Here is a 241,592-nt window from a genome sequence, read left to right as displayed (position 1 = left end):
CAGAAAGGGGCCCTTGGCTGGATTTTTGCCGCCCATGCAGAGAGCAGTGATTGGCTGTAGAGTTGTGACGTTCGCGAACGAACCGATTCTTTTGAACGGCTCATAAACATGAACGATGGGAGCCGAGTCGCGGCTGGAGGGGAGCCGTTCTTTCTGTCGTTCTTTTTTCCTATGCGTGTTTCACACAGATGCACACAAATGAGCTCCTCCGCGAGACAGAACAGTTATAGGGGGAGGGGCGCACCCAGCGCAGGCCAACCCTTTATAGCGTTATGTTATTAGTTATTAGTTGTGCATGTTCATTGCAGCCCACTTTGTTATTGTTCATTGACTTGAAGGGGCTGATGTCCTATTTGCAAAGTTTACAGTAGTAATAGTATGTAATATGTAGACATTTCCATTTTATTTATTCTAATTTTATCTACTTTAAATATTTTTTGTTTTCTATCAAAATGTTCTTGTGTGATAACAATGTTCTTGTGTGAAAGTGTTTGTAGTAAAAGCTGTTTTGCACAGAAATTCATTGCAGCCGGCTTTGTTTTTGATGTTTATTTGAGTAGGTATTGTATGAATAACATAAGTCAACGTAGCTTTACACACACACACACACACACACTTTGTACTAAAGGTAAATCCAAAATAGTGATGTCACTGTCTAAGCAGAGGGATTTGTGCAACCCTATGGAATATAGTCCACACATGACAAACGAGGTAATAATCAATATTTCAGAATAATTCAAACTCTGATATTGGTGTGTGATATCTGAGTTTTAATTATTTGACTACAAATCTCACCTCATTTTTCCTCCCGTTCTTTTGAACGGCTCTTTGAAAGGAACGGATCGCGAAGATCCGGATCCCCTCAAAGAGCCATAAATCCCATCACTAATTGGCTGATGTGTAACATTCTGACCCTGGGGTCAGCCATCTAACTGTCAGATGTAATTGGAAGGAATTTTGGGGATGTGTCTGGAAGACAAAGCCAGCACACATCCATCCTGTCCCTAAGTCCCTGGAGTGTGTGTGTGTGTGTGTGTGTGTGTGTGTAGGCGTGCAGCAATCCTTTCAGAGCTGCTGTGCGTGGCATAAGAATGAATTTGTATAATTGAGAAGCAAAATAACAAACCGTATTCATGGATCTTATTCATTTTGATGTCAAAGAAACATTTTTTTGAGGATATTCTTGGATAAAGTTGACAAGTACACCACTAATTTGCCAAATGAATCACAGTCAACTCCACATTCAGTACATATAATGTATAGTCTATTGTACAAGTAAATATACCTAGCTTATTTTTTCCAAAAGCAAATTATCATCACTTAATATTTTTATTATTGCTGGGTAGCCTGAGGTCGATTCAGCCATACTGGAGCGGGCAATTCAGAACTGCAGCGTTGGAAAACATGATTCATTTAGCAAATCGGTTCGTTTGAATCGTTTGTTTCAATGAATCAATTCTTTTGAGACGTCAATCCAAAGTTCCCAAAATTCTACGCACGGTTTTTTGGAAGTAAACCACTGATCTATATATAATTATTATCTATTATAGATCAGTGAAGTAAACACATATTGTATTTAGTGTGTTGTATTTAGATATATGCCTAATTATAACTGTTAAAGATGTGTTGCATATGATGCTTGCTTTCAATGGAATTAAGCCCATGTGTTTATTTTTGTTTTTTCTTCTCACAGATAACTGCTCCTACCTGTCGCATATTTGTCGTTATTTATAGTTCCCTTTCGAGAGTACTCTCGTACTGCGTAAGCTAGCTTACGCTATGGGAAAAGGTCCCCTTTTCTCGAGAATATGAAGCCAAAAATTATCCTTAATTTTTAAATAATGTAAAACGCAGTGCTGCAGCACAGCAGACCCAAGCGAAGCGGCTTGCGCGCTTATTGGCTGTGCTGCGGCAACTGCAGCAACCTATGGTGAGGCGGCGGAGAGTAACGAACCAATGGGGGCGCTTCGCGCCCATTGGACGTCAGAGCGCGCCAAAATAGGCGTGGCTGGAACTATATAAGCCACCGCTTCACCATAGGGATCAGGTTTTAAATCGACTGAAGCGATCACCCGGTCCGAGCACATAGCACGGCAGGTTACGCAGTACTCGTTCCCTCATCTCAGGGAACCGAGGTTACGTTAGTAACCGAGTACGTTCCCTTTCGAGAGTACTCTCGTACTGCGTAAGCTAGCTTACGCTATGGGAACACAATGTAAAACGCCGTGCGTGCTCGGGAACTTCGACCTGTCACAGCCCGAGGCGAGAGCTCGGGGCTTTATAGCAGGAGAAATCCCAGTCCCAACAGCCAACCTTAGTGAGCTTTATATAGGGAACGAAAAAAGGGGGACGTGATAAGGCTTAGCACGTCTATATAGAAAGTACCCTGGCCTGCAGGGCAGGGACTTGCAGATTATAGAATCTAATAAATGTGGACGGAGAGGCCCAGCCTGCCGCCGCACAGATATCATCCAGTGGTATCCCGAAGGACCACGCCCATGACGAGGCCATACCTCGGGTGGAATGGGCTCTGATGCCGAACGGGCAGTGAAGGCCCTTAGATTTGTAAGCCAGCGAGATAGTGTCTACTATCCATCGCGATAGGCTTTGCTTCGTGGTGGCGAGACCTCGGGTGCGCCCACCAAAGCATATGAAGAGCTGGTCCGACCTCCTGAATAAGGCGGAGCGCGCAATATAGGTTTTAAGAGCCCTGACGGGGCAGATGAAGCTCGCGTTGCTTTCGTCGCTTTGCGAGGAAAGGGCTGACAGCGAGATGACCTGCGCTCTGAACGGTGTTGAGAGCACCTTGGGGACATAGCCGTGTCTTGGTCTGAGAATGACTCTGGAGTCATTAGGCCCAAACTCGAGACAGTCAGCGCTTACAGATAGCGCATGTAAATCCCCCACTCGCTTGACTGAGGCCAGAGCCAGTAGAAAAGCGGTTTTGAACGAAAGAAGCTTCATATCGACAGACTGAAGCGGTTCAAAAGGGGGGCCCTTTAAGGCCTCTAGGACCGTAGACAGGTCCCAGGAAGGGATTGAAGGGGGTCGGGGAGGGTTTTTCCCAGTGATAGGCCGGCCACCGGAGCATGAGAAGCTGCAATGACTGCCACATACACTTTGAGCGTAGACGGGGATCTGCCCGCATCTAAACGCTCCTGTAGGAAGGAGAGTATCTCCGTCACGTCACATAAGTGAGGGTCTAGGTTCGGTGTCCCGCACCAGGTGGAGAACACTGACCATTTCTGCGCGTATAGGCGCCTGGTTGAGGGCGCTCTGGCTTCCGTAATGGTCTTTAACACTCCCTCAGGGAGGTTCCCGGGTACCCGTTGAGGGGCCATACATGAAGGGCCCAAAGTTCGGGGTGGGGATGCCAGAGCGCGCCCTTCAGCTGCGTGAGGAGATCTTTCCGCAGCGGTATTGGCCATGGGGCTGTACTGGACAGCTGCATCAGCTCGGAGAACCAAGGTTGGGTCGTCCAGAGTGGGGCTACTAGCAGCATAGCACATCTGCTCTTCCTGACCCGATCGATGACCTGCGGTAGCATCGCGACCGGTGGGAAGGCATAAAGCGGGCGTCTGGGCCAATCGAGGGCCAGCGCGTCCCTGCTCTTTGAAAAATATATATTGGGCAATGAGCGTTGTCTTCTGAGGCGAAGAGGTCGACCTCTGCCCTGCCGAAGATGCTCCACATCAACTGAACCGTCTGTGGGTGAAGAGACCACTCCCCAGGGGGAACATTCGCCCTGGAAAGCATGTCCGGGCCCCGGTTCAGGATGCCAGGTACATGCGCTGCCTTTAGCGAGCGCAGATTGTAATGTGCCCATGTCAGAAGACGCTCGGTCAGGGTGTGCAAGGTTTCTGACCTGACACCACCCTGGCGATTTATGTAGGCCACCACTGACATGCTGTCTGATCTGACCAGAACGTGGTGGCCCTTTAAAAATGGGAGGAAAGCTTTCAGGGATAGTTCGACCGCTATCATCTCCAGACAGTTTATGTGTAACAGTCGCTCCGGGCTCGACCAGAGGCCGGAGGCAGACCTGCCCTCGTACAGGGCGCCCCAACCGAGGTTGGATGCATCTGTCGAGACTACTTTCCATTTCGAGACAGCGCCCGTGCTTACGCCTAACTGATACCAGTTGGCTATTTTCCAAGGGGCCAGAGCTGTGATGCAGCCGTGGGTCACCCTGATGCGCGCGCGGCCGGAAATCCAGGCACGCGCTGGAACACGGTCTCTCAGCCAGCGCTGTAGTGGGCGCATGCGCAGCAGGCCCAGTTTGAGAACCGCAGAGGCTGATGCCATCAGACCTAGCATTTCCTGAAATCGTTTGAGCGGGTAAAGAGACCCGGCTTTGAACGACACGGCTAAATGCTGAATAGTGAGAGCGCGCTGTGACGTCAGACTCGCTGTACATGTCACAGAGTCTATGTCTATCCCTAAAAAGGAAATCCTCTGGCTGGGAGACAGAGCGCTCTTGACAGTGTTGATCGTGAGACCCAGGCATTCTAAATGGCTGAGGATCCAGGATCTGTGTGTCATCAGTAGTTCCTCGGAATGGGCTAAAACTAGCCAGTCGTCGAGGTAGTTCAATACTCGCACTCCCCGCATTCTCAGGGGTGCGAGAGCGGCATCCATGCACCGTGTAAACGTACGGGGCGCTACGGAGAGGCCGAATGGAAGAACCATGTACTGATAAGTCTGCCCCTCGAAGGCGAATCTCAAGAATGGCCTGTGATGGGGTGCTATTTGAATGTGAAAGTAAGCGTCTTTCAGATCCACTGAGAAAAACCAATCCCTCGGGCGAATTTGCGCGAGTATTTGTTTGGTAGTTAACATTTTGAACGATCGCTTCATAAGCGCTTTGTTCAAACGTCTGAGATCTAGGATGGGTCTGAGACCGCCATCCTTTTTTGGTACGAGGAAGTAGCGGCTGTAAAAGCCTGACTCGCGCTGCGCAGGGGGGACAGTTTCTATCGCCCCTTTTGCAAGAAGGTTTATCAGTTCGGCGCGAAGGACGTGTGTCATTTCGCTTTTCACTTTCGTTTCGACCACGGCGCGAAAGCGCGGCGGTCTGCGAGCGAACTGGAGCGAGTAACCTCGTTTTATTATATTCAAAACCCAATTTGATATGCCGGGGGTCAGTAACCGAGTACGTTAGCATGCCATTCACTTTAGCTTTGCGAATCGGTTTTACAGAATGATTCAAAAGAATTGGTTCAACATAATGATTCATTCGCAAATCGGTCATCACTAGCAGCAGGGCGAGTGAGAGCAATAGGGAGGATTCCGCTTCAGATCCACTACAGACCCCACGGAGTCTGGACGGACCCACAAACAGCGCTAGCACGGGTTACAAACCACTGCGGATTACTGGGTGTTTATCAAGAAGTAGCGTTTTTGGAGACATCCGATGAAAAGAATACGGTAAGTATTACTCCTGGTTAAGAATACACATTTTATATTTGCTGTAATAATTGCTATAACTGTGTTAGCTTCGTAGCATAGCGTGAGGGTCTCATATTTGCGCTTGGACCTGGAGAGTGGGCTTTCCTGCAATATCCTGGGCCAATATGAAATGTTGTGTTGCATTGTGAATGCCAGGTGTGTTATGCATTGGCGAGTGCTTAGGATTCCCGTATCATTATTAAAATGCTGATAAAAGTCATATGTGCACGGTTTTTGCGGGACAAATGCTCATGGCAATACGAAAGAGACCATAAACAGTAATTTCAAGCCAATCACAGTGTTTTCTACCTCGCGGACAAAGCGTTGTGACTAATGTAACACCAGTCTGCATGTTTAATAACCCGGTATAAATGTTGTGTTCGCTGCTGGATTGTTATGTTGAGTTAAGTGTGTTTTTATACAGTCTATGAGTGTGTCGCGTTAGTGGCTGTGTATCGTTGTCAGACTGTCTCTGTTCACATGGTGATCTGAAAACAATAACAAAACACAAACAATGCAAGTTTAGTGCGCGGCAAAGATTTTTGCCGCGCATTTGTCTGTGATGCATTTGTCTGTGTAGCATTTGTCTGTGATGCTTTCTACCAATATTATGTATTAAGTGCAGATATTTTTACTTAATGAACACTAGTGCTGGTTATATTGGCAGTGTATTATTAGGTACAGTAGGCTAGTCACCTGTTTCAGGTAGCCTAATATTTCGGATACATGGAGGTGGTGTTTCATATCAATTGGGGGTTGAAAATAAGTTGACTTTTTTATCATTCATGATTTCACTTAATATAAGAAAAAATCATACTGGAATAAAAATAAAAATGCAAGATGTAAACACCCATATCGCATTCTCGATCTCTTATCAGTGTTTTATTCGTCTGCTTTTTTGCTGACTTGTGTTAGAAATTCGAGAACGAATAGTCCCACAACTTGTCTGAACAACTAGTTCAGGAATTAGATAGCATACATGTTTATAAACACACATAACCTGTGTGTGATAAACACACATCTAACCTGCACCTGCTCTTTTACTGCACTGGTCACAGTACTTTACATACATTAATTGCACTATTCATATTTTGCACAGACTGCACATGGTTAAAGCTATTACACTATAAACTGTCTAAAGTTGTTACTGTACAAGCACAGTAAACTATTTCTACAAAAAATATCATTGCACTACAGTTTATTTGCATATAATACATTGTTCAACAATACTTTTGCACACTCATCCAACTGTATTTATTACCACTGTTCTCACGTTCCTGCTATTCATAATGTGTATATAATCCTTCATTGCTCTGTTCATAATGTACATACAATCCCTACATTGCATTCATATTTATATTCTGTATACTCTGATCAATATTGTATATAGCAACTCCACTGTACATTCTGTATATCATAGCTTTACTTACTCTGCACTTTTATGTATATAAAACCGAGTAGGTTTTAAAATATCATATTATAAAAACACGTGTCTAAATAACATAACTTTAATGACGTAAAAAGAAACTTGTGAAGTAAAGACCTGCTGAACCAGCTCTTTGGAACGAACTGTTCGAGAGAACCGATTCACAGAAATGTCAAAAACGTCAGCCCAATTATCAGCAACATGTATATAAACCACGCAGTAAAGAGACCGCTCGCACAATGTAATTAACGTAAAGGTTAATTCATAAGAGCAAGTATATTGTTTGCATGTTTATCTACATTAAAGGCAAAATAACTGCTATAATAAGAGAACAAGTATAGAACTGGAACTTTTCTTAGTCTGTCTAAATAGTAATTGCAGTGTCTTCTGGTCCATATCCTTTCCTAAGGAAGCTGTGCTAGACACTGATTAATGTAACATAAATCTACTATACATGTTTATATATTTTGCTATTGTATTGTGACACTTTCATAAACTTTTCCTTACTCCTCTGATTATATAATGGTAAATATTACAATAACATAGCACAACAACAGTGATTGAAGCCTAATACTCATAATAAAAAATAATAAGGTCAAATAGATCATAACACAGTCTCAGAGGTAAGAAGTGGATTATCCTTCACCTGACATGTTTTTCTTTTCATCCTGAAAAGCGAGGCAAATGTTGGGTCACAATAATTAGGAACCACAGTTTCCACAAATCACTTCACTGGATTGGGATGTTCGCTTTTATTCTGGATGGCAAGGGCAGTGTCTGTAACATCAAGCATATTTTGCAGTGTTAAACGTATTTATACTGATCTCATCAGGCTCTGAAAATCTTCAAAAAGAACACAAAGAATGGCCTTCTCAGCTGCCATAGTTGCAACTCTTGCGTCATCAGAACAGAGTGTTCAACGCACCACCATTTCCGTTTGAAAAACATTGTACACTGTTTTGTCAGCCCTGCTTTTCATGGATGTTGACCAATCATGTTATATGGTGGGCGGGGCTTCTTTTGGCATGTGTATGTGTTGGCGTCAGGAACCTCAGGTATTCTGTAACATTACGTCATCAGCACAGGTAAAGAGTGCTGCGGAAAGAGTCTGGGAAGGCACATGGAAATACACCATGCAGTTCTGGAGTTTTCTAAACTGTGCCAGTGCAGGTACGTGGGTCTTTTTTATAGTGAGGAGTGCTGACATTAATTATGGGCCACTGTGTAATGGTAATCATTTATTATTTAGAAGCTCTCTATATATATATATAAGCGCATCCAGGTGAAGCATCTCATTTGAAAACAGTTCATTGTGTACTCATTGTGTACTCATTGCCAAACTCATATATGAGATCATCTAAAAAACAAAAAGCATATTTTTTTCCTGATTCAGGGTGGAATAGGGCCATTTAATATTTATATATCCAAATGTGATCGAAAGAACTCCTGGAGGCTTGGCTTGGTACAGAGCTGCACTTGAGGTTATGTTTTTATATGGTGTATTTTCAGTCAGCCTTAAAAATCTTTCCTTAAACACTAAATAAAAGAGTTGTGCCTGTATGAATAGCCATTTTAAACATCATTGCTTAATATACACCACCATGCAATGTTTTAAAGAATGTTTTGGTTTATTATTTAGGAAATGATATGCCAATAGGGTCGTTAATTCGTTTTGCTCTTTTACCTGGTGGTTTGTTGTTCATCTGTATAATTTATTAGTTTTTGTTTTTAAATGTTGTTTGCCATATGTAGGTTATTGCAACATTTGTTTAGGACAAATACCTGTGTATTTGACAAGTCTCAACATAGCTTTGGTCCGCTGTTGGTACTGGAATGATCCACCATGCAGGCAGGCACCAGTGGATGTTGCTTATATGTTAAACAGCAGTGATGTACAGTATGTTTTTGAAAAAGTAATTATTGATGTTTTGAGAGTTCAGTAACCTTACAACCAACACAGGGCACTTACAATAGAACTAAACATATAGCCAATTTTTTGGGTTTAAAGCAGATTATGTATTATTTGACCTGTAAAGCTGTTTAAATCATAATTTTTATAGTAATTTTAGGGTGTTGTATTGTCATGATTAGGGATGGGCATTCGATTAAATTTTCTTAGTCGATCGTCGGGAGAATTAACGATCGACTATCGATTAATCATTAATATTTTTATAATATAATTAATTATTTCATTTTTATAATAAAAAAAATGCAATGAATACAAAAATAAAGCGTGTTTTTCCTCGGTGAGACCTTTATTACAAGATCAACTTGTGGCAGACAGTTAAACTACGTTCAGGCAAAACGAACATATATGCGCGTGCATATGCAGTGCTCTAAGGCAGCGGAACCTGCAGCTGCGAGCCGGCGTTCTTAAACAGAGACCTCATTTGTTCCAAAATAATAATAATAATAAAAGAATCATGTTAAACAATAACATAAAAAAAACATAATAATACTTAGATCTGACAGGTTTTGTCAAAATGTAACTCAAAACTATCCAAGCCAGAAGAAAAGGCCAGATATTAGCCTTCCTAACAATTACGCTAACTAAACAATTTATACTACTTAAAGCCTTGTGAAAAATAACTAACTTTAGTAACTAGCATACAACTTCTGCACGAGTCTACGGATTTTTGTTGAGAAATATAAGCATGTTGACATGATCTGGGGTCAGACATGACCGCAACCTGTTGACCGTCAGTCCAGCCGCCGAAAACACCCGCTCTGAGGGAACTGACGTTGTCGGGATGCACAGGTACATCATTTGAGTCGTGGCCGTGTTGTACTTATACACGGCATCGCAATGTTTGCCGTTAACTATTTCGCTTTTTAAATCAAAATGGTCCCACGCCACACTTCGCCGTGACCTCTTCATGATTATTCTTTTGAAATCAAAACGGAAGATCACAGATAACCGAGTAGGGTGTCAAATATTGCACCCTGGTGGTAAAATATTTAATTGCTGCCACACAGTGAAATTCATTTAATTGCTTCAAGGCTCACACTACGCAACGCAACCTGCATTAGATAAAAAAAATGCATTAGATTAATCGATAACAAATTAACGTGATCGAAGAAATTCTTAATGATCAATTATCGATCGTCGATTAATCATGACCGTCCCTAGTCATGACAACAGATTTGTTTAACTTCATAAAGAAAAGGTTAATAGTAGTTGTATTTTTTAACACTAAAGTCAAGTTTCATAGTTTTTATCCTGTTGCTATAATACTGTTTAACAAATTGACCCAATTCACTTCTGTTGTAAGTGCTTAACAGAAACCTAAATATTTCGGACAAGTGTGAAAATGAATTTTAATCAACATTTAATGCCACACATTTTTTTTTTACGGACTGAGCATGGAATATATTTTTAAATAATCTGGGGTCAGTAAGATTTCTTTAAGAATTATATTTTATGGTTTCCACTTTCCACCAAAATATTAAGCAACAAAACTGTTTTCAACATGGTTAATAATAAGCACCTGCAGATCAGCATATTACAATGATTTCTGAAGAATCATGTGACACTGGAGACTGGAGTAATGACTGCTGTAAAGGAAGATGTCATCACTGGAATAAATTAATTTTAAAATGTGTTAAAAATAACTGAATGTTACTGTTTTTAATGTTTTTAATCAAATAAGAGACTAGCAAAACATTAAAAAAAAACAAGCTTTTGGTTGGTAGTTGTAGAATACTTGCTAACAGGAATTTTCAGAAAAATGTATACAAGACACGTAGTCAACCATGAACACTATTAACAGCAATTATAGGAAGTAGCAATATTTGTTAGTTCTGTATGTTGTCTGTAATACAGTGTTGAATTATATTTATTGTTCATATCTATTGTTTCACGAGTTCACACTTACATCTAATCTGAAGGCGAATAGTAGGCATATTTTGGCGTGCTGTCCTGGGGGAGGGGTCCGGGCCCGGAGCATAGCCCGAACCCAAATAACTCACACTATCCCTAATTTGAGATAAATAGATTAGAAGTGAGGAGTTGGGGTGGAGGAGGGATGCCGAAAAACCTCCGTCGTGGGACAGGAGGTAGGAAGACTGGATATATATACGCTTGTGTGCTAGTTAAGATGATTAGCTAAACGAGATGCACCTGTGCCAAATTGGATGATTATCTGATCGGGCTCCTCCCGAACTTTGTTAATAAAACCACATATCACCTTCATTAAAATCTGAATCTTTGTACCATTGTCAGTCTTGTAATCTGATATTCATAGATGATTGTTGAATGTGATGGCTTGCTTACTGTAGATTAATGTTTTGCCTGCACTGGTGAATAGCATTAAGAGAATTGCATTAAGAAAATTTGGTAAAGAAGATCCAGTTTCTCCGACCTAAAGTGCAGTCCAACCAGAGCACTGGAATTGTCAGGTGTAAGCCTGGACATGATGAGTGGAATATGGATTTATTCAGCTACACCAGGCCTCAGGGTCTGTCTCCTCTGGGCTATTCATTAGATCAATTATCCTGGACCGCTTTTAACCAGTATTGTGACATGTTGACATTTTTCCCTGTTATTATTGCTATTGATTGGCAGTGGCCATGCGCTCATAACTGCTTTAGAACAGCTGAGGGTTTCATTCTGTTATAGTGCAGAGTGACAGGGTCAACGCATATAGCAACAATGAGACATTTCTGTCTGACTGATTTCTTTTTAATGGTGATTTTTTTTTTTTTTTTTACTTTTGGGAATATATTTTTGGGAGATACCATTCTTACAGATATCACATCATCCAAGGTAACACAGAAGCAGCATAATTTATATTATATTATAATTGAATAACTGTAGTTTTTATAATTGATGTACTATAGATTTTATTTTTATTTTAGCTAAATAGCTAAGTTATTACATTATAGGTTTTAGTGTTTTTGTCATTTAATTAGATTTTTAAAAATATATATATATCTATATAGTTTTATATTTATTTGTTTAAGTTAACTTTTTCTTTATTTTTTATAGTTTTAACTTAACATTAACTTTGAGAATTGTTGACTTGGCAACTAGCTGAAATATATATATTTTTTTCATTTAATTTCTTTCTTTCTTTTTTTTTTTAAGTATGGTTTTAGTTTAGTTAATCATAACAACCCTGCACAGAAGAATATATTTAGAAAAATACCTTGGTGGTTTTTAGATACAAACATTCAGGCAATGGGATCAAATTAATATGGAAAAAACATTCTTCAAAATATCTTCTTTTTGTTTTCCACAGAGGAAAGTCATACAGGTTTGGAACAACATGAGGGTAAATAAAATTAGGGTTGCACGATATATATCGGCCGATGATTATGTCCATCTAGTAAGTAAAGCCGGTTCTCTAATCAGCAGTAAATACCATCAGGTGCGTGATTTCACATAAAGCAACTGTTACTACACAGAGCCGTTGTTAACTGACAAGCTGCGCAAATCAATGGCGGTAATGAACATGGATTTCCGCAGCTTGTCAGTTAACAACGACGATGAGATGTGCATTAATCATCGGCTGATATATGTCGCTGCACCCCTACATAAAATGATGACAGTTGGACAGATGCCTTGAAGTAACCAACTATAAAGCTGTGTCATCTTGCATTGATTTAAAGTCCTCTTACCCGAATCTGCACCCAAAAACTGGTCTCAGTTCAGCATCTGTCAGTCAGCAGCGGGATGAGTCTTTACGGCAGTGTCTCAGACTCAGTGGTGTGACTGCTGAGAGGAGAGATAAGCGGATAAGAAAGGGCTGAATTTGTGCACTGTAAGTAGAGGGGAGCTTTGAGAAGGGTCTGAAATGATGGATGTCTTTTGTAGACCATTTTGTTTAAATGAGTTAAAAAGTAAAACACTAAAAACTAAAATAAATTGTTTCAAGTAACATGATAATGTACTGTAAAAATGGATATTCATTTTGAGTTTGACTGAAGAGTATACATTTAATAGTGTTGTTAAATAAGTGCTTTGAAAGAAATTATAAGTGAGCATAAGATGAAGGTAAATGTGTTTAAATGTAAAAACTGAGTAGCACAATAATAATTATAGTGATAAATTACAAAAATGTTAAATAGCAGATGGTCAGTGATGTGGTACTGATATTGTGCATCCCTGAAAAATCATGTAGCTAGATCTACCAATGCAACTTCCTGTTTGCATTCATCCTGCATGGCAAGTATTGAAAAAGAATTGATTGAGGTTGTTAACATTTAAAGATATTTTCCAAACCGCTAAATTGTGAGCATAACATTTTGCCAATTTCTTAGTTTTTACTTTATTTCCTAGATTTATTCTTGGTGTAAAATGCTTTGGGTGTTACAATAATTTGGCACCAGTGTTTCAGTGTGTGATGAATCAACCAGGAGATTATATGAACGATAACATCTCAGCCTCTTCTCGTGCTCTCACTCTAACAAATACCTGTCAGTCTTAGCACAGGCCTGGAGCTACAGCGCAGCCTGTCACAATAGACCAATGCTCCCTCCTTCTGCTCATTTGTGACAATTTTGCCATTTTCTCTGTTCTCGATGAAGGATGACTCCAGTGTTTGTTTCGTCTCTTTTTCGCAATTACTGTGTGTTTTTCTTCTATTTTCCTCGGTTGTGCTATGTGAGGTTTAGGAAGATTGCCAGTTTTAATGCTGCCTGTGTTTATGAACAGTTCAGGGAGTGAAACTTGGTAGCTGGCGAAAAATAAGCCAGATTGTAGATAGATTTGGTAGAATACTGCAGTGACCTTAGAATTAAATACAGTCTTATTTATACCTTTTTTTGTTGTTGTTGTTTTTTTTGCTGCAATCCATCACAGAATTACAAAGTCTGGTCATATGGCGTTATTTTTATGACAATTTGTGGCCTTTTGTTTCTTCACCTTTTAAGCAGAATGTAGTGTGACATTCCAATTAGAGTGCAGTCAGATTCAGCATCTACAATGAAAAGATTATCCAGTGTTCCCTGTTTATTGAGACAGACATTTCAGCAGCTCTGATTGTCGCTCAGCCTCTGGCTGACCTTTTGATAAAGTCTGAGTGAACAGTGGGCTCAAGAATGACCTCATTCTGAGCTTTTTGCATCACTCTGTCCTTTCTCTGTGCCATAGTCTTATGATAATGGTCTTTGGACATGATTCTGTTCTATTCTATTCTAGACACAAACATTTCATGTTCAGTTTTATGTTATTTCAGAAGCAGTTATAAATAAATTCCCATAAACCTCGATTCTTTCCATCGCCAAGGGCATTACTGTTGGAAGGAAGGAGGGCCTTTTTAGACAGTAGGGTTCCTGTATGTCTGTATGGCATCTATGGAGACCATTATTAAGCACAAAATGGGGCCTATTAGCTGATATTTTAGAATGCAGTTAGTATAGCAGGAAGTGACCCGTTTGCCCTCCCTATAGGGAATGAGTGCTTGGAATTGTAATGAATATCTCTGGCAAACATGGCAAGGTGAAACTATTAAATAACAGCAAATAATTTTCTGAGTTATGCTTTGCAATCAGAAGTTAGTTATGACTCAATAAGCACAAAATAACACTCAAATCTACTGGTATGATTTAACAGTTATTCCTGTATACCTTTGTGTGTGGTGCATCACTCTGTTATAAAAAATATATATATATAAAAATAGGTTTATATGTTGCGTACTTTCTTCTCACTTGCTCTTTGTCTGACTCTATTTCTGCTTTATATTTCAACCTATTTTAGCAAAACTTTAATATAGACAGATTGCAATGTTATTACAGATTGAATTATTGTAAATCAATCTCTAATGTAATTTCCCAAGGATAGAGTAAACCAGACAAAACAAGGATTTAACTGTAGATACTAATATAAAATTTTTGGGGTTACACAAAAATGCTGAAATATTTCTTCAGTACATTTCCAAAGTATCTTATAGACAGATTTCTTTGTGTTCATCAGCATAAATAATTATGTAAATCGCAAAGGCTGATGATTGCTAAATAAACCATTTATTAAATAATTTATTTATGTACATCTCTTCAAATATGGGCTGTTGTCAAAAACAGGGAACCAACTTCCTTCCTTGAGCCTTTGTCAGGTAGCTGACGGACATTCCTTCAGTCCCTCTCCACATGAATCTCAGCGAGCTGTCAACAGATATCCTCTTAGTGAAGCATATAACACTCCGACTGTTCTTAAAACAGTAATGTTTTAATAATAATAATAATAATTCATTACATTTATATAGAGCTTTTCTAGGCACTCAAAGCGCTTACATAGTCAGGGGGTATCTCCTCATCCACCACCAGTGTGCAGCATCCACCTGGATGATGCGACAGCAGCCATAGTGTGCCAGAACGCCCACCACACACCAGCTTACTGGTGGAGAGGAGACCGAGTGATGAAGCCAATCAGCGGATATGGGGATTGTTAGGAGGCCATGATGGTCAGAGGCCAATGGGTGAATTTAGCCAGGATGCCAAGGTCACACCTCTACTCTTTTCGAAAGACTTCCTGGGATTTTTAATGACCACAGAGAGTCAGGACCTCGGTTTAACGTCTCATCCGAAGGACGGTGCTTGTTGACAGTATAGTGTCCCCATCACTACACTGGGGCGCTAGGACCCACACAGACCACAGGGTGAGCACCCCCTGCTGGCCTCACTAGCACCTCTTCCAGCAGCAACCTAGTTTTCTCAGGAGGTCTCCCATCCAGGTACTGACCAGGCTCAGCCCTGCTTAGCTTCAGTGGGAAACCGGTCTTGGGCTCCAGGGTGATATGGCTGCATTTATGGTTGATATGGTTTTGTATTTAAATATGCAACACAATGCAGAGAATGTAAACCGAAGCCAGACCACCCAGCCGAATATTCCTGGTTAAACCTACACCCTGAAAAACCTGATCGGCCGCTTCTTTTTTGTAAACATGAGCTGGTCAGCCAGTAGCAGTTGGTTTCACAGAACCATTAGCATATTTAAAGAGGCCCCTCCTCTTAGGCCTGATTCTTTCTATCTCTCATCCCTCCCTCGTAAGCACACTTTCTCTCGACACACTCTGCCCGGATTGTGAAAATTACATACGCCGTCACTGCAGCGTCTCTCTTAATCTGGATGAACTTTAGAAAGGCAGCTAAAAGGAAGCGTTTCAGCATGTGAGGATTCATCTTGTCAACATTTTATTCGAGTCTCCCCTGCTGCATCCATTCTTCGGATTACTCTGGAAAGCTGTGGGATTTCTCTGTCACTTCTGGATCTTTTTCCACTGCTCTTGCTGGTGGTTTTTTAAAAAGTGCTGCTGAGGGAAACGAGAACGGCACGCCTCACATTTTTGCGTATCTACCTGACATCCTCATTCCTGTAACCACACATCCTAGCTGATCACTTCATATTTTCGCACACTCCTGGATTAGTTCTTCGGTCAGCTGACCAATCACCTTCCTGTGACCTCACACCACGCCTCATCCCAGGCCTCTGAGGGCCATCCCTGGTGGCTTGGTCACAGTGCGTTGCGGTGGGCCAGGGTCACCCCCTGCTCCCTATGACTGTGCCAGGGAGACGGAGAGCCGCTGGGCCTGGGAGAGAGACGAGAGCAGAGGCCAGCGGATGGAGAGCAGTGGCTGCAGCCCCTTCCCTCTGTGCTGGGCACGAGGAGCCTGCGTCTACTCCTACCCTCCCCCTCTGCCAAGTATGTCACCCAGATACAGAACTGCAACCCATTTCCAGAAAACCTCCACGATACCATTTCACATTCAATCTGTTTTACAGGATGTGGTATATTGATTTGACGGTGGTTTAGGAGAAATGAAAGGTGTATGACCTCTCTATGAATTTCGTCTCTAGATTTCTGCTGCTATCCTTTATGGTGATGTTACTTTAATACCTCGGTTGATGACTGCTAGCAGATGATCTGTATTAGTAGGGCTGTTGTGTTACAATCCTGCATACAATCTATCACTATCATGTTTGGTGAAGAATCATGATGGTAAGGTTATTAATTTACTTTTTTAATAACTGCCGTATCACACCACCATATAGAAAATATTTTATCAGATGGATTACCCTACCATTTAAAAGTTTTGGGGTCGATAAGATTGTATTTACATTTATAAAGTTTATATTTCTCTTATGCTCACCGGAGCTGCATTTAGATGATGACAATGAAGTAAAAAGTTATTTTGTAAAATCTAATTACCGTTTAAAAATGTTTTCTATATGTATAGTTTTTTAAATGTAATTTATTCCTTTGATGGCAGAACTGAATTTTCAGCAGCCATAACTCCAGTCTTTGGTCTCACATGATTCTTTAAAAATCATTCTAATAGGCTGATTTGGTGCTCCAGAATTCTTTTTTAAGATTATTAAAGTTGTAAACCATTGTTGCTGCTTAATATTTTTGTGTTTTAACAATTTTATGGATTCTTTGATGAATAGAAAGTTCAATAGAATAGCCTTATTAAAAATCTTTTGTAACATTATACATATTTTTTACTTTCAGATTTGATTAATTTAACTCATCCTTGCTGAACACACATATTAACATATACACACACACACACACACACACAATTTGACCTGCCCCAAACGTTTGATGGTAGTGTACCAATCCATTACGCTGCATATTATCTACATCATGATTTTGTTTCTAATTTTGTATGTTACCTACATATAGCATGCATTGAGTTCTGGACAAAAAAAAGATCACAGTAGATTTTTTTTTTTTATTAGTCTTGGATTTGAATCAAACATTTCAATTTGATTTGAGTTATGTACAGGTGCATCTCAATGAATTAGAATGTCATGGAAAAGTTCATTTATTTCAGTAGTTTGTGAAACTCGTGTATTTAATAAATTCAGTGCACACAGACTGAAGTAGTTTAAGTCGTTGGCTCTTTTAATTGTGATGATTTTGGCTCCCATTTAACAAAAACCCTACCAATTCACGATCTCAACAAATTAGAATATGGTGACATGCCAATCAGCTTATCAACACAAAACACATGCAAAGGTTTCCTGAGCCTTTAAAATGGTCTCTCAGTTTGGTTTACTAGGCTACACAATCATTGGGAGGACTGCTGATCTGACAGTTGTCCAGAAGACAATCATTGACTCCCTCCACAAGGAGGGTAAGCCACAAACATTCGTTGCCAAAGAAGCTGGCTGTTCACAGAGTGCTGTATCCAAGCATGTTAACAGAAAGTTGAGTGGAAGGAAAAAGTGTGGAAGAAAAAGATGCAGAACCAACCGAGAGAACCGCAGCCTTATGAGGATTGTCAAGCAAAATCGATTCAAGAATTTGAGTGAACTTCACAAAGGAAAGGACTAAGGCTGGGGTCAAGGCATCAAGAGCCACCACACACAGAAGTATAAAGGAATTTGGCTACAGTTGTCATATTCCTCTTGTTAAGCCAATCCTGAACCACAGACAACATCAGAGGCGTCTTACCTGGGCTGAGAAGAACTGGACTGTTGCCCAGTGGTCCAAAGTCCTCTTTTCAGATGAGAGCAGGTTTTGTACTTCATTTGGAAACGAAGGTCCTAGAGTCTGGAGGAAGGCTGAAAAAGCTCTTAGCCCAAGTTGCTGGAAGTCCAGTGTTAAGTTTCCACAGTCTGAGATGATTTGGGGTGCAGTGTCATCTGCTGGTGTTGGTCCATTGTGTTTTTTGTTTTTTTTTCCATTGGGTTTTTGTTAAATGTGAGCCAACATCATCACAATTAAAAGAACCAAAGACTTAAACTACTTCAGTCTGTGTGCATTGAAATTATTTAATACACAAGTTTCACAAATTGAGTTGAATTACTGCAATAAATGAACTTTTCCACAACATTCTAATTTATTGAGATGTACCTGTAATGTTTTATTCACTCATCAAAGACAATTTTTACTTGCATTTGCCAGTGGATGAGTGGTCCGTGTGAATTGCCAGTGGATGAGTGGTCAGTGTGAATTAAACTAATCTCAGACTGTAATTAATTGGAGATTATTTGCCTTTTTGAATTAATATACCAAAGGCTCACAGCTAATTTCATTGCTTTTCTCACCTTTTTGATTAGACATTTTTGCCCTAATTCACACAGCTATTGCAATTTACATCCCACTGCCACCGCAATTTTTTTTTAAATTCACAATATAAATTGTAATTTTATTGTTTTATTCTAAACGCAGTGTGTGTTAAACTCATTCGTACCCCATGTGAATGTGCTTTTGTTTCTTCTCTAACCATCCGGGCCAAATAGATGAAATCAGATTTCCTGCATGGCTCGATTGTCTCCACCACAGTCAGCCTGCTTCCTTTTCTGTGCAAGAAATGCAGATTTTATATCCATTAAAAGATGAGAATTAACAGTGTGTCTTAAAGGAAAATGACAGATACAGTAGCCATATGGTGTAACGTGCATAAAAAAATTGGAAAACTGACATTCTTTATAAGCCAAGAACAAAGAAATGAGGACACGGAGAGCAATGACAAGGCAAAAGTCTTGTCCAATGTTTTAAATCAGATAGGACAAAGTAGTCACACTCTCTCTTTCTTTTTTAATTATTTTTTAATTCTTTTCGGCTCCTGTCTGTAGAGAAATTAAGTATGTTATCGTAATAAACCATTCCAGAGGCACAGAACCATCCAATTTTTACTCTCTCTGCCTGAGGCCGGTACATTTGCTGCAAATAATCTGTATGCCTCTTTGGGGCTGTTGGTGTCTTCTTGTGAGAGACTGAATCCTCTACCCATGTATTTGTGCAGAATTAGCCTATTAAAAGAGCCCTTCCAGTCATCTTCCGTTTAACCTATAGCTCTGGAGGAGGCAGAGAAAGAGATGTTAAGTGAGAAACAGACATTGAGGGAGACCACTCTCACTATCAGATGTCTCCGCTTACGTTTCTTGAGCTCAGACGTAGGAGCTTTTTGTGTGGTGTCCAATCTCCCTGGTGGAGAGTGAGCTCTTTGAAAAGACCATTGATTGTTGGTTGAAAGATAAGGTGAAGGCAGCACATGTGTACTGCCAGATAAAAAGAGCACGACACTGATATGTCTAAGCAGTGTCTTCACTTTTATCTGAATTATGTTTTTTTTAAATAGTTTGTAGAGTGTTTGGTTGCAGGGTTTGTTTTTCTGTTTTGCTTTTCTTTGATTTGTCTTTTTTTATTCATTTTTATTTATGTTTGCATTTTTGTTTTGTTTGTGGTTTGGCTTTTGTATGTTACTTTTCTTTGCGTATTTTGTTGTTGTTTTGTTTTATTTTGTGTCTTGCCTTGCTTGGTTTAGACTTTAACCATATATTTGTTTGTTGTGATCAGAGTACCCGAGTTCCCTCTATGCAATGTTCTTTTGAGACACATTACATCGGCCTAAGTAAAAGGAAGCAAAGTATTTGGGTGGGTACAGATTATAACCATTCAGTCTACTGGATGACTGAGATTTTGGACAATCCTTCTGAAGACAATGAGTACAGAAACAAAGCTTCTCTCTCTTGCCTCTGGTTCAGTCAAGGACATTCATTTAAATAATCTTATGCACAGACTGAATCATTTCATCATGTAATTTTCTTATTTCATCCATTGTAATGCCACCGGATCAATTTCCTCTATTGAAATAGCACAGCTAAATACAATACTCACAGGCGTTACTCTGCAAGCCATATTTAGTGTCAGGTTTCATAATGTTTAGGATCATTCCAAAGATCTGAGTTTTGAAATATTCAGCAGGCTCAAACTATTACTTCTTCACGTTTTTGACTATAAGGCTCCCTGATGTCAAGACAATATTCAAACAAACTCATGTAGGTTCAGATATTTCCTAGTATAACTTTTCAAACAGAATTAACAGAAACTAGGACTGTTAGTAAAATCAATAAAGTCAGCCTGAAATGGAAATTGCAATGGTCTTGTATTCCCTATTGTGATGTATATATCCATATATATTCTGTTGATACAATGTGTCTTTCTTGTGTGTACAATTTTAGTATCAATAATTTTTTAAACATCAGAATGTAGTAGAAATACATCATTCAGTAACTTGTAAGTGCAAAGCTCCATTGTTTTCAGTCAGATATGTATGTGAACTCCTCCTCCTGGCCAAGCTCCCATGTAACCACGAGTGTTTACTTGTGGGCGAGTTCAGTCGCGTGTGTTTATAGTGCGAGTGCTTGTGGTCTACCAGCTGGTTTAACCCCAGTGTTGTGATTTTAGGGCTGCGAAATCCAGGTCTTTGACTTATGATTGTGTTGTGAATTCTTCTGGTCTCCTCAGGGCAAGTGGACAGGAACTAGATCGCTGGTTACATGAAACATGGATACATTATAATAAGCAGGATATGATGTCACATAGAGGAAGCTACTAAAATGTATTGTCTGTTTGAATATGTGTGTGAGAGCATTTATGTCTGAAATCTGTACCAAAAGACTGACAGTAGTGAGAACATGGATTTTATGTTTTGTTGACGTCCTTTGGACCCACCAGAGTGTGTGTGCGCTTTTGTGGACGTATTGTTTGTGTTTTTAGAGGGCTGTTTAAGCCTGAGCTTTTGAGATCCATGCTGGCGTGTACCTGCTGGCCCTTGTTCAGAAAAGGTAGGAAAGGCACTCGGAGTGAACTGAAACTAACTAAAAGCTGCCATAAAATTTGTTCTATAGATGTTTCATGCTGATTTAATTTCCTTTTTGCAGAGTTATAATGTGTGGGTGACCCTAATTTTGTTTATCATATTCCTGGAATTATTTATTTAGGCTATGTATGTTTTTGTGTGATTATAACTGACAATATTTCTTACATTACTCTGTTCTCAGTGGAATACTTGATTCAGACTGGTTAAGTAATGAACAATGTCCAGAGCAACTGACTTTCTTACATTACTCTGTTCTCAGTGGAATACTTGATACAGAATGGTTAAATAATGAACAATGTCCAGAGCAACTGACTACTCATCTGTTTCATTCATGGTTTATCGTGACCTTTATGCATAGCTGTTCATCATCTTACCTCGTAATAAACAGAGAGGAAGATACATCGTAGGAATGTTTTGGGCTGATTTAGCTGACCTGAAAAAGTCAGCCATTGTTGTGTTGACCTTGCAGCTCTGGAATGCTGTAATCTGCCATCATGGATTGTTAGACTTAAAGCTCTTCTGCCAGAACATCTGACACTATCATAGTCCCCAAGGCCACTCGCCTGGCATGCTCTCAGGAGACATCTGTCTGAAGTGTTGGGGTCTGGATCTTTTCCTTTATTTCCTTCCAGGAGTCCAACCTCCTGTTAGTGTGTGCAGCATTTTGCTGTATGTTTTGGTCTGACAGTTGAATATCGAGCTGATGAGATGGTCTTGGGATTGCCTTGGTTCTGTTCATTGCCTCAGTCGTTGTGTTCAGGTGACACCTCTAAACTGACTTGAATGCGAATTTTCATTGTCTCGTCAGTGTATTTTGATTCATTTGTACATTCTGCAATGGAAATGAATGTTTGTGCTCTGATTAATGTGTTTTTCTTTTTATTCTGAACAAAAATATTCCATTATGCAATATGCAGTGATCCGATTATTATTGTTATTACAAGACTAAACAGACTGAAGGGATTGTAAAGCTGATAGTTCATCCATTTACAGTAACTTTCTTCATAATCCTTCAGATCATATTTGTAGCACAAACAATAATAAACATGTCACAAATATTAAATTGAATTAAATTATCATTGTTCCTGCAAGCTTTTTCCATCTTGTTTGATTATAAGAACAAACAAACTGATATTAGAATAATCGATTATTCTGGGGGTTTTTTTTCACAGGTTTAGTCATTGTTTTTAGTTCTTTTTTTGTTGATTGTACTTCTTTAAGGTCTCTGCGTTGACAGCTTTGTATTCTCCTCAGAATATGACGGACAGTTAGCACCCACCAAAGCCATGGCAGTGGCTTACCTGGACCCCAGCCTGACCCATGCCCTGAACCAGGGGGTCAAGCCTCACTTAAGCGCAGGGATGGAGCGCACGGCTGGGGCTCTGGAGCGCGTACTCCGAGTCTTCCACTACTTCGAGAGCAGTAGTGAACCCTGCACTTGGGCCAGCAACATCAGACACGGGGACTCTACCGATGTCAGGGTGAGTCTGCAGATCAGCTGCCCCTTTTAATGTTCTCCAAGATGTAGAATACCTTATTGGACCATATCAGTTGCAGCTGAGGGAGAGAAATGCATTGGTATTGTTCTTATACACTTTTTGCTAATATTGAGGCTGTATCCAAATAATATCTGATTTTTGTTTATATGGTAGGTATCCATTTTTTATTATTATTATTATTATAATGTTTTGAAATGTAATTATGTGTGCAGAATTCTTTTTTATCTTTCAAAAACATAAATTAATAATAAAATAAAAGTTTAGAGCTGTCAAATGATTAATTGTGATTAATCTTATCCAAAATAAGTTTTTGTTTACATAATATGTGTGTGTGTGTACTGTGTTTATTTATTATGTATATATAAATACACACACATGCAAGTGTATATATTTCAGAAAAATATGTTACTTTTATATATTAAATGTATTTATATATGATATAAAGTATATGGTTATAAATATATATACATATTTTCAAAATATATACTGTATGTGTGTCTATTTATATATACATAACAAATATACACAGTTCACACACATTTATTATGTAAACAAAAACTTTTATTTTGGATGCGATTAATCGCGATTAATCATTTGACAGCACTTATAGAGTTATTACAGTCAAATTAGTAAATATACTTCTATCATTCATTATTATTGAAAGCAAACAAACAATAGATCATCATATCAGCTTTTCAGTAAAACATAATTATTGGCTAATTTCTGGAGTTTTGTCAGTTGTTGTAGGATTTTTTAAAAGTGACTTTTTAAGTTCTAAATCGTGTATTTGAGATTTTTGTTTTTTTTACTTTGGTACATCATTAGCCTTATTGAAACAGACAGTTACACCACAAACATTCCTGTGCAGGACTAAAGAGGATATTTCCTCTGAGCTCCAGGCTTTTCAGCATTATTCAGAATGCAACTTGCGGTGGCCTAGAACACTCGTGGTAAAACCCCCTCAGACAATGGCACTCCGCAAGTAGTCCAATAATTTGTCACGATTGAAGTTCAAAGTGTACGCGCACCGTTCTGAATGCGCACACACCCAACCATCTACTTACGTGAACAGCTTCAGTTGACTGACGAAGACCGTGAACACGGGTGATTCATGTAAGCAAATCCAATATATTGTCTTTCATTTTTATATGCAGGTCTAGTAAAATTGACCAATCAATTGATCACTTTTGTCATGATTCCATAACATTAATGTTAAACGATTCTGGGCTAACTTAGCAAAGTAACGCCATGTTGGTTATTGCTTACTTCTAGCTAGAAAGTTTAGCAGCTTCTACAAGGCTCGAAATTGCCAACATTGTTGTCGCATCCTGAAATTTAATCTGTGCGACCTAAAGATATATTTGGGAGTAACGTTATATGCACAGAGCATATGAGCATATCTGTCCACTAATGACTCGTCCGATTTGCGAACTAATGACTCCTTTGAACCGATTCACTTTAATGAATGCTTAAATCTGATCTGGGTCGAGTTTCCCGAAAACAAATTTATCTTAGCTCTGAAGAGCGCTCTCAACGTGCAAGGTTATAAACGCTCGCCGCAATTCCATGCGCTTTTCCCAAAAACTTTACTTGACATGAACGCGTTCTATGTGCTACTTAAGAGTCGCTGTCCATTCGCGAAATTCGTGCTGAAATACCACCTATGGAATCGTATTCTGAACGAGAAAACCTAATAATCGTCTTCTGTTGTGAATTAGCAATCATATAAGTCTATAATAAAGCACTGACAAAATGGCTGAACAAAAACACAAAAAAGATACCTTTCAAAAATATAGAGGCAAATAAAGATGTTATTTTTAATAGATGTAAAGGACACCATAGTAATAAGGAAAAACAAAACATCTGGGAGGACAAGAAATGCCCAATAAATGGCTAGTTTTCGTGCACGTCAGCAGCAAGTTATTGACAGATTTTTTGGATTTCATCCCTATTTTGCCCAGTCTTTGAAGCATATTTCCCACATTACTCCTTTTATTATTTTTTTTTTTGTTCAATCATTTAATTTAGATGTGTATTTAAAATTTTCTTCCCTTTTTTAATTATTTAATTTATAAATTCATTTAAACAAAAGACAAGTAAAATATTTTTTATTAATTTATTATTATACTATATAAATTGTCACTGTGTGCGTGTGGTGGGGGGTGGGGGGGGGGTAAGTGCACCTGCTATAGTTTCCTGCTTTTTTGTCCTTTGTCGATCACACCTATGTATTTAATGAGGTTGGTTTTTGAAGCCAAGTAGCCGTACAACTTCAAAGCATATTGTCCTGCTTTCATCCTTCACATGGCTGCTATTGTCCCATTTATTTGCTGTTTATATCTGATGTTATCAGGTCTGAACCTCATCCAAACCTGTCCCAAACTAAACCAACTACTGACACAGAAGTGTCACATTAACTCACAATTCCTCAATAAATGAAATAGATTGAGTTAATGCCCTGTTATGAAGCTTTGTTTTCTCTCTTTAAAATGTTATTTGTTTTTTAGACTTCTTATATCAGTAGTCAATGATGTCTGTTAAAGAGATTGAAAATTATTCATCAATGTGGCTTATCAGTTCTTGCCTCATGGCTCATGCATTTTGCAGTTTTAATAATACATTTACATAAGCTTTTTCATCCTGTTAGACATTGTATATTATGCTATTATAATATTGGTTCCTCTTGGTCTCATCTATCTCCTCTCTCTCCATTGCTCTCTTACACTGATTTGAACCACAGAACTTACTGACCCATAACATGACACATTAATCAAAAAAAGATTAAACTGAAACTCTTCTGACTTCGAACCTCAGGGCATTCACCCACATGTACTTTGAGATGCGTCCTGCTAAAATGTATAGGGTGCTATATGTTGTCACCAAATGCTTGTGTGTGTTTTTCAGGGCATTATACAGAAGATGGTGGACATCCATAAGGTGAGGTATGTGTCCTGCTTTGGTCTGCGCCTGAGCCACCTGAGAACAGGGGAAGTTCATTGGCTCCACCCCGACATGGGCGTGTCTCGCGTGAGGGAGCGGTACGAGCACAGCCATCCCCAGGACGACTGGAGGTGAGTCACTGTTTTTATGCTCGTATCATAAGCATAAAAACATTGTTACAGTTAGAAGCTGGTTTATTTATAAACTGTTTATTTATCAGTAAATAAATAAATAGCCCAGGGTCGGTCTGTCTGTTTTTCAGCCAATGGCAAACAAGGAGATTATTCGGCAAACCTACACTACCGTTCAAAAATTTGGTGTTAGTAAGATTTTTTACTCTTTTTGAAGGAAATCTCTTGTGCTCACCAATGCTGCTTTTTTTTGATAATTAATTAAAGTAAAACAGTACTATTGTGAAGTATTATTACAATCTCAAAAAGTTACATTTAAAATGTATTGAATTCCTGTTAAGCCAAAGCTGAATCTTCAGCATCCATTGCTCCAGTTTTCAGTGTCACATGATCTTTTGGAAATCATTCTAATATACAGATTGCATGCCGAAGAAGCATTGCTTGTTATTAAAAAATAACAGTTGTGCTGGTCAATATTTTGCGGAAACTGCCATGCATTTTTCCTTGATGCATTACAGTGATGCATTCTTTGATTAATAGAAAGTTTAGAAATATTTATATTTTTTGTGAAATTATAAATGTATTCACTGTCACTCTCTTTATTAGTGACAAACCTATATATATATATATATATATATATATATATATATATATAGATATATATGTATATATATCTATATATATATATATATATATATATATATATATATATATATATATATGTATATCAGTCAGGCCAATTCATTGGCTGATATTGATTCATTTTGAGATTTAAATAAATAGTAATAGTAAAATAGTAGTAAAAGGTGTGTAACATGTTTTCAAATCTTGAAACAAGTCTTTGATTTGTAAATCTTGTATGTCGACATTATATTGGCTACCTTAAATTCCTGATATCATTGTCGACATTAGCCTTTGAAAAATGTAGTTTAAATGTCTAGTTTACTTTGAATGTGTTCTCATCACATATTTTCCATCCATCCATCCATCTTCTTCCGCTTATCCGGGGCCGGGTCGCGGGGGCAGCAGTCTAAGCAGAGAACCCCAGACTTCCCTCTCCCTAGACACTTCCTCCAGCTCTTCTGGGGGGACACCGAGGCGTCTTCCCCGGGGTCTCCTCCCAGTGGGACGCACCCGGAACACCTTCCCGGGAAGGCGTCCAGGAGGCATCCGGAACAGATGCCCAAGTCACCTCAGCTGACCCCTCTCGATGTGGAGGAGCAGCGGCTCTACTCTGAGCTCCCTCCCGGGTGACTGAGCTTCTCACCCTATCTCTAAGGGATCGCCCAGCCACCCTGCGGAGAAAGCTCATTTCGGCCGCCTGTATCCGTGATCTTGTCCTTTCGGTCATGACCCAAAGCTCATGACCATAGGTGAGAGTAGGAACGTAGATTGACCGGTAAATCGAGAGCTTCGCCTTGCGGCTCAGCTCTTTCTTCACCACGACAGACCGGTACATCGACCACATTACTGCAGAAGCTGCACTGATCCGTCTGTCAATCTCCCGTTCCATCCTTCCCTCACTCGTGAACAAGACCCCAAGATACTTAAACTCCTCCACTTGAGGCAGGAACTCTCCACCAACCTGAAGTGGGCAAGCCACCCTTCTCCGACTGAGGAAAATATACACATATTTTTTTATATGAATTTAAAATTAAAAGAGAACCAAACCATGAGCTTTCTGTGGAGGAAAGTAATCATGCTTTAGATTCTGGGATATCTGTGTGGCTGTACAGGGGCTTAGTAAAGTTTGCCACAACTTATTTCTGTCATTGTTCCCTCTTGAACAATTGCTCGTTTTTTCTGTCTGTAATACAATCAAAACACCTTTTACATCTCTGAAATAGCTCAATTTTGACATCTGAGACCGCTGTGGTACATTATTATCTTTAATATTATTTTCTTTGTCTGGGGGTCCCTACTGTCACTGGTGGTCTATTGTAGAAATGATGGTGGTAGGAGCATTAGACCATTCAGAAAAGTGTTAAATAACTTTCCCTTGTTTAATTGCATAAAACCTGAGTCTTGCTCCAAAGTCTTTATATCAAAAACATGCCATGTTATATCTGGGTCCTGCCTGTTTTATGAGGATGACACTGCACATCGTTCTGTTGTAAAGCATTAAGAGTGAACGTGCTGTTCTTCTAGAGGATGAAAGGATGATATAATGGCTTATGTATAATTCATACAGAGTGGGGGTGAATAATTCTGCATCACGATGAGGGTGACCCAGTGGGTGGAGCTTCAGAATGAATGTGGCTTGTTATAGTGAGTTTTATCTTAATGAAGCTAATGAAAGCAGTCCATGCTTAATTGCTCTATTGTTTATATTCCATTCACGCTGCCCAGGGCTTGTTTCACGCGTCTTCTTTCTTCAACCATTCATTATGAATGAATGGGCTTTTTATGCGTTTACCGGGGAAGTCTGTGGTTCAAAGGATGAGCTTGATTCTGTTTTGCCCTCCAGCATGTCTTTATAATGAAAAACAGAGCCCTGATAATACATGCAGCATTTGCTTTAAAGCAAGACATTTAACACTCTGCAAATGCAGATCAGCGGGTTAAATTCCCGAAATGTAAAAGAAAGGGATAGGATTTAACTGCAGGCTTCCTCTCATTTTTCTATTTATTTATTATCATGTTTCTCACATGGAATAATGTTATTATGCAGCACAGCCTAAAGTACGATGTGATAAACTGATTTAAACCAGAAATCTAAACTGGTTCTATTTTAATAATACTGCTTTGTATTGGTGGGAATCTGTGCTCGCATATGCAGAATCATTTTTGTGTATCATGAATGTAACTGTTTTTGCACAGATGCTATAGAATGAGCAAAGAACTTCATCAGAACAGATTTGGAGAAATTTAGCATCACATCAGTTGCTCACCAGTGTATCCTTCCTCTGTAGTGAATGGGTGCCATCAATGAGAGTTCAAACAGCTGATAAAAACATCACAGTAATCCACAGCACAGCTCAAGTCTATCAATTAACATTTTGCGAAGCGAGAAGCAGAATGTTTGTAAGAAATAAATCATTTTTTGAGAGCACTAATACTAAGTCTACTGTAATTGTGTTGTCTGGCAGACACATATGAGAGGGAAAAATAGTAAACAGCTCCATAAACTAAACCGTTATTGTTAACGATTCAAGGCACACAGTGAATGAGTTCAACCTGAGGGCTTCATTTTCTGAAGCATCTGTTGTGATTGGGCAGGCTGTACGACAGCTGCCAATCACTGATGACCACTTGTGATTGATATTCCTGTGTGATTATTTTGTGCTTTATGCAGAGATTCTACATGTATTGCTGAAAGTGTGTGGAGTGTGTTTTATTATTAGAATTTTTATTTCCCTCTCTCTTCTCTTTCCAGATATGAGCTACGGATTCGATACTTGCCTAAAGGATTTTTAAACCAGTTTACTGAGGACCAGCCAACTCTCAACTACTTTTATCATCAGGTGATGGATAGTTTAATCTGACAGCCTGTGTACTGCTGCCAAACCTTCCTCCTCTCTTTCAGCACCACATTGGTGAGTCACACGAAACCTGTCAAGAATGCGTTTGGGGTGGGTATTTCACCCCATAATAAAATGAAGCTGTAAATTAATGTTTGTAATATTTTATTTTATTAGGTCAGTGAAACCTTTATTGTAGCATCAATATTATGTTTTGCAATTTGATATTATTTCCATGACAGTTAAGCAAGTTCACTCTCCAGGTCTCAGTACAGTATTGCCACAATAAAAAAAAAAGTGTAAATATATAAAATAAAATAAAATATTTAAAAACTATAATTTACAGCTTCATTTTGTTTTGGGGTGAAATACCCACCCCCCACCCCAAATGCATTCTTGACAGGTTTCGTGCGACTCACCAATGTGGTATATCTCATGGTGGTCATTGTTTTACTGCTTAAAAAAAAAAATTTTTTTTATTTTTTTTTTAAAGCAAAAATGAGAATCATCATTGTCGTGAAAATGTCACAATGCAAAAAACAATTGCAAATAAAATGCAATAATATTCCTACTCCTAGGTTAATTTTTCTTCTTGGAATTTTTATTTATCTTTTATATTTTATATGTGTAATGTGTTTGTATTTATTTTTGTATATTATTTTGGGGTGAAATATGACCCATTTTCGTGAGATTTACCAACACAGTGCTTTAACAAAAGAAACTGAAAGGTGGTTTAGTGTTCAAGGCTCAGGCTTTGTAACTGGTTTGATCAGTGCCAGGTTACCAAGATCAAACCATGAGCTCACAATCTCCATTATAAACACTTAACCAACAGGTGACTGGCCCTGTAATAAGTTCATGTCTCTCTTCTATAGTGTCGTCACATGTAAGTCACCAAAACCTATTCCACTTCTCATTTTGTGGCGATCTATAGAAAAGAAAACAAGATAACAAATTAGGAATAATGAGAGCATTTGATTTAAATGGATTGCGAGGAAAGTACATTAAACTTCATAATTGTTTTTTCATGACTAGCTAATAAGCTCTGTATTATTTTGCTTTTGAAATTATCGAAACTATCAGGTCATATTATTTATTTTTATTTTTTACTTGACATGCAGTATTGGCCTGTTCCAGAGGAGGGAAATTATTAATTCTGTCATCATTCAACTTGTTTGGTCAGTGTTGCCTTGTGCCTTTCTCTTTGCTCTGCCTAATATAAATCTCTATGTGCCCAGGTGAAAAGTGATTATATGATGGAGATTGCCGATCAAATTAATCAAGATGTAGCACTTAAACTTGGCTGCCTTGAAATAAGGTATGTGATACACAATACCGTTCAAAGGTTTGGGGTCGGTAATTCATCAAAGAATCCTGAAAAAATGGATTGCTGTTTCCACAAAAATATTAAGTAGCACAACTGTTTCCAACATTGATAATAATAAATGTTTCTTGAGCACCAAATCAGCATATTAGAATGATTTCTGAAGGATCATGTGACACTTAATGTTGGACACAGAAAGAGGAAAATTCAGCTGAGTCATCACAGGAATAATGTTTTAAAATTTGTACATTTTCAAATTTTTTCAGTATTTTCCAACAAATAAATTCAGTGTTGGTGAGAGATTTGTAAAAAAAAAAAAAAAAAAACACAAAAAATAATTTCTTACCCACCCCAAACTTTTCAACAGTAGTATAAATGAGTAAATGTAAGTGTTATTCCATGAACTTCTTTTTCTCTGTTATAGGCGTTTTTTCAGGGACATGCGTGGAAACGCCCTGGATAAAAAATCGAATTATGAATTAATAGAGTAAGTAATGCTGTTTATGTTTGGATCATTGGTGTCACATGATGTTTTTTCACCTTGGAGTAAAAAAAGTAGTTGAGAACTTTTTTTGTGAGAAATAATCACAATTAAGAGTAATCGGGAGAAATAAAGTTGCAGTTGTGAGATGTACAAAAGCAATGGAAATAGTCACAGTTGTGAGAAATAAAATACAATTATGGGCATCCATAGGGAAACCTGGCATGAAAAATAAAATAAAAATATAATGTTGTCACTGTCATGACAGAAACTTGGATTCACTTTTTTGCTGAACATTATGTTAGAAATTAAATCCCAATCGGTTCTCATTCTCATTTTACTGCAGTGTTCACTTATGATGTAATGCTGTCAGTGTACTTCAAACCAAGCTCATACTAGACTGAAAGGAGTACAGTAATTCCTAATTGAACCATTAGAGGATTTCTCTTTTTCTCTTTTCCTTTTTCTTGTGTGTATGTGGGTCAGAATATCTGATGCATGGCCCTGTGAAACCTGTCTGATCTATTTTTAGTAGCGTATAATTGATCTTTGCGTATCTCCTGCAGTGTAGTGTTGCTTGCTTTACACCGGAAGAGACAATAATCTGTAATAATGGCTCAGTCACAAACAAGTTTCTGTCTCATTTCTTGTGCTTTTACATTAAATCTTATGTTTCACTTTCTTTAAAGACAGAAGTGTAAATGTATTTCTGTATCCTCTCCCTGCAGGAAGGACGTTGGTCTTCAGAGATTCTTTCCAAAGAGTTTATTAGACTCGGTAAAGGTAATAAGACATTTCTGATGCTCCTGTGATGGTTTCCTCAAGTGGTTTTTACTTGATTTATTGGATGTGAGAAAATGCTATTGTTCAGGCAAAATCAATGTTATTGCCTGCCTGGCTTCCTCTGTGGTCTCACACCCCTGAGATGTTTTCCTTCTCTCACTGAAGAAGCCACTGAAGAGAACCGTTCTAATGAAATGCAGTTTGCCAGAGAGCCAGTTTCCTTTTCCACCTGACCTACCTAGTCTGTTACAGTCTTTCAGTGTGCTGTGGCATACTGTCTACTGTTATTTTAGCGGTTTGTGTAAAGTTTGGTATAATATTTAATGTGAACATTTCTAGACAGATAAATTGCCATGATTTTTAGTTTTATAAGAAAATAACCCGTGAATGGCTTTTTTTTTAACTATTAATAAAAAGAAATGTTAATATTTATTGTTGTATAAAAAAATCTATGTATATATTTAAATATCCAAATATTATGCAGTTCACCTTTGCAATTTTGCAGTGATAATCTTCTGTGCTGCCATTTTTTTTTCTGCTCGTTGCATCTTGCGTTGTTAGAGTAAATTCTAATTTTGTCTGTTAAAATGCGTTGGGAATTTAGACTGAGAATGGAAATGGCGTTTGAGTATATGTGCTCCCGAGGGATTTCCCTGTTTTTTATTATAAAGGAGATTTTGTGCATATTATGTGACTTTCACTTTCTGCTCCCCTTCCTCTTTATATTTTACATTCTACCCGAAAGCAGCCCAAAATCCCCTCCTTTTCATTGGTTGCCATTGAAACCCAAGTCCATGTCAAGAGGGAAGAGAGAATTACCGACCAGTTTTGGGGTTTTTAATTCGAGAACCTTTAGACTTAAAATTATTCTTAAGAGATTTTCTGACTTCTTCTGACTGGTCTTATTCTTGAGCCATCAAAATTATTCACGGGCCTAAATTCCTTTTCTCTAAAGATATTGATGTAGATTAATGTATTTTCCCTAGTTTACAGGTTCAAATGTCCCATTTTGTTGCATTAATGCTCTTGCTGCCTACACCCAAAGGTGAAATCTGTAATTTTTGCACCAGGCAAAAACAGATAGTCCTACCTCAAACATGTGCCACTGATTGAGCTGGAGAAAACAGAGCAGTGTTTCACAGTGTTTACAATCTCTCTGTCATCTTATGAATGGTGTATAGTTGTCTTATACTTATTATACTTGTATAGGAGTTAGTATTTGATCATCTCCAAAAATTCACACACTTCACCTTTAACGGTTTGTAATTAATGTCAATACGATACAATTTAGTCATTGGTATTTTGTCTTTGCAGGCTAAATCCCTGCGGAAACTGATCCAGCAGACTTTTAAACAGTTCGCCAGTCTGAACGACGAGCAGTGTATCCTCAAGTTCTTTGAGATCCTTTCACCTATATACAGATTTGATAAGGAGTGTTTTAAATGTGCTCTCGGGGTGAGTTGAGTTTAGACGGTAATTAATTCACTTCATTAAAATAAAGCCACTTACATGTACAAAGTCATTTACATGTATTTACTCTCCTGATTTATTATATCTGCCTTAATAGTGAAAGACTTATTTAATGGTCTGCAGTGCCCTCTGTTGGCTGAAAGATGAAGAATTTCTCAATATAGTCCTACATTGTAGTTTTAGTTGATTATTTCTTTTTAAAATTAGTGTTCATTAGTAATTATTTATCATTGGGAGGGTAAAATCAATTTGCATTGTATTTATCATTTTGTGTGTGTTTCATGAAGTGTTTGAGTTGAATCTGTCTGTGCTTGTGTGTGATAGTCGAGCTGGGTGATATCAGTGGAGTTGGCCATCGGACCCGAGGAGGGCATCAGTTATTTGACGGACAAAGGCTCAAATGTAAGTAGTGTACGGTCTGATGGATTGATAGACAGTTGAACAGTGACTCTAATGTCTGTATCTGTTTCTTTGTAGCCAACACACCTCGCTTACTTCACACAAGTGCAGAGTATCCAGTTCGAGGAGCGAGAAAGGAAGGGAGTGCTGCATTTAGACGTAGCTGGAGCACCCGAGGTAACATCCACACACTTTTTTCAGTGTATCACTTTTTCTTATGTGTGGTTTTTATTCATGGATATGGTGCAGCTTGGGATGTCGTGTGTTCTTGTTCAAGCCTTTGACAGTAACAGCTACAGCACTGAATACAGCGGAAAACATGGCCGATCTCATTGATGGTTACTGTCGACTTGTTAACGGAACTTCTTCATCGTTTATTGTCCGTGTACAGAAAGGTGAGACACACACACACACACACAAATATAAATATTTATTCAGGAAAGCTCATTAAATTAATCAAAAGTGACAGGAAAGACACTTGTGACAGTCTTAAGTCGCTGTGGTATATTTTTAGCAATAGCCCAAAAAACATTGTATGGGTCAAAATGATTGATTTTTCTATTATGCCAAAAATCATTAGGATATTGAGTAAAGATCATGTTCCATGAAGATATTTTGTAAATTTTCTTACCGTAAACATATCAAAACTTAATTTTTGATAAGTAATATGCATTGCTAAGGGCTTCATTTGGACCCTCAGATTCCAGATTGTCAAAAAGTTGTATTTCAGCCAAATATTGTCCCATCATAACAAACCATACAAAAATGGAAAGCTTATTTATTCTGCCTTCATGTGATGTATAAATCTCAATTTTGAAAAAGACTGGTTTTTTTTATCCACGGTCTCATTTATGTTACAAAATATTTCCATTTGTAATAAATGCTGTTTTTGTAACCTTACGTTCAACAAAGAATCCTGAAAAGGTGTTTCAAAAGAACATGATTTCAAGCTAAATATTCAGCAGCAAATAAGTTTTCAACTTGATAACAAAATCAGCATATCAGAAGGATTTCTGAGGGATCATTTAGCTTTGGTAAATTAAAATATATTTAAATAGAAAACGGCTATTTAAAATGTTAATATTTCACAATTTAACTGTTTCTTTTTTCTTGTAAATTTTTTTCAAAATGTTTGTCAACAGAAGGAGAGAGAGCTCTTCCGTCTATCCCAAAAGCTCCAAAGTAAGTTGCAAAACTCAGACCCTCAGGTATCCTAACCTTTTCCAACAATTTTTCATTAGATAGATTCCGTTCGCCCTGTTCTTGCTCCTTTGGCCTCTTTGGCTCAGACATGTGGAATCTCTTAGTGTTCCCTCAACCAATGTGACCCGCAGCCCAGCTCCTATTAATGTGACTGTGGTAGTGCCCATCGGTTATGTCATCGCTAATGGAACAGACCAGCTCAGTGGCTTCAGCACAGATCAGTGTGGAAAAGGTCATGCTGTGATTCAGTTTCATTTAAAATGTACACATTTCATCTTCTTCAACTTCTGTCACACAGATCAGCAAACCATGAGAAAAGATTGCAAGGAGTCCGGGCCAAAGCCATCTCCGTTTCAGGTAAAGACTCATCTAAGAGGACTGTGATGTGACATTGATAATGAACTTAATCCTTAACTAATTCCAACCACGTTGTGTAACCCTCTGATGTTTTCTATGCTTAATTCTGAGCTGCTGTTCTAGAATTGTTTCTAAATTGTTTGTAATAAGCCGCTCAGCCCTGTAATTTTAAAATACTCTCAAACCCTGTTGCAGTTTACTGTTGTGTGGGTGTGTAGGACATGTTTTGCTTGCATTATGGGGACTGAATGCCCCCGCAAGGATCATTAAACCTGAAGTCACCTAAATTACATGGGTCAGGGGTCCCCACAAGGAAATTGGCTTAATGAAAGTACTAAATAATGTCTTGATAAAAATGCAAAAAGGTTGTGTGAGGTTTAGAGTATAGAAAATATAATTAGCTCAGAGTAGTAACAGTAGTAGTCACTGGAAAGTCCCCACCTTGATAATGCATGTGTTTTTAATGTAACCTAAAGAATGAGAATACATTTTTTCAAGATCTTTCTGTTGATGATAATGGTTTGGGGCTTTGTTTTATTGCATTGTGTAACAGCCATGAAATACTCTTTCGTTCTGTTGTCTCTCCTCAGTAATGTCTTATGATAGACATTAATCTAATGCTTTCTCTTTCTCTCTGTCTCTCTTTTAATTCTTTTGCATGCTGGTTGGATCCACAGATGATATTGGTGGGGATGGTAAAGTCCAATTTAATATGTCTTCTTGCTTGAGCGGCGCAAGTTATTAAATATTTCACAATATACGATCTTGAGTCATCTTGTGATTTTCAGCAGTGATTTTCTGGGTGATAAAATGGAACTGTGTGAATATCCCTAAGATTCAAATGCACATTTAAGTTTCCTATAGGTGTCACAGTGTCTGGGTTGTGTTCCCTGGGTGTCCACTAGATGTCCTCTTTTCCCACGGTGTCTTCCACTTCATTAATCACATTCCTCACGTCCCTGCTTAATTATTGCACCCAGCTGTCACTAATTACCTATCATCACACCCTGTCAGTTTCCCATTACCGCTTGTCTCTCCTTGTGTCTATAACCTGGTCTGTCTTAGTATGTGTCACGGAGTCGTTGTGAATTCATGTCCGTCAATCTGTCTTGCCCGTGCCTTGTCTTCTTGTTATTGTTCTTGTTCTGTTTATGTTTGGATGGATGTTTTGGTTTCGACCCCTGCCTGGACTGTTTACCCCTGTGGATTACCCTTTAATAAATGACTTACCTGCTATTGGTTCTATCTCCGTGCCTCATTGGATCCCGGCCGTGACAGAACGACTCCGTCACACTAGGAACCAGCGGTATGTCATTTTTCCGTTCCCCAGCCAAGATGGCGGAGCGGCGAACCAAGTACCTTCGGTTGATCGCCCTCCGCCAAGAGGGCAATGAAGTGGGTGCCCTGGCTCAGGTGTTCTGGTCCCTGGCCGAGGGCATGGGCTACAACGATGTGGCCCTCAAGGACTATTTTTATGGCGGGCTGGATGATCCAGTGTCTCAGGAGGAGATGGCGCAGTTAGAGACACTGGAATTCTGGGAATTCGTGCGCTACCTGCAGCATCGGCTTCGGTGGGATGCCCCAGCCACTTCTGTCTCTTCCGGCGGGGTGGTCGTCAGCCCAGCACCACTGCCCAGGATGGCAACCAGCCAAGCGCCACAACCCAAGATGGCCGCCAGTCCAGCACCACTGCCCAGGATGGCTACCAGCCAAGCGCCACAGCACAAGATGGCCGCTAACCCAGCGCCAATGCCCAAATTGGCCACCGTTCCAGCGCCACAGCCCAAGATGGCCGCCAGCCAGTCAGGTGCCTGTGCCTCCCCAGAGTCGAGTCAGGTGCCAGGGAACTCTCCGGAGTCGAGTCAGGTGCCAGGGAACTCTCCAGAGTCGAGTCAGGTGCCAGGGAAGTCTCCAGAGTCGAGTCAGGTGCCAGGGAACTCTCCAGAGTCAGGGCTAGTCACCGATGACCTTCCAGAGTCAGGGCTAGTCACCGATGACCTTCCAGAGTCAGGGCTAGTCATTGATGACCCTCCAGAGTCGAGTCGGGTTCCAGATGACCCTCCAGAGTCGAGTCGGGTTCCAGATGACCCTCCAGAGTCAAGTCTAGTCACTATTAACCCTCCAGAGTCAGGGCTAGTCACCGCTGATCCTCCAGAGTCAGGGCTAGTCACCGTTGACCTTTCAGAGTCAAGTCAAGTCACCGGTGATCTTCAAGGACTGAGTCAAGTCACCGGTGATCTTCAAGGACTGAGTCAAGTCACCTCTGATCTTCATGAACAAAGGCAAGTCACCTCTGATCTTCATGAACAAAGGCAAGTCAGATCTGATCTTCATGAACAAAGGCAAGTCACCATTGATCTTCATGAGCAAATGCAAGTCACCAATGATCCTCATGAGCAGTGTCAGGCCAGCACCGATCTTCTGGAGTCCAGTAGAGACACCATGGAATTACCAGAGTCTCGTCCTCCCGTTGATCCGGCCACACGGAAGTGGTGGGCTTCTGATCTGCCCTGGGGGTTTTGTGCATCGACCACAGGGGAGTGGTGGTCTTCTGCTCCATCCTGGGGGCCTTCCGCCCTGACCACATGGTGGTGGTGGTCTTCTGCTCCGCCCTGGGGAACTCTGGCCTCGACCACAAGGTTGTGGTGGTCTTCTGCTCCGCCCTGGGTGGCTTCCGCCTTGACCACAGGGGTGTGGTGGTCTTCCGCTCCGCCCTGGGGGACTCCGGCCTCGACCACACGGTTGTGGTGGTCTTATGCCCCGCCCTGGGGGGCTTCCGCCCTGACCACACGGTTGCGGTGGTCTTCTGCTCCGCCCTGGGGGGGCTTCCGCCCTGATCACACGTTTGTGGTGGTCTTCTGTTCCGCCCTGGTAGGCACCACGTGATGTCCTTATGGACTTATGTTTTGTGTTTCTTGTTTTCTGCCTGTTCCCCTCTGTGAGCCTGGCCCTCCGTCCCTCCCCCTGAACCTCCTCCGGTCCTCCTCCCTCCTGGTCTCTCTGTTTTGTGTCTACACTTCTGGTATCTGTTCCCCATGATTTTTTTTTCTGGCCCTCCGTCCCTCCCCCTGAGCCTCCACCTGTCCGCCTCCCTCCTTGTCTCTGTGTTGTGTCTTGTCGTGGAGCGTCTGGGAGCCGCTCCGTAGAGGGGGGGTATTGTCACAGTGTCTGGGTTGTGTTCCCTGGGTGTCCACTAGATGTCCTCTTTTCCCACGGTGTCTTTCACTTCATTAATCACATTCCTCACGTCCCTGCTTAATTATTGCACCCAGCTGTCACTAATTACCTATCATCACACCCTGTCAGTTTCCCATTAGCGCTTGTCTCTCCTTGTGTATATAACCTGGTCTGTCTTAGTATGTGTCACGGAGCCGTTGTGAATTCATGTCCGTCAATCTGTCTTGCCCGTGCCTTGTCTTCTTGTTCTTGTTCTTGTTCTGTTTATGTTTGGATGGATGTTTTGGTTTCGACCCCTGCCTGGACTGTTTACACCTGTGGATTACCCTTTAATAAATGACTTACCTGCTATTGGTTCTATCTCCGTGCCTCATTGGATCCCGGCCGTGACAATAGGCACTAGTTTTAGTATTAGATTCCGTCTTTATCTTGTGACTTTAGAATATAAATTAACTTTAAATTTAATTCAAATATGTACATTTCAGTTTTCTTCTCTCAATCAGTTCAAAACTGATTTGCTCAGAAATTTGTACAAAAAGTGTCTACATGGTTTTTTTATACTTACAATAAAATGTTGTATTGTATGGAAGGCATTTTCTGCCAAATTTAAATAAATAAATGAAATGATTAAAATTTAAATTAAAACCAGATTAACGATTTCATTACAGAAAACTGTACGCAAAATATGTGACAAAATTGAGAATGAAATTAAATGATTTCATTTTCACGGTGACATACCTGTCAAATTGAAAAATAAAATGCAATTGGTGATTTCACATTTAATTTTCAATAGAGTCTCGAGGCAAGACTGCCAATATTAAAATGAAAAGCCAAACGTGAAAAAGAAACTACACATACAGTTTTAACAAAGCTCTTTATTAACGCTCATGCAATAATAGTGACACAATTCAAATTTAAATGTAAATTTTACTTGTCATTTTAATTCCTCTTTTATTTCACTGTTTTCATTTTCGTTTTCATTTTCAAAGACAACCTGCATGCAAATTATATGTTAATGAGTGGGTGTGGCTCAATAACGTTGTTACGTGGAGGAGCTATAATGGCGGTTATGGCCAGTATAGCAGCAGAATTAAACCAGCTAGCAAACATTTCGGATGATAATGACTTAATTTTGCTACGAGTTGAATCTATCTTGGATAGGGGTGCTCCGATCACTATCAGCCGATCGTTAATGCGCATCTCGTCAGTAAAGCCGGTTCTCTAATCAGCGGTTAATTCCATTAGGTGCGTGATTTCACATAGAGCAGCGGTTACTACACAGAGCCATTGTTAACTGAGAAGATGCGCAAATCCACGTTCATTTTCAGCGTTTATTGGCGCATCTTCTTAGTTAACAATGGCTCTGTGTCGTAACAGCTGCTCTATGTGAAATCACGCACCTGATGGAATTAACCGCTGATTAGAGAACCGGCTTTACTGATGAGATGCGCATTAACGATCGGCTGATCGTGATCGGAGCACCCCTAATCTTGGATACACTTGGACATTTTGCAGCCGTCACAAACTCAGCAGACAGCAGATTTTCCGGGGAGTCTCGTGGAGGCTCAGGCCGAGGAACTGCAGTGGGTCGAGGGTTTGACGCATGCTGGTCAGGCTGGTTGTATCTTCCACGTTCTAATGCTGCAGCAGCTTCCCGCAAAAGCTTACTAACAGATTCGCCATGTCTCGATTACAATATATTCACATTTTAATGTCGTTTCACACATTGTTTCAACCACCATTCAACTCATGCACACGAGACTTCGACGATTGTCTCTAGCGCCGTTACTTGAATAAGCCACACCCACTCATTAACATATAATTTGCATGCAGGTTGTCTTTGAAAATTAAAACGAAAATGAAAACAGTGAAATAAAATAGGAATTAAAATGACAAGTAAAATTTACATTTAAATTTGAATTGTGTCACTATTATTGCGTGAGCGTTAATAAAGAGCTTTGTAAAAACTGTATGTGTAGTTTCTTTTTCACGTTTGCTTTTCATTTTAATATTGGCAGTCTTGCCTCGAGACTGTATTGAAAATGAAATGTGAAATCAGCAATTGCATTTTATTTTTCAATTTGACAGGTATGTCACCGTGAAAATGAAATCATTTAATTTCATTCTCAATTTTGTCACATATTTTGCGTACAGTTTTCTGTAATGAAATAGTTAATCTGGTTTTAATTTTAATTTGAATCATTTCATTTATTTATTTAAATTTGGCAGAAAATGCCTTCCATAGTATTGAAACATATTTGTAGGTAGGATAGTACAGTTAATTACTTACAATTCTTAATGATATTGTCAAATTGAAAAACAAACTTGCCTTTAAAGCAACATGTATATTAAATATTATCAAAAGGCAAAAAAATATGTTTTTTCTCCCTCTAGAAGAACTATTTTCTGAAACCTCAGAAGAACTGTGAACAGTTGCTTGCGTCAATGTTTTTCTTTTTGATAGCACAGTTTAAGTGCATTCAGTTCCCATGTTTCATCCCTGTGAACTCAAGAAAAACAAAATACCTAGGTGTGTATCTGTTATCTCTCGCAGCAGAAGCTTACAATGGAATTTGATGTTTTGATCTGGTAAAACTAGTCAGCTTTGCCACGTTGGAGACTTTACTGGAAACACACATCCCTTTCTCTCACTGTAAGGGGAAAGTGTTTGCTCTCAGCGCTCCACTCATGGGACTTCACTGACAATCATTATGAATTGTCAAAATCTGTTGGCTTTTGCCGCATTGCAGCATAGAGAATATTTGACAAAACTTTTTCCTTAATACCAAACTGTAAAATAACCCATGACTTCATCTGTTTTTCCCCAATGATACTAATGCTTGGGACAGAAAGTTCCCCCTCTCAGCCAGATGTACTCGCTCTTTAAACACACTCGGATATAACAGCTGTGTGGATGTGACTGAAGCCCACTCAAGCTCCTGCAGAATACGTAGACACCGAAACACTTTTAAACTAAGCACTGCAGCGTTAATGGTGAAGAGACATGTGTGATTGCCAAAGAGTGTGTGAGTCTCCAAGATGAGAAGACGTGGGGACGTTTGGATTTAAAATACTGTTTTCTCTTTTCAGAAACCGATGACTATGCTGAGATCATAGATGAAGAGGACACATACACCATGCCTTCCAGTGAGTATCACAGGTTCATACTGATCTCAGACCAATATTATGTGCTTTGGCTTAAAATCACCGTAACACTGATTGTGTGTTGTCCACAAATAATAACTTGCTGAGGTAATCTAAAATTGTAAGTAAATATTTCAATATTTCAGTATGTCTTTTAATGACTTGAAGTCTTTAAATCTGGAAGATAAATGGGTTCTTCTACACGACACCCTTGTATTAATTAGTTAAGCTGTTCAATATTATAAAAGCATCCTCTAAAGCAAATACATCACTTTACACGTTTTCCTAACCTTCTTCCCATTATCTGGCTGACTTGTGAACACGCTGTTTGGCATCACAGATGCAGAAGCTCTTGAGACGTTTATAGCTGCTTGAGTTGGTGTCGCTTTCTGCTTAGCTGTTCGTTTAGGTCTGAAACTGAACTCTAGAGTAACGCTGTGTTCAGTTTTGTCTCTTCCTTTCTGTACGCTTGGGTCTCAGTCAAACATGTGTGGGCTTCAGTAGAGGAAGCTGTATTGTAATAATAGAATGAAATGCATTCATTGACCAGGACTGGGCTTAATGGACATATGAGATAGACATAGTGCAGGGGTGAGCTAGCACTGAAATGGATATGATGTTAAAGGTCCATTTTATAAATGGAACAAGCATTTAGCTTTGACATGTGGTTATTTTGGGTAAATTATTTAGCAAATTATTGGAAATTATAATGGCTGCAAAAACCTGAGCACTATTGTTGTGCGATGTCTTAAATAATTTTATCAAATAAGATAAATATTCTCTAATATATTTTTTATTCATATTCTTGTATGTTTGTAATCTGAAATCATATTTTACTGGAATAAGATTGGTAACATTTTTATAGTAAAGCATTTTTAGGTTTAAGTTACAGTTTAACTTTTTTTGTTGTTGAAATATATACATTACATATACAGATATAATACATTATAAATTTAATATGCCTTTTAATGTTTTAAATACATTACATTTTTAAAAGAAAATTAACAAGTTTTTACCCCCAAAATACAGATTTCACTGTTAAACAGGATGTTCTTTATTATTTACCAATTTGCTTCACAAGCAGTATTGTTTTTAAGGAAATTATGCTGTTTAATAATGAATAAGTTGCTCACAACTATGAATTAAATGTATAAGTGATAAAATCACTGCGCCTTAATAACAAGATTTGTTTGGATTTTGTAAACATTGCTTTTATTAATACAAATTTCCTATTGTAAAATGAACTAATTATCAGTTAATGGTGACCTTAATGTTATTCACTGTTATATTGTTATAACATATTGTTATATTGTTATATCACTGTTATATTTGCCACTTTGTTTTCTCTCGTTATTGGCACAACAGAATATTATGGACTAGATGAAGGTAAAAATGTTTCTCCTGCTGTTTTCATTCCCTTTTCTCCACATGCTTAAGACTTGACACATGCGTGACGGTGGGGTCTGTGTGTTGCTTTTGCTTTGCCGTTTGTGTTTCTTGTGGTTGAATTTTTATATCTTTCTTTATTTACTGATGTTGTAAACGGAAATAATTGTTTTGGGGTTTTATAATTGTTATGGGGTTTTATCAAAACCAGTATAAATGTCCTTCTTCTGGTGAACATAAAAGAAGATAGTTTGAAGACCAACAGTTGCTGGTCCCTATTGACTTTCATTGTATGGAAGAAAGTACTGTGTAAGTAAATGGGGACCAAAAACAGTTTGGAGCAACATGAGTGTGACTAAATGATGAAAGAATTTTCTTTTTTTATTGAATGGTCCCTTTAATGCAGAACCATTAGCATATTTTATTTACTGAGTTTTGTATGCATTTTTTATTGATAACTGGGTTGGTATGGCATGTGTGGGATGGATTTTATATTGAAAAGCATACTTTATATGTACTGATTCAGACAGACTGAAGAATCGCATGGTGTCTTTTCGTTTTCTGAGTACATGGTGGAAAGTGGTTTGTGATAATCTTATATAAAGTGGTATTTTTAAGTGTTTGTTGATTGAGTCCATTTTGTCTTTCAGCCAGGGACTATGAGATCCAAAGAGACAGAATTGAGCTGGGACGCTGTATCGGAGAGGGCCAGTTTGGAGACGTCCATCAAGGGATTTACATATGTCCGGTATAAATTACTTTATTACATCTTATTCAGTTATTTAAATATCTAACTTATTTATTTATACCTATGTTCAAAATAAATTTATTACGCTAACTAAGGCTGCATTTATTTGATCAGAAATACGGTAAAACAGTAGTGTTGTGAAATATTAAAATTTTTAATAATATTAATTTTCAATATTAATATATTTTAAAATGCAATTCATTTCTGTGAAGGCAAAGCTGAATTTTCAGCAGCAATTATTCCAGTCTTTAGTAATTTTCTGACTCTATTTAGTGTTTTGTCTATATTGAAGTATGAATTACTCAATGTAATGATGATGATCAGAAATTATTTTGGAAGAAAGACTGAAACCGTTATTAAAATATTTTGTTTTATCTTTTGTGCTTTCAGGAGAACCCATCTCTTTCCGTGGCGATAAAGACGTGTAAAAACTGCACCTCGGACAGTGTTCGAGAGAAGTTTCTCCAGGAGGCCTGTGAGTGTTAAATCACTGATCCCCAGCAGCCTGTAACAGCACTGTATATCTGTGTCATTCCCAATGGCTGCTTCCATCAGCATTCCATCACTGTAATTGAGAGGAATGTTTTGGTTAGTTGGTGCCGAAACTCCAAACATTTTCAGGATGTGGAGTTTGTAAGAGCACAGCTGTTGGCTTTTGTACACCAGACAAGGTGCTGGTATGTGTGTGAGAGTGATAGTGAAGAAAAGGTCAGACACTTATAAACAGGACATGATGTTTTTACTACAGCTTTTAGACCCTTCACAGATAATTTTACTTTACTTTACTGTACAATTCGGTTATTTTGTCTGATTAGATACACATGATGCACATCCCACAAGTCTCGAAAGCTGCAGCCTTTTGAAAAATAAACATACAGTGGGTATAGAAGAGATTTATTTCACACTGGTTTAGTTTCAGGACTCAGATTTTACTGTAAACAAGAAGTTGACATTTTTATACATACTATGAGAATAATATATTATACTTCCATTATACTTTGAGTTCTTCCATTTGGGGTCGACATGATTTCTTAATGTTTTCAAAGTCTCTCGTGGAGTCTCTTAAGCTCACCAAGGCTGCATTTATTTGATTAATTTTGTTCAATTGTATTACAGTTTTAAATAACTGTTTTCTTTTTTTTTATGTAATTTATTTCTTTGATGACAGCTGAATTTTTTTAGCAGCTAGCATTTTCTCCAGTCTTTAGTATCAAATTATTCTAATTTGGTGCTCAAGAAACATTTCTTATTCTTATTATCAGTGTTGAAACCCGTTGTGCTGCTTAATATTTTTGTGGAAACCGTGATTCATTTTCCCCCAAGATTCTTTCATTAATAGAAAATTCAAGAGAACAGCATTTATTTGAAATAAAAATCATTTGTAACAATCATTTGTCCATACTGCACTTTTGATCAATTTAACCGATTGGTGCAGAATAAAAATAAACCTAAACCTCTGAATAGTATGGGTTTTTTTTTGTTTTACAAATGGAGTTGTGTACTGTATTCTGCTAAAATGTCGCAACACTGATGTTGGATTAATTTTGTCTCTGTATGTTCCTGCAGTGACCATGCGACAGTTCGATCACCCACATATTGTAAAGCTGATTGGCGTCATTACAGAAAACCCAGTGTGGATCATCATGGAGCTGTGCACACTGGGGGAGGTGGGTTTTTTTCTGATGGCAGGCAATCTGGGTTAAGTGTAACAGTTTGATTGAACACGTCTTAAATCTTCAAAGGAACGTGACTTGATATTTAACCCATTAAATTCAAGTTATTCACAACGATGGCAGCCGGGTTAAGGCTGAAGGAATCCATCATGACTTCTTGTCGCTTAAACCGGTCATAAAGCGTAGTAAAGATGATTGCTAGTGGTGGCTGTTTGTCATTGCACGTCTCCGATGATTCAATGCATGGATAGGGCTTTTACATGGAGAACTGTTACATGATAAATAGCTAAATAAAGGTCTGATTTAGTTTTAGCAGGGGTCCTGCATCAACATAAACTAGTTGAACCAGTTTTTAATTGAAGAGCTGAGCTGATATGAACCTCTGTGACTTCAGATATGATAAAAATAAATGAACTCAAAATAAGATGTCATTTGTACATTTTCATTTAGTGTAATTAATTTTAATTAAAATTGTGAATAAAACTAAATAAAAATAAATTTTAAGACTTAAAGGGGCCCCCTAGCGGGCCCCGGACTCCTGGTTGAGAAAGCACTGACATAAGACCCTTTTTACATCTGTGTTAATATCTAACATAATGTCTCAGGTGATCCGATCAAAGATAAGTGGCTTGCTGTTGACACTTGGGATCAAAAAAAATAAAAAAAATCATAGGACAAAAACATAAGAAAATGTAACACATTAAAATCTTATTTAAGTTAAGATGCTCCAGTTTGTCATACATATATAATAGAGATGCACCGACTGCAATTTCCTTGTCCGATTCTGATTTAAAAAAAAAAATTGTAAGTGTGACCTGCCGATGATGATTTTTGTCAATTCTGATTTTCTTTGTAAGAACTATAATTCACAGCATATACAAACGAAAATCTTTTTTTTTCCAAAACTAATTAATTATTTACATAATAAAATACATTATTAAACATTATAATTTCCCCAAACTGGACTAAGTTACAGATGTCCTCTCACTTAAACAACTCAAAATAAAGTGCTCTGTGACTGGAAAGAGGTAGACATACCAATTCACTGTAAATGGGTTGTTTTCCCACTGTTTATAAATGGTCATTTTTCCCCCTACCCTTATTAAATGTCATCTTTCACATCAAATTCTTACATTGTTCAAATTAATTCATAATAATAATAAACTGTAGATTTGTAACTCTAAATCCATATCAACAAACTCCATGTTTCCACTGCAGGAAACACAGAAGCTACGTTTTAATCAAGCTTCAAACTTCTTGTCCGGTCGGGCAAGTTGCCCCTTTAAAAAAACCTTCTTGGCCCAGACAAGCGCTAATCAAGCCCTGTGGTTCCCCCACAGTTTACGTTGGCTCTACACATATAACAAATTGCAAACTTTTTGTCTTCTTCACTCACAGTGAAGAACTTCCACGCCGACGACATGTTTACATGCAGATGTGAGCGTAGCTGTGACGTCAAAAACGGACCGGCTCAAAATCGGAAAACTGACCGGCCAGTCACCGGTAAGGGCCGATCGTGCGGAAAATCGACTAATTCCGGTCCCTGGCCGGTCGATCGGTGCATCTCTTTTATATAACGTTATGTGTAAATTTGACATGATCTACATGTTATTTTAGTTGATGCTTAATTATCTGTTGCAGCATATTCAATAGATGTCAGGCATATTTTTGAGAATGTATAATGTATGTAAAAATGTACATTTTACCCCCATTATTTTTTAAAGCCCTGTTTATTTGAAGTTTAAACCCTCTTTTCAATGAAGTGGTTGATTGACAGCACCATTATGCATCAAAATGGATCAACATTTACACAACAATTAATCAGCAGCCTAGTTTTTTTATTTTATTTATGTGCTGTTGTCTATGAGCGGAGGAAAACATCATAGCAGTGCTTTTGAAAATCATTACTAGTGCTGCTGATACACATTGTAGTTTTCTGTGACTTATACAACAGCACCATCTAGTGATAAGTGTTGATTTCAGATTAATTTAGTTTTCTGTGAATTTGCATAAAGCTGTTGAAATAATGTTTCTGGACTTACTGATTATATTTATGAATATTTTCTCCTCTTTTGCTTTTCAGCTGCGTTCCTTTCTTCAGATTAGGAAGTACAGTCTGGATTTAGCATCACTCATCCTGTTTTCTTACCAGCTCAGCACAGCTCTTGCGTACCTGGAGAGCAAACGCTTTGTACACAGGTAAGTGTCCACATCGTCCAAGCCCTCATAATTGATAATGAACAGCAGCACCCACTTCCTGTTGAACGTGTCTGCAGACATAATCCCCATCTAGTAGCACTTCAGCATGAATATTTATTATAGAAATAAGGTGGAAAGAACAACTCGGCATATTCTTAAGTAACGTCTTTTTTTTCAGGGACATTGCAGCACGGAATGTTCTGGTGTCTTCAGTGGACTGTGTGAAGCTGGGAGACTTTGGTTTGTCTAGATATATGGAGGACAGCTCTTATTATAAAGGTATTAATGTATCTTCTTCAGTACAGATCAGGAAGCCCACATAAAAACATGTTCACTTCTGAATGTGAATCATTTAAAAATGATCATTATTTTTCTTGGTATGAACAAGCCTTTACACCTGACTTAATGTACAGTCCTCCATTTCTCGTTCACACTCATTGTCTCTCTCTCTCTCTCTCTCTCTTCACAGCCTCTAAAGGAAAACTGCCTATTAAATGGATGGCACCAGAGTCAATAAACTTCAGACGTTTTACCTCAGCCAGCGATGTGTGGATGTTTGGTAAGAGAGAGAGAGAGAGAGAGTGTGTGTGTGTTTTACCGAATTCCTCTGTCAGAATCAAAAAGTCAACATCCTGTGCATGTTCAGACAATGCACATTTTCCATTAGCATTATATGTGAAGTGCATTTGGGTCATCTAAACTTGTGTAAAGAGAGTTTTTAGTGGAGTAGAATTTTAATTTTTCTATTCTGTGTGTGTAGTGCTAAAGTTGAGTTTCATCAGTGGTCTTCATGTGTATCTGACCTCAGTTTGTGTTTTAGGGGTGTGTATGTGGGAGATACTGATGTACGGAGTAAAGCCGTTTCAAGGCGTGAAGAATAATGATGTTATAGGCCGAATTGAGAATGGCGAGCGTCTGGCAATGCCGCCCAACTGCCCACCAACCCTCTACAGCCTGATGACCAAGTGCTGGGCGTATGACCCCAGCAAACGGCCACGATTCACCGAGCTCAAAGGCCAACTAAGGTCAGTCCACATGACTTTGTCGAGCTTTAAATTCTGGTCCACTCACTATGCACAGCATTAGAATTTTAAAGGTGATTTTTTTTATGCCTATGTAAAACTTGGTATTTTTCAAGCATATCTTTTTCCAATTCCATGTAGGTTGCTAGTAGTCATCTCCACACTTACATTCACCATCCTGGTTTAGAGTGTCAAGACCACAGTAAATGAATCTGCCTAATAGCATTAGAGGGCACTGTAATGCTCTAGTATAAATGACTGACTACAGTGATTGTGTCTTGTACAGCAGATGGAGATTCAGCACAACACACACCCACACTTGACTAAGTTCAATGCAAACAACTGAGCATTTTTTACCTGTAGAGCATTTAACAGGTTTTTTACAGCAATACTCTGGTTTCCTTCCATAATTTCATTACTTTATTAAATTGATCAAGAGTGACAGTAAAGACATTTAGAATTTTACAAAAGATTTGTATTTCCAATAAATATAGTTCTTTTTTTTCCTTTCTTTTTTTTAAATTGTAATAATGTTTAATCATTATTAAACATCAGTAAATCTTGGTGATCCCAAACTTTGGATGGTAGTGTGTATGTTGTGTGTAAATACTCCAAAAGGCATTTTAGAGGAAATTTAATCCCATTAAGCCTTGATTCACCCTCTGCATGTCTATGGCACTTTACTGTCTCTGTCTAGACCTGATTTCATAATATCCACCATGAGAAAAATCATACTCTCCTTCTTTTATCCTTGAGTTTTTATCTGTAAACCTTTCAGGCGTGCACACATACAGCCAAACAAACACACACACACACACACACACACAAACACACACACACTCCCTGCATCCTTCATGATACAATAGTGTTGAGTTCCCAAATGTCTATTCATGTCCACACATGCAGTCAGTCAGTTCCCGTAAATGCTAATGGAGATGGAAAAAAGAAAAAAAAACAAGCTGTTCTCTAACAGGCCATCAAATACCTAAATCCCTAATAATCTTGTTGAATCTTGTTATACACGGATGTCCCAGATATCCAGATTGAGGAAGATATGTCATGTTGCATCTCGAGTTTTAAATAAATTATTTTTATGTATCTTGAATGAAGTGAAATGTTTGAAATGCGTATTGGAAAATACAGATCCCTTTCTCTACCCTCATTAAATTTGCAGTAGATTTAAATTGTAGAACGTCTGTTTCTAGTATCAAAGCAGAGATTCAGTCAATATCCTGTTGTAATTACAAAAGAGAAGTAGCTTCTATATGCTTGAGGTCTGTGATTAGTCGATTTATGGTATTTACTGTATGATGTCATCTCAGGGTCAGTGTTGATGGGAATTGTTTTAAAAGAGCATCACACTGAGAAATGAGCATTATGAAATGTGATGAAATCACGTGGGTTTGACACACAGGATGCTTAATCTCTATTAAATCCATTGGCTGTTCCCCAGAAGTCTTTGTCAGCAGTTGCAGAATGAAAGCATAGTCCAAACAGCTTGAGGAATGAATCATTATGTTTGTCTTTGCACTAAATAGTTTTAGTCTGAACACTGATACTAAATAAATATTTTGTGTGTCTGACCGTCCATGTATGTTGAGATGTTTGATATGATATTTGATTCCAGCTTGCATCACAAACCTGCCTGGAAGTTTCAAGTATGCTAGCCTGGTAAGACCTTGATTAGCTAGTTCAGGTGTAAGTGACTAGAATATATAGACACTGTAACACATGTAATGAATTAGGTGTGATTGTTGTGTCACAATCACACAGTCAAAGCAGTCACGTTCTTTTAACGGAGTTGCTCTCAGCTGAGTATAGTAGCCCAGTAAAGTACAGCTCAGAATTGAGAAATTAGAGTGAGAGGGTGCAGATAGTCTGTCAATCACAGACAGACAGAGGATGCTAGACTGATGTGGTTTGTGTGAGTCTGGGGCTCCATAGTCATTTCTTAGATTCTGTGTATGTGTTATGTCCGTCCGTCCCCCCACCTCACCCACCCACACACACACACACACACACACACAAATATTGTTAATCATTAAGTCCTACCTAGAGCTGTTAAGTCCAACCTTTTTATAACAAGTTTTTATTTACATTTTGTTTCATTTAGAAAGCTTTCAATTCTAATGTCATCATTTGGTTTCTTACAGCTTTGGTTAGGAAAAAATCGTCCTCATCAAGAGTTGTTTTGATTCGATTTTTTATTTATTTAAAATTTGAAGCTTATTAATTGATTTATATTTAATTTCTGTTTTTAACATTTTTGTTAAGAAACTTTTTCTTTTTTATGTAATATTTGTGAGGACGGATTTCAGTCTTGTTGGTAATGCTCAAGAGCTTTTATGCCTGAAATGATCATAGCACCTTTTGTTCTGTTTAGTTACATTCAGCAACAGAATTTTGTCTTTTTTTGAGAGCCTGAGACCCCTGCAAAAGTCATGGCTGTGTATGATGGTCTGGGTGTGGTGAAGCTCAACAGGTCTGGATTGATCACAACAGGTGTCCCCTCTGTTTATCATGCATCTCTCTCTCTCAATCCACACACTCAAGGTCTCTCTCAGAGATAATAGAGTTTCCAAAAATAGTCCCTCTCTCATTCAGCTTACATTCTCTCACCCCAAGACTTACATGCTCCAGCCTTTCTTTGCACCTCTTGCATTTTTGTAACCACATCTGAGCATGAGGCTTCACTGAGGGGATGTATAAACTTTACATATCGATACTGTAAGGACTGTCTGGTGAGTTAAAACGGCTTTTATTGAAGCTATTGCTGTTGGTGTGCTGGAGCTTTGTTGTGTGTATGTTGGGGTCTATCATGAGCAGACCCCACCCCGAAACAACTCTCAAACGTTTGGTGTCGGTAGGAGTAAAGTGTTTTTGAAAGAAGTCTGAAATACAGCAGAAGTTTATAAAACAGTCAAAATAATAATATTTTGAAATATAGAAATGACTTAAATAACTGTTTTCCATTTAAATATTTTTTTTAATGTTTTTTCATTTTTATTTCTTTAATTTAAATTTAGTTCCATTCATGGCAAAGCTGAATTTTCAGCGGCCATTATTACAGTCTTCAGTGTTGCATGGACTTCAGAAATCATTCTAATATGTTTATTTGATGCTCAAGAAACAACACTTTTACAACAACTCAATTAAATTAAACAACTCAATTATTATCACAGTTGAAAAGAGTTTAATATTTTGTGTGAAAAGGGATGTTTTTTTTGTGTTTTTTTAACAATTTAACTTTGTAACTGTTTTTACTTTCAATTTTGATCAGTTTAATGCATCCTTGCTGAATAAATGTATTAATATCTTTAAAAAAAAAAAAAATTTATGCACGGGGAGTTTGTAAATCTCAAGTGTTTAACGTCTCTTTTTACTCACACAGAAGTCTAGCATGACAAAATATGACGGATTAAATATGTTAACATAATGAGATGCCTGTCATCCTTTTATCACGTGGACTACTTACAGCTTCTCAGGAAGTATTTGATTGTGAAATAGTTTGAAGAGTGTTTCAGGTACCGTATGAATCAGTGTTGGTTTATTTTCTGTGGAAGTCAACCGTGTGTGGGTTGGGATCTTACACTGACTCGTCTGTGATGATAGAGTGACTCGGCCTGTTAACCAGTTGCATAAAACTGGAGTTGTCTTTCTCTTGGACTCACACCCACTGAAAAGTATTAAAGCAAAGATTGAGGCAAAATTTGTCATTCGTATCTAAGAGATTTATTTCCTACCGGCCCTGCAAGAGTGATCGCAAACTCTAGGATCCATATTTAGATCTCCTAAGGGGTTGTAGTTTTATAAGAATGATGCTGTTGTTAAATAGAGGTTTCCATCGGTGTTTGTGCAGTAACATCCTCGCGGAGGAGAAGGCTCAGCAGGAAGAGCGTAGCCGTATGGAGATGAGGAGGCAGGTTCCTGTACCCTGGGACTTAGGAGGCTCGGATGAAGCACCACCCAAAGTAAGTAACTGTGCCGGGCCATTTCTTTTGTTAAACTATCTGACTACTGATGTCCATGTATTGTCAATGTGTAGCTGACTAATAATGCAGAAAAGTACATCAGTTTCCATCATTGGATTGTTCGTGTGTATTTTTATTTTCGTATTTGAATTTGATTCTGAATCACAGATGTTCAGTGTGATCTCAGGCTTTTGGTCCCCCACTGTGCGTTACATTTGCTTCCCATATGCAAAAATGCTTCTTCCCATGTGGTTCTCTGTCTTCAGTACTCTCTTCATCTGTCTGAGCAAGCTGTGTGATCAGTGAATATAATTGGATGTGTCATAATCTTTCCATATTTTTGTAAAACAACAGACAGATTCAAGTGCCATTTATCACTTGAAGAATACAAAGAAATCAATCACATACTGACTGATCGATCTATAAACTGATCAGTAATTCAGTCAAATTAAACCGCTTTTAGATGAAAATTAATGCATCCATGAAATCAAGACTTGGAGTCCATGTGTGCCAGCTTTGAGATCTGTATGTGCTATATCGCTCCTCAAAGTTGACAAAAATTAATTTTAGAAATATTCAAATTTCTGTGCTTTGAAAATGTGCTGTTTTTCTGGGAAAAAAATCTTTAAACATATTGATGACTCATTGAGTCATTACTTCCTCTTTTAATAGGAAATACACTCATTTTTTTATTAATTATTTATTAAATTACTTATAATAAATCATATTAAATAACTGATCAACTATTCAGAAAGGATAAGTTCAAGTTGATCTAAAGTGACAGTAAAGACATTTGTAGTGTTACAAAGAATCCTGAAAAAATGTATCGCAGTTTTTGCAAAAAAAAGCACAACACAGCACAACTTTTTCAACACTGACCGTAAGAAGAAATGTTTCTTGAACAACAAATCAGCATATTAGAATTATTTCTGAAGGATCATGTGACACTGAATACTGGAGTAATGGCTGCTGAAAAGTAAATTAAATTTTTAAAAGCAGCCTTGGGGAGCATCAAACACTTTTTAAATAAGTGCACAATAAAAACATTCTAAAATCTTACAAACCCCAAACATTTGAATTGTAGTTTTTATTTTTTTGATTGATATAGATAATCTGTCTGTCCCTCTCCTGTGTTGCTCATGTTGTGGTGATTGATAGGCCAGGCTGATCTCTTCATTTGCTCTGTGTGTGGCTTAAAGCACCTCATACTCTTACTTTCAAACCCCCTCTGCTCTCTGTCAGACCCACTGATCATCCTGTCCAGGTGCTGATGTCTGTTTTTATGTTGACTTCTCTCACCTGGCATTGTGCATTCATCCATGTCATGCCTCGCTATATTTCATGTTAACTGTTTGTGTCATGTTTACCCGTGTTGTTTAGCTTTCATTTTGTATGCGGGTATGTTTAGCAGCAACCCTTTGGTTCCCACATCTCCCTTTGCATCCGCCAGTCCAAGCTGCCTGCCTCTCCTCCGTGGCCATGCAATAAAACCATCATTAACCGATCACCACACATGCAGCAGCAGCACAACACTCATGCTAATACACAACAGCTTAGCGTACATCACCAGCAAACATTCCTGCAAACTCAGACCCTGCTTATGCTTCAGTCGTTACTGCTGCACTGCTCGCTGCTGTTTCCTCAGGGGCCCAGGACACCGTCTGAAAAATTATAATAATAAAAAACAACTAAGTATGCAGTGCAATAGGACCTGCCCACTCCGCAACATTTGTTCCGGAAGTAATATTTCTATACATTTTTCCCATGGGAATAAAAAAAAAGGCTTTGTTAGTTATATAAGCCATCAACCAAATTATCTATCTTTGAGGTGAATAATTTCATTATTAAGTATTTGACAAAGATACATGACTGTGTATTAAATATTATACAATTACATTAGACTCCAGAAAAAGAAGACGATGCAGAAATGCACCCATGTCTGATATTGATTATGTATATAGTTTAATACAAAATATGCATGCAAGTATTTAAGAAGCTTGAGAGCAGAAAGAACTAACTTTACATCATTTGCTTTGCTTCATTGGAGTGGGCCAGCTCTGATTGGTGGAGATCTTTTAGCAGAATCATGCTTATTGTAATTTTTCACCAGGTTTCCTTTTTAAATTGTTGCTTAAGTTTAAGTTGAAATAACAAGGACTGACAGCTTAAAAGCATATTCCATCAGTTAATAACCTTTGAGCTTACAGTAGGTCTGTATTCAGAGGTTTATAGGTTATTGTTAAAATAATCAGTTGCCCTCTTAAGAAAGTTTGATGTGATTTCCTGAACCAGACTGTTATTGACAAGTTATTGCTTTTAGTCTGACAAAAATTGAACTGTAATACAGTAAGGACATTTTATTGACTCAACCACTGTGACTCTCAATATCGTGGTGCCTTTTAGGCTTCAGTGTACAGTAGTTATTATTTTAGAGCCATTTTAGATCATTTCAGTCACGATTGAAGATGATTGTAGGAAAAAAAAAACAAGTTAAAAATCTTCCTGTGTAGGAAAACTGCATGTTGCCTCTTCAGTGCATGTAAACTAAACTGTGTGCCAGACCTGATATAATATGTTTTTAATTCAAATTAAGCTTGAACCTGCCCTAGAATTTTTTAGTTTTGTGAATCTCAAAATGTATTATTGCTTTATTTTCAGAAGCACAGACAGAACAGTTTTAAAATATTTTACAATCCCTTCCCTCGAATATATAATACCGGCCCATGTACTGTAGAACTATAATAACATTTCTGAAATAACGTACATTGTGTTAACATTTAATTAACTGCTTGCATTTTCTGTTTGCCTGTTTTCATTCTTTCCCTTCGACAGCCTGAAATCTTCATCCACACAAAATGCCAAGAATATTGTGTGCATCTGGTGGACTGAATTTAACAGCATCACCTGACATGAACCTGGTTGGTACTAGTACTAGTATATTGACATAGTTGTGTGTGATTACAGCCCAGTCGACCTGGTTATCCAAGTCCCCGCTCCAGTGAAGGGTTCTACCCTAGTCCTCAGCACATGGGACAGCACAACCATTATCAGGTACAGTGCTTCTATTAGTCGAAGTCAGATGGGTAAATTGACTAATCAACACTAGCAAATTAACCCCTGGATGCACATAAAGAATGTAAGTTTGCTTTATATGTGCTTTTGGCATGATATAGATGGCAGGGCACTCTGGCCCACACGGCTTGCTTCCAGTTCCCAGTGGGATGTACCCTACCCAGGCCGCAGGGACTGTACTTGATCCCCACGACAGCTGGAACCATCGCAGGGCAGCTCAGGATCACATGTGGAATCCCAGCATGGAGGTTAGACATCTGCAGGATTTCTGAATGCTGAACTAGGCTCTGTTTCAACACCGATTGAGCTGCCAACATAAACAGCATTTTAGGCATCTCAGAGATGCTCCCAATGTGAAGGCTTTTTTTAAACATTAATAAATGTCGGAGGCCTTTTAAGGTAGCTCATTTTAGCCAAAAGCTGCAGCAAGTGTGTTCTTCATGAGTACGGCAAATCATGCTGATGCCCTCATGCTCTTCTCATGGCCTGCATGACCTGAAATGAGTTGCTGCCATAAAGAACATTTCAAAGTGATCACTTTGAGATTGTATTTTGGATTCCATTTATTTATTTTACATGTATTTATTAATACGTATGTAATTTGGTTGGTTTTCTGCATTAATTGGTCTTAATCAGATTCACAAGTTTAGACAAATACGTATAATCTTTTTGTCTTTATCGAACACTTTCCATGAAACATTCACCGTGGTGTCAAAAGATTGTGAACTTTACCTTATTGTCATTACCTGGATGATCATCGGCATTTTTTTTTTGTTTTGTTATTTTGTTCGAGTTGTTTCGAGCTGTTCACGAGCCCCTTGCTTATCCTGAGCAGTTAAATTGACCACTGTTCTTCAGAAAAAAGACCAAACATGGGCAATTGTTAATAGTGAGGCAATGCTTGAAGCACCACTCACACAGAAGTCAAAGCAAGCAGCTGTTGTTCAACAAGGCAAATTCTTGTGACTTGAGAAAAATCTGTGTGGGGAAGTTCAGAATCTTATGCGAATCTCACAATCATAAATATTCCCTTTGTAAAGATAGATAGTAAATGTAATGGATCTTAACAGAAGGTTGTTAAGGCAGCTGTTTGGTTTTGGTTGTCATATCTTTATTATGATTTTTTCATGTAGCATGATTTGTGTTTGTTTCAGGATGGTGTGCCTGTGTGTGCTGGTCTGTCTCAGCTGATGGAGGAGCAGTTATTGCTGCAGCAGCAGCAGATGGAGGAGGATCAGCGTTGGTTGGAGCAGGAGGAGAGACTACTGGTACTGATCCCATTCACCTTCACCTCTTCCATCTCTTCCTCACATTCATCTGCTCGTCTTTGTTCCCTAACACTCTTATCCCCTCCTTAGCTGTATTCTGTGGTCGTTAGTTTTTTCCTTCTTCCTAAAAATCTTTTTTGTTGAGAAACATATTGATGTATAGTTATAGTCGCAGCAATGATATGATATTCCAAACAGTCATTTTCATATTTGTTTGAGAAGAAGTGTTTGCAGTTTCCTGCTCCATTTATTTGTAAACGATTGTCAGTGTTCTTCACAATCTGGTCTTTGTTTTTTATTGCTGATCATTTGCATTGTTGAAGAATTACAGACACAATATGAATTAGATGGCACTGCACTCAATGTTGTCTTATTATTGCAGTTTATGAGTGTGAACGTTATTATGCATATAAGTTTGTCTGAGAATATTTGTGTGTGTTTGTGGTATGCCAAGTTTTGGCTCACAGTCTCCGTCATTTGTATCTTCACTGTGTCATTATGTTCAGTTTGTCTCGCAGAAAAACTCACGCAGCTTCCTGTACCAACTAAAAAGGGCATGCAGAGCTCTACCACAGCAAACAACATTCATTCTTCTGCTTAAACTATTACTTTACCTCACAAACAACGTCTGTTTTTTAGTGAAATGTCTGCTCTTATAGGAATCCAAAAATGATTTGCTCATCCTGATGTTTTTCTGAATCTGTTTTTGTCAGTGGAGCACAAAAGGGAGTATTTTGAAAAGTCATGCTGCTCTTTTCCATAGAGCAACTGTTCATAGTTACAAGCTACAAAAATGACAACAAATGTCATAAAAGTAGTGTCCATAACTCATGAGCTTTATTCCAAGTCTTCTGAAGTCAAACAATGTATTGATTAATAATTCCCCCTCTGCTGATTGAATCATTAAGTCCATAAGTTTATGCTTAAGAACAAATTCATTAGTGAATCAGTTTATTGAAAAGAACTGGCTCAAAAGAACGATTTGTTCATGATTCTGACTGATTCAGAACTCACTTAATATTAAAGTAATAGTGCATGATTTCTATGGGCAACTTAATTTTTTTCATCATTTATTTTTTGGTTTCCAATATGAGCAAATAATTTCATTTGAGATCATCTATTCTTTTAAAAACCTTTACAAGCTTTTCTGTCATTTTTGACCAATTAAAGACAGTACACATAAGATCTAAGTAATTGAAAGTCCTCTAAAAAGTGCATGATTTAATTGTTACTACTTCAAGGAAGTTAGTGGTGCAACATTTCAGTAAACGCTGAATTAACTTAAGCTATACATACTTTCCCTGGTCAAAAATGACCTCAAACAGTCAAGGTTTGACCTTTTTCAAAAAGTTCTGGAAGGATAAAAAAGTATTTGCATGTCCATTAAATGTTTTGGGTTTTTTTTTTTGATGTTGTGAGTGGATGAATGAGGTTTTGATCCCGGCCATTTGATACAGGTGCAGTTGTCAGGAATTCCTCAGTAATGAAGGGTTTTGTTGGCACTGAGGCGTGAGACGGGTAAACTCAGCCTGACCTACATCTGCTGAAAGCTAAATTACTGATCAGAGGAAGTTTTCATCTCTTCACAGATGTTATACGCAAATGTGCATGAGGGATAATGGGAGGGAAAGAGAGAAAACACTGAGCTAGGGAATGAGAGAGAGAGGAGGAGAGCAGAAAAGGGCTTGGCTTGGCTGAGTTGAGTTGAGGCTCGTCGGCTGTGAGTGAGTCAGTGTGTGCGTTTAATATGTCTCACATTCAGGAGACGAGTCACTTCACACACACACTCTGACTTATCTCACACACACACACACAGGCTTGCTTAATGGAGATCCACTCTGTGCTCTTCTCCATGCTTAAGAAACGCCAGAGAGAAACGCTCACAGGAAGAGACGGGAAGATGCAGGTCTTCAAATCCTGCTTCGGAAAACTGGTACAGTGAACTTCGAAGAATGGGAAGGGGAGGGTGCAATTTTAGTTATGCTAAATGTGTAGATTTTACACTATTTTTAGTTCATCTTTGAGGGATCTTGAACCATCATGGACTATGACATTGGTGTAAATGATTGGTTTATATTCAGTTGAGTTATGAATGGGTTGTTTGTTGTCATTTTAAGGAGTAGGTACAGACATGAGTTAGTGTGTGAAGTTTGGTGAGCAGTAAGTGTAATGGGATTTAAACACAATGGAATGATTGACCATGTGGGAAAGTGTTGATCACTTATCCTACTTTTTTTGTGGCATTTAAACATCAAATGTGTTCACGCTGGCTGCTACTGTGCCGTGATTGAGGAAATACAAATTGTTTCTAGCTGGAATCATGTATCACTTCACTTCAGGATGGAGTGCGAATTAGCACAACAGATACGACAGATATCAATTTGTCGAATAAGGAGTTGGTTTTGACCTTCTCTCTCTCTCTCTCTCTCTCTCTCTGTGTGTGTGTGTGGCAGAAGCCTGATGGGAGAAGTTCCCGAGGCAGCATTGACCGTGATGATGGAAGCCTACAGGGACCAGTGAGTTTCTCTTCATTTGCTTACTTTTCGTTGAAATAGATTCCCGTTTTAAAATTTTATATTGTTACAACAAAAAAAAATGCTGTTCTTTCAAACATTCTATTTAGTAAAGAATCCTGAAGTATATTTATAATGATTTCCACAAAAATATTAAACACTTGTTTTTAACACTGACAGAAGAAAGAAATGTTTCTTGAGCCCCAAATCAGCATATTAGAAGTATTTCTGAAGAATCTTGTGACACTGAAGACTGAAATAATGGCTGCTTTAAATTCAGCGTTGCCATCACATGAATAAATTGAGTGAGCATTAGAGACTTGAAAATAATTCTAGCTCCCAACTTTTGAATGGTTGTGTAAATATTAATAAACATAAGTTATTTATTTATTTAAGGTTAAAGGGATAATTCACCTAAAAATGAAAATTCTGTCTCCGTTTACTCACTATCATCATATTGTTCCATACCCATTTGTTTTTTTCCCATGCTTGAATTAAAAAGAAAAAAAAATCTAAGAATGTTTACACAGCTCTTTTTATACAACAACATTTCATAGTGACGGTCTGTAAAGCAAGTGTGTGCGTGTGTGTGCGAGTGCGTGTTAATCATCTGATCAGGTCATGTTAAATATAGTAGTTTTCCCCGCTCGTGGACATCTGCAGTAAATTATATTGTATATGGGCGTCACCTCACACTCGCTGTGGGGGAATTCTGTGCATGCACAGGAATTTGACTTAAATCGTTTTTGGTGGAAGACTAAAAGAATATATAACATGTGATTTACAACTGGGAGATTGTGTTCACTCTTGTGTAGTTATGGAGGTCTAAAAGTCAGCACACTGAAAATATGGAATTCTGGGAAAAATAAATTCTGTTTCAAAGATTTAAAATGAAGGATAACTAAATTGTAAATTTAAAAGTGTGATATTCCTGTTGTCAGTCACTGATTAAAAAAGTAAAAATTGTGACATTGGTCATGTGACTCTTTGTAAGGTCAGATGTTCTTGCCTCCATTAAAGCACAAGAATGCTCTTTAGATCATTCTCAAATCACGATCATCAGACTTGTGGAGTTCATGTTAAAAAAGTGAAGAAGGGACAAACCAAATTCTAAAACATTCTGAAAATCATGTTGATTTTTTAAAATTATAAAAATGACAGTATGATAATTTATGACAAAAATGCAAAAAAGGAAAAAAAATTATTTGTGGTCTCAGATTTTTGGACTCAACATCTCTTTAGTGAACAGAGTTCATATACATTTTGCTGTAGTGTGCTTTTATAAGCCTTAATGTAATGAAATGTCATAGCTGGATTTCTGTTAAAAAATCAGTGGGATAAGTATGAGACCAAGGACAAGGGCCCTTTTGTGAAGAAACAAGCAGCAGTGAACACTCAAGAAACCCAATCTGCTCCGCCTTCCCAATTCTAAAGTTAACACAGAACCACTACAGATGTTTGCTAGTTTTTGAATGCACTCCATGCTTGACATGATCTGGAACTCCACAGCTGCTCTGTAGAGCTCGTTTGTCTGCTGCAGTGGTTTTGAATATCTACCCTGTCTCATTGGGCTGTCCTCTTTGATTCACTGTGGTCTTGGGAGATGTGGTTGGCATGCCAGGCATCCAGGCTGCTCCCCACCCAGACCACAACAACACACATGGCACAGTCAGTCTTGACTCCTGCATATTTTTAACTGTTTAACTGTGTTTTTTGTTTGCAGACTGGAAACCAGCACATCTACCAACCTATAGGGAAAGTAGGTGAGTGGGGTTAGTACAATTTTTTTTCCAATGTTTTTGAAAGAAGTCTCTTATGTTCACCGAGGCTGCATTTATGTGATCAAAAATACAGTAGAAACAGCAATATATTTTGAAATAGTGGGACAATAATAAAATAACTGTTTTCTATTTTAATATATTATAAAATATAATGTATTCATGTTATGGCAAAGCTGAATTTTTATATATATAATTTTTTTTTTCTTGCAATGTGTAACTTCCATAAAAGTGCACTCTTTTTGTCATCCTCAGAACATGCAGCACCTCCTAAAAAGCCTCCTCGGCCCGGCGCTCCCAGCCACCCAGCAGGAGTCTCTGGCCTCAGTCCTACAGACAGCTACAATGAAGGCGTGAAGGTACCACAACTACCACATGGCAAACTCCTATGAGGAACCTAACTCTTATACAGTTTTGGATGAGTATTGTGCATGTGTAACTTTACAGTAATCGCTGCCGCTGTTTTTAAACCACATAAAGTTTGAAATAGCACCAAACACACACACACACACACTGTGAGGCTGGTAAGATTAGCATCTGTACTTACGGGTCGCCTTCAGGAGCAGCTAGCATGCCAACAGATGCTGTTTGCCAAGCCTCATTAAAATCATCCTCATTCCTGAAAACCTTTTCACATACACAAGCACACAATTGCTCTGCAGGGACTCTCATAAAAAGATCCCTGCACACCAAGAACCTGGCAGTTTCCATTCCAGCGGGTTTTCCTGATGCTGTGGGTCAGCGTGCAGGGGTTCTCACAAGCAACAGCAGAAATGCAATGCAGAATGGAAAATATAATTAGGAACAATGCACATATAATTGCGGTCTGCTTTGCAATTTTATAGTTTTTAGGAGTTTTACCTGTGGCCATGTTTGGTCAGTAGAAAACATTTATGGTCCCATAATAACGCTCGACGAGTGTGGTTTTCTTTCTTGTGCTGATTTTGGATTGTATTTTCTGTTAAAACAACAACTTGGGTTGGGGAATTTTTAAACCGCTAAAATATATCACAGCCAGGATTCAAAAATATATTTACTCGCACACACAATGATGACATAACTTCTAGCTGTTGTCTCTTTCTGTCTCTACAGCATGTATATGACGTGATATTCAGCCAAGTATTGTGACCCATACTCAGAATTCGTGCTCTGCATTTAACCCATCCGAAGTGCACACACACAGAGCAGTGAACACACACACACACTGTGAACACACACCCGGAGCAGTGGGCAGTCATTATGCTGCGGCACCCGGGGAGCAGTTGGGGGTTCAATGCCTTGCTCAAGGACACCTAAGTCGTGGTATTGAGGATGGAGAGAGCACTGTACATGCACTCCCCCCACCCACAATTCCTGCCGGCCCGAGACTCAAACTCACAACCCTTCAATTTTGAGTCTGACTCTCTAACCATTAGGCCACGATTTCCCATGTGTAAAGTTATTTTAATCTCTCTCTCTCTCTCTCTCTCTCTCTCTCTCTCTCTCTCTCTCTCTCTCTCTCTCTCTCTCTCTCTCTCTCTCTCTCTCTCTCTCTCTCTCTCTCTCTCTCTCTCTCTCTCTCTCTCTCTCTCTCTCTCTCTCTCTCTCTCTCTCTCTCTCTCTCTCTCTCTCTCTCTCTGTGCACACTATTCTCTTGCTCTGTGCCTCTGCCCTTCCTCTGTTGCACTGTACTTGCACTGCTAGCCCTGGAGGGTAAGACCACCTGTAGACTCAGTGTTATGTTCCTGTCTGTGTTTGTGCCCCCTTTTTAAACAGTTGCTATGTCATTACGCAAACATATCATTGAGAATCATAATTTCATTATCCACTAAACTGAAATACATGAGCTGTGTAGATCTAGAGTCACTGTGCTTGTCCTTTGCTTATTAAATCAGCTGTGATTTTAGCTAATGCTAGCGCTTGTAGTGCAATCTAGTGGAGACTTTGGATCATTCTGGTGGGTATATTGCAGTATATTGAGTTCTATATAGTGTTTAAAATTTACACTAAAATATTTTCTTGATCTCTTTTTATATTTAACATGGGGGGAACTACTACTACTAGTACTACTTTTTGTCATCATATCAAGTTTTGTATTAAAATCAGCTCAGTATTGTAGGTGGTGAAGGGTCTCCAGTAGTTGCTTGTGCTGCCATCTAGTGTTAAACATGAAATCTGTTCCATAACACACACCTCTTCATTTCATCATCACTTATGTCCTGTAACATAGATTCAGTAACACAACCTTCATACTAAATCCCTTGTTTATAGATAGCAACATTATATGCTTATACTTGGAATTAAATAATCTTCAGTAATGCAGCGTTTTAAAGATTGTTACTTTGTATCTGTTTTTAGATTCAGCCACAGGAGATCAACCCACCCCCAACAGCTAACTTGGATCGCTCCAACGATAAGGTCTATGAAAATGTGACCGGGCTGGTGAAGGCTGTGATTGAGATGTCCAGTAAGATCCAGCCAGCTCCCCCTGAAGAATACGTGCCCATGGTGAAGGTATGTGTATGTGTATAAAGCTAATAATAATGATAAGTGCATAACAAAATTACTAAAATAAAAATTTAAAATGGTAAAAAAGTTCATTCAAATTATGAATACATTCGATTATAGTATATAAATTATACTTATATAACACTACCTATAACTAAATATCACAGCATCAGACAAGTTTGATTTGAGAGCCACAGTGGAGGTGGAGATAATCAGTGAATCTCAAATCTGTCTTATCACTTTTTTATTGTAAGCTTGCTTTCCATCATATGATTTTTTCTCATTTCAACATTCTCAACATGAAAATGTGTGTTTCAGGAAGTGGGATTATCACTGAGAACACTGCTGGCCACTGTGGATGAGACCATACCTTTACTACCAGCTCACACGCACAGAGAGGTAAACGCATTTACAAACGAACACTAAATACTCTTGTTCTCAACGTTCTTCCTGCCAGCTCGGCTAACTGTTACTATTGTTCTTCATCTTTAGATCGAAATGGCTCAAAAGCTGCTAAATTCAGACCTGGCTGAGTTGATCAATAAGATGAAGTTGGCCCAGCAATACGTCATGACCAGCCTGCAGCAGGACTATAAGAAACAGATGCTAACAGCTGCACACGCACTTGCCGTAGATGCCAAGAACCTTCTAGATGTGATTGACCAGGCCAGGCTGAAGATGTTGGGCCAGACACGGCCGCATTAAGCCCCACTAGAGGATATGATGACGCACGTGACGCCCTGGAAAAACACACCAGCACAGACTTGAACACTAATGGAGTCTCATGGGCCCCCTTCACTACTCACTGACCCTCACGTTTAACCTGCACGGTAGACCACGGGCGCCGTGAGGAAGGCTCTGGATTTGTTTAACAGATGAGCTGGACCGGACCAGACTCATCACGACTGGTCTCTTCGAGACTAGACGCTGAGAGGATGATTTTGAGCTCTGCTATGAGCTTTAAACATGTCTGGAGGAAAACAGACACTCTTAAACTGTATCTAGTATGTCTGTGTTTCATCGGCAAGCCCAAGCTCCACAGCCAGACCACACAAATCTAGATCCCGCGCGCTCGGGTTCTGGCTCTAGAACCGTAGAAGTTGAGACAGAAGTTTTGCACAATAGAACTTGAGTAGAGTCTGGATTTGCAAAATCTGGGTTTGAAGAGTCTGGTTTTGCTTTTCGGACTCTCACGCTTCTTCCCAGGACTAAGAGGGACAGCGTTGTATATTTGGACCTTGTGCCACCTGGAGGTTAAATAAAGCTATGACTGAATTAAAAAATGAGTGTTGGTGTCTGTTTCCTGGTTTGAAAAGATGATGATAAGAAGAGATTATGATTAAAAATAGAAGTTTGTTACAGATTTGTTAGGTATAGAAAATATCTGCTTATATGGGTTAAATATTCTTACGGATTTTGTGAAATGATGAGTGCAGTTTTTCCTGTGTCGATGTTGATTTCCTATTGTACGCGTATGTGTGTGTGTGTGTGTATATATCTACAACAGTCTATATATCTACAGTAGTCTTCCTTTTTCAAAAAGACGTCAACACTTGAAAGAAAGTTGCGCACATAAGCCATTTCATAAGGTCACAATATTAGTTTTTATATATATATATACATAAAACCAAACAATCTGCTCATCATAAATGTATGAATATATTTACAAAAATCTTAATTATGTGCTCCACAGGAAAATATTTGTTCTATGTACCACATTTACAACACTTATTACTCACTCGTTCCTGACAAGCTGGGAGAAACCAGTTTCTGGTTTTCTAAACGGCCTATATCTTAGCCAAGAGGGGATTGTTTTTTAAAACAGTGTAGTGATGTAGTTGTGCCACATGATTTTTTTGTTTGTTTGTTTTCCCCATGACATGTTTTCTACAAGTGACTGTCCAATGCTCTGCTAAGTATTTCCGCTCAGCTGGGAGAAACTATGCTGGCCAATTACAGATGAGGACTGAACAGTGTCATCATTATTTAAACATGGAATAATGAAATGGTGATTGAAGCCATTGTAGCTATAGTTAACTGAAACTGTTTAAATTGTTTTCAGTAATTTAAATACTTTTGGAATATTCAAAAACTTAGGAAATGAACATTAGAAATGTTGCTAAAACTGATATACAAATGGAGCTATTCAAAATATTAAAAAATACTGTAGTAACATCACTCATGCCAGTATATTGTTTAATCAGAAAGAAAATACAGAATCATAACACCAAGTATATAGGCTAACACCTATCTATATAATGAAAAAAGCTTTATTTTGGTAGTATATAATTTTGTGTCTTTTGAGAAGACTAGAAACTGTTTTAAAAATACAACACTGCTCGATTCCAGTAGGTGGCGGCATATGAATGCACTTAACAGGCTTCAAGATAAGAGAACGACTAAATCCAGTTCGGACGTATAAAAACATAAGCAAAAGAATGAAAATAATTAATTGTAAACTTTTAAGACATTTAAACTGAACATAAGATCTAATTTTACAGTGTAGTAAAAAAGTGTTAACTTAAAGAACTCTAACAGTCTACTATTAAGCATAAAACTCACGTTGAGATTAGAAATCAAAGTAAAGCACGACCTGTGTTTAAACAGTCTATGAGCACGACACAGTCTTTTTCGTGTATTTTTTTGTTTGTTTTGTTTTTGTTTTTTGGTTCATGAAACTCTTATTTTGAAGATTTGTATCGCGCTCGCGGTGAGTCTCTTATTTTAAAAGCTGTTCGTCTGTGCTCCATCAGTGAGTGTGTTTTCCTGCCGCTGGCTTCACTCGCCCCGTGCTCCCGATTATTTTTACGCCGTCGAGGCTGGCGGTGAAATCCAGGTCATCTCCGCCGGATCACAGCCAGCGCGGCTCGGGCTTCTGCTCTCCGCTGACTCACAGTGCCATTTCCTGATTCCACTCTGCAGAGGTAAGGAGCTGGTTTTCCAGTCGGGTATGTCTGGTTTTTGTGCAGATGAGATGGCATCAGATGGGTGCGTGATGCCAGGTGTGCCAGTGACCCTGCTCATGGAGAGAGGAGCGTAGCGGGTTTAGTCTGGGGCACAAAAAGTTGTTAGGACCCTCCGACTTCATATTTAGCCCGACAACTACAAGCCTATAGTCGGGCCGTGCTGCAAGTTAAGACTATAGACTGACATGTTTATATTCTTAGATCAGATCATTTATCGGCAGTAATATTAGGGAGAAGTGGTCTTGGGTTAACAGACCCTGAATGTAACCCAGTTCTTCATTCAGCAGTAATAGGGCTCATTTTAGGCCAGACAGTGCGAGCTTTTCTGCTATAATCAGCTAATTACCAAGTTCTGTGATTATTTGGTAAATACTACTATAAAAACACTCTTTTTTTTTTTTTTGGTTCATGCCAAATAATTCATGTAACATTTATTTATAAATAAGTCTTTATTGATTTTCAGTTTATACTTTTAGAGCATTCTGATATATTGTACGTAATTACATGCATGCTCTGGTTACTTTTTCAGTGGACTCTTATACTTTATATATTTACTTGCATATTTAGCTACAAAATTATAGCTTGTTTGTTACTATAAGTATTATTAGTATGTGTGTATACACACACATAAAAACATTTGTGTATAAGTTAATATGTTTAAATGCATATTTTTATTATAGTGATATTAGCCATTTTGAGTCACACAATGAAAAAAGCACTGTTATGTTGCCATGAACAGATCTGAAATAACCAGTGTAGCTTTCAGTTATGCATAATCGAGTTGACTCATCAGAATCAAGTTTTTCAGTAATAAAATGTAAAAGTATATTCATTCATAAATTCATATATTTGTCAGCTCACCACAGTATTTCTGTAAGATTTAATAATGCATTAATTTATTGTGCAGTAGTTTCATTTGGGTTTCTTGTCTTGGTTACTTGGACTTGAGTTTGATGGATAGTAATTTTTAGTCATTTTCATAATTCATTTGAGGCTTTGATATTTACTTACTGATGTCACTTTTGAGCTCCAAAAAGACTGAAAATGATCTTAATCTGTGTAACAAGAAGTGAAATGTTTGAAATTTTTTCTTAATAATGTCAGAAATGTCCAAAGCGATTAAAATCCTATTATCCTGGCTTTATTTATTGGTTGTTAATATTTTATGCCTGGGACTGAGAAGCGGAGTGTGGTTGTGTGTATAGCTGTTAGCTGACCCTGTCCAGACTTGGACTGCATGTGCTGCTAGTGTCTGTCGTGACTAGTGTTCGGCCCAGTTTTAGACTCCACTTTTGTCCTTTCCTGTGCGCTGCAGGTTCTGGCCCAGTTGAGAGACACAGGCATGATTGTGTCATATGCTGCATGATAGAGTCTGACAGAGCCTTTATTGTTGCTTGGAGGCATCTGACGCTTATTTCACTCCTAACTTGTCGTCTGTGGCATTCAGTCATCGACTCTGTCCCGCTTGGCTCCAAGGTTCACTGCCTCATGTTCATTCTGTGCTAATGAATGTGAGCCGTTCCTCTGCGTTACCCCTGAATGACGTTTATCGACACGGAAGGACACTTTCCACTCCTGAAAAATGAGCTCGTGTCCCAGCTGTGATGTCATTCGCTCCAGGCAGACAGTGAGGTGTGTCAGAGTGTCGGCTGATGGATCTGCAACGGCATCGGGCCAAGTGTAACAGTGAGTCGTGGAGGCGCGTGGAGCTCAGGGACTGTAGAATGATAAATTGGTCCAAAGCTAAACAGGACTTGCGGTGCATCAGCACCTGTTTGCCTACACAAAACTTACTCTGTTGGCCACAGACCGCCCAAATTACTCAGCAGGCTTGCTGAGTGACCACCACAAATGGGCAAAATGTTAAAGGGTTAGTTCGCCCAATTTGCAAAATTATGTCATTAATAACTTACCCTCATGTTGTTCCAAACCCGTAAGACCTCCGTTTATTTTTGGAACACAGTTTAAGATATTTTAGATTTAGTCCGAGAGCTCTCAGTCCCTCCATTGAAGCTGTGTGTACAGTATACTGTCCATGTCCAGAAATGTAAGAAAAACATCATCAAAGTAGTCCATGTGACATCAGAGGGTCAGTTAGAATTTTTTGAAGCATCGAAAATACATTTTGGTTCAAAAATAGCAAAAACTACGACTTTATTCAGCATTGTCTTCTCTTCCGTGTCTGTTGTAAGACAGTTCAAAACAAAGCAGTTTGTCATATCCGGTTCGCGAACGAATCATTCGATGTAACCGGATCTTTTTGAAACAGTTCACCAAATTGAACTGAATCGTTTTAAACCGTTCGCGTCTCCAATAGAGCCCGACCGATATATCGGCCGGCCGATATTATCGGCCGGCCGATATTATCGGCCGATATAAGCTAATTGCATTTAAATCTGCTTTGGCATTTATAACGGCCGATGAAACATGAGAAACAGAGTCTCATGCTTCACTCATGTTATGAGTGTTGCATAGTGTGCCCACCAGAGGGAGCTCTGCAGCTCCAGAGTTAACAACAGCGCCAGAAGTCCACTACAGAAGAAAGCGATCAACTGTTTTGATGGTGAGTCTGTCGTTCGTCATGTGAAATGATTGTAGATTTAGTTCATACCCTGTATATAAAAACTGTGTGGTAGTTCTAGCTAACGGTCCTATCATTATCACTTCTAAATATTCTGTAACATCACTTACAGCCGCTAATGCATTGCTATATTAGATTAGCCACAAAGCTAATACCATGTTTATCAGTGGAAGAGCGCGAACGTTAATAGGAGGTCAAACTATAACGTTAGCGTTTAACTTATTCTTATTCTATTGCGGTGTGTTTCCCACATAATGACCGCGTAATTGGGCCTTTCACACAGTACGCGGTATGCACGGCGCTTGCCGCTGGGCTCAGCGTTGCCCTTCAGATACAACGCGATTTGCGCTGCGCTATGGCATAGGCAGAGTTTTAAAAACGTTTAGCGGGAGCTCTTTCATAGTCTGTTCCTCCTCCTTTCTGTCAGCAGCAAACATGTATCTGTCCCGTTGTAAGAAGCGAGCGATAGCGCTAGTCCTGCTGATGAGAATTAAGAGAGAAGCAAGGAAGAAGAGGCTACCCTCAGGTCCAGAGAACAATTTGGTGAATTCAGGCTGGTTACGTTACTCTAACGCTAATAGCTTCCTTTTTAGCAGGCCCCTTAAATGCTTGCTATTAACTTGTTTGAAGGTGGTTCTTCTCAAAATTGACAGCGGTGTGTTCATGACACTAACGTTAACCATTCAACTTTGAATTGATTCCTTAATCTTCCGGTAATAGTAGGCAAGACGATGTTTTGATTCAGACTGCACAAAGAGAAGAGGAGAAGATATACGGGTCTGTTGTGAATGTGTCTGTGAGAGCAAATATAGTGTAGTTACAGTAACTACAGTCGGTGCGTCAGAAATGATTAAACCAGAGGGGACATGTAAATAAATGTGAGCTGAACAAGCGCTTTTTTTTTTTTTTTTTTTTACATATTGTTTCAAAGCAGCTTTACAGACATAACAGGAAAATGTTGAAATAATATTGTTAAATATAAGTAGGTAATACCTATTGCTTGACAAATAAAAAAATATATATATATTTCTCATTTTTGCCTATGTAGGAGATCCCAGTTTATTATTATTATAATTCTAATGATGACATGAGTAATGATACATGGTGATATCATTAATACACATGCTTATTCTTTCTCTGTCTCTCTTTCTGCCTACAGATGGCTGAAAAAGGTGAATGCTGTAGCAGCAAAGTGTGGGACTACTTCTGCAAATACTTTAACTTTAGTATTATAATTTATTTACAGTAAACACACAGACTGTTAAAACCAACTTCAACTGGAAGAAAGTAAAAGTGTTAAATGTTTAAAACCAGACTGTTTTTTGATCATTAAAAAATATATACTTTTGATGTGCAATTGTTTAGTCATTGAGACTGTAATCTAAGGCTTTTTTTTAACATAGTCCATTCTGGAAAATGGTTTATACAGCCCACATACATAGAACAGGCAGATATTTTGCTATTGAATGTTGTGTAAATGCAGTTTATAGGAAATGGGTCTAATATCCAGATTATTTTTAAAATCAAAATATCGGCTTATAAATCGGCTCTTTTCGAGTTAATATCGGCATCGGCCCCCAAAAATCCATATCGGTCGGGCTCTAGTCTCCAATACGCATTAATCCGCAAATGACTTAAGCTGTTAACTTTCGGTTCAAAAGCTTAAAGTTTTGGTTCAAACAAACCAATATCCCGGAGTAATGCATGCACTCAAACAGTACACTGACTGAACTGCTGTGAAGAGAGAACTGAAGATGAACACCGAGCCGAGCCAGATAAGAAGAATCGAGGAGCTAATGATACTGCGCATGTGTGATTCAGCGTGAAGCAGACTGACACACAGAGCGCATGAACCGAACTGATTCTTTTGGTGATTGATTCTGAACTGATTCTGTGCTAATGTTATGAGCGCGGGTAAACCGAAGGCTTACAGTCATCGCCAATGACGCCATTACGTCGAACGCAAAAGAACCGGTGAACTGTTTTCTTCAACTGGTTTATTGAATCGAACTGTCAGAAAGAACTACTGGTGTTTCGAAAACCGATGCAACCGGTTCTTGACTCGTGAACGAGTCAGTCTATTGTTCGTTATCTGGCTCGGCTCGGTGTTCATCTCTCTCTCTTCACAGCAGTTCAGTCAGTGCTGTTTGAGTACATGAATTACTCCGGGATATTGGTTTGTTTTAACTCCGAGGGAGTGTCAGCCACATTTAAACAAGTTAACAGCTTAAGTCAGTTGTGGATTAATGCGTATTGGAGACGCGAACAGTTTAAAACGATTCAGTTCGATTTGGTGAACTGATTCAAAAAGATCCGGTTACATCGAATGATTTGTTCCCGAACCGGATATCAGAAACTGCTTTGTTTTGAACTTTCTTACAACAGACACGGAAGAGAAGACAATGCTGAATAAAGTCGTAGTTTTTGCTATCTTTGGACCAAAATGTATTTTCAATGCTTCAAAAAATTCTAACTGACCCTCTGATGTCACATGGACTACTTTGATGATGTTTTTCTGACCTTTCTGGACATGGACAGTATACTGTACACACAGCTTCAATGGAGGGACTGAGAGCTCTCGGACTAAATCTAAAATATCTTAAACTGTGTTCCAAAAATAAATGGAGGTCTTACGGGTTTGGAACGACATGAGGGTGAGTTATTAATGACATAATTTTCATTTTTGGGTGAACTATCCCTTTAAGCACTTGTTCCTGGTATTTTTTTTTTTTTTTATAAATATATATATGTGTGTGTGTGTGTATACATTTTTTTATTATTATTTATTTATTTATTTTTTTGCTTTTTTGAGTGATTTATCAATATGCAACAATTATAATTTATTATTCATTGACATGGTTTTTGTCAAAGGGTTACTCCACCCCAAAATGGAAATTTTGTCATCAATCACTTACCACCATGTCGTTCCAAACCTGTAAGCTGCGTTCGTCTTCAGAACACAATTTAAGATATTTTGGATGAAAACCAGGAGGCTTGAGACTGTCCCAAAGACTGCCCAGTAAATTACACTGTCAAGGTCCAGTAAAGTATGAAAAGCATTGTCAGAATAGTCCATCCGCTGCGGTTCAATGAGTTATGAAGTTACGACAATACTTTTTGTACACGAAGTAAACATAAATAACGGCTTTATTCAACAATTTCTCTTCTCTGTCTCTCCCCACGTCACCGTGGCGCCATTTTGATGAATCTGAGCTGTACGAATAAAGTCGTTATTTGTTTTCTCGTAAAGTATTGTCGTCACTTCATAACATTACGGTTGAACCACTGATGGCAGATGGATGCTTTTCATACTTTTCTTGACCTTGACAGTGTAACATACTTGGCGGTCTATGGGACAGTCACAGGCCTCCCGGTTTTCATCCAAAATATCTTAAATTGTTTGCTCAAGTCGAACGAAGCTTTTATGGGTTTGGAACGTCATGGGGGTAAGTGATTAATGACAAAAATTTCATTTTGGGGTGGAATATCCCTTTAAAGAAGATGCACAATATAATACTGTATATTTATGTAATAATAATAAAAAAAAAATTTTTATTTTGTTGCATAGTGGTCCAAGAATATTGTATTAGTGAAACGCAGTAAATCGAGTTCTGTCGTGTTGGTGTGTGAGCGATTTGAGGCTAAGAGCTGGGACAGCAGCCCACTCCAGACCGGAACACTCACTGCTTGTGGGAAGAAAGCTTCCTGTCTCACTGAGAGCCGTCTGTCTGACGCGGAGTCATCGTACGCCAAGCTTCCGGTCTTGCTGCGAACCACATCATCTGGCCTCTGGCACTGAAACGTCAGGTGGCATAAGGGCTTTGGGTAGGAGCCGCACACACGCTGAACCGGGATCAGCTGTCGTTCTGCAATCCCTGCTGTCTGTCATTGTCTGACACGCTGCAGAACTGGACCCAGATCAGTGTAAAAAAAAAAGGATGCCCAGGAGGATCCTTAAATTATTTGCACCCCCTCAGAACATACTTAGACTGGAGAGAAAACGACGCGGCTCTCAGGCAGCAATCACAGCCGGACACTTGTGTTCACTGCTTAGTCTCCGTTGTTTTAAAATAATCCTTATTTTGCATAAATCGGTCCAGTGCAAATCCTCTGTGTTTGTCTAACTGATGTTTTTTCACTTTCTGGGTTCAGATGGATGGTCTCTTAAAGTCCTGAGACGATCCCTATGGTTAATCTCAGAACAGAGGCATATGGCAGAGATGGTCTGATAGGGTTGGGGTCCCTGGTTGGCATCATGTGGTGGGAGACAGATGGAGGTATGCGGGGGCATGAGGGGAACTGCGGTCCTAGCGGAGTAGAGATAAAGACACTAGGGGTGTGCACGGATAGTCGAACATTCGAATATTCGTTCTGCTCTAATTATTCGATAAATAAAAATGATATTCGAATTTTGAAACAAAAAAAAAGTTCACAATAAAACCTAATTTGGTCACTTTCTCCACGGCATATTTGAAGATGTATGCAAGCAAAAAATAATGAATGAATGATGAATAGAACTGCGGTCTTCTACAGTACTTCAAGTATGCCGTGGAGAATCACAGAAAGTCACGAATTCAAGAACATTGTTGAGGCATCTCTCAAGCAACGAATAAACACCGCTAACTTGGAGAATGCAGTGAAAACTCCTCACGTCTGCCCTAGACCCTCGGCACAAACATCTCAGGTTTCTCAATGAAAACATGAGAGAAGTAAGAAAAAAAAAAAACTTTGAACATTATCAGAAGATTTTCCTTGATGCGAGTGGTGCGTCACCAACGATAAAGAGGATGCAATGCCCACTCGTCGGAAAAGGCTGAGCCAGTTCAGCCGAGACGAGTGGGAACCGTTCTTGCTAGAGCCATGTGTTCCACCAGATGAGGATCTCATTCAGTGGTGAAACGAAAACACGAAGCGCTTCACAAAACTTATTCTCTTAGCACACCGTTATTTGTGAGTCCCGCCAACGTCTGTGCCGCGTCCGGCCTTCTTGTTAACAGACAAAAAAGATTTGCTGGCAGTTTAAAAGTTTCAAAGTTAAGTGTAGGCTACGTTCTACAATAGCCTAATAGCTGCAGGCTGCTTTACGTTTTCTTCGTTCACTTTTTTTTTTTTTTTTTTTTTTGCTTTTAATCTGTACTTTTGTTTGTTTGCACGCATTGTTAAAGGTTTTCAGCTACAAAACACGATGTGTAATGTTCAAGCTTATTGTAAGCTTCTTCAAAATGACGGAAACAATAAATGTTGCTGAAAATAACGTCTGTCTCATTAAACTTAATTTAAAAAAACGAATATTCGTTTTTTGTGAGCTCAAATATTCGAATGTGATATTTGCGGAAAACGCCCATCCCTAAAAGACACTAACTACCGCTAGTCATTGCAGAGCTTGCCTTTTTACTTTATTTTTGGACTTTTTTTTTGGCTTTTGCTGCAGACAACATCTGCAGTACACCCCCGAGTGGCAGCCTATGTTAGATCTAAAACGCATCTGCCCTCTTATGTTTAGCTCCAAAACAGCAATCGCAAGTACATTTTCTGGCATCTTTGCAGGACTGTGATATGGAGAGTGTACAAAGTAACACATCTACTGTATAGCAATAGATTGAAATTGAATTGCACATAACAGGCACAATACTGGTATAAATGTAGATATATATATCGGTATGATATGTCACAGTTTAAGTTTGAATACTTTGTGAGATATAAACACAACAAGGTTTTAAAAGTGGTCTAGTCAGATGAATTTACTGGTTCAGTGTGCTGACATTTAATTTCCCCCAATAACCTTTGCAGTCTCATTTAGCAACTTGTTAGCAACTGGCTTTTTCCAGGCAAGTAAAAGCTTAAAAAAAATCACAAAGTGGTATTGCTGATGTATTTTATGTTGTAGAATAAACATATAGCCATAATCACAGACTTTATTTAACCAAAAACCCATTCATGGGGAGGGACAAATCACCGTCAATAATTTAGAGGGATCATATTATGGGTTGCCCAAGACTATAGTGTTAAATAATGTAAACAATTATTTCTGACTTATTCATTATCATCAATTCTACAGGATTAGGGATGAACCAAAAATAATTGGTAATTCTTAATTATGAATGCTTCTGGAGTTTAAATCTGTTTTGAAGAACTCCCGTCAGAAGTTTTTCTGTAAGTCTCCATTGGATGAAGGACTACTGGGTCTGTTGTGATCTCCATCTGTCAGAAATATTGTGTTCCATCAAAAATGGCAACATAATCACAGGAACAATGAGGTCACTTTTGGCACATTTGTAGAAATGCTAGTTGTCGCTGTATTTTAATGTCGGTAAAAAAATCAATTCAATCAACTATTCTTTTATGATCAATCATTGCTGTCATTTTTTGAGTACATACTGTACTATCATTCCAAGTATATTTACATTTACCCTTTAATGGAGATTGAGATGTGAGCTAGAAAGCCATTGATGCTGTAGTGGGGGTTCGAGTCCTGTAATGTCTCTTTCTCTCTCTAATGCTTCAAAGCTGATCTCTGTTCTGATACAGGACACTGCAGCACTCTGCACCAAGCTCTCTGTCTCTCTCCCTCTCACGCACATTCATTTTCTCTCTCTTGTGCTGCAGCTTGACTTTGACATCGGCTCTTCTAGAGGACATCGCAAACACAAACTTTTAGGACTCTAATTATTTATAGCATTTCTTATTGGTTAAATCACCCTTCACAAGTCTGGAAGAAGGTCACGCGTCATTTCAACCAAGCAGAGTCAGACAGAACTGTTGTCCGTGTCATTTTGAGGAAATGACTAGTTTAATATCAACCACAGTTACATGTACAAACTTGTTTCGAATCATCGGATTCAAAACATGAAAGTAGTGATGTTTCATAAATCAGGGCACTTATCAACAGATTTAATCAGTGTTGGAATGGATGGCAGTGAGAACCTCTTGAGAACAAGTGTCTGGTTTCAGCTCATGCTATGCTAGACTTGACCTCCGTGACCTCTGCAGTGTGCACCGCTGCAGAATGCAGTAGAGTAGCAAAGGTCTGGCTGTCTAGACACTGTGGGCGGAGTCCAAGAGGGCTGTCGATTGATTGGCTGAGAGGATAGATTCTGAAACTGATTAGATGTTCACTTCAAAAGCTCGTGTTTGTTTGCGGTCTGTGTTTCAGTTTTGGTGTGTGTGCCTGTGCTTTCTGAACAATACAGCTTTTGGAGGACAGATTGATTTTGTCTTTCCCACCCACATGGCTCCAAATTTGATTGATTTTATTTGCCCTATCTTCATTTAGCATCTCATCTCTGCTCTAAAAAACATATTATGCATTTGTCAGTGTAAGTCCTGACCTGATCAATAAAGCCATTAATTTTTTCAGATCACTTTAGTGCATTATATTAAAGAGTAATCACTTTTCTTTTTGGGTGCAGAAAGGAAGTCATATCATTCGTTGTTGCTAAGGCAACCAAAATCTCCAGCATCTTGCATAAAACCAACTTTGATACATACCACATATTTTCTTGTTGGCAGCGCAGGATTAAGCTAAATAAACTGTTCACTTAAGAGAGGTGGGCCGAGATACACAAGAGGTGGGATTAAGCACAGTCCCTCAGATTACTGCTAAGGGCAAACAAGACCAAAAAACATACAGTGACCACAATAAAGTAATCGAGACTGTCAGAAGAAAGAGGAATGCAGGTACTGTTGTACTGATAATGATAGGCTGTCGAAATAACATCCGTCCTGACACTGTGCAGACAGGCATGTTGTCATAAGTCTAGCCGCGTTTCCACTGCTGGAACTTTACCCAGGAACTAGGGACTTTGGACTGGTACTCCGTGTGTTTTCACCGCAGGAACCAGGAACTAAATTAAGTTCCGGGTAAAACAAAATTGCTCAAAGTCCCTGCTGGTGAGGTAGTACTTTTTCAGAGGTCCTGATCTTTCAGGAGCGGGACTTGTGTGCTAAACATGCTGATTGGTTGAGTTCAGGCAGCATTGTGATTTCAACCATCATTTATTCAGATAATTTTCAAAATATTACTGTTATTGTGTCATGAATTGTAGTCTTAAAAGTATTTCAGGCGAGAATGTAGTTGTTTAAAACTCAAATCTGCGGTTTATTTATGAAGACCGCACCTATTTAAAAATGTTTCGCTGATTTTGGAGACCATCAGCTCCACGCGATCAGCGGGAGCTCAGTGCTCATGTTTACCGATGAGAGCAGTCTCACCTCGGCTAGACCTTCTGATGTCTCTTTAGTGGCTAAACATAAAATATAATTCATTTTGGATAAATCTAACAGGTAATCGTTGATGTTTATGCAATTAAAATATTATATTAAACTGAAAATAAAAAGAGGCAATATTGTTTGATTTATAATATTTTGTTTCATTGTAATGTAGGATTATATAGGCCTACACATTTCCCTGAACTACATTTCTCCAGCTGTTATGTTTAAATGAAAACGAAAGGAGGCAGTGGTGTTTGATATCATATTTCATCTAATTGTAAATATACAGTGAGGGAAAATTGCAGTAGCCTAGGCAAGCGGACTGATGTTATCAAGTACGCTGCTGTTTGCAGAATTACCGGACTTGTGTCGTCCCGTCTGCGGGAGATCACACTCCTGAATCAAACTCTCAAAGTCCGAACTACCGAGGATGCAAGTCTGAAATGTGCATACCTTGTATTGAGAAACGTGCGCAGACATACATCACTATTTGCCTAATCTTCATGGTACTTTAGACAGTGAAAAAAAAAAATAAAAATTTTTAAAGCCGGACACTAGACCTCTACACAAGTCTTTCTATTGGTTTTATGTTTACACCCTATCCACCGACGCGGGTGTAATGTCATGTGAAGTACAGTGGCTGCGCAACAGTATCACTGGATTCACTGCATGTTTCAGTGCGAAACATGCAGTGAATCCAGTGTAGTGTGATTCCCTAATGAATGACCTGTGAGAATTAATGAATTAAATTTTTGTGAAATCAGATATGTCCAGCACAAGCAGTGTAGTCCGTTTCTCAAACAATTGACTCAGATGAATCCGTTCTTTTTAGTAAATCAAAAGCAAATAGTGCAGATTGATTGATTCTTATGAATCAGTTCTTTTTTTTTCTTTTTTCCCAACACAACAAGTGTAGCCGAAATCCAGAATAAATGACTCGGAAGAATCTGTTCTATTTAGTAAAAAAAAAAAACCTAAAGCACAATCAGTTAAGTCCAATTCTAGAACCAATGAGTTGGTTTTTTTTTAGTGAAAATTTGTTTTGTTTTTGTATTGTTGTACTGAATTTATACTGCATTTAAGATTAAAAAAGCTATTTAAATGCCACTTTTTGGTATCAGAAGAAAATGTATTATTTGTTTCTTACTACAGAATTAATAATGAAATTGACTAAATAATAGATGGACTAATAATGTTGTTACTCTTAAGAATGGAGTGTTATCCTGTAGTTCTCTCGCAAGAGGTATTTTAGATCTTGTGACCTAAAATAGGTTGTTGACCAAAAAAGGTTGCAGACCCTAGTTCTCAGAGTCTCAGTTGGGTGGGACTAAAACTTAAACATGACTGGTTCTCTCTCTCTCTCTCTCTCTCTCTCTCTCTCTCTCTCTCTCTCTCTCTCTCTCACACGCACACGCACACACACATATGCACCTATTAAACTGACTAACCCAGACAGCTGAGCTGAGTCATCATTTGTTAACCTGCAGATCCTGGTTGTCATGTAATTTTAGGACAGGGGCAGGAAAACTGTAAATCTGTCTGATAAACTGCTCGGCTTGAACAGGGTGGCCTTTCCTTTTGTGGATGGGGTTTTTTTTTCTGTTTGGTGAACCATGTGTTTGTAATGGACTTGTTCTTTAGCAGAAGGTAAAAAAGTAATCTACGAGTAAGAGAATTAAATATTTAGATGTCATTGTATTTTATATGGTAATGAGTTAATTATGTACAGTCAACTGCTTATTGTTGCCAAGTACACAAATTTAGGCTGATTTAAAACCCCACTGTTCCACGCCGGAGTCTTAATCACTTTATTGGGTTTTTTTTTGAGACCGACTGACAGGCAAGGTAGCAGCTATTAGTCTTTTTTTTTTCTGATGATTAATTGGATGGGCTGTTATAATGTTTAAGTCTGGCTGGATGAATCAGTTCAGTGAATAGTTGTTCCTAAGAGCTTCATCATGATTTAACCAGACAGAGAGTGAGAAAGAGACAGACCCCCCTGCTGAGATCACATTACACAGACCGACAGAAACAGAGAAGATTTTAGCAGGCGTTTATCGAAGGAAAATACCGACAATAATGGGAATTTTACTTTATGGGGTAAGACATCCTGCCTAACCTGACAATGTTTTTCTGTCATTTTTGTTGACCAAAAATGTTATACTAAAAACAATCTATTTTTCCCCCCAACTTTAAATAAAAAATGTCTACAGTACATTGTCACAGAAGAAAGAACCACAAATAGTGATAGACCAACATTCCTCTGAACTTCAATCTCAGAAATGTAAAGAATGTCTTTACCAAAGGAACAACTATAAATTCCAGGGATATTTTATCACATGATATATTGGTGGCTTATCGGTTATGTCTTTTTTTTTTTTTTTTATGTCTATCGGCTGTTTGTCCATTATTGTATATACCTTTGCCATAATATAAAAACACTAATAACTTCATGAAAATAAAATCTTTAGCAAATCTCAAAATAAATGTATTTAATAAAATCCATTTCATGCTGTACAGTCGTGGCCAAAAGTTTTGGCAGTGACCAATAATTTGTGTTTTGCAAAGTTTGCTGCTTCAGTATTTTTAGATTATACAATAAACAATGATAAGCATTTCATTTCAAGGTTTCAAGGCTTTTATTGGCAAGAAAATATAATGGGTTAATATTTACAATGTTGGCCCTTGTTCTTCATAACCTCTGCGACTGGCTCTGGCATCCTGGATATTAGCTTCTGGGCCAAATGCTGACTGATGTAGATCTATTCTTGCCTTATTAGTTCTCGGAGTTGATCACAACTTGTGGGCTTCTGCTTGTCCACTCGCCTTTTGAGGAGTGACCATAGGTTCTCTATAGGATTGAGATCTGGGAAGTTGCCTTGCCACAGATCCAAAATTGCATGTGAGGCCATGACTATACATTTATAATATTGTGACTTCTAAATTCACCTGTAGTATTTAAATGTCAGATTTTAGTGCTTTATTTTATAATTAGACAAAATAGTATTGAATTTTAATATCTGCAATTATTAGCAGTCATCACAGCATGAAAATAATTATGACTTTATACTGAATTATAAAAATTAGAAAATGATAAATTGCCATTAAGTTTGCAATGCTAATATATTTAATTCTGGTACATTTTATTTTATAGTAATTCATATATTTATGTATACATTTTATTTAAAGAATAGAATTGTAACTTTGGTCAGTATATGTGAAAATATTTTAAAGTCATTTAATATTTTTTTTCATATCCTTAGTCTCAACTGAGCCATAGACACTTTGTTCACTCTCTCTGAGAGGAGAAGCACTTAGGAAAGGGAAACATGGAAGAACAAAGAGATCACAATGAAGAAAAGTACATTTAAACATCTGGCAGATCTGTTTTCTGTTTTATCTGTGACTGATGGCCGTAGTAGTGTCCTGAAACGACCTCAGTTGACTGTGTGTGTGTCAGTCTTTGTTTGATTTGGATGGTGTTCTCCTGTTTCGCGTGTGTGGAATATTATTTATTGTGTGATGGATCCGTGCTCTCGCTGTGTGGCATGCGGCAGGGGTCAGACGAGGTGAGGGCTTGCCGTGTTTCTAAGTAACAGCCGATGTGTGGTCGGCAGTCGGGGCTCAGCGCGGCGTCCACTGGGATGTCAGAGGGCTTTAAAGGTTGTCTGAGGACACACAATGCATCGTCGGTTGCTCTAGTCTTCTGCAAATGAAAATGGAGTTGTTGTTGGCTTTTTTGAGACGTTAAATCAATGATATTAAGCCACAGAAACATTATCTGTGGCTTGTGATAACTCAGATTTTCAGTAAAGTGTTCTAGTGTGTTATGTAACAGTCATTAAAGGCAGACGCTCCTGCTGGGGATTGATGCTTATGTGCATCTCTTCACAGGGACGTGATGTTTCGTTGCTGGTAAAGATCTGCCGTAAGATCAGAAAATGTTGATGTGTTGAACCCCTGCTGTTTCAAATTTTTGCTTAATGAAACACCCGTTTTATGATTGTGTCGGGTCTGTCTTTTTATTATGTCTGTCTCGAAACTTGTCTGCCAGATCAGACAGGATCTTCGATAACCGTACAACTACGGTGTAGGGATGGGACGATAACCGGTTTTATCGATAACCGTGATAAAATGTGCTGAAGGTTAGTAATATTGTTTAAAAATGAATTATCATTAAAACCGTGTTTGATTATCGCGGTTTTAATAACTCGCTATTAAATCATGTCCAGCCAGCAACAGTCTGACGCAAGCGCAGCGCACAATGTTTTTTTGTTTTTTTTCGAAAAGGAATGGCGAAAGTCAGTGACTTTTCTATGCTTCTACACTTTTCATTGTAAGGAAGGAAATGCCACAGAATTTAATCTTTCTTTAAATTAAGTGCATAGAATTGTTTTATTAGTTGTTTGTTGATTATTAAATATAAAACTTGCTGAAATGTTTTAAGTGTGAGCATCAACTATTTTTGAATACTTTCATCTCGTTTCAACAAAACCGTGATAATATTGATAATCGTGATAATTTTAGTCACTATAATCGTGATATTAAATTTTCATACCATCCCATCCCTACTATGGTGGTATGGTGGCTTAGAAAAAAATCAAAGGTTCAGAGATAGTATTAGAAGGTACTTTGATATTGGTTTTGTTTTATTAGTTTGAATATTGGAAGTCAGTACACTTGTTTTTGTTTTTTAAAGAAATTAAATTAATGTAAATAAAAAAAAAATTATACCCCTTTTTTTTTTTTTAGCAAGGATGCATTGATTTGATATAAAGTGACTGTAAATGCATTTATTTAAATTGAAATACATTTATAACGTCACAAGCGATTTCTATTTCAAATGCTATTTATTTTATTTCTTCCATTTGAATTGAATCAAGTGAATCAAATCAACCCAGTGAATCATTAATTGATTCATTGTCAATTCCTAAACAAGATTTCACGTATTAATTACTCAAGTAAAAGCAGCTTTAGAAGAAACTATAGGAACCTTTTGTAAGTGAGTTCTGCAAGTAAATTTTTGCTTGCATGCACTTCAGCCACTCAACTGATTTTCTCTCTGTCTCTCTCAGTGAGCTTGCGGTCTGAAGGATGAGGTTGGGCGAATTGATTAGCACGCTGCTACGCTGAGAAGAGTTTATCCACCCAGGACGAGCGGCAGCAACTACACATTCCCTCCCAGAATCAGCTATCAAACACCTTCTCTGAATCAAGTACCTGTCTGGATCTTTCCTCAATCGCTCACACACAGCTATGGCTGGCTGGCTCTGGCTGGGAGGATAATCGGTGCTCTGGTTCCTGCTGAATAGAGCCCTAGTCTCACTAAAGACTTTTTAGCCCCCCTCCACCTTTCTTAGTTTATTTGCTCTTTTGTGAAGGGCAGCGGCCAGAGCAGGAGCCATGGACTTATGAGATAAGAATGGCAGCACGGTGGCTGTTTGGCCCCCAGGAGCCCTCAGGCAAACGGAGCCAGTAACGTGGGTGCACAATCACACTCGTACGAGCCGAGCGGCTGGAGCAGTATGCAGGAGGCTGACCTACCGGCCACCAATGCTTTCACAGGTGAGCATCGGATCACAATTATAACCTCAGTTTTGGAATTAAGCGGGATAATCAGTTGGCATAAATGTGAGTTTAATGGTTCATGCCAGCGGTGCAGATTATGCTCATGAGGAGGGTCATGTTGTGCTTTACAAACTCATGATGGTTTTGTGTGTGTGCTAATATTCAAAGCTGCTTTCTCACTCACCCCACCCCTCCTTCCCAAACTCCTCTGCTCCATTGCTCAGACGGGCTGTTTCTCTCCCCTGCCTGGAATGGAATGCAGAGAAAGTGCGAGATGGGTGGAGGGCGGTGGAAGCTGGGCTGTGTACTAAACCACAGTTTGACCGTCTAGTGCACTGCAGACAGGACTTGGAGAAATGTGCTACTTTACTGACATAATATAATGACCCTGAACCTCTTTTCTTCTCTTCTTGTCTCATCTCTTCAACTTTTCCCTTTTAGTATTTTTTTTTCATACGCTGTTCTCGTTTCTTATCTACTTCTCATCTTCTCTTATTGTTGAGTCTCTTGTCTTTGTCTTGTCTCTTCTTGTCTTCTCTTTTGTCTGGTCCTAAATAATTCTTTCTCATTTAAATGGGTCTTATTATGCTGTTTTATAAAGTCTTGATTTCGTTTTTTGGGTGTACTAGAACAGGCTTTCATACTAGGTTGTTTGAAAACAACCCTTTACATTGCGAGGATAGTATAAGTTTGGCACATATATATTTTCACTCGCTGAACACTGTGACTGAGCGCTTCAGAGTTTCACTCTCCATCAAGCGATCTGTGATATTTTTCAGTTAATCTCGATGGATACGCAGTGCACCTGTATTTGACGTACCGTAACTCTTTTGTGAAGATGTACGACTCACTGTTGCTTTGTCTCTCACACACACGGAGCGCGAGAGAGAGAGAGTTGACGCGCTATATGTAAACTATATACTTTGTTGTATTTTCCTGTCAAAATAACAGTGTTACTTTTGGAATTCTTCAGCGTTTAAGGACTACTGGGTTTTCCGGAAGTTTGCGGAACTAATGTTTGCGGCAAACGATAATGTCATTGGCTGGTGCTCACCTATTATCGTTCCTGTTTTTTATTACAGCAAATCCGTTCGAGCAAACTCACACAACCTGATTAATATTCATTAATCCAGTAGCTCATTAATCCTTTGTGTTTTATATTGTTCTTATTAGTAGAATTCACATCATTATTATCTTATCAGTATTTTTGTTAATTTTTTTCAAATTAATTTTTTTTTTTTTTTTACAGAAACTCTAAATTACCAAAGAAAGCACCACCACCAGTCCAGTTAAAATTAATAATATGCATTCAAACATGGTTATCAAGTTTTAATTCTAATTATTAAAGTTACATCATTAAATAATTTGCTAAATAAAAAAACTTGTCATGTTATATCATGTTATCATGTTATAATGGTTGATAGACTGATGTTAAGAGTGTACTTTAATTTATTTGAAAAACTGTTCTATTTTACAAACTTGTATATCATCAGTCTGGTGAGTAAACTAACACATTTAATAACCAGTGGTGCCCATAGAGGTTTGGAAAAACACATAATTTTCACATATTTTACGTTATTACAGCACCTTTCTCCCCAGTCTGGCATGAATGGCTCGAATAGTTCCTGTATCAAATAAAGGCCCACCTTCTGAAATACAAAATGTGCTGTGATTGGTCAGTTGGGCCAGTGTGTGTTGTGATTGGCAGCACTCGTCACCTTGTCGAGAAATGTCATGTCCCTTACCATAGCCACCTGCTGCGAGCTTCAGTATTAATGTTGCTTCAAAATCAAATCAATTTCAGTGCGATTTTAAACCCAGATGATTGTAACCACTCTAAGTTTGTCTGCCTTGGGAAAGCTAGCATGTCTCCGACATTGTGATAACACTTGTTGCCTTCTCTAGTGCAGCTCAGCCAGGTCTCGTCCCATTCGTCAGTAATTGTGATGTCACAAATCCCGGAACATATGCATTGTAGTCCAAACGACTGGTTCGTTGTAGTTTTTGAAAAGTGATTTCTGTTAAGTAAAATATCTTCTTTTGAAGTGGACTTTGAGCTTTGTAACTTTGCAAATCGTTTTTATGCTCAAACAGTAACAACTGACTAACTAAAGTTGAAAAAGCATAATAGGACCTGTTCTTGCATCTTTTCATCTTCTGTTTGTTTTATGTCTCTTGTCTCCGTTCTCCTTTTCTCATCTGCTTCTTTTTCTTCTTCCTTCTCTTCTCATTCTTGTTTCATCTCTTATCTCATCTTGACTAATCTCTTCTGTTATCTTCTTGACTGTTGTCTCTTCTTCTCTCCTCTTGTCTCCTTTTTGCTCATCTCCTCTCATCTTTTCCCATCTTCTTGTCATCTACTTCCAATCTCATCTTCTCCTCTTCTATTCTTCTTGCCTTTCTTCTGGCCTCTTTTGTCCAATATATCTTCATTTTGTCTCCTTTCTTCTCATCTAGTTTGTTCCCTCTTCTTCCCATTTTCTTGTCTCATCTGCTTCTCTTCTTTTGCTCTTGTTTCTTCTTATTTTGTCTCCTCTTCTAGTCTTGTCATCTTGCGTCTTGTGTCTCCTATTCTCTCTTGATTGTTGCTACTTTGTGCTGTTGCATTTGTGCAGGTGAATATTGGATTGTCTCATTGTGTCTCGTGTTATGTTAAGATTAGCATAACATTTTTAAAATCACACGGGCTGCACCACACCTTGTGAGAGATCGCATGGGTGTGCTTTGGTATTGTCTAGCACCTTCTCCTCACATAGTCAAGATGTTTATAGTGCTAGTGTCATCACTCTCTGGTTTCCATTGCGTTTTGGTCTTTTGTTAATGCTGTATAGTGAAGAGTCTTCCATAAGCTAAATATCCACCGTTATCAGGTCAATGTTGAGTTTCTCTAAAAGCATGCTTGCAGGAACACTTATTTTAAGATCATTTATAAAAGCCAGTGACCTACATGTAGAGGATCATCGCCACCTGAGATCCACAAATCTCTGCAAAGTTTTTGGCCCAGTGAAACTATCCCACAAACTCCTGCACCTGAGATCTTTCAGATGCTCACAGGATGTACTGGTGTTTTTAGTTGTTTTGAAGTTCTTCATGGAACAATGTCCAATAGTAGGATCATCCAGGTTTGGCAATTTAGGGTCTGAGAATCAGGTGGAAACGGACCCAGGTGTAAATCAGGATCTCACATAGTTTTAATTTTTTTTAATAATAAACCTTGCTGCAGAACTTGACCACTAACAATGTCATCTTGCATTTTTGTTGTCTATTGCCGCGTTTCCACCGCAGGAACTTTACCCAGGAACTAGGGACTTTGGGCTGGTACTCGGTGTGTTTCCACCGCAGAACCAGGAACTAAATAAAGTTCCAGGTAAAAAAATGCCCCTCAGAAAGTCCCTGCTGGTGAGGTGGTACTTTTTCAAAGTTCCGGAACTTTCGGGGGCGGGACTTGGGCGCTAAACATCCTGATTGGTTGAGTTCACGCAGCATTGGTTGAGTTCAACCACCATTTATTAGGATCAACATTTTCAAAATATTACTGTTATTGTGTCATGAAATGTAATTTTAAAAGTATTTCCGGCTAGAATGTAGTTGTTTAAAACTCAAATCTGTGGTTTATTTATAAAGACAGGGCCTATTTAAAAATGTGTTTCGCTGATCTCGGAGACGGCCAGCTTCACGCGATCAGCATCTATCCGCCGAGAAGCAGTCTCACCTCGGCTAGACCTTCTGATATATGCCGCTGGCTCTGATGTCTCTTTAGTGGTTAAACATAAAATATAATTCAGCTGCGGGGTAAATCTAACAGGTTTTCTTTGGTCTGTATTCAATGTATCTATGTGTTAAAATGAAAATAAAAAGGCAAATCTATATAATATTTTGTTTCATTGTAATGGCTGTATATACACATTTCTCTGAACTAAGTACATTTCTGCAGCTGTTATTATGTTTAAATGAAAACGAAAGGAGGCAGTGGTATTTGATATCCTTTTTCGTTTTATTGTAAATATACAGAGAGGAAAATTGCAGTAGCCAAAGCGAGCTGAGTTCACGCAGCATTGTTTGGGTTAACCACCATTTATTCGGATCATTTTCAAAATATTACTGTTATTGTGTCATGAAATGTAATTTTAAAAGTATTTCCGGCTAGAATGTAGTTGTTTAAAACTCAAATCTGTGGTTTATTTATAAAGACAGCGCCTATTTAAAAATGTGTATCGCCGATCTCGGAGACGGTCAGCTCCACGCGATCAGCGGGAGCTCAGTGATCATCTATCCGCCGAGAAGCAGCCTCACCTCGGCTAGACCTTCTGATATATGCCGCTGGCTCTGATGTCTCTTTAGTGGTTAAACATAAAATATAATTATTTTTGGGTAAATCTAACAGGTTATCTCTGGTCTGTATTCAATTTATATATTTGTTAAAATGAAAATAAAAAAGGGCAAATCTATATAATATTTCGTTTCATTGTAATGGCTGTATATATACACATATCCCTGAACTAAGTACATTTCTGCAGCAGTTATTATGCTTAAATGAAAACGGAAGGAGGCAGTAGTATTTGATATCCTATTTCGTTTTATTGTAAATATACAGAGTAAAATTGCAGTTGCCAAAGCGAGCTGACTGAAAATATCAAGTACGCTGCTGTTTGCAGAATTACCGGATTCGCGTCATCGCGGACATCACACTCCCGAGATTTTTTTTATTGAAAGTCTCCTATGCTTACCAAGGCTACTTTTTTTTATTTATCTTTTTTTTAACTTTTTTTTCTATTGTAATATATTTTAACATTTAATCATTTAGCAGACGCTTTTATCCTAAGCGACTTACAAATGAAAACAGTAGAAGCAATCAGACCAACAAGAGAACAACAACAGTATACAAGTGCCATGACAAGTCTTAATTAGTCTAGTACAGAACACATAGCCAGGTTGGTGTTTTTTTTTTTTTTTTTTTTTTTTTTTTTTTTTTTAAGAATATGATAGACAAGAAAAGGTAAGTGCTAGTACTAGTTGGTTACGTGCTGGCGAACATCTTTAGATGTTTTTTGAAAATGAGTAAAGTCTCAGCTGTTTGAATTGAGATTGGGAGGTCATTCCACCAGCTGGGCGCAGTCCAGGAAAAGGTCTGTGAGAGTGATTTTGAACTTCTTTGGGATGGCACCACTAGGCGTCGTTAGGCAAAGTTGGGTGGCTTGCTCTGACAGGAAGCGTCTAATCTTCCTGATGTTGTATAAGGCAAATCTGCAGGACTGGGTCGTTGTAGCAATATGGTCTGTGAGGCTTAACTGATGATCCATCACAACTCCTAGGTTTCTGGCTGTCCTGGAAGGAGTTATGGTTGACGAACCCAGCTGTATAGAGAAGTTGTGATGAAACGATGGGTTAGCTGGAACCACCAGCAGTTCTGTCTTAGTAAGGTTGAACTGAAGGTGATGGTCATTCATCCAGCTAGAAATGTCACTCAGACAGGCTGAAATGCAAGCAACTACTGTTGGGTCATCTGGTTGGAATGAGAAGTAGATTTGAGTGTCATCAGCGTAGCAGTGATAAGAAAAGCTGTGCTTCTTAATGACACATCCTAATGACGTCATGGAGAAGAGAAGTGGTCCAAGTACTGAGCCTTGAGGAACCCCAGTAGCAAGTTGTTTTGACTTAGAAACTTCACCCCTCCAAGACACCCTGAAGGATCTATCAGAGGTAGGACTTAATTCACAGGAGTGCGGTTCCAGAGATGCCCATCTTTCTGAGGGTGGACAGGAGAATTGGTGATTAACGATGTCAAAAGCAGCAGACAGGTCCAGCAAGATGAGTTCTGAGGATTTTGAAGCTGCTCTTGCCAGTCACAGGGCTTCAGTAACCGAGAGCAGTGCAGTCTTAGTTGAGTGGCCGCTTTTGAAGCCAGATTGGTTGCTGTCCAGGAGGTTGTTCTGTACAAGGAACATAGAGTGCTGGTTGAACACAGCTCGCTCAAGTGTCTTTGCAAAGAATGGAAGAAGGGATACCGGTCTGTAGTTTTCTACAAGTGCTAGATTTAGAGATGGTCTCTTAAGCAGTGGGCTTACCCGACCCTGCTTAAATGCTGAGGGAAATTTTCCAGAGTGAAGAGAGGAGTTGATAATGTGAGTAAGTGAAGGTATGACTGAAGAAGAAATCGCTTGAAGGAGGTGAGTTGGGATCGGATCAAGTGGACAAGTAGTAGGATGATTGGACAGGATAAGTTTGGAAATGTCCATCTTTGAGAGTGAAGAGAAGGAGGAGAGAGAGTGTGCATTAGTCGTTGTGAAGTTATCCTCAGTCTGCAGTTAGGAGAATTGGTCACTGATGGTTCTGGTTTTTTTGTGAAGAAAACTGCAAAGTCATCAGCTGTAAGAGTTGCTGGAGGAGGAGGTGGATGCATATTAAGAAGAGAAGAGAAAGTTTTGAAGAGTGTCCGAGTGCCACAACATTTGTTAATTTTGTTGTGGTAGTATGTTGTTTTAGCAGTGAATGATGCATTAAAATGCATTTTAAAATGTATTTCTGTGATGCAATGCTGAATTTTCAACAGCCATTACTCCAGTCTTTTGTGTCTCATGATCCTTCAGAAAATCATTCTGATATGCTCATTTGGTGCTGGAGAAACTTTCTTATTATTATCAATATTAAAAAACAGATGTACTGATTATTATTTTTCTGAAAACTGTGGTACATTTTTTTATTCTCATAATATTTTGATTAATTGAATATTGTTTGGAACAAGTCTTTATACTGTCACTTGTGATCAATTTAATGCATCCTTGCTGATTAAAAGTATTAATTTCTTAAATTTTTATCACCCCAAACCTTTGAACAGAGTTTCATTTAAATCCACTTAGCTCAAACTTTTTTTTTTCTAGTTATAAGTTTCCTTTTACAAGGGCCAGAACAAACCAAAGATGGAAATTTGACAAGCCCTGATGCAGCAGGTGTGACAACAGAGACTGACCCTGATTGTTATTGATTAACCTATCTGAAAGCGAGTGATTTGCGGTTTTCTGTGTTTGTTCCTAGAGTGCAGATTCCTGTGCACTAACGGCAGATGTCTGAACCTGGGCTCGCAGGTCTGTGATCAGCTCAACCACTGTGGAGACAACAGCGATGAGGAGCACTGTCCCCTCTCCACCCAGCATCCTGCATCTGCCATCTTCAGCTGTGAGTCCATCTCTCTAACATTGCTGCTCCAGACTCAGATCTGTGTCTGTGTTCTGGTTCTGATGAAGTCCGCAGGATGTTTTCTTGCTTCTCATTGGTCAGTTCTCATCTGAATTCCTGAGGCGTTTGTATCCAAGCCACCTGCTAGGTGTGAGTGTGAGACAAGTGTTAAGTGGTCTCTCTGCACGCTGAAGTGCGGAGTGTGTGTGTGTGTGTGTGTGTGTGTGTGTGTGTGTGTGTGTGTGTAACAGGGAGTGTAAGTGGTTTGAGATCAACATAGAATTTGGTCAAATAGGTAAAATGTCTTGATTATTTTTCAGCTATTTTGATTTATATTTGACATGTATCTAGATACATTTGGGTCAATGACATGACGCAAATTTTTTGTTATTTGCTCTTTTTTTCCCCCAAATAAGTAAGACATTAAAGCACCTTTTATATGATGATTATATTTTTATATAATAATATAAAATTATATTTATATTATATAATTTCTATATAATATCACAATATCATATGGTTACACCTCATGGCATTAAATTGAAAAAAAAAAATTAAATGGTAAAGTTTTTCAAAATCATATCAAACCAACATAAATTCAAAGAATACATTTCTAAAAACTTTGCAGGAGTGTTTTAAACTCAGACTCTTTTTTTGTGGTTACTTGTATTGACCCATATATTTGCATTGTCATGATGCAAATGTGAGACTTTTTTTGAGAAACATCATTGCGAATATTTAATATTTTGTGCAGCCCCTGGCGTGAGATGCTGGCAGCCAGTCACCTTTGAAGACAGTTTGAGGAAACCAGAACAGACAAAAAAAATAATCTCAAAAAAAGCACGTAGCTCCTTCTGCGTTTCTCTGTCCCGGCTGTGTTGAAATCAGTCATCTGTTCTTGCCATGTCATGCTCCCCTGTGCTCCGTCTGCTCCAAGGGGTGTCTTCAGTCAGAGTTGTTAGAGCAGTAATGCTCATTTCCTCAGCAGACAAACAGCCGCCATATACTGCTAGAGGGAGAGAGGAATGATGCTGATAGACGTTAGAGAAGCTGAGAGCGAGACCGAATCTGAGGAAATGTTTAGAGTCTAATCGAGTTTGCCATCAAGCTGTCTACAGCAGGGCCAGACAGATTGATCATGAATATAGTCTAGACACACTGCACAAAATATTCCTCTCTCTCTGTCTCCTGCTCTCCGCATCCACATTGAATGGTTGTGGTCAGGACTGTCCGGCAGACTCTGCAGAGAGGGAGGGAGTGAGAGAGAAAGGGTGTTTATCGAAGAGTATGATGAAAAGCTTTGCAGGGTTTAAGGGTGTGCGGCAGTGATCTTCTTTGTCAGTGGTTTGCATTTATTGGCATCAGGTGTGTGGGAGTCAGACTGGCCGAATATCAGGGTCAAGTATGTTGTCCATGAATTTATCATTTTATTTCTTTCATCTTAGGAAGGTACACTTAACTTGGTTGTTTTTGTGAGAAAATGACCACTTTTCACGCTCTCTTCTTTCGGACGTTTTTTTCTCAGAATTGTGTGATTATAAACTCACAATTCTGAAACTTGCAATTCAGAGAAATAAAGTCAGAATTGCAATTCTGATGCTTTTTTTCTGACAATTGCAAGTTCGTATCTCACAATTTTGACCACTTTTTACAGTCTTTTCACTCTCTCTTCTTTCTGACTTTTTTTTTTCTCCTCAGAATTGTGAGATATGTATACCTAGATATGAATACCTAATACCTAACCCTAACCCTAACCTAATTCTGAGGATAAAAAAGTCAGAATTTGTGAGATAAAAAGTCGCAATTACCTTGATTTATTTTTTATTAAGTGTCGGAATTAGGCTTCCATAGTTGTTGTTGTTGTTGTTGTTAATGATAATAATAATAATAATAATATTAGTTGTCTATCATTTGTTGTTATTATTATGTTATTATTGTTATTAACTTAAAAGTAAAAATACTTATTTAAAGACTTTAATGTAAATTTATTAATAATAATAGCTGTTTATTATTATTATTATTATTATAGCAGTAGTAAATCAATATTAATCAATAATTCAGTATAATCAATATTTCTTTTACTACTACTATTACTGTTATCATTGTGAACAATAATTGATTAACTATATTTGTTGTTATTGTTATTAGCTATCATTATTATTAAAAGTTTGAAAAAGGACAAAAAAATGTTTACAGAAAGGAAACATTTTGTAAATAATAAAGAGATGGTTTTCAGTTTTGGGTCAAATGTTCTGGGGGATCTGCTTAAGTAATCCGTAATTTCCCTTGAGTTGGGAGAATGTCTTTTTAGTAGACACCGTGTGAGAGATGTTGTGCCAGTTCGTGCAGGCCACAGATCAGCCATTTTCTGCCTGTATTTGCAGGAATTACTTTAAGAGTGATGCTGATTAAACATGACAGGTTTCCACACCTCACCTCCACAGAACAAAACACACTGATGGGTCATCTTTCCTTATATACACTCTAGCTGTTACTGCGATGAGCACAGTTACCACAAAACCCATCACATCTGCCCTTTCCTGGCATCGAATCCCAGCACACAACTTGGCTGGCAAAACTTTGCGGTAAAAAAAACAACAACAAACTTTCTCGGACATAAAACTACAAACGTTTATTCACTCTGCATAAAAGCTCGGGGTACGCTCTCTCCTCTTTGAAGGCGGCACGGTAGCCACACACTTTGAAGTGCATGTAAATCAGCCTCTTCAACAGTTTGCTTGTTTGTTAATGGCTTCCCTCTCTAGTGTGTGTGTGTGTGTGTGTGTGTGTGTGTGTGTGTGTGTGTGTGTGTGTGTGTGTGTGTGTGTGTGTGTGTGTGTGTGTGTGTGTGTGTGTGTGTGTGTGTGTGTGTGTGTGTGTGTGTGTGTGTGTGTGAGAGAGAGAGAGCGAGCAAGCGAGAGAGAGAGAGAGAGAGAGGAGTTTCTCAAGAGCTGCAGACAAGCTGAACTTGTCAGGCACTGGACGTTCATGGACACTATCCCGCTCACACTGGACCAACACATCCCACTTTGATGTCTGTCAGGGGACGAGCGTCTATAGAGCTCTCGTACTATCTTTCTCCTCCCGTTTCTCCTCTGCGGATTTAACACAGGTTGATGGGGGTCAGAGATCGCCGAGGTCACGTTTCGAGCCTGGTCTGATGTGAAGAGCTCAACAATCAGTTTGTTTGAGTTTAGGATTTCCATCACTAATCTCCATCATCTCTCATGCTAATCTGGGCCTACCACAGCAGGCTGCATTTCCATGCTAAGGGGCTCGTTACCAAACCGACGTCATGCAATCTGTGTTGCTTGGAGGGAGGGCAAGTCCCAGATGAAGCGTTTGAACTTCTTGAAGAGCGAGTGAGAGAGGGAAGTGCCCGATGATGGAATTGTTTGGCTTACAGGAATGTCCGACAGTAAAAGAGACTTGAATGAAGTTCGGAGGGTCTTAATCAGATTTTTAATGACAGATGATAATGATGGTGTGAGTGAGACACTTGTTTGGTATTTGATGTCTTGGAGCCGGTTTAAAGAGTGTTCCGCTTTGTTTGCGCTCACTTGGATTCGTGTTATTTGACTTTTCGCAATATTCTGTATAAAGGAAAGCAATTTATCTCCGAAAATGTTTCTTAGATTTCACTTTAAAGAAGCAACAGGCTGAGCACCTGTGCGATTAATTCGTCGCGCACTCAATAGCGACTGTTGTGATTTCGATTTTGGTTGTAAATAGCTTTTTTTTCTTTCTCCTAAAGCTTTCTGATGAGTACGAATCCTGTCAGTCCGAATAGGAAGATCTGTGATTCCTTCATTCTCTCCTTCCCCTTTTCTTTCCTCCGCTCGCTCGCTCGCTCTTTCCCCCTGGTCCTTTGAACCACATCCCACACACGTTGCTGCATTAGCCAGGCTGTTTTTCAGGGCGAGGGCCATGCGGTCCTGTATTCGTTGGCTGTCAACCGCATCAGTACTGATGGGTTTCAGACAGTGTCACCTCACGCAGGCTCACAGTGGATTCTGGGATTGTTTATCGTGGCTGAGCTGGATGTCTATCGGGCACTATTCTTCTGTGTTCACTCATTTACTCTGTGCATTCATTCAGACATTTTGTGCTTTGAACCTCCCAGTATGATGGAATCCCTCAGTCCCTCTCGGTGGCCTTCATGCCTCCCTCGTTTCTTCATCTGTTACCTAAGTACATTTGACCCTGTGTGTGAGTGTGTTGAGAGAGTAATGATGCAGCTGGGGCCATTGAAGATTGAGAAACTGACAGCTCTCCTTCGCTTTCATTCGCTCCCCTCAAAGAACGATAGACGGGGAATAAAAACACGAGGAGAAAAAGAGGCAGAGCAATAAATGGAGACGCCTCAAATGGCAAGTTGGTCTGGAATCCAATCAAGTTTGGCTCAAAGACTAAAGCAAAAACAATGAAAGACAAGAAAGTGAGGGAGACAGAGAAGGGGAGAAAAAAAAAGCTTTTTAATAAGTGAATTGTTTGTGCTTTGTCCAAATCTGAATTAAGATCTGAAATTTTCATGAAATTACTGTTTACAAACAAATGCTTACTTTTGTACCATATGGTTATAAAAATGCAAAGAATTTTTTTTTTTTTTGAAGTCGAAAGCCTTCTAAAGGCATAGTAATACATGGTTAAAATATCTCACTGAGTGATATTTCAAATACAAAATTAAAATGTTGAGAAAACAACTTTAGCGATTCTTTTAAATCCAGTGGTCAAATAATGTGGGGCCTCTCAATTTTCTGTGTATTTATAGCCACCTAGCTAGTGACTGAACTTTGTGTGAATGTCCACAAAACTGGAAGACTTTCTGAATGTATGTTTTTCAGAAAGGAAAACTGAAAAGATAAAAAAGAGGAATTAGGGAGAATCAATAAATTATGAATATGAATACTTTATTAACATTATGTGAATAATATATAATCATGTAATCAATAAAAAAATTAAACCGTACTCTGATTCAGAGTGTTTTAAAATAATTTGTAATTTAATCTAATTGCAAGTACTTTTGGAATCTGATTACATTATCCAAATTACATGTGATCAGTTACTACCCAGTTCTGCCAAAAAGTGCCGCATATGGGGTTGAAGTATCTAATTTCCAAAAGTTTGGAGGGGGTTTGGGCTTCTGTAGATATCCATTGTTGTTGGTGAATTGGACAAACTCAGGATTTGACATGTTATTTTGCAGGTCTTAATAACCACAATCTTCTCTGGTTTAATAAGAGCACATCAATCAGGGCCTGAATGTCATTTTGGAATATGGGGGGATTACCCCTCTTAGGGGAAGAGCGATTTGGAAGACTAATTTGAGGGGGGTGAAGGGGGCATTTTAAATAATTTTATATATATATATATATATATATATATGTATATATATATATATGTATATATGTATATATGTATATATATGTGTGTATATATATATATATGTATATGTATATATATGTGTGTATATATATATATATGTATGTATATATATATGTATGTATGTATATATATATATATATATATATATATATATATATATATATATATATATATATACATATATATATATATATATATATATATATATATATATATATATATACATATATATATATATATATATATATATATATATATATATATATATACATATATACATATATATATATATATATATATATACATATATATATACATATATATATATATATATATATATGTATATATATATATATACATACATATATATATATATATATATATATATATATATATATATATATATATATATATATATATATATATATATATATATATATATATTAGTTTGAGATTGGTCTTTAGAGACCGCTAATCAGATTATCGGCCGATAGCGATCGGTAGCCGATCAATCGGAGCACGCCTAATGGCATGGTATATACACTCTATAAACCACTGTACACTACCATGGTATACAATGTTTTTCTTCTAAAGGCCAAAGCTTGTTCTGCACTAATATTTTCACTGCCTTTACAGCAGTTTGCTGCTTGGTCTAAATGTCTGTATTCAGAAAATGATATAACTCTCTGGAATGTTTTATTTATTTATTTTTTATCATGTGCCCTCCTGCACCCAAAATGTTTTCCCATTTTTAAACCATTTTGAATGAGTTGGAATGCAAATGAGAAATCTTTCTCATTCTTTTTGCATTCCCCCTTCCAACCCGTTGTGTTTTTGTTCCCCTGAGGTGTTCATTTCTCACAAATATCTTCTTCTCCTCTCTCTCCCCACAGTGAATAAAGACTTTCATACTGAGACATCCTATTAGCTCATTTCCAGTTTACCCATAATGCCTCATAATGTGTTTTTATGTCATATCAGTCATGGCTGTATGGATGAAATTCAGACCCTAAACTCATTCACTCTCTGATTGCAGGATGTCAGGTTGCATTGTTGCTTGAAGATGCATGAATGGAATAAATGAATTCTTAATGTGTGTGTGTGTGTGTGTGTGTGTGTGTGTATGAAGGAGAGAGAATGAAACATGAGAAGGTTTCCTGCTGAGGTGCTATTTAGTTTCACCTCTTCTTTTTTTTTTCTTTTTTTTTTTTAATGGCTCATTGTTAAAAACATCATGCCAAAAAAGTGATTTGCAGTCTTTATTCCGATGTGTCTGTATGAATTACAGCAAAGTACTTGTACTCCCGTTTTTTTTAATATGCTTGCATGCTTCATAGTTTCATAAGAGCAAAACTGTTAACAACACAGCATCTAACTTTAGAGCTAATTATTGATTCCCCATTTTAAACTGATTCACACACTCTGGATTTAATTCAGTTACAGTTCGATTTTATTCCATTCAGAAAGCCTTCGCAACTACAGCAACAACCCAAGTGGCCGTAGCGTTGTGGCAGCACAGGAGCTTTTGTATGGGCATTGCTTCACAAAAATCTATTTGACTTCACCGTTATTATTGATAACATGTTGACCATTGACAGAGTCGTACTTTAGAATAGATATAATTTTGTAGCTGTTATGAGAGAAGCAGTGAATGTGCATGTTAGTGTCTGTTTTTCTGGGTCAGAGCTTTGAAGTTGAGTTGGGTCAGCTGAGCTCTATTCAGATGTGCCACTTTCTCTCTCTGGTGACCTACACGCAGGAGGTGTGTCGCGGCAAACACTTTAAGCCAGTCTGCTGTGCTCTCTGCCTTTTGTGTTTAGTTTTTGTGAATCTGTGGGTGGTGATTGGCTGGAGGCTGAACATGTGACTCATGGGAGTGAAGTGAAAATATGAGGGCCCTGATGTAAACATCACCTCCTTTAAGCGGGAAGGTTTTAAACTCTTTTGGGATTGGAAATGATTGTGAAAGGGCTATAGTTTCAACTTTGAGTTGGAAGCAGCACACTCTGTGCTTTGAAGGATATAAAACGAAGACGTTTGACCATAACTTGAACATAAATATATTATTGAACATAAATGAACAAAAGGGTTTAGAACTAAATTAGGGTAATTGATCACAGAATTTTTGTGTTTTAAAAAGGTTCAACCAAACATTACACTAAAATTTTGCTTTAATATGTTGCAGAGGAGCAAAATCAGTTTATCACACATCACTGTCTGTTAAATTGGGAGATTGGAGAGAGCTAAAAATCACTTTATTATAGAAAAGATGATTAAAAAAAGGCACCTCACGGTTTGCTCTTAGGCCCAGATCTGTTTCATTTTAGAAGCTCAGAGGTTTGAGACAGGAAATTAATTAAGCTTAACATCATAGAGTATATGTACAAAAAAACTTGAAATGAATAAAGACATCCATAAATATTATTGTAATTTTACCATATACCATTTTATTTGTATATTTTTCCTTAACACTTTTAGTGAAAACTAAAAATGTTTTATTGTTTTAAATTATCAATAATAATAATAATACATAAAAAAGAGATAATAAAATTACATTAATATGATTAATATTTATTCCTAAACTCGTTAAGTGAAAAATGTACCTTTTTACTGTTGATTTTTTTAAATAATAATAATAATAATACATTGTAAAAAAAAAAATAATAAAAAAAAAAAAAAAAAAAATATATATATATATATATATATATAGATATATATATATATATATATATAGATATATAGATATATATATATATATATATATATATAATAAAATATAATTATATAAATATATAGAAAAAATCTATCATATGTAGATTTTTTTTTTTTCAAACCTTAATAAAGATTTGCAGCTATAATTTACTCATTCTCAAGTCATGCCAAACTCACATGGCTTTCTTGTTCCCATACATAGAACACCAATGGAGACCAATGGTCAAAAAGCACAATGAACTCTCCCTTAAAATACTCCATGTGACTTGTGCCCTGTATTTTAAAAACTCTAAAGCTATACAATCGCTCTGCGGTTACAGACTGAAATTGATTGTGTTATTCATAGAAAATTTTGCTTGACAAATTTGGTCACTGGATTTTGGTCACCATTCACTTTCATTGTATATAGAAAGGAGAAGCTTAGACAGTCTGCTATAAACATGTATTTTCGTGGTCCACATACACAAAGAAAGTCACAGGGCTTTCAAAAGACATGAGAGTGAGTAAATGGTCAAAATTGATCTCTTTAAATATTTAAAGCTACACAAACTACATCAGCAACTTGACTTTCTCTTTGAAAACAAACAGGCCTTCATCACATTTCTAGTGTTCACTTCAACACATACTGTAGTTCTGTTACTGCTCTTAGGGTTTCCGCGGGGTCATAAAAAGTCATAAAAACGTACGAATTTTCCATACAAGGTCATAAAAAACATTTAGCCACGTCTTAAATTGATATGCTAGTCCATTAATTTGTTCTTCCATCAAAATGCGCTCGCAGCAGCAATGGCATTCATTTGTTTCGCCTGTTGTAGTTCTGTATGAGGAATCTGGGTGGTATCACACTGGTATCACAGCGTTCCAGAACTACAAGGTCCATGCGGCAGCATACAGACTTGTCAGAAGGACTTTCACAGAAAGCATGCAAACTGCAAAGATGTCAGCTGGACATATGGAGTGCTGTTATTATTTCATGAGGTTTTTATAGTATTTTGCTACGACTGGGAGTCAGAACTGACAGTCTGCTGGGTAGTGGGCCACTTCGCAAAACACATGGTTATTTATCACCGAAATCTTCCGCTTTGATGACCGTTTGCAGTCACTGTGTCTGTATTACCGAGGAGATGATGTGTCATAAAGGGGGTCCGAGAGTACGCAGGTGTTGTCCATGAGGCCGTATGGCAGCGTCCGGGGAAGGAAGCACTGCCATGTGGCTCGTTAGCAAAATGCTAATTATGTTGTCAGCATCATTAAGAGTCACAACAGCAGCCATTTTGGGAGTTGCGGTGCCTGCTGTTCTTCCTGTTGCGCCTGTGTGTGTGTGTGTGTGTGTGTGTGTGTGTGCTAGTGCAGGAGGCTGGCATTAAACCTAGACATTACCTCACTCTTGGGCAGACGACCCATTACGATGCTCAGCAGGCTGCAGGAGAGAGGTGAAAAAAAACTCAATACCTGATGATTATGTATACACACACAAACACACACACACACACGCACACAAACTGCAGTGCATCACATCTGCAGGTGGCCCATCTTGGCTTTGCAGATAGCAATCCCCAGTCATAAACTCTCTCGCACAAGCAGACAATATCCCCTTGCTTCCCGTCTCACACACCACGTCCTGCAGGGATTTGTGCAAATATCACAGTCTCTGCGATGGCTACCATTTGTATTCTTGCAGTTATATTACAGGTTAGAACTGGAATGTTTTCACATGTCTGCATCTCGTTGTTTCATAGGACTTTCCCACAGACGGAGTTGCACAATTTTATAGCTGCCACATACACTTGATGACAGGTTTCTTTTTTTCTCTCACAAACCATCCCATGTGAAGCTCACAGTGTAATTTAGTTCTTGCTGTAATCTGTAAAACAGCACTGGCATTTTGAGGATCTACTCATCAGATATTTTTGGGACACGTTGTATGAGCTTGCAATGTTTCAGTTTTGTCATGAACTCTCAGGTAAACTGTCAGGTTTTCTCTTTAAGGTTCGCAGAGCAGGATTATGATCTTTGCAAGTCAACGGTTGCTGTTTCACAGAGCATTGTGCTTGTTATTATCTATACACTATACACTAAGAGATATTGGTGTAACTCTTTCGAGTGTCTATTAACATAAGCAGATTATTATTTTTTTTCTTCAAGCTGATGTGTTATAGAATGTTGCTGTTGATTTTAACTAATATTTGTTTATTTTGTGGTTAAAAATGTAAAATGAAGAGGGTGTACTATTTATTTTTATTATTTGTAGGGAAATAATTAATATATGTTGAAAAAGGAATGTGCCCAAATTAAAATTTAAAATGTGTTTGACTTTATTACATCAATAATGATTATATGGATTTGCAGGGTAAGCATAAGTAAGAATGCAAATACATTAAAATAATATTGTTCCCATCATAATTATTATGATCCAGGCTTAGAATGCTAAACTTCATTTTATACAATATGTAACAGCAAGTCAGAGTCCCTGCTCCATCTGAAAATATTTCTGACCTCTGAGACATTTCTGAAGTGGAGGCACAAGGTGGTGCTGTTCATCAGATAGAAATAAAAACTTCCTCTTTTTTTATCATAAAAATTTAAATTTAAATTGTCTTTATTTGGGTTATGTTTTGTGAGGTATAACAGAGAAGGTGTGGTAGTTTACGTGGTGGCAGGTCTCTCCCCCGGTAGCATTAGCATGCTGGGAGAATCCACCTCATTGCCCCAGAGACTTCCTCCTCAGACAGAGATTCAAATTCAGACTTGACCCTTAAACCCCCGACTCTGTCTTTCCCCCATGTCTGCTTTAATGGGGGGATGTGTCTGGCTGCATACGTGTGTACAAGCGACTCGACTTCCAGACTAGACCCCAGACAGATAAATGTCATTTTATTCCCCTGAGGGCTGCATTGCTAACTAGTGGAAAAATGTCTAAAGTTAAAATTTCATTTCAGTATCCCTGAACCAGCCAGGAATGATAGTAATAATTTTATTCAGTGAAGAAAAAATATATATTTTAGTTAGAGAGAGAGAGAGTACAAAAAAAATATATAAATAGTTATGAATTATTCATGTAACAGTTTTAATCTTTACAAATAATCTCTCTCTCTCTCTCTCTCTCTCTCTCTATATATATATATATATATATATATATATATATATATATATACACACACACATACACACACATACACACACACACACACACACACACACACACACACAGTCGTGGTCAAAAGTTTTGAGAATTACATAAATATTGGAAATTGGAAAGTTGCTGCTAGCAAGTTTTTATAGCAATTTGCATATACTCCAGAATGTTATGAAGAGTGGTCAGATGAATTGCATAGTCCTTCTTTGCCATGAAAATTAACTTAATCCCAAAAAAACCTTTCCACTGCATTTCATTGCTGTCATTAAAGGACCTGCTGAGATCATTTCAGTAATCGTCTTGTTAACTCAGGTGAGAATGTTGACGAGCACAAGGCTGGAGATCATTATGTCAGGCTGATTGGGTTAGAATGGCAGACTTGACATGTTAAAAGGAGGGTGATGCTTGAAATCATTGTTCTTCCATTGTTAACCATGGTGACCTGCAAAGAAACGCGTGCAGCCATCATTGCGTTGCATAAAAATGGCTTCACAGGCAAGGATATTGTGGCTACTAAGATTGCACCTAAATCAACAATTTATAGGATCATCAAGAAATTCAAGGAAAGAGGTTAAATTCTTGTAAAGAAGGCTTCAGGGCTTCCAAGAAAGTCCAGCAAGCGCCATGATTGTCTCCTAAAGAGGATTCAGCTGCGGGATCGGAGTGCCACCAGTGCAGAGCTTGCTCAGGAATGGCAGCAGGCAGGTGTGAGCGCATCTGCACGCACAGTGAGGCCAAGACTTTTGGAAGATGGCCTGGTGTCAAGAAGGGCAGCAAAGAAGCCACTTCTCCAAAAAAAACATCAGGGACAGATCGATCTTCTGCAGAAAGTATAGTGAATGAACTGCTGAGGACTGGGGCAAAGTCATATTCTCCGATGAAGCACCTTTCCGATTGTTTGGGGCATCTGGAAAAAGGCTTGTCCGAAGAAGAAAAGGTGAGCGCTACCATCAGTCCTGTCATGCCAACAGTAAAGCATCCTGACACCATTCATGTGTGGGGTTGCTTCTCATCCAAGGGAGTGGGCTCACTCACAATTCTGCCCAAAAACACAGCCATGAATAAAGAATGGTACCAAAACACCCTCCAACAGCAACTTCTTCCAACAATCCAACAACAGTTTGGTGAAGACCAATGCATTTTCCAGCACGATGGAGAACCGTGCCATAAGGCAAAAGTGATAACTAAGTGGCTCGGGGACCAGAATGTTGAAATTTTGGGTCCATGGCCTGGAAACTCCCCAGATCTTAATCCCATTGAGAACTTGTGGTCAATCCTCAAGAGGCGGGTGGACAAACAAAAACCCACTAATTCTGACAAACTCCAAGAAGTGATTATGAAAGAATGGGTTGCTATCAGTCAGGATTTGGCCCAGAAGATTGAGAGCATGCCCAGTCGAATTGCAGAGGTCCTGAAAAAGAAGGGCCAACAATGCAAATATCCTCTTTGCATAAATGTCCTGTAATTGTCAATAAAAGCCTTTGAAACATATGAAGTGCTTTTAATTATATTTCAGCACATCACATATATATATATATATATATATATATATATATATATATATATATATATATATATATATATATATATAATATAGTTTTTTTTATGTAGTGTGTGTATATAGAGAGAGAGAGAGAGAGAGAGAGAGAGAGAGAGAGATTATTCGTAAAGATTAAAACTGTTTCATGAATGTATACTTTTTTTTTTTTTAGATATAGAAAAAATAAATACATAACTTTATGCCATTTCTCTGAATTACAGGCTATTTAGCACGTCTTCCTCCCCTTTGGCTCAGTGTGGATTCTGGTATATTGCCTTGCCCCACAATAAAAGCCCATATAGCTGCCAGGTTATTTATAGACAGACTGTAGGGGCTGTAGTTGGATGGAGGGGGGCTGTAGTTCGGGACACATGTGCTCTGTGTCGCCAGACAGCGGGGTCAGCCCAAGGTCAGCCCCCTACAATGCTTGCCTTGACTGCTTGTGTCTGGTATTAATGGGGAGGTGTAACACTAGACACCCGAGCACTGCGCTCGACCCCCCCCCCCCCCCAGCCGGTCACTGACAGACCAGCCGTGTGTGCGAGTAGACTCTCGCAGAGTGTGCGGGGGTGGAGAGAAGCTCTGTCGGCTTGGTCTCACAAACACTCAGATTTTTGTGTTCAACCAGAGGGGTCAGAAAAGGAGATAGAGAGAGGACGAGTTCAGTTTACTAAGTCAGAGCGAAGTGAAGCGGTTACCTGAGAGCATGTAGTGAAAAAAAACAGCATGTCAAGGCTATTGCCGAGGGCTTTCAGTCTCGGCGCGAGCTGTTGGACGTGCGCACACCGGCTGGCTCGTGCTCCGGTTGAAGTCTCCCACGTACTCCATGCGAAACCTCACCGCACCGGATGGCTCTAACGTCACATGCGGATCCCAACTCCAGGGAATGGAGATTTGTGAGTGTTTAACTTTCTTTTTTTGCCTTCATGGCTAATTATGTCAGAGGTCTTTTGCGTATTGACGCCTGTGAATGTGACTCAAGATAGAGCATGTAGTTTAACTCTGAGTGTGTTTTATTTAATTCCGCCCGCCGTCTCGTCTGGCTGTCAGCTCTTATCAGCTGCTTCACGCGCGTTATGTTTCCGTAAATGTCTGATCTCGGCTCTCCACCGTCTCCGCAATCTGTCTCTGAATGCGTCTGGTGTGCAAAGCCAGCAGACAGTGTTTTAACTCGAGTCTGGAGCAAATGTGTCCTGCCTTCCGGACTTTATAAACAAAGCGGCCACAAGACGACTGTCTAGGGGTTAAGAGCAAACATTTATGGAGAGATAGAGACGTTTGTTTATACTGACAGCTTATTTCTCACATACATTTCTTGGTAATTAAAAAATTGCATTTATTGTTTTCTGGTTTTGCCATATTCATTTCATATGAACTGTTGAAGAGTAACTAGCTACTATTAAGAATACAAACTGTCAACTTGAACTCTTTGTAAAGAGAAGTGTTGAACCTTATTTAGTGGTTACAATTTGTTGCTTTGCTAAACATTACAACATTACAATTTTACACAATTTGATCATAATTTTGACAAAATATCATTTATTAAAGTTAATGTTATTTGTGTGAAATCATATTAAATTAATATATACTACTGTTGAAAGGGTTGGGGTCATTACTTTTTTTATTTTTAGTAACACTAGTTTTATTCAGCAAGAAAAACAGTAAAGGTATTTATAATACAACAAAAAAAATTTTTATTTCCAATAAATGCAGTCCTTTTCCAAACATAAAAGAATCTTGAAACAAATGTATAACCATTTTCACAAAAATATGAAGCAGCGCAACTGGTTTTAAAAATGATAATAAGAAGAAATATGGCAGGAGCACCAAATCGTCATATTAGAATAATTTCTGAAGGGTCATGTGACACTGAAGACTGCCATAGAGAGAAATTGTATTTTAAAATGTATTAAAAATACAAAACAGTTGTTTTAATTTGTAATAAGATTTCACAGTATTAATGTTTTACTGTATTTTGATGCAGCCTTGATGGGCATAAGATCTTTCAAAACCTCTTTCCAAGCCCAAACTTCTGAACTCATTTTATGTCTTCATTTGAACTGTGTTAGAAAGTTGGTGTTTTAGCCAATAACAGACAGTGTTTACCATAGTAAGTTACACTTGTTTACCAGTGAGAACTCCTTCAAATGGAAGGCCTTGGCAACAAAAGCATCTTTGGATCTAGAATTTTATATTAAATTAAGATTTGGCAGATGCATCGTGTAATATTATTAATTTCTGTTCATCCATCTGTCTGAAACATAGACAGGAGTCTGTCTACATCTGATGTTGATGTCGTGTTCTGGTGTTCGCTTTGTGCAATTTGCTGCTCTGTCTGGCCTGCCAGTGATGGCTCTATAAACACAGACTCTTTCTCTGTTTTTGGAGTGAAAAGTTCATATTCTGTCTGGATCTTAAATATTGAATTTAGTCCTGGGGAATTCCCACACAGTAGGTAGAAAAGGCCTTTCAGTAGTTTTTTCCCCAGAGACTCTTCACATATGGTTCTGCTAAACATGAGCATGTGGTTTTGAATTATGCTTTGAATTCTGCAGCATTTTGAGCACTTCACAGACATTTACATGCACCTTAAAACATCCCAAAAGGGGCAGTTGTGATGGGAAAGTGATATATATCGAAAGTTTCTAAACAAAATGGCCGTCAGAAATTGAGCCAAACAGATTGTCTATTGGAACAGCAGCCTCTCTTGCAGTCATGGCTTCACATTGAGCTCAGCACACTGAAAGCTGGGCCGGGTTAAGCAGCCCCGAGGTGTCACAATGAATTATTGATAAAGGCCAGTGTCGTCATGCCAGTCTGAGTGCTTTTGGCATTAACCAGGATGATCCTGATGCCCATGCACGATGTCCTGCTTTTAACAAGAGATGCTTCAGCTTAGTTCAACTCAAATTTAGAAATTTAGCTGATCATTTTTTTACCAGAATTTTTCTATGTAATCTGACCTTTTAATATTGTGTCTACTACCTCTATGGGTTATTGGCCTATATTTGGGGGCTTTTTTAAAATATTAGTATTATAGTCAATACTGAATATTTTCCAACCAATCTTGGATATTTAATTGTGGACAGTTTTTTTAGATGAGTTTTTGCACTAACTTCAATGGATACCACTAGATAACAGGGATCTGTTATCTATTTCTTGAATAGCACTTTTCTAAAACGGAAGTCGCACTTCAACAATTAAAATTTCTCATCAACCATTAATTTCAAAATTAATAGTTAATTGTATTTCGTACTGAACATTACAATTGTGATACGCAACATTAATTTGGCATTGACATCTATTGATTGTAGTTTTATATATATATTTTTTTTTAGTTATTAGCTATAACCCCCAAAATATTTTCATTATTTAAATATTTATTATAATTATTAACTAAATTATATATATATATAAATAATAATAATAATAATAATAATAATAATAATAATATTATTATTATTATTATTATTATTTTAAAAAATTAATGGCTTTAAAATAATTTCTGGGTATCAGTTATTTGACATACTTTTAATTTATTATTTTTTGTTTTTGAAGGAAGTCTCTAATGCTCACCCTAATTGCATTTATTTGATTAAAAAAAAAATACAGTAACAGCAGTAATATTGTGAAAAATTAATAGTCTAAATTAAATTTTATTATTTTATATATTTTAAAAAAATAGCACTGTCAAACGATTAATCATGATTAATCGCATCCAAAATAGGTTTTTTGTTTTCTAAATATATGCCTGTACGGTTTATTTATGTGTGTATATATAAATACACACACATGCATGTATACATTTAACAAAAATTGTTTCTATATAAAATATTTGTAATAAATTATATATAAATATATATATACATACATATATTTTTAAATATATATAACATGTTTGTGTATTTATATATGCATCCTAAATATACACAAGTGCACACACATTTTCTAAACAAAAACTTGTTTTGGATGCGATTAATCGTTTGACAGTGCTATTAACAAGTAACTCATTCCTGTGATAGCAAAGCTGATTTTTCAGCAGCCATTACTCCAGTCTTCAGTGTCACATGTTCCTTCAGAAATCATTCTATTATTTTGAGTGGTTGCTCAAGTAACATTTCTCATTATTATCAGTGTTGAAAACGGTTGTGCTGGTTAATATTTTTGTGGAAACCGTGCTACAGTTTGCAAAAAGAACAGCACAGTAGTACTTTCAATAGAATAGATTCTTTGGTCCGCACATGTCTTTGTAACAGATCTTGCTCCAAACAAGACCTGTAACCTACTGTATATCAACTGCCTGTTCTGCCTGAAGCTTTTAAAAGCAGCAGTGCAGCTGGTGCGGGATCCAGCCTCAGGGAGTGACTCATCACCCTCGACAGCCCGAGTAAACCACAAAACCATCTGTGCTTCTTAAGAAATCCATACTTTGTTCTTCTTATTCGTTGAACAGGACCACCCATGAAGAACGAAGTTTTAATAAGACGGAGGGTGTGGCTAACAACACTGCTTTGAGGAATAAAGAACCAACTTTCTTCCTTCCTTCATTCTTCCTTCTCTCCATCTCCCCCTTTCTCTTTCTCCTCTCGCTAAACCCTCTTTCTTGGAAATGAACTCTGTCCCACCCGAACTCTAATGTTCTCAGATGCACTAGTGAGATTCTCACCACTGCAGCTCTCTCTCTCTGCAAGTTCATTCGCCGGTCATGGAGGAATGTTTTAGAATGCAAAGCTATTTTCCCTCCCTTCCAAAAGATCTTTCAGAAACTCCCTTCGTAGCTAAGTATGCCCCAAGGCAGACTGTTACGCTTCTTGCACCTTTTTAAACTAAATACAGACCAAAACATAAAAATAAAAAAAACGTGTCTGGCAAGGTTTTTAGAATACTGGTCATGATTGTTAGCACTCGTGTTCTTGGTGAGCTGCTGTGTAGCCCACAACATGTAGGTCACCACACCTTTAGCGGTCATCTCTTTTGGTCGCACACCCGTAACTGTGGAGTCCCAAATAAGCACTGGTTATATTTGGCTCATGCAAACTATGATTATAATTGCTGAATCTGTAATTATACATCATCACAAGAACAGGCTCAAAATGTTTCCAAAGCCGAAATATGTGCTTTTTCACCAAGAAGTCACCCACCCCCCTTCGACGCCTGCGTTGTTTTTAAATAATCTCGTTATTGACTGTGAAAGCACCCGTGTGGCATAGCTGTGGAGACCGAGCTGCATTGGCGAACGTGGCTGTGGCACCCGGTTCAGATTGTCTGTGCTGTTTGTTTGATGGTTCCTCTGCATGGCTGGGCTGGATGCCCACTCTCCTGGTGCCCAGCAGGGTGCCAGTCTGCCAGTTTGTTTTGTCTTGTTCTCTCACTGTCCCTGCATGCCTCTGGCCTTTCATTTCAGCACACAGACAACCTGTGTGATCGCTCCTTCACAAACGCCCTCAGACAGGTTTGTCAGACCTCTTTGGAAATTTTCCACTAGTGCACCAAAAGGCGTATGCATCCATAAAGCAAAACGTGGCGTATATGAAACGCCACATTAAATCAGATCCCAGGCGAAGAGTCCTCTGTATGAAAGATGCATGGATCTCTGTCAAGTAGTAAACCGTAAAAACGCTCATTGCCGCCTCGCCGCTGATGCTCTCTATTGCCTGTCAAAACACTTGGATGTTATGTAGGAGTGTCCTGACAGCGATAGACATGCTGACAAACAAAATCACTCTACTTGTCAATTGAATCTATCTCTTCAAAGGTCCTCTGCAGTTGAGATTTAGCCTTAGGTTTTGGTTTGTGTTGTGAAATGATGTATTTCCTGTTTTAAAATAAGCTGTCTAACCTGCAGGTAGTCAGTTCTGGCTCTGTTACAAACTGGTCTCACTGATTAAGTGACTGTACAACTGGCAGATTTGTTATACGCACTACCATAAAAAGATTTTTTTGGAAAGTTGCTTATGCACACTAAGGTTGCGTTTATTTGTAAATACTCATAAATACTGTGGGGGAAAAATGGTAATATTGTAAGATATAATTACAATTTATAATAGCTGCTTTCTATTTTAATGTATTTTATAATGTAATTTATTCCTGTAATGGCAAAGCTGAATTTTCAGCAGCAATTACTCTCGTTTACAGTGTCACATGATTCTTCAGAAATCCTTCTAATATGCTGATTTTGTGGAAACAGTGACACTTTTTCAGTGACAGATTCTTAAATCAATAGAAATTTCAAAAGAACAATGTATTTGAAATAGAAGTCTTAATCTAATATTACATATATACACCTTGGAAAAACCTTGGGAAAGTTGTACTTCTAGAGCCCTTTCACTGCAGACAGATTTCTTTTTACAAAAATAGTCCAAAGTGAGTCTTTGAGACCAATAAATACCCATTTTGTCTGTTTTGTCCTTTATTGTATAGTTGAGTTGAGTTTGTTGTTGAGTGGTGACACACTGTGCTGTATATACACAGCAGGCAGGGGTTTGACCTCAGGTAAGCACACCTGTTCCTGTTATTCAGCTCTAGCTTGGCATGATGCAGCGTCTAGTGCATGGTGCCCATCTCCCAGACCGTCTAGAGGAGCCATGTGTGTGTGGCACTGGGTGTTATGTGTGAAGCTGTTAATTATTTAGGATTAGTGTGTGTTTGTAGCATAAAGCATCTAGACAGATCTGGCTACAGTGGGAGGTCATTCTCACACACACACACACACACACACACACACACACACACACACACACACTTCTGAATGTTAGATTAGAAGGGGAGGGCTGGGGTCCTGTGAACATGAATTTGGTCTCTCTCTCTCTCCCTCTCTCTCTCTCTCTCTCTCCCTCTCTCTCACTCACACACACACACACACACACACACACACACACACACACACTTCTGAATGTTAGATTAGAAGGGGAGGGCTGGGGTCCTGTGAACATGAATTTGGTCTCTCTCTCTCTCTCTCTCTCTCTCTCTCTCTCTCTCTCTCTCTCTCTCTCTCTCTCTCTCTCTCTCTCCCTCTCTCTCTCTCTCTCTCTCTCCCTCTCTCTCACTCACTCACTCACACACACACACACACCCTGCCTCAGTCCTTTGGGATATTACATGTCATTTGTTCAGTTCACTACTTTGACCAATAAATGCACACTCTTCAAGAAGTTGCATCTCTCAGCTACTTTTTGAATATTGAATTCTTTCCACTGCTAAACTTGTTAGTCAGCTTTACTAATGGAGTCGTAGGTTGTTGGATGCCTGTTAACCATCCTGGCCAATCCTTGGTTCTCATTGAGTGAGCAATCATTAGTAGAGATAAACCAATATATATTTTTTTTACTTTGTTTGTGTGTTCTTTAATATTGGGTTTACTGATAAAACTTGGCGGGTCTCTAAAGAATAGCACTCAACAATGCCATTACAACAGAGTGTGTTCAACAGGAAACACGTTTGTTTTTTGTTAGATTTTTATTTTTTATTTTATTTTTTTTACTCCTATTCATTTCAACTTAGCAACATGCAACTTGAGCAGTGTTTGATAGTTAGGCTGCAAAAACAGAAGAAAATTAATTTGTGACCATTTAGATCTAAACTTCTGAATGTAATAAAAAATGATAGATGATGGTAGTAATTAATTACTATATGATACTAACAAAACATCATATTAAATAGGAATATTTTATTATTATTATGCAATGCCAACAAAACTTATTAGTATATGATACAAAAAAATATAACAAAATTATTAATCATGTTCATTAGGAATATTTTATTATTATTATTATTATTTAGAATTATTATTAACGTATTAATAAAATATTCACATTTGATATTATGCTATTATTAGTCGAAACATTTGTTAGTGTCGTGTCAAAAAGCAAAAATGAAACTAATCCATTTTTCTTCTAAGCTGCTGTATGTCAGTGGGTGTATATCAGAAGTGGTGACACATTTATTAGCATTTTGTTCTGCGTTTTCACTGAACTGGATATCCAGCCATGGAAATATGCTACACTGGAGCACAACCACGGATTATAACATGCATAGATTTACATTTACATTTACATTTAATCATTTAGCAGACGCTTTTATCCAAAGCGACTTACAAATGAGAACAACAGAAGCAGTCAGGTCAACAAGAGAACAACAACAGTATACAAGTGCCATGACAAGTCTCAGTTAGTCTAGTATAGAACGCATAGGTAGGTTTTTTTTTTTTTTTTTTTTTTAATTAAAAGACAAGAAAAGGAAAAGTGCTAGTGTTAGTTGGTTAAGTGCAGGCGAAAAAATGATATAGATATGATGAATAGATATGATGAAAACTTCTGCTTGACAATTGGAGATGTCTCTTGTCTCTGCATTAGACATATCCTTGTCATAAGCTGTTCCACAAAGTGGCTGGGACATAATAGCTTATGGCAGGAAGTAATGACACCTATGGATGTGACCTCCATCTACTCCTGAATATGTCACCTTCAAGATGCACTTTGCTTCTTTACGTCTACAAATCTCTATTCTCTTCCTCTGCCTCTCTCTCACACACACACACACATCTTGCTCCATCTCTCTGTCCTCCTCCCTCTCTCCTATCACCCACACACACACTCTCTCTCTCTCTCTCTCTCTCTCTCTCTCTCTCTCTCTCTCTCTCTCTCTCTCTCTCTCTCTCTCTCTCTCTCTCTCTCTCTCTCTCTCTCTCTCTCTCTCTCTCTCTCTCTCTCTCTCTCTCTCTCTCTCTCGTCTGGTCTAGCGCTTTCTGTCTGCTCTGCCTGGTGACAGAACGGCCTGATGGATTTTGATCCTCTCTCTGTGGTGTGCAGAGAGAAACATGTCTGTGTATGGCTAATCTGCAGTCTGTGATACCCAGAGCCTCTCTCATTTGTTCACGCTCTCTTTCTGTCTCTCTGTGATTGGCATGAGAGGTCAGTGTTACATAGGACAGAAACTGTGTCAGTGGGAGAATTGGACAGGACATAGTAACAAAGTACACTGTCACTAAAGCACTCTTTGGGATTTATTTTCAGATGTTTGGGGTTTAATGTACTGATTTAGACTGGATTTTGATGTCGTTTTTTTTTTTCTTTTCTCAAACTGAAGTGTCTTGTCTGGATGTGGGTGTTACAGAGAGTCATGTGCTCTACCCACAAAACCTACTGGTTTCTAGCTAGTCTAAGCTGGTCATTAGCTGATCTAAGTGGGTCATTAAGTAGTTAACAAGCTACTGTGTTCCCTAAACCAGCTTAATCACCAGAAACTGGCATGTTGCTGGTCCAAAAGTGTCTACTGACAACTTAGACCAGCCAGAAACAGCTATCATGTTACAAAAGCTCTCAGCTTAAGGTCTTCTTTATTTCTTTTTTCTTTTTGTTTTCTAGCAGGGCAATTAATTACAAGGCATTTCTAAAAGAGGAATACAGAGTGTATGTTGTCAGTTTAAATGAATCATCTTATTTTAATAATCTTAATCATTTATATCACATTACCTGTCAGAAAATCTGTGTGGTGCTTGCCCATGCTGAACTCTTGGTTGCCAGGGTGTTGATAAGCAGTTTCTAAGCTGTTATGCATGGTACATTGCTACATTATCTGTTGCTAAGGTGTTCTAGGTGGTTGCTAGGGTGTTCTGGGGGGTTGTTTGTAAGAGTTACTAAAGTCTGTGAAATTGTTCTGAATATGTTGAGCACAGGGAGGTCCATGTTTATTTCATTCAGATTATTTTTCATTATAAATCTGCGTAATGAAAAATATAATTTAAATTTTTGTATGATTTTTATGGTTCGAATCAGTACTTCTGTGAAAGCGAGAAAATCGGACCTTTTGTACAAATAAGTTCACATGGTCAGGGTGACAGATACGCTTACTTCGGCATCATGACTTTTCTTTGTTTTACAGTTATCAACATCCTAGAAATGTTCATTTTTCTAGGTTAAATTTGATTTTCAATGTGGACTCTCAAATCCCCACTGTACATTTAAAAAGACTTGCTTTTATTTCCTGTATTTTTTATCTAAAGTCGGAGGAACAGCTCAGTATTCATGGACTGGTTTGAAGCCTGCTGTGATATCATTGATTCAGTTCCAGTCTGATAGGTTTGTGTTTGTAGTCTTATTTGTTCTTACCGGTATTCTGATCTGAGTCGCATTCTCTCTGTCTTATCTGCCCTCCTGTCTGATTGTTACTTCCTTTGTCTGTTTTGCCTGGCTGCCTGTCTGTGTCCTCCCCTTTTTTCTTTTTTTTTGGTCTCCTCATCACCCTCCCCTCTGCTCTGTCTCCCATTTTTGCTTCCTCCTTTTATGCCCTAAATTAGGAGAGAAGTGTTTGTTTCTTTTGATGTGTGAGTGCCAGTATCCCGCAGTACTGCACTGCAGGCAACAACTCACTTTTTCATTCTCTCTTCATGACACTCTCACTTTCAGCCTCTTCTGTTTGGTTTACTCGACTGTACGAGGATCCAGAACGGTCCCTTGGTGCAGTTGGTTGAAGGCTCATTTTTGTCGTCTGAAAAGCCTGTGGACTCCAGAAGTATTTCCATCTAAGTAACCGTTTTGCTCTTGACTGAGAGAGCAAGTGCGAGTCCAGTTCCTCATGTTCAAACAGAACATGCTTAAGAAACATTGATCCACCGATCTTAGACCTGTATGTCATTAGTTGTTTTCAAGAAACATGAAAGGAAGATTTCAAAGGAATAGTATATCCAAAAGTGAAAATTGTCATTACTTATCCACCCTCTTGTCATTCCAAACCTGAATTCCTTTTTTGTATCCATACAATCCCAATCAGTGGGGTCTAGTGTTTTTTAAAATGGAAACTCGTACAGGTTTGGAACAACAGGAGGAGAGTAAAGGAAGTCTATACTAGTCATCGTTATTGAACTATTTCCTTTCTGTTGTCCATGTCAAACCAAAATGGCTCTCACTTTTTTTTTTTTTGCGAAATGATATCATCAGTTTGAGGAACTGTAGGCTTCATGGATGTTGATTTGATTCTGCTGCCATCTTTTGGTCAAAATGAGATAGCATTTTTGAAAATGTCTTGATTGTAAACAGGGTCCTTTTTATTTTTCATTCTTTGCTTTTTCTAAACCCTTTGTCTTTTGTTTTGCAGCTGAACTGGAGTTTGTGCAGATCGTGATCATAATCGTCGTGATGACTGTGATGGTCGTGGTGGTCGTGTGCCTGCTCAACCATTACAAACTCACCACATGGTCGTTCCTGAGCCGCGCTAGTCAGGCACAGAGTCAGGATCTCTCTCTTCAGCCGGTAAGACCCTGCCACACTCTCTCTGCCTGCACTAATCACAGCAGCACCTTTGCTTAGACACTTGTACAACCTTCTGTAATGCCTGGACAGGGATAAAAAAAAAATATTTCATACGAAACGCACAAATCATGTTTTTATTTATATAGAAGCTTTCTAGAACCAAATGTGGCTTTACAGAACATGATGAGCAAATAGGAAACAGTATGATGAGCAATTAATTACAAGAAGCTGACAAATCAGAAGAAAAGAAATGGATATGGCATAAGAACAAATGTAAACGACATATAGCAAATGCAGAGTAGCATGAAAACAGGAAAACAAAATGATCAGAATATTTCTGTAAATCAGCAGCGGAATGAAAAATGAGTAAGGGAGCAGCAAAGCCCTTGTGGATCATCTAAATAAGCGAATCAGCACCTAAAATTATCTTAATAAGGGCTTAACAAATAGGTTATTATTATTTTATGTTTGTTTATGTGTGTGTGTGTGTGTGTGTGTGTGTGTGTGTGTGTGTGTATATATATGTATGTATATATATATATATATATATATGTATATATATGTATGTATATATATATATATATATATATATATATATATATATATATATATATATATATATGGTCAGCACCTAAAATGATCTTATATCTAATTATAAACATCACAGTTCCTTGATATGTTTCTGAGGGTGAGCCGTGAAACATCAATTTCTAATACTGAATAGATGAATTTTTCACCTGCTGTGTCATCTTTAAGCTTTCTTTGGTATATCTTATGCGGGTGCGCTTTTATCTTGGAAAAGAAGTAAACAGCAGGGCCTAAAAGTCTCTTGAGTGGGGTGTGTGTGTTTACTTCTGGAAAGGTCTTCTTTTTGTCTAATCCAAAATAACTTGCAGCAGTGCACTGAGCTGGTGAGAGGGAGCACTGCATGTGTGGGTGTCTCATCTCACCCCAGGGATGAATTTCGGAACATTTGCACAGTTTTTAACCAAGCAGACAGCATGAAATTAATCTTGCATAATTTATCTTACTTTAAAATACAGATCATTGTCGTGCCCTAAATGTTAGTGAACATACTGCGGAGTGCATGAGGTTTTAGTTGTTCATGCTGTGGGCGACTGCACAGAGAATTTTCATGGAAAACTGAATGCTGCATTAGGACACATTACATCTTACTGGATGCATTACATGTAATAAATGAAAACATTATATATATTACTCCTTTAGAAAGGCAGTATGTTTTGGAAGAAACACAATGGAGATGTCCCTCTGAGACCAGGGCTTGTTTATTATATTCAGCAGTTCTGTCTAGACGCCAGTCAAACTCAGACACGCGCAGCCCACTGCAGCACCCGGGAGAGACTGCTAAATGACTGAGACTTTTCATTTTCATTCATGAGGGAACGCGAGGGGGAGGGAGGCAAGCAGCGATGTCTGGGAGAATGTTGCTTACTGGTTTACTTTAGGTTTTTTCATTAGAATGGATATATGTAGCCACAGAGAATTTTTAGTTTAACAGATGGGCTCTGTCTGATTCTATTCTTTTATTTTGTTACTGTCCATTTTTATTATTATTTAATATTTATTTATTTATTTTTTACTATTAATATTATTTATTTACTTTTTTGTAATGTTATTTGGGTCAATGATTTTGGAACATTTTTAATCTTATCATAAAATGTTCATTCATGACAATGGGTGAACCATATTTAGACACTGGTTTTAAATGTTCCTCTTTAATAAATGATTAGTTGTTAACAAAAAAATATTGCAGAGTTATTACGTAAAATAATTTAGTATCAATATTATGTGATATTTATAGTAGACTGTGCTATCTTAAAATTCTAAACATTATATCTCTGTTTTTTTTTCTCCTTGTTTGTAGGAGGGTTCTCTGTGGCCATCAGATAATGGGCTGAGACATGGAGCATCTGAGGTAAGCTGAGTGTTTGTGTGTGTTTTCAGTCCTATACTCTAAGGACCTTGTTTCAAGGGTTGTTGTTCTCCTTGTGTAAATGGCATGTCTGCCTGTAACAAGCAGTGAAGTCTCCTCAAGTGTGTCGTCTTTGTGCCTGTGCCTCTCTCAGTGTAGGCGTATGTGAGGGAGGATAGTCTGTGATACTGTGTCTGTGAGTGATAGCACTATTATAAAATATAGTGTGTGGAGAGAATACATGCATATATATTCATTGTTTGTGTGTGGGGGGTTGCCTCTCTCACCGGGATGCAGCCTCTCAGCAGTTCATTAATCTCTCACTCTCCTCTGGCAGCGTCTAGACGGTCGTCTCAGAGGCCAGGCACTCAGGGTCTGTCTGTGTAAATTGCTTCCCATCAGCCCCAAACTCTCTAATGTTAACGTAGCCCCTGCAGTACTGAGGCTGATCTCATTGGCTAACTGATATGTAGATTACACTAGCATGAAGGATATTTGATCAGCTGCACATTAGCATACTAATGTCTGGACCGGGGACCATTTATGTTTGGAGCTCTGGTGAGTTTATATGGAAATGGAAGAGTCACTTTTTAGCTGTGTAGATGTGGGATGAGTAGAATACAGTTCTGTTCAACGAACACACTTTTGTCTGCTGAAAAAACAGGTTTATGTGGATGTTGTTCTAAGGCATCTAGTAGTCCTTTCTGGGCTTCTGGACTTGATCATACAGTGTCTTATATGTGGTGTAAGGCTGGGTGATATAGCTTAAAAATGTATCATTTTTGTTTGCTTTTTAAAAATGTTTATATAAAATTATTATTATGTAATCAATTATAAAATGTTATCAGATATATATATATATATATATATATATATATAGCTTAGAAGTATGTGTGTATAATTGGGTCTGTCAAATTTTCATATATTTCATACATTTTTATATATATTTTTTCATCATTGTCATAATTATTGTCAGATTATAAAATATAATCTTTTTAATTGTCTCTCCATAAGAATTTTTTTTTATTATTATATTTTATTTTTATTTTATGCACGAATAAGTGAGTAGTATTTAATTATTGATTGATTCATTGATTCATTCATTCATTCATTTTTTCAAGTGCCCCCATTATGCCATTTTTTAAGGTTCCTGATACTGTTTTGGGAGTCTCCTACAATGGGGTTACATGCGTGGAAAGTCAAATAACGCTTTCATTTTCTGGAATATGCACTTAATTTCCAAATATGCACTTAATATCACCTAATTTTCCAACAATTCTCAAATGATTCATTCAAAGCAGTTAAATTCATTCACTCTAAACCCCTCCTTTCCGTGAGCCTACTCTGCTCTGATTGGTCAGATGACCCAGTCTTTTGTGATTGGTCTTCTGTGTACAGCACGTGTCGGAAACAATATGCCCATTACCATAGTGCCATATTTTGAACGCTAAATAGAAAATATAAACGTCTATTATTTATCATACTTGCAGGTTGTGATTCAGTGGAGCCAGCTGGTCCAAATAATAAAGAACTTTGCAAATAATTACATTCACATACAGCTACATTACACACTGCATGAAAGGGTGTATTCAAAAATCGTATAATAGGGGCACTTTAAACATGTAAAATCCCACACATTAAATTGAGGGATGTTGCAAATAAATCATTAAACACAATCATGTTTTCCTTGGAATGGACAGCTATGAAAAACAGAAAACTGCCGTAATGTTTTATATCCACCAATAATACTGAATGTATTAAGCTATACCCAAGTTATCAAAGATCTAGGCTGGTAACTGTAAAGTTGTGGGTTCAAACCCTACAAGGGACAACCCTGCAAGGAACTATCACCATTGTGGCATTGAGTTTTGCATACCAGCATTTCATGGCTCTTTATTGGATCCTTTAGGTAAGATGACATGTTCTCATTTTATCTCTCTTCTCCTCTGAAGGTGGTGTATGCTCCTCAGCCAAGGGACCGCTTCACCGCACCCACTTTCATGCAGCACAACCGCTTCAGACGTTTCCAGCCTACATACCCATACCTGCAGCATGAGATCGATCTGCCGCCCACCATCTCGCTGTCGGACGGAGAGGAGCCACCACCGTACCAGGGTCCCTGCACACTGCAGCTTAGAGACCCCGAACAGCAGCTCGAGCTTAACCGAGAGTCGGTACGTGCCCCGCCTAACCGGACCATCTTTGACAGCGACCTCATTGACATGCACAGTTCAGGAGGTGGCGGTGGGCCGCGGCCTCCCAGTAGCAACTCTGGGATCAGCGCAGCCAGCTCCAGTACCCATGGACGCATGGAGGGCCCTCCGCCCGCTTACAGTCAAGTAATTGGGCAGCAGTCGGGCGTCGTACTTCACCTCCACCAGCACAGCAATAACCCGCCCATCCCCGTCACTGTGCAGACTCCACCCAGGGGCCGGACAGATTTAAACAGCCCAGAGAGCACAATAGCACTGAGCAATGGCCAACAAAGGGAGGAGCTAGTGTGAGGGGGTGGGGCTAGCACACGTTTGGGCAATTGCGATCACTTTCCACCCATAAAGGGAACAGGTTCTCCCTCTTGACACTCCCGTGCACAACAGAGCTTGATGTTTTCGCGAAGAAAGATAAACCATTTGTTTTTTTTGTTTTTAAATAACAATATGGAACTGAGCTTATGAAAGAAAACATTGCATTTGTTTTCTAAGACCAGCTGCATTAAAACTGGGGTTTATGCACTGCCTGGAGTCTCCCACCTTTATTGCTCTGTATTACTTCTGTATAGCCGACAAATTTAGAGAAATTTATTCACGCACAAGACAGGCTTTTTGTTGTTGTTGTTCTTGTTGGTTTTATTGTATTCCTCTTGAATGTTCCCCTCCTGCCCTCCAACCCACACGAGATATACTAGCTGTGTGGATTTTTTTTTCTTTTATTATTTAAAGACCGAGATCTGTGCAGCATGAACAAAACAAATGCGAAAAAGGGTTCAAATCCAAATCCTAGTGCCAAGGTTTTTGCAGAAGGTGTCATGGGGCGTTGACTGTCTTAAAAGACTTGTTATACATTTAAACAAAACCCTTTTCTGAACTTTGCACTATTGTTGATGTTAATCTGAGAAATCTGGGAATGGGGTAGTGGGGAGGAGGGGTGATATATGTGTTTACTGTTTGTACTGTCGTTTTCGTGTAGCTCCGATCATATGCTTCAGTGCGAGCTTTCTACCGGAGGGATGTGATCTTGTCTGTCTTCAGCACAAGAAAAATCTCAGATCCAGCCTAAAATAACCTTGATCTAAAAGAGGCACAGAATACAGAGAGTCTGCTCTACTCTCATCTATCCTCACCACTGACACTTTCAGCCGCTTTCACAGACTCCAGCTGATCTGAGGTCAGTTGGCTGCTGGCACGTTTGACATTTTGCCTAAAAAATCCTCACTTCATTAAGAGATCTGAACAGGTTTGACGTGTGCTTTTTCTAAGAAGTTCTCCAACCTTATTCTCATCATTTACTTTTTTTAATTATTATTTTTAATATTCTATATTGATTTTTAAATGTGTATATAAAGGGAGAAACAATAAGACATTAATAATGTTATTTTCTTAAAGACATTAGCAAGAAACTATTATATTATCTTATATATATATATTTTATTATGGGTTTTAACTGATTTTTTTCCTCATTGGAGTCGGTCAAAAAAAATCATGATTTTAAGTTTACCATTTCATGCCTTTTTGCACTTTTGTTTTTGAGTCAAAACTGATCACCCGAATGATCCTTTAAAATAATCCAGGTCTGTATTTTTTATTTTATTTTTTTGACATAACCCATCAGTCACTTTTTGGTCACAGTTTCCACCTCCACCTTACAGCTGATACCAGAACATAGACATTCATTGGCTAAATCTTCTAATCAAAATGCCAGTGTGTTTAAAGGATTTTAAAACTCCATGTTTTGCATGTTGTATAATCTAGTCCCCGACAAGAATTAATCAGGTTTAAAATGTGGTTAAGTCAAGGGCTAATGTGATGGGCATTTTTGAAAATACCTATTTTTACCCAGCAATCTTCTGTCCTGTTGCCTTTGCTTTCATTCTGACACCGGCCAGAGTGAACCTGACCCTGACACCAGCTCATGCCCAGCACGCACCAGTCCTGAAAACTGAACTCTCTTCCTGTCCATGTGTTCCTCTTATTTGCCACGTAGACATACAGTCAGGAAATCTAAGATCCGTACACTTCAGAGCGGCTCTCTGCATTCAGTTTAAGCTTGGGTGTACAGTAGTTGATCACAATTGTTTAGGCCCAGATATAGGATGTTGCTCTTGAATCTGGTCCGGAGGTAGAGAGATAATTTAGAAGAAAGCCCAAAGACTCTCACCAGTTAGTGCACACACATCCCTTTAATAAGGAGACTGAAGGCTGAGCCCCTGTTTTTAGTCGCCACTGAATCCGTCAATGACAGATGGTCATGTGAAAGGGCCATGAATTTTTTTTTATGCTTTTAAGTTTAGATTTGTTCACTGGGGATTATGGTCAAAAAAAGTTTTCAAAAGCAACACACTCACCTTTATAAGCTACTCTATTTGTACTCGGAATGTTAGAGTCAGCCAATCAAAATGTGTTTGAATGCTTTTATTTCATGTCTGTGTTAGGTGGCTTTATTTGTATTTTTTTCTCTACTTTTTTTTTTTTTCTTAATGGACTGAAATTATGCCATCTTAGACATATGTGCTCCATACCAGACTAAACACATACTCTCCTCTTCTATATTTAGAATAGTAGAACCAAAACTACTGGACTTAATTTGGAATTTTTTAATTCTAGCTGTTTCAACCTCTGGCAAAAATGTTGGAATAACCACACTTAGAGGATATTTTCACAGATCTTTTTCTTTTTTAATGTATTTATTTTTACTTCATTTTTACTACATTCTGGTTTCGTGAAACATGAACTCAAACAAATGAATGATGACCTGAATTCTTTGAGGCGCTTGCTTTACTAATTAAACACAATATTCTCCATTAAACTGTTTCCAACTTTCATGAGCAAATGGAATAAAATAAAATAAAATCTACCATGCTTTTTCAGTCAGGCTGAGATCTGAAATGTTTGTTGAAATGTGAGTTATGTCTTTCCTATAAAAAATAAAACTTATTTCTGATTGTTTCACAAAGACAGAATATTAAAATATTATTAAACAAGAACATTGAAAAAAATAACATATGCTATCATTTTTGCCAGGGATTGTAGGCAAAATTTTAGAATTCTAGAATCCTAGCTGATTTCTATCTGATTTAGAATGTAAGAACTCTTATAATTTTTTAATTATAATTCTAGAATGCAATCACTTTTATAACTCTAGATTCCTTTTAAAATGGCTAAAATTGGAATTCAAGAATTCCAACAGCTCAGCTTGATGTAGAATAGTAGAGTACCTTGAATGGTGTAGATGCTCTTGTCTTTCAAGCACAAACTTTAAAAACACACAACTTCAGAAAACCATATTGCAGAGCCTCAGATGAGATGTTTCTCTCAGATTAACCAAGACTACAAAGAACGCGAGCACAATGTCACTGCATTCAGAACTGTATTGTATTTAAGAGTTTGTTTTACCTTCGTTACCTTTCAGTCTGTTCTTTTCACTGGCAGTTTTCAATGCTTTCATTAGTTTGCTGCTCGCACCATTGCTGCTGCTGCTGTTATGCTGCTTCTCTTCTTCTGCACTTTTTGTTTTGACTGTCTGTCAATCCTCCTTCCTTGCACCATCCTGGTTAAATGTTCACCACAATTTGTTTAGTCTCAAAGGAAGAGCTTTCTGGCGTTTCCTACTGTCCAAGGTGTTTGCATGTTACTCGAGCTGAATCTGTGCCTATCGATCGTGTTGTTTTTTTTGAGCGACGTAGGAACCCACTTGCACTCTAAAAGTTCCCACCTTAGCTGTGCCTCACTTCCAATGGTGCTTTCTTCTGTGTAATGTTTTTTTTTTTTTTTTTTTTTTTTGTAAGGTGCTGTAAATAAAGTTAGTCTGTATGCACATATCCTATCCAATGGGTAGAAACCACAAAAAAGACATTGTTAATAATGTAACAATTTATAACCGATATAAAGATTTTAACACGGTGGTAACAGATTTGTAAATGCCTAAAGTTCAAATGTGCTTCTTTTTTTAATTATTTTTATTATTATAATTATTATTATGGTAAACAAGGAAATTCCTTAACAGAAGGATGCTTAATTATGAAAATACTGAACTTACAGAGCATTTCATAGAGTTTTATTGAGTAACATAAAGAATGAAATGCTGTTCTGGATTAGGATATTTCTTTAAACACTGCCCCAATAACAAAAGGCACAGATATACACACATGCACACAAAGGAATTTATTCAACTAGTTTTTAATCAGAAAACTATGAAAACCATGGTTTCTACCATCACAATTCAGATATTTTTTTCTCACAATTCTGTGAAAAAAAAAAGTCTGAATTGTTAATGCACAATTGCCAGAAAAAAAGGATTATGAGATAAAGTGTCAGTTTTTGTCTGCCATTCTTTTTTTATTATTCTTCCTTGATGAAAAATAAATATGTAAGATAACAATTCTAATTTTTTTTTTTTTCTTAAACGGCAAGGTATTCGGAGCTTTTATTCTGCAATTCCTTTTTTTTTTTTTTTGAATTGTGAGCAAACAAATATCCCGTGGTGGAAACAGGCTTCTGTGGAAAACCATTTTGACTTTAACTAGTTATAAATTGGAATCCAGTGTATGGAAACATGGAATATGTAGTTACCAGTACCAGACTCCCACTCACAGGAAAAAATAAATTAATTTTGCAGCATCGCAATATGACAGTCTTGCTTAAAACAAGTGTTCATTTTAATCCCAACATATACATGACTTTTCATGCCACCCTGTGTTGTGCTTCCTGTCTTTGCAAGTTTAATAATGAACCAAATGAGAGATGTAGTTTTAACATTCTTATTTTTGTTATATACTGTATTTCAGACATTCTTATGTATGTGATGTATAGGAGCAAAAATTATTTTAAATTGCAGATATTTATGTGCTGGTGCTCCACTGTACAGTAGCTTGTATTCGCATGTCTATAGATATATACCTGAAGATAATGTACATAGCGATGCCATTTTGACTACAAGCACCTGACTAACAGCAGTTGTGACATTTTGAGCAATGTACCGAGATGCTTTCGAAGCTTTTCTTTCTTGCACAAGCACAGAGAACTAACAAAACTGTAAAGGTTTAGACTAGTGTCTGAAAACAGACATTCAGCATTAGAAAGCAACAATATCAGACATTTTACACTCTACATTTCCCCCGGCTTTTGTTACTCCGTATGTTCATGTGTGTGGACATTTTATATACATGCACATGTACGTATTTTTTATTTAAATCAACGTGGTGTAATAAGTTTTAAACATAAGGTCTGTTACTGTAATACTTTTTTTTTTTTTCAGAAAAAGTAATCAAAACATGTTGCTCTAATCACTGTTATAGTCAAACTTTTATGCTTGTACTTCTGCTGTTGTCCAACTGCAGTTAACTAATAAACTAAAAGTACCAGTTGCTGATGTGTCTAATACTTCGATACAGTTTTACTCTCCCCACTGAGTTTTAAACAGTCCAGATACTCCATAAACAGTCCAATTCAAGACATTGTAAAGTCTAGATGACCAGGCAATATGCACAAGAACTCAAATAACAAATGCATACATTAAAAAAAAAAACAAGTAGAAATACTTAAAACAGTTTAAGTAAAATACATTCACACAAACACAATTAACATGATTTTGGCTTAATATAATTCTAGTTTTATTGCTAGTTCAAGTTTGCTTCTCTCCAAAACACTCAACTTGCAGATTTAAGTGCATGGAAACCATTTCGACATGATGATGGTTCTTGTGTGTGAGCATTCTTTAAAGGGATAGTTCACCCAAAAATGAAAATTCTGTCATTTATTCAACCTCATGTCATTTTAAACCTGTATGAACACAAAATACTTTTTTCAGTCAATAGGGTCCAAAGTTGATTTGGACTTGACTGACTTGCATTTTATGGCCAAAAAATGGCCAAATTTTGTTTTTTTTTTGCAGGAGAAGGTTAATCATTTTCAGCTGAACTATCCCTTTAAGTCAACACCAAATACCTGGTGACACCAATTATTGATTGTCTGAAACATTCCACACTAGGCTTCTGAGTTTTTAGTGACATTTCTCTTCCCAATGCCATGCAGCCTAGTCGGCTTTCTTACGAAAAGTAATTTTGTCTTTCGTCTCCTGCAGTTTCTCAGAAAACTTGTCTTTTCTCTCAGAAAACCTCTCTTTCGTCTCCTCCATTTTTCCAGTCAGTCGTTCCCTGGTCTCCCCCATTTTGTCTTGAAGGTACTCTTTGACAGGCGGAGGGGTGGAGAGTTGTCCATGTTTGCGGAGGTACTGTACAGACAGGGAGGTGCCTCCCAGTGTAACCGTGTACCGTGCAGGAGTAGCGAGCTGTGATAGACAAAGTGATTAAATAACGCACATATAGATTTTAAATCCATATCAAATAATCTTAGGTTTTGTTTATATACCTTATACATTGCATAGGCGGTGAGTGCATAACCACCCTGGGAATCCCGCAAAATTCCCACCATCCAATCCGGTAAACCAATGAACTCCAAAAACGGGACCAGATTCACCCCTCTGTGGAGTACGCAGAACATTAACATGTCACTCACGTACCTTTACAAGAGCGAGACGATTCGCTTTTTTAACCTTCAAGTGCTGTTTGTATAGAAGTAGCTGACACTGCTAAAGCTCGTCTGACCTGCTGAAGCTCAGACGGACTTTAACTGCTAAAAGTCAACCTCCCTGCCAGCCTCACTTAATCCCAATACGCTTGATCTGTAAGGCTTGGTCTCTGAAGCACCTCAATTCATGTAGTTTACTGAATTCAAACATTTAAAGCCTGTTATGTACCTTGCATGATGATGCACAAACTTTTTACATCATATTCATAAAACTACATAAACTTTATAATGCACAATATATTGGTTATCAGATAATTCATTTCAACATTTACATTACAGCTGTCGTCATCTAACATTCACTTAATCTTTAAAAGCACTACTAATTTAATAACAGTTAAATGTAATCTTTAGCAAATGGATATTCACTTTTCATACTGTACATTTTTATACTGTGATGTCTATATTCAGCTGCAACTTTTAAAATGACTGATTTTAGCTTTGTGTTTTATTTTTTAATGAAGAAAATAGTGTATAATTTTAATATCGGCTGTTTATCGACAGAATTTATCAGCAGAGTTATCCCTAATTAAATGAAGAAATGTGTCTTTTTAAGGTCCATGCTTACAAAAGGCCATCTTTGTAAAACATTTAGACCCAAGAATAATAATTAATAAAAAACAAAAATAAATATATAAATAATCCAAAATATTTACAGGACTGAAAAGAATTATAAAAAAATCAGAACAAGAACTGACAAGCTGGATAAGTCGAAACAGAGACAGTACATTTTAAAATAGAACTTCTCACTCGTCAATGTTTTTTTGTTAAAGAGTGCATTACTCATGTTCACTTACTTCATTGCAGCATAATAAAAGCTCCCAAACCAAACAGTGGACGTGACGATGTGCACAGGCACCATGACTTTACCATACTGTTTAAACGTCTTTTTAAATCTCTGAAAGAGCCCAATAGACTTGTCCTGCAGAGGGTCGACATCACCCTTATTCTGAGGGGCAGATGCCGAATCTGCCTTATAAAGACCCTCAGTCCCAGCTAGACTCTGCCGAGGGTTTAATGGCGTTTCTTCCTCTGTGGACGTTTTGAGGCCCTCCTTCGTCTTGATGACATTAGTGCATCTGAAGTAGCGTGAGGTCTGGACGGTCACAGGAAGCTCCCCCTTATCCCAGGTGTGACCAAGGTATGCGGAGCGCGGCAGGACAACACGCCGCACCGTGACTGGAGCCCACATCCTCTGCATCACCTCCTCCCCCTACAGAGCGCCACCTACTGGACCTGGACAACCCAAAGAGGTTAGTGTCAAACATCAGTTACACCCAAATTATGAACATCTTGCTGATTAGTCTGAAAAATACAATTTTTTTTTTTATTTCACTTCAAATTAAATAATTTTACATACAAATGCTTATATACACATATACATATACACATATATACATATACACATATATACATATACACATATATACATATATACACACATATATACATATATACATACATAATATACACATATACATACATACATATATACATAAACAACATGCATACATACGTACATATACATACATATATATACATTTACATACATATATATATATATATACACACACATATATATATATATACACACACACACACACACACACACAAACATGCATATACATACACATACACACTACCGCTTGGGATCAGTAAGGCTTGTAATGTTTTTTAAAGAAGTCTCATGCTCATCAAGGCTGTGTATATTTAATCAAAAATACAGAATTTTACAGATATCTTGCAAAATGGTATTTTAATATAAAATAATGGTTTCTATTTTAATATCCTTTAAAATATAATTCATTTCTGTAATGCCAAGATGAATATCCATCTAGAGTTGCACAGTCAATCGAATTTCTAATCGCGATTACGATTATGGATGCGACGATTACATAATTTTAAATGCCCACTTGCATTATTCTGTCTGCTTAAGAGGTGTTTGCAGAGGGGTTTAACAAACTCAAACACACTGGATAAATGACATTTTGTCTAACTGATAGTCGTTGTCACTCTGTGCGCATGATAGATATGTTAAACGCCAAACATGTCAAAAGTGGAACAAAATAGCAGTATTTATATGAACTGCGCGTCACACAGACCTTTTATCCACTCACCTCAAAAGAAAACTGTGTAGCGTGAGTTTAGAGCACATGTATTTATTACAGTGACCTGACGCAATCATGCACTAATGCGATTACATTATTTTGTTAATTATGCTATCAGTTGATGTGGATTTGTAATTGAATGTCTTTAGGCTACTGTTTTTCAATACAAACACCACAGAATCCATATAGTTAGGCTAATTTTTACCATGGTAATGAAGTGCTGTATTATGACCTAACAAATGTATGAAAGATGAGGCTGTTACAGATTTCACAATGGTACTGTTTTGCTTAATAAAAATAAATGTACATCTGCATCCCAACTCATGCTCCTGCTACTCTGAACTCAAGCTGCTGTTCTAGTGTGCATGTCTATGAAATTATTACATGTTCGGTGCTTCCAAATCAGGTGCTGGTGCCACTGCTCTCAAAAGTTAGTCTGGAGCCCTGATTATATAAATTGTACTGTAAAATGTTACCGTCATTTGAAATTTAATCTGTTTATTTGTAAATTAAATATATATTTGGTAAACATTTTTTTCTTTTTTGTTTCGTATAATTTTACCTTTTTTGGTTTAAAGAAGAAACCAAACCAATATATAGTTGAGCTTTGAGGCTCAATGCTTTAGAAAAGCAATAAAAGTTCAGGAAGAGTGTTTTCAGCACTGTGCTGCCAAATATTTTTTGGGAAACTGCAATATTTTTTCAGGATTCTTTAATGAATAAAAAGTTAAAAAGAACAGCATAAATTCAAAATATAACTCTTTTCTAACAATATAAATCTTTGCTAACACTTCTTGTCAATTTTAACACATCCTTGCTTAATAAAAGTTTTAATTTCTTTCAGAAAATAAAAAGAATAAAAATGTACTGACCCCAAACTTTTGAACTGTAATTTATATTGTTAGAAAATATTTCGGTTTTAAATAAATAAATAAAAAAGTTCTGATCCCAAACTTTTGACCACTGGTGTGTGTGTGTGTGTGTGTATATATATACACACTTCTTTTTTTTCTTTTTGTACAAGCTAAACAATGAAGTAAAAGCAGCCAATTAGTGCCAAGGATACGTGGGAATTCTTTCAAGTTCAAGCTGTAAAGTGTTCAAAGTGTAGTTACTTTGATGAAGATAAAAGCTATGTTATTTAGCATTATTAAAAATAGAAAATAAAAGTGGGGGGGGGGGGGGTCTGCTTTAAGTTATAAAAAAATTAAAGTTACCTTAATATAATTATTGTTAGATAGACATTAAAAATCATTCAAAAGTCACAGGTTGAGCATGATAAACTCATGCCATTGGTCAGGTTAGATGAGGCTTCAGGATCTTTGTCATCCACCAGACTGATCAGGTTAAAGACAAAGTACTGCAATTTCAGAGATTATTTAGGTAAATTTTAACCAGTCAGCTAAATTTGACTATTTATCTGTTTATAATTTTTTTAGTGTTGAGAACATTCCCTTAACATTTCTTCAATTTTGACATCTTTCTCAATTCCTAAGAAAAAGACCAACCATCTTAGCTGAAAAACTAAATTCTCGGCGCTTTGGTTAGTTACATGAATACAGAGATCTGTTCAGTCACAAGAGTTTCAACACATTTAATCCACCAGACGTTCGGGGCTAAATTCCTGACATGTTATATTTATGGAGAAACATCAGTTTGCTCCCAACTTTACGTTGATCTTCTATGTATGACACTGGGGTTGCTTTAGAGGACAGACAGACAGAATTAAAATCACTAACGTCAAAGCTCAAGTTAACAAGACCCTGAACTTCAATAAACTCTGCCAGAACCAGAACAGCTAAAACAACACCAATTGTATCAGCTGGTAGAAACAGTTAGAAATAGTTTGTTAGAAACAGCGTGGAAACTTACATTCACCTCTCGAAGGTCTGCTGTGGGTTTAAGGAGAGTCCTCGCAGCGCTCTGTACTTCAGCAGAGCAGACACATGTCATGTGCACGCACGTTCACTCCACATGGAGCGGCTGCGCGTGGCATTATGGGAAGTGTAGTCTTTTGGAGGTCGGTTACGAGCAGTCAGTTTAGGTTCAAGAACTTTTATCCACCCACCTTTTTCCAACTTTTGTAGTTGTTATTATTTTGCATGTATTTTTTTAATCTATTTTTGCTTTTTTGGGTGAGTTGTTATTAAATAAAGCATGAAAAATATAACAATACAAAAGAAAATTAATTAAAATATATATTTTATTGTATTTATTATTATTATTTTTATCCTATTTTACTCTATCCTAAATTTCCTTTGGATTTTATTCTTTCTTTCTTTTTATTCTTTTTAATATTATATAATAATAAACTTCAATTTAACGTTCAACTGGAAATTATGCGTAAGTCTGCAGTTATGTGTGTCTCCACTAGATGGAGGTAAAATGGGGAAACGTGGATTGTACTGTACAAAGTCGTGGCCAAATGTTTTGGTAGTGATAAATTTTGTGTTTTGCAAGGTTTGCTGCTTCAGATTTTGTAGATTATTTTTCCACATGTTTCTATGGTATACTGGATAATGATAAGCATATCGTAAGTTTTAGAGGCTTTTAATGGCAAAAAAAATATTTACAGTCAGTATTTACAGTGCTAACCCTTGTTCTTCATAACCTCTGCGATTCCCTCTGGCATGCTGGATATTAGCTTCTGGGCCAAATCCTGACTGATGGATCGTTGGAAGAAGTCTTGCATGAAGTTTTGATACCATTATTTATTCATGGCAGTGTTTTGGGGCAGAGTTATAAGAGAGCCCACTCCACAGCAAATTTTGAAGAGTGGATTTAACTCCCTGAGAGTTCAAATTAACACTTGCCCAAAATATATATGGGAATCACCGTTAAAGTGTTAAATGAACACTTGAAATAGTTAACAATACATTATTAACATTCTGACAGTGTTAACCAACAAACTCTTAAGGTGTAAAATATTAACACCAGAATGGATGATGAAAACATCAAAGTTGGTGTTCACAGTTAACACTCATGGATTAACTGGTCAACACTGCCCCAGTGTTCAGGTGAAAATATATAAAAATAAATAAACCCACAAAACAATAAAATTTTTACATTTATTTAATTTATTGAAACTTTGTAATTTTTTCCCTGCACCAAAATGTCTTCACTTTCAATGTTTCAGTTCAAAACAATAATAAAAAAAGAACATACTTTGTATGTAAACTTACAACAATTAAACATCATAATGTCAAAACACATCAGGGTAAAGACACAAAAAACATTCTTATTTGGTTAATGTACTCTTAATGTCATAAGATTTAATAATGCTGACATTTATCAGGTTAAAGAACAGCATTCCATTCATTACCATAAATGCAGAATACATGTTAATGCTCACTAATCAAAGTCTGTGATGGTGTTAGGACCTCCTTGGAGAGAAGTCTTTTTCTCTTCTCTAGACTTCTTTTTTTTCAGCATGACAAGATGCGTTTCTCAGCCATTTTTAGCCAAGCAAGACATCCACTTCACATTCGCGAACAAAGAAAATGGCATCTTTGAAAAATATTTCAGACGTGTAAGGCTCGCACACGAGAAAATGTCCCGGATGTGACTAATTACACTCAGCGGTCTTCATAAGGATTACTCTCCATTTTTACACCGGCCAGAGGGTGCCGTTTACACAAGCTAGTATTAATCTTTTGAAATCCAACACCACAACTTTTAACTCTTTACTCTGAAAGTCATAATACAGGGATTTCAACACTGGAGATTTAACTGTGTGCCTTGGTTGAAAAGCAACCCCACATATGGATGGTCTCAGGATGCTTCACTCTTGGCACGTTACTGGACTCATGCTATCGTTCACCTTTTCTTCTCCTAACAATGGATTTTCCAGCTTTCCAAAACAGTCGGACGGGAGTTTCATCAGAGAAAATAACTTTGCACCAGTCTTCCGCTGTCCAATCCTTGTACTTCCTGCAGGATTTCAGTCTGTCCTTGATGTTTTTCTTGGAAAGAAGTGGCTTCTTTGCTGCCCTTCTTGACACCAGGCCGTTGTCCAAAAGTCTTGGCCTCACTGTGTGTGCAGATGCTGCCATTCCTAAGCAAGTTCTGCACTGCTGGTGACATTGATTGTGTGGGTGTATTTTCAAAATATACTCTCTTTCTGAGGGCATAAATTACCTGTTGACCTTTGGAGCAGCTAAGAAAAATGGTAAGAAACAATCTCTCTGGGTGAGGGCTTCTCACATTGAGTCAGTTTTTCATAACAAGCTCCACACAGGATGTGACTTCTGACCTAATGTTCAGCGTCACGTCTGACAACCTGAAATAGAGAATTATAGAGTCCAAGATGGTTGAGAGATGGATGATTTCTGTCTCATTTAGGATTATGTGTGCGTATGTGCATGTCTGTATGTCTGTTTTTACATCGGTTACTGTGGTGAATTGACATGACCGGGTGCAATAATCAGTGGACACCTATCAGAGAATGAAACAACAAGCATTTTTAATGGCAACAAAGCACTTTAAAATCAATATGTTACTTGTAAGCACTATTTGGGGAACTGCAAAAAACAAAAGATGAAAAACATGTATTCTGAGATTTAAAAAGCTTAATTTTAAGAAGAAGGGTGTTCTAATGAGAAGATGTGACTAGATGCTCAGAACACAACACTGAGACACAAACAAACAGAGCATATGATAAAAACAGACAATTTTTGGTTCACATTTAATAAGCAAGCATAACCTTCCTGGTTAAAGTGCTGAGCACAGCTCATCAGGTGCATGGGCTGATTGTGAGATACTTTAAGTATGTATTAGTTTCTCTAATATATCATCATAATCAATTTTTTTTTGTGGTGCCTACCAGATACAGAATGGTTGTTGAATAGCTGAGGGGGGAATGAGATTTCTAATTAGGCTTCTGAAAAAAAACATGACAGACAAATAACGGGAACATTTCAGGGACAAAGACAGATTTTAGTACCAGATTGACTGGTACCATTGTGAGCAAAGTATGTTTCTGTACTCATTAGGGACTGGAATTCACTTGTGGTATTGAACTGCAGACAAGAAGGTTGCCAGGTTGTGTGACTTCCAGTAAAGTAATTGCATGGCCAATCTTGTAAGTTGAATGGTCAGTTAAAATGAGATTGATCACTTTTTATGTCGCTATGTGACTTGGGCTATCTCAAAGATCGACATGATATCTCAGGAGACTTATTCCAGTGAAATCTTTGAGGCAGCAGGATCTTTTCTGCATACCTTTTCATAAAAATCGCTTATAAAACCTTAAATACCAACACAATATGCTTAAAATACACAATACAGCTTGAGGATGCAGCACTGTTATTGACATCAATGTCTGCTCTAAACATTTGGAAAAGGAAATATTAAGACCTTAAGAAAAAAGGTTATTATAGTTATAACTAAACTTAAACCATGAAAAATTTGAGGACAAATTGTCAAGTTACTTGGAATAAAATAAATATTAACTGAAGCAAAATAAAATATAAAAATGTAAACTTATGTTATTTCAGCTAGTTGCTCTCATTTTTATTTAGTTCAACTCTGTGTACTAAAAACAAAACAAAATGAAATAAAATTAATAAAAACTGTATAGATTAAAACAGCTAATAAAAATTACAAAAACACAACAAAATTGCTGAAACTTTAAACTTAAAATGAAAATTGAATAGTTTATTTAGATACAATAATATATCATTTTAATAAAGCAGTACTGGACATTTTTTGGTTAATCAGCCATAAAATGAAAACAATAATCATCTTGACTCTACCAGACAGAATTTTATATTGGTGCATCCCTAATAAATACCACAATTCCTGACAACAAATCATATAGCTCACATAATTTTACATACAGTGGGCCCGGTTGGGTTGTTTGAGCGTAGGTCATGTTTCGTATCCTTCATCATGTCCTATTCATGATGACGTCTTCATGAAAAAAGGACGTTTTCTATCATCTACTGCTTACAGAACATGTAAAAAGATAGTGAGGGAGAGTGAAAAACTCTGGATCATGCATGAACCAGAAGAAAGGATAAAAGAGGAATGAAAAGCAGCTTTTAGCACTAATGAGGTGGAGACTCTGTACCATGGGTCACTATAATGAACATTATATGAATCATTTCTCTAAGAAAGTTACAAATATGATATAAAGTATGACAATACTACAACACTGTATGTAAAATGTTTTTCATATTGTTTCAGATGTAGCTTTTCCACTTTTCCAAAGGATATTTCGAAGTATTACAGTTGCACAACAAAAGAGTATTTTGATAGTTGTCAGACAAACATGATTAGTCTGTTCCAGGCAAAGGTTGACAGAAGAAAAAACTGTTATCTAAGCCTCTACATGACCCAACAACATTTCATAAAGAGGGTCATTTAGAAACATGAAACACAAAAGATCATTTGTTTTGTTTGATCCATTATTTGTTCATGTATTGCACCCTTAAATCTGCAGTACATTTTTCAGTGATGTAAGCTCTAAAGGCAAGTGTAATTAGAAGTTGAAAGGCCGGTCTAGACAAGAACTTAGTCTGTGATTAAAACCTCCCATGTCGACAGAAATCCCACATTTCTGACAATTAAACTTCTATTCATCAACATCAAGCCCATGCACTTTCTGACAGTTAAGAGACCATCTGAGAATAGTTGGATTTACAGACACTAATCACAAAGGATAAACTAAGTGTCAAATTATTCAATATTTGTCACATTTACTTAACGTTTTTCTCATCAAACACACCCACAGCCAATTTTATCTTAGAGCCATCAATGCTCTGTTCTGGCTGTTAATAGACAGTGTGTGGTCATGCCTGTCCCTAAAGCACAATGCAAAGCCTTTCCTCCCTAACACCCTTTATTTATCAAACCTTGTTACACATGTGTTGCATCTGTGTGGAGAATACTCTCATCAATGATGGGTGAAGTGACTTGTTGGTTGTTCAACCTTGGTCATTTTAAAGAGCAATAAAGGAGTGATTTCAGATTCTATTTTTCCTAAGTATAAAAATAACTGAGGTTAAAAACACTGAAACGGGTCCCCAGGCATAACTTTTCAGTTTGAACACCCATCATTACCATCTCTACTTTGAAAAAAATATATATATACTTTTTGGGTTTCAGAGACTTTTCAAACCTTATTCTACCACATAATTAAAATTCAAACTAATATAAAACAAGATTGAAACACTGAACAGTAGTGGATGTAGGCCTATTGAACGAGAGTAATTATTGAAGAGCAGTGAACTGCCTCTGTAAGGTGATGCAGTATACTTGTAATTACTGTTAATGTTAATTATCATGTATCATTATTATAAGGCGTATTGGATGGAAATGTCATGTATTTTATTGTTTTTATTTTTTTGTATCTTTTGCAATATGCCATTTCTTTCTAAACATTTTCTTTTTGCGTTTGAGATTTACGAGAGTTTCAGAACCATTCATTTTCACTGTCTGTGTTGATGCTGCCATCAGCGGGAGAGACACTAGTTCAGTGAACCTGAGAAGCTGGAGGAAAGTCTTGAACGAGACTCCTCGTCGTCAGCACAGCAGCAGAGGTCACTTGAATACTAAACCATAAAGATAAATGCAGTTTTGCGGTAAAATATTAATATAGTATTTTATTATTATTATTATTATTTATTTTGCCAACCAAATAAAGTTAGTATAACCAGAAACCCATGAAAAGAGGAAATAGTATCACAAAGAGGACCCCTCTAGTCACATCGTAATGTATGAATATTTATTCATAAATGTATGTACTTTATTAGCTACATTAAGTAAATAACATAAATAAATACATATGGGAACTAAATTTAATTAATATAGGCCTATCAATTTAATTTTTTACATGTACACTACTGCTGGAAAAATCGGGGTCAGTAAGCTTATTAAAGAATTTAAAACTTTTTAAAATTCAGCTGAAATGTATTAAATTGACATAGTGACTGTAAATACAGAAAGGTTTTATTTATATATATATATAAAAAAAATTATTTTGAACTTTCTATTCGATTAAAAAGGATCCTAAAAAATGTATCACGGTTTTCACAAAAATGATTAGCAGCCCAACTCTGTTTTTATTTATTTATTATTATTTATTATTATTTTATTTTTTTAGAGTTGCTAATAATAAGTAGCAGCAGATAATAAGTATAATAAGATAATAAGTAATAGCATGTAGTGTAAACACTGAAAACAAATCCTATATTTGTTTAGTAATTTTAATGTAGTTGGAAGAACAATAACGCAAGGCACAATAACTGTATGAGCTCCTGTATTTTGGTGTATTTTGTATTTGGTCACCATGGTAGTTTCTATTGAGTGGTCGGTAGAGGGCGTTGCACAGTCCATCTGCACTGCTAGTAAGGCCCATATTAGACAGCAGCGTATGCTGGATCATTAGACGCATGCAAACATCTCCTGATCTTGGGATTCGGCAGCTGTGTGAGTCACTATTCCTGACATTTCATCTTCTACGGTGGTTACTCTAGTCCATAGCAACAGCATTTTGTTCGGTGTTTATGAATAGAAAGATTTCTATGTTCATTCTCAATGCATGACTCATCAGTTTCAACAAACTGTAATTTTACTTAAATATATCCTACTTGATTCCAGGGTGTTCTCTTAATTATACCTGATTTAGTCATTTGGGCTGCAGTAGAAAGTGTATGGTGTGTGTTATGTAATATTGTGATTTAACATTACTGGTACTAATCACAATGTCCCTGATGACTTTAAAAAATAATCTAAAAATTACATGAATCCGATGTCATTTTTTTAGGAAGGTTTTAGTAGTGTAATGCGACCCAAGTGAGTGTGTCTGAATTCCATGTTGTGGAAAAATTCTGGATGAAACCTATCATGTCTTGTAATTTGCTAAATGTGTGTTAAATCTCCACCAAGTCATGTTCTTGAGACCCTCACCAGCAGAACTCAACAGAATTCCATAGAATATCTGCAGATTTTATCTGGGTATACTTTTGTCATGAATTCCCAGCAGTTTCCACTGATTTTTGAGATAGCACTCTGGGTAGTGACCGAGACATTTACCCTGGGGAATCTCATTGTTATATTGGAATGTGGTGGTTGTGTGTAACAATGTGATGAATATGGCAGAGAAAGAGTTACTACAGGAGAAAAGAAAGTGCAGAACAGAGGCTCATGCTGCAGATTTGCACATCTCTCTGTTCTAGCTATCAGGCGTCCCTCATAGACTGTAGGGACTGGCATCTGCTGGGACATTTCCACTGATCTGACCATGTGCTTGTGTCAGGATTGTCTGCTGGTTTTCATAACTGTCTCTCATGTCATCTTGCCTCTTGCTGTTTCTAGAAGCATTTTTGTGCACAAATAAATAGGACCTTAAATTATTAGTATGCATAGATCTGCATTTGTAATTAGCATACTGACAGTACATTAAGCCGTTAGGGCTGTGCAAAAGTGTTGTTTTATTGTTTTTTTATAGTATTTGAGTTAGCTTTTATTTTTATATTTTCAGTTTTCATTTACATTTTAGTAATTTTGTTATGTGCATTTGTCTTTTTTATTCCTTTTTCAGTATTTCTATTTAGCCTTAATTTATATTTATTTCAGATTTAGTTTTAGTACTTTAAGGAGTTCAACTTAAACTTTTTTTAATTTTAGTTAGTTTAATTTTATCTAATATTAATATTTTACTTCAGCTTCATTTCAATTATTATTATTATTTTTTTTAAATCATTTAGTTAACAATACTCTCAGAAAAAAGGGTACAAAAACGGTCACTGGGCTGGTACACCTTTGTACCTTATTAATAGTACCTTAAAGGTGCATATTACTACCTAAATTTAACATATTTGTACCTTTTGAAAAGATACTGCCCCAGTGACAGCTTTTTGTACCTTATTTTCTGCATACCTTATAACATTGATGAGCAGGTTTAATCCTTAACCCTAATATGCACTGGAGAGTTGATGAAAGGTGACTAGTTAGTGGTGTTTAAGTGAATTGAAGCACAGACTTCCTTACCAAAAATAATTCATCCCATCCATCCATCCATCTCTCTCTCTCTCTCTCTCTCTCTCTCTCTTTCTCTCTCTCTCTCTCTCTCTCTCTCTCCTTTTACTAAGACACCTGATTGGATAATTTTTAGTATGTCCGCCCCTCCGAAAAAAATGCCAGGCAGAGTTTTTAATATAAGACAGTTTTCTGTGACTTTCCCCTTGAAAACTTCATGCAACAGCAAATGGATGTATTCTGGGTTTCTAGGATGGACGTATTTTCCTTGGCTCATATGTTTGGATGAGTAGATCTTTGAACTAACTTTAATTAATTATGTGAAAATATCGATTTGATTTTTTTTTTTATTCTTATTTATTTTCTTATTTAATTTATAAATTTATTAATTTTTAATAGATTTTTTTTCAGTTTTATTTTTTATTGGATTTAGATCAGACATTATATATATATATATATATATATATATATATATTTTTTTTTTTTTTTTTTTTTTTTTTTTTCGTAGATTAGCTATTAGAAAGGAAGGGATTTAATTTACTGTCATTTAGCTTATCTCTCAAGGTACAGATTATATAAAGGAATGATAAGCAGAGATGCTTCCGTGACAATGTTAAATACAGTAAAAGCTCTATTCCCTTGTGTGGGTCTTCTTCACTAGCTCCACCCCCCCTCTTCCCTCACTTGCTCTTTCTGCTCCTCCTCGTCCCTGAGAGGCGTGAGTTTCTGCCAGAGCCTAAGAGCGCGAGTCAGACCAGACACTCTCTCTGCAGAGTTTCAGCGGGACACAGCAGCCGTAGAAGCCTTCAGTAAACCAAACTCTCTCTCAACTTTACCAGGTCAGTGATTCAGGCATGCTGACTAGCAGTACTGCAAACTGTGAATGCTTAGGGCCCAAATATATTTTTAATTAGTGGTTTTCCTTTTTTTTTTTTTTGCATTGCATTGCATTGCACAGTAAAAGATAGGTCACTCCTGTAATTATGTCTAGGGGGAGTGTCACATGTGCCATCTAAGCAGAATGTAATGTTTGGAATTACTTCAACGTTCCAAAACAAATATTTGATCAAAGCTCCTGTGGATGGGACTTTGACATGCGTGTCTGTGCTGGTTTTGTTTAAAGTGTGTCAAAATTTTTGTCTGTTTCTTATCCAAGGTAAGTTATAGTGAATGCATTCTAAACCAGTCTAACGTTTCGATCTAAACCAGATTAGTCTATTCAGAAGTGAGCGCGTTAGAGGTTTGAACTAAATGTTTATTCTGGGAAGTTTGTGCTGAATATATACTTGAACGTGATCAGAGTTTGGGCGTGGCAGAAAGAGTAAGACACAAAGTGAAGGAGAGTGATGGTTGGAACGGAATGGAGGGCTGGAGTATATCTTTTGCATATATTCATTTTTTTGTTACCATAAATATATTGCATATCAGTTTCAAACTGTTGGACTGTGACTGTAAAAGTTTCCTGAACGTATCGCCTCTGAAATATATTTCTCCCATTCTATTCTATTCCCTGTAAAGTTTCAGGCTAGCAGCAGCAGTTCCAGTCAGCTATGGAGACTCCAGGTCAGAAACGAAACACCCGTGGAGGGACAACCACTGTTCTGTCTCCCAACCGTATCACTCGGCTGCAGGAGAAAGAAGATCTAAGCAACCTGAACGACCGACTGGCGGTCTACATCGATAAGGTGCGCTCTCTAGAGGTGGAGAACGCAGGTCTGCGTATGCGCATCACAGAGTCGGAGACGGAGATCAGCCGCGAGCTGAGCGGCATGAAAGCGGCGTATGAGACTGAGCTGGCAGACGCTAGGAAGACTCTGGACTCGGTGGCCAAAGAACGAGCCCGACTTCAGCTGGAGCTCAGCAAGGTGCGAGAGGACTACAAGGAGCTGAAGGCCAGGTATGTGTGCAGATCATGGTTTACACGTCATGGATGTCATTCTAAACCCATATGATTTAATCTGCACTTCTAGAAGTATAAAAGCTACATTGATTTAGTTAGTTTTTTGACGAACAAGCCCTTTAAAACTGTAAACCAGTGCTATTGCAGTAAGTAAATCCAAGTCTGGAGTCAGCAGTAGAAATTACCATGACTCGTTCCACCCAGGAACCTCCAAAAATTCCACCAGGTTTAGTTTCTAAATGATGCGGCTTACAGAACATAAATCAGTTACACAGAAGAGCTGCAGACACTGGCTAATACTAGGGCTTGCCCTCTTTTCCTGTAATTCCTTTCACAGATCCAAGAGATAAGTTTAACTCTAAAATGAGCCCTGGGCTGTCAGCCTAGTCCTCAGCTAAATTTACTTGAAACATGATGGCAGTTTTCAACAGTTTGCTTATTGCTCCTGTCACTAATGCTGACAGCTCAGTGCTTTAGTCTGTCTAAAGCATTTCAAAATGCAATTAAAGTTTTATTCAATTATAATAATCAATTAAAACAGAAAACAAATCTACATTGTACAGTATTATGACAGCGATTTTAATCCTTGTGGTTTGGGGTCGGCGAGTCTCTTTGTGCTTACCAAAGCTGAATTTATTTGAACAAAAATACAGTAATACTATGAAACATTTAAGACCGTAATTATTTTAATTTAAACAATTTAAAATAACAGTTTTCTCTATTATAGATCAATGGTTTTAATGTATTTTCAAATGTAATTTATTCCTGTGATTGCAAGGCTGAATTTTCATTCTGAAGTGTCACATGATTCTTCAGAAATCATGCTTATTTGGTGCTCATATTAACATGTATTATGTTAATATTATTATGTTAATGCAATTACAATTTTTCTTATGTTAATATTATTTTTATGTAATATTTATTATTATCGATGTTTAAAACAGTTTTTTTCTGGTTTTGTGGAAACTGATAATTTTTTTTCAGGATTCTTTGATAAATAAAAAGGTTATAAATGCATTTACTATCACTTTTTTTTTTAAATCAATTTTCACCAAAAGTATTCAAAAATGAAATCACACTGACCCCAGATTTGGAAACAGTAGTGTACTGTACATACCCACACACACCACCTCTGACTCGGTCTGTCGTACATGTGTGTTGCGGCACAGGTGTGTGAGGTCTGAATGTGGGTGTGTTTTGCTTCTTGGGAAATGGCTGTTGGATTGCTCACCACACCCTTTTACTACAAGTTTAGTGTGTCTGCTGGTTTGAATACACTACATTTTATAGTTCCTAATGCTACTGCTTGTGTAATATAATAATTTACAGTGATTAAAATAAATAGATATCATCTTTGCTATGTTTAGCCAATAAGCCAGTGGACACACATTAATATTTTTTTGCACTGCACTGTGTGGATTAATTTGATCCAAAGTTTGTCTTTGGAAACCTCCCTCCAGTAGAATGTCACATATCTACAGAATAATGATGTGGATTAACGATTCTTGATGAGACTGATATAAAAATGTTATATTCTTTGAATGAGCCTAAATAAATTGTACAAAATAAGACAATAAAATGTCATGAAATTATTTGTTTTAAATGCTAAAAATGGATTTAAGGCGTCATGACATTATAATGTACACTATGAAAAATAAATATTCATTTTGAGATTACATTTAAAGTGTTTTTAAATGATTAGTGTTTTTGAAGATTAACTTCAAGTAAGCGGTAGGTGACAGCAAATGTAATCTAAAAATGTTGAATATTAGTTGATAAATGATATTGTCAAACCTCAATATTAAATGTAATATTTTGTACATTTTTATTTTTGTAAATTGCGGTATTTACTCTCAAACATAGTTTGGTAATAACTAACCACATTATGTAAGCGAAAAGATCCTCTCAATAAAACTATAAAATCTAGTAACTTAATTATCATGCCTTTGTCCTTTGCTCTTGAACTCCCTCATATCAGATCATCCAAACTCCTCAGAGGAACCGTCTCGAACTATTCAACATCACTGAAAAGGTTTATGTAGATGCTTATAGTTTATTAAGAAGTGTTGTGATGTAGTTGTCACTGAGTCCCAGTGATTGTTATTATAATCTATTGTTTATCTTGCTGTCTCTGTGGTAGTAGACTGAGTCAGTGCTTCGGTTTAGGCTAGAGGTGTGTTGACCCCAAAAGGGTGTGGTTCAAGTTCAAATAGATTTTTTTCAATGAATGATGCCAGACAAGTTGAAAGTTTAGTGAAAGCCTTTGATTCATTCTCATTGATATTATAAGGTTTGTGGTCATATTCATTTCGTAAGCTTTGTGGTTATACACATGGGTAAGTCAGCAAAAGGAGATTTGTGTCCCAGGGCTACAGTAGCCCTCATGAGTTCCTGTAAGCGTCCATCACTCGCTTAACGCAGACTGACTCGAACTGTTTGGAAGTGTTTGGTTTCCACAGCAACCATGCAGCCTTGCCAGGGTGTGTGAAAGGTTCTGATTGGACTGTGGATGGGTGACTCATGAGCTTTAAGTAACTGTGAGGAAAGTAGGGCTGTGCGATATGGACAAAAAAAAAAACCTATCACAATTTTTTTTTTATCAATTTTGCGATTTTGATTTTAATCACGATTTTGACACACACACAGAAATGCTTTACAGTCATAAATGCATTCGGTATAAATTTGAAACATATTTACAAAAGACAATTAGAGATTTATCAAAAAGTTGTAACGTACGTCAAAATAATCACTAAGTAAAGATGTCAAACTAAATGTCTAGACATATGGCAAGAAATAAATAAATAAATAAAATAAAATAAATGATTTTTTTTTTTTTGGCATGCATTGGTTATAGAGCTCATTGTAGCGGTGCCTCAGGTGTTGAAATATATTTATTGCCCAAGGTTCACACGTGCGTATACAGTGTATGTGTATGCGGTTCAGAAGCAGCGAGAGCGCATTATTGTAATGTGAAAATGCATTAAAATAATTCATGAGCGTGAATCTCTGCGCTCACACACAGATTTCCTTTGCTCTTTTGCAAACCAGACACACGTGCTCAGATACATGCTGCTCTCACCTATTTGGAAACTGCAAAATCTATGTAATTGCATGTCTTTCATAAATATGCACAGATATAGTGTTTCACATGTCTTACTGAAGTGACTTAAAATGTAATGTAATGTTATGTAAGTGACTTTAAAGGTTCCAGGTAGAATAAGAATGGGATTTAAGGCCCTATTGACAAAGGAGAAGTTGCCCAGAGAACTTTTTATTTCATAGTTCTTAATACACTGTAAAATACTATTTTACACACGCACGCACACACACACACACACACACACACACACACACACACACACACGTACAGAATCTACAATTTTCATAGTCATGAAAATAAAGAAAACTCTTTGAATGAGAAGGTGTGTCCATACTTTTGGTCTGTACTGTATATAAATATTTATTCATAATAAAATTAATATGATTTTTTTTTATTAATTACTTGCATTAATATACTTTTCATATATAATTTCTTGAATTTAATCAAAAAGCTAAGCATTGCTAAGAAAAAAATAATTAAATTCACAAAATAAAATAAAATAAAATAGCTTTTTGTTTAGCAAAGGATTCTTCAAGACATTCCCTCCAGAGCTGTGTAAAGTTGCATGTTTGAAAAGAGTGCCTCCTATACTCTGACTTCAGTTATTGTTTAGGAAGCTTGAGGGTAAGACGGGTTGTTGAATGGGGAGTCATGTCGGAGCAGTTTTAGCTGCAGGAGATGTTTTGTGCTGTTTGTGTAAGTGCTTGTGGCTGCTGTTGCGGTTGCAGCCTTTGGCTACTTTGGTCATTATCAGATAGAAGACCATATCCTGTGTATATTCTGTGTGTATGTGTGTGTGTATGTTTCACTGTCTGAACTCTGACAGGTACAGTGTAGGAGTGTGTGACTGATATGCTACATGCTAGTGAAAAACTACAGCTGGAAATAGAGATGAAATGCATCTTTAAGTTCATACTGAAAGAGCAGTATGTCATCACTTACCTTTCATTTAAAATGCTGCGAATCCCCTCTGTGCTTGCTTACGCAATATGATGAAACTGTACTTGGTGACGGTCTAGAAAGCGGGGGACTTTTTGAGTCGATATTTGTCTAAATGACTCAATGCTAACTCTAATCCACTTTTTAGTTGCACATCTTCTGACTCTACTTGCATTTCCAGGAATTTCCTGAGTCCCTATTCATTCAATGATTTTTCAGGCCCACGTGTGGGCCTTAACCAGGACATATTTGTGAAGAATTAGTCATCATGTTCTCTTTCTCTTTCTCTTTATCTTTATCTTTCTCTTTCTCTTTTTTAATTTTACTATCACTTTTAGTTTTAAGGCTTTGGGTGTAGAGAGGGACTTCCTTTCCATTTATATCTGGGTCTGGCTTAGAGTCAAGAGCGAAACAATAAAATCTAAACATAAATGCATCAAACAAATGTATAAACAATACACAAACAAAAAAAAACAAAATATGAATACTTTAAAAATATATTTTTATTACGTTTTAGTTAAAAAATAAAATCAACCACTAGGATATTAAAGTGTCATAATGAAAAAGTGAAAAGTGAAAGTGTCGTGGCCAAGTATGGTGACCCATACTCAGAATTAGTGCTCTGCATTTATCCCATCCAAAGTGCACACACACAGCAGTGAACACACACTCACACCGTGAACACAAACCCCTGAGCAATGGGTAGTCATTTACGCTGCGGGAGCAGTTGGGGGTTTGGGGCGTTGCGCAAGGGCACCTCAGTCATTGAAGGTGGGAGAGTGCTGTACATTCATTCCCCCCACCGACAATCTCCTCCGTTACAAGCCTCGAACCTCGCAACCTTTGGGTTACAAGTCCGGCCCTGTAACCACTAGGCCACAACTTCCATACTAAAAGAAAACCCTTACATTTGAATCTCTGTTATATTAGACATCAAACTTTGACCCCATGCCTACATACACAGTAAATGTTGAGTTTTTTTAATTTATTTATTTTTAGATCATTCCCTTGTTGAGAATATTCACACACCATTTTATCAGTTCAGCTCTCACTGCCTTTGTGGTCTTCAAGCTATGTTCATAGCTTAAAGGCAAACAAAATTATATTTGGCAGCTTTCAGATGTTTGTGCTGCCTACTGTATGTCCATTCGGACTTAGAAATCATAATAATAACTCATTCATTTATATTACTTAACAACTAAATAAAAAGTACTACACATACATTGATTTACCTTGAAGTACCATGCAAATACCATAGTTCATGAATATAGTAGTCATTTATTGTAAACTTTTTTTAAAAGGTTTATTTACTAGTGTTGTTGCATCTTGTTGGTCTGTTAAGTTCATGCTCAGTATTTTCAGATGCTAATGTGAATTTCCGTGAACACAATAAACACATGCCAATGAACAGTTATCATAGAGTATGCTGCTAATAAGTTTCCTGCACAAGTCACTTGTCATATTTAAACTATGACAAGTTATGAAAATTTAGACAGTCCCTCTGTGGTTATGTCATTATGAGTTTTATTGTGTCTACCATGAAAATGACACCTAATTGGTGTATGTTTAAGTGTTCATCTTTAGGTGTCGGTTGACTATGAGAAAAGGCTTGATCTTACAGAGAGAGACGCCCTGATTACAGCGTTTCATTGTTTAGTTCAGGGCTGTCCTGTCTAAAAAGGAATAAAATGAGATTTCTTTTTTTATGCTCTAGTTAGAATATAGTTATATGATAGATAGTTAGAATATGATACTGCTAGCAGGGGTACACAAAAGTTTTAGATTAGGGATATTTAATTAAAGCGATCCAGTCCCTATACGTCTCCTTCCAAGTTACAGTCTAGACAATTATTCACTTCCACTGTTTCAGTAGCCAATATATGACTTCTATGGCCATGAAAAGAAATAAGCAGTGAGCAGGAATATTATTGCAAATTTTGCAGCAATATATAAATCAAGACATAATACATGTAATAGTCCTAAAGTAAAAGTTGCAGTTATTCTTTTAAAATGCATAAATAATTAATATTTAATAAAATAGTTTCTACTTTCTATGATATTCTTGAAATAAAAAAGTCTTTTGTTTGATGTCATTGACAATAATAAATAACACAACTGTGATGAGTGATACAAGCTGCTTTTTATTTGTTTCAGCCATTGCTTTCTCGGGCATTGAGTAGAATAGTCCAGTCTTGTTACTGCATATTTAAACCTCTCATCCTTCAACGGAGTGTTTGGAAAAAAGAAAACATCTTGATTTTTCGAAGTAAGCTGAGGCTTCGAAATTGATCCAAGTAGAATTAGTTCTGATGAAAAACAAAAATTTAACCACCCAAAGAGCTGCTCCATGCTACCCTGTTGTGTGTGTGTGTTTGAAAAGTTTTGAGTCATAAAGTATAAATCATTTTCAAATAATGTGCATATAATGCCTCTTGCGTACTTGCCTAAATGCGCATACATATTTGGTTAGACTCACACCCACTTCTGATGGCTTTTTTTCAACTCCGTATTACAATACTTTGGTTCTTAAAATGTCAAATGTAAGATGTGGACACAAACACACTCCACTACACTACATCCCTAATGCACATGCAGTGGTGCTTTGTTTGGTTGTGGTTGGATCTGGAAAGGCTTTGGACGGACTGACTCATTAAGTCTGTTATGTAATCATCATCCACGGACTCTAAACTAAAGATCAAGCACGTTTTTCATTTGCAAGTGATTTGTTGAGAATTCAGAGTGAACTTGTGCGCAGAGATGCTTCCACATAAAACAAGACATTGTAGTTCTGTCAAGGCACCATACCGTTACTGAAAGACACTTTTAGTTTAGAGTTAATTCATAAACAAAGCCTTGTATGTACTGTATGTATGTTTGGATTCATCTGAGCAGTATAAAAAAAGCTAATCAGGGATATTAAAAGTGAATTTTTACCTTTTGAAAACTTTTTCACTGATATGTTTCTACTGATTCCATTATATTTTAAGTAATGAGCTATTCTTTTAATAATAATAAATAATAATAAAAATAATAAATGTACGATTATGAACATTCACATTAGATTACTTCAGTCACATCAGCGTAATTTAATTGTATTTTTGTTGGTTTAGTTTTTATTTATAGTTTTTTTGAAATACTGCTTTACTTATGTGAATACATTGAAGACATACTTTGCATACAAACATGTTTTTATATGGTAAATTGCTTGTAGTATTACATATTACATACGTATTATCCATAAAACTGTTTAGTAAACCGATGTGTTTGTGAAAGAGAAGAAATGGACACGTGGCAGTGCCATGTGATCCATAGCCAAACCACTTGTAATGGGAAACACTGGCAGAGTACTGCACGCACACACACGTGCACACACACACCATCTCCATCCCATTCTTAACTAAAGGCAGCTGCAAACGGGCAAACGTTATTTTTGGAGAACCGGAGATGACAGTGGAATCTCTGTATATTTATTCCATGGAAAAATCAGTGGAGAACTGTTTATATTTCAAGGCCGGAGACCCTCCGATGCAGATCTTGTTAGACTGGGCTTGTATAAAGACAGGGAGGAGAGAGGGTTACTGTAATTGGTGGTGTGTAAGGGAGAGAGTGAGTCATCATCAGCGCCCAAAACGCAGAGCTGCCACGCTGGCAGGGTCTCAGTCTATCCTCTGTGTTGCTGAGTATTAAACTAAGCACATTTTTATGCATATTGATGAATATAGGTTTTTATAATCATATCTGTGACCCTTCACACATATTCAACTTCACACATTTATTCCTTACTTGTTCTATTTTTTATTTTTTTTTTTATCTGTGTTTTTGTTCTGTCGCTGTCATTCTGTTGCACTGCGGAAGCTTCTGTCACAAAAACAAATTCCTCCTGTGTAAACATCCCTGGCAATAAAGCTCATTCTGAATCTGATTCTGATCTTCGCAGAGATGGAGAGAGGAAGCCTAGATGTGCTACATCTCAGCTCTCCATTATTGATCCATTCAGAAATGCCTTTTGTCATTTGACATTAAAGATTGCGCTAATTTTTGCCATACTACACAGAAAGATCAGATAAATCATGGAACTCTTTCACTCCGAGGGAAATAGTTTTATTATCTGTCATGTGCTAATGAATCAGGGAGGAGAAATAATGTTCTCTTTTGTATTTGGTGTTCACGGTTACAGGATCAGGTCTGATTATAGAACCACACCCTTCAAAACCACCATTAGGATTTAGAAGAATCATAATTTTAAGAATCATAATCAAAACATAATCAAATTCCTGAGGCTACATTTACCATGCCTTTACCATGTAAAAATAAATAAATAAATAAATAAATAAATATATATATATATTCATATTTAGGTATGATATATGCATACGTGTACACACACACACACACACACACACATCATTTTAAAACTATTTTGAAACAAGAACTAATGTCTTATGGAGTTTTGTATTCAATGAAAGATTTCAATATTTTTTATAGAAAACAAAATACAAAAAAAGATAAAAATTACAGTGCTGGACTAAAACTGCTGAAAATTTTGACATGTTAATATATCTATGTTTACCTTTTTATTGTGATGTTAATAAAATAAGCATGAATTTAGATGTATTAGATAAGCAACTACAGCCCGGACAAGCCATAATCATCCGTTGAGATTATCTGCAGAAACCTGCTCATGCTTTGATGATCTAGATATAATCTGAATTTAAAATTGCACAACTACCTGAAAGATAAGTCCTTCAACAGATCTGCTACCTGTATATCAGATAACTGGTAGTGTTAGAGGAAAGCTTAATTACAGAAAATAATTCAGACTCATCTCTCAGTTAAAAACAAAACAAAACAAAAACAAATGTAGTATGAATAATGTCTATAGTAGGTCATGCTTACTCCAGCAGGTGTTAGGCTCTGTAAAGATTTAGGTCTTTAATGTTTTAATGTTATTCTCAAATTCTGAACCATTACAGTTAGCCAATTCTGGTACTGCATTGGTCTATTTTTAGTCAGTGTTTATATTAGAGCATATTATACAACTCAGTCACCATCTTTTTCCTTCTGACCAGACGTTTTTCCTTCTGTATGTTTCCCTCGGTCTCCATGGAGACCTCATGGTGGGCCTGCATCCAGCCGGAGTGACTCAGAGTCGCCTCAACAATTAAAAAGGAAACGTTTTTTCATAGTACAGTGGGAAAATGGGGAAATCCCTATATGAGACGTTTCTGTTTTAAGATTAAGTCACGTGGCCTCTCCACCCATATAGTAGAAGTGGAAAACAGAAGTCAGATTTACGTCAAAATCAGTGAATTGGTGTATTGTGGAGCTGAATGGATGATGAGGAGGAAGATCTTGGGCTTTAGGGATGAGGAGTTGAATTGCACCAATATCTTTTACTATGCATTTAAACATTAACATTCTTTAAAGCCCTGGAACACTTAAACATACAGGAAGTAAATTTCATTGTTGTTCATTCAGCTAATCTGCCTTTCAACATGCTGAAATAGAAATCAAAATAAAGTATTATATTGTCAACTTAAAAACTGGCAGGAAGTTTTCTAGCAAACAAATTACTTTAAATATTGAGACATTAAACAGATTCCCCAACAATTTCCTATAGCATAAACAACATATAAACTTTGTCCAGTTATAAAACCATAAAATGGTCATAAAAACACTTAACTGAAGATACTATGGATTTTCAAGTAGTCTGTGCAAATATATCAAGACTTAGCAAATACAGAATGTAGTAAATGTTTTTTTTTTTAAGCTAAAAGAGATTAGATTAAACAGGTACAGTCCAGGTACTTCCCCTTGTCCTTAAGGGGAAGTCGTGGCCTAATGGTTAGAGAGTCGGATTCCCAATCGAAAGGTTGTGAGTTCGAGTCCCGGGCCGGCAGGAATTGTGGGTGGGGGGAGTGCATGTACAGTTCTCTCTCCACCTTCAATAACATGACTTAGGTGCCCTTGAGCAAGGCATCGAACCCCCAACTGCTCCCCGGGCGCCGCAGCATAAATGGCTGCCCACTGCTCCGGGTGTGTGCTCACAGTGTGTGTGTGTGTGTGTGTTCACTGCTCTGTGTGTATGCACTTTGGATGGGTTAAACGCAGAGCACAAATTCCGAGTATGGGTCACCATACTTGGCTGAATGTCACTTCACTCACTTTTTTTCACTTTTTATCATATTGATGAAGAGTTGTGTCAGACTGTGTGGGTTTACTATGTGCTTTTTATGGCTTTACAAGAGCTTTGATGAATGCCTACACTCATTTTTCCTCTCGAAACTTCCAGCTGTTGCAGGTGACGGCTGTCATATGGTGCTCTTTGTGAAGCAACAAATATAGTGTTAGAGAGACAGTGTAAAGTCCAAAAGACTCTTTTTCCCCACCTGAGGGTGTGTGAGTCCAAAGTCCAAAGCTTTTTTTTTTACTTACAAGTACATTAAAATGAATGGCATTCAGTTTTATTAATGCTTATTCTGTGCGAAATATGTATCTTCTTTTCAATTGAAGTTTTCAAATGGATGGTTTCGGTTGTTTTATCTTGGGGAAACCCTGTTCGTGGTCAAAGTTTTCTCAGAGATGGTCACATGTGAAATATTTCTACGACACTTTGCCTTGGTAACATCGCAAAACATTCAGAGGGCTTTATTTTGTGGGTTTCTTTTTCATCACAAAAGAGGACTGTGATTCATATAGGGGCTGGAGGCCGACCTTGTACATTCCTCTCCTCCTCTCTCTCTTTCTCTCTCTCTCTCCCTCAACTGGACATGTTTCCACTAGATCAAAGATGCCAAGCCAAACCCTTTCCACCTCTCTCTCTCTCTCTCTCTCTCTTTCTCTCTCTCTCACAGACACACAGTTAAGCACAGAAAATACACACTTTTAATGAAAACGTACTGGAATTTATGCTTTTATAGTTTTTTTCTCTGTTTAATATGTACTCAGGTTTTTCAAATGCTGTGGTTCTGTAGTATTTTATTCAGCATATTAGATATAACACACATTATTTTCCAGTTAGTTCGGTCAACAAGGTCAGTGTGACCCAGAACAGAAGTGACGTTAATGCATGCTCTTCTATTGTATACTTTAAACAGCCTCTGGTTGGTTTGGCTTCCTGTGGACAGATCCTGGAGATTTGGAGAACTAAAACAGCAAAACAAATACAGTAGCAGAATTTTTTTTATGTCAAATATAGAAAATAATAGAACAAATAAGAAACATTAGACTACATGAGGCTCTTAAACTTTTATCGAAAGGTTGATTCTTGATTCTCAATCGGCTCAGTATTGTGCATCCAGAATAAGTATAGAACAAAACAACACATTTTGGGCACTGACAGGAATGGGCTGGTTTTTAATGACCAAATGTCCTAAAAAGAAGAGGTTGTGTTTCTGGATGTGTGTTTACTGTTGATTAAGCACAAATATGCCTCTGTTTACACACCGTCATTGTAACCCATCTACTTCACTGTAGCCCCTCTGGACTAAAGTCGTAAATTTTCCCACATAAACGCTGTATCCCGCTAAGCATTAATGCTTGTTTTTATTTCTGTAGCGTGAACAGCTAAAATACAAAAATGTTGTAATTTGTAACTTTTTTTCAGTTCAGTTATACTGTTCCTCAGAAATATTGATGGATTTCAACTCATAGGCTCTCTGCAAAAGTTCTCGCATATATTTTCCCTTCAAAAAAGATTTTTCCATATTAAGAATTTCAGTAACCAGTTCTTCAAAACTGTTATTCATCGAACTATTATTTTACAAACACATTACCTTAAGTAATGTCAGTCAGGGAGGTTAACTTTCCTACATTTAACATTTGTTCATGTTCTCAGCCTCATGAAGCTTTTAGTGAAGGTATGCGGCTGTAAAGTGAAGAATGTGACCTAACAAAACCTCTGTTGTTGGGAATTGTACGTTGGTTGAATTACTTCTCTTAGGAAGGAGGCCTGATGGAATGCTCAACAGAGCAGAGAATACAAACTCTAGAAGTTATTTGCTATAGTCTATAAAGTTTTAGTTTGCTTGAGTGTACTTTAGTTGTTGGGAAGGAGTTGTGTGTGTGGTAAAGGTGCCTTAGGGACTGAAGCGAGGCAGAGTTTTAATTGTTTCAAGCCATGTTTGTCATCAATCACATCACTAATTTTGGAGCAGCTATTTTACAGGCCTTGTGAAATCTGATCTGGGAATGCACAGAGATGAACTCTAAACTTAAACGCTTGTTTTCAGAGCAATGACAGATATGAGTGTTGATGAATATATATTATACTCTCATTGTAGACTGTAAGAGTTGGCCTTATTATCCTTATATGTTTTAAAACGGCAAACCTAAACCTCACTTGGCCTTAATTCAGTTGATGCCATACCAGTCATCTTTTATTTCTTGAAGTGTTTATTATTCTGTGTTTTTATTAAGGTTTGTATGGTTCCTTTAAAAATGAACAACACCGTAGTCAGACACATATGGTTTAAATTCACTGTTGGAGGCCTAAATCCTGCTCTGTTTCAGAGAGAGTTCTTACGGCTTAAGGGTCCTTGGTTTTGGTACAAAATCCCAGGCAAAACTGTGGGCTGTCTGGTGTTCATTTGCAGCAAAACGATTATTCTAGCTTTGCTATTTGGCAAACATATTCAGTCAAGTTTATGTATGTAAATCAGATGCATATTGAACAGTCTTAGATCAGTTCTGACAGCCGAAATTAAAAGGTGCTTTACTCGGGCCATGATGCCACGCTTATGCAGTAGCTCCCAATTTTCTGATACAAGAGACTTTCCTCTCAAAGCGCAACATGTATGAATGAATAATCTAATAGAAATAATTGTATTCCTCTGTGTGCTGAGAGGGAAAAAATGCTTTAATACCTTCTTTGTATTTTTATGACTGTAGGAATGGTAAGAAAGAGTCGGATCTGGAATCGGCTCTGGCCAGACTGAAGGATCTGGAGGCTCTGCTGAACTCCAAGGACGCGTCTCTCTCCACAGCACTGGGGGAGAAGAGGTCACTGGAGGTCGAAGGCAGAGATCTGAAAGCCCAGCTGGCAAAGGTGGTGATTCTATAAAAAGCTGCATGTCTAATGGTTTGGGTGGTGTGGTGCTGTGGGTTAAATCTGGGTTAGTGACCAAAAGGTTCCAGTTTGTACCATTTATTAGGAACTTGAGCAGGGTACTTTTATCATAGTTTGCTCCAGGGTTATTTATAATAATACATGCACTAAAAGATTGCATCTAAGCTACTACTAGCTTGCTTAAGGGTGTATGATTCAGCTCAGCTCTTTTTTTTTTTTTGCCAATATCTTATTAATATCACATAAAAATAACTAAGACATAAAATGAATTCCCAGTAAAAAAAAAAAACGATTATGTATGTATGTATATATATATATATATATATATATATATAGAGAGAGAGAGAGAGAGAGAGAGGGGGGGGGGGGCATAAATAATTAGATTTAAAAAAATATATATATTCAACTTTCTTCGGGAAAAAAATAGGCTAAATTAAATTAATATTTATTTTCTCGAAGAAAATCTTATGCAGTTTGCTGAAGTACATTTGCCTCGTTTAGATCAGTGATTCTCAAACAGTGACCACTAGGGGGCCTCTGCAAAATTATTTTAGGAGTCCCCGGTAGCTCCTAAAATGTTGTTAATATAATATTATTTACATTTATGCATTTAGCAGACGCTTTTATCCAAAGCGATTTACAGTGCATTCAGCCTAACAGTTATTACCTAACTTGTGTTCCCTGGGAATCGAACCCACAACCTTGCGCTGCTAACGCAATGTTCTACCACTTGAGCCACAGGAGCACTTTTATATAATATTTATATAATAATAATATATTATATTATTAATATAATCTTAATTAACCCTCTGGGCTTCTTCGTAAATGGGTCACACTTAGCTTCCTCCCGCCCGAAAACGGGCGAAGCCTTAAAATTGTACTTTACTTTTTCCCAGGATAACCAATCAAATATATTTTTGTTCTATAATGTTTTCTGATTATTATTTAGAATTTTTAGATTTTTTTATGATACTTTGCATTAATTATATAATTTTTATGAGCTATTTTTTCCATTAGAATTAATATATCATTTTTTATTTTATATTTATTTTTTTAAAAAAATTCAATAAATGCAGCATTTCACATCAAAATAGAGTGCCAGCCTAAAAAAAAAATGTTCCAGGAGAAGAACTTCATCTAGTGGCTTTAAAAAATAGCCACTTTTGTGTAATGTCCTGTACCAGCCTGTAGGCTGTCTATAGCTTCCTATATATCCTATGTAGAAAGGCTATTTGATTCCTTTTGTTGTTTTAGACATGATTTCTCTATCTTATTCGGTTTTTTTATTTAGATATACATTTAGATATTCTAAAAGATGATTACTTTATTTTCTTAACAAAAATGTTTAGATAAGTATCAGGTTTTGCATTATGATTACAATCAAACTATAGCATTTGGTTAGAAAGGGAACACAATGTGTGTGTGTGTGTGTGTATGTGTGAGTGAATGTGTGTGTGTGTGTGTGTGTGTGTGTGTGTGTGTGTGTGTGTGTGTTGCATTTGAGCGAGAGTCTCTTTTTGTATTTTTTATTTATTTATTTTTGCATATTCTCAAAATTTGCTGTTGCAGTCTTACCAGTCTCTCTCTTTCTCTCTCTCTCTCTCTCTCTCTCTGTGTGTGTGTGTGTGTGTGTGTGTGTGTGTGTGTGTGTATTTGAGCAAGTTTTTTTTTTCATTTATTGATTTTATGTGGAATATTCTACAAATTTGCTGTTGCAGTCGCCAGTTTATCTGTGTATGTGTGTGTGTGTTTGTGTGCGTGGGTGTGTGTGTGTGTGTGTGGGGGGGGTCTTATTTGCACTCTTGATGTTCTAGAGTGTCACCCCTTCATTGCTGTACACTTTTTTTCAGCACAGTTGCTGATCTGTAGCTTGTACCACCAAAAGTTTCTCTGAGTTTTCCTATTTTTTCGTATTTCCCATTCATTTCCTATGTCGCCCGTTTTCGGGCGGGAGGAAGCTAAGTGTGACTTTTTTTTTTACGACCCTTTAACATATCAGAATCATCTCCTTGATTTTTTTGTGTGTTCATATAGGTAATACAACAAAAGTCACCAAGTTTCATACCCATCCGATGAAGCAAAAAAATTAAACATTTCAAAACGTTCAAGTTTTCGCCCGTTTTCGGGCGAAGAAGCCCAGAGGGTTAAACTGCTGAAAACACAAAATAATAAATATGTAAAACATTAACTCTTATTTTTATTTTGGTCTAAAATGTTGAGAGCCACAAGATTAGATGTTTAGATATTTTTATAAGAAAACAAGACCTTCATGCTAATAGGATTTTAAAGGTGCTGTATGTAAGTTCTTGACTCTACTAAAACATAAAAAAACATAATATGTTTGCAGATAATTAAGAGACATACAAAGTTAACATACTTGTTTATCTGGAAAAAACAATGCTATAGTCAGTTATTCTCCTCTGAATATGTGCGTTCCGGAATGTCGGTCTCTGTTTTGATTTGTGAAACCCGCCCACTGCCAGTTTACCCAATTGTATTTCGGCCCCCTGGGTTGCCAGTTGGCAGAAAAAAACAGCGCATTTCATTTCATTCATCATCAAGTACACTCGTTCCTGTTGGTATAGTCAATCTAGCAACCTACATGTGCATTCAGTGTCAATCTTACATACAGCACCTTTAAGAAGTATTTTGCATAGTATGTTGCTTTTAACATTGAACTGATATAGAAGTTAGTGAAGTGAATATGTGTTTTGCAGCTGGAGGGCAGTCTGAATGATGCCAAGAAGCAGCTACAGGATGAAATGCTACGACGTGTGGATGCTGAGAATCGAATCCAGACCCTGAAAGAGGAGCTGGATTTCCAGAAGAACATCTACACTGAGGTCTCTCACACACACACACACACACACACACACACACACACACACACACACACACACACACACATACATAAGCTGAGCTCTCCTATTCATTTAAAGTAAATATATATATATATATATATTTATCTGAGCATTCACTTCTAACTGCTAACGTATTTAAGTAAAATACAGGTTCTAAAACAAAGACATGCAGGATTTTCTCTGCTGCTCTAAACTGTTCTCTCTTTTTTTTTTTTAGGAGCTTCGTGAGTCTAAGTGCAGACATGAGTCACGTGTGGTGGAAATCGACAGCGGGCGCCAGCGGGAGTATGAGAGTAAACTGTCTGAGGCTTTGATTGAACTCCGTAACCAACACGAAGAGCAGCTTCGCATCTACAAGGATGAAATTGAGAAGACCTACAACTCCAAGGTTATAGAACAGTCAAAGAGCAAACCACCAAATGTGTTGGATTTACAAATGACTTTGAGGATCTGCGTTTCTGTATATCCCCAGGGGCACCATGTTAAACCGGGCCCGCCCTGTATACATATTTGCTGACAGATCCGTTGCCAGCATTATTTGTTGAAATATTTTTATATATATAAAGACAAACAACACATCTGTCAGTTAAATGTCATGCTGTGTTATCTATGTGTAGCTGGAGAATGCCCGTCAGTCGGCTGACAGGAACAGTCATTTGGTGGGAGCCGCCCATGAGGAACTGCAGCAGACACGTTTGAGGCTGGAGAGTGTGACCTCTCAGCTCACTCAGCTACAGAAGCAGGTACACACACATACATGCAAGTATTTATTGCAGTGTACATGTGTACCACAGTCCCACAATAGAATAGATTGCAAGGAAAAACTCCACCCTCAGAATATATTTATACAGTATATGTATTATTCTCTTTAGGAAAAAAATATCACAATGAAAGTGCACAATTTAAATTTGAGTTTGAAAATCAGACTCGTAGCATTCATTTACGTTGTTTAAATTGCATTTCTCTTTTCATTAGTTGTCTGCTCGCGAGGCGAAGATCCGTGAGCTGGAGGAGGCTCTATCCAGAGAGAGGGACATGATGCGCCGTCGTATGGATGACAAGGAGAAAGAGATGGCCGAAATGAGGCACCGCATGCAGCAACAGTTGGATGAGTACCAGGAGCTGCTGGACATTAAGCTCGCACTCGACATGGAGATCAGCGCCTACCGGAAGCTTCTGGAGGGCGAGGAGGAGAGGTGAGAGATGGGATGTCACTAATTGCACACATGCAAATGTGGCTACTAGTAAACAATAGAGCTTTAAAAATGTTAATCAAATTAAATGCATGATGTTCTGATTAATAAATAAAATTAACTGCAACCACATTTGCTGAATAAGTATTGAAAAGTTGCTTTAACATTTTTGTTGGTTTGATTTATCGGGTGCTTTTAATATTAGAGTTAGATAGAAAATATTGGTAAAAGTTTTATTTAAAAAGTATTAATTAACGTTATAATTTTTTTATGTTTTTAAAATTAGTTTTGAATACAGCATTAATGATTCTATGGAAGTCCTTTCCGCCACTGAATAAAAAATTTTAAAAGTTAATTGCGACTTTTTATCTCAGAATTCTGACTTTTTTTCTCAGAATTGCAAGTTCATATCTTGCAATTCTGACTTTATAACATGGAATTGCGAGTTATAAAGTCAAACTGCAAGTTATAAAGTCAGAATTGCAATATATAGACTCACAGTTGTGAGTTATAAAGTCATAATTGCGAGAAAAAATCTCGCAATTCTGAGAAATGAAATATAATATTGAATATAAATAAAACTAAGGTAATGATGTTCGGTAATTGCAACAAAATGTCTGAACAGAGAATAAGTATTGATGGTATCCAAATTGAAATTGTGAGTGAGATTAAATTTTTGGGAGTAATAATTGATAATAATAATTGGGAGTAAATTGTCATGGAAACCCCATGTCAGATACATAAAAACAAAAATCTCCAAAAGCCCCTCAATTATAAATAAAGCAAAACTATACCTTGATGAAAATGCACTCAGTACTTTATACTGCACCCTGGTACTACCATACCTTACTTTTTGTGTTGAAGTGTGGGGAAATACTTACCAGAACACAATAAATCCTCTGATTATATTGCAGAAAAGAGCTGTGAGGATCATTCACAAGCACTTGCAACAAAAGCAATGCCAAACTATTCATCAATTTAAACTGTTATATAAACATTGGGTCTGGTTAAAATACAGAGATGAGGGTCTTTAATTTAAATTGCTGTTGTATTCTGTCTCAGTGTGAACAGTGAACAGTGCTCAGTGTTTTCTTACCATCGTTGGTATATTGTCCATTACCATTGTTGGCATTGTTTATTCCTATTACATTGTTGGTATAAACTGTTGTTATAAAAATTTCTTGTTACTTGTGGTAACGCCACCATGATATAACATTTGTAAATAATCCGTGAGCAAAGTAACAATGAAGCTCAATTATTAATCACTAAATGGGGAATTGGGGTGGGATTAAATAAGTTGTCTTCTTCCCCCTCCCTTTCAGGCAGAATTCGATCATCATATTTGAATACTGTATATTCTGTTTTTTTTTGCACTATATGATTTAACTATATTTTGTCTACCTTGTACTTTTTTGTGTTATTGCCTGGAATAAACGGAAAAAATAAATAAAAAATAAAATAAAGTCACAGGTCTGAGTTTATATCTCGCAATTCTGATTTTACCTCAAGCGATTCTGACTTTATAACTCGCAATTATGACTTTATAACTTGCAAATTGCAAGTTTATATAATGCAATTATCACTTTATAATTGCAATTGTGAGTTGTCAAGTCAGAATTGCAAGATATGAACTCGCAATTTGCAATAAAAAGTCGCAATCACCTTGTTTTATTTTTATTTTTTTGTGGCAGAAATGGGCTTCCATATGATTCTGATTAATTCTTTAAAAAATAAATTCTAACTAAAAGAAAAAAGCATGTAAATAAATTTGAATAATTTTAAACCTAAGATATTAACGATATTCTGATTAATTAATTGCATATTTCAATATCTGCTAAGGTGATTATACTAATTATAATAGGACTTGAATGATAGTCTCATGCATTTACTTACAAATCTTTCTCACTTCCTTTGCCCCGCTATCCCTGTTTAGGCTGCGACTCTCCCCGAGTCCTCCTCCTGTCCGTGGGGTGACTGTGACCCGCTCCTCGGGTTCTGGCGCTCATACACGTGTGGTCCAGAGCAGCAGCAGTCGTACCTCTTCAGGCAGTGCTAAAAAACGGCGCTTAAATGATAACGACAGCGATGCCTCCAGTTTGGTCGGTGGAACTGTTACTCGCACACGCGTTGCCCAGCAGGCCTCTGCCAGCGGCCGTGTGACCGTAGATGAAGTAGACATGGAGGGCAAATATGTTCGGCTCAGTAACAAATCTGACCAGGTGAGAAGGAAAGGGAGCTTTGGGAACCAATAAAAAGGAATTCATTATTTACTTTTTAGTAAATAAATCTTCTTCCTCCAGGATCAAACTATGGGTCACTGGCAGGTGAAGAGGCAGATTGGTTCCGGCACTCCCATCGTATACAAGTTCCCGCCAAAATTTACCTTGAAGGCAGGACAGACTGTCACGGTATGTCTCGATTCACAACATAATAATCGCGCTTTAGTTGTTTTGAAAATTCCTGACTCACTGCGATGTCTCTCTGCTGTCAGATTTGGGCCGCAGGAGCAGGAGGAAGCCACAGTCCTCCTTCTGACCTGGTGTGGAAGACCCAGAACTCATGGGGCAGTGGAGATCTGTTCCAGACCACCCTCATCAACTCCAGTGGGGAGGTGGGATACTGTTAAACTAGACCAGCCAGCTTTTTGAATAAGGTTTTATTTGATTTGAGGTAGCTAAGTGACTCATTCACTTCCCTATTTTTTTCTTTATTTGTATTTCTCTAGGAAATGGCCATGAGGAAGGTCACACGCACACTATTCCAGGATGAGGAAGATGATGATATGGTACTTAGTCACTTGCACGTCTCAAAAAGTTGTAGTAATCTATTTTTTTTTTTTTTTTTTTTGCACAGTATATTTTGAGTTTTCTCAGGTTAAATTGAAGACATGAGTTCTGAAGACATACTAGACGAAGTCGAGCAACAATCACATAACCGAAAACTATGGTCTGGCTTCACAAGTCTAAAGTTTTAACATGACTTTTAAAAGAGATGAATTATTTAAATATTAATTTGACCGAAATCAAACTTTTGAAGTGCATATAAATGCATTTTTTTCACTCTATAATGTATATAATGTGTACAATGTGTGTATGATGTTTAAAACCACTCTTGTCATAATGAACATCATCTCGTTTCTTTAGCCAGTGTAGTTTTGTTAATGGCTCTTAGTTGGGTTTGTTTTGGGTGAAGTCTTCTCACAGTGAATCATAGCACTAAAAGGAGCCGAGAGCAGCCAGACTTCATCTCTATGAAAAGATCCAATAGGTTCTCAGTTTCAGTTGTTTCCTGTGTACTGTCCCCCCCTGCAGGCCGCCCACAGCACATGCGGGGATAGTGAGTACAACCTCCGCAGCCGTACGGTGGTCTGTGGCTCATGTGGGCTGCCTTCAGATAGAAACAGCAGCTGCATGTCGGCCAGCTCTGGAGTGTCGAGTGCGACTCGCTCCTTCAGCAGTGGAGGGGGGCTGCCTGAAGCATTTGTCTCTCCCTCACACTTTATTGTGAGCAATGACAAGCGCAGACAGGTTTGTATTGTTTATTTTTATTTTGCTGGGTTACACCAGAATTTAGGATTTTCAAAAAGATAAAATTGTTAGATAACATCAAGATGTGTGTAAAAAAAAAAAGATTGCTTTTTGTCTTAGATTAAAAAAGAAAATCTATTTTAATCATTTTTAAACATAACTTTGAGTAAAATAATGTATAACAACATTTTAAAAAATCAATTAATTGAATCAATGTACCAAAAATGTTTTTGTCAAAGTTAGATAAATGTGAATTAATGTGATTTTTATGTAAATAACAAATTGACATTAAAATAGTAATAAAGATTTAATAATAATAATAATCATTTTGTTTACTAAAAGAAAGCATTGACAAAGGTTTTTTTTTTAATCAAAATTTAAGACTAAAAAGATTTACAGAAAAATCAAAGTTGCTATATACTGTGTGTAATATACATATCTATGTATATATATATATGTGTATATATATATATTTATATATGTATATATGTGTGTGTGTGTGTGTGTGTGTGTGTGTGTGTATATATATATATATATCTATATATATATATATATACACAGTACAGACCAAAAGTTTGGAAACATTACTATTTTTAATGTTTTTGAAAGAAGATTCTTCTGCTCATCAAGCCTGCATTTATTTGATAAAAAATACAGAAAAAACAGTAATATTGTGAAATATTATTACAACTTAAAATAATAGTGTTCTATTTGAATATACTTAAAAAAAAATGTATTCCTGTGATGCAAAGCTGAATTTTCAGCATCATTACTCCAGCCTTCAGTGTCACATGTAACATCCAGTCTATCACATGATCATTTAGAAATCATTCTAATATTCTGATTTATTATGAGTGTTGGAAACAGTTCTGCTGTCAAATATATTTGATGAATAAAAGGTTAAAAAGAACTGCATTTATTCAAAATAAAAATAAAAATTCTAATATATATTCTAATAATATATTTTCTTTACTATCACTTTTTATCAATTTAACACATCCTTGCTGAATAAAAGTATTGATTTTATTTTTTTTAAAAAAGAAAGAAAAAAAAAAATTACTGACCCCAAATTACTGACCAGTAATGTATATTGTTATTACAAAATATTTATATTTTTAAAACTTTTTTTTTATTTTTATTTTTTTTACTTTTTATTCATCAAAGTATCCTAAAAAAGTATCACATGTTCTGAAAAAATATTAAGCAGCAGAACTGTTTCCAACTTTGATAATGAATCATCATATTAGAATGATTTCTAAAGGATCATGTAATAATGATCCTAAAAATTCAGCTTTGCATCACATAAATAAATGATAATTTAAAGTGTAATAAATTTAAAAACAATTATTTTAAATTGTAATAATATATCACAATATTACATTTTTTTCTGTAATTTTGATCAAATAAATGCAGGCTTGATGAGCAGAAGAATGTATATAATGTACATATGTATATATGTATGTGTATATATATATATATATATATATATATATATATATATATATATATATATGTATATATATGTATATATATATATATATATATATATATATATATATATATATATATGTATATATATATATATATATGTATATGTGTATATGTATATGTGTATATATGTATATGTGTATATATATATGTATATATATGTGTATGTGTATATATGTATATGTGTATATGTGTATATATATATGTATATGTGTATATATATATGTGTATGTATATGTATATATATATATATATATGTGTGTATATATATATGTATATGTGTATATATATATGTATATGTTTATGTATATGTGTATATATATGTATATGTATGTATATGTATATGTATGTATATGTATATATATGTGTATATATATATATATATATATATATATATATATATATATATATATATATATATATATATATGTATATGTATGTGTATATATATGTATATGTATGTACTGTATATGTGTGTGTATATATATATATATATATATATATATATATATATATATATATACACACTTTTTAAAGTGTATTTTTACTTTATTTTTTTGCTACTTCTGAAAACAAAAGTGTGAAATGGTTTTCAGCAGTTTTATTAAATGTACATTTATTTCTCTCTCTCTCTTTCTCAGGCTGGACCCAAACTAGACAACTGCTCCATTATGTAGAGCAAGCTGTAGGCAGCCCTGGCCATCTGTCATTTCACACAAACCAGGAGGAATTTATCCAACAATTACTTTCTTTTTGGATTACTTGTCTTATTATTACATGATATATTTTGTACTTCATTCTTTGTTTTGTAATTCATAATCTGCGAGGTAGATTTTTGGCTTTTGTATGGTATAAGGCTTCATACACTGGCAGCTTGTAGGCTGAAGTTTGCTATTATTATATACAGTGTTACTTTAATATATTTGCATGGTGGCCTGGCAGCAGCTTCAAAATAGTTGTACTGTACTCAGGGAGAGAGGCGAACGGAGCACTTCACACTCACACCATGAACTCTCAACGAGAAAGCTGTCAGAATGCAACACGCACAGTCAATACACCTCCATGACTAAACTCTCATTATAACCAGCCTTAGCACAGACTGGTTTTCTAACTCACATACAGTACGAGGACAAACAGTGAGCATCAGTTAATGTAAGACAGGAAATGAGGGGTCATTTGTTATTGTCCCAAACTGTGAGTGTTTTTTATTGTATTTTCATGCTACCTCTCACAGTTACATGATCAAAATTATGTGCAACTACAAAAGGGCAAGGAAAGTGAGTAATTCTATGTAGTTTTGTTAAAGTAAAAAGTTGAATAGGAACTTTGTATCTTTTGGCAGTGTGCTTACAAGCTCTGACTAGACTGCAGTGTGTTGTGTCTTGTATAATAAGTGTTATGGATGTTCTGAAACACTTGAAGCAACTATAAAACTAATCCAAAGAGAATCTCTGTAGCAGTTTGCAACTGCCGTGACGTTAAACAAAAACTTATGTTTTTAGAAGAAAATCTTTTGAAGTTTACTTGCTGAGAAAAACATATCTGATGTATTATGTGACCAGAGAATCATGTTGTGTTTAAAGTACTGAGTACTAAACTATTGCCGGTTTAAAGAGATTTATTTTTGTTTTCAAGCTTAGAGGCAGAATATTTAAATGTGCAAAATGACCTCCGTCATTCCCAGCTTTAATGTTTTATTATAATTATTTTATTATTACAATGACACTTGAAATTTTGAGTTTTATTGAAACCTCATATTTACATATACACACAAATATTAGTTTCTCTATGGGACTGAGTGTTGATTTGCTCTTGTCACTCCTCTCTTGCAGTAGATGGTCCAGATCCTCACCTGGACAGCTGTAAGGCTCCAGTAATCGGAGTAGTCTGTCCTTCCCTTCATCACACACGACACGTCCATCAGATTCCAGGCGTAAAAATAAAATTGGTTTCAGAAAAAGCTGGAACAGCTTTTATCAAAGAAAATTAAGAACATAACTGAGCCTCCCCACAGCTCTCCAGAAAGAGGACTGGATATTGCCGAGATTAAACATTTATTTTATTGCTTCGCAAAGCTTTGGGTTTCTAAAGGAGAATTTTGGGGTAGTAGGCCATATCTATTTTTTCTATGTATACTTAAGAATTGTGGTTTTGTATTTCTGCTTAAATAGACATTGAAATTATTGTAATAAGCCATGCATGCAATGGATTTCAGTTCTTGTTAATGGCATCTTTGGCAATATAGCCTTATTCAAAGAAACACTTATTGATGAACAATTCTAGATTGCTGAAAGAAATGAATCACCCTTAATTTTGAAATGCTGATTTTAGTTAGATAGCTAATTTCATGAAGGTTTTGTATAAAAAAAGAAAAGAAAAGAAACTTCAGACTGCAGGGCAGGGCATTTACTGTTTTGTGAAAAATGTCATAATAGTTGTGAACACAGTATAAACTGTGCATTGAATTTTTCAGCTGAAAATAAAGCAGTTCTGAATTTTTCAGTTGCTCTCCAAATCCTTGACTTTATTTCAAATGTTAAAATGTTTTATGGAAACTATTTTATTGAACAATTAATTTTTATAATTTAGGCTATTATATTTTAAAGTCTTGTTTTAAATAATGATGGGACTTTGCTATGTATTGATTGATGAAAGGTTACATGTTTCTTCCTTTATCTGTTTTTATACAGTCTATGGCCCTTATCTACCGATTACTATTTTCACAAAATGTGAATACATGACATTTCACAACATGCTGACATTAACCTCAAGCGTGAGCTCATGATGGCGTGTTTGACAGTTAGCCGGAAGTTATGGTTTACTGTATATTGTTAAAGTTTAATATACTAGTTTTACACACACACCTTGCAATTTTGCTTCAGAAAACATGGTTTCATCAACTGCGTTATGTATTAAAGTTGTGTTCGTTTTGCGTGGTTTTCGAAGCGTCAACCTGGATGAATCGGAAAGAAACTCCGACCTTAAACGAAGAATCCTGCAGGACCTATACACATAGATCTATCTATCTATCTATCTATCTATCTATCTATCTATCTATCTATCTATCTATCTATCTATATATATATATATATAAAAAAATATATATATATATATAATATACGTCATATCTATTCTACACACCACATAACTGCACATTCCGGGTTGCCATGAGGGTGAGTAAATATGAGAATTTTCATTTTTGGTTAGGATAACTCGATTAGTCTCAGGCACTAATGAGATTCATGACAAGTTGTGCTTGAAAACTTAGATTTTATTTATACTATTTACAATTCTTATGGTTGAACTCAATTTACATTCATAGCGAAATGTTCCCAATGTTTGCTCTTACAAACATGAAAAATTGTTCTGTAGCTATTAAAAATGAGATTGTCATTTACACCCTGATTACCAGAGAAGTTAAGAAACATGAATAGCATTTAAAATAGAAAATATGTAGCATTTAACCCATAAATGACCAGACATTTCCTATTATAGGGTTACTCCACCCCAAAATGAAAATTTTGTCATTAATCACTTACCCCCATGTTGTTTCAAACCAGTAAAAGCTCGTCTTTTGTCTTCAGAACACAATTTAAGATATTTTGGATGAAAGCTGGGAGGCTTGTGACTGTCTCATAGACTGCCAAGTAAATTACACTGTCATGGTCCAGTAAAGTATGCGTCAGCGCATACTTATGTGTATGTAGTATGTGTCAGCTGCAACACATTTCCTATGTGTATTTATGCTTTGATTTGAACGAAAACAGCACATCTGTGCAGCGAGGCTGACACAGAAGAGCTACGCTGCTTGCGTTCAGTGGATAGCCTATTCTCCAAAATGGCGCTACGGCAATGCGGAGACACACAGAGGAGACAAATTGGTGAATAAAGTCTTTATTTTTATTTTCTTTGAGTACAAAAAGTATACTTGTCACTTTGTAAAATTCATATTGAACCACTGATTGCAGATGGACTATTATGACGATGTCTTTCGTACTTTTTTGGACCTTGACAGTGTACTTTACAGTCAATGGGACAGCCTCCCGGTTTTCATCCAAAATATCTTAAATTGTGTTTCGAAGATGAACAAAGCTTACAGGTTTGGAACGACATGGGGGTAAGTGATTAATGACAAAATTCCCAATTTAGGGTGGAGTATCCCTGTAATGTCAATGTTTTCCAGCAGATGGTAGTGTTGCGCAGTTTTGGTGCCATCTATCCATTCATCTCTGGTGTGCGCGATTTCATTTCTTAGTTTGTAAAGCACACTATGTATTTGGCAGTGATTTTAGAGAAGAACCAGAGTCTTTAAGGAGATCAGTGGGGCAGTGTTCGTGATGATGGAGAGGGTGGTCTCCGCACTGGAGGCAGATCATAATGCCCAGGAATGTGACTGTTGATGGGCAGATCATAATGATTCTGAGGTTCCTGTTCCACAACGTTGTCAAGGGAACAGTGTTCTGAAATACAGTGAACAAACATGTTTTAAATGATGCACCAGATGTGATACATGACACAGCGATCAGAGACAACACTCCAAAGCCATCATTGTCACATACCCAAACTAAATTAACATTTAAACGGTATAATTTTTAAATATGTCAAAGTATGCAAAACTGCTCAGAAAATAGATTTTAAATATATTTGCATAAATGTATTTTCGAGACAGTTACATTTTTCAAATATATTTTGTCAACACTCAAAAATATACTTTGCACTTATCCAAAATAAATTTTAAGACTATATTTTTCTGGAGTATATTTAGTAAATATTTAAAATATGTTTTGTCCAGAAAAAAAAGAGGTTAATATTTTGTAAAATAAAAATATAGAATATTACATAAATATATTTTTTCTGTAATCACTCTCAAATCCCTCAGCACAGACGGAGTAATATCGGAGTAATATAATATTAATAAAAACTACCTCTGCATGAAAGAGTGGAGGGAGTCACGACTGGTGGGCTGATTTCAGTGTAGGATCTTTCACAAGGCACTGCAGACTTCATCTCCATGTAGCTGCTCTCCGGAGGACAAGGTGGCAGGCCAGGCAGATCTTTGATGGTGGCATATGGGTTCTCGCTGTTCAGAGAGCTGCTGCTCACTGCCACACATGAATCCTTCAACTCTGCAACCACAACAGCATGTTAGACACAACTAATATAGAAGAACATATAGAAGAAGAATATGTGGGGGACTCTGTTGTACCTACCTTTGTTGTAGTGCTTCCCAAGAGTAGCACTATAGCTGTAACTTCGATTAATGCCAAAAGCCCCTGCAAACACAATAAGACCACATTCAATTTACTCGGCCAACCGCACAGCACAGAACAAACTAAAAATATAATGTGGACATACGATGAATATGTCTCCCAGTATCTATTACCTTGATCTTTAGGTGGCTCCTGGTGTTTCCAGCCTGGAGGAAGAGTTGCATTAGTCTCAGCCGCAAACAGACCTCTCCTCTGCCTCTCCGTGTTCTTCAGACTGCAGAACAGCTGATTATTGGTGTTCTGTCAAAGCATGAGACATAAAGGAAGTCGTTTCTGTTACATGTGGAAAATTCTGGTGTTGCATACTTAGAAAAAAAATCAATGCAAAAATAATTAATTAAGTGTAATCTGTTGCTCTGGTCCAAAGCAGACAATGGATAATAAAACTTAAATATGCAATTAATTAATTGACTTACTGCACAGCCCACTACTGTTGACAAGAGGTAACTGATTTATTAGAGGGTTTTGCATAAATAATTGTTTAAGTAAAGAATATCCATTTCTTATGTAAGTCAATTTCATTTAGAACTGCATTTCCACTGCATTAGAAAAACATGCTTTGGTAAAACATAGTTAAAATATGACATAAGCCTTATAAAGAAATAAAAAGGGAAAATTCTGAGATTTTTATGCGATTAAATTGTATATAGTATATAATATTGTAAATATAATACCATGATATTACTCACCTTGATGGCTCGGTCCTGGTTGTTGGGCAGGTGTGGCAGTGGAGGTCTGTTCTGAGACAGCGTGTGGTAACTCGGGTTTGAGTAATAGTGATGGTAGCTGTGCAGAACATCTACAAAAAATAAGCAAATACCAAATAAAAATGATTATGAATATATCAGATTTTCAGCATAACAATTCGTCATAGTCTTTCATTTGTGCAAATTAATTGAGGCACTACTGAAAGTATCAAAAACTCATACCTGGCACAGCATACTCTGAACTGACAGTGCGGGTTGAAGAGAAAGTCACAACTGGAGTGTTGCTCTGTTTGTCCTGTTGTCTTTGCCGATACAACAACAGAACAGCCAATAGGAGTACAACTAGAATCACCAGCACCACAATTCCTGCGATCGCACCCCACGAGTCCTTCTCCACCGGAGACACGGGCACCATCATACTCCGCTCTTGCTCTGAAAAACACACAGCCATTCACATTACACACACTGACAGACATTAGCATTTCAGTATTTAACATTCTGTCAGCATACAGAAAAACAAAGGTTTTTAGGCTGCTTTGAATACCTGGTTTGCAGTCCTCGCCTGGTCCAGGTACACACACACAGTCTCCAGTGTGAGGATTGCAGGAATGGTTGGGGGGACATGAGCAAGTCTGAGCGCAGTTAGTGCCGAACGTCTTAGTCTGACACACTGCAAAAACAGACATTTGGCCAATGTTTGAACTTGATTAGTGACAGACATATTGAACCTGATCCAGGAATAAAAATGTATTTTTCAGATCAAAATTACAATTCGAGTCATTTATTCCGAAACCACATCCAGGAAATCTGGCGAACAATATTTTCTAGGAGAAACAACTCTTAAAGCGCCCCTATTATTCCATTTAAGGCTGCTAATATTGTTTTATGGGTCTCTTAAAACAGATTTACATGCATGCAAGGTCAAAAAACACATTAGTTTTATCAAAAAAACTAATTTTACTAATATATCGTAGGAACTTCAGGAATAATAGGGGCACTTTAATATTCAACTTCAGCTTAATCATTGAAACACACGACACATTCATTTTCTTACTCAGTATCTTTGTCTTGTTTTCACGGTACAAATCCCAGTACAAATAAACATTCTTCAATCAAGATGTAATTACTTAAGATACAAAATGTTTAGTTTTCTCAGAAATGTATGAAACTTAAGTGAGGTTAAATATCGGTAAATGGTGGGGTAATAAAAATCAACTTTATTCAAAAGAAACTGCATTGGCAGACATTTTTCTTGTTTTACCTAACTTCATTTTGATATATTTCTAAGAAAACTAAACGTAGGATCTGATGTCACTTTGCATAAGATATGCAAATAAAGCCAGTGAAATCAGATAGTATCTCATAGATGAGAAAACTCACATAAAGAGCAGTCTGGTCCGGTCCATCCGGCGGGACAGAGGCACAAACCATCCTGGTGATGACATGTAGCATTGTTGGTGCACCTGCACACATTCCTACAATGGCGTCCATATCGACCAATGGGGCAGGCTAGAGATCAAACAAAAACAGCAATTAAATAGATTATACAAGCCTTAAAATAGAGGATTATACTGTAGACAATTTGCTGCTATGGACGTTACAGGTTTAAAGAGAATTCACACAAAAATGAAAATTCTGTCATTATTTACTCACCAAACTTGTATGCTGTTAATCTTCGGTTAATATTGACTTAGACAACTTTTATGGTGGTTTTAGTGTTTTTGGCCCTTGAAAGTTGTGGCCACTACTATGAAAATTCATTGTATGGAAAATAACTGCTAAAAATGACATGAGGATGAGTAAATAATAGCTTTTTTTTTACATGACCGAGTAAGTTTGTTCGTGTTTGTATCTAACCTTGTTCACACAGGTGTCCAGTATATCCAGGCAGACACAAACAATCGCCTGTTATGTGATGACAGGAGGAGGCATGTACACATGGTGGACATTGACGGCTGCACCTCTCTCCAAACATTCCAGCACTGCACACTACAAAGAAAAAAAGAGAGCACTGTTTAAACCAGAGCTCTGAGATGGCGATGGATGCACAGGTACATATAAACTCACTTTGTTGACACTGATCTCCCCAAAATCCGGGTTTGCACAGACAGGTTCCTGTATGTGGCTGACAGGTGGCACTGTTGAGGCAGGAGCAGGTCTGGTTGCACTGAAGGCCCCATGTTCCCTCTGGACACTGCTGTGTACAGCGCAGACCTGCGGAAGAAATTGGATGAGTTGCCTAAACTGTCATGTGCTATTAGAGGTCTAATGCCCAATTTTGTTAACCATTTTCACACTTCTTCTTGTCTTAATATTGTGATTAAAACAAGACTTTAATCTGATTTAATGCATCTTCTATAAAAACTGCTATAAAACTTTTTGGGTGGCAGATATTTTTTTATGATTCTCTGACTGGTGTACATACTGTAGAGATTTTAAAATTACTATTATTATATGTGCATGTGAACCGCTAGGGTACCAAACATTTAAATCAAGTCTATCTCAACAGAAATGAGGGGATTAATATAATATAAAATAAAGGTCTACATTCCATTATGGGCGATATCAATAGAGAGGAATAATTAAATATGCAAACAGTGGCACTCTACATACTCATAATATGTTTGTAGGATGCAATATGTAAACAAATTACAGTATTGACATTATATGTAAGCATGCAAACTTGACATACCACATTTGCAAATTTAGAACGGTGCATACTGCACAGAATACTGTATACCATAATGCAATGCACTTGGCTTATCCTTCCATTTCCTGAGTGACTGATTATCAATTATGATTTTTAACATCACTTGCTTCACTCATTGTTTGATCAGCCAGAAGCTGGTACTGCTTTAAGCATTTATCACTGCATACTGTTTTGCATATTAATTATTAGGTGGTATATAAGCCATACAAATGCAAATGAAGTCATACCTGTCCAGCCTGGTAAACACAGACACTGGCCTGTAACACTCTCACATCCTTCATCATGCAGACAATCACATCTGTCTTGACAGTCTGGACCGAATGTCCCGATCTGTTTATTCCAGAATGGAAATATTGATTCAGAACAATCAAGTAACTCTGACTCTGCCCAGTGAGATTATACAGCTCTAACATAATTACTACTTTAATTTGAATGCTGGCCGTGCAACATGTACTCTAAGCAAAAGAGCTTTATGCATTTTTCATCAGGTTGATAACTTTTGCTGATGGTGGTAGTGTCAAATTACTGCAGATGATTTAGGAGACATATGTGCTGAACAGACAACAACACAGATGTCAAATTCAGTTCACAGGAGGAAAAAGTGTGACTAAAGATGAATGGACTGTATCTATGAACTGGTTATTATAAATCGAACCCATGTGCACTGTATGATAAAGACTTACTGGACAGGGCTCGTCACAGGAAGCTCCTCTCCACCCTGCGGTGCACTTGCAAGAACCATCAGCAGGGTGGCAGGATGCTCCATTTGCACACTGACATGTGAAGTTGCAGCCAGCACCCCATGTGCCCTCTGAACATGCAATAGAACAGTCAAGTCCTCTCCATCCTAAACACACCCACACAAAAACACTGTTGGGGTGACACGGTTCTATAAATAAATAATGTAGGTAGGTTTTTATGGAAAGAGCATTAGTAAACAGTATTTTATAGCATTGTCCGCTACAGTTTGTCTGTTCATTACTTGTTTACTGATGCTCTGGATTCATTGACTGAGTATTTCAGTCTTGAAATAATTAGTTCATTCTTTCTTTTAATGTGTACCAGAACTTACCTTCTTTACAGAAACATGTTCCATCGATTGGAGAGCAGGCTATAGAGTTTACACAGGTACAGGGAGACAAGCAGCCCTTCCCATAGAAACCATCCTCGCAAAGCTTCTCGCAGTGTAGTCCCTACACACACACAGAAATATTAATGTGGAATATAACGTGGTATTGAGGAAGTTATTTTGTTTTTGATTGTGTCTGTCCATTCACCGTGTATCCGGGCGTACAGTGGCACTCGCCCGTCACTGTGTCACACACCCCTCCATTCACACAGAGGCAGGGCTCCAAGCAACCACTGCCATAGTAACCACGAGCACAGGTTTCATTACAGTATAGCCCCGCCCACCCAGGCTGACAGGTACACTCCCCCTTCAGAGGATGACAACTGTAACATCCACGACACAATCAATACATACAGTAAGACGTGGGAAAATGACTCAAGCTAATCATTTTTTGTTATCAAATGGTATTTGGTCAATTGAATGATCAGTTTGATTGATAGAACTAATTGGTCAACACAAATAGTTTGTCTTTGTTCTCAGCAGTGTTGTTGTTGTTCACTAGAATTATTCAATGAAATTATTCAATAACTGAAAATTAAACTTTAAAAAAAAAATGTAAACAATTGCTATATAGTAAATATAACAAAATTACAAAAAGTACAGTTAAAATAAAAACATTAAATTAGTCTGTGGCAAATCAAAATTAGTGATCATCAGTAAGAGACACTGAAGCACACAGCACACCTGAGAGTGTTTTGTGAGTTGCAGAGGCAGGGGTGTTCGCAGTGCATGCCGTAGGTCCCATCAGGACACATCCTGTGATCGCAGCGTGGACCCTTAAACCCCGGCTCACACAGACACCCACCGTGGATGTTATAGCACCGTGCTCCATTAGCACAGTCACACACACCCTTACAGTCCACACCGTACGTGCCCACTGGACACTCCTCGTTACACCTTCACAAGAGACATGCGTGCTCACTTAAGAGGGAATCATACAGTATAACCATGATGCTCAAATAATTATCAGAGGCTTTTTTTAAAAGATTTTTTAGAGCTACAAATCCAGTGCTTAATTTGTAAATTGCGAGGTACCGGAACAAAGCGGGGTAACGGATCCGGCACGCGATTACAGAAGGGAGAGGTAACAGAGCACTCGCAAAATCACATTGGTGGACCAGTTTAAGTGATTAAGAGCGTGCATCAGTTGCTTTTATAGGGTCTGTAAGGTCATGAATGACATGGAAATGCCATGCGATTTTAAAACAACAATTTCCAGGCCTAAAAACTTTTCTAAGGGGGACTATGTGTCGCATGGTTTTAATCGCAGCTTTCAAGTTTAGAATGAGGGAAATTCCTGCATTTATTCAACATAGCTTGTAGGTCTGAATAATACAATAAATCCACACAAAGTCTAAGATTAAATCAGTCATTTGAATCCATGAACTCTCTCAGAGCGCGCTTCTCATCAGAGCATCAGTGACCTGCACGCTGTGATACAAGACTCACTCGCATATCAAGACATCTGACAGAACTGTCACTTGACTAATCGGGTCATTGCTGCATTGTCACAAAAATGTATAATAATTTGCACACCTTTTTAAGAATTTTAAGCCATTTGGTACTCATGCGCTCCAAAGGCTGTATTATGTGCCCCCACAATCACATCCAAAGCTCATGCGAATAAAGCTGACTCGCGAGTATTACATAAGAGTTATTTTCCATAGTTTGTTGAGTTTAAGCAACCAAATACAAACAATATGATTTCTGATGGGTGTTGAGAAATAAAACAGTTTCATGGCACACTCTACTAAAATACAGGGGGGGAAAGAAAGAATAGGGGGACAAATCAATAATTAAACACTGCGTCGTCAGTGTTGGTGTTGTATCATACACTTGCAATTAACATCAGGCTATATGAAAAACAAGCTCAAATGGAGTTAACAAGGTCTTTGGCCGGCGAATGTGTTTTGACCGCATCTGAGGAAAGTGCAGCACATTTTATGCCATTATCACCTTTTACAGGTTAGGATATAACGTTTATTTTTTTATTTTTGCTGTTTAGTAAACTTGGCCAAAATCTCATGAAATAAACGATAAAGCACTTATGCACAGGATATTTTAAACGTACAAAAGTATATTGGCTGGAATGGCAAAAAAACGATTTCTCCAGTCTTCAAACACACAAAAACAATAGCCTTTACAGACATAGTGTTTGAGTAAAGAAATGCTGTACTATTCAAAGTTATTTGTTTACCCTTGCTTTGGGAATAAGCGGAGATCTGTCTCCTCCAGGCTGCGTGCGCGTCAATCTGAGTGGAGGCGGGGGGAGTGACGAGGTTTCGCGAGAGCTTGAGGATTCAATGGCATTACGAAGTTTTACAAGCTCCTTTAAATACTTATAATTGGTTAAATATTTCTAAAACCCTGTGATTTAAAATAATAATAACAAATTATAATAGAGATATGAATTTTGGATAGTTTTTCATGGGCTATTCTGGCTATTCTCTGTCTGCCATACTGAAATGCCGCCCCTGTTCAGGCACAAATTAAGCCCCGTACAAATCCATACCTAACAAGTACTTTGAATGGCCAACTACAACCAATAAGTGGTCATTTAGCACATAGTTTTTTAACTGGTGGGTTGTGATCCCAAAACAAGTGTCACATCTGTTCTGACAGGACTGCAGATTGTAGGGAAAAAATAATGCAAAATTCAGATATTAAAATGATGCAGACCTTTCTCCAGTGTAACCTGCATCACACTGACACTGGCCTTTTTCTGGATCACAGTGGCCTCCATTATGACACAAACATTCTTTAGCACAGTTTGGACCAAAACGGCCCGGTGGACACCTCTCAGTGCACACTGCACCCTGAAACGAGAGAGGGGATAAAAATGGATGTTCAACAAAGAATAAAAAAAAACAAAAACACAAATAGTACACAGATTTCTCACCATCCAGCCAGGTGGACACACACACACCCCTCTCCCCTGGCAGATGCCTCCATTTTGACACGGGCAGCGTACAGGACATCGGCTCGGCCTCATGCACGGCTCCTCGCACCTGAGCAACAGAGACATGTTCCACAATATGCAGTAGTGAGGTGCACAGTGAAAATCGGATTCAAAATTCAATTCAAACCTGGACAAACAATGATAATGTTTTGATTTCAGATACACACCTTCTTGGTCACTAAACAAAATAGTAGATTTGTTATAGTAACAGTGTTGTTATTGTTAACCAAAAACACTTTCAGTAACTGGAATAAACTTGAAAAATATTTAAATGTAAAAATTACATACATTTAAGATGAAGCGCTAAATGGAGATCTGGAAAACTGAATTAAAACTAAACAGAAATCTAACAAATGAAAAACTAATAAAATGGAATAAGTACATAACTAAAACTTAAATGAGAACTTAAATAAAAATCTGATAAATACTATAATGGCATATAAATAATAATCAAAAAAATCTTTAAAATAAGAATAATGTGAGGCATGTAAAAATATACAGAGGCATATGTGACAAAAGTAAATTTATTATTTGAATTCCTTCGATAATATACAGAGAGCAGTAAGAAACCACTCACAGAGTTCCAGTAAATCCATTTCTGCACACACATTCTCCAGTGGTTTTATTGCAGAATCCTCCTGTTCCACACCGGCACTGCTCCAGACAGCCCTGACCGAATGACTTTGCAGGACAGGGGTCCTGACAGGAAGGAAATATGCTGAATTTAAAAAAAAATTACTTTGAATATACAGTATTCTGTAATATATCTGAACTAAAGCTTTTTTTTGAATATCATCTCCCAAATCACACAGTAATGTGAAGTTTTGAATGTATGCTTCATCTAGACATATTATATTTTATTTGAATAAAAGCATGTCATTTACATGCTACCACATCAATCTCAAAAAAGAGGCTGCTGGTGGTTGTGGCTGTACCTGGCAGTGTTCACCAGTGTATCCGGCTGGGCATTGACAGTTTCCTTTAATAACATCACACTGTCCCCCGTTCTGGCACTCACAGCGCTGCCTGCAGCCTGGACCCCAATGCTGGGCATTACATGCTAAACACAAACACAAATTCAGCTAAATCTGAGAAATCAGGAAACACACATATTGTAACGTCTGTTCAGATGCATTTACAAGAAGCTTTTCTTTGGATTACACTGGTTTTCCAATTGTCTTAAGTTGGTCTGACTGTGTTTGGTCATTTGAGTAAGTCAGCGCAAAGGGATTATTTCAGAGTTTCTCTTAAGCATCCTTGGCATTTAGAGCATTACAAATTGACAGCGTGATTGACCAGAGAATTTGTACGGAGCTCGAAAGAAGGGATGAGTTTCAAATGGGAAATTTTACAGATGGAGTCTGGCCGGACCTCAGACAGAGCTCAGGCCAGCGCTCACACAGGGATTGGATTTCGGTCGTGACACAACCTAAACTGATGACACGTACCCTTTAGGGGTTAAGAAGAGGAATCCATCACAGAAACACACACTCGTGCAGAGCATGTCAAGGAACTCAAAGAGATCATTAATCAGGGAGGTTCTGAGCTCATTTGGTTTCTACGATACTAGTTAACTTCTGTATTCCAAAGGTTTCTTTCTGTTTTGATAGGAGAACATATAAAGTATAAAAATGATATGTATTTATTTTTTATTTTTTATTTTTACTACCATTCAAATGATTGGTGTCATAAGATTTACAATCTAAAATATCTGTTTTCTGTTTTAATATATTTAAAAATGTAATTAATTCCTTTGCTGGCAAAGATGAATTTTCAGCAGCCATTACTCCAGTCTTAAGTGTCACATGATCCTTCAGAAATCATTGTAAGCATACAATACACAACAACAATGTACTACAAACTGGAATATGTTTTCATTTTTGTGTTTCAGGAACGTTTTGCCTACAGCTGATCACGTTGTCAAAACAATCGCACACTGATCTGCTAAAAAGACTAAAATCGCTGTATTATGTATGCCAGGCCAGTAGTTGGCGATATCAGTTTGAAAAGAAACACTACGCGTCTGCTCACATACTGAACCTATAGACTTAACATGCAATACACATGCAAATGACTTCACTGTTTTCAGAAATTATTGTTATATTTTTAATATATTCTGCAGACTATTTGTAAAAGTTTTAATCCATAATATCTTTTACTTCAGGACAGAGACTTAGTGTCCTGGGGTCTGACACACTGATTCCAGCACCCCACGTTCACATGTCAGGCTTTAGGAACTGGAGCTCACCAGCTGAGCTCACATAGTTCTAAAAGCAAATTCATACCACTTTAAACAGACAGAAGAGAAAGCCTCAGAACTTGATTGATTTTCAACTCAAGGCTGCTTCCATGAACTACATTACAAGTTCAATTTTCTGTTCCCAAGCCCCTCTGACCTAAAGTCCATCAGGATAAATCAGCATCATCTGAAATGACAAACTTGTGATGGAATATTATAAACAGTGAATATGAAGCAGATCATTTTCACTCTCTTTCTCCATGCGAGTCAAATGTTTATATTGTCTGAAGATGAAAGCGAATCAAATATAAGTAGTTTTAGCAAACAGCACGTTTCCAGTAGATATTGAATGTCTTTTTTAAACGTGGGAAAATTCTTCTCTAGTCCCTAAGAGAAAAGCTGTTGTTAGGTTAAAGGTCTAGTCTAAAAAGGCAATTTCCCAGAAGCCCATCTTTAAATAGTTAGCCATGAATCTCTTTTAAATGCAAAAATGCGGACCATTATGGACATTCAACTCAAAATGCTGTTTTTGCTTTGTGCAGCATGCCCTGTACCTTTTAGTTTATTCTGTTTTGTATAATTACTTTATAATAGTGATCTTATTTGTATCATTTTAAACAGACAAGAGGTTGTATAGCAGTTTGATAGAGCTTGGCCTTTGGTCTTTAGGGACAGAGTGGGAGAAATGTGTATTTAAAACCTCAAACCTCTCTAATTTCCCACAAACCTCCTAACACACAGGCCTTCAGGAAGTGTCAAGCCTCCTCCTGCCAATGCGTACTTATAATGGGGTTTCACAGTCCAACGAAACAAAAAGCAGGACAAATTAGAGAGAAGGGTCTTCTACCTACTGCTAGAGCCTTGAGTATCCATCACATTTATGTAAACTCCACTTAGGAGCCTGTAAGGCGAAATACTCTTCTGAAACCACAGTTTTTCAAATCATATTAGTATTACAGACCAGGATACTACAGTAAACACTGGAAGGTCATGTATTAGACACTCAGTGTATCTCCACAGAGCTGCAGAAGGTCATGAGATGTTTAGTAATATAGTTTCATTAAAAGCTTTTTATATATTTATTTATTTATTTTTGTCTTTTTTAAGTTAGAGTATTAGAATGAAAAATTTTGCATTGGCAACTAACTGAAATTAGTTTACACTGAAATACTTAAAGTACAAAAATTTGTATGTGGAGAAATGTGCAAAATCAGAAAAAAAATGGAGATGCTTTAGAAACCTTGAGCCAACTCTATTTTTATTTTGATGATTCATGCACATACTAAAAGAAAGAAAAGGAACAGAGTTAAGGAGAGAGCAGATGCAGAGAGAGGAGAGGGGGAAAAGAAAACAAGAGGAAAAAGAAAAGGGAGAAAATGGGGCCCAATAAAAATATACGCAGCAACACTAACAGATGATAACACATGAAGCGAGAACACTCACTAGTGAAATGTCTCTCCTTATGAAACTGTGTGCAGTTTCAGATATTGGATAATTTTTAACATAGCTTGTTACAAAGCATTATGCAATTAAAATTTAGCATTAAAAAAATTATTTTCAAAGAAAGCAAAGAAGTTCCCAGTTTTTTAAAACAGCTTTCATGTCAGCTTTTGCACTTATAATGCATTTAAATGCTGCACTTTTTGGTCTTTTTGGAGAGAAAGTGTGGCGAATTACTCACAGCTGGAACAGTCTTCTCCACGCCAGCCGCTCTCACATTGGCAGCGATCAGGTGCTACACAGCGGCCATGGACACACTCCTTAGTGCAACGTGCTACACCCACACACACACATAGAGCAGAAAGGGAAAAATAAACACACAGGGAGATGAAAAATACAAAAACAAACCATTCGAAACCATTAAGGTAGAGGTCAAATGTCAATTTAATACTCACGAACACATGTATTTCTGCTCTCATAAAAGCCACGACAGCACTGATACCTCCTACGATAGTCCATTTTCACCACCTGCCTATAAAGTGTTTTATAGGTGATCCTGGAGAGTGAATGAGAGAAAAAGAAAGAGTTTAATAACCTTCATTTTAAACATGCAGGTTCACCACACAGTAGTCATTATTTCATTATCACAAATCAGTTGTTGGAATATAGAGACTTCTGATTCAATGGCTATCTTGGAAAAACATCTGCCACCTTTTTTTGTTTCTTACAGACAAATATACTATTTAGAAATGTATTAAACATTCTGTACCCTTCCCATTCGCCTTATTTGAGATTCAACTTAAAAAGGCCTTTGGGAACTGCCGTAAGACCGGCAGGGAGAGTGAATTTCCATGCCAATTTTATAATAAAGAGAGCGTGTGTGAACGCCAGCATCACAATTGGATTCAAAGCAGTTTTAAGACTCTACTGCCAAACCAAACAATCCCTCCAATGACCGAAAACCTCTGCAGCTCAGTAGGATGAACGGATTCTTGCTGTATTTAGTTTAAGTCAGCTCAGAGGAATTGTGAGCAAATGCTTGAGTGTATGTGTGTTTGTCAGCATATATCACCTGTGCCGGGTGCATTTGTTAGCGCTCCAGGGTTCAAAGCAGGTCTCTTCATACTTCACTTGGTCGAAAGGTTGAGCATATGATTCCTTCACTGAAGTGGTGAAACTAGAAAAGAACAAAGATTTTGTCATGTTCACCAGTCACTTGTTGAATTGTCCCCGTTTTGCTCACGGGTATTACAGAGCTGCCCAGTTTTTAGTGCTAAAACAGAGAAGAGAATTAACTTTTTTTTCAAGCAAAGGGTTCCCTCGGGAATTTATAATGGGTTTTTGGAATGACAGTTTTGAATTTATGTGTAAAATAAGGTCTGTTGTTAAGATTACTTGTATATAATATAATATAATATAATATAATATAATATAATATAATATAATATAATATAATATAATATAATATAATATAATATAATATAATATAATATAATATAATATAATATAATATAATATAATATAATATAATATAATTAATATAATTAAAAATGAAGTATATTTTCTGAAACAGGTCTTGATATGTTTTACAATTTTACTACTTGGATAAAATCCCGTTTTAACAACTATATTAAGATCACAGATGGCTTTCTGTGCTCTATAGTATATTGGAGCAGATGATTCTTACCTTTCCCATAAGCTGCAAACATTTGTATCTTGGGGGTCCAAAGACAATGACAGTTCACATACACAGCCCAGGACAAACAGGACCACACAGATCTCCGCTGTCTTCATCCTGCTGTAAAGAGAAAAACAGTCAACTAACTTATAAAACACTAAAACTCTGCTTCTAAAGAACTGTTGATGTGACACTGCAAGACCAATGCAAAACTCTCCTTCCATTTTAAAGCATATTGAAGCCATCTGGTTCTATTTATGAGGATTCTTTAGGCACTCCGTAGGAAAGGGACAGACAAGCCTCTAATGGTGAGGATTTCGGAAACTAACAGTAACTTTATGACCACATGCTTTCACACACACATACTTGTGTGTATCTTTTTATGATAGACTTGTTAAAAAAACTAGTTCATAAGAGTCATTTGTGCACAAATCAGACATCATGGCACCGTTTTTATTTCGTTGCTGCTTGCAGGAAAACTAATTTTGGCACCAATTTCAACTAGATTTTAAATTTCACTTGCAAATGTTTTTTTTTTTTGCAATGTTGTCCATCTGAGCCTGGAGTTATTTCCATGTAAGATCCAAGTGAGTCTGATCACTTTTGCTAAACTGTTGCAGGGCTGCATGGCTTTAAAAGATGCAGTATTAAACCATGAGCTGATTTTAATGAGCCGAACAGATGCGGTGCCTGCACTCGACTGCTTTCATGTGGACAAATTATGTGGAGGACACATTGCACGACACAAACAAGAAGGGGAGAGAGAGTGCAGGATTTTTGTATCAACATTTTGTTTGCATCTAACACCAAGGATTGGTGCCACCATGAAAAAGAGTACCATACTGCAGGTTATTATTACTGGACCCACTCACAAATGTGAAACGCTCCACATATGAGTAGTAGTGTGAGTGCTCTGATCACCCAAACCAAAGACATTCTATCATTTAAAAGGCCCCACAATGCTGCTCCTGGGTGAAGATAAGAGCAGAATGGAAAATGAATGAAAACACATGTAGTAGTTAGTCTCTTTCTGGCTGGGTCAGTAATGTGCAGTCCTCATGCTCGGGAAATCAATTCACAGGATTATCATTCACACAAGATATAAGCATTTCATGCAGTTGGATACTGTGATTGAACTTCCATGGTTTTAACTGTTTTATTTGATATGACAATAATTTAAAATCTAGACAACTGGGAAAACTGTGTGTGCATTGATATCTTATTAATGCACAACAAAGCATGAGACGTGAAACCGGAAAATGAGTTCTTACGAACTGGTTTTATTTAACGAGCCAGTGAAAAAGATTCACAAAACCGCCTCAAATTTGCCTCTGAATTAGTGGTTTGAATCAGATTCAGTAAGTGAATTGTTCAGAGCCATCACAGATTTCACAACTGAATTTTGCTAACATTTTTCTGTTACATCCAATTTGACATGAACAGTAATTGTTTCTGGGTCTATACCTTAGGTCTGGGACTTCTTAAACAGACAAAAAAAATAGACTCATCAGTCTATGTATTGATGGATGAATTTAGGAACAGCATAGCTAGTGCTCTTACTATTTCTTCCTTTCTGTATTTCTCAACAAAAAAAGTAATATGTCTCTTGAATGTTTCATTGTAGGAGCTAATGGCTCTTTCATGTGGAGCTTTGCTTTGGCCATAGTGCTGCATCTCATGCTGTTTTTGAACATCCTGCAGTGTGCACTGTGGTTGTAAGAAATTGTGTCAAGTTAAAAATAGTCCAAATTTGAGAAAAGCCTATCAGGATATCTTAATTCTGATCTTTTTAGCATCTCTATTTAGTGATGAAATGTTTCCGATTGAGGTCAGGTGGGCATGAAACTAGTTTAAGAGTACCTTATTGCAAACCTTCGGAAGAACACACAAAAAAAAGTTTTAGAAAAAGAACATGCAGTCACAGTTTCTCGTAAGTCTATTTCAGCTTTGATTAGAATGAATTACATTTAGATTAAGAACTAAATCGAATAACTTTAGGGGTTATTATACACAGAGGTACATGGCATTGATTAGATTCCTTATTTCCTTTCCCGTCCTTCTCCACTACTGCTTGAGGCTTCATGCTACTTTAAGGAGAAAATATTAGTCATTATTTGGAATGGAGGAGCACTACGAAAATAAGAAGAAAAGAAAAATGAGCCATTAAAAAAAGCAAGGCTCAATAAAAGAGAGAGGGAAACAAAAAAGGAGATGAGGGGTGGGGAGAGAAAGGTTTCATAATAGCTCTGGACCCTATGGATCCACATGCATAAATAGTCTCTAATATAACATCTCGTAATAATCATTCCAGTTCTCCTCCAATTCCACAGACCACTGACAAATGTAGCAAAGAGCAGATATCCTGGCAGGATCCAACTAACACGCGGTCATTCAAGCAAAGAAGCACATGTACTAAGACTGCCAAACCTGCTATTAAAGTATATTGGGGAAATGCTGGAAAATGAGAATAAAATAAGCTCTTAAACAGTCAACGTGTCTTTCTGAATCCATTGTTATAGAAATCCAATTCAACAAAGAATCAGAAAAAAAACCTCTACGCCCCTCCAGAGAGCATCCAAAACTGACATCAGAACTTGGAAGATGCAGCAATGAACACAAATTCATGCCATTTGGAAAATGAGCGAAATACAGCTAGAAAGCCAGTGCATTTGGCCCTTCCATTTAAAAAAAAAAAAAAAGATAGTGGCAACACAACAGTAGCCAGATCTTTGGGAACATGCCCAGCTGAAGCTTATCTGTGAGTGAGGTCATACCACGTGCCTGCTCTTCAAAGTGTGTGTTCATACACACAATTTATTGTTGCAGTTTATTTGAGATTGCAATTTTTACATTTAATTTGATTTAATTGGAATAGTTCGTTGTACACAAGCAGAACAGTTTATTGCTCTCTAGAGTACTTGATAAGTCAATAGCATACACTCTGAAAAATCGGGAATTGGAAATTGCTAGTAAATTTCACAAACAAAAAACTGCAAGTAACATGTTGACATATATATGATTTAGCAACACATATATATATATATATATATAATGTATAATGACCAGTAAACTTATACTTTAAAACTAATCACCAAGTAATATATTAGTCAAACCAATATATATATTTTTTTATTTGGTAATGCATAACAAGTAAGATACTACACAAACAGCCTGTCATTATCAAAAAATAAACTCTGGCAACTGGATAAAAAGTGACAGTGATAAACACTGCATTTTCCACAAACTTTAACAGTTTTCAACATTTTGTGCCAAACACACACACACACACACACACACACACACACACAAAACACTTCCATTGAAAACAATTGAAAAATGCACTAGGCTCAAGAAATGCACAAGCTCAAATACACTATGCCTCAGTGTTGTGCATTAAAATAGTTGTATGCAGGTTGCGATTTGCCGGGGGGTGGGGGGTGCGTGGGATTTCCCATAGACTATGGAATTACATTTGCTTCAATAAAAATGAACGAAACTTTATAAAACTGAACGTAACTTTTTCAGAAACTATCAAAAATATATTACAAAAGAAAAAAAACTATGAAAATGAAAAAAAATTAACACAGTTGCACAAATGTAACAGGCTCTTTAAATATGCTTCATTTTTGTTAATGTTTTTCAAAGAGTCGTTTTCGCTGATCATGGATTCTGAATGCATTGCCACAGATTTCGCTTTTGCTTCGCAGTTTTTCGTTTGGAGTTTTGACACAATCTTCTTGTGGGGGCGGGGTTAATAGTGATCTACTCTGATTGGATAGTACTTCTGACCGGGACGTACAGACGCCACTCAGTCAGTGGCGCCAGAGAGTGGCGCTCATATTGGAAAGCTCTCGCGGTGATTTGTATACTAAATATGTAAATAATATTTGAACTTCGATCGTCTCAGTCTGTAAAGATGAGCTCTTGTCCTACAAGGTAGCTTGAAGTAAGCCTGTGTTACTGAATGATAATAATTACCCGCAACAACTGTTGCGCACTAACATGAAAAACTTGTATCGATGTTATTGTTATTGGTAACACAAGCTTACTTCAAGCTGCCTTGAAGGACAAAAAGAGGAAGATGGCGCCGCTCCGTCTCTCCTGAGAGCTCATCTTTACAGACTGAGACGATAGAAGGTCAAATACTATTTACATATTTAGTAATACAAGGCACGACCTATTGCATACAAATCACCGCGAGAGCTTTTTTTCTTTTTCTTTTTTTATTAATGCAGAGAACAAAAACATACAAAAGTATAAACATACATCACATAATATCAACCACAAAAAAAGAAAAGAAAAAAAAAATAAAGAAAAGAGGGCCAAAATCTAAACAAAATCACACATGATCAAAGGCGGAGCAAATTCTAACAGTCCTTTCTTATTAGACACTGAGATTACATTCAAATAGTTTTCCATTTCTTTTAGAAAAACTGAGAAGACAGGTTTACAGTTGGAGAATTTGCATTTGTGAATGTGAAATTTGTTTAGGAAAAAATTTAAATTAATAACAAAACTGATATTTTCGTTTGTGGGGTAATAATGCCCAAATATAATGTTTTTCATATGTACTGAGAAGTCTGGCAAAATCGTATATTTGACAAACACACCAATGCCATCCCAAAGTTTCTGAGTGTAGTGACATGACCAAAATAGTGTACAGTTTCTTCAGAACTCGAACAAAAAGAGCGTGTAAGATCAATGTCAGATTTAAATCTTTGTATAAACTTCTTTACAGGGTAGAACCTGTGTATGAGCTTAAAATAAATTTCTTTCACTTTGTCTGTAAAAAAATAATTTTTGCGGTAGAGACCAGATTTAATCACCGTGAGAGCTTTCAATATGCGCGGCGCGCGCCACTGAGTGGCGTTTGTACTTCCCGGTCAGAGAGCACCTGTCCATCAAAAGCTCACTATCCAATCAGAGGAGATAGGGAAGTCGTGGCCTAATGGTTAGAGAGTCGGACTCCCAATCGAAAGGTTGTGAGTTTGAGTCCCGGGCTGGCAGGAATTGTGGTTGGGGGGAGTGCATGTACAGTTCTCTTTCCACCTTCAATACCACGACTTAGGTGCCCTTGAGCAAGGCATCGAACCCCCAACTGCTCCCCGGGTGCTGCAGCATAAATGGCTGCCCACTGCTCTGTGTGTGTGTTCACTGCTCTGTGTGTGTGCACTTCGGATGGGTTAAATGCAGAGCACAAATTCTGAGTATGGATCACCATACTTGGCTGAATGTCACTTCACTTTCACTGTTAACCCCGCCCCCATGAGAAGTTTGTGTCAAAACGAAGAAAAAGCTAAGTCTGTGGCAATGCATTCAGAATCCACGATCAGCGAAAACGAATCTTTGAAAAACATTAAAAAAATTAAGTATATTTGAAGAGCCTTTTTTTCACATTTGTGCGACTGAGTTAATTTTTTTCATTTTTTTTTTCTTTTGTAATGGCATATGTTTGATAGTTTCTGAAAAAGTTACGTTCAGTTTTATAAAGTTACGTTCATTATTATTGAACTAAATGTAATTCCATAATAGACAATAAAAGAAATGGACACAGCGACCCCATTGGAATTCAACGGAGACAAGTGAAGTCAATTAGAAGCACTTACTTCCTGGGGGTCGAGCGTACTGTGCAGACTCAAACTGAGCTTGATGACGTAGATGTCACGTGAGCAACCTGTAAGTCTTCTAATCGCTGTGCCAAGAGAAATCTGAATCACCCACCGTATCTTCCAGAGAAGGCGAGCGTGAACGGGAGCAAATATTGGTAAGTATTCTGATTAATTATCTCCCTTGACTTTATGCCTCCATGTCCCCCTGATAGCCTCATAGACAGTAAAAGATTGCCTGCGAGCTTCTCCTCCTGTCCATACGGTAATTTCTCTACTGTGCGACAGAGAGTCGCTGGTTATGACGCAATCGTTAGCCTATTTTTTTACAAAAACTGCTTCTGCAGGACCATAACGTACGATACAAGGTAATGGAGCCTTTTATACATTTTCGTGTGTTTCTTTCGAAATAATTAATGGACAAATGGAGTCTTTAACCGCCTCAGATGTAAAGTTATTCGCTGTCAAAGTGACGCCAAAATGAATGGGAGTCAATTGAATGCTAACAGCAGGTGGGGGTCCGCTAGCCAATGGCGGCGCCCAGGGGTGCTTCAAAAAAATATGAAACCCTGCCCCACTGGGATTTCCCCCTTTCTGGTCAATGTATCCCTGCCTCTGCTGAATAATTTTTATCCCCGATGGGGATAAATTTATCCCCCCCTCAAAGTGATCAGTGCTACTACACTAGTGGCGAGACGGATCACAAAACTTATCATGGATCCGTGGTTTGATTAAAGTCAATTTTATTTAAAAATGCGCTAACGTTACTTTGGCTGGCTCTGATATAGCTGCCGCTTAGCCTCTCTGTATTCACCACTCTGCAGACTTGCCCAATGTCCCGCTATCTGATTGGTTACACCTAGCCTATCATCACTTGCGAGACGGTTGAAGGCGGTCGCTGGGCAGTGGAGTTGCTAACTTGGCGAATGGCGATTTAGCAACTTTTTTTTTTTTTTTCAAAAAGCGACTAGCGACAAATCTAGCGAGTTTTTGGGCAATCATTATTAAGTCTCTGAGACTCTCTGGTGCTGCCATACGAGCACGAGGTCTCTCTTTCCCAGCGCAAGCCTCTCTCTCTGTATCTGCGAGCGAGCGCAGAGAGCAGCAGCACTTTCAGTTAAAAAAAAAGAAATATATTATGTTGCTTCTAATTCTATTTTACAAGCAAGTATAGCCAACATCAATTACAGCACAACCACTGACTTTATCGTATGTGTATTTGATTTCATTAGTGCAGATTAATGTTTGAGAGCTGGTTATGTAGTCTTAATGAACTGCGTTTTAGTCATTATAATATTAATTCCGTTGTCTGACAACAGAAACATTAAAATATAGTAATAAAAACAGTTTTATTGAGAATTACATTAAATGGCTAAATTAAATTGCAGTATGTGAGCATAGGGAGGCAATACAATACGATGCACTTAGGTCATAAATATGCTAATTAGATTACATGACGTCATCTAGTTCATGTTCTCATTATGTATTTTCATGAATTAAAATTTCAAAACATCCCCCCCTCAGTTTTTTCCACAAATCGCACCCTGGTTGTATGCACACCTAGCCATGCATTATCCCTTACATAATCCCCTTATTGTAAATTATTGATTGCTGTTCGAGCTAGTACACATTAATTCAAAGCCAGAAGCAGAAAGGGTTCATGACTGCAGTAACCACTCAAACCTAAGTCAAACTCCGTTCCAATCACATTCATCCTCAGTGAAAACAACCTCATAAAACATTTCAGCAGTCTGAGAGTGAGTGAAGGGTTGCTGCAGTCTATTATAACAATGGTACTGCCGCTGACCCACTCCTGTTCTGGCAGTATGGATGTATGTTATTTGCCACACTGATGTTTATCTTGCCAGAAAGAGACAGAGAGATGAGGAAATGGGATAATGCAGATCTGACTGTCATCTGACCAAAACCCCAGTCCTGGCTCAGACAACTCTAACTCCAGTTAAACCAGTAACTCTAAGTTACGATAAACTGGCATAAAAGCCCCATAATATAAAACTTCTGGGGCTGAATTTCAAAGCACACTCTCAGCCTCCGCACCACACAGTGTTTAGTTGGCTGTGGTGTGGGTTCAGTGTAGCGGCACATAGTGTGTGTCTATGTGTCTTTAAGTGCGGGGGTGGGGGGTAGTGAACCCCTCATCAATAAACCAGGGGTTAGCAATATTGTACCCCACTCATTTTTCCATATTTAATGCTACACTAATTTCAAAGGCTGTGGTGATGTCTATTTCTATGGTAAACGCTTGGGTTTGGCGAACCCCCGACTCACTATGAGTATTTTGTGTTGCAGATTCATACTGTAAAATCAAATGTTTATGTCTCTGCTAGAAAAATAATTTTCAGGCCAAATGCTTCATTATTTGAGCTGGCTGTTTTATGCAGTTTGCTGCCATTTTGTTTATGTAGATTACCTACCTCATAAAAAAAAACATTACAGCCACACAGGAAGAGCAGAGTTTGGTGGGATTGTGGGAAGGCGTTATATAAGGACCGGGTCTAAACTGCCAGAATATTCACTTACGGACCATACAAGCCATAATTACACTGGAAAATACTGGCAGCTAGAGTCTGTTCTGATGCATCTCAAGTGACAATGGATGCATTGCAGTTGAACTGTGACTTTGCAAAGACAATTAATTTAGATTTGTAGGTCAAAAATATAGTTGTCATTTTAAAGTGAAATGTGTTTCTAATTAATTTAGTAACTAATTATAGAAATTATTTTATAATTTTTTTGTCCTATTTTACATACATTATTATTATTACAATTAATTCGATTTATATTACAAATACCTTCATTGATAACCATACCCTATAGACCAACTGATGATTTAATCTGAACTTAGTTTATTGTTATTAAGACATCCCTTGTATTGAAAATCGGTCTGTATATAATTCATAGCATTATATTGTGTAATTCAGATTTATTTATTTTCCTGTTATTAGATTTATCTGTCATTAATCAATTATTCACCTAATTGTCAAAATACATATACATTTTAATGGAATATTTGATTTAGTACTTTACATTAATGATGTTCTTTAAAAAAATCTTCACCTATGATGAAAAGGGATAGCTGGAATGTTGAACTCTGACCTTTGAGTCATTAAACATTGTTCAGTTTTCACAGCCAATAATTTCTCCCCAAAGTTTGTCTTTCTGCCTCAAGCCCTCTGTTTTTGAATTGCTGTTAGGATATGCCACAAACACAGCACAATTAGTTCCTTTCTGCAAATAGCAGTTTTTACTTTTAACAGAAAACACAGAGCTTTGAGGGAAATGGCTGTTCACAGCACAGATGGATTTGTAATACTGTTCTTCACAATATGAGTAACAGAGGACTCAAACACAAACACTCTTAGCAGATGAAGTGACATGTTGGTTGCTGTCTGCCAACCCTAAGCTAAAACACCCCTTTACCAGCTTTCACATGCTGTCGCCCAAGTAATTGTGATGGAAACCATATAAAGAACTGCTTGAGAAAGAAAAGCTGACTAAACATGCCTCCTAAAACAACCATCAAGTGCTTTTGTATTTTTGTATTACATTTAAAGACTTTTCTGTTTCTAATGTTTTTATTATATTTTAATAAATGAATATATTATGAAAATACTATAGTTTTTTTGTGTAAAAAGTATCTTGTATATAAAGTGTGTGTGTGTCTCAAGTATACATATGCGGGTTTTCGATCAGCTGTTTAGAATCAGAACTTGCTATGCTAGGCTCGTGAACGAATCACTCTTTTGATTGGTCAAATGAGTCAGTTTGACTCATTCGGACATTTCACTCATGCACTGAAACATTTGCAGCAGTTTCTCACATCAAAATAGTAACAGGCCATTTTATAAGACATAAAACAAAAGAGCAATCAATGAGATATGATGGATATATAATTACAATCCATTGTAGGAAACAAAACTTGCAGATGTCTGTCAATTTAATCATTTACATCTAAAACAGTATCAAAAAAGAGTGTCAAAATATGGTCACATTTTTTAGATGGGGATTTGTGAGATAGTACTGATGAAAGGCTAGAAGGTGGTCCTTGACAAAAATAAAAAATAAAATAAAAATGTATAACCCCTGTTCTGAAACCATATAAAAGCTTTGAGAGAGCAGACCCAAATTTAAGTTATTTACAGCATTAAGATATTTACAGCATTGTTTCTTTAATATTTTCTGAAATCGTGTTCTTTAAGAAAGCTCCTGTCCTACAGTATTTGCATAGAAAAGCACAAATTTCTTCCTTTTGTGCTTCAAAGAAGAAATTCAAACAGGTTTATAAAGACATGGGGGGGGGGGGTTGATTAAAAATTTTACATTTGTTCAACTAACAGTTAAAAAGTTTCAGATCTAACATTAGGATCCTGTTAGACTGACAGTGTCTGGCCTCACTGGGTTTGGCTAGTGAACAGAAGCTTATGTCATGCTCTGCTCTGCGGCCGGTCTGCAGCTCCTCTAAAAAGAGAAAAACAGAATACGTGGGGGCCCTTCCTCCTCTACCGCTCTCTCTTAACACCCCCCATCTCTCTGGGGTAAGACACCACTCTTCCACACACCGCAGAGACCGACCTGACTGCTCCGCATACATCAAAGAGACTAAATCCAGATATCCATCAGCAACCACACACCTGCGTCCACTTCATGTATCTCAGAGGCAAACTTGGTGGGTTTGTGTTTTTTTGGGATTTTTAGTCATACTCGCTATATATCCGCATGACTGGAGGAAACGACAGTCGCACAAACACTACGATAAGGTCGCTTTTATCAAAACAATTGTGATGTGGTCATGCTTATGTATGTTTTGAAGAGTCAGAAAAGACAACAGTCACCTAAAAACAGAAAAGGTTTCTCATCAGGGTGTTTTAAAGGTGTTTTAAAGCGGCATAGTCAGTGCAACCAAATATGGACAGATGAGGCTTTATTTTTGGCTTTGTCTCTTGTGATATTTCAGCAGGAGTGTTTTAAGTGGTGTTAAGTTTTCTGCCATTTAAAGGCATGGAGCCGAGAGCTCCTGAGGCCTTGTGGGGGACCTCACAGTTTGACAGCTGATTCCTGCTAAACATTGTAGACCATATAACCACAGATTACACGACTCTGGCTTCACTGGGCCTAAGACACGTGGTGGCCAAACAAAGAAAACACATTTCTATACAGACACAGGTTTATACACACACACACACACACACACACACACGTGTGCATGTATATGCTCAACCATGCAAAATCAAATTATATTCACATAAAAACACACACACTTACGTTCACAAACCCTCAGAGGCAGGGAAGTTAAAGAGATGTGCACTTTGGAGGTTTGAGCTTTTTAAAAAGACATGACCGAGCACCACCATAATTACATGGGCCACAATTTCTACGGTCCAGAACTTGTAGAGGCAAAAACCAAAGCAGAAAAAACAAGCTTTGCATTAAACTCAGTGTCTTTTTATTTTAAATTAAATTTTAATGTACATTTTATGAATTGAAAGTCACTTAATTTAACATTATAATTTATTATTGCTTGTATGGTATGCTTCTTGTAAAAAACAGAAAGGTGTAAAGTGAATCAAACATCCACCTTCATGACTACTACAAAACTATGACATCTGGAATATTTATTCCTGCTCTGAATGTTTTTTCCAAACAGGAGTTTGATAGTAATTCCAATGGAATGTTGATTAACACTGCAGCATGACTATTCACATCCTCATCTAACCGGAAATGTTTCCTAGCTTACCTCTTCCTCCTACTCCCTTCTTCCTCTACTCCTCCTCTTCCTCTCTGCTTCACAAATGTCATCAAGACAAATGCACTCAAGTATATCTGCCCACTGAGTGAGACATTTAACCTGTTCATGCTGCAGAATCAATGTATGAACTCATCATTACTTGACATTATTTTCAATAGATGGTCTTGGGTGGAAATATTTAAACAAAACAGTAGGTTTTCACAGTACATATAATTCATTATCTTTAATCATATTTTATCCAAGTCTGGCTTTCTAATAGACCTGACATTCACTATGAATATTGTTGGTTCTGTGACAATTTTTTTATTTTCATCTACACTGTAAAAAGTGGTGACTTGAATTGTTAATATGTCTACCTGATTTAACCCTTAACATTTAGGTTTGCTGGTATAAATTAATTTATATATTTTGGTTCAGTGATGTAGAATAATATTTTTGACTACATTAAACCAGTTCATTTACATGTCAGCATTTTTAGGTTAACCCTTTTCAAATGTATTTTATGACACTTTGGATAGAAGTGTCTGCTAAATGGATAAATGTAAACATTATCTTTTCACATATAAACCCTCACCTCAATGCAACATTAAGTGCAAAATACTAAAAAGGGTTTACTTATTAGTTCTTTATCTACTGTCCTTAATCAAAACACCACGAATTCCAATAAGTTATACGTTTTAGCATTGAGATATGTAAGCAATTTTAAATCTAAACAAATTCTGTGCATGAGAAACTCATATAATTAGGACAGTCTGAGATTTTAAGTTCTGTAAACTGCTTTTGTTTAATATAGGCTTTGAGAGAAATTACAAAGATGTTTTTCACTTTTTGTTTCTTCCCAAAGGGACAGATGAGGTTTACCCTCTTAATTTCAATGACATGTCCAAACATGACATCATGACCGTTCCTTCAACATGATTTATCTTTCTTGTTTTCCAGTTCACACAGCATAAACAAGCTTAGACACTTCTTCCATTGCATGGTTAAAAGAAAAACTGGATACTCTTAAAATCTTATTAAATCTTATAATCTTTTGCTTATTGAACTCTGGACAGTGACCCATTTTAGATAATTGCTCATTGAAATTTCTGTGGCAATGATTGTTGCCTGAGACTGATAGGAAGAAGACTTAATTTTAGCTCCAGATGTGCTGGAATGTCAATCACAATTTCATGAATAATTGGCCAGTAGCTTAGACTACAGGACAAAGATGTGCTGCGTTTCCTCTGTCATTTCAACAAAGTACAGTAAACACTATGTCATCCATAGAGAGGAAATGCTGAACAAATGTGTATGTGTGTAAAGAAACAGCCAGGTCAATCGTCACAAGCCCACATAAGCGAACTTGACCTCCATGTGCACATGCATGCCTACATATGTACACAGCCCTCTTAAAATAGGGGTCTCTAGTGTGAAGCCCCACTCCCCTACTGGCTAAATGGGTTGCAGATTTCCATGAGTGCAGAGCTGGCTTTTGTATGTGTGTGTGAGGCCCTCAGGAGTCTGGACACACAGTCACAACAAATGCGAGAGAGAGAAAAAGGAGGAGAAAAAGAGTGCCGCAGTCCGAATAGGACCCAAAGGAACATCACTCCATGCAGTCTGGAGGAGACCCAGAATCACAGCTGTGGAGTCAGCTGAGCAACACCTCAGTGAGGGACATTTTCCTAAAAGAACTTCTGTCAGCATCATCAATGTAACAACTGTGGAATTGTTCAGTGAAATAATAGTGAGGCACCAAAATAAATATGAGTTCAAATCTAGAATTTTAAAGTGGCATCAGACATCAAAATGTGAAATTTACAATAGACAAAATTAATTTAAGTGATTAGTACTTGAGACAGGGTTCCCCAAAACATCTGACCAATGAAATTCCATCCCATTTTCCGGTCATCCTGCTCCATTAAAACCACTTTTACTGTATAATAGCTAGCATTATACAGTACAGTTACTGAATATTAAGAAATTTAAGTTTCCAAACTTATCCAGATCTGCAAATGACTAAATAAGCTATGTTAACAGCTGCTCAGAATAGTCCTCATCATCTCCATGAGAGATTCATCATATATCACCAGGATCACTAAAGTCTTCTCACTGTGTTTTGAGGATCTAAGTTTTGCTTTGGCTTAATGAATGAACTGCCACAAGACTGAAGTGAGATAACAGACCCCCCGCCTCCTGTCTAGATCAACATTCTGTTGCCTGGCAAATTTATTTGTGAACACTAATATGGATGGACTCTAGCTTGATCTTCGCATTTAAGGAGCTTTTCATATGTGTGCTTTTTCTCCCTTGTCTATGTTGTTTTATTGTACAGTCTGGCCAGTACTGGATGTCTTGAGTATAGTAAGGCTGTCCCACACAGGAATTTACCTTAAGAGGCCCATTTATTTATGAGACAGAATAGCAAACATTTGGATCAGAATGAGGTGGCTGCAATGCCTGTGCAGACAGATGGACTTAATGCAGCATGTTGTACTGGTGATAAAGCTAATGCTGTCATTAATAAGTCATGTCTATATTTTTACATTTATATTTATTATAAAAAAAAAAGTGCAGTTTATTTTTAATTACATTTTTAGAGATTTGGATCAGGAGTGTGACATACAACACAGAGCCTCCCCTATGTGCAAAGAGGAGTGCAGCACTCAGAAAAAGCATTAGGACTGAATCCAGGTGCATGATGAAACCAAAGCCTTCTTATTTTTCCAACAAAATATCTTTGCAAAGCAACGCTACAATATTATTCTGTTTGCCAGTTTAAGATCTGCTGTGTCTCTCTATGTGTGGGGATAATGTTGAGGGAATTGAGGGATTTGGTACCACGCAAAATCACTGTATCACCCATTTGCTATCATTCATCTCCCTAGAGGAAGTCCATTCGTTGCCAGTACATTCCTCCAAAAGCTTTCTGATTTACTCAACTGGCCATCACTGCAGAGCCCTTCTGGAGAGGGAAGAGGAAGCCTGCTCCTTATTAAAACCATCTTTTTATCGCCTTTATACAGCTGAGAAAAATAACCACATGTTCCTGAATCTCAGTATTTGAAAGTAAAGAGGTTTTCACCAGAGGAAAAGAAACACATCACTCTCTGTCTGCCCTGAAGGTGACTCCATGGAAATGCTTCTAGATTCTCTTCCTCCTCTCACTCCCATCTCAACAAAGACAGTATCTGAACCCCAATCCAGAGGTTTCTTAAATGTTAAAGAGTCTTTCTAATATGCTGATTTGTAGCTCAAAAACATTTATTATTACTTGTTATGCTGTTTAATATTTCAGTGGAAACTACGATGCATATTTTTAAGAGATTATAAAGTTCAAAACAATAGCATTTATTTGAAATTTTTTCATAATGACTTTACTGGCACTTTTGAACAATTGAATGTCCCCTTGCTAAATAATAGTATCAATATAACATACTGACAACAAACTTTACTTCATACTTTTTACTATACACGTTTTTTTCCGTATTTTTTGATGACTGAATGTTTAAATGCTTTAATGCTTCCTTGTTATCATAATTGTACTGACCACAACCTTTGAATGGTAAAGTGTGTTATATATATTTACATATCTTAACTAATTGGCTGCTTTTAAATGCATCTAAAGGCTATAAACCTAATATGTGTATGTCGTATATCTTCCACAACATGTCAGAAATAACAGGATGAAAGCGAGGAGTGACAGAGAAAGAGGGCAGGTATTTGCCAGATGTTGGACTCAGGATATCCTGGGCACAAGAGAAGACAGAAAGAGTAACAGAGAAAACACAGGGGCAATATCCTGTGCTGCCAATAAAATATAAATCCAAATGAAATTATTTTTTCCCCATCCAAATCATTCTTCAGTTTGCATCGGATGTGCTTAATGATTCATTACTTAATGTATTGTTTACAATTCATTGTCTGTAAATAATTGATATCTGACTCCAAATTCTTCTACTGTCCTCTCTTCTCATTCCGAAGAACACCAGGGAGTTTACCAGAAACAAACAAAAGGAAACATCTTGAGAGAAAATACAGGTCTGCCATCCAGTGACCATTTCCCTTCGGTAGACACCACATGCTCACTCACAATACACACAGTAAAATCTCTCTATTACTGTGTCATAAAAGACAATGTGTACTCACCTCGTATTTTACCACAATGGAATTTCCGTTTTGGATTTCATGGGACAAACTTCAGCACAGTTTACATAACAATTACTTTATTTTGACTGAAGGGATTGACAGATATAACTATTGCAGATCCTAGCCCTTTTCTGTTTCGCAACAGTCACGAAACGAGCCTTACTGCAAGCTGTTGTGATCGTTTTTCAAGAGTTGTCCACTTAAAAACTTGCACGAGATTTAAGTTTCTATATATGACCCTTGAAGGGTTGTTTGTCTTATCTTCCATGCAAACAGAGCCTGCAAAACAACATCAAAGTCACTTTCCCCTCTCCTAATGACTACCAGCTCCAAACCTCTCCAAGACTGACCGGCTTTCAGATCGGAGCAAAGATCAGAGATTTTCTCTCTGACTCTACAACTCTGTAGTGGTTCTGCAGTGAAAATAAACAGGGATGTGCAAACAAAAGCAAACAAAATGTCCAATGGACAAATAAAGAAATGGGAAGAGCTTTAAGCAGAAGCCCACAGATCCAAAGCCCTTCTTATGCCCCTGTCTGCAAAAAGCATGAGTTAGAGAGGCTTATGTAAGCATGTGGTGGAAATATAACCCACCATCTTCATCCGTTAACACAACACCCCCATCTCATCACCACTGACCTCCATATGCTCTTTTCTTTGTGCTATTTTATTTCACGCTGAATTCATATAAAGTCACTTTTTGATATGTAGAATGTTCAAACTAATGATGTAAACATTACCTATCAGATTCCATTACAGAAAACAGGCCCAGTTTATTAGCTGCTAATGTACAATTAATTAAATGACATAAATTATCTAACAACACAAGCAGCTGTGACTGAACCAAGACCCCCTGGTGTAATGCAAAGAATTTCAGTTAAAGGGTCTGTGCCAACCCAGTGCTCACGACCCAACAAAGAAATCATATCCACAGCAGATGTTTTTTACGAGGAACTCAGTAGGCTGCCGTCAAGGTGAAACGTTTCTCCTGTGGAAATCAATTAGTGTCACAGCTCTCCAGATGTGAAACCACTGGCAGGTACTAGTGATTCTTTCTGAGCTTCTATTCATAAGTCTGACCTGTTTTAGAGGATATTGTGTCTGGGACAAAAAGATGGTAAAACTGGTAGTGGAATCATCTAGTGTAATAAGTCTGGAATCATCTAGAACCAAGGTCAAAGTCTGCATCTCCTGGTTATAATGTGCTTTTGGCCAGTTGCGGTTTTAGTGATTATTCTCCAAAATGTTGTGAGGAAGAAACACTCATATAGAATGCAAAACTAAAAATCAACTACAAAAGAACAAAAATATTGCCGGAGCCTTTGATATGACTCACAAAAAGATAAAATGTGTTCAGGACACTGTGTCATCCCACCATTGTCCTTCACATAACACAGCCATGAAACAGATATTTGTATTATGAAAGGCATTAAATAGAAATTACATGTAATTTTTTAAACAATATACTTCATGCTGTTTTGTTATGCAAATTATTAAAAAAAAATTTTGAGGCAAAAACAAAACAACATATGATAGATAAAGCAGTACCTGCTCCAGATCACAAACACATCTGTGTCTGATTTGGTCTTAAAATAATAATAATAATACAATAAAGTTGTGTAAGCTAATGAAATCTACCAATGTAGGTTTATTTTGTTTTGAAGTGCATTTCCAGTAAACTATTAATTATACAATCTTGGTTTGCATGAATTATATAGTTAGTTTGAAAATGTTATTAAATTTGAGAGTGAACCCTAAGAAAAAGCAATCACATAGCCTAATCTCATCAAAACCTTCAAGAAGTAGGTCAGGGCAGAAGATGGAAACTTAAATAAAGAAATCTTCAGGAGAAGATGCGAGAAAAAAAGTAGGCTATACAAAATTGAATGCATTCAGGAAATCAGTCATGTCCTTTTCGGTATGAAAGGTCTTACATTGCATTAGCGTAAACTTTCTTACCTTACTGGAGAAGTGGCATCGAATTTTATTGAGCAACGTTCTGGAGTGTTCTGCCCAGAGGACAATTAAGATACTCGTACAGACGTATGTCCTTTTGTAAACTTCTTAAACTTGTAAATAAATATTGAAGCTATGTCTTGCTCACAAAGTGATCGCTAAACCGGTGTGCGCGTAATAACTCGTTGTATCTCTATCCTATGGGCTGGAGAGCGCGCGACAGTGACAGAACCTCAAGACAACCGAGTCGCGAGTGCGCGAGGAGTGAGTGGGCACGCGCTTACGCCTCCCACAGTTTAGTTCTAACTTTTTTTGTGTCTATTCAACAGTTTGGCATAAAACTGTCATTACAAAAAATTAAACAATACAATCTTAACATATTTTATGTTTATTGACATTTACATACACTACACATTATAGCTTACACTAGAATGTAAGCAGCAGGGGTCAAAAATTCTAAAAGAAATCGAAATAATTAACTTTGATTTATTTTAGTTTATTGTAAGGCTACAGTAGTTAATTATCAGTTAATTATTAGTAGAGCCTATCCCACGCCAAATCCGTGAGAACATTTAAAAAAAATCAAGGGATTTTAAACCATCGTCCTTAGATTTAGTTTTGGAGATTAAATAAAAAATATTAACTGAAACTGAAATACAATGAATGTTTTAGGATGGTCTGGAAAGTTAAATTAGGGATTTGGTAAAAAAAAATGGTGGAGTAAAATGGAAAATTCATTATCTGGAACATCAACGCAGCAGCCTTCTTTCTAAAGTACTATTCAGAATGTCTGTTCAAAAATAGCTGGCCAAAAGAAGACATTTACAACTATGATTGGTAAGCCACAGCCTTCATGCATTGTATTAACACATTAATTTTGAAAATAATCGAGAATGAGGGAAAAACAGGGTTTCCGTCTTATTAAAACACTCAGCAAAAGATGGACTGAGTCAGCATTACCTTATCATCTGACAGGAACTTCACTTGCACATTGTAGGTCTTGAAATTCCCTGGAGTCCTGAGGAAATCTTTAAATAAGTAGCCTACATAGAAATATTTGGATTTCTGAAAATATCTAAAGCATCCTAATTATATTGTATCTCTATATTTTATACAACAGTTAGTTCCAGTAAGCATGTCGTTGAATCACTCACTCAATTAGGCCTATCGTTCTACTATACTGGTCTAAAACTGCTTAATATTATCTTTTCATAATTAAGCAACATTACACTTACAATCAGATCCCGTTGAATAACGAAGGTATATTTAAGAGTTTATCATATTCATAACAATAATTATTTTATTATATATATTTCGTCTTATGTAATATCTGTCCAATCTCAACCTTCAAGTCAAAATCTCAAGAGCAGCCTTTAACCAAGCCAAAGTTGCTGCTTCTCTTATCTAAATATATCTGAATAATGGAGACCCCTAGTGCTAAAATAATTCACTGCATACCTTCCCCTCTTTTGACTTATGGTCTTTGAACACTTTACTGATTTTCAAACGACTAGCCGAATTTAAAAGATGAAAGCTCTGAACGAGCGTAATAAATCCCATGTGCTGCGGAGGCACATGTTATGCCAAGTAAAGGGTTTGTATGTACGTTATCAGTGTAAGGAATTTATCAAACGCGCTCTGACTGGGGAATGGTGCTTTTATGGACCTTCAGGCGATCCATACACCTGCTACTCGCGCGGCTGGGCAAACGTATATATTCACTTGTCGCATAGTCTCCGCTGACACGAGTCGAAATGCCTTTACCTTGGTTTATCATCTGTCTAGCACTGACCGCGTGGCGCGCGGAGGGCAGCGATGTGCTCGAGTTTTGTGACTCTGACTTTGACCGGAACGCAGCCGTGCACGAAACTCTACTGGTAGAGTTCTTCGCACCTTGGTTTGTTCCAGTCAAATATTATGTATTCGAAATAATTGTTTAAAAGTGTACTTCCAGCTGCAGCCAGGTTGTAGTTTGGTTGTAATTTACTGTTTGTACAGAGTACAGAGCGTAAACTGGGGTTTTCATGTTCATGTCTGGATTAGCGAAAACAACAATCGTTGTTAATGCATGTAGTGCATGGATTTGAATTATGATATATGGATGTGCATGAACCTAGATTATGATGAAAAGGCACAGTTCTCTAATTTAAACAATAATAAGTCACCGAGACACTAGATTTTACATGCATTTGCAGTTAAATAGTATAATGCTTTAATGTTCGTTAACATTCCACAATCTCTTGTTTCCACAGGTGTGGTCATTGTAAGCGGCTTGCTCCGGAATATGAGGCTGCTGCCACAAGGCTGAAAGGGACACTGCCTCTGACAAAGGTGAGGACACACCAGTACCCATTACCCAACTCGGGTCTTCTTCTGCTACGAGTGAGACCGATGACTCAGTCTGCAAGGTTCTTTTTTCATATATTTGTGTAGTAAATGTGTGTCTCTCTCCTGATGTTTGGTCAGGTTGACTGCACCGTGAACTCCGAGACGTGTGAGCGTTTTGGGGCGAATAGCTATCCCACCCTAAAAATCTTCCGCCATGGAGAGGAAGTTGAAACTTATGATGGCCCCAGAACAGCAGGTTGATTTAGGGCTGCACGATAAATCGCACGCGATATTTAATGCGCATCTTGTCCGTAAAGCCGGTTCTGTAATCAGCGGTAAATCTCTATCACCTGCGCGCTTTCACATGGAGCAGCATCAGCTACACCGAGCCGTTGTTTGCTGAAAAGCTGCGCAAAATATGATCGTGTGCATGCGATTTATCGTGCAGCCCTAGTTGATATTGTGTCCACCCATTCAGTATGGTTGAAAAAGTTTGGAGTTGGTAAGAATTTTCTCTTAGTTTTTTCTAAAGGTCTTTATGCTCAGTGCTCACCAAGGCCGCATCAGAAATACAAAGCTGAATTTATCAGATCCTTCAGAAATTTTAATTTGCTTATTTGGTGCTTATTTATTCTTATCAGTGTTGAAAACTGTTATTCTGCTTGAGATATATATATATATATATATATATATATATCTCTCTCTCTCTCTCTATCTCTATATTACACCCACACAATTTTGAATCCTGTACAATTATGCATTTCCTTACGGTCACTTTTGATCAATTTAATGCATCTTTGCTAAGTATATGTATTTCATACTAAACTTTTTTTTGTTTTTTGGCTATAATTATTTTTGTGATCTGGTCTGAAACAGATGGCATTGTGAGCTACATGAGAAGGCAAGCAGGTCCGAGTTCTGTGGCTCTGCTTAGTGAGGCGGATTTGGATTCTTTTATCAACAACTATGAGGCCAGTGTGGTGGGTGAGTTGAGTTTGTAAAACCTGACAGAATCTTAAATCGCTCCTGCAGCAGAAGCTTTAAACCAATCAGTTTTGACTTGTGCATTCATTTTAATCTCTCATGGAACTGAAGGAAGCGTAAGTTCTCTCCTTTCTTGATTTAACCCTCTTGTCTCTTTGTTCTTGGCTTTGCTCAGGCTTCTTCTCTGGGGCAAACAGTACACAGCTTGCAGAGTTTCTGAATGTCTCCAGTGCCCTGAGGGATAGCTATCGATTTGCTCATTCCACTGATGTGGGAACAGGCCTGAAATACGGTGTAGATGGAGAGTATGTATGACGCAGAGCATGAGGAAACATGATCATTATCCCTGATGTTTCTTTTTTCATTTGCTGGCAGAAGTAGTGCTAACCAAAAAATTAAATACTTGTCAAATTATATAGGCAGAAATATTAAAGCTCCGATATCATGCTATATGTGATCGCTTATATTCTGTCATTTTAAGGTTAGCTATCCAAAGATGAACAGGTGTAAGGGTTATGCACACATCACATAAGCTATGAAATTTCAGTTTTAATGACTGAAAATATTATTATTGGGTATATTGAGATGAATTGTACATTTTTAAATATTTTGAGCTTTTTCTTCTCTACCTTTTTCCATTCAGGTGTGTTCTGCTGTTTCGACCCCCCCATTTAAATAGCGAGTTTGAGGACAATGTGGTGAAATACACAGAATCCACTTCTAATTCCTCTCTCCGTACCTTCATCAGAGACAATGTGTAAGTTTCTTTTATGCTTGGTTATTTTGTGGGTGATTGGTTAAACAGTTTGAACTCCACTTAAAAATGCAATTTGATTTATTGTGATTCTTGGTTTTGTTTTCATCTTTCTTTCTTTTTTTAGATTTGGTCTCTGTCCGCAATTAACCACAGAAAATAAGGACATTCTGAGAGGAAGTGATCTGCTTACAGCATATTACAATGTAGATTTCTTAAGAAATCTCAAAGGCACAAACTACTGGAGGAACAGGTGAGCACCCAATCGTTGGAATATCAGTGGAATCGTTCTCTTTATATCAGTAAAAAAAATTTTTATCGTCTCTTCCAGAATAATGAAGGTGGTGACACAGTTCCAGGATCGGGGTCTGAGATTTGCAGTGGCAGATCGACAGGCATTTCAGGATGAGCTTGAGGAGTTTGGTTTGGGTTCGTCTGAGGAAGGAGACATTCCTGTCATCACAATCCGGACCAGAGAGGGTATCAAGTACTTGATGCAGGAAGAATTCACGTGAGTTTTGCAACACGCTATACACTGAGCTTTTCTGCTTACACCCAGTAAGATATAATTAATAGATTTGAGACTTTAGGACTTCATTCCTTGTTTGGTTCTGTAGGCAAGATGGCAAGTCCTTGGAGAAATTCCTGGAGGATTACTTTGCAAAAAGTTTGAAACGATATATGAAATCTGAGCCTGTTCCAGAGTCCAACGATGACCCTGTAAAGGTACATGGGCCCATAAGTGTGTGTGTGTGTGATTTATATATATTTTATTTATTTTTATTTTTTTTGTATTTTATCATGTATATGGTTCCACAGGTTGTGGTTGCAGACACATTTGATGAGATTGTAAATGATCCAGAGAAGGATGTGTTGGTTGAATTTTATGCTCCTTGGTGTGGCCATTGCAAGGACCTGGAGCCCATATACAAGGAGCTTGGAGAACAGGTCTGTTAACACACACACGTGTGCTTTTGCTTAAGTAACATTTACATTTTTTCTTTTTAATCAATGTTGAAAACAGCTGCTTATTATCATTTTTGTGGAAACCGTGATATTTATTTTCCATTTACTTTTTTTCAGAATAAGTTCAAAAGAACAGCATTTCAAATAGAACTGTCTTTACTCGATTCGTTTTTGCTCAAATTTCTGCTGTAGGCCCATAATGTTTATTATTTGGGTTTTATTTTGTGTGTCTTAGCTCTCTGGGGACCCCAACATTGTCATTGCTAAAATGGATGCCACAGCTAATGATGTGCCCCCAAATTATGATGTCCAAGGGTAACATTCTGTCTCTGATCTGAAATGTCCTTGATCTATTTATAGATCATTACAGCAAACATTCTGTGACATTCAGCTGTTTTTCTTTTTGATTTTTGGGTTTGTTTTGCCTAAACTGCAGATTTCCAACCATTTATTTTGTGCCCTCTGGACAAAAAGACCAGCCACTGCGATATGAGGTGAATATCATCATGCATAAGTAGGCACACACACATACTCACACAGACAATTGTTACTTTTTATGTTTTTGTCCCACAGGGTGGTCGTGAAGTCAGTGACTTCATCACCTATCTGAAGAATATCTCGAAAAGCTCATCTTAGACGAGTCATGGGATGAACTGTAAACACAATAGGATGCTGAATTTAACCGGTGGAGAAATGCACAAATCCACTTAGCCAAATATGTCCCTCGCAGCTATTCAGGACATCAATTGGGATCATCGAAGCACGTGATAAAATTCATGACTTTATATTCTCTCCGCATATCTGTTGTGTCAAGTCAAATGTCTGAAAGGGCTTATCTTGGATCACTTCCTCCCTCCATACATACATCTGACGACATGAGATGTTAACCGCTCCACCCAGCCCTAGTAATCTTTTACAAGTTTGACACTTCTTTCTTCAACTGTTTATGTAATTAAAACTGGGAGTGTTTTGTGTTTGCAGTCATAATAAAGGAATGGACCAACACCTGATTGTGTCTTGTACCATATTTTTCTTATATTTACATTTAGCCATTCAGCAGATGCTAATCCAAAGTGACTTACAAATGAGGACAATAGAAGCAATCACAATTAACAAAAGAGCAACTGTATGTTAAGAGCAAATGACAAGTCTCAGTTGGTCTAATGCAGTACATGTAGTCAGTGGTCGAACTGTAAAAGAATTTCAGGGAGTTGGAATGGTAAATAACTTTGGGTTGGTGTTTGTCCCGTAGCTAATTTTACACCATGATTACAAACTTTGTCTAAAGGTTTGTATTTAATGAAAGATTAGCCTTTGTTAAACTAATTTATTTTTAAGCTTTTTTTTTGTGGCCCTGAAATGGAGGCATTTGGGACAATACAGCTAATTAAACAATATTTGTTGAATGTGTTTTTGTGCTGGCACCTTGGCTGGTTTAGGTCTGTCATGGATTAATAAAGATGTAAATAAACCCGCCCGTAGGTGGCAGCAAATCCCTGTTTAAACGATTTATTGAATCATTCTAATCAAACAATTCGTTCTAAACCGCTGATTCAATTAGAAACGAAACAAGCGAATCACTGGCTCACGTTTCATTTAAAAACCGATTCATTCAAAGAATAAACTTATTGGGGTATTTATGTGCTGATATTCAGAAAAGTATATTGCTTGAGCAATGAATATAAAAACAATCATACATGGGTATTTTTTCTTTCATTGCTTGAATTGTAAAGGCAATCTAACTGCTTTATAATGGGCTTCTTCGCGCAGTGAGTGCGAGTGGACTCGATGTGTTTTTTTTTTGTTTTTTTTTTTTGCAGTCAGTGGCATAGCCTAGGCGTCAGCTCTCAGTCACTCACAGTCACAGTACAGCACAATGACATTATGTCAGGGGAATGTCTTTAAATTATAATCAAGGAAAACAATAAAACCTTCTGTTGTCTTCTTTTTACTTTAAACTTTAAAAGTTGCACTTGAACCATTTTGCACGAAAAATGAAGGAAACTTGATTCAGCTTGTTACAGTAGAGAGTTCTGATTGGCAAATTGCCGTTATCACTCAAAAAAATGCTGGGTTAAATATGGACATACCCAGTGACTCGGTTGTTTTCAACCAACCACTGGGTTAAAATTTTTAAAAATTTGGGTAGTAACCCAAATGCTGGGTCAAAACAACCCAATAGCTGGGTCTGTCCATATAAAATGACAAAAAGCACCCCCCCCCCCCCCAACCATCCCCTTTAGATTAATAATGTTGTATATTATGTCAAATTTATTGTGCAAACTACATGTTAAAATTCTCTACTTATGATAATTCACGAACTACACTCTAAAAAAATGCTGGGTTAACTACAACCCAGCGCAGGATCACTATGAAAATGCTGGGTTGTTTCAACCCAAAATTGGGTCAAATATGGACTATCCAAAGTTGGACATTTTTAACGTTTTATTTGCACAATAAATTTTACATAATAAACAACATTATTAATCTGGGGGATGGTGGCTAAGTGGGAGGTTTTTTTGTATTTTGTTTCCACCGGGGGATGCCATATCACTGCATTCCCCCTCAATTCGAGCCCTGCTTTTATTTATATATTTATAAACACACAAAAAACAACAACAAGTAGATAGAATAGAAAATGGTGACCAATGACTCGATCAGCTGCTCGGATTGAGGCAGACCGTTCCATATTTACATTCATAATATATTTGTATTGTTCTAAAGGTTACATAGTAACAGCCTTTTTTTTTTAAAGTTACATGGTTAAATAGCTTTTTTGTTTGTTTTTTAATTTTCAAAATTCGAAAGCAGTTGTATCTTAAATATAATTTGATATATATTTCATGAACCATACTAATATTAAAAGTACATTCATGTTTTAGAACTTACGGTTTAGTATAATTTTTTAATAATACCTTATATAGTAATTTTTTTTACTGTAAAGAGTTTTTACTGTAATATTTTTCCATTAAAAATGTTTTATGGTGTAACGTGAGGAGTTGGTATGCATTTTTATGTTGTATTTTAATATTTGATATTATTATTTTAATAAATTATATATATATATATTTTTTTTTTTTATATATATATATATTTTTATTAATAGAAACTATTTTTAGATCATATAAAATTGTATAATTGTTTAACATAATATAGAATTTGTTTTTTGGATGCAAATCTGAAATTTAGCGTTTAGTTTGTAAGTAGAACGTAAGTTTTTATCAAGGAAACATTAATCTCGACAGCTATTACGGGATTCTTTCGAGAACTTTCAGTTCTGCTCGGATCTACTCCCACCCACAAGCGTTGCTGGACTTACTTTGATTCGTGGAGATATGTGCATGTCAAATGCGTCTCGTTTGCTTATTGCTCCACTGTGTGCCTTTTTTTAAAAGTTACATGGTTAAATAGCTTTTTTGTTTGTTTTTTAATTTTCAAAATTCGAAAGCAGTTGTATCTTAAATATAATTTGATATATATTTCATGAACAATACTAATATTAAAAGTACATTCATGTTTTAGAACTTACAGTTTAGTATAATTTTTTAATAATACCTTATATAGTAATTTTTTTTACTGTAAAGAGTTTTTACTGTAATATTTTTCCATTAAAAATGTTTTATGGTGTAACGTGAGGAGTTGGTATGCATTTTTATGTTGTATTTTAATATTTGATATTATTATTTTAATAAATTATATATATATATATATATATATATATATATATATATATATATATATATATATATATATATATATATATATATATATATTTTTTTTTTTATATATATATTTTTTTTTATTAATAGAAACTATTTTTAGATCATATAAAATTGTATAATTGTTTAACATAATATAGAATTTGTTTTTTGGATGCAAATCTGAAATTTAGCGTTTAATTTGTAAGTAGAACGTAAGTTTTTATCAAGGAAACATTCATCTCGACAGCTATTACGGGATTCTTTCGAGAACTTTCAGTTCTGCTCGGATCTACTCCCACCCACAAGCGTTGCTGGACTTACTTTGATTCGTGGAGATATGTGCATGTCAAATGCGTCTCGTTTGCTTATTGCTCCACTGTGTGCCTGAATCATTGGCCACGCCTCTTTTGTCATCTCCTCTCTCCGTCGTGCGTGTTATCCTGTATCGGTGATCTAAACCACGCCGCAAATATGATGGGCCGACCGGTTCTCGTGCTTAGTGAGTGCTTATTTCGTTATTACATCTGTAAATGCGCAAGTGTAGCTTTCATATGACCAGCCACTGGACTCTGTAACAGTTTTAATAAGTTTTATTCATGCAGCGGTGCTAATCTAAGTAGTGTGGCACGGGGGCCTCGCGTGTCTCACAAGCTCATGTCGGTGTTCAGATTAGTCATTGTATCAGCCTCGTAACATTGCTTATTAATAGTAATATTATTTAAGCCATTGCACCACAAGTTACACAGTCTATAATAAAACTAGCGCTGATCTATTCTCAGTCATGTGCTGTCTGTATGGGCCATTCGATTCTGTGTAACGGAGATTTTAAAGTAATGAATTGGTTAGCATCAGGCTAACGGCACAGAAGGTGTGCTGACCAGAGCTGCACCCTGTTCCTCTTTAGGAGTATAGTATACAGATAACATATTTGATATTTTCACAGTTAGCATGTGCTATATATTCTATTATTTGAAATAATTGCGTTTTGTAAATGTGTAAATAATTGGGGTTCATCATATCAAACTGATTTAATAAACACCGTCTCTATTTTTTTGCTCATAACAGGTCAGAACATAAAGAGAGAATCTGGACGAAAGGTCCAGATAGGAAACATCACTGCGGCTAAAGTGGGTCTATCATTATTATTATTGTTTTCCTCTTGATAGATATGTCAGATGAGACTAAACTCAGGTACTTGCTGCTTTATCTCCTCTCTTTAGACCATAGCAGACATCATTAGGACATGTCTGGGACCAAGGGCTATGATGAAGGTGGGTTTCTGACCTTCAGACCACTCTAATATTTTAGTGCATTGTCTATTGTAAGAAAATATGAAAGAAGTGATATTTCTCTAGAAAGAATTATGATGAAATTATTTGTTCTCTGTGCCCAGATGCTTCTGGATCCAATGGGTGGGATCGTCATGACCAATGATGGCAATGCCATTCTGAGAGAGGTGATCATGAACTCTGAATTGTTCAATAAAATTTATGCTTTGTATTTATTGAATGTTGATATAATGTTCTCTCCTCTTTTTTTGGTGACTTTCAGATCCAGGTCCAGCACCCTGCTGCCAAGTCCATGATTGAGATTAGCCGCACACAGGATGAGGAGGTTGGAGATGGGACCACCTCTGTAATTATTCTGGGTGAGGGTCATCTGTGTTCTCACTGCTGTTGGATTAAATGTATTCTTGAATAACAAATTAAATGTATTCTTGAGTAATAGCTTTTCTTATTTAGTAATATTAAATAAATTTTAATAATAATAGTTGTGAGGATAATTTACAGTTACATTTAAATTCATGCGACAATTAAAGGGTTATTTCACCCAAGAATGAAAATTTGTGCATTTTATATTCACCTCAAAGCATCCTAGGAGTATGTGACTTTCTCTTTCATAATAATCCAATCAAAGTTATATTAAAAATTGTCCTTGCTCTTCCAAGCTTTTCGATGGGGGTAAGCGGGTGTTTGTTGTTAACTGTTCAGAAGACATGAAATAAAGTGTGGCTCACATGGCTCCGGGGGGGGGGGTGAATAAATTTATTTCACATCTTCTGAACAGTTGAAGACAAGCACCCAATGAAAGGCTTAGAAGAGCAAGAACAATTTTTTATATAACTTCGATTGGATCTTTCTGAAAGAGGGAAGTCACATACACCTAGGATGCTTCGAGGTGAAGGTGGAAGAATTTTCATTCTCGGGTGAACTAACCCCTTAACAATTAAATTAATGTTTGTATGTAAACATTTGTTCAATAGCATTTGAAGTGCTCATATCCTAACGTGTCATTCCGTGTACAGCGGGTGAGATGCTGTCAGTGGCTGAGCATTTTCTGGAACAGCAGATGCATCCTACCGTGGTGATAAGTGCATACAGACAAGCTCTGGATGACATGTTGAACATACTCAAAGACATCAGGTAATCACACAGTCAACCAGTTTAATTCTTCTGTGTGAGCTCTCAATTAATGGAGTAGTTCACACCAAAATAAAAATTTGCTGAAAATGTACTCACCCGCAGGCCATCTAAGTTGTTGACCAGTTTGTTTCTTCATCAGAACTGGTTTGGAGGGTTTATATAACTTGTTCACCAGTGGAACAGCTGATAAAAGCACAACTCCAGTCCGACAGTTAGCAACTTGCGAAGCGAAAAGCTGCGTTTTGTAATAAATCCACCAAGACATTTTTAACCTCAAACCGTTGCTTCTATTTAAAATACAACTCTATTCATAACGTTGCTGTCTCCCTTGAAAAATTTATCTGAATCAGAAGAGAAACAGTTCTGGATTTTTATATGAGAGGACAATAGGGCATTAACTTTTTTCATTGAAGGATCAACTTATATTTTGCAAAGGTTTATAGTTAAAATGTCTAATAAAGTATTTGTTTCTTACAAGCAAAAGATTTCCACTTCAAAAGACATTAATTGATGGACTGTACTGGAGTAGTATGGATTGTGAAATTTCCTTTTCCATTACTATAAGCTGTTGAGTTTTATTGGTGGATTGTAGGGTATATCTCACGATTTTTTGGTTGAAATGCAATATACGGTATATATCTCTGTATTTTCTATTTTTTGATATTAAAAAATATAGAGATGCATATGTACACACACACACATAATATGCAGAAGGATCCTGCAAATAAAATGGAAATATTTCCATGATTTTCTAATGTTTACAGATGCACTGAGGAAAAAAGCATACCAAACGTATTAAACAGTGCAAGAAGTGTCTCTGTCAGCAGCACATGAGTCTGTCAGAGCATCTGAAGGGGCGAACCGCTTTAAAATAGACTTGTTAACTACAACCCGAATTCCGGAAAAGTTGGAACGTTTTTTAAATTTTAATAAAATGAAAACCAAAAGACTTTCAAATCACATGAGCCAATATTTTATTCACAATAGAACATAGATAACATAGCAAATGTTTAAACTGAGAAAGTTTACAATTTTATGCACAAAATGAGCTTATTTAAATTTTGATTTCTGCTACAGGTCTCAAAATAGTTGGGACGGGGCATGTTTACCATGGTGTAGCATCTCCTTTTCTTTTCAAAACAGTTTGAAGACGTCTGGGCATTGAGGCTATGAGTTGCTGGAGTTTTGCTGTTGGAATTTGGTCCCATTCTTGCCTTTTATAGATTTCCAGCTGCTAAAGAGTTCGTGGTCGTCTTTGACGTATTTTTCGTTTAATGATGCGCCAAATGTTCTCTATAGGTGAAAGATCTGGACTGCAGGCAGGCCAGGTTAGCACCCGGACTCTTCTACGACGAAGCCATGCTGTTGTTATAGCTGCAGTATGTGGTTTTGCATTGTCCTGCTGAAATAAACAAGGCCTTCCCTGAAATAGACGTTGTTTGGAGGGAAGCATATGTTGCTCTAAAACCTTTATATACCTTTCAGCATTCACAGAGCCTTCTAAAACATGCAAGCTGCCCATACCGTATGCACTTATGCACCCCCATACCATCAGAGATGCTGGCTTTTGAACTGAACGCTCATAACATGCTGGAAGGTCTCCCTCCTCTTTAGCCCGGAGGACACGGCGTCCGTGATTTCCAACAAGAATGTCAAATTTGGACTCGTCTGACCATAAAACACTATTCGACTTTGAAATAGTCCATTTTAAATGAGCCTTGGCCCACAGGACACGACGGCGCTTCTGGACCATGTTCACATATGGCTTCCTTTTTGCATGATAGAGCTTTAGTTGGCATCTGCTGATGGCACGGCGGATTGTGTTTACCGACAGTGGTTTCTGAAAGTATTCCTGGGCCAATTTAGTAATGTCATTGACACAATCATGCCGATGAGTGATGCAGTGTCGTCTGAGAGCCCGAAGACCACGGGCATCCAATAAAGGTCTCCGGCCTTGTCCCTTACGCACAGAGATTTCTCCAGTTTCTCTGAATCTTTTGATGATGTTATGCACTGTAGATGATGAGATTTGCAAAGCCTTTGCAATTTGACGTTGAGGAACATTGTTCCTCAAACTTTCACAGATTGGAGAGCCTCTGCCCATCTTTACTTCTGAGAGACTCTGCTTCTCTAAGACAAAGCTTTTATAGCTAATCATGTTACAGACCTGATATCAATTAACTTAATTAATCACTAGATGTTCTCCCAGCTGAATCTTTTCAAAACTGCTTGCTTTTTTAGCCATTTGTTGCCCCCGTGCCAACTTTTTTGAGACCTGTAGCAGGCATTAAATTTTAAATGAGCTAATTAAGTGGATAAAAGTGTAAAATTTCTCAGTTTAAACATTTGCTACGTTATCTATGTTCTATTGTGAATAAAATATTGGCTCATGTGATTTGAAATTCCTTTAGTTTTCATTTTTATTAAAATTTAAAAAACGTCCCAACTTTTCCGGAATTCGGGTTGTATATCTTGAAAGTTATTTTAAAACCCTTTAATATAAAGCATGTCTCATGTTTAGGACAAACAGGGTTATACACTTTCCCTGCAAAAGCTCACTCTGTGTCCTCTGCTATTCAGATTCGCTCATATCAAACTACTGTATATTGATATAGGCGGTATAACCTCATACCGTATTGCTTATAAAAATATATTGATATATCGTACAAACTCGATATACCACCCATCACTAGTGGATTGTTGAGGTGGATGCTTAGCTATAGTGGCCTGAGATGTTTCAGTGCTCTGCAGTATAGTTATAGTTTTTCTACTTCTTCCTCCACCACATAGCACTCCAGTAGACGTGAATAACCGTGACATGATGTTGAAGATAATAAACTCTGCCATCAACACCAAAGCACTCAGCCGCTGGTCCACCATGGCCTGTAACATTGCTCTAGATGCTGTCCGTACTGTTGAGCTGGAGGAAAATGGACGCAAAGAGATCGACATTAAGAAGTATGCCAAAGTCGAGAAGGTAGGACACGGACTTAACATTTTTCCATTTTTCTCTTGAAGGTAATCTGACATTAGGGGTGCTCTGATTGATCGGCTACCGAGCACAGTCATCTGATAATCGGCGGTCTCTAAAAGGACTGATCTCAAGCTGATGATGCTGTGCCTGCCCGTGATAGGTTTGGCCTAAAATTCAGCTTTGATCACAAGAATAAATTACATTTTAAAATATATTCAAATAGAAAGCAGTTATTTTAAATGGTAAAAAATATTGCACAATATTACTGCTTTTGCTATATTTTGGATCCAATAAATGCAAGCTTGGTGAGCAGAAGAGACTAAAGAGAGAAAAAAACATTAAAAATCTTAACGTTACCATTCAAAAACTTTTAACTGGTAGAGTAATCTCTTAAAACATCTTACTGGGTTATGATAATCAAAACAGTCCTGAGCTAGATTAAGCTTTGATCTCTGCAAACCAAACTACCACTTTAATCAGATATTTAATAGTAATGTTTAATACCCTAAAGATGCTTGATTTTAAAGGGTTAGTTCACCCATATATTAAAATTATGTCATTAATAACTCACCCTCATGTAGTTCCAAACCCGTTAAGACCTCCGTTCATCTTCGGAACATAGTTTAAGATATTTTAGCTTTCTGTCCCTCCATTGAAACTGTGTGCACAGTATACTGTCCATGTCCAAAAAAGTAACAAAATCATCATCAAAGTAGTCCATGTGACATCAGAGGGTCAGTTAGAATTTTTTTGAAGCATCAAAAATACATGTTGGTCCAAAAATAGCAAAAACTATGACTTTACTCAGCATTGTCTTCTCTTCCGGGTCTGTTGTGAGCGCGTTCACTGCAGTGTAGTGATATCCGGTTCACGAACGAATCACTCGATGTAACCGGATCTTCTTGAACCAGTTCACCAAATCAAACTGAATCTTTTTAAACGGTTCGCGTCTCCAATACGCATTAATCCACAAATGACTTAAGCGATTAACTTTTTTAATGTGGCTGACACTCCCTCTGAGTTAAAACAAACCAATATCCCAGAGTAATTCATGTACTCAAACAGTACACTGACTGAACCGCTGTGAAGAGAAAACTGAACAAAAAAGAAAACGATAAAGAAAAGGGGGCATTATTTAAATGAAAGGAAATCTAAACATTGAATAAAGTAAAAAGTTTGTAGGTCGTGCAAATTTTACAAGTTCTCAGCTTTGTGATTTTATTTCGGTTAGACCTTTGCCTACATTGACGCTGATGCATTAAAGAGGAGGGGCTCCCCAGTTCCAAGATGGCGGCTCTGTTTACGCATTCATTCCTATGAACTGCTGTAGCCAAGGCGACATCTAGTGTATATATCTATGAAACGACTAATCGACAACAAAAATATTTGTCTTCAATTATTTATTGTCGATAATGTCGACTAATCGTTTCAGCCCTAGGTACTATTTATATTTCTTCATTAAATAACTGATAAAGTAATTTGAAAAAGTTTCTGAGAGACATAATTTAACAAACAGTGTTAATGTATCACCGCGCGCTCTCTTTCTCTCTCAAAATGCAAATGGATTCAAATCACATCGCGTTTGCACTATAATAAGTGAGCTGCATGCTGCACAGTTGACAACGGAATTGTCACTTGAACTATACGAGGCAGTGTCGCATCAAAGTTTATAAATTGCATTTAATTCTTGCCAGTGTTTAACTATTCAACACTCATGTATTTCCACTTTCTTAATAATGCCAGGTTCACATTACTCCATTTTGTTTTGTGTGTATGGGTATTTTTTCTACGCTCAAATTAATGGATTAAAGTTTTCATATTGCACACACGGTTGCAGTCTGGCAGTGGGTTTAAGAGCAGTGTCTGCAGCAGTGCAGAGAGAGTTTCCGCACTGAGTCTATTTTTTGCTGTGCTGCTTGCATTGAATTAAAGTAACAGTGCATTGTTTGCGATAAATATGAATATGCATTGACACAAATGTTGTAATTACACCATAAATGCATACATTAACGTCTACTGTATTTCACAGCCAACACACAGACTATGGTTTTTTGGATAGGTTTAAAGGAAAAAAGCACTTGTGTCAATTGTAAGTTTTAATTTAGAATTTTTGTGATAACATAAGAAAAGTAGCTTAAATCTTTTGCTTTAACAAAGTTGGGTGTGAGCATCAATATGTTAGACTTAATGTTATCTTTAAGGCAGAACAGTGCTCCAAAACATTTAGAAGATAAGCATTCAAAGCCTTTAGCCTTTATCTCTTCTGCCAAAACGGCTCAAATTTTTTGACGTCACATCATACTTCATCTTCTCATCAGATCTTCTGGACAATCAAATTCTCTCTATAATCTGAAGCGCCTGCAGTATAATTATAGATGCTGAAGTGCCGGCTGGGATCAGCCATCTTGGCAGCCCATCACCGGGTTGATTCCCCGTTTGGAGCCAGCCTCCAGCGGCCAGTTGATTAATTGCAGTTTTAGTCACTTCCGTGTTGGTTTCAAGAGAGGGAGCAGGAGGTTGCCACTTGGTCTAGAGACATGATAGCATGGATTGACCACAGCCTCAGCATGATTGACCACTATTTTGTTTACTTAGTTTCATATTGAATCTAGGGGGTAATCTATTAGACTGTGGCTGTCAAATGCAGCTTAACCTAGCAAACGTAATCAAAACGCTATTGGCCATTTTAAAAAGGGGTGGGACTGCTCGATATGCCCCGCCCTCTCTTCCTGTTTCAATTGAAATTGTCACCACATAGAATAATGCTGCTTGTTTCAAGGCACTTCAGGGGACCTTTAATATATAAAGTGAAGTGACATTCAGCCAAGTATGGTGACCCATACTCAGAATTTGTGCTCTGTATTTAACCCATCCGAAGTGCACACACACAGAGCAGTGAACACACACACACACTGTGAACACACACCCAGAGCAGTGGGCAGCCATTTATGCTGCGGCGCCCGGGGAGCAGTTGGGGGTTCGATGCCTTGCTCAAGGGCACCTAAGTCGTGGTACTGAGGGTGGAGAGACAACTGTACATGCACTCCCCCCACCCACAATTCCTGCCAGCCCGAGACTCTAACTCACAACCCTTCGATTGTGAGTCCGATTCACTAACCACTAGGCCACGACTTCCCGACAAATAAATCTAAATATAAAAGATACGCAAATATAAATCTAAAAATAAAAAAATATAAATCTAAAAGTAAATGCAAAAGGAAAAAGCATTGAATAATTGATGAAAGATTGAATCACTGTACTGTGTGTTAAAAAAAAAAATCTATGTTGAAAAATAATTTTAAGTAACAATGTTTGGATTTAAAAATAAAATAATGGATAAATGTTTTGTGTGTGGTAAACAGCCACAGATCAGGAGCAGACTCCATTGTGAAAGCACAGTCCGTGCTGCTTCTGTTCCACACATGGACTACATACGCACTGCAAACAAATGTGTGAACCTCACATATAGCTCACAAAATCAGGCTTGTGCTGTGTAAGCTACTGTGCAACAATTATATTATTGTAAAAACAAAAATACATTGCATGATCAATCATTTAGGTGAGATAAATGTATATTTTTGCAAAAATGGCCCCCTCCACCCCTCAAATGAAATATAAAATAAAAATAAATCACCTAAGGGAGAAAGTAATTTTCAAAAATGAAATTCAGGCCATGAATAAATGTAAAAAAATCTTGATTGTATCATCACTATAAATAATTCTACATGATAAAAAGGAGGATTTAAAAAGATATGCATTAGTGATCAGATCAGACAGTTACTGCTATCTGTGATCGGTGATCGGCCACAGAAATCCTAATCGGAGCACCCCTACCTGAAATGACAATGAACTGTATATATTATTATTTAGTTTGGTTACACTTTATTTTAATGTGTCCTTGTTATACTGTATATATACATTTTAACTACATGTACTTATGACATGATACTTATTTTGGTTTAGGGTTACTTGCATTTAATTATGCATGATTAATGGTTAGTACATGTAACGTGTAACAAAGACACCTTTTAAAGTAAAGTGTTACCCTTAGTTTTACTGTCTATGTACACAATTTAGGTCTTAATTGTAATTCCAGAGTGTTTTTCCCAGATATCTTTAATCATAATAAAATGACTCGCATTTTATTAGTTAAGTATGATGACTGCAAATTAAGAAAACATCATCAGTTTGACAACACATATGCTGCAAATACTCGCAACACAACCAAATCCAGAAACACGCCACAAATACTCGCAACACAACCTGCACATTTCTGTATTTGGTTGTGTTGGGAGTATTTGCAGAGCGTTTCTGTGTTTGTTTGCATGGTGCGTAGTTGGAGTGCGTTTCTGTAGTTGGTTGTGTTGGGAGTATTTGCAGCGTTTTTCTTTATGAGTATTTAAAGCACACGTTGGCAAACTGATGGTGTTTTCTGAATGTGCTGTTTGTTTTTTGTTTTTTTTAAAGCATGTTTTAAGTTGCAGCGCTTTGAGCTGTCTCGGCCACCGTAGATATGACTCACTCTCTCTCTCTCTCTCTCTCTCTCTCTCTCTCTTTTTTTTTTCATTTAAGTTGTGAGGATAATACTAACCAATATGCAAAATACATGATCCAATTTATTCTCATTTGATAAAATTAAGACCTGCAGTTCAAGTTTAAACTGATTAAATGTTAAGCAATACCTAATTGCACTTTTTGTGTGAGAATAGGTGCCTGGTGGCTTCATTGAGGACTCATGTGTGCTCAAGGGGGTGATGGTAAATAAGGATGTAACTCATCCCCGTATGCGAAGACTCATCAAGAACCCCAGAATTGTTCTGCTGGACTGCTCTCTGGAGTACAAGAAGGGTGAGAGTCAGGTAAGGTGTTGTCTGAATCCAGAATCTTCCTCTGAATGCCTTGCTTCTAAAACACTGACCTTTGTCCTCTCGCTCCTCTCAGACTGATATTGAGATCACTCGTGAGGAAGACTTTGCCCGAATTCTGCAGATGGAGGAAGAGTACATCCAGCAGATCTGTGAAGACATTATTCGTCTCAAACCCGACCTGATCTTCACTGAAAAGGGCATCTCTGGTAAAAATGAGCACTTATGCAGTCATGTTATTTTTTTTTTTTAAGATCATGTGAGTTGTATTAAATTGTCATCTCTCTAGATCTGGCTCAGCACTATCTGATGAAAGCAAACATCACTGCAATTCGTCGTGTCAGGAAGACGGACAACAACCGTATTGCAAGGTGTATAAATATGTGCTTTTGTCAACACATTGATTGATTTTTTTTTTTTTTTTTTTTTCATAAATTTTTTAGTTGATTGCATCAGTGGTTATTTTGCCAGACGTGCATGCACAAAATGCAAATGTTTTTGTTCTTAATTCCAAGGTTCCCACAGTCTTTGGCAAACATTGAAATAATAAGAAATTTAGAATGTACAAATCTTAAATTAATCTTAAAATGTTAATCATGGCATGTTTTTAGTGGATATAAATTGTATTTATGTATACATAGTTGAGTCGCTTAGATATTGCGTGTGTAGATTAATGATGTTTGATTTGTGAGTGACAAACATTTTAAGAATGATAGTTCTTTTTAATGAATTTGGCAAAATGGTTTACAATTTGACTTGTTATTAGTTTTAGTATTTATATACTATTATAGTTTAGTTTTTATTAATGTTTTAAATAAGCTTTTATTTTTTATTTCATTTTCCATTTTAATAATTTAAGTTGTAGTTTTGTGTGCTTGTCATTTTTATTTTTCTATATTTCTGTGTATCTTTTATTTTAGTTCTAGAAGTTTTAATACTTATTTCAGTTATTATAATTATAATTATAAATATAATTAAAAATTATAATTAGGTTTTTGTACTATATTTTATTCAGCATTTTTAATTACATAAAAAAACTAAAGTTGTTTTAAGTTAACAATAGCAATACTTATACTCTCTACTTCTGCTTGTCTCTCTCAGAGCATGTGGTGCACGTATTGCCAGCAGAACAGATGAGCTCCGTGAAGAGGATGTGGGTACGGGAGCTGGCCTATTTGAAGTGAAGAAGATCGGTGATGAGTATTTCACCTTTGTGACAGAGTGCAAAGACCCCAAAGCCTGTACCATTCTGCTTAGAGGAGCCAGCAAGGAGATCTTAGCGGTGAGAAGAGGGAAACCAAGGAGATAGATACTGGGTCCACTGTTAGAAATTCATGACTATGCTCAGTGGAAGATTAATGAGAATGTTTTTTTTTAATCATTATAAAGTGTCTATAAAAGGTCTCTACAGTGAGATAATTCAGCAGGCCATTTGTTGAATGTTTGATCAGCTCAGCCAGAGTTGTCTGGTATCAGGGAATTTTGCGCATGTTAATTGACTTGTCACTGTTTGACTGATGATCTTTCTCAGGAAGTGGAGCGAAACCTGCAGGATGCCATGCAGGTCTGTCGTAATGTCCTGTTGGAACCGCATCTGTTGCCAGGCGGTGGAGCAGTGGAGATGGAGGTGTCCCATCGGCTGACGGAGCGTTCCCGAGCGCTGACTGGTGTAGAGCAGTGGCCATACCGCGCCGTGGCTCAGGCCCTGGAGGTCATCCCACGTACACTCATCCAGAACTGTGGAGCCTCAGCAATACGTGTGCTCACTTCCCTTAGGGTAAGTTGATCCAAAAGCACAGTTCTTGTATTTTTATTTCAGTTTGTTGCTACTTCTCTTGAGTAACTTACATTTGTTGACGTAAATGTTCAGCTGCACAAGTAATTGAATTTCTAATTGTGATTTCAATTACAGGTGCCACAATTACCTGATCGTTCAAAGCAGCAATTAATTGTTCAAAGTGCACTTATGTTATTCTGCATGCTTAAGATCTGTTTTCGGGGTTTTCCATTATTTTAATTTTAGTTATGTAAAATTACAATGCAGATTTTTTACTATTTTTTTTTGTAATTTAAAGAATACAATCCAAAGTATAGTTGATGTTTGAGACTTAATACCATAGTTTGTGTTTACAGCCTGCTTATTTTCATATAAAAATATGGATTGCAGTTGCTTCAAACAGTATAAACAATTTTCAATGTAAATGATGGTCGTTATTAATAATCACAATTACAATTTCAAGGAAATAATCTACAAATAATGATTTTTGTCATAATCATGCAGCCCTGCATTAATGTGTTTCTCATCTCTTTTCTAGGCCAAGCACACTCAGGAGGGCAATACCTCATGGGGTATAAATGGAGAGACAGGAACTCTTGCCGAAATGGAGCAGCTGGGGATCTGGGAACCACTGGCAGTTAAAGCCCAGACATACAAAACTGCAGTTGAGGTAAAAAAGAAAAAGCTTATTCACTGAGGAAAAACTGCTTTAGACTCCAGGAGGAAGATGGAGGTGTTTTTTTTTTTTTTGCTGACTGTTAATGGATTTTCTCATTTTCTTAGACGGCCATCCTGTTACTGCGCATTGATGACATTGTTTCTGGTCACAAGAAGAAGGGAGACGATCAGGCGGGTGGTGCACCGATGGAGGACAAGGAGTAGAGGAACAGGAAATACAGAGGATGAAGGAACAAGAGTTTAGAAACGACAGTAATACAGCAAATTAATAGCAAATTTACACAAGCATTTATTTCTGCAAAACTCCACTCTCCAACACAATGTTCTCATCAGAAAGCTATTTGCACTGTTGCTTTGTGTTGTGTCATTAGGCCAGAAGCTCTTCTCCCCTGTTTTTTCCCCCTCTGGCAAATGAAACGACTCTGGTTTAAATTAGAATGTGCTTGTGCTAGAATCTCTGTGCTTCACTTTGCTGGTATTGTTACTTTGTATTCCCTACCAGTGATAAATTTCAATATCAGACCATGTTGTGTTGAATTTTTCCTGTGCTGAACCTCCTTAAATTGAATATTAAGGTACTTTTTTGTAAAACACCTTGGTAGTTTACTATTATGTAAAAAAAAAAAAAAAAAAATTCACAGAAGCTGTAACCTTTGCAAATTCCCCCCAAAAAGTCACAAAGAACACTCTAAACTACCATTTTCCCAAATGCAACACTTTACAACAAGGCTTGGTTTGTAAACGTTTATGCATTAGGTATGAACCTACATTAATTCTGTTCAATGTTAGTTAATTTTAATTTATAAATGTTCATTCATGAATCATAATATTAATACAAATGTTAATGTATTTAGAATATGTAGACATGAGCATTAAATGCTAGCTAACATAAAACAACATTGACCAAAACGTTGCTGTAAATCTTGGTTAGTGTAGAGAACCTTATTGTAAAGTTACCAGCGGTTTCTATAAAAAAAAAAAAAAAAAATGCTATTGTCAACAAATGTCATATTGAGGCACCTAGCATTAACAGTATCACATGACATTTTAACACCATTCAAGGATGTTTCCTGCTGTCAAATGCAGCATTGTACAAAATATGTACAAATATATATTTTTAAATAACTTAAAAACAATGAAGTAGAATAAATTGTTTCTTTATAAAGCATCACCCTTAGAATATTATACTCTTGTATTTTTTTCATTTCTTTATCATGCACAGATTAAGACACAGACAATACTTGAGTTCAGTAATGTTCAGATTTTCTAAATTTCAAACAATCTAGAAGGGAGGACCACCCATAAATTACATGATGATCAGTTCATCTTTAAGTCTGTATAGATTTGTCATTTAACAGTATCCCGAATGTTAGGCAATTACATTTTTGGATTTCAGCTCCACCAAAGAAGTTCAACTGCAGTTTTGGCTATGGTGAATGGCACGCAGACCTAATCTGTCATCATCACAGGAACGGAATCTGTCACCAGTCCTTGCCAAGAGACAAAATACATTCAAAGTTACCCAGATTATCAGTCATGGGTTTCAATATGCCACTGATTTGTGTTCATGAGAGAGAGATGAGGATGTCACCCCTGGGCTCGTTCTCCTGTCTCTGGGTCCACGCCACTGTCCAGCTCTGACAAAAACAGGAAAACAAATGAAAAATGATAACTTAGATTTTTTTTTTACATTTTTTCTATCAGGCATGTATAAGAATCACGACACAACCAAGGTCCGAATCTCTTACCCATGATTGTATCACTGGAGGACAGGTGGCACTGCTGGTTAATGAGTGTCAAATTGGAAAGTCTTGGAACATCTGATATTGCATAACCTGAACCAGTTGGATCCATATCTGTGTCCATGGCTGTTCAGATGGCAAGGGAAACAATGGGTTTAATAATAGCTTAACCCTCTAAAGCATAGCGTTGCCCTCAGGCAATGGAAAGTTTTTCATGTCCATCATGAGCACATGGTGTGAGAAGGCGGCAAGATTATTTGCTTTAGTAATCTTATTTAAAATGACATGAATTGTGCATTAAAATGTATGTGTATGAAGGTGTAGACAAGACAGAATGTTCAGAAATTCAGTTTTTCTTTTCGTTGCCTCATGGCAACGTTGTGCGACAAGTAGTAAGGAAGCAGAGGTCCACAGATTTCCCATTGGCAATAAATACAGGCAAATAATGTGTGGGAAAAAAAGGGAAGATGCAAGGCACCTCTGTTCCCAGAAGAGAAGAAATGCTTTTTGAAGTTCCACATGGAGTAAAATCTAATTTCATGCAGACATGAGCATGATATTCTCTGATAGGACACGACACACTACATCAGGGCTGGGAAACATCAGGCCTGGAGGGCCACTGTCCTGCCGAGTTAGCTCCAACCCTAATCAAAAACATCAGAACCAGCTGATCAATGTCTTGTAAGATTACTAGAAAGCTACAGATAGGTGTTTAATTGTTGTTGTAGCTAAACTAAACCCAAAAATATATTTTGGGATGGGGGCCAGGGGGTGGTCTTTTTTTTTTTTTTGATTGTATTAGATGTAGCCTACTCAATAGATATTTAACATTTAATATATTTGTTATATATATATATATATATATATATTACAAAGGGCACCTTTTAAAATGTTTGCTGAGGTAGGATATCTATTAAACTGCTAGTTGTTGCAACTAGATTGACGCTGACCTGAGAGCTCTTCTAGCAGGTGGGAATCAGACTGAGGGGGTCTCGAGAAGGTCTCGACGCTGAAGGCTCTGTTGATCTCGCAGTTTGACCCAGAGGCTCCAGCCTGAGACGGGCCTTCTAATGTTCTCCATTGGCCTCCAGTGGGCACGAGCGCGCTCCTCGAGTCTGTGCAGTTGTGGTTGATAAAACAAGTGTTATTACATAACTTGATTTGCAACTTCCGACAGGCAGCTTGCACAAAACAACAACAACAAAAAAAAAAAAACATAAAATGACTCCCAAGCAATTCAGTAAAACACAACAGACTCGAGGGTCAAAACAATCGTTTAGGTACATTTGAACACTTGATGAAGGCAAACGCAGACATATCACGATAAATGTCTCGTATACGTCCTTTACGTCATCTCTTCACGGACACAAACTGCATATGTAATGTAAAATTTCTAGGTTATTGTCTTTAAATTTTGTGGGGTATAATTGCTTGCATGAATTAAATAATAATAACTCAAGTTATGTGATCTTCGGTCTTCTTACCGCTGCACATGTTTCTCCACAGCTTTCGAAACAGACAAACGCTGTGTTTCCTGCCGCCTTGAGATGTCATTCTGCCTCCGTATATGATACAAAAGTATTATTATTAAAACTGCTGGAGGTTTGCCGTCAACCTTTCATGTATTCGAGCTATCAAATGACAGCAGGTAGCCTAGTAGGAAATATTTTTTGCCCTCCGACAAAAATCTTTGGTTGAACGGGTTAGAAACGACCACCACTGTATGCGATGACCAGCGTTTTTACATTCAGTTTATGCACAAAACCAGTCATTGACAGAAATATTGGATTTGTTCAAAATGTTTATGAAAATATAACAAACAGACATTCATTCCTGCTTAACACATTCAATTGCACTTGGCTACAATTTTTTTATATCTCTTTACAGCTTTGATTAGTATTTCATTAAGAGATCTTCTAATTTGATTACTGAAGTCATATATTTAAATATATCTGCTAAAATATATGTCTCCACTTAGCACACAGTAAACATCATATTGTCCTTAAATTACCAAAGAAATGTAGGAGTGGTTGTGGAAAATGACAAGTTTGGGCAGGCCACTAACTTCACACACCAAACAATAAAGACTTGAATAAGCAATCAATGCCTGACCCCAAAAAACAAAAAAAAAATTGGAATAAATAATTGGAAATTTGTTTTCTTCTTGTTGACATTCTCTTCTTAAAATAGATGAGATGAAACCAGTATATTTGGAGCTCTTTTGAGCTTTGTTTTGGTGTTTGGTGCAATAAAGTGTTGTTCATTTTAATTTGTAGTTTAATGTCTAAAGCTTCAGTACACAACTTCTATTTATAAGTTAGTTTGAGGGAAAAAAATCCCTCCTTTGTTCTACCCCTCCTCTCTTTCCTTTGACTGGAGTTCTGTCAATTTCAACCCACCTGATCATGATATAAAACTACTCAGGAAAGCAAAGAACAGGAGAGGAAAAAGAAATCAGAGTTGGATTAAACATTCTCAGAAATGTCTTACAGTCCTATTTAAGCTGGCTCTAAGCCTAAAGAGATCTGGTCTACATTTGGCAGTAGCAGAGGTGTCAGAAGTGGCATGTTTAGCCCCAGAACCGCTGTTTTGTTGAAGGAACAGGTGGTTCTTGGATGTCTGGGGCAAAGATGGAGCCTGCGGATTCAGATAGGAAGATGAAGTAGAGGTTGGCCACCAGCATAACCAGCATTGGCAGAAACGAGAACCCAAAGCCAACACCTCTCACACTGCTGTCACAAGCTGCTGCGACCCAGTACAGTAATCTGTGATGCACAAAGACACAAAAGAAAAATACATAAAAGTCATTTAAAAAAAAAAAAATTGTTACTACACATTGAATATCTGGAATTCAACATCTAATTTAAACCTATGAATAAACAAAGTTTATTATTTCAGAAAATAAAAAAAGAAACAAACACACAAACAAAACATAAAACAAAACGAAGCATAAAAACCATGATAAAATGACATAATAATTGAATTAATCACTAAGGTTGTAACAATATATTGTGCCACAATATATCACAATACAAAAATGCTACAATGGGTATTGTGGATAGCAACAATATGCATTGTGTCTAATCACCCAAAAAAATAAAGTTTAGACATATTTAATTCAGGCTTTTATACAGATATAATCATTGGTCAATGCACATACAGAGCATTTTAAATACGGTAAACGTGGAAGCTCAAAGTTGTTATGTCTATATATTTTTATAACTTTCATTTCCCTTTAAGTTTTAGTTATTTTGGTATGAGAAAAGTTGCCTTGGCAACTAGCTAAAATAATAAAAAAAAGTTTTTAATGTTTTATTTCAGTTAACATTAATTTCAAGTAACAACAATGTTGTTTTTATGTCTTTGTTTGAGATAACTACAGTAAAAAAAATGTACACCTTATTTTTTAACTCTACTTTGGTCTTGTTTATCAAACTGAATTGTGACATAAGTGTTACACTCCTATTAATCAGTGCCAATTTTGTGGCCCTTTCTAAATCAGAGATTTGGTCCTCCAAATTCAGGAAGGATTTTGTACCTGCCAAAGGCAAAAATGATGGTGAGAAGAGGAATTAGTTTCAGCAGATTCTGATTTAGGTAGGCAGCCATGACAGCCAGTTGGAGGAAGTAAAGGAGAAAGAGGGAGACTGAGTCTTCCACATAGCGCTGGTGAACTGCCACCTGCTTAACTTCCCCCTCCCCCTCAAACCGCGGCTTCAAGGAGCGATACCTCAGACGGGACACACCTAGTACCAACATACCTAAGAGTGGAAAGAAAAAACAAAATAACTGTTTCCAAACAGCTCTTTTTGATTGAATGTTTCAGCACTGAATGAACACAAAGATATAGTTTATCTAACAATGATGAATCTAAAGAGTCAAAACAGACCCATATTCATCTGGGTACTGCTTACCAAGGACAATAGGTATGACTGCAAAAACAGAGCAGCGCAGTGTGTAGACCAGCCGTAGGGGGGCGCTGTCAAGCAGAGGGGCATCAAAGGGAAGATAGACATAGCCACCCCATACCAGCAAGGGGAAGATCAGGGCAGAAGTGAACATAGATGCACCCAGTTTAAGAGCATCACGAGAAGATCCGCCAAAGCTACCTGAGAAAGAGACACATTTTTCATGATTGCATTAAGAAATATTTATTATCACCATCGAAGAAAACAGTTGTCCTGCTTAATATTTTTATTAAGTGGAAATTTGTGGGTTTGTTCATTTTTGAATATACAATTTGCAATCCTGAAGGAAAAATAGATTGCACACAAGTTTGCAAACGGTCTTATTTAAAGAACAATAATAACAGATTTAAAATGATTTTTCAATTTGGTTTGTGAGATTTTACATAAAATTATTACATGTTAGGGATGCACAGATATTAAAATTCTATACTATTGTGTGTAAATGCATTATTAAAAAACAAAACTAAAAGCAATTATTTTTAAAAACGCTGAATTATAAAAGTGAATTTACCGATCACAATATTACAATGTACAGTATGAAAATTAATATTCATTTTAAGATTTGCTAAATATTACATTCAACAGCGTTAATTTTAGTTTTTTAAATATATATATAAAAAAAACATTAACACTTTCTCATTTACTTCCTCCAACTGGCTTTCATGGCTGCCTACCTAAATCAGGATCTGCGTAAACTAACTCCTTTCCTCATTATCGTTTTTGCCTTTGACGGGTACAAAATCCCTCCTGAACTTGGCGGACCAAATCTCTGTTTTATATAACTTTTTGCTTCAGATCCTGTCATCACTAACATGAATGTTGAGGATCAGGTGAATTTTTTTTTAAATAATAGGCGTTTTAAACCTTGCACCGCTCAAGCTTATTTGTTTAAAGCACAAATCACAGCCATGGATCAATAGTGATGTTCGGGTGCTTAGACAGCAATGTCGGCAATGTGAACACGGGTGGTAGAAATATGGGATTCAAGTGTCCTATGAAATGCTGAGGGACTCATTGTGCACATTTCAAAAGGTAGCTATGGCAGCTATGGCAAAACATTTGTCAGAAACCAAACATTCTCATTGATCCAGAACACGAATCTCAGGTATTGATTCTGAGTTAAATCCCCCAAGTGCAGAATTTTTTTTCTTTAATATGTAAAATTTTCCTCAAGTATTTTGTAGATAAAGTAAATAGTGTTAAGGCTCAGTTAGCTATTATGGTAGATGCCGTTTTATCCAATATTCAGTGGAGCGAATTTGATTTAGTCTCTCTACAGACATGCAGAGAAATCACCTTAAAATTCAAATCCACTTTTTCCCCTCACGATGTCATGCCGTCACGATTTGTTAAACAAACATTTGAGACTATTGGTTCTGATTTAGTGACTATTATAACAAGTTGTCTTTTAACAGGGGTAGTACTGGATTGTTTTAAATTAGCGTTTGTATACCCTATCCGTAAGAAGCCTTCACTTGATCCTGCAGTTCACTCAAATTTTAGACCAATTTCCTATCACCCGTTTCTATCAAAAATTGTAGAATTTTTATTTTTATTTTTTTCTATTGCAAAACCACTTGAGTATTAGTGGTATTTTTAAAGTTTTTCAGTCTGGTTTTAAAGGTTTGCACAGTAAAAAGTCTGCCCTCTTGAAGGTTTTTAATTATATTTTAATTACCACTGATGTGGGCAATATTATGGCTTTAGTGCTTTTAGACCTTAGTTCAGCATTTGATTTTGTTGACCATGGTCTCTTGAGGTTGGAGCATTGCATTGGTATTAGGGGCACTGTACTTTCAGTGAGTAAAGGCAAGTAGCTACACCTCTTCTGTAGTGCATTCTACAAGTGGTGTTCTCTAGGGTTCAATCTCGGCACCGATATTGTTTTCACTGTTACCCATGGGATCAATAGTCAAAGTCACCTTTATTTATATAGCGCTTTAAACAAAATACATTGCGTCAAAGCAACTGAACAACATTCATTAGGAAAACAGTGTCAATAATGCAAAAATGATTGTTAAAGGCAGTTCATCATTGGATTCAGTTATGTCATCTCTGTTCAGTTAAATAGTGTCTGTGCATTTATTTGCAATCAAGTCAACGATATCGCTGTAGATGAAGATCAATATTTAGGAGATTTGGTATATAATATCACTGCTATGCTGACAGTACTCAGCTCTACATACCACTTAAACGTGATGATATATCTCTGCTATAAATCAATTAACTGCCTGTCTCCTTGAACTGAAAATGTGGCTTACAAATAACTTTCTACATCTAAATAATGACAAAACAGAAGATGTTTTGTTTCAGATCAAATGGCAAAACTGACTTGAGCACAATCAATTTGGGCTCTCACCCCATATCAAGTCCACAACGCTAAAAAATCTGGGTTTTATACCTGACTGCGAACTAAAGCTACTGTATTTTTCGGACTATAAGTCGCACCTGTGTATAAGTCGCATCAGTCCAAAAATACGTCATGATGAGAAAAAAAACATATAAGTCGCACTGGACTATAAGTCGCATTTATTTAGAACCAAGAACCAAGAGAAAACATTACCGTCTACAGCCGCGAGAGGGCGAGTCTTCAGTGTAGACTGCACTGGTTACCGTTCCAGTACCATATTGAGTTTAAAATTTTGCTTGTTGTGTTCAAAGCTGTAAATCCTCAATATCTTTGAGTTGCTTACTGTTCACAATCCTGTCAGATCACTCAGATCTCAGACTACAAATATATTGTGGGTTCCCAGAACTAGACTAAAATGTAGGGGAGATGGAGCTTTCTCTGTTGCTGCTCCCAAATTATGAAACAATCTGCCTCTATCTATCATAACTGCTTCTACAGTGTCTGAATTTAAATTTCTGTTAAAAACACATATTTTCTCCAGTGCTTTTAATGATAGGTGATTCGGTTGTTTTAAGCTTATATGGACTTTATTGTTGTGTTGAAGCCATATGCAGTGCTAATGCAGCGATTAGGTCTGTGCATTTTTTAAATGCTGTAATAAGATTTATGCTTTTTGTACAGCACTTTGGTCAAATAAAGTGGTTTTAAATGTGCTTTATACATAAATTGAACATTGAACATTAAGTGAGCAGAAGATAATGACAAAGGTAATCTAAATGCAAAAATACGGGAAATGAGTATGCGCAGTTAAATAACCAACATCATTTTGACTTTCACAGACGCTTTTATCAAAAGCTGCTTACGTTCCATTCAAGGTATACATTTATCAGTTTATGCATTCCCTGGTAATTGAGCCCATGATCTTGGTGTTGGTAGAGCCATACTCTGCTGTTTGAGCTACAGGAATGATATCAGCCTATACCAATAAATTCTCTATTATCAGTTGATAATGATGTACTATTGCGTATTAAAAGTTACGAAACACGTAATGATTTAATCTGAACTTACAGCAGTGTGATTTTGATGTGACGGGCCACTCCAGGTAATAGTCTTCTAGCGGTGTTCCATGTGTCCCATGTGTCCCCACGAAGGGACTTTTCACTTCTTCATCGTCTCTCAAGTGGTCTGCAGCCTCCTGCTTGCTAGTGGAGCGCAGGATGGAGATGCTGGGGCTGAAGACTCGGGCTGCGTTCTCTGGCATCATGTTCACCTCCTCCACCTCTATCTCCGAGCAGGTGCTTTTCACTCCGTTTCTCAGCTCAAAATCAGAAAAAATCTCTTTCCCTGTATCCATCTCCTTCAGCAAAAATTGCTCCCTCTCACTCTCCGTCAGGCTCACTCTACCTTGGAGTGAGATGCAATCTGATTTCACACTTGTGCTCTCCCCAACCTTGACTGGCAGAATCTGTGGTTCAGCTTTATTCTCAGGCCACTGTAGGGTACTGGGTTCCATACTTGCAGATTTGATCATTTCCTCTTTGTTCTCCTCCTCGGTGCTGTTCACATTCTTTGTTACCTTGTCCACATCTGCTACCCATTCAGGAATTTGGAGCACCTTTTCTGGTCCAGGAGGGCCCTTTTCCCCTGAAAAATTAAAACAGAAATTCTGCCAATGAAAGAATTGGAGAAGCTGGCTACAGTCTGTCTGAGAAATTTTGTAAGAGGTTTAAATTTTGTGAATGGACATCTACTGAAACCAATAAGTAATACATTAGAAGGAGAATAAGTTATTAGCAGATAGCAGAGAACTTACTGAGACTCTAACTTCAGCCTACTGTCTGAACCACAAGTTTATAATATTATCATACATTATCATATTCCCTGATAATAAAGAAACAAGTAAAAACAATCTAGTATCACTCTTAAAAGTTAATAACTAGTTAAATTGTGCTATTTTTGTCAAGATCACAGATAAACCTGACAGAAAATCTAGTTTACAATGGTAGCTTGTTTCTAGTTGGTGCTTGTAGACTATCTTGGACATAGTAACATACAAGCTTATGGTGGTTTTAACATATAAGTGGGTCAACCTGCAAATGAGTGGTTAAATACTAGTTTAAGCTAATTTAAATAGTTAACCTAGTCAAACTAAAGTAACTATGACTTCTATAAAAACAAGATGCCATGCAAAACTATTTGTAAGCTATAACTAACTATACATTAGCTGTCAAAGGACGTTGATTTCCTCAAACAATCAACCCTGTGAATATTTGTTTAGCAGGAAACTATGACATTTAACTTAGTCACATTTAGTGTCGCTACACTCGCAGACGAGTAACTGAAAGCGAACGAGGCCGAGAACAGCCAGGACAGATAATCACATAAGAGCGAGCTCAGAAGAACGACGTCACTCATTCTCAAGCGGTTATTGTCTACAAGAAACATTAGATCTTTATTGTGTTCAACGGGTCTTATTTTAATAATGAGAAGGAGATTCCTTAACCAGGCTGAAAGTAATTTAATGTGTCAAAAAGCTAAAACTCTCTGCGCTACACAGGTTGAGAAACATGTAACACTTCAAGTAAAAGTATAAAACTTTCCAATGTACTAACTCACCCATATTTCAGCACAGGATGTCTTTTTTCTTTCTGGATTGTTTTTCCTCTACTGTAGTGAAACTTCCTTAGGGGAAGTTCAGGTGTGTTCAGGTGAAGTTAAAGGGACGGTCTCTTAAAGGGGAGGTGTGTCACTGTGTGTCATCAGCGCGGCTGTAGCACCAGGTATATATCGCTTTACACACTCATCAACTCATTAGTGTGAAAGTGTGAAGTGACCTCTTGATAAATGTGTAGGCAACATACACAGGCGCTGATTTATATTTCTGCAGTTGGGTGCTCACCCCCCATAACAACTGTTTTGGAAAATAATGCTTCTGAACAATTAAACTAATTTTATAATGGCTGTCGTGCATCATATGAATAGTGCTAGTCTCTAACTGGCAGCTTCACCGTAATTTTTTTTAGGTGTCCAAGGCACTCATGCACTCATAGTCCATAGTTGCCCCAACCAGAGTGCTGTGCAAGGGCTTCCCTGCTTCCATGCACTGAATGAGCAGCCTTACTCTAGCAATTCTTATTTGTGCATCCTCGTTTCCTTTCCTCGCTTCCTTTCCTCGTGTCTTAGCTCCACCTCTTCAGGATGCGAGGGAAGGACGAAAGGAAAAGACGTGAGGATGGAGGACTTGAATCAAGTGAAATGATTTATCCTCACTCCCTTCAGCGTTACTTCAGTGTCATCAGCTGTGATTAAAGGGATCTGCCCTTATGTTGTTAAAGTTTGTTAATTAAGACATTCATAATAAATATTAATAAAGCAAGATGCACTGTTTGAAATATATGACATGCATGGTTTATTTGAAGTGAAAAGGTAAAATATAAATAAAAATTATTACAACAGATGTGAAGGGGGAGGAGAATTTATACGTGCTTCACGTTAAGTCGATAAAAGACTTCCGCATAGGACACACCTGTGTATCCTCGCTCATCGCTCCTCATGAAAGCCTCCTCCCTCCTCGATCCTCGCCTCCTCGTGGTGCAATTAGAGAATTGAGATGTCCTTCAAGATGGCTGTGCTAGATCGGTTTCCGGGTCATAGGATGGAGGACGGAGGAGCAAGGAGACGAGGAGGGATATTGAGAAGCACCCTAGTTGTGTAGGAAGTTAAAGGTTTCCTTGCAGAGTATAACAGACACATAATTGTGGACACATAGTCCCACCCAGAGTGTTGCACCGTAGCAGGAACAATTAAGTCTTTTCAAATTCTCATTTGTTAACGATTGCCTTGGAATTCTTTTTTTCCCCCAATATTTTTTTCTTTTCTTTTCTTTTTTTTTTTTGGTAACCAAGGGTGTGTCCTGTGTCCCACCCACCGCGACCTTATAGGACACACCTTAGTCCTGACTCCAAGTTATTCCCTGGGGTGAGCTGGCATCTTCATCCTAATTTTCCAGGTTTCCAAGGTGTCGATGCACAGAGTGCACTCTTGGTCCATAGCTAGTTGTCACAGTGCTAGGGCTTCGCTGCTTCCATGCACTGAATGGACAGCCATGCTCTTATTGTGCACGAAGTCAAAGGTTTCCTGAAAGCAAACTATAACGTACCCTAAGTGCTGTGCCAGAGCTTCCCTGCCTCCCTGCACTGAATGGGCAGCCTCCCAGACTCTGTAAAAAATCTTATCTTTAATGTTTGGAGCAAGATAGTTGAAGTTGCTTGTGTGGCACTCTTTAGGAAGTTAGCATTTTCTAATAAAACAGAAGTACTGAAAGCTCTGTATTCTGTGTTTCAGCTCTGGGGCAACTATATAGAACAAAGACGCTGAGCAGTGGATGTCTACTTGTATTTAGGGACACACTCCTCTTAGTCAATTCAAATTTATTTAAATTGTAAAAAGGTTAATCAATAGAATTTTGAATAAAATATAATTACAATTGACAATAATAATAATAATAAAAAGGGCAAAACTGAATTTTCACTCTGGTCGTCAGCATGGACACTCTTTGGTGCCCCTTGACACTGAGTGCCCACGTCAAGTAAGAAAACATTTTCAGGTTTAATTCAGGTTCCAAATGTTTTACTGTGTACTCTGATAAACTCTGTAATTTGTATATCTGTTCTATGATCTGAATGTGTGTGCTGCAAAATAAAACAAATTTAAGCACTAATGAACTGTTAAAGCTATAATAATTACCATCTATATTGAGAGATGTAAATGTGAACATAATATACCTAACCATGAAACTAACCATATTTAATAAATATTGTAATATGATAGATTGTATGTTCACTAATATCAGACCATAGCTATAGAAAGACATTTGTAATTGCATCTCTTGTCTTACCAGAATTTTTTGCGTGGTTCTCCCCAGATGTGGTCCCCCTGGTAGGTTTGCCCAATTGCTCATGTGGTTAATCTGCATGATGGTTAAACTCATGTACAATAACTGAAAATAAATGAGCTGAAGGTGGTTTGCAGGTTTAAGCTGATTTAGCTGAAAAGTACACCCAAACCCAGGCTGGGAGGCTAGCTAACCACCTTAAGATGGTTTGTGTTTTCAGAAAATAATTTTATTAAGGGTTCTTGTAAAGCTGTATTGATTTCCAGTAAAAATAAATAAATAAAAAGTCCATCTAGAGAATCAAAGATGGAAAGTAAAAGAGATTCACATGTCTAGACATGATTTTTTTGTAAATACATTTTTACAGGTTGTCATTCATGTTCATATTGGCATGTTACAGCTTTGTCGCAGTAGTGTGTTTGTTGTCATCTACAAGTTAAGGAAAATGTCATAAAATACTTGTTGCCAAGACATAAGACACATTGATTATCTTTGGCATCTGCCGAGAACATAAATGTAAATATATAGTAAAGTAATGATACTTCAAAAACAAATGAGGCTGAACAATATAGCCCAAGACTGATTCAGTTCTGCACCGTTATAACCTTGCAATGAGAACGTAATGTCAATGAACACCATGACCGTAAAAAACACACATAGTTTGATGAAATAGTGCTCCTCTTCTCTACATTAAATGTCTCATTACCTTTCCCTCTACAATAGGCCTGATTCATTTTGCACTACAGTATGTTGTTCTGAGCTCAAAGAGCCCCTGTGGGATGTGGCAATGTAAAATGGAGCTGTCACTGCTTTCTTGAGTTTGAGTGAAAGCACATCTGTACACGGTGGCATGAGAACATGAAGACAGATGACTTTAAGATGTTTTCTTGCTGCACGCTCCCTCCTGTGAAAGCTGCTGCCAGCATGTGTGCCTGCTGTTAGCATAATGCTAATGAAGGGGTTAAGGATGTTTGCATGCTGTTCTGGAGGGTCGATCTGATGTCTTTCTCAGCAGGAGGAGATGTTTTTGGACCAAAATGAGTTAGAGTGAAGGGATGAGTGTCCCCTGCCATCTGATCAGGCCTTTGAAATAACACTGAATTCATGAGTGTGATTTGAATTTGAATTGGAATGAAAGAAATTTAGCTCAGAATTCAACACTGGAAATGACTTCTGGAAAATGAAATGTTCTTCCATCCTGTTCCACAAAAGTTAATTATGAAATATGAAGTAATGTATAAACTGAATACCAATTCTTATGGGCAGCATTTCAAATCTATATTTTGTAAAGACTTAAAAGTGTTGCAATTCTAGTTGAAATATTAGTCAAAGTTAATATTAATTCTGCTTTTTACATTCAAATTTGAATTCATTTTTGCATCTAGTTTGCTTAAAGGACCTGAATTGGAATCTAAAAGTATTAATAAAAATGTAATTTCAAATGGAGCACAACCCGTCATGCATGTTTTTATTTAAATTTTAATAGTGTTTTATATATTAAGACACTAGGGTGAGATGTAAACATCTTTTTATTATTATTATTATTTGGAAACAAATATAAAAGCACATTAAAATGCAAAAGCCACTTGTAAACTACATGGCACATTTTCTCTTTGAATAAAGTCACCAGCATCTCTCTGCATTTTAAAGGCTCAAATATAATATATCTACCACTCAGCTAAGACACAATGTGCATTGTGAGAACAGCAGATCAGTGTTTTGGAGAAATAACAAGACCTCAGTTTCACTGACTTGAGAGCACTAGCTAAGTTGCACCTAAATGGCAATATTGACCTCCTCTGCATGAAAGACACATATCAGACCTGTTTATTTCAGCTTCATTTCTATTGAACATGTAAGTCAAGCAAATCACAGGTGAATCAAGTTTTGAGAAGAAAAAAAGCATGTGCTGATAGCCCACACAGAACGGCAAACGCTTGATGGAACAGTCAATTTCAACATCGGCAAATACTGAAGAACAACAGAGAGAAAATCAGACTCATCCTATTAAGAACACCGTAGAGAGAGGAAGGGAAAGGACCTGGCAAATCAAACATTCAGTTTGCCTATAGAGGCTGGTAGGTCTGTACATTAATTGACATTTAGCTGAATAACAGCAGGGATAATTTCTCTGGCTGTTTTGTAAACACACAGATTTATAAGGCGCAGAGCTCAAGAGTCCCAAACTGAAGAGCTCTGAATATGAAGAACTATCCTTGAACCAATGTACTGTGCTTTGTGTGGAAAGTGTGAAATGATTCATTGAAAAAATGGATTAACCCATTTTATTTTTCCAATTTCGGAATTGTGAATTTGTCGTTTCCTTGGACATAGAAATTATTAACCATAATGTTCGTCAGTAATAAAGCTGTTTAGAACATAAAAGATTCATCGCTAAGACTTGTCAGACATGCTGAACGTGACATCAGTGGTTGAAGCTATGAGTTGAAAAACCCTGTCAGAACACGTGAGACAAGACAGTTTGTTTAAGTGCACATTTCAAAGGAAAAAGCCAGACCCACAAGTACACAAAACCACCATCACAGAACAACACTTGAGGGATACAGCCGGCTCTGAGGTGGAGGAGGTGTGGTGGTTGTGTGTCGGCGTTTGTGTGTGTGTGTGTGCGCCTGTGAGGTAATCATCACATGTCTCCTAGCCTGAAATCTGGCTAGCAGCTCAGGCAATGCGGTAGTCGAACGTGTCTTTTTCCATATAGTCTGTCCATGTGGAACTCGGCATGCTGCTGTATGGATCCAAAAGGATTCGGAAGCAGCGCACAATCAGCAGCCCCAGAAAGATGAAGAGGAGGAGGATGAAGACGAAGGCAGCCTTCTGTTCCAGTGTCAGGAAAGGGATGGGGTGGGGGGCCCCAGACGCAGACAGCGTGCTGCCATGGAGATGCTCGGCCATTCTCTCCAGTTTGTCGGCACGGGTCAGGGGCACACGGCCATTTTCATGATCAACAGGTTTTTGTTTAGAGCCATTCTGGAAACACACAAAGACGGTTAGGAAAAAATCACTCAGAGAACAAGTAGAAAATACATTTTAACCGAAATATCATCGATATCTCATAAGTTCCAAAGCAAAATCTGTCACACGTTCAATTTGAACACCAAACAACATGTTTGAGGATTCACAACAACAACTTTACAGCCAGTGTGGCGCAGGCCTCACGTTTAAAAGCATTTACCACAATGTTATATAAGATTACTCTGTACATTTTGCAGCATTAAATCCAACTCACATTACTGATGCACATCAGTGAAATTATTAATCTAGCTGAGGACAGTGAGTAGCCTTGAGTTAATTCTCTCTCTCTCATCTTAAGGTGAACAAATCCATTTCCGACTGGTTTTTCATGCCCCGTTTCTTTCTCTCAAACCGCTGTGGTATTGGTGGTTGCTGACCCTTTAATGGTTCAGTTCTTTGATGCCAGTGCTCACGATCAGCACTGGCACTCCCTGTAAAGCCTGGCTCAATTTCCACAAATGCGAAGATTTCTCTTGAACAACATGAAGGCGCACGCATGAGATGCCAATGTGTTACTCAAAATCCAACCAAAAGAGTATTAGGTACCTGGGGTTTGGATTACAGAAACAGGGAGCACGACATTAACACGACTCCATTTGTGATTTTATTTAGCGAATATCCATGTAAATATCCAATGAGCACTCCTAAAATCATCTAAAATGCATTGTCACCGCTCTGAGAGTTGAACTGGTGATGTCTGTAAACACATACATAGGGTTGTGAATGTGATGAAAGCAGTAGTTTCTCACCTGTTGTTACTGAAGAGGATTCATCAATGGGAGGGTGATGGAGACCCAAAATAAGCAGGAAGAGAGACAGCTGCCATCACGGCTGTCCGCTCAGAGACAGATGGTTATCACAACTTTTTCAAACCAGCTCGTCGATTTGTTCAGGATTCAAAATAAAATCAGTGGCTCTCCGCTTCCATTCCTCTCCGCTGTGGTCCAACTCCCTCTTTCCCTCACCAAGATGAGCATGTAGTGGTGTCACATCACCCATAGCAACCAGTTGCCATAGCAATGCCTCCAAGTGTGTTCAGTAAAGCTGAGCTGGTGAGAGACAAGTGTGATCCAGCCAAAGCACAGTGTAAACGTGTGTTTCTGTGAAGGCGGAGGATTTAATACAGACCCACTGATGTGTGATAACAACAGTGGCTAAAAATAGTGGCTGCTTTTAACTTTGCAGGATTAACACATTTTAATATGGTGTCTACTACAAGCTGCTCATGAATGTCAGCCAATCAGCTTAAATGGAGAATTTTCATGCTTTCAGACATGCTGCTGTCATCTGAAATGTCTGAGACAGCCTGTTGTATGCATCCAGTCTCAATATCTTCAGCACTGTCATTGCAAACACAGTCTGTATGTGCAGGGGCAGATTTAGTGATCTTGGGGCCCCAGGCAAAATATAGGAATGGGGCCCTATATATGTGCACATATTAACCTCAACACTGAGGTTCCTTTTTTGTTTTGATTCTTCCTGCTGCACAGTGGTGCCCCATAATTTCTATATTTTTTATGTCATAATGGCTTACTTTCATGTTGTATCACAAAACAAAACATCAATTGATAAATAGCAATACAGTTGAGATACAGGTTTTCGAAAAAACAAAATAAATTATAGAATGATAAACTTCACAATTGAGCCTTTAAACTTTATTTTTTTAAGAAAAGGAATTAGTCAGAACAGAAGTATAAATTATTATATTATGTGGGTTATGTGGGTGGATTTTCACATTGGTCTGAACAAAAACTGCAGACAGGCTTATTGAAAGTGCACATTTATTCTCTGCCAGCAGGAGGCGTTTTTAGAATGGCAGAAATACAGCGACAATGGAAACAATGGAAATACAGTTTCCATTGTAATGGCTGTAAACAAAAAAGACCTGCACAAAAGACTATATGGGACTTTAGCTGTGCTCATAAATTATACTTTATCAGGCCTGAAATGAAAATGGCATCTAAACTTTTCTGGGGACAGCCGGTTCCTTTTAGTGATTCATTCATATAAAAACTTGAATTAGTGAGAATGAGAAAAGTGTGGATAAAATATAATCAATATTTATCAATATTTAATTACAGCTTCAGATACATGATATTTTCATTTGCTACAAGCAGCTCTACATAAGAAGAACATTTAACACGCAGGCGGTTTTCGTGGTAGCATATTAATAAACACCGAAAATAGCAACCGTTCGCGTGTCTGTGCTTGTGCAGATCTCATAGCCTATGTGAAAAGCAGGAGGCCCTTATGGGGGCCCAATGCGATCGCTTACCTTTGCCTAATGGGAAATAAAGGGTAAGTTCACCCGAGAATGAAAATGCGTCCATCTTCTACTCACCCTTGAAGCATCCTAGGTGTATGTGACTTTCTTCTTTCAGATTAATCCAATCAGAGTTATATTAAAAATTGTACTTGCTCTTCCAAGCCTTTCAATGGTGGTAAGCACCTCCGTGAAGTTGGCACCCCATAAAACGAAATAATTTCCAAAACTATGCCATTCGTTTGTGCTGCGTTTGTGCTGATTTGTGCCGCAAAAATGAACGTTTGTGCTGGTTTGGTGTTTGAGATATTGAACATTATTTTTTGGGTTGCGTGACGTCACTCTCCACCCCATGTCCTTCAAATCGCTCCAAACCGGTGTCATTCGTTTGTGCTCGGTTTGTGCTGGTTTGTGCCGTTAAAACAAACACTGTATCTGTTTTCCTTTCGCAGATATAATAAATTTAATTCGGGAGCTGTGACGTCACTCTCCACCCCACCTCATCTAAATCGCACCAAACCGGTGTCGTTCGTTTGTGCTCGGTTTGTGCTGGTTTGTGCCGTTAAAACAAACACTGTATCTGTTTTCCTTTCGCAGATATAACAAATTTAATTCGGGGCAGTGACGTCACTCTCCACCCCATGTCCTTCAAATCGCACCAAACCGGTGTCATTCGTTTGTGCTCGATTTGTGCTGGTTTGTGCCGTTGAAAGAAACACTGCAACTACGATCCCCTCTTAAACATAAAAAAAGAAACTTTTTAAGTACAGTTACATAACTGTCCACCCCATATGGTCCAAATCGTTGCAAAACTGTGCTGCTCGTTTGTGCTCGATTTGTGCCGGTTTGTGCCGTTACGAGGAACATTGTATCTTTTCCCCCTCCTTAGAAATAACACATTGGATTCGGGACAGTGACGTCACTCTCCACCCCATGCCGTCCAAATCGCCCAAAACCGGTGCTTTTTGTTTGTGCTCGATTTGTGCTGTTTTGTGCCGTAGAAAGAACCATCATAAATTATTCCATTCTTTAGACATCACAAAATCTTTGGAGGAGGAGTGACGTCACGCAAGCAAGCCACGCTCTCCATCCATCTCGTCTACAAACCTGTCCGGTTCGTTTGTGCTCGCGCAGGGCCGCAGCTGTCAGTGTTCTTTTCTGTAGATATGGGAATGTTTTATTTTAGATTTGTGCTATTGACATTTGATCTTTATATAATCACCAATGCACTATGATATGTAATGTACTGCCACTACTGTGGCTGTAAGCTACGTGTGACTGATGCTTAATTTTGTATTAAAATAAAGTAACCAATAAAAAAAAAAGTGTCTTAAGTTTTCTGAATACTTTTAACAGCTTACAATCATTTAAAGTCTTTCTGCCCCCTTAAAAACATTTGTTTACCCTAAGCACTGCATAGTGGGAAAACAAAACAGGAAAGGGGATCTGGCTGTGAAAAAGGTAAGCATGTGCTCTGAGATAAAATACTAAAAAAAGTACTAAAATCATGTGTGCAGGTCAATAAAATTTACAGGATCATTTGAACAAATAATAAATTGATAGACACGTCAAAGATGTGAAACTTTTTATTCATTTTGGGCATTTAGGTAAATGTATCATGTCCAAATGATCATCCATTGGTCATTAATAAGCGTAGACCTATGACATTCTTATGCCATGCCATAAAATACATTAAGTTATTAGTTTTGTACAGCAATGTACATTTCATGGCATAAAGCTTGATTTTATGCAGAGGAAATGACAGAAAGCAATATAAAAGTGGAATATGTGTTCCATTTAATCCTCTGAAGTCATATAATTAAATTTACAATGTGAACAGACTAAAATGTAACTAATTCACAGAAAAGATTGTCACCCATCCTGTACTGGGCAAGTTCAGTTATTGCTACTTTTCTTATAACTGGAAAATGTGTTGTCTTTTTGAGCTCTTTTGTAATGAATTTGTTGATTTAGTTCACAAAAGGATTCTTAGTAAATCTTAATCTGACTGATATTTTTTTTTTCTGAACTCATTGACTTGCTGATCCATATCACTGGAATGAAAGATTAACAGAAAACTATGACTTTGAGATGAGATTTTTACTGAAATATTGAAAATTCAGTCTGTTCTTTTAAGCCACCAAATGACGGATTTTCTAGTCATAAAAAAGTAGCAATATCTAAACACGGCCAATATAGGATGGATGACCAGATTTTCTGAGGTAAATCTAATTGAATGACCACAGAACAATTGGACTATAGTCTGCACATGCTTTTATTTCAGCCATCATTTACTTGAACTGATTTGGAAAACAATATGCAGTTTAAGTGAATGGCGACTAAGTATATCACTCCCTATCATTTTGCCCAACATCTCGATTCCATGGAAGTATATATATATATATATATATATATATATATATATATATATAATGTATATGTACACACACACACACACACACACAAACCGTATAAATAAGCAAGTAACCTGTTGGTAACAAGTTAGTTCATTTGGCCCAACTACTTTATTAAAAACTACATTAAAAATTATTCCTGTTTTGATCAGATGCCTAGGAAACCAGCCTGTGGATGTGATGACATCATCAAAGTCATCAGTGCTGCAAAGGAACAGATTATTACAGGGACAAACATAGCAGTTCCTACAGAAAAGGTGTGGGCAAATTTAAGCAAACAACTAAACAACAAAGTTTCACCAAAGAACCTTTATACTATTGTCAAGACAAACAGGCACAATATATGGCAAATCCTTGAGCTCAGCAAAACCGACACAGATATCCAAGATCAAGGTCCAAACAGTGACAGCTCACAAGAAAGCTCAGCTGATTTTCATTCAGTTGTGTCAAAGGCAGACACAAATCAGCAAAGTCAATGCTACGACATTCAATTTGAGATCAGTCTCTCTCATCAGAGATGGGTAGAAATCTGGCCTGAAAAGGTTGATTACAATGACAAATCACTCAGCACATGTAAAAGAGAATACACCATCCTGAAACGTGGTGCATGGACACACGTCCTGTATGAGGAGATATGGAAAAATATCAAAACCTCATGCACTCTTAGATTCAGGAGGGCAAAGATTTTTCCAAATGTTGCATCTCACTACATAGACATAATTGGGAACTGCACAGAGTGTGACGCACAATTGTCTATAACAGCAGAGAACATGCCAGTGGATAATGAACCAGTTGTGCTTCAATGCATAATCCGCAATGTTGATGACAGTCTCCATACTGGCAAAGCAAAACGGAAGTTATCAGGGGATCTGAGAACAAGTGTGTCTAAAGAACTCTGGGAAGGCCGAAAACCAGCACATGTATGGCGAGCAGCCGAGGCTTACAAAATGATGGATGTTGGTGACCCAGAGCCTAGCCACCTGCCAAATCTGGCAACATTAAGAAAAGCCAAACAAGAGATGGGTGACAAAGAGCTCGGAGACAAAGACCCAATCATGTCACTACATCTACTAAAATACAGTGTACCCCACAATGGAAGCATTCACGACATAGGCCTTGATAAGTTTTTTTGCCATTACTGGACCCCATCTCAGCTGCAAGTGTATCAAATGAAATCCAAGTACTCTGGCTCATTTGTGAGCTTTGATGCAACAGGTACAGTTGTGAAAAGACTGAGAAGACCCTGTGGCAATTCTGGACATGTCTTCCTGTATCAAGGAGTTTTGTGTTCACAGGGAGATCATATTCAAGTAGTGCAAATGCTATCAGAGAGCCACACCATCAATTCTATTGCCAACTGGCTCAATGAATGGCAACGAGCAGGTGCTGCTGTGCCCAAAGAGGCGGTCTGTGATTTCTCCTTGGCTTTGCTTGGAGCACTGGTTAAGGCCTTCACTCCTTACCCAGACTTGAAAACGTACATCAATCAGTGCTTTGGAGTGCTGACAAGGAAGCCCGAAGACTCAAAGCTCCCACCTTGCTTCATCAGAGTAGATGTTGCACACTGCATCAAGCTCATTAGCCGGTGGGAATGCCTTAGACAAAAAGGAAACAGAGTAAGAGAATTCTATCTACGAGCCATGGCACAACTTTTACAGTCTGATACACTGGAAGATGCAAAGGAGCTCATTCATTCAATTGCAGTTGTTGCCTTCAGTGAATCAGAAGGAAACGATGACAAAGGTTTACCTGTTGTCTCGGAAACATGCAAAGCACAATTGAAGAGACGATTTGCAGAGGGGGTCTTGCCATGTGTCTCTGAAGATGACCAATTAACAGAGGTGACCGGAGTCGAGGAGACACTCCACACAGATCTGAAAACATGGGTTACAGAAATCTGTGAAGAAAGTAAGATGATTGCAGCACATCATGGTGACAGAGACAATCTTCATTTCCTTCCAGAGCTTGTCCCAAATATAATAAGAATGGCATGCTACCTACCTCTTTGGACAGCTGTGATGGTTCCACACTTTAAAAGCGCACACAACACAGCAAGCTCTGCAAATGTTGAGGCTGAATTTAAAAACATAAAACACGGCCTTTTCAAACATGAAAGCCTCCCCATCCGAATTGACCGTTTTGTCACACGCCACCTTGAGTTTCTTGAGGGAAACATGAGGCTTTCCTCTGCACCGGTGAAGATAACAGAGCACATTGAGACAAAGAATCAGAAGACACAAACTGCCCATAGTGAGCAGGACACAGAGGTTAAGCAACAATCAGTGTTCCTCCAAAAAAACGACTGTCCAGGTCAATGCGGATTGCAATGTTGCTAACATTATCACATCAACAATGAAACAAATGCCAAGTGCAACACTTACAGCTGAGTGCTCTTCTCCATACTGCAGCCGAAATACAAAATCTTCAAGGACCATCTATCTCCTACCAGTCAACGTAGATATTCTACAAACTGGTGGACTGAAAAGCCTCCAAGCAGCACTGGAAGATGGGCTACACCTCAACAGGTCCAAGTGTCTGAAGCCACTGAAATCACCCC

The 241,592-nt window shown here is 37.4% G+C and overlaps 8 protein-coding genes across 22 annotated transcripts; 5 read left to right on the top strand and 3 right to left on the bottom strand.

The window, feature by feature from the left end:
- The first annotated feature begins 5,286 nt into the window (after nucleotides 1-5,286).
- Nucleotides 5,287-65,209, top strand: LOC132103145 (focal adhesion kinase 1-like). Of its 13 annotated transcripts, none has more exons than XM_059508004.1 (33): nucleotides 5,287-5,427; nucleotides 22,685-22,911; nucleotides 25,834-26,000; nucleotides 29,377-29,464; nucleotides 30,700-30,779; nucleotides 31,210-31,272; nucleotides 31,995-32,049; nucleotides 33,364-33,504; nucleotides 33,844-33,921; nucleotides 33,997-34,095; nucleotides 34,196-34,313; nucleotides 35,061-35,100; nucleotides 35,420-35,478; nucleotides 36,156-36,173; nucleotides 41,746-41,803; nucleotides 43,157-43,185; nucleotides 43,836-43,933; nucleotides 44,324-44,408; nucleotides 45,500-45,600; nucleotides 47,690-47,805; nucleotides 47,984-48,084; nucleotides 48,275-48,364; nucleotides 48,626-48,830; nucleotides 52,687-52,798; nucleotides 55,763-55,849; nucleotides 55,972-56,118; nucleotides 57,025-57,138; nucleotides 59,592-59,654; nucleotides 61,375-61,423; nucleotides 61,685-61,788; nucleotides 63,767-63,922; nucleotides 64,235-64,315; nucleotides 64,409-65,209. In XM_059508004.1, the coding sequence occupies exons 2-33, from the start codon at nucleotides 22,717-22,719 to the stop codon at nucleotides 64,619-64,621; spliced, it is 3,210 nt and encodes a 1,069-aa protein (XP_059363987.1). In that variant the 5' UTR covers nucleotides 5,287-5,427; nucleotides 22,685-22,716; the 3' UTR covers nucleotides 64,622-65,209. The 13 variants fall into 13 exon arrangements, with proteins under 13 accessions (XP_059363987.1, XP_059363977.1, XP_059363976.1 ...); XM_059507994.1 differs by lacking the exon at nucleotides 5,287-5,427 and adding an exon at nucleotides 15,894-16,515 and having other exon boundaries at nucleotides 41,746-41,802; nucleotides 43,165-43,185; nucleotides 61,375-61,414; XM_059507993.1 differs by lacking the exon at nucleotides 5,287-5,427 and adding an exon at nucleotides 15,894-16,515 and having other exon boundaries at nucleotides 61,375-61,414.
- A 1,406-nt stretch (nucleotides 65,210-66,615) lies between these two features.
- Nucleotides 66,616-119,104, top strand: LOC132103144 (low-density lipoprotein receptor class A domain-containing protein 4-like). 2 transcript variants are annotated; one of them, XM_059507989.1, is made up of 6 exons: nucleotides 66,616-66,840; nucleotides 82,750-83,239; nucleotides 90,275-90,415; nucleotides 114,280-114,434; nucleotides 116,320-116,370; nucleotides 118,320-119,104. In XM_059507989.1, the coding sequence occupies exons 2-6, from the start codon at nucleotides 83,200-83,202 to the stop codon at nucleotides 118,869-118,871; spliced, it is 939 nt and encodes a 312-aa protein (XP_059363972.1). In that variant the 5' UTR covers nucleotides 66,616-66,840; nucleotides 82,750-83,199; the 3' UTR covers nucleotides 118,872-119,104. The 2 variants fall into 2 exon arrangements, with proteins under 2 accessions (XP_059363972.1, XP_059363973.1); XM_059507990.1 differs by lacking the exons at nucleotides 66,616-66,840; nucleotides 82,750-83,239; nucleotides 90,275-90,415 and adding an exon at nucleotides 103,749-104,084.
- Nucleotides 119,105-124,003: 4,899 nt separating this feature from the next.
- LOC132103663 (uncharacterized protein C18orf19 homolog B-like) lies at nucleotides 124,004-129,280 on the bottom strand. The gene is made up of 4 exons (XM_059508762.1): nucleotides 129,146-129,280; nucleotides 125,963-126,401; nucleotides 124,950-125,061; nucleotides 124,004-124,869 (listed from the first exon to the last, which is right to left on the bottom strand). Exons 2-4 carry the CDS (start codon nucleotides 126,364-126,366, stop codon nucleotides 124,615-124,617), a joined length of 771 nt encoding a protein of 256 aa, XP_059364745.1. The 5' UTR covers nucleotides 126,367-126,401; nucleotides 129,146-129,280; the 3' UTR covers nucleotides 124,004-124,614.
- An 8,521-nt stretch (nucleotides 129,281-137,801) lies between these two features.
- Nucleotides 137,802-163,524, top strand: LOC132103143 (lamin-A-like). Of its 2 annotated transcripts, none has more exons than XM_059507987.1 (13): nucleotides 137,802-138,093; nucleotides 138,773-139,151; nucleotides 152,083-152,239; nucleotides 154,978-155,103; nucleotides 155,339-155,509; nucleotides 155,739-155,864; nucleotides 156,097-156,317; nucleotides 158,248-158,533; nucleotides 158,615-158,722; nucleotides 158,806-158,925; nucleotides 159,040-159,099; nucleotides 159,626-159,841; nucleotides 161,971-163,524. In XM_059507987.1, exons 2-13 carry the CDS (start codon nucleotides 138,805-138,807, stop codon nucleotides 162,004-162,006), a joined length of 1,974 nt encoding a protein of 657 aa, XP_059363970.1. In that variant the 5' UTR covers nucleotides 137,802-138,093; nucleotides 138,773-138,804; the 3' UTR covers nucleotides 162,007-163,524. The 2 variants fall into 2 exon arrangements, with proteins under 2 accessions (XP_059363970.1, XP_059363971.1); XM_059507988.1 differs by lacking the exon at nucleotides 137,802-138,093 and adding an exon at nucleotides 138,331-138,410.
- A 1,160-nt stretch (nucleotides 163,525-164,684) lies between these two features.
- On the bottom strand, nucleotides 164,685-197,162 carry LOC132103142 (platelet endothelial aggregation receptor 1-like). The gene is made up of 24 exons (XM_059507986.1): nucleotides 196,925-197,162; nucleotides 179,471-179,581; nucleotides 178,856-178,960; nucleotides 178,239-178,339; nucleotides 178,025-178,117; nucleotides 175,040-175,164; nucleotides 174,682-174,803; nucleotides 174,045-174,153; nucleotides 173,825-173,961; nucleotides 171,830-172,042; nucleotides 171,294-171,468; nucleotides 171,089-171,209; nucleotides 170,700-170,863; nucleotides 170,244-170,346; nucleotides 169,374-169,520; nucleotides 169,164-169,295; nucleotides 168,687-168,815; nucleotides 167,851-167,976; nucleotides 167,529-167,738; nucleotides 167,289-167,398; nucleotides 166,713-166,839; nucleotides 166,540-166,602; nucleotides 166,255-166,455; nucleotides 164,685-165,789 (listed from the first exon to the last, which is right to left on the bottom strand). The coding sequence occupies exons 2-24, from the start codon at nucleotides 179,575-179,577 to the stop codon at nucleotides 165,647-165,649; spliced, it is 3,063 nt and encodes a 1,020-aa protein (XP_059363969.1). The 5' UTR covers nucleotides 179,578-179,581; nucleotides 196,925-197,162; the 3' UTR covers nucleotides 164,685-165,646.
- Nucleotides 197,163-198,614: 1,452 nt separating this feature from the next.
- LOC132103140 (protein disulfide-isomerase A3-like) lies at nucleotides 198,615-202,736 on the top strand. The gene is made up of 13 exons (XM_059507985.1): nucleotides 198,615-198,818; nucleotides 199,174-199,252; nucleotides 199,388-199,505; nucleotides 200,126-200,233; nucleotides 200,409-200,538; nucleotides 200,877-200,990; nucleotides 201,115-201,240; nucleotides 201,319-201,498; nucleotides 201,605-201,713; nucleotides 201,807-201,935; nucleotides 202,189-202,268; nucleotides 202,390-202,447; nucleotides 202,527-202,736. The coding sequence occupies exons 1-13, from the start codon at nucleotides 198,676-198,678 to the stop codon at nucleotides 202,587-202,589; spliced, it is 1,437 nt and encodes a 478-aa protein (XP_059363968.1). The 5' UTR covers nucleotides 198,615-198,675; the 3' UTR covers nucleotides 202,590-202,736.
- Nucleotides 202,737-206,027: 3,291 nt separating this feature from the next.
- On the top strand, nucleotides 206,028-218,896 carry LOC132103139 (T-complex protein 1 subunit gamma). The gene is made up of 14 exons (XM_059507984.1): nucleotides 206,028-206,153; nucleotides 206,720-206,781; nucleotides 206,875-206,925; nucleotides 207,048-207,110; nucleotides 207,206-207,302; nucleotides 207,960-208,077; nucleotides 210,868-211,054; nucleotides 215,761-215,910; nucleotides 215,993-216,125; nucleotides 216,206-216,287; nucleotides 217,018-217,198; nucleotides 217,448-217,693; nucleotides 218,232-218,363; nucleotides 218,477-218,896. The coding sequence occupies exons 1-14, from the start codon at nucleotides 206,126-206,128 to the stop codon at nucleotides 218,573-218,575; spliced, it is 1,629 nt and encodes a 542-aa protein (XP_059363967.1). The 5' UTR covers nucleotides 206,028-206,125; the 3' UTR covers nucleotides 218,576-218,896.
- Nucleotides 218,897-221,896: 3,000 nt separating this feature from the next.
- On the bottom strand, nucleotides 221,897-229,190 carry LOC132103138 (transmembrane protein 79-like). Its single transcript, XM_059507983.1, has 5 exons — nucleotides 229,048-229,190; nucleotides 227,500-228,075; nucleotides 224,028-224,222; nucleotides 223,652-223,874; nucleotides 221,897-222,878 (listed from the first exon to the last, which is right to left on the bottom strand). Exons 1-5 carry the CDS (start codon nucleotides 229,049-229,051, stop codon nucleotides 222,683-222,685), a joined length of 1,194 nt encoding a protein of 397 aa, XP_059363966.1. The 5' UTR covers nucleotides 229,052-229,190; the 3' UTR covers nucleotides 221,897-222,682.
- Nucleotides 229,191-241,592: the final 12,402 nt, after the last annotated feature.

Source organism: Carassius carassius, chromosome 24 (assembly GCF_963082965.1).
Source record: "Carassius carassius chromosome 24, fCarCar2.1, whole genome shotgun sequence".
NCBI lineage: Eukaryota > Metazoa > Chordata > Actinopteri > Cypriniformes > Cyprinidae > Carassius > Carassius carassius.
Note: the sequence above shows the minus strand (reverse complement) of the source record. Positions and strands in the feature narration are given on the sequence as shown.

Excerpts from the sequence above, each read along its gene's own strand:
- LOC132103145 (XM_059507991.1), top strand. The coding sequence starts at position 16,434 with ATGGAGAGCAGTGGCTGCAGCCCCTTCCCTCTGTGCTGGGCACGAGGA. Across the intron at positions 47,806-47,983 it reads AGCAAACGCTTTGTACACAG|GGACATTGCAGCACGGAATG; the intron begins GTAAGTGTCCAC and ends CTTTTTTTTCAG. Across the intron at positions 61,424-61,684 it reads AGGGAAAGTAGGTGAGTGGG|AACATGCAGCACCTCCTAAA; the intron begins GTTAGTACAATT and ends TGTCATCCTCAG.
- LOC132103144 (XM_059507989.1), top strand. The coding sequence starts at position 83,200 with ATGCAGGAGGCTGACCTACCGGCCACCAATGCTTTCACAG. Across the intron at positions 90,416-114,279 it reads TGCATCTGCCATCTTCAGCT|CTGAACTGGAGTTTGTGCAG; the intron begins GTGAGTCCATCT and ends TTTGTTTTGCAG. Across the intron at positions 116,371-118,319 it reads TGAGACATGGAGCATCTGAG|GTGGTGTATGCTCCTCAGCC; the intron begins GTAAGCTGAGTG and ends TCTCCTCTGAAG.
- LOC132103663 (XM_059508762.1), bottom strand. The coding sequence starts at position 126,366 with ATGCAGAGGATGTGGGCTCCAGTCACGGTGCGGCGTGTTGTCCTGCCG. Across the intron at positions 125,062-125,962 it reads TTTTATTATGCTGCAATGAA|AGGGGTGAATCTGGTCCCGT; the intron begins GTAAGTGAACAT and ends CGTACTCCACAG. Across the intron at positions 124,870-124,949 it reads CCGCCTATGCAATGTATAAG|CTCGCTACTCCTGCACGGTA; the intron begins GTATATAAACAA and ends TGTCTATCACAG.
- LOC132103143 (XM_059507987.1), top strand. The coding sequence starts at position 138,805 with ATGGAGACTCCAGGTCAGAAACGAAACACCCGTGGAGGGACAACCACT. Across the intron at positions 156,318-158,247 it reads CTGGAGGGCGAGGAGGAGAG|GCTGCGACTCTCCCCGAGTC; the intron begins GTGAGAGATGGG and ends ATCCCTGTTTAG. Across the intron at positions 158,534-158,614 it reads TCAGTAACAAATCTGACCAG|GATCAAACTATGGGTCACTG; the intron begins GTGAGAAGGAAA and ends TTCTTCCTCCAG.
- LOC132103142 (XM_059507986.1), bottom strand. The coding sequence starts at position 179,577 with ATGAAGACAGCGGAGATCTGTGTGGTCCTGTTTGTCCTGGGCTGTGTA. Across the intron at positions 169,296-169,373 it reads GGGAGATCAGTGTCAACAAA|TGTGCAGTGCTGGAATGTTT; the intron begins GTGAGTTTATAT and ends TTTTCTTTGTAG. Across the intron at positions 168,816-169,163 it reads TGGACACCTGTGTGAACAAG|CCTGCCCCATTGGTCGATAT; the intron begins GTTAGATACAAA and ends TTTGATCTCTAG.
- LOC132103140 (XM_059507985.1), top strand. The coding sequence starts at position 198,676 with ATGCCTTTACCTTGGTTTATCATCTGTCTAGCACTGACCGCGTGGCGC. Across the intron at positions 201,241-201,318 it reads ACAAACTACTGGAGGAACAG|AATAATGAAGGTGGTGACAC; the intron begins GTGAGCACCCAA and ends CGTCTCTTCCAG. Across the intron at positions 202,448-202,526 it reads ACCAGCCACTGCGATATGAG|GGTGGTCGTGAAGTCAGTGA; the intron begins GTGAATATCATC and ends TTTGTCCCACAG.
- LOC132103139 (XM_059507984.1), top strand. The coding sequence starts at position 206,126 with ATGATGGGCCGACCGGTTCTCGTGCTTA. Across the intron at positions 216,126-216,205 it reads CACTGAAAAGGGCATCTCTG|ATCTGGCTCAGCACTATCTG; the intron begins GTAAAAATGAGC and ends TCATCTCTCTAG. Across the intron at positions 216,288-217,017 it reads GACAACAACCGTATTGCAAG|AGCATGTGGTGCACGTATTG; the intron begins GTGTATAAATAT and ends TGTCTCTCTCAG.
- LOC132103138 (XM_059507983.1), bottom strand. Across the intron at positions 224,223-227,499 it reads CACATCAAAATCACACTGCT|GTAGCTTTGGCGGATCTTCT; the intron begins GTAAGTTCAGAT and ends TCTCTTTCTCAG. Across the intron at positions 222,879-223,651 it reads ATCATTTTTGCCTTTGGCAG|ATTACTGTACTGGGTCGCAG; the intron begins GTACAAAATCCT and ends TGTGCATCACAG.